At 36.2% G+C, this 256,452-nt stretch overlaps 2 protein-coding genes across 4 annotated transcripts; one reads left to right on the top strand and one right to left on the bottom strand.

The window, feature by feature from the left end:
• The first annotated feature begins 26,164 nt into the window (after positions 1-26,164).
• LOC149806598 (WD repeat-containing protein 70-like) lies at positions 26,165-94,857 on the top strand. The gene is made up of 17 exons (XM_089955347.1): positions 26,165-26,355; positions 31,007-31,092; positions 34,478-34,567; positions 37,325-37,815; positions 40,854-40,913; positions 46,446-46,579; positions 50,414-50,567; positions 61,417-61,493; positions 65,880-66,060; positions 66,486-66,585; positions 70,473-70,557; positions 71,365-71,503; positions 71,978-72,078; positions 79,020-79,099; positions 85,860-85,976; positions 88,950-89,118; positions 93,585-94,857. Exons 2-17 carry the CDS (start codon positions 31,083-31,085, stop codon positions 93,670-93,672), a joined length of 2,076 nt encoding a protein of 691 aa, XP_089811473.1. The 5' UTR covers positions 26,165-26,355; positions 31,007-31,082; the 3' UTR covers positions 93,673-94,857.
• A 2,784-nt stretch (positions 94,858-97,641) lies between these two features.
• LOC149806597 (alpha-N-acetylglucosaminidase-like) lies at positions 97,642-228,767 on the bottom strand. 3 transcript variants are annotated; one of them, XM_089955329.1, is made up of 23 exons: positions 228,675-228,767; positions 216,496-216,535; positions 213,697-213,851; positions 210,235-210,419; positions 198,757-198,904; positions 197,765-197,835; positions 196,858-197,019; positions 195,619-195,684; positions 185,845-185,908; positions 181,461-181,531; positions 172,933-173,007; positions 170,454-170,532; positions 167,081-167,230; positions 163,541-163,683; positions 145,631-145,703; positions 135,049-135,144; positions 122,003-122,094; positions 117,110-117,214; positions 114,807-114,990; positions 114,158-114,201; positions 111,235-111,292; positions 101,394-101,493; positions 97,642-98,116 (listed from the first exon to the last, which is right to left on the bottom strand). In XM_089955329.1, exons 1-23 carry the CDS (start codon positions 228,708-228,710, stop codon positions 97,905-97,907), a joined length of 2,409 nt encoding a protein of 802 aa, XP_089811455.1. In that variant the 5' UTR covers positions 228,711-228,767; the 3' UTR covers positions 97,642-97,904. The 3 variants fall into 3 exon arrangements, with proteins under 3 accessions (XP_089811455.1, XP_089811451.1, XP_089811462.1); XM_089955325.1 differs by lacking the exon at positions 195,619-195,684 and adding an exon at positions 195,504-195,569; XM_089955336.1 differs by lacking the exons at positions 135,049-135,144; positions 195,619-195,684 and adding an exon at positions 195,504-195,569.
• Positions 228,768-256,452: the final 27,685 nt, after the last annotated feature.

Raw genomic sequence — 256,452 nt, 5'->3', positions numbered from 1 at the left:
TCGATGTGCAGATTTATTTAAGATGGTGTTTTAGATATAATTGGAGAGGAATCATTTATTTGTATTATTGAATGGAATAATGAATAATTAAAATATTACAAAATGCTCATATCACTGCCTGGACTAAAGCAACATTCTGGGATAATTGTGAATTTATTCAAATGAGTTATAGACAATACCAATACAATACCAATGTGATACATCAAGACTGTCGACACTTTAGCACATTCATACTATTGGTAGATCAACACATTCAGGATTAGAATTTATTTGGAACATTCATTGTTTTTCACTTGTGATAGAACTTTTAGGATTGCTTAAGATTAAATTCATCAAAATGTAAGATCCTTTTAAATTTTCTTTCGATAACTAAGAGTATTAACACATTTGTTCAATTTTAAAAAACTTGTTGTTGCTTCTTTCTGTTACTTAGTTTTCATCAACACGCCGTTGGAATAACCATCACCCCACACTTACTAAACAATATGCCGTTTGAGTGACCCATATCCACACTATACCAATACCCACTGGCCCAGTAACCATATATATCATTACATACTTTTGTAATATAACATTGTATGTTGGACTTAATCTTGTCGAAAATTTAGTTTATTTTCTGCTTGACCTGAGTTGACTTTGTTATTTTATTATGTGACCAACTAATACACAGCTAAAATTATTCTTTATGTGGATGGGTTTAAAATTATAATTATTATTAATAGAAGTAAACATGTTTATTTGGGTCTAGGTCAAGGTTAATGAATTTTCTTAGTGTGTTTGACGTTGTCCAGGTTCTGGTTTCTAACAATAACTAATGTTTTATTTAGTAAACATCAGGATCATTTTAGAAGGTTATTTTCCGTTTGGTAATAGCTTTTTTTTTTTTTGAAAATGCTAATTGTGACCAAAGATCAAGTAGAGAACTATATAATCTTGTAACTGAAAGGACTTTTCATTCGTGCTTTAAGTTCTACCACAATCAAGTTGAATAATATGTTGTGTCCAGTATTATTTCCGGTTGGAATCTATTTTCTTCAAATTGTTGGATTCAAGCTATTATTTTCTCTGGAAATACAAGCGTGCTCTGATAAAATTCTTGGATAGAGATATTCACTGGAATTTATAGTGAATTCAAACCTGGAATTATACTACTGTGATTCAACAAAAGACTGCTGGCACATCAACACATTACAAGCTACCACATACACATCATCACCTTTAGTTTGGGATTTATTTTGGACTTCTACTGAATTGTATTCAGTACTTTAAGTTATTAGAAACTGTGTCTGTAATTCATAGGATTATATGGGACTTAATTAGTAATACCGTAAGTTCCTTTTTATTACATTTTTACTTGGTATTCTTGGGAAATAAATTATTTGTTGAATTATGCAAAGCTTGTTGCTTACCGCTCTTTTCCGTTGCTTTTTTTAACAGCAGAGACAGGTATGTATGTATGTATGTATGTATGTTTATATATATAAACAGAGAGAGAGAGAGAGAAAGAGACAGAGACAGAGAGAGAGACAGACAGACAGACAGAGACAGATAGTCAGACTGTGTGTCTGCGGCCGGATTGAAAATGATTGGGTGGTTACGTCAGTCAGAAATCGGAAGACCGTGTTTTATTCCTTCCGACCATAAATAAATACGCTTGATGTCACGTTCTTTTGGTTCATAACAGGTGTCTTTAATTTTGTTTCTTTTTTTTTCCACCCTGTCTCGGATGTCTCTTTTTCTTTGATGTCGTGGACAGTCTGAAACTCAGTATCTTTTCTTTTGACAGACATGATTACCTGATTGTGGGGAATACTTTTAGCACAGAGGCCCTTGCACCTTCAAACATGCATTTATGAAGACTTTGTACTAATAAAGTGAAACTCAAATGATAATTTTATCTATCACCGATGAATTACTGTTGGTATCCGTCTTTGCTAGACAAGGTTCCAATATGTTAACCCTTTCTACACCTTGGTGGATCTATCAGATATTTCGGTGCTATGTTTTAGTAACATCTATTGGATTTCATAGCTGCCTCACTTAGTATGTAATGCCAAGTAACCAATAGCGTGTAATAGCGTGTACTTTGTACAGGGCATAAAATGGTAGAGGCAATGGACTTCAAAACGATACTTTGTAAGTTTAACATCGAAAGTATGACTACGTACCAGAGAGAAGCCATTACAGGGGTATTTGAAGGAAAGGGTGTGTTTGTACAAACACGGACCGACAATGGAAAATTGCTTATTTATGGGTCCATTCCAGTTGCGTGCTCTCTTTCTCTCGACCATATTGGAACAGTGTTCAAATTTGGGCAAGTTGATTTCAATTTGACGTGGTGGCTTGCCGCCGTATCCAATGAAATTCACAGACCCGAAGCACTGAAATATCTGATCGATCCGCCAAGGCGTAGCTATGGTTAACATATCGGAAATTGGCTAGCGAAGATGATTTGTATCTGAATGCACTGGTTGAAGAAGGTTGAGGAAGGATCTAGTATAGTCGAAAAAGAGGTTATAAGATATTTAATGCCACGACATATGTTATCCAGTGCCGGATTACCAAATAGGCAGAGTAGGCACCGGTCTATGGGCCCCACGCTTTTTAGGGGCACCGCGACAACGGATCAAAATACTATTGATTTGAACTCGAAAGAAAATTACAATCAAACTTTTTAAAATTGTTTCCAAAAGATAGAAAAAATTCAATCAAAGAAACGAAAACTTTACGTTAAAGTCTCCTGAAAGAAAATACCGTATTAATGTAGGGGCAATGGGGGCACCAAGATTTCGACTGCCTCAGGGCTGTCACGGAGTTGATTCTGGCAAGCTCATTTCCAGAAATTTTAACTTGTCAGAAAGATAAATTCTATTACTAAAATTATAATAAAGAATGTGGTACACATCAGGTAGACGATGTTTTGTTTTTCATGGGGCAATTCCAATGTCCCAGGCTCAGCCGAAGATAAACATATTTACACTGATAATGACCTGACTATTAAGTGCATACTCCTGTAGCAAATTTACTCATGTAGACTATTTACTTTCGTAGAAAAATTTACTGATGTAGACTGTTTACTCATGTAGACTATTTACTCATGTAGAAAATTTTAGATATGAATTATCTTGCTTACCAAAATAAATGACCCCAGTCAGGTACTCAATTAACCAATAAACTTGATTTTGGACAAGGTCAGTTACAAATTTAAATTATAAATAACGTATAATCATTAAGAAAAGCCAACAAAAATACAAATTGTATATATATATATATATATATATATATATATATATATATATATATATATATATATATATATATATATATATATATATATATATATATAAGTAGTGAATGGGGCCACCCTAGCCTCAATGGGAATTAGCATTACAGACCCCCCCCTGGGCCACTCTAGCCTCAAGGGAAATTTAACATGGGGGAAAATCCTGGGCCACTCTAGCCTCAAGGGGAATTTAACATGGGAAATAGTCATGGGCCACTCTAGCCTCAAGGGGAATTGAACATGGGGAAAAAGTCTTGGGCCACTCTAGCCTCAAGGGGAATTGAATATGGGGGAATAGAGTTTGGGCTTGTCTAGGGACAAGGGGAATTGAACATGGGGAATAGAGTTTGGGTCTGTCTAGGGACAAGGGGAATTTAAATTTTTTTTTTAAATTTAAAAAAAGGGTAGGCAATCGAAAGTCATTCTCTTTTCGAGACCTATGAGTGGCCCTGAAAAGGGCCTTTGGGTTTCTTCTGCTTCTAATTTTTTCTATTTCTCCACCAACTTCTTATTTTCTCTCCTACACTCTTTCTCTTCTTTTCTTCCTTTTTTTCTCTTCTTTCTTCTTCTCCTCCTCTTCTTTCTTCCTCTTCTCATTTTCTTTTTCTTTTTCAATTTTTTCATTCCATGTTCTTATTCTTATCCTTTCCTCTTCATCCTCCTTCTCCTCCTTTATTTCTTTCATCACAGCACTTATCATTTCATTTACTTTTCTTAAGTTGTTAATCTCCATCTTTACTCGATGGGGGCTATAAGAATAGTGATCTTCATTTAGTCTCACTAGCATTTGTTCCATCATGCCCAAATTGTCCAGGACGTCTTGCAATGTTTGCATTTTATCGAGGTGGTTTGAAGCCATCTTCTCTGTAGAATGGTTTGAACGACGAATACTGTGGGTTCTTATAGTGAAAGCGCGGACGTGATGGAAAACATCCCCCAAAGCATAAAATTGATATTACCTAGATTATGACCAAACAACGCGCGGACGTGAAGGAAAACATCCCCTACTTTTCTCATTTCATATGATCTACCATCCACATACGTGAATCAGCAATAAACAAACCCCAAATCTACTGTTTACACACGCAAATCATTAAAACTAAATCCATAATCTACTATCCACACAATCGTACGTGAGCGGTTACAAAACCCTAACTATACTCTCCACATACGCTAAAAAACAATAAACAAACCCATAATCTACTATTCACACAAACGTACGTGAGCGCTTACAAACACAAACACACAAACTCAAACACATACCCTCACACTAGGAAAAAAGAGTCAGTGTTTATATTCACACTACTCTACATACACACACACACATTGGCAAATCGATTGTTATTTCTTTTCTAGAGTATTGGGTAGCCCTGAAAAGGGCTGTTTTTTTTTTTTTTTTTAAACTCCAGATGCACCTATCTAATGATGGCACCTTCCAGGCCTGACACCGCACACACATCTTTTTCCCCAGTCTCGTTTTACCTTTCTTCTTGAGAGTGCAGAGGCGGGATAAGTGGCTTCAGAATCCCAATTTTCTGTCTCTGGGATTCTGAAATTTTCTCTCTCCTTTTCCTCCTCTTCTTTTTTTTTCTTCTTTCCTCCTCCTCTTTCATCCTTGCCTCTTCGACAATGGCCTCCGCGGCCAGTTCATTTAGTATGCGCCTGGCATATTCCAGGTGCATCTGGAGATCTAGCAGTTTCACAATTCTGGTATTCATTGTCTTGTCAACGAATGAACAAGGTAGCTAGATTGCCCAGCGAGTTTCAATTTATACTGAAAGCGCGGACGTGAAGGAAAACATCCCCCCTAAAAACATAAAATTGATCTTACCTAGATCATGACCAAACAACGCGCGGACCTAAAAGAAACACTCACTCACTTTTTTATACTACCCATTACTATTCTAAAAAATTTTCATTAATCACTTCAATATACTGTCCACATACCCAAAGCAATCCAATCAAACCCCAAATCTACTCTTCCACACCTCAAACAGCAAAAAAAAAACAACATGATTTTAATCTACTATCCACACCAACGTACGTGAGCACTTACAAACACACAATCCTATACACAAACACATACACTCACATCACAAAAGAGTCAGTGTTTATATTGACACTACTCTACCTACACACATTGGCAAATCGATTGTTATTTCTTTTCTAGATTATTGGGGTAGCCCTGAAAAGGGCTGGGTTTTTTTTTTTTTTTTTGTTTGCTATGGCAATCTTTTAGTTTCTAAGAATGCGTCGTCCTCTGAGGATAGACTTTCTGACGATAGGTCTGCTTCTTCGGAAAGAGAAGAAGAACTCTTTGGTGTCGATACGACAATCGACAAAGCCTCTGTCAGGTTCAGGTTCCTGCTGCTGTTGTTGTTGTTGTTGTTGCTGTTGCTGCTGTCTCTGAAGTCTGTACTTCTCTGTCCATTCTTCTTTCTACCTGTTCACTTCTTCTCTGAAGAGCTCTTCTATCAGGTCTTCAGTGACTTTTAACATTCTCACATTCTCTATCTCTTCTGGCTTCGGTATCAGACTGTGTCTGACCCTATGCAAATTCACGTAGGCTTCGTTTAGCTTAGCTAGTTTGGAGCACATCTTCGTAGGAGGATGAGTCGACAATGGATGGGTAGACTGGAAACTTCCCCGGTTCTTAAAGTCAAAGCGCGGACGTGAAGGAAAACATCCCTCCACGGTTTTCGAGCCGCAACGTTCAGTGAGTGTCATGAGAGGGATAGAGAGAAGTGAAAGAGCACGAATCAACATTCTTATAGCCAAACAAAAGACAAAGGCATTTTTTCAAAACACAACAATTTTTTTATTCAAAAAGCACGTAACACTAACCAACAACTCTAACATTTTTAACAATAATCCAACAATATAACATCAAACATTTTTTCAAATGACAAACATTTTTTTTCAATTTACACTCTACTTTAAACAGGGCTGACAACGTTGTGAATGAAATTGTGATTTCCATTGTTGGAAGTCATTAGGCCATTGATGGACACTACGTTTCCTAGCTAGAGACAAAAGATAAGCATAATGGTCACAGAACCATCGATCTACATTCACATCGTTTCTAGAAGATGAACGAGGATCAAAATGAGTCACTAAATGTTCTAAGGAATAGCCCAGGCTGCGATGATGCAGAAAATACACACAATATTGTCCACACACCAAGGAATATGTGCCTTGTAATTTCACATTATTGAATCGGGTGGTCTGAGCATTTCTTCTCATAAAGTCAATGATATCGTCTTCCAAAGGGGGCAATCCGTACGAATCAAAATATTCCACACATCCTTCTTGAGGAAAGTAGACGGCTACCCAGTGGGTTCCTGGGAGATGACTGTCGTCCTTGTTGATGACATAAGCTAGATGGTCGTGAGGTTTGCGATGAGGGAGTTCATCTTTAGCACAGACTACGGGATTCCAAGAAGCCGTATACGAACTGTGGTTCAAAAGGTAATAAAGTTCCCAGATATCCATGTTTTTTTTCTTCTTCACAGGTCATGATAAGTCATCAATTCGATCCTGACCTTTTGCTTGAAAATGTCTGACAAGTAAAAGGCGTTTGGCTCCGACTTCTTATTCTGGTCCAAGAGAGATTCGATGCGACGACGCTCCAGAGACGTTAATGGAGGAGAAGAATGTTTATCCAAGCCTTTATACCACTCGTTCAACACGAATTCCATCTCGATGACACCCCAAGCTTTGTCCAGATATTCATCCAATTTTTCTTCTTGGCTCAACATCAGGCATTTGTCGTGTTGAATTTGACTGGGATGATCGTTGTGACATCCATAGCACTCTTTCTTGATCAATTCTTTCATTACATCTGGCAGGAATGTAGCAAAACAGGAGACTAAATGGGCTTCTTGTTCTGGCCATCTTGACTTCATCATGATAACTTCTTCGTCTTTGTCTTGGGATTCTTCCTCCACAGTTTCCTCACATTCCATCTCCAAAGTTTCTCCACTAGGTAAAGAGGGATAACAGTTTTCCATGGTTTCTAATAATCTAGAATGACTTCTCTCAAACTGTTGATTTCTATCGTATTGTCGAATTCTGCATACAGGATGACGTTCAACGTTGGATTAGCAGGCTCTCGGTTTGCAAACTGAAGTTCCACACGAATCTGTCCGGATTTTATAGGGTGGAAATGTCCCTTGGTCTGGAGTGAAATCAAAACCCCACAATGCATAGCCTCCTACATAATCCTCGTACGTAATGCCATGACTGGTGTTGGTTCCTAACTGTCCCGTGGCTTCGTACAGGGACAAGTACGACCTCAAGTAATTGTTCTGGGTAAAGTTAGGCTCAAAGGGTCGGGTACGCAACGTCTTGCCATCGCGACTGACATCGATTTTGGACACGCCAAAGTGTTTTGGACACGCCAAAGTGTTGAAACTCAAAAGGATTTTCGTTGTGGACTCCATTGAAAGATGAATTCCTGACCATACCAACGATCAAACGTTTGGGTAACTGTCCTTGGAACAGATGATCTTCGATCATGGATCGCTGTCCAGTGGGAATCGTGAACGTTTTCACTTCCACGCGTCGGATTGGATACTTGGCGGTGGTTCTGCTCAACGTCTGACTGACGTCGTTTCCCACTTTGGGTAACACTTCCACACGACGCACGTAGAGCCTGGCTTCTTGGATGATAGTTTTGTATTCGTTGGCATGGGCCATCAAATGGAAAGCAGCAGTGCTACGATTCAGTCTCAGGCGGACATCCACTCCGTTTAGCAAATACTTTTCTTGTAACCACATGTCCAAATGCAAACGATCCATGAGTTCTAAACTTCGCCCTTGCAGAATTTTATTTCTACGTGTGTTAAACCCCACATTGTGAGCATTCTCTTCTTCTGTCAGGGCTGTGTCGTTAAACGTGCCTGTCGTGTCAGGTTTCCATACCACGCAAGCATCCAGATGAGTATTCTTGGCTTCTTTTCCGTACGTCAAGAGATTTTCCAGGTAGGCACGATATGGGTAAGTATCCATGCTGCTGCTGACCAGTTTGTTATTCAAGTACAAGTCCACTTCGCTGAACAAGGAATGCATGAAATTGTTGACGGCCGCTACCCTATCATTGGCTCCAGGATTGGTGTTGTCCGTTTTGATCACTTTGACTTTCAAATACAGGTAACTGCAATTCAGATCGATGTAATCTTCGGGCTGACCTTTGATGTCAAACTCGATGGGAGCAGAATCCGTCAAAGAGGAGACCGGGTGAAATTCCACCCATTGGGATTCTTGCATGGTCATCATGGTGGGCGGCATGGCAAACAGATCCAGTTCCGACTTGGAACAAGCGCAAGACTCTCGGTGCACCATTTTTTTGTTCTTTCTCAATAATCGAAAACGTCTAAGTCTCGAACGGTTCTTCTTTTCTTGGCCTTTCTCGCTTTAGACGTGTGAAGTCTGGTGAAAGGGTGTTTTCTTCGTCGTCTCTTTCTGCCTTGTCCTTGCTGAATGCCTGACTCGGTAGCGTGCAGGGCATTTATATGTGTTTCTCGTCGGCCCAAAAGGTCTTTACCCGTTTGCAGCAAGACAGTTTTGCCTGCCCTCATGAAGGCTTCTTTAGGGTTTTGTTTGTCGACGATGACATTTTGGAGAAATTCTTTGCCTTGTGTCAATGCCGCATCTTTCAAGGCGTGCAATCCGCGTGTCACCATCGGTTTCAACACCGGGGCCACCGAACGAAAAGCCGATTTTAACATATCTCCTAAACCGTGTCCTCGCTGTCGAGCAACCCCTCGGTACACTGGATACATGACTTACGAGTCGTGAGAGAACCGTTTTCGAAAATGGAGTTTCACCGTGACTTTTCCTTTGGTGAATGGAATATTTTGTCCCAGATCTCCTTTTATAGCAATGTTGACCGTGTCCAAATAAGACTTGCTGACTGGCAAATAGTGAGGATGTACAAATTCGCGGTGAACGTGGTAAGTGTTTCCACCTTCCTCGTCAGCGTTCGTGGCAGAATCCACTTTGAAAGGAATGACAGGCAGTAACGGTACGGAGGTGTGTCCCACCACGTTATACTCCACCACATCGGAGTACACAAAGATCAAATTCAGTCCTTGGTTCAGTTCTACCGGGGCACAAAATAACTTGCTAAAAGACTCGTTGTCGTAAATGACTGGTAATTCGTTTTTCTTGAGCATGACCATTCTCATGTCCATGTCTCCGCCCAACATGTCAAACAATTCAGGACAAAATAAAATGGACAGGATTTTACTCCGGTCAAATTTCATAGAGAAGCGACGAGCTGCTTTGTGGTACTCCATGGTGACACTTTTGTTGACATTTTCCAAAGCTTTCAGAAACACGACATTAAACCTGGAGCTTATGGTGCTGACCAAATGTTGACCACTAAAATAATAGCCTGGGGGAACGAACAAGTGGTAGGTCCACGTTTGAGTTTTGTCATTATAGGTTTTACTGACATATTTGACATGGGTATTCAAGTACTTTTGCATTTGCTCGTCATGATCTTCCATCTTAAAAAAAATTTGATAGGGAAGGACATTGAGGACTTGGGTCGGTTGAATGATTTCCACTAAAGCCACTTCCCAATGGGCTTCGTGATCTAACGGGATGGCCTGAGGTAACTTGGCCGTGTAACAGCACAACGTGTTGTTGGGAAACACCTCCATGGAACTGTCACTGGGTAAGGTTAAGTAAAATTGGTTGTGGTGACTCATAATTCCAGAGTTCTGTGGCTGTCCGAGGGGTTACTGGACGTCAGAGGCGTGTCTCCGCCTAAAATGGGGTCGTTGTTGTGGTTGTTATTGGCGTGGTGACTGACACTGGCACTGGACACAAGGTTCCCGTGGTTCCCGTTCGAAGTGAATTTCAGGGAGGGATTGGGGAGCAGGTAATTGATGCAACTACTCAATAAAATGGTCCACAATTGTTTGTCTCCTTGTTGCAAACTCAAATTGGCAATGGCTGCCCCGATGACACAATACACCACGAAGATTTGGCAGAAAAAGACGATTTGCGTTTTAGGCACACGTTCTCCACACCACACCCACAAGGGTTGTTTTTGTAAATCTTGCACAGAAGAACTGGGTGAAGGAGTGGTCGACGTAGCTGCGTCTGTGTGAAAGGGCATGATGGTCACTTTTTTTTATAGTCGATGACTTGCGAAGCGTCGATCCAAGAATCAAAACTGGGTGGATATCCTTTCCAACGTACTTTGACTTCTTTGACACGTCGTTTGCCCACTTTACGGGTTCTGCGTTCGAGAATGCTTTCGATGTCGTACACGTCGTCTTCTTTTTTGGTGACACGTTGTAACTCGGGCAAATAAAACGTTCCTTTGAGCACTTCTCCGTTCATGTCTTCCAATTTATAGACGGCAGGATGACGACCATGCACTCGTCCAGTGACACGAAACAATTCGGTCGTCCAGTTAGGTAAGTAACCTTTGTCGAAAGTGCGTTTGGTTTTGCCAATGCGCACCCAATCTCCTACGGCCAACTCTCCACTTTTCTTGGGGACAGCCCTCGTCGGGGACGTACCAAACAGGCGCTCAAACACCAACACTTCGTTCTCGGGAGTCACTTCTTGCAGGGCACGTCCGATGCTTCGATGGTAAGATTGGTTGTACGCTTGCACCATGTGCGGTAAGATGTCGATGTACTTCAGAGTGTGGTGATGCGTAAAATATTTCCACATACGTTCTTTCAATGTGCGTTGAAAACGTTCCACGATGCTGGTTTTGGTTTCGGGATTCTCGGTGGTAAAATAATGAATGTCACGTTTCTTTAATTCTTTTTGGAAAGCTTGGTTCAGAAATTCGGTGCCTTTGTCCGTTTGCCATCGAAGAGGGTGACGACCACTTTGTTTCAACACTCGTTGCAGGGCTCGCACTAACTCGCTGCTCGATTTGGAAGTCAAGGGCACGACCCAGGCAAATTTGGAAAAGACGTCAATGACACAAAACAAATATTTGTAGCCACGATTGTAGCTGGCCAAATGAGAGACATCGGCTAAATTGGCTTGCCATTGATGACCGATGCCTTCCACTCGGGTGCGACTTCTGGCAAACTTGCGTCGAATGGGTTTGTGTAAAGTGTAGGTAGCTTGTTCTTGTAACCATCGTTGCACTTTAGGTAAACGGAGACTTTTTAGTCGAGTTTTGTCAGCACGATACAATTTTTGAACTCCTGCGTAACCTGCAGGATGGGAGGGATCGTAGTAAATGCTGGCTAAGACTTTTTCCATTTTTGTGTTTGTTTGTGTGTTAATAAGTCACCCACTCTTCGGTGATGCTACTTTGGGTGGGTCGAAAGGGTGGTTTAGAAACGGATTTACGTGTCCGATGGGCTACGGGAGTAGAAGTCGAAGGTAGTGGTGGTGGCGGTGGAGGTGGCAATGGAATGGCTTTGGTTTTCTTTTCTTTTTTCACTTCTGGTTTCCCTTCTTTCTTTTTCACTTCTGTCGAAGGAGGAGTGGACATCATCTTTTTAACCCAAGCTTTCATTTCTTCTCGTTGGGGTGTGGGGGACGGGATCAACAAGGATGCTGCAATCTTACTCGAAATGGGAGCTGCTGACGGTGTTTGAAACACTTCTCGCATCTCTTCTTCCTCAGGTCTTCGTGGGGTAGCATCTCTGGTGACCCCTGGGGATGGTAGTGGTGGTGGTGGTGGTAGTGATGATGGTGCTGGACTTTTCATCCAGGTCTTAAAATCTTTCAGAGTGGGTAGAGCTGTTTCGTCTAAAGCTTTCTGGTGAAAGAGTTGCAGTCGTTGCAAGAGTTGACCGTACTTTTGCGATTTTTCTGTTTCGGACAAATCTTGGCGATCCATCAAGGACTGCAGTTCGTGTTGTAACTGGGACATGTCGCTCAAATTAGGATTGGGAGGTAAATGCGGGGTGCGTTGTTCTTGCCACCGATGGTATTCCATCCATTGTTTGTAAGGTACTAAAGCTAGTTTTCGTCCTTCCATGGGGTTGTCACGGGTCGATTCTGAGATCTTGGGACTTCCGAGGGCCTTTTTATCTTGCTCCCACCAGTCCTCCCAACATGGTTCCCAAGACTCCTTTCAGTATGGGGCCTAACAAGAGGGGTAAAATTCCTCCACGTTGGACCAACATCTTCTTTTGACGAATGGGAATTTTCTTTTGAACCATTTGGCGAAGAACGTGACGATGTTTGCCTAAGCATTGTTTCTGGTGTTTGGGCAAAGGGATCGTGCCTTTCAAGACGTTCAAACAGCATTCGCACACGGTATCGATGACCTCTTTGGAGGCCGATTGAATGAATTTTTTTCGTAGAGGTGGAGAAGCTTTGGACTGGACAGATAACATGTCTCCATGTTTGACTAAACGAGGAGGCAGTCCTTTTCTTTTCTTTCCTTGGGGTTGTTTAGAAGAGGGATGTTTTCTGGAGGGTGACATCTTTGAGTCTTCAGGAGCACCAAAAACACTGATACCCCGACTTGGTCACACACACCTTTTTATACTGGAACGCGTCGCCACTGATTGTCTTTACGTCGTATCAACTTCATGACAGGCATGACACTTCGTGCAGGGGTACGCAACGGACTAAATCGAGCCAGTTCTTGCTTGGACAAATGCAGTAAACTTTGTAACATACCCGATCTTTCTTGGACTTTGATTTTGGGAGAAGGTACTTTGTGAGCAGCAGCCACTGCCACTAAATTGGAGGGTCCTGCCACTGGAGAAGATTTTGGGGTTATCAACGGAGAAGTTCTTGGTGTGATCAACGTCTCCAAGTACTCTTCAGTTCTTGGTGACATCAACGGAGAAGTGAATGAACCTGAGGCTACCGGAGACGCGGTTACCGCCGTTGCTGGTCGTGGTTTGCGAGTGTAAGGTTGCGTCCTGGCCGAAGTGCCTCTCTTGCGACTAGTTTTCTTCTGTGGACTTTTCTTTTTCTGTGGACTTTTTCTCTGTTTCTTTTTCTGGGGGCTTCTTTTCTTTTTCCGGGGGGGTGTCTGGTTAGAGGAGGGTCCCGCCACTGGAGCAGTTCTCCTTGGGGACCTGGTCTTTTTCTTCTTCTTCTTGGAGCTTCGTTTGACTTTTTTCTTGGGGAGAAGTTTGGGGTCATTAGGATCCCATCTTAAGAGAGAGCGAATGATGACCCCTCCTAGAGTACCGCTCCCTCCAGGTTTCAAAATGATTTGTTTTTTGGTTTGAGTGTCGATGCGGGGATCGGCCAGTTGGGTGAAAGCGACTTTGTTTCGATCAAAAAAGCGTTTGGTTTGATGAGGAATCTGAATGATTCCTTGGAGTAATTGACGTGCTGTCACCGTGAACCATCGTAAGACTTCTTTGAGACTAGCTTCTAAGACACGAGCTCGTGTTTGTGGATTTTTTTTCTCGACTGATGCCATACAAGGCACGAATCAATTTGACGGGAAGATGCGACTGAAGGGACGTCATGTTCAAAATGTGTGTGAGACAGACGAAAAGGGTCTGAGGTTTTTATAGATTTTTTTAATGTGGAGTGAAATTAAGTCGAGGACGGAGACGTGTACAGGACAGGCCCTCCGTCTTGGCACCAGTGGTGAAACAAGTGGGTACGAAATCGCAAATCCTCGGGGGTCGTAGGTTTCAAATCGACGAGTAAATAGGCGTGTGGAGTTTGAGTGGCATCGTCGTACGCCTGAGTCAGCCAAGGCGTTCCTAACTGTTTGGCTAAGACTTGCACTTGCGATTTATCTCGAGGGCTTTTAAACAAGACCACGTAATGTGCATTGAGGCTGATGGTGCGATGGGCTTTACTTTGTTCAAACAAATTTTGGGTGATGTAAACGACACTGGCATTACGGTGATGCCCTTTGCGCGTGAACCACAGTTTAATTTCTTCTTCGTCTTCTCCTAACATGTCGTCGAAAATGACCAAATGGGTTTCACGGGAGTCAGAGACGATGTCGTCGTCTTCTTTAGGAATGCCTTCCACAAACACGATGGAATCGCCTTGACTTTCTCGCAAGAGGCTGTACGCCGATTGCCACTCTTTGTAACACCACACGATCCGCTGAGGTGGTCGATCGATCAAATGATGTTTATGTTCGATCAAACGTTTGACAAATTCGTTTTTTTTATACTCTCTTTTTTTCGGAAGTAATACACGTACATTCTACCCAGACATCTTCGTTCTCCAGTAGGAAATCTAGAATACTGTAACCTACAGTTCAAACTTCGATTAGAAGTTTTCTCTTCCACTAAGCAGATTCTATGTAACATATGTTGGTAATCCTTTAACTCGTCTTCCTCAATGCGTTGCTCTAGGTGAATCTCGAAGTAACCAAAATGATGAACATTTCGTTCATTCACTAACTCACTAACAAGGTCTAACCACTGAAACAATTTCTGACGAATCAGTTCTCTTATACCATTCAGGTACCAGTGGTTAAAGATCTGGTGACGTAACTGATGCAGTTGTTCTTTACGTTTGACTTGTATTTTGACCAGCTCTCGGTAAATGCGTTCTCTCAATTCCACAGGCAAAGCACGAATGTTCTCTTGTAAAGTATCCATGAATAGGTCAGTCCGTACAATTCACAATCTTCTCCTAGAGCAAAAGTAATCCACATAGTGAGTAAGTTCTGACCACTGCCATTCAGGGTAACGTCCAAGAATGTCACCGAACACTTTTGATGTAAACGGTCTAGAGTAATACAATAGGACGAATGCACACTTGGCCCAAAGGAATCTAATACACTGGTTGACTTTTTTCACTTTCCTCTTGTGAATTTCTCGACACAAAAGTTCTACAGTCACCCATTGAGATTTCACTCTGGCAAGTCCCTGCCAAACTTCCTTGTAAATCTTCTCTTGCAGTTCTTTAGGTAATGATTCAATCTCGTTTTTGAAATGAAGTTTAAATACTGGTCTCGGTGATGTCCAACATTTGACTCCTAGCCAAACTGGTTTCTTCTTCTTCGTCAACGACATGGTAAGTTACTTTAATGTCTCGGTCCCACTAAGGGTAAGTAATGACAATTCGGTGACCATCGAGCATGTTCTACGTAGGCCGAATCTTGCGGTTTCCAGTAATGAAGTGACACACCGCAACTGAAGCACTTGACTTTATCTCCTTCGCCCAAGTAGAAAAATCCGGCTCTGGCTAATTCTTCGGGGGTCGGGCCTCCCAGATACTTAGGCCATTTTCCTTTGAACGATTGAAGACGATTTTCAAAGTCGCAGTATTCCGACAAACGCACAGGAAACGAATATTCGTCTTTCACAGGTTCGTTTCGATGAGGGTTGGGTGACATGAACAGGAGTTTGCTCAGGGCTGGATGACATCCGTAGGGGGGTAGACGTGAAGGTGAACATCCACCTTTAAGACGAAACCCAGTAAAATGTCCAAGAGTGGCATCACTTTCGCATCCCTCAGGTTTGACACGCACATCATCACTTTCCATGATAGGGGTAGTGACACTAAAGTTCCCATGATGCTTTACGGCATCGCTAAGGTCACAACGTACAGCATCGAACCCATCGCAAGGCTCACAATCGCATTCCACTTCAGAAGCCCCACACTTGAATTGGGCCTTTCTAAACTTGTTTTGTGTTTCTCTGAAAGTATTCATCTTGTTCGCTCGGTCTTGGTAGTCCCAATGAACTATCGATCTTGACCATAGCCCCTTTTTATACTAGTCGCAATGCAGTCTCCAGCTTGTACATCTTTCATTTTTTATGTTTTTTATGTCTTGTTTTGGAAGGTAACGTCTCTAAGGTACCGTCATCATTGTACCGTAATGTCATGGGTGGAAAGGCCATAGAAAGGTAAGGGCAGTGCGGAGACCATCGAGTGTGTTCCAGAATAGCTGAATCTTTATAGATACATAGATCCATTCGTAACTTCAGGCCACAAGCGAAACACTGTACTTCATATCCCAATCCTGACTCAGGTCCCAAGTAGACAAATCCTGTTCTAGCTAAAACATGCGAAGAAGGTAATCCTTCCCTATCCGTAGGCCATTTCTGAAACGTGTCCAATCGACGGGCACAATCACAATAGTCAGGTAAGAAGACTGGAAAATGGTAGGGTTTGAACTTGGAGTTCTCATCGGGTTTCTCACTCGATTCTTGCTGTGGCGAAGTCATCCTTCTAGTGGGTGACTATCCTGTTACAACCAATGTTTTATACCAACGTGTCCATACGGCAAAGTAAAGTGGTTGGGTAGTCGCCCTCGCTTCTGGTACACGATTTGATAGACTTTTTCCAAGGGTCGACTGACGATCTGGTGAGTGGGTAAACGTACAATCTTGTTCGGTTGATAGGTGGTCGCTTTAAAATGTTCATCCTCTCCCGATTGCAAGGCTTCTTTCAATACCCCAAAGTTGACCACTCGACTGGTACGATAATTCAGAGTCAATCCTTTCACTTTGAACGTCGGGTGCACTTCTCCTTGTTTGTCCTGGTATTCGTAGCCGTAATTTTTGGGACCGCCACTGACGAAACTTAGAATCTTGTCGTCGGGATGCTCGTCTGTCCAGGTTCCTAAACGGTCTCCTTCAATGTCAGGGTGCTGTTGACTCGGGTGATGAATGTAGATGCAACTGTCCGTGTCAAAGTACAGGACGCGTTCCCCTATCAGTTCTAAAGCTTCGTACAATTTTAAGCGAGCATGAGCTGTCACGTAAGCCGCAATGATGACATTTCCAAAAGGGTCGTCTTGTACAAAGTCCAGATTTTCTTCGTAATTGACCAAGATCAAATCCTCGCGAACGACGTCCACGTGTTTCATGTATTTGGTTTTGTCGTGAATCATCTGGAAGTAGCGGGAAGGTTCTGTCAAATATTCCGTCTTGGGTAAACACAGTCGTTGTGCCATTTTACCCCACAAGCAATTTAACATCACTTTGGCAAACGATCGCCTGCCTTCGTTTTTCTCGATGTGATCTAAAGTGATGCCTTCTTGTTCATTGTATTTCTCTTTGAATTTTATTTGGTCTTCGGGAGTGTGAAACCAGGAAGGATAGCCGCTGGCTTCTTGTTTCAGTTTCAAAAAAGGATCCACGTAGTCAGCGAAAATGCCTTTCTGCGTGGGGTCACCCTTGTGGTATTGTTGTGTCTTGGGAAAGTGACAAATTTTGTACACTTCTAACAGTTGGTATCCCATGTCCAGAGCTTTGAACAATTCCACGCTGACCCATGTCCCCGTCAAGGCCCGTTCTTCCTGGGTGTGATGGCAAGACTGATCTTGGTTGCACGTTTCGGCACAAGTACGGCACAAAGGAAACATCAGTTTGCCTTGGGAATGGTGAGGTAAGACGGGATGGTACAAGTCCGTGGGCGGCAAGACTTTACACTTGATTAGACCTTCGTATTGTCGAATGTTTTTCAGGTCGATGTGTTCCGTCAGCAATTGTGGGTGCCCTACAGGAAAGCGACAACATTTGCACACGTAGGGATACAGTGAACACACGTCCAAGTATTTGATTTCTTCTCCTTTCTCTTCGTCGGCTTGGTACAGCAAACAGGTGGCATTGGTCCTTCCTCCGTACAAACTATCCCTCGGGTTCAGGGGGTCCATCAGCTTGTAACTTTCCACGAGGCGTTTAAACTCGGGATCGGTTTTCATATGGTGATCGTACTCGTGTTCCCACATTTCCACCACTTGGTATCCTTCCTGTTCCAACTTTAGGCGCCGCTGACAAGTGTCCTGGTACAAGTCTTCCATGGTTCGTTGTAAAAACTGATTTTTAGTGCTACGATCAGGGTAACAGACGGGACATCCGTGAAATAAGCAACCGTTAAACTCGTACACGATCTTGGGGTTTTCTAAGTCCCAGCCATCCACCGAATACGTTCCGATGGTCTTTTCGCCTCCTCCGTTGCGGGCATGCTGAATCCATTTGTCTTCCTTGTCGCACAAGTAATGTAACCAACGTAGGGCTTTGACCGAGTATTGACGTTTGACATAGTTGGTCGTTTGAGGGCTGATGACAGCCACGGTGTTTTCAGGCATGAATCGTTGTCTGTACACTAAGGAACACGCTTTGGCAATGGTGCAAGCTTCTTTCAAAGGATCGACCCCTCCGTGTTCCATGAACAGTTCTCGAAATTTTCCACAGCAACGTCGTAAAATGTCCACGTCGGAACGACAATACTTTAGCATTTCTTCCTGAAAGTCGAAAGGGTCGGAGGCGTGAGCCTGGTACCAAGCGTAGAAAGCTTCTCGTTGTTCGGTACGCATGTTGTCGGGGTCGTAATAGTGAGACTCAGGTAAATGGGGTAGAACGGCGTGTTGATTGGCTTCCGTATTGAAAAAGTGTGGAAAGTACCCTTTAGCCATTTCTGTCATTCCAAACGTTTTAGGCATTCGGCTCAAAGGCATGGCCAAGTAACTCATCGAATCTTTAAACTGTACTTGTCCTACTTGCATGAAAATGATTTTGGCTCCGTTTAAAGTGACTTTAGGATGCTCAGTGCCTTGTTCCGTATAGTATCTCAAAAGAAACTGTCCATCGTATCCGGAGAAATTGTGAGCCATCACCGTGGCATGACGATGACAATCTCCATAACGTTCGATGTCCTCTTGGCTCCACGTCTTGTCGATGGGGTCTAAGACCCATTGGGCAAAATCGGCTAACGTGTTCGGTCCTCGAAAGATTTTTTCACGCCCTCCAGGAATCTTGCTGCAGTGAGGGCAATGACTGAAGATAGGTTCTTGAATGCACTTCTCGCACGCTCGATGAGCCACGCAGAAATTAGGAATGTGAATGCCAGTCTCTTGCATGCATTCGAAATCGAAAAAGATGAAATTGCCTTTATTCTTCTTCTTGTGACCGTCCTCTTCCTCTTGTGGGGGTTGGTATTTTTGCACGTAACATTGATGTTCCAAGTCCACGATGTGGTGACAAATGTGACATTTTTTCTTTCCTGAACATACGTGTGCCTTGGCACTATTGGTACGTATGCCTTGTCCACACGTAGGGCACAATCTCAGCAGTTGACAATCGCATTTCTGCTGTTAACCTTGCGTCTTCAAATGTTGTTGGTAACAGGTAGGGCTGACAAACGTGCGCAGACAAGTTGAACAAGGCACTGGTCCTTCGCTCAGACAGGGTGGAGAGGCAAAACATCCTGGGCATTTCGATCCACAATGCTTGTGTTGCTCTCGATTATTATAACCACGGTCACATTTCTCACAGTAATATCTGTATCTTAGAAATCCGGTGATACTGGTAATGGTATCGAAATGGTCATCGTGATGATAAAGGTGAATGTATTTTCCATCCTTAGAATCTTGGCGTGAAAACAAAAGAAGTCCGCGCACTTCTTGAGGGTGCACTTTCAAGGTGTATCGTGGAGCTAGGACAGCTTGCAATTTTTGCATTTCAGGAATGCCACAGGGTGTGTCTTTGGACAAGACAGCTTGTTGCAACAGGAGTTCTGCTTCGTTTCGTTGTTTGGCTCGGTCCGATTGTCGAATAGTTTTCCAGGCTCTTTTCCATTCTACCGTGTCGTTCTTGTTGGCATAGGTTCGTCCCACCACGATGGCACGGGCTAAACACATCTGGTCTTCAGGGTTGTTAATTCGGACGAGACTTGTTTTGGTGTTGCGAAGCTCGTCCACCAATAATATCTTTTTGCGTCCAGTCCCTTGAGGAGGAGAGACGTGGGTCATGTCCAGTGTGGCTTTTCCATTGGTGATGTCAAACTGGTCATTAGATTGTTGCACGTGTTGAATTTTGTCCATGACTTTGGAAGTGGTCAATTCTGCAGGGGTGCTAAACTCGATCCAAACAGGGGATTTCAAACCGTCGTGTTGTATGGAAAGTTTCAAGCGATCGTCTTCTTTGGGTTGACATTGTCGCTTGAGTGTGGTGAGCAAAGAATCCCACACTCCAGTGATGAACCCTTCTGCTTTCTCTAACGGTACATCGGACTTGAAATCTTTAAACTTCACCGTGTATTTGTAAGCCGTGGTTCTAAATTTTCTAGAGGAGCGCTTTTCCGTCTCTCGAATGGAATAGTATTTTTCAGGGTTGACTAAGGGTGGCAAACTTTGTTTAGAGGGTTCGAATTCTGATTCACTCATGTCCTCTTCAAAATCACTGGCATGAATTTGTGCCAAGACTTCAGCTCTGGTACGAGGCGATAGATCACGTTTCTGCCTCTTACTTTCTTCTTCTTCTTTCTTCTCAAATGAATTGGATCGTTTCATCTTGAGTGCAAAACGTCAAATGACTCAAGTTTAAACACCATAAACTAATTTATAGTCATGCAGACCAGCGTATATAAAAGGGTGTGTGTCTTGTCCTTTCACTATTCATTTCACTCTCAAACCGAGCACAACGATGGAAGAGACTACCCAGATGGAACTTTTCATCAGAGCTTTGCGAGGGGTCATTAGAAAATTCTCTTCAGACCAGCCGACGGACTACTCTCGTTCCTTTCGAGATAAAAGTCAAGATACTTGCTATATCTGTCAGAAGAAAGGACATTGGTCTTCAGAGTGTCCAGACCATCAAAAAAGAAAAAAAGGGGCTAAAAAAGACAAAAGTCAAGATACCTGTTATTATTGTCAAGAAAAATGACATTGGTCTCCAGATTGCCCAAAAAAGAAACAAGAGGAGTCAGAAGAAAAGAGGGATTCTTCAGAGGAAGAGAGGGATTCTTCAGAGAAAGAAAGCAGCCAGGTAAAGAAAAAGAAACAGGAGAAGAAAAGAAGAAGGGAAGAAAGTGAGGAGGAAGAAGAGGAAAAGCCTGTGAGAGTGAAGAAATTTAAAAAACATAGAGAGTAAAGAACGAGACAGAAGAAGTTTATGAACTTTTTAAAGTGCTCTGTTGTGAATTGTGAATTGGATTGTAACTATGGATAAAAGAATAAATTAATTATATAAGGTAAGTGTCTTTGAGTTTTGATTTTAAGATAAGAACGTACACTCACGCACTCATATACACGTACTATAGGGATAAAATGTTGTTTTGTTTTTTTTTGAGTTACTGGCAATTGAAATTGTATTTCTTTTCTAGAGACGTGGGTGGCCCTGAAAAGGGCCTTTGTTTTATTTTGGTGTAGGGGTGAGTTTAAGCAATCAACTTTAACTGTCTTAAGCCTTTGCCACGGCCGAGGCCTACTTCTGGACTGCGTACTGTTGATGATGATGATGATTTGGTTGAAATCACTAAGGGTGGTACGGTAGGCTTAGTCACAGGGTTGACGTGTTTAGCTCGGGAAGGTCGTATTCTCTTTGGTCGTAATAAAGAAGTCTGATACATTTGTTTCAGACTTCTTAACTCCGCTAAAATGTCCAACAGTACCGTGACCGTTTGATTTTCACCCTCTTGTTTCCTTGCTGCTACTTCTTCTTCTTCTTGTTTTTTTTTTCTTACCTCTTCTTCTTGCTGCTGTTGCTGTAGGAGAAAAGCTTGTTCAGCTTCCTTTTGTCGTTGTATAAATTTCTCCAATTCTTCTTTCTGTCTCTGTCTAAAATTCTCCACTTGCGGTAATGAAGAAGGTAACGAAGGTTCCGGAACAAATTCTTGCGAGGTAAGAAAATCCACAAAATCCCAATTTACCTCTTCTGAAAGTAAGTCCGGGTTCCCTTGGGCGGTCTCCACTGCTGGTGCACCCCAATGAATCGTTTTCTGAGTTTCCGTCATGTTGAATCACTGTCGCATAGATTGACTACACACAGGCGCTAGCGAATCTATATAGACCACGTTACGTCACAGACTGCTCTCTTCGGATTGGATGCGGGCTGACTGAATTTTGTAACGCGTGTTTGGATTGGTGAATGAACTCAATCCGTTTCAATCCTTCCTCTACCTATAAATAAGCGCAATTCACTGCATTGATTCACCTGTTCTCGTCGCCTCAAGATGTGGACCACAGTTGAATCATCCACCCTTGTGTCTTCAGTGATGTTTAGGACGGACATGCTAATGTATGTCCGATCCAAGTGGACCGTTGTCCACAGGACAGACACCAGTCTGTGGATACGTAGGATCTACGTAGAAAGACAAGGATGCCTCAAAAGAGTGCTGATTTACGGGCCAACAGTGAGACGCAGCCTAAGGACAAGAAGAAGACCAATGCGGTGCCCTTTATGTTAATGGATACATTGACATAAACCCAAAGGCCCTTTTCAGGGCCACTCATAGGTCTCGAAAAGAGAATGACTTTCGATTGTCTACCCTTTTTTTAAATTTTAAAAAAAAAAAAAAATTTAAATTCCCCTTGTCCCTAGACAGACCCAAACTCTATTCCCCATGTTCAATTCCCCTTGTCCCTAGACAAGCCCAAACTCTATTCCCCCATATTCAATTCCCCTTGAGGCTAGAGTGGCCCAAGACTTTTTCCCCATGTTCAATTCCCCTTGAGGCTAGAGTGGCCCATGACTATTTCCCATGTTAAATTCCCCTTGAGGCTAGAGTGGCCCAGGATTTTTCCCCATGTTAAATTTTCCTTGAGGCTAGAGTGGCCCGGGGGGGGGGGGTCTGTAATGCTAATTCCCATTGAGGCGAGGCTAGGGTGGCCCCATTCACTACTTATATATATATATATATATATATATATATATATATATATATATATATATATATATATATATATATATATATATATATATATATATATATATATATATATAACAATTAAGACTACTGATAAATCGACATATTAAAGACAATTGGTACTACAGCATACTCAGAACTATTTAAAACCCATGGTATATCAGGGCATTCAAGGTAATGTAATTCATACAGAACATTCCATAATTTTGGACTTGTGATAGAATAATTATTAATATTTGGGATTCAATTCACAATACTGTCTTTTAAATTTTCATATTATAGTAAATGGAAATAAAATGTTTGTCGAATATGCTAAAGCTTGCTGGTTTTGTTTCTTTCTGCTACTTATTTTACGACAATAGAGTCGTAACAGAAATTGGGGGCTTGTCGAGGATAGGAATTTCTTTAACAGATTTTAGATACTTTAAAAATTGTCTTTAAAATTTAAAATAACTTCATTTCGGCATATTGTTGTATTTAGAAAAGGTTTTAATTTCACACATTTGAGAAATCTTTAGTGTAGTCAACAAACATTCACAGTTCGTCTAAATTGGAGAACTTTGGTTTAAATTGTACCCATGAAAGGTTAGAGTCAATGAAAAAGAGATGATTTGCTTGAGGTTGCAAGACATTATGGTCTATCTAAAAGGAAAGCTTCTTTAACCAAATAGGAGATAAAGACCAAGTTGATTCAGTATTTGGTGAACAAGAAAGTTTTGGATTCTAGTGCTCTAAGTTTGATTAGTAAGTCTTATCTGGTTTTGATAGGATATTAAACATGGTATTTTTATTTTAAAAAAGGTCGGAAATATAATTAAGAAAACTTCAGCTTCCGAATGAAATAGTGAAAATGCAAATTCACACGAAAAGGAAAAAGGGAGGCAAATGCAAAAGCAGAAAAACAAGCAAGATAAATACACTTGAAAGGAAACGAAAGGAAGAATCAGAAAGAAAAGGAAGAACGATAAATATAAATGCAAATGGAGAAAAAAGGAACAGATGCTTACGTAGAGAGAAGAAAGAAAAATGCAATATAGATTAAAAGAACTAGAACTGGCAGGGTTACGAGTTGGTATATAAGGCACATAGACAAAGGTTTGGGAATTGTAAAGAACAAACTAGACATACTCATTTAGAATTTGCGAGGGAAAATAAGCGATTATTTGATGGGTGGTTTTCAGCCAAAAATATAGATAAAGACTAAAATAGCCTCAGATAGCTCATATTAGTTGAAGAGTAAAGTCATAGGCATGTCAAGACCCATCTTGACAAGCAAGAGGTGCAAACTTTATACACACAACAGCGGGTATTCCTTGACGCACAAAGTTTAATTTGCAAATAACTCTTCCTCTTAGCAGTTTTGGGGTAAAAAAAAAAAAAATACAAGTACTTCCAAACCTTAATATGGCATAGCTTTTAAAACCCAAACGTCTGATACGACTGATCAGAAATCAGTATCTCCTCCTACGTGCGTTTATTGTAAGAAGAAAGGGCACGCCATTTCCGACTGCTACATATTGCGATATATGCAACAGAATAAAGAGAGCAATATTCCAAATTATCTTACTTAAAGAGGCCAAGGTCACGGTTTAGTATTGCAAGCAATGCCGGTCCGAAACTCCATCTGATTCCATTATGGAGAATTACGAACCATTCATGTCGAAATATTCAGATATTTCTATATCATTTACTGGCGATTCTGTCAAGCCTATCCATATTAAAATATTAAGGGGAACAGAAGCTTTCACCGTCTTTTGTTATCTGATACTTCTTGTGAAAGTTTTATTATTCAGGGAGTAGAGAACGGCTTTGTTAATGTTCCTCTCCTTTGTATCGATTTTGCATCAGACTTAGTCTCAGGATCCGGGACCACGAGTGTCCGAGTGGTCTAAACTGATCCCATTTACGGATCATTACCATCTCACCCGTCTGCGTGGGTTCGAGTCTCAGGTTCGGCCAATGTGGGTACGTGTTAAAGTCTGTCAGTAGCTTCTCGTAGGTCGATGGTTCTTTTCAGGGTTTTCCAGGGTTCCGCCATTTATACTGGCCGCCATGTATAGTCTATCTTGTGCTGAAAAATGGCTTTAAACCCTACAAGAAACAACAGTAACAAGTCTCAGAACCCATGACTAATTTAAGGTATTAATTTATTAGTAGGCATTGACCTAGCTAGAGATAAAGTTGTGTTATTAACTTCTTTGGATCAAAACGTTCATCTTGTTGAGAATGAAACACTTGATTTATATCCTGTTTGTGCAGTTACTAGAGCTATGTCAAAAAGAGCACCTGAGAATTATATTGATCAGGCAATTATTCCTTAGCTGACACATTTATTTATCATTTTTTTTTTTTTTTTTTATGAGGCCACGTTTGCTTCTGGTATGGATCAGTCAAGAGGCATTGATCAGTGATCCTTTTTTTAGTACTCGTTCTCTCTATCCTGATCAGGGAAACAAAAAATAATCACTTATTGTCGAACAGGACAAAAATTTCCCTTTTATTGTTTCAGAGAGCTGTTAACGAAACTGAAACCGCACATTTGTTACTTGGTTGTTTTTCTCGGCTTAACTGGTTGTAAAATGTTTCTTTTCCATTTCTAATCAACTAATTTAAATTTATTAGAACATATGGAGGAGTGGATAGAGAGTCATGAAAGTATTTTAGAATGAACCTCTTTTTGGAGAGAGAGACAGAGAGACAGAGAGGTTCAGTATTTAATAAAACCACACCTAAAATACACTCAAGTCCCTCCATACAATCCTTGGTTGGTAGATTTTTGAAGTTATAATTAGTCTTATTTTTTCATGAAAATACCATCTATTTAATTTGACGTTGGTTTATTTCAGTTGTGTTTTGTTTGGTTCTTTTGACATTTTTCTGTTTCGTTTATATCTCATTTGTTTTATTTGAGCATTGATCTTATTAGTTTAAATGTCGTTATTTCATTTGACATTTGCTTGTTTCACTCGTGCTTGGTTTGTTTTAGTTAAATATTGATTTTTTTTGGGAATACAGATAATTTCATTTTGGCGTTTGCTTGTATTGTTCGCATTTTGTTTCCTTCTTTTTACATCTGTCTGTTTAGAGTGTGCCTCGTGTTAGTTTTATTTAGGTTTTGAAAATTTTTGTATTAATTTTAATATTTTTATGTTACAAACATTATTGTTTTAGTTTAGCTTGTTATGGTTTATTTTAAAAAGTGCTATTTTTGTTTTAATTTAATTTTTGGGTGGGATGACTTTTCATAGCTTAGTCATGACAACCGACTTCTTATAGTTTGTATCCGTTTGTGCGCGTCGATTACCCCAAGTTCGGCCATTACTCCCCCTGAGTAACGCTCTACATTTGAAATCAATTTAAACCAAGCAGTGTTCGAAGTTTGTTGATATTTTTCTGACTCGCGAGGTCAGCAAAGATACGTTTGTTTACAAAGCTGTACCAGTTATAGAGGGGCAAATGGAGAAGTGACCATCTAAAGACATATACCTTTACTGCAATGAGTTCTCCATATATCCCAGCCAATCAGTGGCTTGGATAGTCAGGTCCGAAAGTATTTATGAACTATTTTTAATAAAATCGTTTTAAAGGAAGTTATAAATGAAACAGTGCTCTCAGACTCGTTGCCCCAAGCCGATGTCAGCAACATACAAAGAAGGAAAGTTAGGATTGCTGAGCTAGTACTTAAACCCCAAAGCCCAGTAAAGTACTGAGCTTCTTGTCAAAATATCTATGCGTTTAGTCCTACAATGTAAGACTTGTCACAATCTGTGTATGTTTTAGTGCTAATAAGCAAACATATCTGGTGATGTGTCCAACGTTGAAGGACTACTGTTCTTCTGGCTTTTTTTTTTGTGTGACAAGTTATGTATCCTTTCAGACGGTTATATGCAGGAATGCATGTGTTCTCCAGGTTTAATCAGTGTAGATGGAATTGAGGTTACAAGAAGTCCCAACAAATTGACATGCAGATAGAGATGACCACTCAGAATCTTCGTCTTGATTTATAGCAAAAGTCATACAGGTCATGTAGGCATTTAGCACCTATTATTTGAGTAATTTATTTGGAATTTGATTTTGTTTACCTGTAAAAGACAATTGTGCGCTTTTTTCGCATCCTTGTACATACACATTCTTTTGGAAGATCATTATTTACATGCTTTGAGAAGTACATATGACAAAATCAGTGTTAAAGTACGTCAACATTTTTTAACGAAATCAACCATAAGATGTGATCCAATACAGTTTGGATTGAATATCATGCATTGTGATGTCACAGTGAAAACTACGCATGTAGATAAACACATTTGTACTACCCTATACTGTGATGATTAGTCTCGATGTGCTCTTACCATGACCCAGTTCAGGACCTGGCCACATTGTAAAAGTTAATATGATCCATAATTTTCATCTAGAAGTTTCTTCACGACAGTTAAGGTAAAGAGCATTCAATAATCAGGAATGAATAGACATTGGTAATAACAAAATAAGTATTATATTTTTAAACAACAATTGATATTTTGGACAATTGCACAAACGTGACCTGTAATGCTTTTACTATAGGTGTGACATCAAAGTAACATTGTTTTTATGCACAGCATCAGTCTTTATGAAAGACTTCCTTTAGAATAATTTTGCTAATTTCAAAAGGTATAAAGTTTGTTAGGATTCAGCAGTTGTGATTAATATTTGAGGTAAAGAATTCCAGGCTTTGATTATTCATGGAAAAAATGTGTTACTCTAAGTTTATGTAACAGATACACAGTATATTGATTTCAACTGATTTTCTTTGTTTTTATAATATTATAGTACTGTAATTGTTTTAAAATCTACATTGGTTTAATGGTTTCTAAATTAGTACATGAACATGAAGTTAATATTTTACAGAAATAGTAATAATTGGATTAATAAACCTACTACATGTTTATAATTTTTAGAATTTTGTCAGTTTCATCTTGTAAAACTTTAGGAATGGAGGTCCCAGATTGTCCAAGTATATTCTAAAATAGAAGTAACTAAACTTTGGAAAGGTAATTAATTTCCATTTTGTGGGCAAGACGATAAGTTACATCTTATTAGTCCTAAAGTATGATTTGCTTCATGCATATCCTGAATTTGAAGGTTCCATTTCATATCTGTAGTAATTGAGATTTTCTGACATTCCAGATTTATAGGATCCCTTGTCATTTGCATATATTGTATTTTTTAGGTTCAGATTGCTTCTCCCATTTTTGTCCTAGTTTATTAGTATCATTTTGTGGTATTTTGGTATCCTGTTGGCTTTAAATTGATCTGTGTTATACACAGTTATTGCAGGGCTTTCAGGGACACAAGCTTCTGGATCAAATATGCATGAAATTCACAAAGGCTGCACTGTTTCTCCATGTAATCTATCCCAATAACACACATTATCTTCCTCATGACGCTTTTCATTTTTATTTTGGTCAGTCATGGCTAATCTGCAGAATAGCTAATGGGTAGATTTAGGTAAATAGGCATTGTTGTTTTAACAGTGTTTAAATTGATGACAGTATGTATAATGAAAGTTGGCTAATCAAAGCTTTCTCAGAGTTTGAGTTGGACATTACACTCTAATCATTAATAAGCAACAACAAACAACAACAACAATAATAGAAATAATGATAGTAATTGTTGCTTCATTATGCGGGATTTCGTTATTGCAGTATCAGTAGTTACTTTTTAAAGGAAAGTACTTTGATAAAAATGAATCAACAAAATCTGTTGTCATTATTTGGGAAATGGTCTTGACAATAATGCTGATAAACACCCCAAAATAATAATGCTGACTCCATCTTGACTGGTGAAGGAAGCTGATACAAATGGGGGCATAACTATAAACATCAGAACTTTGCAGTTCTCATGTTTTACAACAGTAAAATCAGATTGAACATTGAAAGCAAGCAATTTGTGAGTTGTGTGAGGCTGCAGGGAAGCAAAATCCTTTCCATTGAAATGGAAATACTAACTTGCAGTTATCAACCTTAGCAGTCACAAATTTAACTCGGATCATTGTTGTTGAAGGTTACTATGCGATGCAAAAAGACAGAAAATCCTATTTGCTTTTGAGAAAATCCTGCAAAATTGGCATGAAAAATTACCACATTGCACACATTTATGTACAAGGAATAGCAAATAAATTAATCAGAATAATGGTGTGTCCTGTACTTGAATACTTCAATAACTTGAATGCCATACATACATTAGGTTAAGTCACAGAACAGTAATAAGTATAGAACCTAACTGAATTGAAAAATAAATAATTTTGTAGATGGTAGACTGTCATGATATATTTTTTGACAATGACTGAAAAATAGTTTTTCTCTAATTTGATCTTAGGAGGCTGAAAATTTAATCCGAATATGTAATAAAATAATAATCATGACATGTACTTTTTAATTTTCCTTTCAATTCATCTGAGAGAGTAAGGGTAATAATAAATATCTGTCACAATATGCAGATATACATGTTGTAGTTCCTTTTGTTGGCATTGTCATTTTCATCACAAGTCCATTTTTTTGAAGATGAAAACAGATTTTGCTTTAATTATGCTTGTGAGTCAACATATTTAATGCAATCTTTTGAAAAGACTCTCCTGATGTTTTAGTGCCCTTTAAAAATCACATGTATTTAAATAGTAGTTATTGTTGTTATTATGGCATATTGCTAATTTGACAATGTTGTCCAAATTAGGCTCTGAGAAAGCTTTTATTACTTTCATGATTTAATTTTGCATCATCAGCAATTTAATTTAAATAACATTCCAACAAAAGATGCCAGGTGTTGGCAACTGTGAAACATGTGCAAATGGTCGCATGCCATACTGTTTGGAAAGGCGACTGGTACAAGTTGTAGTTTTGTATTGTATGTACTAAAAGCAATAATTGCATGCAACACTCAATAATTCTGACCTGGCCAGCAGTTCTAAATGTTTGCCAGTGCCTGAAAATGGGCATCATTTATTTGCCACTCAAGTAAAGGTGCTTACATACACACTTAGTAGAACAGGGTTTCTTTAATAATGTCAGGGTAGCCTTTAAACTGTCCTTTTCGCAAGATAATTACAATGATAGGATTTAACTGCTAATTAGTTCCACAGGTTTCATGCTTTTTTATGCAAATCTAGCCTTTAGCTATTCTGAAGAATGGCCATAGCTGACCAAATTATGAAAAGGAGGATTGTCTTGGGACAACAATGAGGCACATCATGGGGACATGTTACAGGGAGAAACTGTTCATCTTTGGAGAATTTCATGCTTATTTGACCTAGATGTAGGTCCCCGAGAGCCCTGATTCTTGTATTACCTGGTCAGAAAAGATGACAATTCACATAGGAACCATGCTATAATGTGTTTGTTGGGGTCCATAACTGCCAACCACATCAAGTACTGTCTACATTTGCTTTAAAGTTCGATCAAACTGCAAACAACAAAGATTTTGAGCTGCCATAGCATAATGTGCCTGTGATGCAGATAAGTGTCTCTGCTGTTTGTTATCTGCATAGACCCAGATCTGCAGGCATATTATATGATGGCAGATCTGGATTAGTGCAGTTTGCAGATGGACTCGTCTTGTATGTGAATATATACTGTATTGAGTCACTGTATGATAACAAATCTAATGAATGCATATATGAGTGCAGGGGGGAAGGGAAAATTAACAAGTATCAATCAAATGTATTGTACATATTAAGTTTACTATCTGCAAATTTATATAACAGTCAGGATTAAGATAGCACCATGCTCAATGAAAAATGTAATGACTGCTGTGTAGGAACACTATGATCAGTAATCTTAATTGAATTAGTTTATCCATTTGTCAGCTTGGTTGATGTTTTATTTAGTGTCTGGGTTGCAGGGACATCTAAGACAAAAAAATCAGGATCCGTCTTGTGACTGTGTTGTATCCATATTTATTCCATAGTACATTGAAATGATTATTTTTCTTGGGTTTTCAATTTTTTGTGGATTTTGTTGCTGTTAAAAGCACATATTTAAAGGGACAGCAAAAAAATTATTTTTCTATGGAAATTAAATCTTATAAAAGACATATTTAAGTATTGACAAAAATGTTTTTTGTGAAATGATGCAAAATATACACAGTAACAATTGAATTAACATTATTTAATGCTCAGGTCACATGTAATGATTGATCTAAATATTTCTATTTCATTTTCAGGTACAATCAGCTGGTATGGTTCATATACATCTGATATATTAGGTGACCCATTCTGTGAAGTTTATAAAAGACAAGAATGGCAGCAGGTAAATTATTTACATATTTTGGTGAGACAAGTAACTGGACTGATTCAGTTTTATTTCTAGACTTCCGTTTGTATGTGAGAATCATTTATTGAGATTTAATATTTATAAAATGGCAACAATTTAAGTCAAACTGTTGTTAAAATCCTAATCTTTATATCAGAAGTTATTGAAGTTGCTAGTACATGCCTGTAAATTGAAGCTTTGTATGCTATGACATGACAGGTGTGATGGGCAAAACTGAATTGAACACTATAACATGACAGGGGTGACGGCAAAAGTGAATTAAACTGATGCTATAACATGACAGGGGTGACGGGCAGAACTGAATTGAACTGATGCTATAACATGACAGGGGTGATGGGCAAAACTGAATTGAAAATGATGCTATAACATGACGGGGGTGATGGGCAAAACTGAATTGATGCTATAACATGACAGGGGTGACGGACACAACTGAATTGAACTGATGCTATAACATGACAGGGGTGATGGGCAAAACTGAATTGAACTGATGCTATAACATGACAGGGGTGATGGGCAAAACTGAATTGATGCTATAACATGACAGGGGTGACGGGCAAAACTGAATTGAACTGATGCTATAACATGACAGGGGTGATGGGCAAAACTGAATTGAAAATGATGCTATAACATGACTGCGGTAATGGGCAAAAGTGAATTGATGCTATAACATGACAGTGGTGATGGGCAAAACTGAATTGAACTGATGCTATAACATGATGGGTGACGGGCAAAACTGAATTGAACTGATGCTATAACATGACTGGGGTAATGGGCAAAAGTGAATTGATGCTATAACATGATGGGTGATGGGCAAAACTGAATTGAACTGATGCTATAACATGACGGGTGATGGTCAAAACTGAATTGAACTGATGCTATAACATGACAGGGGTGATGGGCAAAACTGAATTGAACTGATGCTATAACATGACAGGGGTGATGGGCAAAACTGAATTGATGCTATAACATGACAGGGGTGATGGACTCAGCTGAATTGAACTGATGCTATATAACATGACCGGTGACAGGACAGGCAAAACTGAATTGAACTGATGCTATAACATGACTGGGGTGATGGGCAAAACTGAATTGATGCTATAACATGACTGGGGTGATGGGCAAAACTGAATTGAACTGTGCTATAACATGACAGGGGTGATGGGCAAAACTGAATTGAAAATGATGCTATAACATGACTGGGGTAATGGGCAAAAGTGAATTGATGCTATAATATGACAGGGGTGACAGGCAAAAGTGAATTGAACTGATGCTATAACATGACAGTGGTGATGGGCAAAACTGAATTGAACTGATGCTATAGCATGACAGGGGTGATGGGCAAAACTGAATTGAACTGATGCTATAACATGACAGGGGTGACGGGCACAACTGAAATGAACTGATGCTATAACATGACGGGTGATGGGCAAAACTGAATTGAACTGATGCTATAACATGGCTGGGGTGATGGGCAAAACTGAATTGATGCTATAACATGACAGGGGTGACGGACTCAGCTGAATTGAACTGATGCTATATAACATGACCGGTGACAGGCAAAACTGAATTGAACTGATGCTATAACATGACTGGGGTGATGGGCAAAACTGAATTGATGCTATAACATGACTGGGGTGATGGGCAAAACTGAATTGATGCTATAACATGACAGGGGTGATGGGCAAAACTGAATTGAACTATGCTATAACATGACAGGGGTGACGGGCAAAACTCAATTGAACTGATGCTGTAACATGACGGGTGACGGGCAAAACTGAATTGAACTGATGCTATAACATGACTGGGGTGATGGGTAAAACTGAATTGATGCTATAACATGACGGGGTGACGGACACAACTGAATTGAACTGATGCTATAACATGACGGGTGACGGGCAAAACTGAATTGAACTAATGCTATAACATGACTGGGGTGATGGGCAAAACTGAATTGATGCTATAACATGACGGGCTGACGGGCAAAACTGAATTGAACTGATGCTATAACATGACAGGGGTGATGGGCAAAACTGAATTGAACTGATGCTATAACATGACGGGTGATGGGCAAAACTGAATTGAACTATGCTATAACATGACAGGGGTGATGGGCAAAACTGAATTGAACTGATAACATGACAGGGGTGATGGGCAAAACTGAATTGAACTATGCTATAACATGACAGGGGTGACGGGCAAAACTGAATTGAACTGATGCCATAACATGACAGGGGTGATGGGCAAAACTGAATTGAACTATGCTATAACATGACAGTCATGATCCACATAGTGCTATCATGCTATTTACCATATTGTGTAATAATGTAACAAGTCAGTTAATTAAAGAAAATGATGCATGCACAATTCCATAGGCTTTATATAAATTGGGGATATAAGCATAGGTGCCAAGCTCATGTTTTATTGGCGCAGTTACTATCTTAAATCAATGCATATTAAATGAGAAATATTGAAAAATGGTGGTTGCATGATTAATATTTGTTTTTAAGCAGAGCACCATATATACATATATAGGAAACAGTAATTTAGCTTGCACCTGGTTGATAATGAAATTTTGAAAAAGTAGACAGTAATTTAGCTGGTGGCTGGTTGATAATGGGAATGTTGAAAAAGTGGTCAGTAATTTAACCGCTGGCTGGTTGATAATGGAAGGTTAAAAAAGTGGTCAGTAATTTATCTGGTGTCGGGTTGATAATGGAATGTTAAAAAACTGGTAAGTAATTTATCTGGTGTCTGGTTGATAATTTAAGGTTGAAAAGTGGTCAGTAATTTATTTGGCATCTGGTTGATAATAGAAGGCTGAAAAAGTAGACAGTAGTTTATCTGGTGTCTGGTTGATAATGGTAGGTTGAAAAAGTAGACAGTAATTTATCTTGTGTCTGGTTGATAATGGAAGGTTGAAAAAGTAGACAGTAATTATCTTGTGTCTGGTTGATAATGGAAGGTTGAAAAACTAGACAGTAATTTATCTGGCGTCTGGTTGATAATGGCAGAGTTGCAAGTCATCATAAATGGTGTTTGAAAACACTGTATAGCATTTAATATTTTCTTACTTGTTTACTCCAGGACCTGGAGAAGATTGCATTTGATAAAATTAAATTTTAAAAAAGAAATACAGTTTAAAAGTCAAGGCATATAGAATTTGTTTATAAGAACACTGTCTGGTGATGACAAACACAGAAATTTACAGCAGTACAGTTTACGCAATTGTTTAAATTTACCAGTACTTCTTTATTTTGCACTTTCAACAACATGGCCAATTAATGTTAACAAATTTTGCCTTTGGGGCAAGTGGAAAACTGCATGTAACCTTTATTTTAGATATTTCTAATCCTTTCCTCAGGTTCCAGTAAAAAGGCCAGACAGTTTGACTTTATGGCCATGTTTGAGGAAGTCAGGCAAACAGCTGTTGAGAGATTTCAGGGAAATTTGGGTAAGTCTTGAATGGAAAAGTCAGCAGAGGAAAAAAATAACTTTTGTCTTCCTACAGTGGAGAAAGTATTAAATACTGGTTACATTTGATGAATAATTTGTTTCATAGCAGATCATTTTAACTTACCTAGCCAGAAACTTTCCACCTGTCATGCATCCTTCATTTATCAGCCTGTTATCTGTCTTTGACCACTCACCACTTTTGTTGTTGCACTCATTACAATAAGGTTTCAGTTGATTGAAAAGAGGTTTGTGAAAGACCATGGAGTGAATGAATGATTCATTGTGAATTTTTCCGATTCCATAGAGACATTGAGGCCTTTAAGACACAGTCTGCCTGAGTTGTGAATTTGTGGAACATGATGCCAAAATATCTTCATCCAGACTTAACTAAAAGCAGATTTCAAGGGACTTGGTTTGAAATGCAAAGCTCCTGACCTTCATCTCTCTAGTCCCAGAGCCTGATACTTCTGTACTGAATTGGAATGATCTTAATGCATACATATTTTCTGCAACACCTCTCATTCTCAAATCCTTGCAAAAAGGGGGAGATTTGCATGCTATTTAATTCTTATTGCTTCCATCAGGTGTGAAAAATCATTAATAGGTGACTTATTGAAGATCTTTCCATTTCCACACCTGCTTTAACAACTGATTGCAGGTTTTCCATCTAGATCCATGAAAAGGTGGATAGACACTAGAACATAGATGTCTTTGACCTTCTGGCAAACTTTAACTTGACCACAGGCTTTGGACCTATGTCCAAAATAGAATCATACCTGTCATAACACACTGTGTCACACAAAAAAAAACAATAACTTGGACTCCCACCCCTCTCACCCTGATATGGTCATTTCAAAAATATGATTTTCAGGAATCTTGGTCACAAAATTTGTGTCAGCAACAAAAAATACCAGAAATACATTTCTTGACCACTGCATTATAATTATGCCGGTAATCAGTATGTATGAACAGTAAACAGTCCTGCTCAAAGCTCAGCTAAACCTATCCTCGTGGCATACAGCTAATAATTGAGGCAAATTAAACATATGGTGGACTAAGATTAACAGCTACCTTTCATCGATTACTTAATTGTCTGACAATAGCTAGAATGATATGTACAGTCCAATTTCACTAGTTTGCGTAAATAAAGTACATAAAGTAGAACAACCCAATTTGTCTAAGTAAAATATATCAAAGTCAGGTGTTAAAGTACATCAGTGAGAAGATACTGCATTGAATGAGAATGTTGAATCTAACTTTAATAAATTTTTTGATCAGCTGCAATCTTTCTTTGAAGCTGGATTTTTACTCAAGATTTAAAATGCAAAATATGATTATTTCAGTTGTCAGAATAATTTCAAGTGTGATTCATTTTTGAGGAGTAAGATTGAGGAAGGAAAATGCTATCAACAAAGCAAGCAAAGCCCAGCAAAAATAAATTTAAAAACTCCAGATTGATGACATTTTACTTTGTCAAGCACGGCAGCAAGGGGGTAGCATTTAATTTATTACACATAGGCCTACTGAAAACATATCTACATTATTAATTCTGTCAAAAATGTGATATATATTCATATTTTTAATATAGGTAAGCATCTTTTGTGGTCTAACTGCATTGGATACAGTTTTGGCAATGCTGATGTTATGTTCATCATGAAGAACTCAGTTCAGGCCAGGATTTGTTCTAATAATACAGGGAAGGGTAGACAACCTTCCATTGTCTTGTGAATGCGAAGATGAACATTAATGACACATGCCTTGCCATAAAACCCTTACTCAATTGTCAAAAGGAGCAAAGACTGCATCAAATTAAGTTTATATTTTGTCATCCAATGGAGTTTAAAGACAAAAACTTTGTTTTTATTTAATGTCAGTGTGGTTGTGATTATATGACAATGTATGTCATTGATATTTGATGATGCAAAGTCTACCACATATTTTTTTTGTAAGTGTATTAAATGCTTTGACAAAACAGACATTAAGTTTTTATTTTATTACTCAGATTTGGATTTCCAAACATTTTTATTGGCTTATATGAAAAGAGTTTATTCTCACTTCATATATAATGTATAGTAATCCTTCTCAATCTTTTAAATTTATATGGACTTTTGGAAGCATATTTGGGGTTGCCATAGCCCCCAACAAGAATTAAAGTCAAATAGATTGTCACAATATGGCAAGTTTAAAACCCCCGATTTTGGTTTAAGTAATTCCAGAAATCATAATCTAAGGGCACATTCTATAACACATATATTACCACCAGTTTTATCATTAATTCTTTTTAAAAAAATTGGATTATTGGAGTCCTCCTTTCCTTTATGAAACACCATCAAGAAGTTAAGTTGCTTTGTAGACTTTTTGTTTGCATTGGTTGTTTTTAATGGACACAGAATTATATATTCCATGTGTGTCATTATCCAATATGGACTGAATAATCCATGTACCATTTATGTATATATAGTAACATGTAATACAGTGTGCTTGCAAACACTGTAGAGTACATAGCAACAGGTTGAGAAAAAACATCACTTTTATTTTAGTAATCGTGGCATCAAAAATAATTTTCTGTTATTATGTCTTAAAATTGTGATGCAAAACTTAGAAGCCACTGCCTTTATTTATAATTTTGGTATGATAAAGATGAGTTTTTCCCAATTAAAAGAGATGTTTGAAACAAACAGTCCTACTTTCCAGAACTTTGTTTCGTATTTTAGAGTCTAATGTTGATTAAAGTTATTTCTTTTTGTGTTTTCAGTCAAGCATGAAAATGAGGGCCCATCAGAGAGAACATATCCAGAATCACACAGCAAAGTTTACACTTCAAAATCAGGTTTAAAAAAGATGGATGAAAAAACACTGAGCAAATCGGATCATTCAGGGAATGTTAATGAATCCAGTGAAGATTTGATTAGTCCTCCATTACCTCTGACACAGAATAGTTCCCAGGGAAGCAAATTGGATGATGAAGATAATGAAGATTTGATAGGACCTTCCATGCCACCCTCATTTACAAAGACAGAATCTGCTACCTCAGAGGGAGGTAGACTAGGAGAGGCAGAGGAGGATGAAGATTTGATTGGCCCTCCCATTCCACCGGGTTTTAAACAGACACATAGCTCTGAACCATCCATGATGGAGTCAGATTCAGATGGCATGATAGGACCGCCTGTACCTCTGTCGATGATGAAGGAAGAGGACAGCGATGAGAATGAAGATGATGATAATGATGAGAGCGAGGAAGATCAGGTGTTTTTCTCAGAATTTTACAAAGGATATATTATTTTTTTACCATTTGATTTCAGTGATTTGACATTTCATATTGTCACTACTACAGATGTGCAGTGCTGTTGTAAGTTTCAGGCAATACAGGCAACGACCAGATGGGGGGACAATTTTGCAGTTTTTAGTATTTTGTCAGGGGGTGTGAGGCATGTTGAAGCCAATACTCGCTCAGGGCACCATTTCATCCAGTGCAAATTTGCTTTGGCCCGCCATGTGCAATATAGTGTCACGATTTTGTACAAGGTATGAATTTGTAATCATTGGAAATTCAGATATGTAGCATTCAACATATGTTATATACCCCCTTGTCCAATTCAGTCTTCTCTGCTATGCTTATATCTCCCTCAAGGTAATGTTATATTCCCCAGCCCCTTGCCCAATTCAGTCTCCTCTGACATGCTTATATCTCCCTCAAGGTAATGTTATATTCCCCAGACCCTTGCCCAATTCAGTATACTCTGACATCTCCCGCAAGGTAATGTTACATTCCCCAGCCCCTTGTCCAGTTCAGTTTCCTCTGACAAGCTTATATCTCCCACAAGATAATTTATATTTCTCAGCCCCTTGCCCAATTCAGTCTCTTCTGACATGCTTATATCTCCTTCAAGATAAGGTTATATTTCCCAGACCCTTGCCCAATTCAGTCTCCTCTAACATGTTTATATCTCCCTCGGTGTAATGTTATATTCCCAAGCCCTTTGCCCAGTTCAGTCTCCTCTGACATGCTTATGTCTCCCTCAAGGTAATGTTATATTCCCCAGCCCCTTGCCCAATTCAGTCTCTTCTAACATGCTTATCTCCCTCAAGGTTATGTTATATTACCTTGAAACTACCATCTTACTGACTGTCTCATAATCGTCATATTACTGTGTTTCCCTGGATGTTTGTTTACTCTTTCTCAGCTACTTATCCTGATGTACCCATAATATTTATTGCCATGTGACCATTAAGTCATAGTACCCTGTGTTTTTCCCAGTGTTAAGATACCTCCTTGTTTTTTTTCTTTAGCCTATTTGGCTGTTAAGTGAGCTTATGGTACAGTCCTGTGTTCATTGTGCATCATCCATCATACTTAGTGCAGTCATCAACAGTTGCTATTTCCACCCTCTTCTCAAAATCCACTGTACAATTTTCAACTCAAAATTTGGTAGAGAGTGTTCTGGCTTAGTTGGCTGTCATATTTGTAAAACTGATGCTTTTGTAGATCAGATATAGTAACTGTTAATTAACTTCTCAAAAGTAGCTTGATATAATTTGACCACATTTGAAGAAAGCATTGGTATGGTATAGGTTCAGATTTGTATAATTTATGCTAATTTACAATAAAACATGGCCACTGATACTAAAATTTGTAAATGTTTAAATGTTACTTGACTTCTTCTGCTCAACAGAATTTGACCAAATTGGAAAGACATTTTGGCATATTGTGCAAATGGTGCTCATCCATTATCAAATTGATTGCCAAGCCACCTTTAAATGACTTCTTTTGAAAAATCAGTCAACAGAATTTGAAAAAATTGGCAGAAAGCATACTGGTATAAAAGAATTTATTTTTGTAATTTTTTTAAATAAATGATGCTGATCTGACCTCAGATACGGTCACCATTACTAAAAATAGAAAAATGTCAGTGCTGAAAGAATTTTTTTTTCAACCCAGGCTACAATTCAGATATAAATTCAATGGGGTATGAAGGTATTGCAAGTGTCATTAGTGTTCATCACAAAATTGCATGACCCACCATCCTTCAATCTGATTAAAATCGATGTCATTTTTATGTAGGACAGTCACACAATGGTGATCCGATTTAGATGTGGCTTGTTATGGCAGGTATGTCAACATCTTGAAAATACATTTATACATTTCATCAGTATGATCAAAGTTTCCTCAGGCAAATTAAAATTGTTTTAGACAAGCCTAATAGGCACCTCACTTAGAATTAGAGGGACCCTGGGCCTCGGGCTATCAGATTTTTAGAGCACTGCATGTAAGCAACTTCTTTTCAAGAAACTGCTTAACAGAATTTTACTGAATTTTGCAAAAAGGATTCTGGTATTTAAGGCATTTCATTTTGTACAAATATGATTGGATTACTGAAAATAGAACAAAATGATTTCCTCAAAAAATCCACTTAATAGAATTTGAAGAAATTTGACTGAAAGCTTCCTGGCATCAAGGAGTTTTTATTTATTTTTTCTTGATTTTGATTTGTCATTAAATGTGATTGGTGATACAATTTTTTTTTTTATTGAACCTTTAAATTTTGTCTCATAACATCTACAATCATCAGCATATGAAGAAATTTATATAGAAAAGCATCTTATTGACCTAGATTTTGTTTGCCAGCAGTTCTTGCATTTGGCGGTTCAGCAGATGTCATTTGGGTGAGCATTATCAGGCCAACATGGGTCTTGTTTTTTCCTGAACATAGAATTAGTTTTATTTGGAATATTTTACTTGGAATATAATTACATTTGCATTTATTCAGAGAATGCCACTTTTCTTCTTTACACAGTAAACATATATTGTCCTTGTTGAATAACAAAAAATTATTGACCCACAGCATAAGTCAACCCACATGTGACATTACATAAGCTTTGGGTGGACAACTCATTGTATAACTTCAAAACAGCAATATATGCATATTTGTATATCATGGGATGCATCCCAGTATGATTTATGTTTAAAAAAATGTACTTGTATGTGATAGTTTGAAATTTGTATGACTCATTCTAAAATAATTCCAGTCTTTGTTTCCAGAACTTTACAATAAAACCTATGTGGATCATTTCATTATTATTAATAATGACCAATGACTGTAAAAACCTTACTTTACCTCTTTTGAGTCATAGCAACCACTGTGTTTCATCCAAATTCCACAGTTATGCATATTATTCATATCTTAAAAATGAACAAAGACTTTTATCACAATTGAAGTAAGAATGTAAATCAGGTAAAAGAACACTTTATTTTTCATTGTACTAAATTTGTCCTTTTTTAACAGAACCCAGTCATGAAGATTCCATCCAGCCATGAGATTACCCTTGAACATGGATCTAAAATGGTATGACTGCCTTGTCTGCTAGATCAGCAAATAGCCATATTCACATAAATAATTAATGGTATCATGACATAAATTCAGGGCTTCTTTTCTGTGTATTTTTTCTTGTCATGATTTATGCATTTAACACTATATTCATTCAAAAGGACAACATATCATCTAATGCCACATGATATTCACAGCAGTTAGAAAAGGCCTGGATTTTACCATTTACATCAGATTGGATTATTAAGATCAGTATGCTATAAAAAAAAATGTGCCATAAACATTTTGGTCCCTTTTAAAAAAAATATTGATTCTTTGGAATCAATGTATTAGCAAAAGATGAAAAAATTAGATCTTGTTTAAAGTTTTAGTGTCGCACTCACATTTTTTAGTGAATGGAGATCTGTAAACATTTTTCAGGGCTATGTCTGATTGAGAAAAGAAAATGCATCCATGTCGTTGTCTCTTCTTTTGCATCCATGTCATTGTCTCTTCTTTTGCATCCATGTCATTGTCTCTTCTTTTGCATCCATGTCATTGTCTCTTCTTTTGCATCCATGTCATTGTCTCAAAAGAAAATACATCCATGTCATTGTCTCTTCTTTTGCATCCATGTCATTGTCTCAAAAGAAAATACATCCATGTCATTGTCTCTTCTTTTGCATCCATGTCATTGTCTCTTCTTTTGCATCCATGTCATTGTCTCAAAAGAAAATACATCCATGTCATTGTCTCTTCTTTTGCATCCATGTCATTGTCTCTTCTTTTGCATCCATGTCATTGTCTCAAAAGAAAATACATCCATGTCATTGTCTCTTCTTTTGCATCCATGTCATTGTCTCAAAAGAAAATACATCCATGTCATTGTCTCTTCTTTTGCATCCATGTCATTGTCTCAAAAGAAAATACATCCATGTCATTGTCTCTTCTTTTGCATCCATGTCATTGTCTCTTCTTTTGCATCCATGTCATTGTCTCTTCTTTTGCATCCATGTCATTGTCTTAAAAGAAAATACATCCATGTCATTGTCTCTTCTTTTGCATCCATGTCATTGTCTCTTCTTTTGCATCCATGTCATTGTCTCAAAAGAAAATACATCCATGTCATTGTCTCTTCTTTTGCATCCATGTCATTGTCTCTTCTTTTGCATCCATGTCATTGTCTCAAAAGAAAATACATCCATGTCATTGTCTCTTCTTTTGCATCCATGTCATTGTCTCTTCTTTTGCATCCATGTCATTGTCTCAAAAGAAAATACATCCATGTCATTGTCTCTTCTTTTGCATCCATGTCATTGTCTCAAAAGAAAATACATCCATGTCATTGTCTCTTCTTTTGCATCCATGTCATTGTCTCTTCTTTTGCATCCATGTCATTGTCTCTTCTTTTGCATCCATGTCATTGTCTTAAAAGAAAATACATCCATGTCATTGTCTCTTCTTTTGCATCCATGTCATTGTCTCTTCTTTTGCATCCATGTCATTGTCTCAAAAGAAAATACATCCATGTCATTGTCTCTTCTTTTGCATCCATGTCATTGTCTCTTCTTTTGCATCCATGTCATTGTCTCAAAAGAAAATGCATCCATGTCATTGTCTCATAATAAGAAAATGCATCCATGTCATTGTCTCTTCTTTTGCATCCATTTCATTGTCTCAAAAGAAAATACATCCATGTCATTGTCTCTTCTTTTGCATCCATGTCATTGTCTCAAAAGAAAATGCATCCATGTCATTGTCTCAAAAGAAAATGCATCCATGTCATTGTCTCATAATAAGAAAATGCATCCATGTCATTGTCTTTTCTTTTGCATCCATTTCATTGTCTCAAAAGAAAATACATCCATGTCATTGTCTAATAACAAGAAAATGCATTCATGTCATTGTCTCATAATAAGAAAATGCATCCATGTCATTGTCTAATAACAAGAAAATACATCCATGTCATTGTCTCATACCAAGAAAATGCATCCATGTCATTGTCTCATAACAAGAAAATGCATCCATGTCATTGTCTCATAATAAGAAAATGCATCCATGTCATTGTCCCATAACAAGAAAATGCATCCATGTCATTGTCCCATAACAAGAAATTGCACCCATGTCATTGTCTCATACCAAGAAAATGCATTCATGTCATTGTCTCATAACAAGAAAATGCATCCATGTCATTGTCTCATAATAAGAAAATGCATCCATTTCATTGTCCCATAACAAGAAAATGCATCCATGTCATTGTCTCATACCAAGAAAATGCATTCATGTCATTGTCTCATAATAAGAAAATGCATCCATGTCATTGTCCCATAACAAGAAAATGCATCCATGTCATTGTCTCATCACAAGAAATTGCACCCATGTCATTGTCTCAGAATAACCTAACATTTTATGAAAGCAAGGCAATGAAAATATGAAATATTTATGTTGCAGCTGATCTTAACAATAACATGGAATATTCATTGTACTAGCATGGCATAATTGAACTCCAATCAATATATTTGATAGACATAATAGTCTGTAGGGTATAAACAATGACTTATAATAATAAATATGTAAGTAATGAAAACCAATCTACTAGAATGAGATGTAATGAATAAAATAGAATGCTCAAAACACAACTCCTATTCTACATAAACAAAACAACAACAAAAAACTTAGCATTACCTCATAAAAGCATAATTCCCAGCTGTATGCAGTTACAACACTTTTCCCGATATTATTCAAAATAAAAAAATAAAAAAATGTAATTCTTTAATCTGGCCACTCTAAATGTCCAGGTTTTAGCTCCAGTCCATGGTAATCGTACGTGTGACTGCCCAAGTTTTACCATGCATAGTTGCTTTATGCAGACTCTTGTAGGTATCATGATGTGAACAAGCTTTTCGCCTGGTGAGAACTGTTACGCCACTGTAACGGTGATCTTGCTTACATGAGTTTGTATTCTAGTCAATTTCGGATAATGTTTTTACCAGTCAAATTCAGATAAAATATTTTCAGGTCTGTATTATATTGTAAATATAAACTTATTTACTGGTTAAATAAAACAAGTGAAGAATTTTATGTTGGTTTGTGACAATTCAGAACTGGTTAACAAACACCACGGATACAGTTTTGTAATTTACCATATATGCTTGCTTATTAGCCAAGGCCAACTGCAAACTGCATAATTTACTGGCTGATCTGGGTCTGTGCATTTGTTTAGGAGTAATCTGTAGAACCAACAACATAGACCCTGATCTGCAGATGTATTATGCTATGGCAGATCAGGATCTTTGTTGTTTGCAGTTTGACTTGATTTATAAGTGAATATATATGATAAGTGACATTGCATTGATGATTCAAGGTCAGAGCTCTCACTGATGCAAAATATTGCATATATTACATGATATAATATAGGTAATACAAAATAACTGCATGTATTATGCAGCGTAATATCAGTAATACAAAATAACTGCATATATTACACAGTATAATATCAGTAATACAAAAAAACTGCATGTATTACACAGTATAATATCAGTAATACAAAAAAACTGCATGTATTATGCAGCGTAATATCAGTAATACAAAATAACTGCATATATTACACAGTATAATATCAGTAATACAAAAAAACTGCATGTATTACACAGTATAATATCAGTAATACAAAAAAACTGCATGTATTATGCAGTGTAATATCAGTAATACAAAATAACTGCATATATTACACAGTATAATATCAGTAATACAAAAAAACTGCATGTATTATGGAGTGTAATATCAGTAATACAAAAAAACTGCATGTATTATGCAGTGTAATATCAGTAACACAAAATAACTGCATGTATTATGCAGTGTAATATCAGTAATACAAAATAACTGCATGTATTATGCAGTGTAATATCAGTAATACAAAATAACTGCATATTGTTTGTTTACAAAGTACTTACTGATACTATACTATTTTTAGACACGTGTCCTGCAGTATGAAGCTGTGTTGTATGGAAAAATACTGCATGATTCTGATCCTGTAAAGTTAATGGAGGAAAAATGAGCTATAATAATACAAAATATTGCATTTATTACATAGTATAATATCCATATTACAAATAATGCATATATTAGTGTAATATCAGTAATAAAAATTAAAGCATTTTTACACAGTTTAATATCAGTAATACAAAATAATGCATATATTATCTGGTATAATATCAGTAATACAAAATATTGCATATATTACACAATAAAATATCATTAATACGTTACCTGTCGCTATTGCATATTTTAGCTTTTCCTAGACTGAATTACCTTCATTTGTACACAAAGATCTTTCACATCTATACATGTGTTTGGGGCTCTCAGCCTTCCTTCAAACAAATTTAGCCATACAAGAATGATGGGAAGCATGTTAAATTAAAAACTATTTGGGGGGTAGGGGAAACTAATTTTAATTTTTTGATGCTTACCTGTTACTATTGTCAGATTCCCTTCTCCCACCCAGCATTGATGTCTCAAATGTGTATTTGGTGATGGTTAGTGTGCATGGGTCTATGATGGTAAGCATAAAAAAAATTCTGGAATTTTTATGTTCACCCTTTGGGAGGATGAATCCTTATTATACTGATGAAGGTAATTCTGTCCTGGTAAAGGTAAGCTGTACAATAGTGCCAGTTAAGTATTACATCATTAAGATTAGTTTTATTCCCCGCCCCACTTATTTACCTAAAGGTGACACAGGATATGCCCTCATTGTGCCTATTTACCTAAAGGTGATGCAGGATATACCCTCATTGTGCCTATTTACCTTAAGGTGATGCAGGATATACCCTCATTGTCCCTATTTTCCTTAAGGTGATGCAGGATATACCCTCATTGTGCCTATTTACCTTAAGGTGATGCAGGATATACCCTCATTGTGCCTATTTACCTTAAGGTGATGCAGGATATACCCTCATTGTGCCTATTATTAATACAGAAATCAAAGGTTATGGGACAAAAATATGTTGGCAACAAGAATTTGAAGTTTTTACCAAGCTGTACTGATTCTCACTTAGATTTCTGTTTAGTTTCTGTTTTTAGTTGCTGACATCCAAGTAAGAGTGTTAGAACTAATCAGCCTGGTGTCAGGGTAATGTGACTGGGTGGGAGATGATGCTGCATGTCTAGGATATGATGCCCCAGTGCTGGACATCACTATAAACTGTCACACTGCAGACATCGTAGCGATACGACTCAAATTGTTGAAGCTACGTTAAAAATCCAAAACACCCCCACCCCCCCTTGGGTGAGGCTGAACAAACACCACACATAGCAATATCTTTAGATACATTACCATCAACATTGACTTAAAAATCTGAATATGACTCCTGGGATATACATTTTAGGGGTTAGTCAACTCCTGATGTGGTGTTGCTGGCAGGAGTTCTGAAGGTGATGTTAAATGTGTAGTTGTTAATCTGCAACCCCTAGTATGCATTCATATGAACCATTGTTTGTTCCCTAATGTTCATCAAAACCATTATTTGCTTGTACCAGCTGTGTTTTATCCTCTCTATTCATCCTTGGTAGGTATCAGCTTTAGCATTGGACCCGTCTGGCGCAAGACTGGTGACAGGTGGATATGATTTTGATGTCAAATTGTTTGACTTTGCTGGGATGGATGCCTCACTTAAATCATTCCGATCTATCAGGCCATGTGAATGGTAGGTAAAATATGTTTCAGTAGCACACATGTCTAGTTAGGGATATTACTCTCCATCCTCTTTTGCATTGATTTGAACATTATTATTTGGCCAAATACCAAAAAAATTTCACCAAATTTAATATACTTGTTTACAGAGAAAATAGCTGTACAGAATATTATGGTGATATTAAGGATAAATTCACAAATCTGCTGCAAAGCAGCAGTGTCCATATGCATGTTTGATTTATGTGTCTCAAACTACTCCCACCCATTCATCCAGTCCTATTCTTAGTGAGCTTGGTCATAATTCTGAAACATGTACATATGTATGGGTGAATTCCAGTAAATGACTCCATCAGATAGATCACCTGATCACATTAATCTTTCAGAAATAACCTCTGATCATCTGAACTCAGCCCTTCCTGAAACATGTCACTATATCATATATTGAGAGGGAAGTAACTATTAGAGATTACCTTCCCTTGCCCCCATTAGGTTTCCACCCTTATCCTGGATGTTTGCAAGTTTAAGACTTCACTGACATACTGGTAACAATGCCCCTGAAATCAAGTGGAGTTTTTCATACTTTTTAGACTATCAGGCATCACAGGAGTTGCTCTTCAGATTTCCTTGCAATCTTGTCTCGACCTTGACAGGGGCCTTATCAGGGAAGAGATGATCATCACCAAAATGACTATGGGCTCTTCTTAGCAGGAACAAACTTTTCATGGCCAGGCAAATTATAGGCATTATGCCCCAAATTTTCACAGGCAGGCTGGGAGGGGGAGTGGAAGCTGACTTTCCATCAATCATGCCCAGCAACCCTAATGTAGCTGTCCGATTCCTAGTTGTTTGCTAGGCATGGATCAGCCTCTTTGTGACAAATGATTGTGGTGATTCTGGTTGTTTTGGAGGAGATCCAGGTTTGTTCATCTAGCCATCTCCCTTTTCATCATTGCACTTCATGAAAGAAATACTAAGCAGTACCATGAAGGCAGATTTGTTAGAAAAGAAATGTTTGGTTGTAAAGATGGTGGTGGATTTTGTAAGAGATACACAATTCTTTCAATCTATACTTTTCTGGTCACAAAAGACAATGGGAAACTGACTTATACTTGCTAAGTTTATTGCTTCCTCAAAATTCAAAATGGAGCTGAAAGAGTCCATTTGGCTGTTTGTGGAGTATATACCTGTTGACATGGTATCTTGAAAGTTTTCAGCTGCCTTTATTTGTTCTGCTGAAGATCTCTCTATTAGCATAGTGGCACCTAATCTGGGGTTGTCTAGATTATGATTTCGACTGAGATCCAACACTTCCTGCTACAGTTGCAGGACAAGAGTGGCTAGCAGCAGAGTGCCTAGCAGCAGGAATACCTTTGGAAACCACCATACCATGGCAAGTGGATGGTACAAGAAAAAGTTCTTAACATAAATCTTCTGGAGATGAAGGCCATTCTTCACACATCTTGCACTTGGAGGGAGTATATTTAAGGGAAATGAAGCCCATCCACCTCACGTCCTGCACTTGGAGGGAGTATATTTAAGGGAAGACAGTTTTGAAAATGTTGGACAGCTAGGTTATGCTGAACTTTAAACAAGGTGGGAAAACTCATTGGAGCTCAGCACTGTGGTATGGGAGAAGCTCACTGTTCCATACAGAGTGGTCTCCATCAATCTGTCTTTCATCCAGTTTTCAGTCTATGGGTCTGACTGATGCTGAGCCTGTTTGTAACAATTTGAAACAAACTACCCATCTTCATCCCTCCATTCCTGAAGCCAGCGGCCTAGCTGTTGATGCCCTTTCAGTCACGTGGCAGGGGCCTAGCTGTTGATGCCCTTTCAGTCACCTGGCAGGGGATATGGGCCTGCTGCCTACCCCAGGCAGTTTTAATATCAGAACTAATCCAGCAAAGGGGGGGGGGGGCAAGGCTTGCAAAATAGTTCTGATAGTCTGAATCAGATGGGACAGATCCTGGGTCAGTGATGTGTTGTTATGACTCTATGGTCATAAACTAAGTAACAGAATGAAGCAATACCAACAGTTATAAAATACATATTTAAGAGTAACTAACAGTTTTATGAATGAAATCCAAAATAATCCCAAAAAGTTCTACTCGGGTCCAAATGATCCAATGTTCCAAGTGAATTTCAGATCCTTGAAAGTACTGGTCTACCAACAGTCCTGATTTATCAAAATGACATTGTCTAGAACTCCTTTGAATAAATTCACGATAGTGCAGGACTAATATTTTAGTTCAGTGATCACTTTGTAATTCCAGTGATTGTCCCAACAAATGTCTCCCCTTAAAGTTTCTAAACACAACATTAAATAAATTCTGACTGATATTAACACAAGAACTGATGGAATGAAATCAGTTGCTCACTTCTCTCTTTATATACAAGCATAGAATGCTGAAATCTATTTTTCTCGTACTCACTATGTGACACTTAGCATTGTAAAAGAACCCACCTACCTGACCCATCCAATGGGAAATAACTTTTTTAAGAACCCAGAAGATTATCCTATCCAGTGGGAAACAACCCCAAACTTGTAAACAGATTTTATTATTAGAAACTTTACAACATCTGTTTATAGATCCTATGCAATCTACAGGAACTCTTAATATCTTAAAATTGAATCTATACCATGTACAAAAAGTAGCTATGTAATATCTTCTTTATAGATAATCACTACAACTTACAGTCATGAACAAATATTTAAAAAAATATAGATATACAATACAGTGTTCAGTCTCATGAAAGAAATAACTAGGCAAATCATCGTGACTCCAACACTGCTCAAGCAGCCAAGGTTGACAATATTCTATCCATTTCCAGAGAAACTCCTCATTCATGCCTGGATCTTGTCAGAAATGCCATGTCTTGAAAAGAGTTTTGTGCTTTTGTCAGGGAGACAATCTTGACTGTTAGAAGGCACCCTACTTGGAAGGCATAGGAGGAGAAGTGTCAAATTTTCCCTGACTAATGTGACATTATTGATATCACATTGCATTTTGCCTGTATTCTCTAGTTGGGTGGCTTCTTTTTCTCATTAAGGACAAAAAGCTACCTCCACCATGATCAAATAATACCATTCCATGATTTCAGACACAATCAGGCATCATGAAGATACAGTATTGTTTTCAACCAGGATCTTTATAATTTATTGTCTAATTTTAACCAACCCAGGACCTGCTTGCTCACCTTGCTCTACAAATGGAATGTCTCCTAGGCCTTCATGTGCTCTTTATTAACTCATGCTTGAGCTCAGGACTTCAACATTTATCATACAAGATATGATTCATGATAGCATTAGTTACAGGGATCAGTCATGCTAATGACACAGCCTGGTTTCATCTCTAAAAACAGGTTACTGTCAGAGTGACATTATCTTAATGATCTTTTTCAAGGATTGTATGGGCATTTTGATATTGTACATTGGGATTAGTGCAGATATATTCTCATATTGCAGATGTATGTAGATATTGGAAATTGAAGTTACCATATATTAAGCCACTTTTTACACATGCCCATTCTGGGCCATTTTATATGAGCATCAGATAACACAAGGTAAAAATGTATGCAAGACATCATTAAGTCACTTCTGGGCCATTTCACATTGTAAACATTTTAGGTCAATTCATGCAAAAGCATTTTGAGAAAATGGGGGTGGGGACTAAGGTAAAGTGATAACAAATGAGTAAGGAAAAGTCATACATGGTATGCAAATTTTAAGCAATTGCCAGAAAACAGGTAAAAAGAAATCAGGCTTAACCTTATTTTGAAAATATTGTCTTGCATTTCAGCAAATATTTAATTTTTTCATGCTGCATATTGTTTTATTTCTTCCTAGTCATCAAATCAAGCAGCTTCAATACAGTACAACAGGTGATGTCATTCTTGTGGTGGCAGGAAATTCTCAGGCCAAGGTCATTGACAGGGATGGTTTTGAGGTTTTAGAATGTGTTAAAGGGGATCAGTATATTACTGATATGGCTAAAACAAAGGTAAGCCATTGGACTGACCATTTTATCTATCATAGGGAATGGAGGGTGTGATTGAAATTAAGAAATTCTTGTCATATTCTGAAAAATGTTGAAATTATTATTATTATTACTGGCCAAATTTGTCATAGCTGAACCTCACTTAGTGACCGAAATTAGATGAAAACAGTTTTTCCTTGTTCTTTTTTTTGGCCTGAATATAGGCTCCATTCCTAATTAAAAAAATGTGCATCTTTTCCCAATTGGAACCTGAAAATTCCCATTATGGTGAGCAAGTCCGAGTTTCAGATTTTAATTAAGATAGCAACACTTCAGCTGTTTCTTGCATTTTTGAGAGAGAAATTGTTGTAATTAATATTGACGGAAGTAATCAAATTCTTGATTATTTTCTACCAGGTTCCATAACTTTGTTCTAAATAACAATAGTGGATAATAATTGATGCATTGTGGCAGTGGCTGCATCATGACAATTTCTAAAGGCTACTCAATGGCATTACAATGTGACATTTAACTGCAGGGTTCAAGACATGAAATGTCAAAGTCAGGTGACATAATTCCAAATACTATGCTAACAGAATTAGAAAGAAGGAAACCTCAGAGTCAGTGAAGATAGAATTGGTTGGTTTCAGGCCAAAAGAAATAATTTCTGATATCCAAACAAAATTAATATAGAACTGGAAGTGACAGCTCCTACTCCAAATGAATAGGTTCACCTCAGTCATATCATGGAACCAAATGTAGCTTTGGTGGTTGCTTCTCAGGGCTTGCATACTACTTCTCAGGGCTTGCATACTATGTTATAACCAGGATAGCCCCTGCATAATTTCAGCGGCCATCTTATATACTTTATGGTAAAGTTTTGCCTTTGGTTTCATTATTTTTCACTTCTTGGAGCATACTGGACCTAAAGTACCTTTGCAAGGAATCTGCATGTACTGGTTTTGTGTCAAAGACTGTCTTGTTCATGCAGACATTGATACAGTGACAATTTTAAGAGATAGCCACAACATCGATCTTTGTAAGTTGGTAGAGTATATAACTTCAGATGTGAGCATATTTCTTAGACTGACTCACCTAGCAGAGGTCCAATTCTTGTTATTTCTTCCAGAGAGAATGCTTAAATAAGTCTGTATTTCTGAAGATGCCCACTTTGTCTGCAATTTTTAATTTTTTAAATGCTAGCCCCCACACAAAGCGCTTACAGAATGATAGCCCCCCCCCCTTATTAAGTTATATGATTCCTCTAATCTACTCATGGCCATTGCTTGAGATAAAAGGCAGCTGGAATAATTTTCATCTATTGTGGCATGTGCACTAAGTCTGTATGTTATTTAGACAAACTTTATATATTCCAGTGCTGAAGTTTAGCAAGTTGACATATTTTGATTGTCACCAAAAACACTGTTTTTGTGTAGTTGTTGTTGTTGTTATTGTGGGGTTTGACGCCATTTTTCAACACACGATAGGCTATACATGGCAGCCAGTATTAATGGTGGAGGAGAGGAAGAACCCAGGAAAACCCCGGAAAGAACCACCGACCCACAAGAAGCTACTGGCAAGCTTTCTCACATACCCACACTGGCTGAATCTGAGACTCAAACCGGTGCAGACAGAGGTGAGATGGCAGGGATCCATAATGGAGAGCGCTTTAGACCACTTGGCCACTCGGGGCCCCTGTTTTTGTGTAGATTCAGCACAAAGAATTTAAGTTTGCCAGTGTGCTGAAACAACCCAAAATCAGACATGAACAGAAATATACATGCACTTCCACAATTTGTAGCAATGGGTCATTCAGTAGGTTTAATACAGGACATCACCAGAGAACACATACTGGATTCAGGTGTTATTTGTTCTAAATGTTTTAAGGCTTTTGCGAGTCAAAGAGATCTAGAAAACTTAAAGAGAAAATCATGATTCACAATGTTACTGTGAAATATGTAGTATTAAATATGAGACCAAATGAGAACTGAAAGGCCACCTTTTCTAAACATCCTGTGACCAAAGAACATATTTTCAAAATGTTCACTAAGAAGTTTTGATTTGGCTTTAACTTGAACAGGCACATAAAGTATTGCAGAGGTTTGTGGGAAACCTTTAGCATACAGAAGATAGTTTATCATGAGGAACAACACATGTTAAATGTGTTATGTGCAAACAAGTTTTTAGTGAAAACAGTACCTCCAGAAGCACATGCAAGGAGAGCACTCTGATTCTTTGAAGAAGGAAATGACTGCACAAAAAGATTAGTTAATCCTCTCTGCTGCAACTTTAGTTGCAGTCCACATAATTCAGTACATTTAAAATTTTACTCTGCTTGTTTCCAGAACTAAATTTAATACTTAATGCAGAAGTTACTGTTGTTTTCACATAATCTGCACAGATATAATTCTTGTTTAAAAATAATAAGAAATATCATTTTCGTTTGCGGTCATTTTTAACAATTTTATTTCTCATTGTCACAGGGAGAATTCTATCTTGTATTGCATTGTGACACAATTTCAAGATCTGAAGCCAAACCATCACACAAAATTATTTAGTTTTTACGTTAGCAACAATTATCATTTAAAATAATACATTTCAGCAAATTGTTAATCCGATAGAAAATATATGTACTAAAATATTGGGATGGCAAACTGTCTGGAATAAAATGGTAGCATTAATGCATCTATTTTAAAATGGCTGAATTTGTAATCCTGTTTAAAATACATTAGCATTATACTTCAGCTGTTGTGATGCTTGACAGTGACAACGGTTTTTACTATATATTATGCTTGAAACAGAAATAAATGGCTTGAGTAATTGCACTTAAAACAATTTCTGACCGTATTATTGATCAGACATGCTCCACATTAATATCAATGTATTTTATACAGGATTAATTTGACCCACTCTTTTATAGCTTACAATTACAGTACATGATATTATAAGAGTGCTTGTTGCTAGATGCTAAAATGCCAAGTGTTTTATAACTTACAATTACAGTACATGACATTATAAGAGTGCTTGTTGCTAGATGCTAAATGCCAAGTGTTTTATAACTTACAATTACATGTACATGACATTATAAGAGTGCTTGTTGCTAGATGCTAAATGCCAAGTGTTTTATAACTTACAATTACAGTACATGACATTATAAGAGTGCTTGTTGCTAGATGCTAAATGCCAAGTGTTTTATAACTTACAATTGCAGTGCATAACATTATAAGAGTGCTTGTTGCTAGATGCTAACTGCCAAGTGTTTTATAACTTACAATTACAGTACATGACATTATAAGAGTGCTTGTTGCTAGATGCTAAATGCCAAGTGTTTTATAACTTACAATTGCAGTGCATAACATTATAAGAGTGCTTGTTGCTAGATGCTAACTGCCAAGTGTTTTATAGCTTACAATTACATGTACATGACATTATAAGAGTGCTTGTTGCTAGATGCTAAATGCCAAGTGTTTTATAACTTACAATTACAGTACATGACATTATAAGAGTGCTTGTTGCTAGATGCTAAATGCCAAGTGTTTTATAACTTACAATTACAGTACATGACATTATAAGAGTGCTTGTTGCTAGATGCTAACTGCCAAGTGTTTTATAACTTACAATTACAGTACATGACATTATAAGAGTGCTTGTTGCTAGATGCTAAATGCCAAGTGTTTTATAACTTACAATTACAGTACATGACATTGTAAGAGTGCTTGTTGCTAGATGCTAAATGCCAAGTGTTTTATAACTTACAATTACATGTACATGACATTATAAGAGTGCTTGTTGCTAGATGCTAACTGCCAAGTGTTTTATAACTTACAATTACAGTACATGACATTATAAGAGTGCTTGTTGCTAGATGCTAAATGCCAAGTGTTTTATAACTTACAATTACAGTGCATAACATTATAAGAGTGCTTGTTGCTAGATGCTAACTGCCAAGTGTTTTATAGCTTACAATTACAGTACATGACATTATAAGAGTGCTTTTTGCTAGATGCTAAATGCCAAGTGTTTTATAACTTACAATTACAGTGCATAACATTATAAGAGTGCTTGTTGCTAGATGCTAACTGCCAAGTGTTTTATAACTTACAATTACAGTGCATAACATTATAAGAGTGCTTGTTGCTAGATGCTAACTGCCAAGTGTTTTATAGCTTACAATTACAGTACATGACATTATAAGAGTGCTTTTTGCTAGATGCTAAATGCCAAGTGTTTTATAACTTACAATTACAGTGCATAACATTATAAGAGTGCTTGTTGCTAGATGCTAACTGCCAAGTGTTTTATAACTTACAATTACAGTGCATAACATTATAAGAGTGCTTGTTGCTAGATGCTAAATGCCAAGTGTTTTATAACTTACAATTACAGTGCATAACATTATAAGAGTGCTTGTTGCTAGATGCTAACTGCCAAGTGTTTTATAACTTACAATTACAGTACATGACATTATAAGAGTGCTTTTTGCTAGATGCTAAATGCCAAGTGTTTTATAACTTACAATTACAGTGCATAACATTATAAGAGTGCTTGTTGCTAGATGCTAACTGCCAAGTGTTTTATAACTTACAATTACAGTACATGACATTATAAGAGTGCTTGTTGCTAGATGCTAAATGCCAAGTGTTTTATAACTTACAATTACAGTGCATAACATTATAAGAGTGCTTGTTGCTAGATGCTAAATGCCAAGTGTTTTATAACTTACAATTACAGTACATGACATTATAAGAGTGCTTTTTGCTAGAAGCTTAATGCTAATCATTTGTAAAATGATTCATTAATGACATATATATGGTATAATCCAATCTTTTATGATAGAAATTTCACCAACCAGAGATCCATCTTTGGGGGATATATGCATACTGTTGTAGATTATATTTGTTTCTTTTTTATTTTATGCATTTAAATTGACACTCTGTTCAGGTGTAGTTTATTAGAGTTCGCTTTACTGTAAAGAAGAGTGTCATATATATATATATATATATATATATATATATATATATATATATATATATATATATATATATATATAATTTGTTTGCACATACTACAGCAAGCATATTTAAACTTTATAGTAAAATCTTAGAGTCAGTAATTACACATCATTTTGTGTGATTATTTGTTTTTTTTTTTAAATCAGGAAGTCCAAGGTATTAGCGAGTTATACATACAATTTATAGACCAATGCCAGACATCATTGGCTACTTTCTAGTTTTGTGGGAAGGTATTCTGGAAATTGTTAGGATTGTACTGGATGGAACCATTATGATAATTTATATTTCAATATATTTCAGTGTAAAAGATATCTGAAATGACAACAAAAAAATGAATGAATGAAATTCAAAATCTGCTTAGCTATATTTTACAGCCTTTTGTTAAGTTTAAAAGATTTGCTGTAAAGTAAGGTAACACCTTTGTTATTTGTTATGTTTCTGTTCATAAAAGACTGGTTTATCTCTGTTTGCCTTCATACAAACATTTGAAACTGTACATTTTTTAATCATGGCATATCTTGAAAGAAATATTGTAACAATTGCTCAATAAAATCTTTGTGTGAGTCACTTACCACTTTTGGGGGCAGTAGTTGTTTCAGATGTTTTTTCTTTCATTTAATGCCAGCTATATGCATAAGGAAAATAATAGGCATTTGTACAGTTGTCCTTTATAGTAATACTTTTTCTTGTAATTGTTACACAGATAATGAGTGGAATTCTTGTAATTATTATACAGAGAATGAGTGGAATTCTTGTAATTATCACAGAGAATGAGTGGAATTCTTGTAATTATTACACAGAGAATGAATGGAATTCTTCTGATTATTACACAGAGAATGAGTGGAATTCTTGTAATTATTACGCAGAGAAGGAATTCACAAGTTTCACATTTGTATTTAGTCATTTTATCTCCTTAGCAGTACTTGGTCATGCAGTAATGTAATGGGAACTTCCAAAAATGATCAACACCATTTCATACTTTTTTGTGTTTTCAACATAACCTGCAATACAAGTCATTTTGAACCATTATACAGAATTACCATTATACAGAGTTACTTGTATCTGTCAATTATTATGTTATTGTTACTTTTGTTATTTTTAATTTTTAGATTCTAGTCAATCATTCTGAGTAATGTGATTCCAGAATATGATTTTAAAGCTGTGATTTGATGAAGCGTGCCATCAATTATGTTTTGTTTATTTTTTATGTTTTTTTGGATTCATGTCAATTATTCTCAGGAAAGTGATTCCAACAATGTGATTTTATAGCTGTTATTCATATTTAGAATTGAGCCCCCCAATTTTTAAAAAAATCACTAATCTTAATATTGTTTTCATTTCCTTACACTTTTGGAAGTGCTGAGGCACCATTGAATATGATATATAAACAGCTGTGCAAAATTACAGTCGATCCTCGTCAGGCACAATGTTTTGCTGTTTTTCAGTCACACTAGATGAAACTTTAGATGAAAAACTTCTTTCCCTAGAAATAAAATTGATTGGTGTAAGATGTGAAACTTCTGTTCCTAGAAATAGAATTGATTTTGGTGTATGACACCAAATATCATTTGTTACGAGTCTAGGCTCTTACAAAAAGTAACAGAAAAGAGTAAAGACAACAAGCTTTGTAAAATTTAACAAATAATTTATTTCCCTAGAATATCAAGTGAAAAATGAGAAAAAAGAACTTATGGTTTTATGAATCAAACCCAAAAATAATCCAAGAATTAAAAAATAAAAAATAGAAGTTCTAGTAATAAAAAATCCTGAATGAAACTGAGTTTGAATACCAATGAAATCCAAAATGGAAGGCTATAACATCTGTTATAACCTTCAAAGTGTAGACGTGTCAACAGTTTCTTGTTGAATCACAGAAAATATTATTCCAATTTTGAATTCAGTATAACTTCCAATAATGTCTTTATCCAAGAACTCTGTAGGAGCACTTATATATTTCCAGGGAAAAGAATCACTTGAAATTATATAAAATAAAATTTCAACTCTTACTGGTCACAACATATAATTGGAGCCCGACTAACAATCCTTTTTAATAACATGAGTTATAAGACTAACTACAACACAAAACAGATTCCAGGAGGGGGGTCAAGAGTTCATCTTTCCAGAAGGAATGGAAGTTTGTTACATGATAATTATCACGTCATCCAGGTACGGCCTTGACTTAACTTAATAATTCTTACTCTGAGAAATAATTAAAAAAATATTAAAAAAAGATGTTTACCAAAACTATCAATGGTTCTGAATCAAGGTCAGAAACTAGATACAATGTTTCTATTATTACTTGTTTATTAAAAAAAATGTAACAGTCAGGTCAAATAGAACTGAATTGAATTTCTGGACAATGCTAAATCCAGTAAATAAAGTTACATTACAGTAGAATGTAATGGAATTTAAAAATTTTAAAACTAACAAACAAATAATTAAATTAAATATACATAACACATTAATAGGCGTAAGACACTGAGTATCATTGGTGTAAGACACTGAATATCATTAATTTGTATAAGACACTGAATATTATTGATTGTTATAAGACACTGAATATCATTTGGTGTAAAATACTGAATATCATTGATTGGTATAAGGCACTGAATATCACTGATTGGTATAAGACACTGAATATCATTTGGTGTAAGACACTTAATATCATTGGTATTAGACACTGAATATCATTGATTGGTATAAGACACTAAATATCATTTGGTGTAAGACACTGAATATCATTCATTGGTGTAAGACACTGAATATCATTGATTGGTATAAGACACTGAATATCACTGATTGGTGTAAGACACTGAATATCATTGATTGGTGTAAGACTCTGAATATCATTGATTGGTAAAGGACACTAAATATCATTGATTGGTATAAGACACTAAATATCACTGATTGGTATAAGACACTGAATATCATTGATTGGTGTAAGACTCTGAATATCATTGATTGGTAAAGGACACTAAATATCATTTGGTGTAAGATACTGAATATCATTGATTGGTGTAAGACTCTGAATATCATTGATTGGTAAAGGACACTAAATATCATTGATTGGTATAAGACACTGAATATCATTTGGTGTAAGACACTTAATATCATTGGTATTAGACACTGAATATCATTGATTGGTGTAAGACACTGAATATGACTGATTGGTGTAAGACACTGAATATCATTGATTGGTGTACGACTCTGAATATCATTGATTGGTAAAGGACACTGAATATCATTGATTGGTATAAGACACTGAATATCATTTGGTGAAAGACACTGAATATCATTCATTGTTGTAAGACACTAAATATCATTGATTGGTATAAGACACTGAATATCATTGATTGGTGTAAGACATACAATATCCTTGAATGTTGTAAGACACTAAATATCATTTCTTGGTGTAAGACATGAATATCATTGATTGGTATAAGACACTGAATATCATTGATTGGTTTAAGACACTGAATATCATTTGGTATAAGACACTGAATATCATTTGGTGTAAGGCACTGAATATCATTCATTGGTATAAGACACTGAATATCAGTGGTATAAGACACTGAATATCATTTGGTGTAAGACACTGAATATCATTGATTGGTGTAAGACACTGAATAGTATTGATTGGCATAAGAAACTGAATATCATTTTGTGTAAGACACTGAATATCATTGATTGGTGTAAGACAAGGAATATCATTGATTGGTGTAAGACACAGAATATTATTGATTGGTGTAAGACACAGAATATTATTGATTGGTGTAAGACACTGAATATCATTGATTGGTGTAAGACACGGAATATCATTGATTGGTGTAAGACACTGAATATTATTGATTGGTGTAAGACACTGAATATCATTGATTTGTGTAAGACTCTGAATATCATTGATTGGTGTAAGACACTGATTAGTATTGATTGGCATAAGGAACTGAATATCATTTTGTGTCAGACACTGAATATCATTGATTGGTGTAAGACATGGAATATCATTGATTGGTGTAAGACACAGAATATCATTGATTGGTGTAAGACACAGAATATCATTGATTGGTGTAAGACACAGAATAGTATTGATTGGTGTAAGACACTGAATATCATTGATTTGTGTAAGACACTGAATATCATTGATTGGTGTAAGACACTGAATATCATTGATTTGTGCAAGACTCTGAATATCATTGATTGGTGTAAGACTGAATATCATTGATTGGTGTAAGACACTGAATAGTATTGATTGGCATAAGAAAGTGAATATCATTTTGTGTCAGACACTGAATATCATTGATTGGTGTAAGACATGGAATATCATTGATTGGTGTAAGACACAGAATATCATTGATTGGTGTAAGACACAGAATATCATTGATTGGTGTAAGACACGGAATATCATTGATTGGTGTAAGACACTGAATAATACTGATTGGTGTAAGACACTGAATATCATTGATTTTGTGTAAGACTCTGAATATCATTGATTGGTATAAGACTCTGAATATCATTGATTGGTGTAAGACACTGATTAGTATTGATTGGCATAAGAAACTGAATATCATTTTGTGTCAGACACTGAATATCATTGATTGGTGTAAGACATGGAATATCATTGATTGGTGTAAGACACAGAATATCATTGATTGATGTAAGACACAGAATATCATTGATTGGTGTAAGACACTGAATATTTGATCTTTATGCATGACCAGAGATTATTTAAAGTGACAAGGTCAGACAAGTGTCTCAGTTATACCATAATTGGAAAACATTTATTTTACCTTTCTGTACTGTAAGCTTAAGGGTACCAAACTGACAGAAAAATAATTTTATTCTATAAGCTTAAGGACACCAAACTGGCAGCAATCAAATATATCTTTTCTTTAAGCTTAAGGGTACCAAATTGGCAGCAATCAAATATTTCTATTATATATGTTTAAGGGTACCAGACTGACAGCAATCAAATATTTCTATTCTCTAAGATTAAGGGTATCAACCTGACATCAATAAAATATTTATATTCTAAAAGCTTAACAGGCACCAAACTGACCAAGATAAAATCTTTACTAAGATGCCAACAAATTATGACAAAGGAACCATGAACAACAAGTGGTCAAGGACAACACACGTTTGGGTGGTACACATATTTTGTAACCTTCAAACACTTTAAAATTAGAATTAGAGAGAAAGCTCGAAAAAGAAAATAGAAATGGGTATGTTTATAATCATTAACTTTATTTGACTTGTCAGTTATGCACAAAATGATTAGAAAATTCCATTGTACATATGTTTTTATGCCAGAAAGAACTGATACAGAAAGTCCCTAAGTGCTAAGAAATTTATATAGGCCTAATTTACAATATCTGTTTTCCGATACATATCAACAGCATTTTAAATAGAAAATGAAGGATAAGTAATAATAAGTTCACCATAAAACAAAAGTATGCATCATGGTAGGAATACTATGATCAGTGATGCGGATAATATTAATATTTCAGTGAAAATTTAAGCAAACGAATGTATTCTTTACAAGGGCTACTCATTGGGATAGAAAGTATGTAGATCATAATGATAGTGTTCCACATTGAACTGAGAGTCTTCAGTTATACATAAAACATTCCAGTGGGTAAAACATGCATTTTTGCTCAACCATTCTAATTATTTTAAAAACATTTTAGCTCCTAAAATTATCACATGATGTTGACTTAGCATAATCATGATGAGAAGGTTTCAACTAATTGTATAGGAGTATTATCACTCTACCATTATGCTGCACATGGGAAAAACATAACGGGATATACAAAAACATAACGGGATATACATGCTATATTTTCAGTTTTTCTAATGTTTTGTAGGGTCATGCAGCAATGTTGAACTGCGGATGCTGGCATCCCAAAGTCAGAGAAGAATTTATGACTTGTTCCAATGATGGGTGAGCTACTAGTATTTCAGATTTATAGTGCAGTAGTGTTTTGTTACAGATCAATCATGTAGTTAAATTGAAAAAATTTATTCTGCATCATCTATTCTAAGCTGTGTATCAGTTTATAGCCTGAACTCCACCCAAATGTAATCAGATAATAGTTATCTTCAAGTAAAGCACATGCTCTGTTGTTTTGATCATTTGCTGTTCTCCATTTTGTAACCTCTCAGTAATTATCAAACTGTGTATAATATTCTAGCTTCAAATTAAATGTTAGTATTTATTCAGTACAATACAAATTCATCTGTCAGAATCTGAGAATCTAAACTGCCCTCCACTCCAAACCAAACTCACATTGCTTGACTTCATCACACTAATTTCTGTGTCATCAGAAGCACATGCATTTGCTTGCATATCCAAACTAAATGGGTGTTTCTCAGATTTGTCAGATAAACAGATTTCTACTGTATTCTGTGAAATTTACTGCCTTATCACATTAATATTGGGGAAATAATCTCCTTTACCTCTTTATGCAGCCATCTCTGGAAGATGAAAAATAGCTTTCCATCTATATATGTTGTAGATGAAGGGAAGTAACTCAATCACACCCCCTTCCCACTGGCCACCCATAACCTGGATTTTTATCAGTTTTAACATTTCCTGGAAGACTCTTAACAGTGCCTCCAAAATCTGGTGGAATTTTTCACCATTCAGCAAATTGTTTCAGTGGTTTAGTAAGTCATAAGGTTGATACACTAGGTTTTATACATCATTTGTGTTTTCTGTGAATTTATTAATATTTTTGCCATATATTAATGTCCAGTTGATTAGTAAGACTCAAATTATTTTTTGCTGTTGTATTTTGAATTGGCATTGGTAAACTTAAGTTGATTATGCATCTTTTACAGGTACATGAGTATTGAATTGAATATAATTTGTATATTTGTTGTATGCACTTTTTTTCATCTTTATCATTTTATAGTGGGGGCCCCTGAGTGGCCTAAAGTACTCACCATTACGGATCACTGCCATCTCACCTCTGTCTGTGTGGGTTCATGTTTCGGATTCGTCCATCATGGGTATGTGAGAAAGCTTGCCACTAGCTTCTCATGGGTCAGTGGTTCTTTCCGGGGTTTTCCCAGGTTCTTACTCCACCATTTATGCTGGCCGCCATGTACAGCCTATCTTGTGCTGAAAAATGGCATTAAACCTTACAACACCAATATTATCATTTCATAGATGTCAAGTGCAAATGACACAAACACTTCAAAATCACAAAAGATAATTATGAGATGTGTTTTGTGTTTACTAAATGTTTATATCACACCCATACTGTGTATTTTATTGGTCCAGTGTCTTTCAAAGGCAGTTGAAGGTCCGAGAGAAGATGGCATGTTCTGCATCATTAGAACAGGATGTATTAAGTACTCATCTGAATTCAGAATTGATGGCAAGCATTATGGGAGATGTAGAGAAGCCACCCCAACTCCTGTCAAAGATTTCCAGAACTGTACTGACAGCATTGATCATGTCTGACCTAATGGTAGCTGCATCAAGCAGTTCAACATGGTCTGTTGGAATTGAAGATGCTATGTTTTATACAAGAAACACAATGACTAGTTTTTGATGAAAAGCTGTTTATGGGGGGGTAGATATCACCCTATTTTTCATGGCCACTGGGCATAAATATCCAACACCACCTATTCATGTCCTTAGTGCCATTCATTGAAATTGATACATAATGAAATGACGCTCTTGAATGGGGATTCAACAGCTCCATCAGTGATATTGGACAATATACATCTGACTACTACTGATAAGATAAGGTGCCAGACTGACTGCACAGTTAAGTTCTCTGGCCCAGTTCAACTGGCCAGCTCAGACAAATATCCTTCAGTTGAATCCATGCCAGACATAACACTGCTGGCTCTGCTAGCATACCTGGCAATTAGGCCCACACTATGCATGATGATGATCAAATGTTGTCACTGGCATGCAGCATACTACATTCTTGGCCACATAGTTTTCAGGAGGACACACAACACCCTACCCCACCCCATTTGTTGTCCTACTTCCCAAACAATCCACAAAGGTATTACAGATGGAGCATTTTCTTGTGTAATGGCTAGTGAAGTTAGCCTGAGAACTGGACTCACTAGCTTTTATTCCAAACCTTCTGGTCACAAAAACCAATGGGAAAGTGCATATTTCCATACACCAATTCACATGGTATCTTGCAAGTTCCTTCTTTGCAGCTACCATTGAGCAGTATACTAATTTTGACCTTTTCCCTTATGTCCAAACCTCATCCTTTTGGGCCTTCTAAAAGATATTGGATCGTAGCATATCCCACTTCCGGACATCCTCCTTGACAGTGAAAGTGACATACCTGGATTATATTTTGCAAAAATGCTCAGTGAATTCTTAGTTCAGGATGGAAACAACTGTCCCACCCTTCATTGCAGTTTAGGGTGGACAGCCAGTGTGTTGGACTCAGTTCATATGTTCATACATATATGGAGCTTCTTCCTAACCCAACTCAGCTTGGTTTGTCTTCCTCCCAAACACATTGTATGCATCGGAAATATTGTTAATGAGAGCATACATCATGGCAAGAATTTCTTCTTGTCCTGCTCAGTGTAGTGCCACACTCACCATGTCTTGGCCCTGCACTCTCTGCAGATGGCCCTATCTGCACATTGATGCCAGATTTTGGGTTGTTTGAATCACCAGATTATGATCTTGACCAAAATCAAACACTTCCTGCTTCAGTGGCAAGACAGGAAGTGGCTAATGACAGGAATTATTTTGGAAGCTGCTGTACAGATGCCAATTTGTTGGGTGGAGGGGGCACAATTGTTACTATGCTTCTTGGCAGTCAATGACAAGTAGATGTTACAGGAGAAGGCTATAAACTTCATTCTCCTGGAAATGAAGGCCATTATCCATGCCCTATGTTGTTTGTAGAGAGCACATCCAAGGGATAATGTGGACAAAATAGGGAAAAATCAAAATAGCTCTGTATTAACGTATGGTAACTCGTCCGTTGATGTGCTTCATGCCATATATACATACAGGTCTGACACATTCCAGGTAGGTTCAGCATCTTATCTGATTCTTTAACACGAAGAGCTCAGCTGCTTCATATGGAATGGTGTCCTTTATGTCTTTCATCAAATTTTGCATTCTGTGGCTCTGGCCAGTGCTAGACCTATTTGCTAGATTTATTTGCAGTGAGAAGGAACAACACACTGCCCACTTTTTTCTCCCCATTTCTGGATCCAGAGGCCTGAACAATTGATGCCCTGTCAGTTGGCAGGGAGTGGATGTGGGCCTGTGCCTTCCCCCAAGTGCTTTTTATACCAAAAGTAATCCAGAAGATGAGGAGCAGCAAGGCTTATAAAAAAATTATGAAAGTCCCTCTTCCCAAACATAAATGTGATTGTGTAATTATTCTCTGAGAAACAGCTGTTCAGTTATATCCCTTTTATGACAGGACAACTTCAGTTTTGGGCATGGTCCTTTGACTGTCACTGGATTTGCCTGGGAAACTTTTGCAGATAAGGCAGTAGCCAGGTGGGGGACCTCACAGGAATCTCCTTCACATAAGCATAAATATATAATCTTTGATTTGCTGCATTCACGTTAGGAGAAATTAATCCATTGATAGAGCAGCCATCATGCTCCTACAAGCAGATATGGAGTAATATGATGGGGTAACGTGTACAACAGGAATGGGAAATTTTGAGTAAATTATGTTTCTCCAAAAATACTTAACCTATCACATTGCTATCAGTCATCCCACTGTTAACTGCAAATGCAACCATCCTGTTGTAGGTTTTGTACATGTTAAAACTGGTGACTACTTTGAGCTTATTAGTACAGGTAAGCAAAAATGACTTTAGATGGATGATGTTTGCTTGTGTTGATACTTAGATGATCACGTGAGATTTTCATGCCAATATCTTTTCAGTTTTGTTGTAATGTTTTAAACAAAGATTTTCATGAAAATCTTGACTTTTTCAGAAACAACTTGAGGTAGACAAATGAAATTTTATATTATATGACCTAGATATGATTTTCATGCCATTATATAAATTTTTAATATTTTCTATATTTTTAAACTTTTTGTACTTTTTTGTGTGCTTTAGGGACCTGCATGTTTTACAAGCACAAAACTAGTTTTCACATTCATTGGCAAGAAAAGAGAACATGTGGATCCACTGTAAAAAATTTCTTATTCTCAAACTAAGACTTCATTATTCAGAATATCTTGCTTGGAACAATGATGTTTTAGATTGATTCATTATCCCTAACAGGAACAGAAATGTCTCGATTGACACGGTTCCATCATGTATGAAAGAATTGATTTTATGGCTTTTTTTCTTCCATTAGAACATTGAGACTGTGGGATATAAACCAGGAGGGGAAGAAACATAAGGATGTTATCAAACCCCGGTCAATGCAGGGTAGGCGAATTGTACCCACAGCATGTACATACAGTCCAGATGGTCGCTGGGTTGTAGGGGCATGTCAAGATGGCTCAATACAAATCTGGGACCACAACAAAGCCTTTGTATGTTTTCCCTTTTTTTATTGCTTTTACCATGGTATGGTGTCTTTGATTGATGTTTATGTACATATTAGTCTCTTTTTTGTCTTGTTTTTAAGGCATTTTGAGGGGTTGAACATGCCTGTCAGGATTTGTCATGATTGGTTATGATGCTGTCAATTCATCCATTTGTACATTTTCTCATGTGAATTAAATTATAAAATGTAAATTTATAAATTAATGATTCCATACTATACACTGTTGATATACTAATAGATTGTTCAAGCAGTAGTGTCCCACAAGGTGTGGATTGATTTTATGGCTGGCAACCCTTGCTGATAGGTATAACTTTTTGCCATTTATTTTATTGAGTAACTGTTTAATAACCTGATCAGTGTTTATGTGTTTTTTCTCTCTCTCTTAAAAGTAATCTCATTGTATGTCTACAGGTTAATGTAGCTATGATGAACAGAGCTGCTCATATGAGTGGAAGTGATACCTCATGTCTCTGTTTTTCTCATGATGGTCGAACTCTGGCATCAAGGGGAGGTAAGTCTTGTATAATGTTTACATGAAATCTCTGTATATGTAACTAATCAGAGATAGCTTTAGATTACATTAAGCTTTTAAAACTGATAAGGTCTGTACATATATCAAACATATACATTTTTGTTTTTCATTATCTTTATGAGTTTATAAACATTCACATGGTTATTGATTATTTTTATTGACCATAGAATATGAAAACATAAAAGTGGAATCATCCTCTTTCATTGCAATTCTGTAACAACTGCAAAAAATAGAAACAAAAACTGTTTTGGACAGTATTTCGTATTCTCCGTTCCATAACGTCTTAACACTGTGAGGATTTGAGTGGGTGTGTTTCATTGAATTAGATATCATGAAAGATTCTTCTATATTGGAGACTCAATTTGATGACAGTAAAACAGCCTAGATTACACTTAACTTACTATCATAATAATAGTAAACAGCCTAAAGTACATTTACCTTACTATCATAATAATAATAAACAGCCTAGATTTCAGACAACTTAGTATTATAATAATAATAATAATAATAAACAGCCTAGATTTCAGACAACTTAGTATTATAATAATAATAATAATAATAATAATAATAAACAGCCTAGATTACAGTTAACTTACTGTCATAATAATAGTACACTAAGTCTTGAAATATGTTTTATTGACAAAGTTTTAGCAATTTTGTGGGTTGCTTAGAAATGCAAATAATAAAGAGACACATATAGCTTCAAAAGTATTCTTGACAATTTTAACTCACCTCTATGAAGTAGAGGTGATCTATTTTACTAACCCTGGTATCAGCATCAGCACAGATTAAAGCATGTATATATCTACACTCTCACTGAATGTCAGCCATTCTTTCTCTCCTAGGTCCCAGTCACCTGTTTGGAGTGGGCTTCATAGCACCTCCCCCTACTATGGGAAGGGGGTTGATTCTTTGCATGTATATTCATGGCTATGTCTTTACAATTAGGGTATTTTGCATGCTTCATAAATACTTTATACCTGGAATGATGAAACTTGGCAAGTGGACATTTTTAACTCGCCTCTATGAAGTAGAGGTGAACTATTTTACTACTTCTGGTATCAGCATCAGCACAGATTGAAGCATGCATATATCTATACTCTCACTGAATGTCAGCCATTCTTTCACTCCTAGGTCCTAGTCACCTATTTGGAGTGGGCTGATGTTTTGCATGTATATTCATGGCTATGTCTTTACAATTAGGGTATTTTGCATGCTTCATAAATACTTTATACCTGGAATGATGAAACTTGGCAAGTGGATATATCTTGAGTACTACACCCTCAACACAAAAGTAAGTCACTGTCATGTAAATTTCATACTTTACTGACTTTAGTTACATTTCATCTTGATTTTATTTCTTGAGCTCTGTTCTTGCCAAAATCATGAAAATAAATGACTATATGCATCTCTATTACTACAACACCCTTACCAGAACAAAGGCCAGTGTGACCTTCATTTCACATTTAGGACCCTAAGGCACTTGCATGACATGGGTATGTGAGAAAGCTTGCCAATAGATTCCTGTGGATCAGTGGTTCTGCCATGTATACTGTGTAGCCTATCATATACTGAACAATGTTATTAAACCCACACAACAAAACCAGTCATTTCACATTATTGCTTGTTTATATTAAGTGTCTGATGAGGGGATACATCAGAAGTACTACACCCTCATCATGAAAGCAATTCACTGTGACCTATATTTCATGCTTCACTTTAATTGAATTTTCATTTTTAAATCTGTTTTCCAAGCTATGTTAAAGCTAGGCTAATTGAGCTAGATGATTGTATGCATCACCATTAGTACAACACACTTATCACAAAAGAAAGTCACTATGACCTATATTTCATAATTTATTGGCTTAGATTAAGGTTTTTCACTTGCTCATGATCAAATGTTGTTGGGTTTTTTTGCACCCTCTGTAGATACTGATATATATAGATTCATGATATTTGGTGAGGGGATGCATCTTAATGAGTTCTTCACCTTCATCAAAAATGTAGGTCACCATGACCCTTATTTAATGTTTCATTGACTATGGTTATATTTTGTGTTTTATGTTTAAATTCTTAAGTTCTGTTCAGTAGAGTCATCAAGCTAAATGTATACATCTTTGTTAGTACATGGAAAGTGATTTTTAAAACAAAAACAACATTAATATCTGGTTATTATCAGCTCATGATAGTACCTTTTCCTTGATGTAAAAGAAAAGAATATTCTTTTCTTTTTTGTTTTACATAGTTTATGCCCTGTCACAGGTGGGTGATAGGTAAGTATTTGGTCTCTAAGTATCGTATCTCAATACAGTACTGGCTATATAGTGCCTATTAAAAGTTCAAAATGTACACTTTTAAAATGATCAAAAGTTTGAATGTAAAGATAAAAGAATGTTCATTTTATTGTATTGTTTATATTTTGTTGCCCAATACAAGTAGGTGGTGGTAGATATATATTTTGCCCTGTAGAAGTAGGTGGGTGGTAGATGTATATTTTGCCCTGTAGAAGTAGGTGGGTGGTAGGTGTATATTTTGCCCTGCCCTGTACAAGTAGGTGGGTAGTAGGTGTATATTTTGCCCTGTACAGGTAGGTGGGTGGTAGGTGTATATTTTGCCCTGTACAGGTAGGTGGGTGGTAGGTGCATATTTTGCCCATACAGGTAGATCACCCACCTACCACCCGTAGGTAGGTGCATATTTTGCCCATGCAGGTAGATCACCCACCTACCACCCGTAGGTAGGTGCATATTTTGCCCATACAGGTAGATCACCCACCTACCACCCGTAGGTGTATATTTTGCTCTGTACAGGTAGGTGGGTGGTAGGTGCATATTTTACCCAAACAGGTAGGTGTGTGGTAGGTATATATTTTGCCCTGTATAAGTAGGTGGGTGGTAGGTGTATATTTTGCCATGTACAGGTAGGTGTGTGATACGTGTATATTTTTCCCTGTACAGGTTGGTAGGTGGGTAGGTGGTTTCCCAATATGTTATCACAATACTGGCTATATAGTGCCAATTAAAATGTCAAAATTTGTACATTTTAAAATAGTTAAAATTTGGAATTTAAAAATAAAAGATTGTGTAGAAATATCTAAAGTTACAAAAGGGGTCAAGATCACTGTAGTGTGAATTATTTTCTGGATAATGTTTACAGTAGCTGCTGGAAACTAGTAAAAGTAGAGGTGAAATATCTAATCCTTAGTTACACTGGTTTGTTATTACATGCTTGCAATCATAGCAGTGCTTTTTTTCAAGAGGGGGCCCCGAGTGGTCTAAAGTGCTCTCCGTTACGGATCACTACCATCTCACCTCTGTCTGCGTGGGTTCGAGTCTCGGATTTGGCCAATGTGGGTATGTGAGAAAGCTTGCCAATAGCTTATCGTGGGTCGGTGGTTCTTTCCGGGGTTTTTCCAGGTTCTTCCTCCACCATTAATACTGGCCGCCATGTATAGCCTATCATGTAATGAAAAATGGTGTTAAACCCTACAACAACAATTTTCCAAGGGAAATATTGGAATCATCAATTCTGGAGGATTTATTTATAAAATTAATAATCACATAATTTGTCTGTATCTCTTTATTCTATACAAAATCCAAAGATATGCAAGGAAATAAGCAACAAAATTAAAAAATCTTGCCATCCACGAGTCCATGCACATTAGGGAAAATAAATATACCCAAATTTATGCCAAATCAACCAAAGTACTTGTGCATAAAAATATCCATATTTATGGAATTTACAAAAAACCTGTGCTTGTTGATTAATGTTTACTGACCTTTAATAAATGTAAATTATAATTCTTTTTACCATTGTGTATGTCATATATATGTAAAATGTCCCATAACTATGTTCAATACTTTTAGGTGATGACACTGTCAAGTTATGGGATATAAGAAATTTCAAGAGTCCTGTTGTTTCCAGAGGAGAACTTACAAACTTCTTTCCAATGTAAGAGGGCTGCCTATTCTAAATTATGTTGTTGAAAATTTCTAATGCCTGCTCGATAACTGACATAGAATTTTGAAAAAAATATTAAATAATAATGTATTGAAAGGATTATTTGTCAGCAAGTAAAATAAGGTAATGGTTATAGATTTCTTCCGTTTATGTCATACCTTTTTGACCATTGTGCTGTGTAAGCTGCACTTTTAGAGGTCTTAACATTCCCTTGTTTAATGGTGCTTGGGGAAGAATGACCTACTTTTTCCAGACGTAACAGTAACAATTATAGGCATATACTAGTCTTTACACTGAAGCAATTTACTTTATTGTTAGTTAGGCCTGAAATAATATTTGAGTTACAATTTTGAAACAAGCACTTGAGTTAGTGAATTGGGGTACACCCCCACTGACCCTCACAAACATGTGCAGATGTTTAGGGAATATTAGCATTTTCATGAAATTTGATTAGTATGGATTATTATTAGGTAAACCAGATTTCCTCTTGAAGCTCATTTAGATAAATTTATTCTTTTGTTTTACATTTTCTTGAAGAGATGTCTCTTAATATTGGCAACTTGCGAAGTTTGATTAAGATTGCATTATGGATTATGAATGGAAATAAATAGGACTAAACAGCTGCTGGAAACTATAAAATGGTCACACTTGCTCTCCCCAAAAGTAAAATTTCTTTTAATATATATATATATATATATATATATATATATATATATATATATATATATATATATATATATATATATATATATATATATATAATTTTACACTTAAAATGTCATATTTGTAATCCTACAGGACAGATTTACTGTTTAGCCCAGATGATAAGATGGTCGTCACTGGTTTATCAGTCAAGAAGTCAGAAGGACAAGGAAAGCTACTTTTCATGGACAGACAGAGCCTGTCAATCCTCACAGAAATGGTTGTTTCGGACACAGTGAGTGCACACACTTTGTTGTAGATGATTTTACGCACTACTATTCATTCTAAGTGGTTTACGTATTGTTACTTTTCTTGTTGTTGTGTTTAAGGTAAGTGTTTTCCTTTAACCTTGTAATGTTTGACATTGGGCTAAAGTTTGCTCTGATTTCCATGGAATATAAGTACTTTGAGTGTAAGACACACTGTAAATGGAGGATACTAAGTCAAATTGCAGATTTACTGACTGAAGCTGGTATCCATTAACACCTTGATTGACTGTAGGGATAGTAAGTAACCCAGACCTTACTCCAAAACTTTACTTACCTATCACAAACATCAATCTCCATCTCAGTTCTAAGCCTTAAGTACCAATCTTTGTAAAGAATAAATCTTTATTTTTATCTAAATAAGTTTTACATGAAAATATTTGTCTTATTTTATTTTTTGTATAACTCACCAGACCATATAATAATGACAAACTATTTTTCAGAGTGTAGTTCGCTGCCTGTGGCATCCCAAATTAAATCAGATTGTAGTGGGAAGTGGAGATGGCAAAGCAAAACTCTTCTATGACCCAAAGAAAAGTCATAGGTTAGTTCTTAACTCACTGTCTTGTTAGACAGACTGCCTTGTTAGACAGATTGCCTTGTTAGACAGACTTCCTTATTTGACAGACTGCCTTGTTTGGCCTTTAAAGATATGTGAAGAATTATTACATGGTCAGAATTATTCCTATTGTTTTGGCAAACATGAGGCTAAATTATCTTCCACAACACTATACTGTTTTGGGGAAACCAGTATTTCACAAGATAGATGAAAATATTAGTTCCCAGTATGATATAATTTAGGTAGGACATGATATCTGATGTATGTAAACAGGCCTCTGACATCTCATACACAGTATTAGATCTAATAAAGTATGTAAACAGGCCTCTGACATCTCATACACAGTATTGGATCTAGTAAAGTATGTAAACAGGCCTCTGACATCTCATACACAGTATTGGATCTAATAAAGTATGTAAACAGGCCTCTGACATCTCATACACAGTATTGGATCTAGTAAAGTATGTAAACAGGCCTCTGACATCTCATACACAGTATTGGATCTAGTAAAGTATGTAAACAGGCCTCTGACATCTCATACACAGTATTGGATCTAGTAAAGTATGTAAACAGGCCTCTGACATCTCATACACAGTATTGGATCTAATAAAGTATGTAAACAGGCCTCTGACATCTCATACACAGTATTGGATCTAGTAAAGTATGTAAACAGGCCTCTGACATCTCATACACAGTATTAGATCTAATAAAGTATGTAAACAGGCCTCTGACATCTCATACACTGTATTGGATCTAATAAAGTATGTAAACAGGCCTCTGACATCTCATACACAGTATTGTATCTAATAAAGTATGTAAACAGGCCTCTGACATCTCATACACTGTATTGGGTCTAATAAAGTATGTAAACAGGCCTCTGACATCTCATACACAGTACTGGATCTAGTAAAGTATGTAAACAGGCCTCTGACATCTCATACACAGTATTGGATCTAGTAAAGTATGTAAACAGGCCTCTGACATCTCATACACAGTATTGGATCTAGTAAAGTATGTAAACAGGCCTCTGACATCTCATACACAGTATTAGATCTAATAAAGTATGTAAACAGGCCTCTGACATCTCATACACTGTATTGGGTCTAATAAAGTATGTAAACAGGCCTCTGACATCTCATACACAGTACTGGATCTAGTAAAGTATGTAAACAGGCCTCTGACATCTCATACACAGTATTGGATCTAGTAAAGTATGTAAACAGGCCTCTGACATCTCATACACAGTACTGGATCTAATAAAGTAACATAAAATTATTCACTTTTAGATGAATTAAACTATTAGACAGTCCAACAGTAATCACATCAGTCCATATAGTTGTCCATTCTTCATCAGTTTGGTTCCCCAAGATAACTTATACTGGGAACTGTTGAATTTTTTACCAAATTTGGTTTGTACATTTATATTGATGAGACTTGAATGAATTCGATTTCCAGCATTTTGTAAAATGATTTAATGGAATTATTCGTCGTAAATTGCCTATCCTTCTAACTTTGGTTTCCACAGCATAATTTTACATAGGCCCACAACCCCTCCCAGCTGATTGACAAGTACATCCATGGCACAAGCGTCTGGGTCCGGAACTGGAGAGACTTTGGTTTCCACAGCACAATTTTACCAGTGCTTGTTGAATTTGAATCAGATTTTGTTTTGTGACTTTAATTGCTGAAGCCTTGAATGAGTTGGATTTCCTGCAATCCCTGACATCATTTACAGGAGTTATGCCCCCTTGATTGCCTCTCCTTTTTCAGTTTCTGCACCACATCTTTATCAATGTTTGTTGGATTTCAATCAAATCTGTATGTGGCCTTATCTTGATGAGACTATCCAACAAGTTTAATTGCAAGCAATCTAAGACATCTTGGCTGCTTTCTGCTACAGCATTGCTATACCAATGATTGCTGGATTGGAACGACATTTGTTTGTGGCTTTATATTCCAAGACATCCTGGCTGCTTTCCAAAGCATTACTCTATCAAGGATCACTGGATTTGAACCAAATTTGAATGTGGCTTTATTTTCTAAGACATCCTTGCCACTTTCTACAGCATTGCTATACCAGTGATTGCTGGATTGGAACCAAATTTGTATGTGGCTTTATATGCCAAGACATCCTGGCTGCTTTCCATAAACTATGCTCTATCAGGGATTGCTGGATTTGAACCAGATATGTATGTGCCTTTATATTCAATCTTGGCTGCATTTTAAATCATTGTTCTATCAAGGATTGCTGGATTTGAATCAAATCTGTGTGTGGCTTTATATTCCAAGACATCCTGGCTGCTTTCTGTAACATTGCTGTACCAATGATTATTGGATTTCAACCAAATCTGTATGTGGCTTTATATTCCAAGACATCCTGGCTGCTTTCTGCAACATTGCTGTACCAATGATTACTGGATTTGAACCAAATCTGTATGTGGCTTTATATTCCAAGACATCTTGGCTGCTTTCTACAGCATTGTTGTACCAATGATTACTGTCTTTCAACTGAATTTGTATGTGGCTTTATATTCCAAGACATCTTAGCTGCTTTCTACAGCATTGTTGTACCAATGATTGTTGGACTAGAACCAGATATGTATGTGGCTTTATATTCCAAGACATCTTGGCTGCTTTCTGCAGCATTGTTGTACCAATGATTACTGGCTTTCAACTGAATTTCAAAGTGGCTTTATATTCCAAGACATACTGGCTGCTTTCTACTGCATTGCTATGACAAGGATTGCTGAATTTGAACCAGATTTATTTGATATTGTTGAGACCTTGAATGAGTTTAATAAAAAATATCTCAGGTTGCCCATTTCTGTATTTAAGGGACCATGCTGGTGACCTACTGGTTAGAGCATCTGCCTCAGATGCGGGAGGTTGCGGGTTCAAACCCCAGCTGAATCATACCAAATAATACTGACAACTGCCTTGCTAGGCGCTCAGCATTAAGGGGTTAGTGTTAGGACTGGTTGACCTGGTGTGAGGATAATGTGACCAAGTGGGACATGATGCTACATATCCGGGGCATGATGCCCCAGTGCTAGACATCACTATAAACTGCCACACTGCAGACGTCATAGCAATATGACTGAAAGTTTTAAAAAATTATGTTAAAAATCTAATTCTCACACACACACACACACACACACACACACACACACACACACACACACCCCTTTATTTAAGGTCTTACTGAGCAAATTGTAGTGAGTTGCAGCCCTTTGGGATTCAAACATTGCCAACAGCTCTACATTACATTATCTTTTGCATAGCATGTGCTACAGATTGTAACACAGCATGTCCATCAGTTTCAATTAATGCAGAGAACTTGTAAAGAATATTTAAATGTGAATGAAGCAGATATATATGTGCAAAATTAATGAATGTCAGGTCATTTATGCCTATTAAAACCATATGCACCTATATTAGCTTTTGTAGTAGACGGTTTGTGATATGGTTATTTGAAATCGATATAGACCTACATTAGCTGTCTTAATAGACGGTGTGTAATATGGTTATTTGAAAACGATACAGACCTACATTAGCTGTCTTAATAGACGATGTGTGATATGGTTATTTGAAAACGATATAGACCTACATTAACTGTCTTAGTAGACAGTGTGTGATATGGTTATTTGAAAACGATATAGACCTACATTAACTGTCTTAGTAGACGGTGTGTGATATGGTTATTTGAAAACGATATAGACCTACATTAACTGTCTTAATAGACGGTGTGTGATATGGTTATTTGAAAACGATATAGACCTACATTAACTGTCTTAGTAGACGGTGTGTGATATGGTTATTTGAAAACGATATAGACCTACATTAACTGTCTTAGTAGACGGTGTGTGATATGGTTATTTGAAAACGATATAGACCTACATTAACTGTCTTAGTAGACAGTGTGTGATATGGTTATTTGAAAACGATATAGACCTACATTAACTGTCTTAGTAGACGGTGTGTGATATGGTTATTTGAAAACGATATAGACCTACATTAACTGTCTTAGTAGACAGTGTGTGATATGGTTATTTGAAAACGATATAGACCTACATTAACTGTCTTAGTAGACAGTGTGTGATATGGTTATTTGAAAACGATATAGACCTACATTAACTGTCTTAGTAGACAGTGTGTGATATGGTTATTTGAAAACGATACAGACCTACATTAGCTGTCTTAATAGACGGTGTGTGATATGGTTATTTGAAAACGATATAGACCTACATTAACTGTCTTAGTAGATGGTGTGTGATATGGTTATTTGAAAACGATATAGACCTACATTAACTGTCTTAGTAGACAGTGTGTGATATGGTTATTTGAAAACGATATAGACCTACATTAACTGTCATAGTAGACAGTGTGTGATATGGTTATTTGAAAACGATATAGACCTACATTAACTGTCTTAGTAGATGGTGTGTGATATGGTTATTTGAAAACGATATAGACCTACATTAACTGTCTTAGTAGACAGTGTGTGATATGGTTATTTGAAAACGATATAGACCTACATTAACTGTCTTAGTAGACGGCGTGTGATATGGTTATTTGAAAACGATATAGACCTACATTAACTGTCTTAGTAGACGGCGTGTGATATGGTTATTTGAAAACGATATAGACCTACATTAACTGTCTTAGTAGACGGCGTGTGATATGGTTATTTGAAAACGATATAGGCCTACATTAACTGTCTTAGTAGACGGTGTGTGATATGGTTATTTGAAAACAATATAGACCTACATTAACTGTCTTAGTAAACGGTGTGTGATATGGTTATTTGAAAAAGATATAGACCTACATTAACTGTCTTAGTAGACGGTGTGTGATATGGTTATTTGAAAACGATATAGACCTACATTAACTTTCATAGTAGACGGTGTGTGATATGGTTATTTGAAAACGATATAGACCTACATTAGCTTTCATAGTAGACGGTGGTGTGTGGTATTGTTATGTGAAAACCATATAGAACTATGTTATCAGTTTTAGTAGACAGTAGTGTGTTGTATTGTTCTGTGAAAACCATATATTTTTACATTAGCAGTTTTAGTAGACAGTAGTGTGTGGTATTGTTCCAAGAAAAACAATTAGACCTTCGTTAACTTTCTTAGTAGACAGTGGTGTGTGGTATGGTTATATGAAAACCATGGAGCTACATTAGCTATCTTATTAGACAGTAGTAGTATTACTTGAGGACATCACAACTTAAAGTTTGATTTGTTTAATTAAAGTTTGATAATTCACAAGTACCAATTCAGTTGTCAGATGAATGTGTGGTAAATATGATTGCACTTTTGAAAAATTTCACTAGTACCAAATTATTTTTCATAACTTTTGAGGGAATTTACTGTTTTCTTTGTTAAGGGGTGCTATGCTGTGTATGGTGAAGAAGGTATAGACCTACATTAACTGTCTTAGTAGACAGTGTGTGATATGGTTATTTGAAAACGATATAGACCTACATTAACTGTCTTAGTAGACAGTGTGTGATATGGTTATTTGAAAACGATATAGACCTACATTAACTGTCTTAGTAGACAGTGTGTGATATGGTTATTTGAAAACGATATAGACCTACATTAACTGTCTTAGTAGACAGTGTGTGATATGGTTATTTGAAAACGATATAGACCTACATTAACTGTCTTAGTAGACAGTGTGTGATATGGTTATTTGAAAACGATACAGACCTACATTAGCTGTCTTAATAGACGGTGTGTGATATGGTTATTTGAAAACGATATAGACCTACATTAACTGTCTTAGTAGATGGTGTGTGATATGGTTATTTGAAAACGATATAGACCTACATTAACTGTCTTAGTAGACAGTGTGTGATATGGTTATTTGAAAACGATATAGACCTACATTAACTGTCTTAGTAGACAGTGTGTGATATGGTTATTTGAAAACGATATAGACCTACATTAACTGTCTTAGTAGATGGTGTGTGATATGGTTATTTGAAAACGATATAGACCTACATTAACTGTCTTAGTAGACAGTGTGTGATATGGTTATTTGAAAACGATATAGACCTACATTAACTGTCTTAGTAGACGGCGTGTGATATGGTTATTTGAAAACGATATAGACCTACATTAACTGTCTTAGTAGACGGCGTGTGATATGGTTATTTGAAAACGATATAGACCTACATTAACTGTCTTAGTAGACGGTGTGTGATATGGTTATTTGAAAACGATATAGGCCTACATTAACTGTCTTAGTAGACGGTGTGTGATATGGTTATTTGAAAACAATATAGACCTACATTAACTGTCTTAGTAAACGGTGTGTGATATGGTTATTTGAAAAAGATATAGACCTACATTAACTGTCTTAGTAGACGGTGTGTGATATGGTTATTTGAAAACGATATAGACCTACATTAACTTTCATAGTAGACGGTGTGTGATATGGTTATTTGAAAACGATATAGACCTACATTAGCTTTCATAGTAGACGGTGGTGTGTGGTATTGTTATGTGAAAACCATATAGAACTGTGTTATCAGTTTTAGTAGACAGTAGTGTGTTGTATTGTTCTGTGAAAACCATATATTTTTACATTAGCAGTTTTAGTAGACAGTAGTGTGTGGTATTGTTCCAAGAAAAACAATTAGACCTTCGTTAACTTTCTTAGTAGACAGTGGTGTGTGGTATGGTTATATGAAAACCATGGAGCTACATTAGCTATCTTATTAGACAGTAGTAGTATTACTTGAGGACATCACAACTTAAAGTTTGATTTGTTTAATTAAAGTTTGATAATTCACAAGTACCAATTCAGTTTGTCAGATGAATGTGTGGTAAATATGATTGCACTTTTGAAAAATTTCACTAGTACCAAATTATTTTTCATAACTTTTGAGGGAATTTACTGTTTTCTTTGTTAAGGGGTGCTATGCTGTGTATGGTGAAGAAGGTGAGCAAAGACAGACCCATGGAAATTGTGGCTGACAAGCAGATTATAACTCGTAAGTCATTTTATATAAATTTCTGCTTTGAACATTTTGCCTTTTTCCTTCCACTGCAACTTTTTTCACCAAGACAATACGTTACCTTGCAGAGCTTGCCTTCCAAAGCTAAGATGTTATAACCATCTTTAGCTTTGTTAGCAACACTGGTGCTAAATTGTTATATTTGCTAAAAATTAAAGTCAGACAATAAAAATCTTGCCATGGATATTAAGATAAGCACCAAATACCCTTTAGTCCTCAGTAATTACTTTTGCTAGCTGTTACATGTTTAGGCTCGAATAAACAGTAACACAAGAAGGAGTGAAAACAACAAGCTTTGAAAAATTTAACAAATAATTTATTTCCCTGGAAAAATACTGTAAAATTTAAAAAATAAGAACTTACGGTTTCAAGAATCAAATCCAAAAATAATCCAAGAATAATCCACGAATAAAATTTTAGAAGTCCTAATAATAAATGTTCTAATGAATTAAGTTCGAGTCCCGACAAAGAATCCAAGATGGAAGGCGATGATGTACACTGTATCCTGTATTATGTTGTGGTCTACAGTGTCTTGTAGGAACACAAAAAGTAATCCAGTGTTTGAAATCCAAACAAAATTGTTAAGAAGTGTCTTTTTTCAAGAATTCTGTAAGAGCACAAAAGTATTTCCAGAGAAACAAATTAATCTTTTAGAATCCAAATAATCTGAAGAAAAATTAAAATATAACTCAAAAACTGGCTACAACAGAAGGAAACGACTTTTTGTTTTTAAGCCCAGACTGAGATCTCTCTCTAAGCAATGGTTTAAAACTTGAATAATGCATAAAACAGATGCCTGGATAAGGGTCACGTGATCATGTTTACATATTAAAAAAATCGCGCAGCCTTTGTATGTCTTTGATACGAACCAATCATTTTACTCTGAGAATAAAAGCTGTTTACTTCACTAAAAACTATTTACAAGTTGAGGGTCACGTATCCAACACAGCCTCGATCTCAAACTTATTTTTCCCACAGTGAAAATAAATTAAAAAAATACTTGTTGACGTGACTGTTACTAAATTTGAATTCAGGTTGGGAACCAGGTCAGCCTTATATGTTTACAGAAATGAACAGTCACGGTCAAACTATTTTCTGGAAAAAGTACAAGTTCCTAGTAAACAGAACTACATTATTTTGACATCAATTAAATCAGATATAAATTAAATATACATAACATTGTGCAAATTGCACTTTTTAACATGCCTTTACAATGGTGAAGGACAGTATTGGAGTTTTCTCACTGCATGCAAACATACTCCATCAGTTTTCTACCTTCTTCCACTTTCATTCCTGATGAATAATGTATCACCCTCGAAATCATGTCCTTGATTGGTATGAAGCCTTTCCGGGAAACTGTAATATCGAAAGAAGTGCTCATAAAGGGCTTTAGCAGTAGTCTGAGCTGTCCGGTTGTGGCAAGGAACAGCCTGAGCATACCTGATGAAATGATCAGTTATCACCAAGATATTCTCAAACCCTCCCTTTGATCGCTCAAGAGACAAAAAGTCTATGCAGGCAAGCTCCATTGGGTGGGTGATGTGAATTGGGGTTAATTTGGCAATTGCCCTAACCATAGTCTTTCTGCATACGCACCATTTGCAAGACTCCACCTTGCAATTCATGTCCTTCTCCAGACCCGGCCAATAATACATTTGCCTAGCTGACCAGAGTGACTTCTCCTTGCCGTGATGGCCCATATCGTTGTGGATACCTTTCAAGGCTAGGCTCCGGTATGAATGGGATCATGAGCTGCCTGATTAATTGACCTTCATGAGAAGTGGTCCTGAAGAGAATGCTGTTTTAAACTACAAGGTGGTTCCATTCACGTAGAAATTTCTGCACAGACGCATTTTCTCTCTGGAAATCTTCCTCCCTGGGCAGAAAACCCTTACTCTTGAGGTCAGTATTTTTTGCTAGAGTCTTATCAGTCAACTGTTCCCTGTCCCACTTGATGTTATTATAATGTTTAGACAGAAACACCTCCATATTGGCCCAGTGAGGAGCTGGATTATCCGAAATACTCCCAATCAAGGTTACAGAGACAGTAGCTGCATGGCACATGGCTTCCACCACGTCTGGGAATATTTGTGGTAAATGCGAGAGATTGTTGGCATCAGCATTATTTTTGCCAGCTGTATACCTGATGGAAAAATTGCAGTTTGCTAGAGCCGCAACCCATCTATGCCCTGTAGCATCAAGTTTTGCTGTCGAAGGGTTGCTGTCCATGACCACCTCGAAGGAAGAACCTAAGAGATAGTTGTGGAGCCATAGTTTTAAACTCTCATTCTTTCATTTGGGAATGATGTTCAGAATAGATACATCAAAATTGGTCCTCATCTATTTTCAGGGGAGCATTCTCACAGTCAGCAAGGACCAGGATACATACCTTTTCATACCCTTTCATGGTTCGACATTTCTCAAAGAGAATTATTCCTTGTTCTGGGAATTTCTTCAACCTTTTTGTATCTTCAAGGTCACAGCTGCTCCCCCAGCATGGACCATTTGTTTAAGTGAATTTTGCTGATGATCTTTCTACTCCAGTGGTGGCCATTCTTTGTCTTCTAAGATTGTTAGTTTAGACAGTATTTGGTCTTACCTTGGCAATTGGATGATTTTATTTCCAGCAGGTATCTTGCAGCAGGAACATCCACAGATACTTGAGATGCAGTGGTGAACAGACCTGACCTCCTTCCATAATGAATCTGTCTAGTTCCTTTATGAGTGCTTATTTCACATTTATTTCTTGGAGATGGATGCCTTGGTGCATGCCTTTCAATCTTGGCAGGACATGCTGTCCAAATAGGGCATTCTCAGTCTACCCAGAAAACACCAGTCAGTGGGATCATTGTCTCAATGGAGTCAGCTGGATCATACTGGATGGCCTCTCAGTCAGGCTAGAAGACTCGCAGTGTTACATAGGCAAATGGAGAGTTTTGTTGCAGTGAAGCAGGTAGACTCATATCAACTCATTTAATGCATCAGTACTACAAATATCTACCTTTGTTCTCTGCCTTTTTGATAAGAAGGAATTTGCTTCCCCTGTCATTGATGGCCACTGTTCTAGGATTGCAGACATGTTTAGGCATCACAGATGTGGGGGGGGGACATCAGTCGGAACAAGAGCATCTCCAGCCTTTAATCTATTTTGATTTTTCAAGACCAAAATTTCTAGCCCCTGTCTAGAATGGAATCCTACTATAGGTTCTGAAGTAGTTGAACCCCTTTCAGGAGCATCAGTGATTCATCTCTCATGTGAAATCTGCTTTCTAGTCACCCCAGCTTTGGCAGGCAGAATACAGAAGCTGAATGGTTTCAGTTGACCAGGACTATCTGCAATTCCATCAAGAAGGTTCAGTTTCTCTCATGACAGCCCTTGCTTTTATTATTAAGAATAGACTCATGATAACTCTATGATCCCTCTTAAAAAAACATTTTCTTCTTTGTACCTTTGTCTCAAGGTCATTTACAGAATCCCATTTGGGCTCTGAAGTGGTACCTCAAATGCTATGAGAAAACAAAGAGAGGAAGTCATGATCCTTTTCTTACCTGTCAAGAAAGGCAAAGACATTTTTACAGCACAGACACTGTTGTCATGAATATGTTGGGTTGACCTCCCAGCATATAAGGAACTAACCCTTTATCAAATGCACATTTTACAGGTATCAGCACCAGTGACCCTGACCTTAGCATTTGCTCCCACACTTCACAATCTCAGGCTATGGGATAAAGGTTGCTGTCAGCCATCCTGAACATCTACCTCAGAGAGACCCCTCACCTTAAAGATCTTAGTTATGGCTTGTGGGTCTGATACCAGCAACAATAAAAGTATCCCACCCATGCCTTTCAGCAGCATTGTAAGAAAGTGTCATTTGATTTCCATTGGATTTATGGGAGCAAAACTTTTTCTCTGTCAGATGACCCATGTGTCCTTATGAATCAAGGGCTAATACTAGCCCATCAGTTATTCATCGTAAAATCATTTTCAGATATATCTTAGAAGACTGGAGCCTGGGCAGATTTTAGAATATGGGGATATAATTCCATCCTACTTTTACTTACTCTCCTGATATGTTTTGATCAGGTACACATTCATAAAAAGAAACCTATTTTTGAGGGGAAATGTTTCTTCAGTAAGACTTACCCTTTCATAGTACATGCACATCAAACCACCCCGGTACTTTATAGCAACTGTCGAGAATGCACCTCCACTTCAGTAATAACTGATGACCACAGAGTATTTACTATCAATAAGTATATCCAAGAGGAGACTACTCTTATCTGAATTGCGTTTAGACTGTCAGACAAGTTTAGCACCATTGTTGCTAACCAAGCAAAACATGGTTTAAAAAATATTTAAGCATGGGAAGGCTGGATTTGCAAGGTAGTGAACATACTTCTAATGTATTATGACTGGGTAGGTATTATCAAATGAACTTATTTGTACCTTCCCAAAAAAAAATTTCCTACCTCTGTAACATGTTGCTCTCTTTTTGAGAGTATCTCATCATCTCTTACAGATATGATATCAGCTCTTCAGGACCTCTGTTTCAGTTTCAGAAGTCGCACTATGCCCTGTGTCAGTGTCTCAAGTCATACTATGTATGCCCTTTTTCAGTGTCAGAAGTCATACTATGCCCTGTGCCAGTGTCTCAAGTCATACTATGCCCTTTTTAGTGTCAGAAGTCATACTTTGCCCTTTCAAAAAGTTTGAAACTTAAGTTATGCAACTGAATACAAAATGATTCCATTGAATTTTTGGTGAAAAAAAGGAAGCTTCATATATTACAGAATCATTTAGTTTTATCTTGTCCAGGGTTAACAGACATTGTGAATGGCTTGCACTTGGATTAAGGAAGAACCATATCACATCACAAGCTCAAAGGTAATAGTTACTGTCTGAAAGAACAAAACATGGTTTCTTCATGATAACTTGAGTTGTCCACCATCTACAGTTGCTAAACTTTGTAGAAGGCTTGCACATGAGGTAGGGGAGAAATATGTGATCAATTTCAGGATCAAAAGGAAAAAAGTTATTGTCATTGTAACTGAAAGAAGAAAGTGGTTTCTGCACAATAATTCAAGGTCCCCATCATCAATTTGATGGATTGCTTGCAATTTGGGTAAGGAAGAATTCTATCAGTTTTGGAATCAAATGGTTATGGCAGTGTTTCTTAACTTCTTAACTAAAAGAAGGAAATGGTTGGTTGCCACAGTTTGTGATCAGAAAGAAACCTATTGGTTTGGGGTCAAAAGTCAAAGGTTAAATTCACTTTAACTGAAAGAATTGGTATCTGGATAATAATTTGAGTTCTCCATCAATAGTTACCAATCTTTGTTGATAGCGTCCAGTTGCAGGGTAAGGGTGTTGGGGTCAAAAGAATAAAAGGTCAGGATCACGGTGACCTGGGGGTAGCATGCACATGGGGTAAGGAGGGAGCTGATAGATTTGAGAATCAAAAGATCAAAGATCATGGTCACCATAACTGAAGGAAGAAATATGGTTTTATACAATAACGACAGTTCTACATTGCAGACCTGGAACAAATTTTGTGGATGGCTTGCATCTGGGGCAAGCTGTTTTGGGGTCAGATGGTAAAAGTCAAGGACATTTACTGAAAAAATAAAAATAATTTTTTAAATATTAACTTCGTCTCTTGACCATATATCTTGACCAAATTTTGTGGAGGACTTGCATTTAAGGTATGGTAGAACCCTATTGATTTTGTGCCCAGAGGTCAAGAGGATTGTAGAGCAAAAAAATTATTGTACAGAGCAACTTTTGTTCAAGGTCAAACTCTGTTGCTGGCTGGTAGTTAGGTAATAAAAGAAACCTATGGATTCTGGAGTGAAATGGTGAGAGGTCATGGTCATTTTAAGTCGAATAAGAAAATAATGATTTATGTGTGTTAAATTTAGTGTGTTAAGTTGCATCATAGGGAACTGTTAAACTCAGGGTGGTGTATAATGAACCAATGGCAGTATTTTTTGTTATTATTATGAATGGTTTTTGCTGTAATTGATATTCTGATTTTCGTCCAGAATACTGTAGTTACTTGCATATGAGTCCAACTGCAAGCAGTATAGACCCTGATCTGCTGTTGCATAATGTACCAGCCAATCAGAGTCTGTATTTTGTTCTACTGATTACTCCTAATAAATTGAATAGTTAGATCTGTCAGTACATTAGTTGACAACAGATGTGGATCTGTTTATTTTGTATTCAAATCCATATGCAAGTATATATTTTGAATCATTTGAGCAGCATCATTCTTCATTAACTTGAACCTTTTGAACTTAATTTGATTGAGCAGCATCATTCTCCATTAACTTGAACGTTTTGAATTGCATTTGATTGAGCAGCATTATACCATATTAACTTGAACCTTTTGAATTGTGTTTGATTGAGCAGCATTATACCACATGAACTTGAACCTTTTGAACTGCATTTGATTGAGCAGCATCATTCTCCATTAACTTGAACCTTTTGAATTGCATTTGATTTAGCAGCAGCATTCTCCATTAACTTGAACCTTTTGAATTGCGTTTGATTGAGCAGCATCATTCTCCATTAACTTGAACCTTTTGAATTGCATTTGATTGAACAGCATCATTCTCCATTAACTTGAACCTTTTGAATTGAATTTGATTGAGCAGCGTTATACCCCATTAACTTATGCTTTTTCAATTGCATTCCATCACAGATTGAATCTGATTTAGAACTGTTACATTTCAGCATATGCCTTGCCAATGTTCCGTCAGGTGCGTCAGACCAGCACCAAGAAGTTTGAGGAGAAATTACGTAGAGACCCTGTCAAAACTAAGAGACCAGATTTGCCTGTCTATGGACCAGGTAAGTGTACAGGTCTTATGTATAATTATTCAAATTTAGTATAAAAATTGCTGATGATGAACCAAACAAGAATATACAATTGATATTTACATCCTCCATCATTCTTCAAGTACAACCAGTGTATATAATAATAAGTATAATAATAACAATAATACAAGTAATAATGATAATAATAATAATAATAATAATAATAATAACAATAATAACAGTAGTAATAGTAATAATAATAATAATAACAATAATAATAATAAGAATGACTTTTTGGAAAGAGGGTGACAGAATTGCATGAAACTTATCTAACTTGTAGCATTGTATTATTTATGTACATATTATATAGTTGTGAACCAGGCCAGTGGAAATAGTCACATGTCCAGACATCTCTAATAGGACTTAGTTTTGACCAACTATAACATGCCCAAATTGGACAGCAGAGTCTAATGACATAGCAGTTGTGGCAGTTAGCCATTGAATTCAGCAAGGCTTGTGTCATGAAACAATACAAGAATCCACTTAATAAAATTTTTGTCTGGAAAATAAAATTATTTAGAACAAATCTTTACCTACACAGCAAGTTTAATTGAGAAAAATAATTACAGTCCTAGTGCTTTAATCAAATCCTCTGCACATCATACAGAAATGTGCTCATTTTTAAAGCCTGACAGAAAACAATAAATGGAAGGATTTTTTATTGTTAACTTATGTTTAATCAACAGGTATATTTTTACTCTTTTATTCAACTTTCAATTTGTCTTTGGATCTTCCTTCACCAGATGTACTGGCCACCATGTATAGCCTATCATGTGCTGAAAATGGCATTAAATTCACGACAATTACAAGTTAATCTTGTGATTTTAAAAAAATTCCATGTTCAGTTTCACTTTTGAATGTTTCAAAATGACTTTTTAACTGTAAATATCTTGTAGTGTGTGATCTCTGCATTTACTTAGATGTTGATTATATATATGGTAATGAGTGATTTTGAATTGTAATTTGGTTCTTTTGGGAAAAAAAAGACTTGAGAGAATCAGCAGCCATGGTATTTGGTATAGAGAAGAAAAATACATATTTACATCATAAATAATGTGTATGATATATCTCTCTCGCTCATGATTAAACATACACAAATGCACATGCTGAATGCTGTTACCAGGAACAACTTTTCAGCCATAACAGACAAATATTCTAACTGTATTCAAAATGTTTATGTATAACTACTCAACTTATTCATACTGAGTTCAAAGGAATACTCCCTCTAATTGCTGATAGATAATTATGTCCACAGTTAGACATAAAATGCAGCTTGCAGAATCTGTCATATATGCAGATTTACACAAACATAATTTGCATTTTTCTCCTGGGACATATTTTTCTTTCCATTTAGCCTTGGTAAACATTGACTGAATTGGTATCTTTATTCTTTCTCAGATAGTCAACAAAAATGAAATAGGACAGAAAAATATCATGATTCAAAACTTTAAGTGAAATTGTGAAGAATGCAAAAGAGGTTGCAGTAGTAATAAAATTGGACAGTTTTGTGCATACACCTGCCACATGCAATAAAATGTAAAAAGAAAAAAATTCCCCCCATACAGTTTATTTTCGCTCTCTCTTATATGCATAAACAGATTATTAAATACAAATATATTGAAAGAGAAGTTTGTAGTTGAATTTACATATCTTGCCTGCAATGTTTTATAAGCACTCAAAATGACTTGATTTAAAAATTGAACAACATGGTATTTCAATGTCTTGTCAACATATATATTGACTTGCACAGTCTAGCTTGATGTTGACATTTACTTAAGTACAACAGCCAGTCTTCCTTACTAACCATTGTTACATTTTTTCTTCTTTTGAATTTTAATTTTTTTTGTCTTTGAGATTCTGGAGACAAGTATTTTATATACATATTCTGACATGGCAGACACAGTGTATATTTTATAGTACATTTAGCAAGGTTAATTTTCTTGTAGTACAATAAAGTACAGCTTACATTTTAAAACTTAATAATGTTCCAACTGGCAAAAGGATTGACTTAAGTGTATGTTCTTAAATTTATTTTGGCACAGAGATCATTTAATAGATAAGATTAAGTTGTATTTTATGAAGTATGTGTGTATTTATGTGTGGAAAATGCACTACAAGTAGAATCTACTGTATGTTGACAGGTAGTTTTGTAACATTACTGAATATAAAATTTTAAATCATTTTGTTATACTTTATTATAAAGCAGTAATAATCTAAATTAATAACATTGTTTAAAATCTACTTTTTATAATTCTTTTGAATGTTTTGAGTACAATCCTGGTAGGAATAGAACAAAATATGGTCAACTGCCATCCTATTTCTTTATGCATGGTGGAAACTGGTTACAAACAGTGTGACAGCAACTTAATGCCACTGCAAAGTAGACAGTAAAACTTGAGAATTTTTAATGTTTAGGCACCAGGGCAGTCTTGCTCCAAGATTATATTTAAAACACAATTAAGCTCATAAGAAATGCACTGCCTGCTGAAATTTCTTTGAAGAGCAGGACCACACTTGTATCTGATTTGGAGTATAAAGTTGCTGAATAAAGCATTTATTCTGCAACTTCCAATACTCGTCTTTCTTTGAAGACCATTTTTTTGTATAAATAGAACTCTATATACATAATGAATGTTGATGGGCTTGATTTGTATTTAAAAAACAGTGGGACAAAGAGTAGGAAATTTAGCAATGTTTATTTTTTCATAAAAAAGTGGCAGTAAATAGCTTTTATTACTTTTTTTTCCCAATGTGGATGCCAATAATGTCATTTTCCTGTACATTTAAACAATTATATATTGAATTAAATGTGCTGTAAAAACAATACTTAAATCTTATTGAAATATGACACTGATCTCATTTTGCTATTATAGTGAACATTATTTTCACAAAAGGTTTACCATCCTGAATTGAAAAAGAGAACATTTTTAACATTTCCTTTCGTAGGTTCAGGTGGTCGTCTGGCTTCAAAGGGAGGAACATTGTCACAGTATGTGGTCCAGCAGCTGGTGGCACAGAAGCCTGACCCAATGGACAATGATCCTCGTGGTGCCATCTTGCGACATGCTAAAGAAGCAGAGGAGAATCCTTACTGGGTTGCACCAGCTTACAAGAAGTAAGGGAGCCTTTTTTCATTTGCATGAAATAAATGATACTTGATTACAGACCTAGAATCTAACATAAATTTCCTTGTAGCCAGAAGGACTGAGAAAGTTTACTAGTCAGCTGAATCGTCACTAGTCCTTCCCACAAAACAGAAGCATATCTAGATTAGTAACACTTTTATTTCTTAAATATCACCATCATTCATAATTCATAAATCTTGCTTTAGAAATCCACTAAGGCTACTTGAAAATATTCACCAAATGTTCATAACAATTAAACATTGTCCAGAAAGTAGCAGTAGAAAAAAAGATGAACAAATAAACAGATTTACAGTGCCTCATCAAATGGAAGAAAGCTTATGACTCAACAAGAGAAAAAGGCAAAGCTGTTGTCCATCCTGGTCATGATGATAACAAACAATTTAAGACAGTAACTATCCTACCGCTGTGAAAGCTGGGTGAGAAGATTTCTTGTTATGACATTATTGGCATTTCATATACATGCACTGCAAACCTTTGAATGGAATATGTATCTCCAAGATTGTTAACCTTTACACATGGAATGGATAATCATAAATGGGATTTTGATGATCATGGCACTACATGGAATGGATAATCATCAATGGGATCTTGAAGACCATGGTCCACATGGAATGGATAATCATCAATGGGATTTTGAAGACCATGGTCCACATGGAATGGATAATCATCAATGGGATTTTGAAGACCATGGTCCACATGGAATGGATAATCATCAATGGGATTTTGAAGACCATGGTCCACATGGAATGAATAATCATTAAAGGTATTTTAATGACCTTGGCACTGCAGTGCTGGTTTGACAAGTACAGGGACAAGTCTGGTTTACAGTTGTCAACAACACAACTTTAAAAATAGATCAAAACCAATAAAGATGTATTGTTCCTCATTTAGAAATATGAAAAGTCTGATCCTCTAGATAGCAATTATATGACAGACAGGACTGGTGTTTGGACGGGCATTAAATTTACCCACATCGAACATTTAAAGTTTCTGCAAAGAAATAATTCTTTTAACTGAAACTGGCATGTGTATTTGACATAATCTTATATGTAAAAGATACATTGCCACCATATAAAATTGCTTTGGGACCACTATAGAGAACATGATATAATCTGTGCTAGGGAATTATCCAAGCTTTATTGTTTCTTATGACATCTAGATTTGCAATAGATCTTTTATTTCATGGGTAATGAGGGATTCCAAATGAATAATTAAGTCATTCTCAGAAAGACAGAGGAATCAGATTGTGAAATTTAATTGCGTGTGCATGACTGTGGCTTTGATTGTAACTGTAAACTCCTCAATTCACTGCAATGAAAATGGAATGGTTCTCTTCCAAACTTGATGTCAAACTGCAATAATGTAGCCTACTTTAAAATACAATTGGCAACTGGCCCATGTACATCTGATATGAAGCTGATGTTGGCATTATTGAATACATTTTAAGAAATAAACCAACACTGATTAAACTTAATTCAGTTATGACCAGATCTAGTCTACACATGTTTCTCAGACAGTCATTTAGAGGTGTCACCGAGTTTGCTGGTTCAATGAAGATAGAGAGGCTTATTCCTTTAATGAACAACAGTTTAGTAAATTTCAAAGAGCAGCTTCTTAGCAAAGATGTTTGCTTATCATTCTAAAGGGTTTTTATTTTAATTGCCTAGATGACACAATAAAAAGTATCAGTCCTAGTTTTATTGTTTGAGAGAGCACTACACGCCATATCGAAGTGGAAGCATAATAATGATTAAAACTGTAACTATAACTAGTGGATTGGACACATGAGATTTTCTGTACATTACTATGAAGCATCTTGTTAATAGATTTTTTTTACATTGCTGCAAGCTGGGTGCAGTTTATTCATGAAAATGTATGTGATAGATTTCTGGACCATGAGATTTTTAATGCATTCACTGTGTCTGGACCTAACAATTTTCCATTTGGTAATGATCATATAGATGCTGTGATCATTCATTACAGTCAACCAACTTAGAACAGTGACACAGTCATCAGTATTGACAAAGTAAAGAGGTGGGGGATTCTCAAGTACATTGTGTACAGCAATTATAATTGTCAGCAGCTGAATTACTAACAAAACAAATTTCAATGAAAGGACCGTACCTGAAAATGTTTCATTTGATAGAAATTTCATGGATACATCCTGTGTCATGTATAGACTGTAAGAACAGATTTTTTTTACAACAGAATTGGATCTGATCAAAGCTGCATTGCAGGCTGAGTGTTGATACTCTTGACAAACTTATGAGAATAAATCTTATTGATGTTGATATAAAAGACTTTGATCTGATGCCAGCAGTCGGGAGGTGGAAGCAAGGTCGAAAATGACATCTGTATAAACAAAGAGAATCATGGTCATCAAATTGATAAACATTGAGTAGATTTACCATAGTATAAATATGGCAGTATCATGATCGTTGATAGGAACACTGTAAATACATTTTGTTAAAAACGTAACCTACCCACCCATCCTAAAAAACTTGTGGGAAATCCTTAGCAAGTCATAAAGATAACTTTATACTTTGCTGCTACCACCCAATTAGACCTATGGAGGGGTCAAAACTGTTTTTGTGCGCAAAAATATATATTACAAACAGCAGATTTTATATATATTTAAATAACACACAATACATAGGTTCAATTTAAACTTTATTGTAAATATAAATAATCTTTGGCATAATGGGGGCAAATTCTGTCACAGCACACTGCACCAGCCGAGCTCTGAATATTTTTTTAAAGGAATACTTCAGGAAGAGAGACTTGGGTGAGTTTATAGGTTGTGAAGAGTGTCTGACACCTATATGTGGAGCCGCAAGGGGCTGGTACTAGGTATATAGGAACACTGATAACCAACATCAGCTGATACTCCATACATGCACCGGTATGAAGTATATGGGCATAATAGTTGAGTACATTTAAATACCGACACAAATTGGGGGTCAAAAGCAAAGTTGTGAATGCATGAAATTTAGCATTGGCCCAGCTTGGCAATTTTTTCTATAGGAATACCTCAGGAAGAGAGACTTGGGGAGTTTGTAGGGTTGTGAAGAGTGTCCAACACCTATATGTAGAGCCACAAGGGGCTGATACGAGGTATATAGGGACACTAATAACCAAAACTTGATAAGTCTGATCCTGAGGATTGCCATGATACAAAACATTAGCCGATTTGACAAAGGCCCCCCCCCCCCCCCCGCCCAGAACAGAACTGGAACGGTATGCTATGCAAGAAATGTCCCAAATAAACAACATAGTGGAAGGAGGGGAGGCGGTTGGTTCCTTCTGCAGATAATGTTAAAGATTAAATGCAGCATCTACACTGAAAGGAATGCATCTCTACAGGCATATCAGTTGCTATATGACTGATGCCCTAACTGACACAATGTTTGATCACATGCTCCAACTCGGTCATCTGATTGGTTCAACAGGACAACATATCTAAATTTAGTAAATAGCTTATTAACATATATTGGCTGCAATGACATCATGTCTCGGCAGAGAAACCATAGTAGACAAAGAGGGGCCCAGCAAGGGGCCAGAGAAGGAGGCAATGTGTATTACTCAAGCTACATTTAATCAATTATATACATATATATATATATATATATATATATATATATATATATATATATATATATATATATATATATATATATATATATATATGTGGTGTAGATCTGTATTTCTTTATAATAACATCTATATACCTTGATTTCTGTCATAGGAATCTGGAGTGATAGTGTACTTAGATGAGAATTAATTAATGGGTTAATATGGTGGTGTGTGCTACACATGAATGCCTCAGCTTTTGCTGTTGTGTATATGTTTGAATCACTATAGCAGTTGGTGCATACATGCAAGGCATTGGTTGCCATAACCCATGGACCCGGATTTGAATCTCTGTAGAGTACAATTAAAAATTCTCAAAACCTTTATGTTATTATTATTTATTCATGTTTATAAATTCTGTTAACGTTATCAAGCATCTTCCTTGAGGATTCAGGGATAGATTGGTGTATATTAATACAATTTCTCTCTCTACATAATATATACAATGACAACAATATTGCCTGTTTTAAGGAAGCATTTTACCAAATATGAAAATAAAATCAGGTTTAAAATTTTCATCCACTTTAAAGAGAACTGAGTTGCAAGTTGATTTGTGTCATGGTTAAAAATTCTAGCCAGCTTGAATAAGTACATGAATAGGATCAGTTGTGTGCCTGACATGCCAGATAACACTTCCCTTTTAGAAAGATGGATTGTGTTTTGACATTACAAGCAACAACTACAACACCTCAAATCTTTTAATATGGTTTTCCAGCTACGTTGAAGTATGCTGTTTAGAGTACTGTATTTCTTGAAGTTTTTCTCATGTCTCTTTTTTAATGTAATTGTATATCAATTTTAACAGGACTCAGCCGACCCCAATCTTCCAAATGGAAGAGGACCCCAAAGAAGAAAAAGAACTGGAACCAGCTTGGAAGAAGAGAAAAATATGATGTTTTCATGACTAGGATGATGCAACTCAAGACATGACATAGAGTGATGGCTCAATGCTGTATGGTTTCCAAATTCATAAACAGATAATCCGAAGTTATTCTGAATTGAACATCAATAGACCAAGGAACAAGATATTTCTACAGAGCATTTTCAGTCAGTTTTTGTCTTGCCCGCAAAGCACAGGTGCAACACAGGTATAACTTTTTCAATGGCATTGCCATTTTCGCTGTTGTCATAGGTGTCCAAGCTAGTTTTGGCATTTAGCATAATTTGATTGACATTGCTGCATGTACAATCATGAAATTTGATTTGTGTATTCATTGTGGAAGGTACTGCTCTTTACAGGCACAAGGTGGTCAGAGTTACCTATTTTTCACATTCCAGTAACTTTGCTGGGTATTGGGAATATTTCTTTGTGGAGCACACAAGACAGAACATTCTATGGAATTTTTGTTGTGTATAAAAGAAAATTACAAATTTCTGCACATGTCTTTGACAGAAATGGCATTTATGGCCAAGGCATTTTAAGTTGGGTATTTAAATTCTTTGTTTTAGCAAATACAAAATCATGAACATGATTGCCTTCACAGTAATTATATATGCTGTTATACTTTGTTTCATATGAAGAATGTAAAATGGCTCCTAAGTCCAAAAATGGCAAATCATGTCATATGAAAAATGTAAGTTAAATCCCATGTATAGGATCATCATCCAAGGAAGGTTGTAATGAGTTATTCTTGCATAAGAACTGCACCTGAGGCACTCTTACAGAGAGCGAACATTAACCAGAGTGTGCAGCCTGCCATGGACCATTCACAGGGAACATTAACCAGTGTGCAGCCTGCCATGGACATTCACATGGAACATTAACCAGAGTGTGCAGCCTGCCACACACCATTCACAGGGAACATTAACCAGAGTGTGCAGCCTGCCATTCAGAGACACACCTTTATTGATTGTATTGATTTTCAACATATGAGACATAAATTCTTAAATAACATGCCAGTTTAGAAGATTCTGAATTAGTCAAACCTGTCATTTGTAGTCACCAATGGAAAAGGCAAAACTGGCTGTTGTACACAGGTGACCTCTGTACACCAGTTCCTTTTTTAAAATTGATTTTTTAACAATTACCATGCATCATTAATTTTGTATGTGCATTACAAAATAAAAAATTACGTGTATATGTTGTTTTCTTCTAAATTTATTTACTCTATCCTGCTCACTTTAATCCAACTTATAAATTAAATCATCACTGACATAAAAGCCTCTCGTGGGTCGGTGGTTCTTTCCGGCATTTTCCCAGGTTCTTCCTCCACCATTAATACTGGCCGCCATGTATAGCCTGTCGTGTGCTGAAAAATGATGTTAAACCCTGCAACAACAACAACAACATAAAAGCCCAAATGATGATTGATCTCACTAAACAAACAATATGACCCCTTCTCCAACTGATAAATTTATAGAACAGATGAGCTGTCTTTTTTTGCAAAACCATGAATATTGGTGATTGATACCCATAAAAAGTACATTACTTTCTCAGTTATTTTCCTTCAAGAATACTAATCCAGGCCATATAGACAAAGGGAAGAAACTCATCAATTACCTCTCCTTTAATATTGCTAGTGGGCTACCTATATACCAGATGCTTACCAATTTAAGTTGAGCTATACGTCATCAAGGGTGCTTGCATTTGTGGATCAGAGTGAAAGGGCTTTATAGTAATATGACGGTAAATATTTTTTTGAGAAACACAATTTGCTACAAAATTTACTTTCTCTAGAGTGATGCATTTGGGAGGAATTTGTTGGAGCAGGGATGGAAAACCTGCAACTGAGTTTTGTCTTGAGCAGATTTGTAGATGCAGGATTTTCCTATGAACAACTATCACTAAATCAAGTAGATAATTCACCCAGTATTTAACCAATCTCGGTGGAAAGTCAGAACCACCTTGCAGGTCTTGCCCCTTATTTTCTGTATTATTCTTGGTACCAAAATAGATGGAGAAAATGCATAGCCCCAAAAGCCATGCTAGTTAAGTAATAGAGCATCCATGTCTCTGACTTCTTGGTCTGGGACTGAAGAGATGAAGGTGGACAGTTTTTAGTTCCACCTTATCTGTCACTGATCACACCTAAGGCAAAAAAAATCAGTTGAAGGATGATTGGATGAATATACCATGAGGTGTGAAGAGTAAGGTCTCTTATCAACAAGAACGTGGCTATGATTTTGACCCTGCAAGGAATATCCTTGATCTGGACAGGAATCTTCTGCAAGGAGCACCAGTGCAGAGTTTCTGACCAGATGCATATGTCCCGTGATTTGGTGCACCATCCCCCTGATCCATTTCAGGAGGTCAGTCACTGTTTTCAAACCAACTGACATGGCTCGTCTTGCTGGGATAGTAGTCTGAAAGCTGGGTGGACAGGCAGTTTGGATGGTCAGCTCAGTAACTGGTTGGATGGCTGGCTTGATGGCCAGCTGGACAGACTGGGCAGCCCAAAGGTAGGCCCAGTAAGATTCCTCATATATAACAGAAGCATCAGCCAGTATGCAGTACAAGTCACTGACATGAGGGACATGTATTCATTAGACTGGCACTAAGGCTATGTTTGGACATGTGTGTCATCTTGTACTTATTGGGATGCCAAAATCTGAGTGAGCAATTTTCTTTCATGTCTTAGCTTGTATCGAGAGGTATGACAAAAGGAGGGATAGAAACCCTCTAAATTTTCAGCAACTGTGATGTCTCTTTTACAATCTCACCACTGGTGACCCTAGAATTGCCTGGGGCAAGTGCAGCATGACCATCTCTGATGTGCACTGTTCCTCCATATCTGGCTTGTTGGACATCACTGTGAGCATGGTTCAGATGGATGGGCACAGGACTGTTATGGCATTTAACCCACTACACTAGTTATCAATGATGTCACTGGGTGAAGATGCAAAATGTAGCTGCTTGTCGATTTTAACTTTGCCTGTATCTCTCTGCTTTTCAAACTTTTTAACAGCACCATGGACCACATTCCCTCAGACCACTGAAATCCAACACTGCATGGTGAAGGTGAGGAAAACTTGGTACAAGGAAGGCATACCTCATGTATCCTTTCTGACCGTGAACTTCTTGCACTTTGAGCACTGGTAACTGATTTGACAAGAATAAAAAAACAAAAACAATTGGAAATAACAGTCTGTAAGTGTTTACTATTGCAATAATTCACTTATTAATACACCAGCAAAAAATAAATTAAAGCAGTGTTTGTGAGTAAGACTGGAGATTTGGCATCCCACCAACAGCAAACAACAATTATACCATATTGGACTACAAAAATGTACACAATCACTGACTGCTAAAAATGTATGCAATTATTCATTGCCAACATCGTACACAATTATTGACTGCCTAAAATGTACACAATTATTGACTGCCAAAAATGCACACAATCATTGACTGCCAAAAATGTACACAATCATCGACTGCCAAAAATGTACACAATTATTGACTGCCAAAAATGCACACAATTATTGACTGTCAAAAATGCACACAATTATTGACTGCAAAAAAATGTACACAATTACTGATTGCTAAAAATGTACACGATTACTGACTGCCAAAAATGCACACAATTATTGACTGCCTAAAATGTACACAGTTATTGCAAAACTGTATGGACTTGACAGATGTGTAGAATTCAAAGTGATATCTGATGGATAGTGAAAGTTGATTTGGTATGATGCTGACTGTACTGCGGAAGTTTAAACTGGTAAACAGCCTGTATAAGAATAGCCACTGGAGACTGGAAGGGGAGGTAATAGCTAAATTCTTCTTCCATTTGTTAATATAGGGTGCAGATGGGAAAGATTTAAGTCTTGTGGGGGGGATTTTAGGGGTTGCAAAGTTTGTTTTCATAATGGTAGTGTGATCAGAGAATGTATTTAATAAAGAAATAAAATGAATTAACAGGAAATGTATATGAATACATTTTAATAACAATAAGTACACATAAAAATTAAGCATATATGACTTTTGCTAATTTAAAAATTAAATATCTACATATTATCCAGTAATTAAATTTAAAAAAAAAACAATAGTCGTGTCATCAAATGTGGTTCCTCACTATAAGGCACCTCAGTATAATACAGTCTCTTTTATAATTTGGGTCACAGGTCCTGTTAAGGGAAAATGTGAATCCAGTATATGAATATATATGGATCTGACACTGACATATGACTACCAAGGTATGTTTGGTATGTCCTTTAAACTATCGTAATATTTCCATTCCCGTGAGTAATGATGCCACTGTTTTATCATCCACTTTTTGGCCTTTTTCATGAACCCTTTCTTTCCTTCCATGGAAAACTTTAGAAGATGGTTGAAAAACTCACTCTGTGTGTCAGGATAGTAGCGTTTGTAGATATCTAAAACTATTGGTATAGAATCACCTGTAAAAATGGAATAAATAGTTTTAAAGTATTTCTCTTTAATCAAAGATCATTACATGCTTTTTATAACACATGAAAATTTGAGAATATTAATTTACAAATAGATTGCAAGAAATTTTTGTTTTGATTTTTAAAAATCATATTATTTAGCTTAAAAATACCATGATATGTTTTTTATTATACCAAGCCTTTCTCAAAATGAAACAAAATTTGTGGCCTGGTTTATTAAACTTGTATGAAAATGAAAACGTGTAAGCTGTGACATGTGGAACCACTAATCTTTTCCATATTATTTGAGATGAAACTCTTATTTGTTTACCATATATACTCACTTTTAAGTTGAGTACAACTGCAATCTGCAGAGACCCAAATCTGCTTGCATAATGTACTAGAACATCTGGGTCTATGCAGTGTGTTATGAGTAGTCAGCAGAACAATATAAATAGACCCAGATCAGGGTCTTTGTGTTTGCATTTTGAATTCTACTTAAGAGTTAGTACCAGTGGTAACTCAAGCATCCTTTTCATAATAAAGAATATGATTTTGTCATTGACAATCTCATATGAATAGAAGTTAGTTGAAATCCTCTATGTATAATAGTTCTGGTACTTGCAGTGTTTCCATGTTCTTAGGCAATTTCTCTGTGAATAATTTCCTTGTTCTATTAATGAAGTGGCAGAGTAGGATGGTTTAAGGGACTGGTTATGGTCACTAAGGGTCAAAGTTTGTATTTCATAGTTAGGATTATGCACTGTAAGAAACTATATGCCCAAGAAAAAGCATGAGATCACAAAAAGTTTAATGAAATGAAATCAAGGAATATGAAACTTTCCGACGTGATGTAGAACAGATCTGTTTCACAGATGCGTGAACAATTATTTCCACCAACACCTGCTGAAAACAATTAACCCTTCCTCTGGCGCATAAAAACACCATTTACAACATGTTTTATCCCATTAACACTTGTGTAAAGTACTGTGCTTTCTTTAAGTCACAATTTAATACAAGATGTTTACATGTAAACATGAAACCCATCACCAACAGCAGCACATTTGGAGTAGTCAATTTACAACATGTTTTTGGAGGACAGATGCCAATGGAATTAAAAGCCTTGCAAAGACATATGATGACTGATTCAGGCTGGCCTGAACAAAATTTTTACCCCTTATCCACTAGTTATGGGTCAAGGCCACTGTATGGAAGAAAAAAACATCACTGCAAAGTTACTACTCATTAAGATGCATCCACATACAAAGTTTCTTCAGGGTAGGGATGAAAATGTGTAGTGGTACCCAGCTCTACTGGATAGTTCATGATGTAAGCTAGCAAATGGTTTGGCCATGTATTGTGCTGTCAAGACTCGACCCTAGAAATAAATGCTTTCGTTTCTGTGAATCAGAGATCAAAGATGAAGAAATTTCGTATACTGGAAATGAATAAGGCATCAAACTGGGTTTGTGTTCTGTTATTTTCAAGCCCTCCAATTATTAGTTGGCAGAGGAAATACATTTAGCTTGGAATGAGGATTTAGCAGCCCAGAAAAGGGTAGCAAGGTAATAGTAGTAGGTATTGTATTGGACTGGAGACTTTGCATCCCACAAAAGGGTAGCTATGTAATAGTAGTAGGTATTGTATTGGACTGGGGACTTGGCATCCCATAAAAGGGTAGCAAGGTAAAGTAGTAGGTACTGTATTGGACTGGGGACTTGGCATCCCATAAAAGGGTAGCAAGGTAATAGCGGCAGGTACTGTGGTAGACTGTGGAGTTGGCATGCCAAAAAAGGGTAGCAATGTAACAGTAGTAGGTATTGATTTCGACTGAGGATTGGATCCCACAAAAGGGTAGCAATTTAACAGTAGTAGGTATTGTATTGGACTGGAGACTTGGCATCCCACAAAAGGGTATCAAGGTCATAGTAGTAGGTATTGTATTGGACTGGGGACTTGACATCACACAAAAGGGTAGTGATGTAATAGTAGTAGGTACTGTATTGGACTGGAGACTTGGCATCCCACAAAAGGGTAGAAAGGTTATAGTAGTAGGTATTGTATTACTGTTATTAAAACTAATTTCACAAGTGTAGCTGAAATGGAGTCCAAGATACTTGAGTGTCTAAGAAACAACTAGCTGAAATAACAAAAATCAGTCAAGCATCAATATTATGTCACTTTGACCTATATTTAAAAGGCTGAGTTACTCTTTCAGAGATGCATCCACTAGCCAGTTTTCTTGAGAGAGATGAAATGGATGGAGTCCAATATATTTGAAGATGTAATGAATAAAAATTGAAGAAACAAACAGGAACAAGAAGTGGAGGAAAAAAATGTTGATGTCACTTAAGCATGAATACAGTGAATACAAAATTCTAAATGACATGTAAGGGTGACTGCTCCATATTAAAAGTGTATTCCATGGGTCCCAAGTATGTTTTACTGGCAAGCATTTTTGTTTGCTTGCACCAAACTCTATTTCAAAGCTTCATTATTACATGGTTTAGATAAATATCATCACAGGCTCTACCCACGTTCAGCAAAATACTTGTACAGAATTATGGCCCTTGATCAGCTATAACCAGGCATCTGTCTTTTGAACACCATATGATCCATTAACCAATCATCTGTCTTTTGAACACCATAGGATCCATTAACCAGGCATCTGTCTTTTGAACACCATATGATCCATTTTTTTAAAATTACGATCAGATTTCCTGACAAAAATACCTTGTTTCAGTAAAGTCTCATCATATTGTATGGAGTTTTGGCCCTTGACTGACTCAAATATTTATATTTTTCTTTAATTTCAATCTAATTTGCAGTGAAGCCTGACAATATCAAACTCTTAGATAATATCGATATGAGTGATTTTGACTATGTTATTGCCCATTATTGGCTTCATACACTTACGTAACAATACACAGTATACCAGTCATATATTGGCAAGGGACAATGGCCATGCTATTCAAGTTTTGGGAACACAATGAATTTTTATAGATCTTAGCCATTTTGTCAAGGAGCATGGAGCCACAATATTTGCAAAAAAGTAATCATATACACTATTTTTTCATGAATGAAACACAGCAAATGTAAAAACTAAAAACAAGAAACTGACAGCAACCAACTTCCCAGTTCTGGTAGGTGTCCTGAAAATTTTTGGACAGAAAAGAAAAGCCATTTTAGGGAGAGAATATTGAGTAGAAATAAAAAATATCTGAGGTTGCCTAGCAACCACATAAGTTTCACAAAAATGAATACATTGTTCTGCAAAATCTTTCCTTACCTTCAGGTTGTGATGGATATTCTGTTTTACTAAATGTAAATGGCTGTTCCACTAGGAGGAAATTGTCCTCATCAAACTTGGTTTGGTCAAATTTTGTACCCTGTCCAAAAGTAAAAATTAAAGATTAAAGGCACGTCTTTCTAGTGTTGGAAATATACTGTTATTTAAAGATCACTGACTGCTTCATCAGAACTGATTAACCATTGACTGTAATCAGTTGAAGATATTTTATAACTATTTCTAATTTTTTATGAAGATTCTAAGTTTTGCATACTTGCTATGTTGCTTTGCCCAGGAAATTCTGATGGTTTACCAACATACCTGTCATCTGCCCTGTTGATGACGCTTGCAATTGTACTCAACAATAGGTGGCTATTTTAAGTGCAAGTTTTTATTTATTTATTTTTCCAAGAAGATTTTGTTGGGTAAACAAACTAGAACAATTTTCCAGTGTATCTGTCATATACCTTATTGTAAGAGATTGTATTACAATAATATACAGAAAGTTATTTTAGGGCTTTTGATTTACTGTTCCCAATGATTTTCTAATAGACAAAAATTGCCTTTTGCTGTCTATTCCAAACAAAGGGCAATAACTCTTGCCTATTACCTCCCCTTGGCTCCGCCAGGTGTCACTAGTATTTAGCTGACTGAGATAATAATGAGGATGCTCACATGGCAGGGTGGTTGGGAGGGTTTTTAAGTAATGTGGTAAGTATTCTCAGAAATATAATTTACTTTCAAATTTGCTTTCTCCTTCGAATACGTTCCTGAAACACAATTATGTTAGGAGAATAAGTAATAGCAACAGGGGATGCTGATCATCCAACCTCAACCTCGGGTATTCTTCTAGGGAAGATGGCTGAATTCCACCATGTTAATGAATAACCATTCTCCTAATGACAAGCAGCCTGGGGTCACTTGACCTGTGACCCTAACATACGGTTAACATGGTTATTGAAATTTTCTTACCTACAGAATTTCACCGGTGAATCCAGTGAAGCTAACAGCCTGTGTTGACTGATCTAGATGGGCCTGGTAGCCATGCTGCTGCCACCAGACCAACCAGATATAAGGTTTTCCTCTGCAATGCTAAATCTTTGGGATAAAAACTCAAGAAGGTTGATTCTGCATGCCAGCCAACAGCTTCTGTTATAACTTGGATTGAAATGTTATGTTTGAATGCAAGGCTCACAGAGATGGCTCAAAGCTTCTGAAGCGTAATCTTCATGAGGCGACTCTGATCTGCTGAGATGTCAGAGTAAGCCAAATGAACAACAAATCTGAGAGTGCAAACTGGATCTTGCATGGCTGCTGTTCTTGACCTATGGAAGAGAGCGAGTGAGTGATGACTCTTTGGTTACTGACATAAAGTAACCTATTTTTGGCTACAAAGCCTAGTTGTTTCAAGAGAACCAAAACCTCCAATCTGAGCTGAAGAGAGTTTGGGTTGGCAGAAAGAGCATGCAACTTTCTTACCCTGCAAGCAGAAATTAAATCTATCAGGAAACATGTCTTGTATGATAGTAACTTTAGTGAAGTGTGTGCTAGTGGCTCAAGTTGATTTAAATCGAACCAGATTAAAACCCAGGTTTGGTTCCACTGAAAACAGGGATGATGGTCAGATGAGGCTGAAAAGGGTTGAAAGTTCCAATGGGTCTTTGTTACACCCAAAATCATATCTGCCATGATGCCAAAATGTGTCCAATATCATGGGGTGGTAACCTTTGACAGAGATTAGGGCCATCTGTGTCTCCTCAAAGAAAAAAAGCTGATTGAGACCTAAATGGGCTGAAAGATCTGTTAGGTCCATATTATGCCCAAAATAATGTCTACTGTAATGCCGGAATGTGTCCAATATAATGGAGTGGTAACCTTTGCTAGAGATTGGGGCCAACTGTTTCTCCTCAAAGAACAAAAGCTGGCCAGGTGGAGGATGTAGACAATGTTATTGGTATGGCACTAGTCCCTGAAAACATGCCACTTTCCCTCATAATCCTTCAGAAAGATGGGCCTTCTTGCTCTTGAGATTCTCCCAACAATTGAAGGTTTAAATTGTCCATCTTGCAAAGCTTTCTGATAAGAGCCAAGCGAGGAGAAGAGTATGGTCCAGGCAGGAATGGAAATCCCATGAACATGGTTGCGTGATTAGTGACCCAGGACTCGTCCCATCTGACTTGTCCCAATTCTGACCTCGTAAATTCTTTATTATTTTTGGTACCAGGGCCACAGGAGGGTAGGCAAATGCCCGCAACAGATTGACAGTACCTCCATGGACCAAGCCTCTGGGTCTGGGACTGGATAAACAAAGGTGGGTAACTTATGAAACCACCTGGTTGTGAAAGGTGGATCATCGGACACATCCAATGTATGCAAATCTGAGTGAAGACCGATGGATGGAGAGACCATCCCTTGCGAATGGCTTGACCTCTCTGATTCAAACATTAAAATGGAGATTGTTGCACCAATGTAGAAACTGAAACAGAACACACAGGTCAGGTGATTTGGTGCCTCCCTGCTTGAGGAGATAGGTCACTACAACAGAATTGTCAGGCACAATGAGGACTGTTTTGCCTGAAAGTTGATCTTTGCAGAAGTGTAAGGCATTGATAACAGCCTTCATTTCTAGGATACTGATGTGTATGGGCCATTCCACTGGCTCCCACGTACTGATGACAGTAGTGACATCCATCAAAAGGTGGGCACCCCAACAGTGCACACTGGGATTGGCACATACTGTTTTTCTGTTTGGAGCTTCTCGAGTGGGATTTCCATGGTCAGCCAACCTGGGTTGCACCACTGATACAGGAATAACTGAATCTCAGGTGTGATCATGACTGTTTGATTGAGGAGTTTTGAAAATAGATGCCATTGTGCTAACAATGTCATTTGTAACAGGTGTATAAAAAGACGGCCAAGCAGGATCAAGTCCATTGCCACATCAAAGAAACCGAGGAGTTGCAAAAACTCTCACTGAAATCCAAGTCCTGTTGAAAACAAATTTGACCAGTTTGATGATTCTGATTATCTGAATACGAGGAAGTAGCAGCAGATTCTGATTGGTTAAAAACTCCATGCCCAGATGGGCAAAGTTCTGGGATAGAAAGAGGTCTTACTTTCCCCAGTTCACTAGAAAGCTTAGCTGATCCTCAAGAGAGAGGAGATTGTTCCTGCCTTGGAGTAGGATAGAACTTACCATGTGTTTCTGGAGGATGTTGTCCAGGTATGCTGCCATCATTGTAGATTACATCAACAGAAAAATGGAGATGATTCAGGGAAGAACAGTGAATTGATAAATGGTGTCACAGGAAAGAAAAATGTAGAAATGTGTGGGACACAGGGCGGATAGGGATATGACAGTATGCGTCAGTCAGGTCAAGAGTGATAGCATACTTGCCCTTTTTGAGGTGGATTGATCTTGTCATCTCCATCTTGAACTTTGGAAGTGCAATAAATTGATCAAGGTGACTCAGAAACAGCCTGAATAAAACCCCAGTGATTGTGGATTTTGAACAATCTCCTCTGCCTGTTGTATGAGGGCATCCTTCTCCCAATCTGCCAGTACTTCCATGAAGAGAGAAGAGGAGGAGAGGGGAGGAGATTGGAAGAATGAAACCCGAAGCCCCTCCAAAATGACCCGGATCACCCACCTGTTCTGAGGGAAGAGAGAGATCCAGTGCACATAAAAACACAGGAGTTGGCTGTCCACAGGTAGGCTGTCTGCAGGTGACAGGAAGGATAGGATAATGCTTATGAACTGGGGTCTTGAAGGCAGACAAATTCTGTTTCATCCCATCTCTGTATGATTGCCTCCTGTGTTAATTAGGCTGTGATTTCCTGGAATTGGGGTGGGACTGATAGTGGGGCACATCTGACTGAGGAAATCCCCTGTCCTAGGGCCACTGAACATCCCTTTGCACTGGCTCGGGCTGAGTGGGTCCAAACACCTGTGCAGGGAAAACAGCAAGTTGGAGGGGCTTGTTCCTGAGCTGCCTGCCTCCAAACTTCTTCGATTTGTCCCTCATAAAGCAATGGAGACACAAACAGGTCATTCTGTAAAGTAAGGGTACAGTGCGGTTTGAGTGATGCTGACCGCAGACATGCATCACATTGGATTAGGTCTAAACTGGCCTAAGTCATCAATGCATTGGCCATAGTAATCCTGATGGTGTGTCCCAGGCTGGACTATTGTTTATCAGTGCAGCCAATTTAACATGAAGGATGTTGCCAGGATGTTCCAAATCAGCTTGGATGTGGCATGGAACTCACTCTTACCCACTTTGTATTGCAATGGAGCCGACGTGGACAGCTGCCAAATTCTTGATGAAAGCCTGAAGATCCCTACTGAGGGCATTGGAATATAATGAGAGGAGAATATCGCTGGGATGTGGCTTTCAAGGAACAAAGCCATAGAATTGCCCAGGTCACCAGTCTGACCTGAGAGCTGGTCTTTAATCTCTTTAATCCTTGCTGATTCGGGAATGAGCCAGATGGACACTGAACACTACAGCAGCAAAGCTAAAAACTAGTGACACCTGGTGGTGCCAAGGGAAGGTAATGGGCAAGAGTTATTGCCCTCTGTTTTTTTAAACAGACAGGAAAAGATGATTTTCATCTTTTAATAGGGCTAAATTCATGAGGTAGTAGGCTAATATTCCTAATATAATTTGACTGGGAAATGTATTCAAAAAAGAAAATGTGCTACAGTGGTCAGTCACTACAAAATCCCCTCTGTAGAATGCTGCGTCTCCTGTAACATAGGTATGGCGCTGAATCCCATTATACTGGTCAATTACAGTTTCATCATTGCCACTTAATCTCTGTTCATTCTTAAGCTCATGGGAATGAATTACAACATGATTTTACATCAGTAAATACTCAGTTATTGTGTTAAAACACTATTATTACACAGGCATTATTAGAACATCTCTTAATGTAGGGCTTCCTCATTTTTTACCATGCAGGTTGCTTCCATGGCTTCAGTCAATACTGTTATAGAGAAGAGATGGAACACTTTATTTAGATATTTGTTAATCACTGTCCTTTTATTTTGATTGACTTTTGTACCCAGTGATCAGATTTTTTTATCCAGTGATCAGATGGTCATAGTTCTGTCTACAACAGAGATGATTCCATGAACTGTCACCATCACCAAAAGTTTCTTTTCCAAGATTAGATGATACCACCAAGAACACTATATATGTCCTAAATTGTCCAACAATATTCAAGAAAATATCAGATTGGATTTAATCACTTTAAGGAAATAAATGTGTAAAATCAAAAAAGAAAACTGTCAATTAGGTATTACAAACAAATCTTTGATCATGCTTTTTAAAGTGTCCCTATTTTGTAATAATTTAAGTTGGAGTTTAAGTAAAATAATTCTGAGTTTCAGATGGGACATAACTCCTTCCCAGATGGGACATAACTCCTTCAACATCTGTTCCAGATGTCAATTATCTCATGTGATAACAAAGAAGCCTACCAGTATCATGAGCCTATGCCAGGGTGTTTCTGTATGTATTCTTATACAAGTCAGGTCCAACTGAAACAAACATAAACCCTGATTTGTTGTCTCATAATGCACCAGCAAATAAGGGTCAATGTTGTCTGTTCAACTGCTTATTCTTAACAAACTGCATAGACCCAGATCTGGTGCATTATGCTCTAAGTAGTCTGCAGTTGGACCTGGCCTGTAAGCAAGTATAGATGGTAATTATATAAAACGACAACCATAGGAAAGGATGGTCATATCAACATGGATATTTTTTTTTATAAAATACTTCTTATAATATCTAGCTGGTTCTCAATAAAAATGTTGCTGATCTGATATCTGACATCCAGTATGGCCACCACAGCAGCCATCTTGAAAACTTGTTATTGCTACTCCTCATATTAGCATGGGTTTTTCACTGGAAGATTCATTATGGTATCTAGTTGGTCCTAAATAGAAATCATACCAATCTGATATACAAAATGGCCTCCACTGTAGCAATCTTGAGAATCTTATTGCTACGCCTTCTAGATGAAAAGTCATATCAACTCTTGGTTTTCACCAGAAGACTTTTTATTTCACACTTGGTACTAATTGAAAATGGTGTAGATTTGACATCCAGTATGACCACATTGCCAGTCATCTTGAAAACCATCTTACTGCTGTTCCTCTTAAAGGAAATTCATATTGACATGGGGTTTTAACCAGGAGACTAACTATGATACCTAGTTGATCCTGAATACAAAAAAAAACGGTGCCAATCTAACCCTTTTTTATGGATATCTGTTTTACATATTTCCTGATAATATAATTTCTACTGAAGTTATTTTAGTTTATGATATTTATATTTAATTCTTTTAATTTCAGTGGCTGGCTTGTGTTATAGTAAAAGTACATATACATGTAAAATTTCATTCATAAATCAAGGTCTTTTGCCAATGTCAATTCAGCAACTATTTTGGTCAAAGTTTGTCATGCATTAGTTTGAATGTAGGTCAAGAAAACATCACATTATACTAGGAGTACATTTGATGTAAAGAGATATCATGCATGCCCTAGTTGTTGATTGGCTCAATATTTAAAGGTCAGAACATGAGTGTTAAAGTATTTTGCAATGTAATAATTGAAATGTTCAAGAATCTTTTCTGTGGTTCAAGTTGTGTTGATTTGGTATTCACAAAGAGAGTTAAAGCCAGAACTCTACAATAATTTTGTAAGAGAGGTAGGAAATTGTGATTTGTTGAACTAGCAGAGTGGAAAACATTTATTCTAAAAGAGACAGTAACTGTTGGATTATGTGAATTTATTCAAGGATTTGAACATTTAAATAATTCTGTTGGATTATATGAAACATTCAAGAACTTTTGTGATACTCTACTTTTGTGCAATTTATCCTGAAGTAAAACCTTTTGGATTTAGAACTGTAATTCTTCAGTGGGACTAGCACATTAGTTCATAAGCACATTAGAACCTTCATTTTGAATACCTTTTGGTTAGGTTTTGGATTAGTGTGAAATTGATAGACAGTTTAGGAGAATATTCTAGGAATTCATACACTGTAAGTTCTTTTGAATTCTTTCACTTTATTTCATTTTATATTTTATTTAAATAAATTTATATTTTAGAAAACTGAATGTTTGTTGAGTTTTACCTTCTCTTGTTGCTTAGACATAATGAAAATCTTATCACCAGTATTTTAAAGACTACTGTTGTAAAGGTAATGAACTAAACTTCAAGTTACTATCAAACAAATTTTAGTAGTTGAATAGAATTACAATTACTCTGTCACACAAATTACTTTTTTAATCCAGGTAATTATATTATAATTATATTGCTTCTGTTCAGTCTGTCACAACTCAAAGTTCTCCTTGGTTAATCCAAGTTTTACACAGAAAAATGTTCTTCGAACTCTTAATTCAGTGTAACACACTGATTACAATACTGTAGAACTAATTTCACAAAAGTTGTAAACAGTTCTTTTATACAACAGAACAGCTTCTAAAATATATAACTTGATCAAAACAAATTACAAATTAGTAAAGTGCATGTTTTGTGTGAGGCGTAAGTTTCTCAAATGAGTCATCAGCCAGTCTGTTGTGACATTTACACAGGATAATGGATCCAGCAATTAAAAGATGCCAGACCTGTGGCATAATTTCCATTTTCCAGTTATGTTATTTGTTGCACTTGCAGCAACAACTGCATTAATTTAGTATCAAAACTGAAATATGAAAAAATTCCACTTTCAAAACACTTTTCTGCCATGTCTGCCAAAGTATCAACAATGTAACTGATAGACTAACTTACTGACTAAATGTGTTATGACTTACAATCAGTAAATATATGTACACTGGAAGGTTCCAGAACACTCAAAATTGTTGTGGGTGGTTCTCAAATGATCTAGTAATGTCACCCTGACAAATAACAACAAAGATGAATAGACAATCATCATCAAAAGCCAGTCTGGCCAAATAATGTCATTGCTTATCTACCTTATTCTAATCATGCTGTTTCTGTTATGTTGAAAAGTAGCTAATTGTAATTATCACAAATAAATTTAAAAGTAATTAGAACTCTGCATTACTTTTACAGAATTTGAAATCAATTAGAATTACTTGTAATGGTTACATTTTTTGCAGGAACTGATCACAATTGTCTATTTTGAGTAATCAATTACTCAAAATAGACAATTGTGATCAGTTCAATTAAATTCTTTTCTGGCAGCAGGGAGTTAGTCCATTTGAGGGACTCTTGTTTACTGATTTAGCTGGAGTGGATACCAATGCAGATTCCTGCCATTTGTAATTTTTTGCAACTAATAAACTTTTATGAAAGATGCCATGTTGTGAAGCCATGCTTGATTATCTTGTCACTTTATACAGAGTGTGTCATCAACAGACAAGTAAATTTATTTGTCAGACATTAATCATTGACTTTTCATGATAGTTCACAGAAAAGTGATCACAATGTCTGCGAGTGCACATGACCCACACTATTATTTCAATCAGGTGACATGTGAGGAGGTGTTTCATGCAGACTTGGGCCTGAAACATAGTGCAGCTGGGTTTTTGATCCAAAAAAAATAAACTGCATTAACATCACCTCTATTTGATGCAATTAACTGACTGTAAGACATTTTGTAGATAAATTCCTGGTAATGGACTTTTCACGACTCTAAGAAATACAAGTAATTTTCCTAAGTGTCCATGCCACAACCTGGATATTGGAGAAAAGTTATGCAACTTGACAACATTAACTTTAAACAATATTCTCACTTGTCTGATGAAAATATGCCCAAGATTTCATACATATCTATACACAATTTGTAAATTTGTTTTGTGTAAGATACAGATTACAGTACAATTACATAATTCTTGTGCATAAATTGTTGTTTGGTGAAATGGAGACTATGCCATATTGTTGTTTATTAAAATAAATAATACCAGATTTGTACATCTGTGGAATGATGTAATAAAGGACTGATAATTACCTGGTTCAAAAAAGAATCTTCATTATAATACATAAACATGTTTTTTTTTGCTATGTGAGTTATCTCAGCTGGTACAGCATCAGAGCCATAATCCAGGAGTCGCAGTATCGATACCTGACAAGGTCAGCTTGTTCAGCTTAGGTTGGGAAATGCAACTCAGAGGGCACTTAGCTTGCATTTCCCTGGCAGGCATGATATAGCCAATAACATCTTAAACGTGCTGTTAAAGCCACAATTTGTTTAAACTGAAAACTGTACATATTTTTGTTACTGAAAGTACATTATTATTGTGGCTCTGCAAAAATGTAAATTTTTGATTACACTTAAATTTATGGATTGAGAAAGAAGTCCTATTATGTCTGCTAAAAGATCCTCACATGCCGGGTCTCTGAATTCATTATCTGTAACCATGAAATCAATACAAAAAGGTACCTCCAAAAAAGTAAATTAATATTATTTCCTTAACAAAACTTTCCTTCAGATAGTTTTAAATTGCTCTTCAAATTAGATATTAAGTTCTTAAGCTGAAGTATTCAAGACTATAATTGAATAATTCAGCATTGTAAGAAGAGAGGCTCTGACTGAGATTCAATGTAGGGTCTGATAAGTGTTAAGGAAAAAGACAACAGAGTTGTCACAGTTACTTTTTCTCTCGTAAGTTGAATTATCTGTAATAAAATTGGGTTGGGGGGTGTTTGAAATAAAACTGCACTACATAATGAATATTTAAACCCATTCACACAGACTCATGTCATGTAATGTTCCTTGGTTTATTTGACAATGTTGCACTATTCTCATGAAAAACAAATCATAAATATGGTACCTTTTTAAACTTTCATAAGTTTATTTATGATTACCTTGGCTAAACATGCTGTCAGATTGTTAATGAATAACTCCCATCTTGGCTTATAGTACCTGGAAAAAAGATGAAAAAGCACTTAGAAGTCACAGATACCAGATCTTAAGCTGAAGCAATGGTGAGTAATTTGCTCACATATTTATACCCATGCCTCTACCTGCCCCAATACCTACCAATAAAGTAAGTAAGCCTAAAGTACAAAATAGCATAAATCTTGTGATCTTGTGGAGTGCACAAACAATGATAGATCAGCATGCATATTATTACAACTCAACAGTCTTAAACTATATAATAGAAAGAAGCAAAACCAGCAAGATGAGGAAAATTGTTCAAATAATTTATTTCCCTAGAATATAAAGTCAAAATTCAAAAGACACTTAGAGTATTGTGAATTAAATCTCAAATAATCCCAAATGTTCTATCTCAAGTCCAAAAGTATAGAATATTCCTAATGAACTTCAATAACCCTGAATGTCCTGATTTACCAAGAGTTTTCAATGTCTTGATGTACCAATAGCCTTGAATGTCCTGATGTACAAAAGGTGAAATACAGAATGTCTTTAAATGAAATCACAAAAATCCCAATATAATGTGTTAGTCCAAAATCTCAATGAGCACTTTTTGATTCCAATGAATAATTTAAATAAATAATTCCTCTCAAATTATATCTAAACACAACTAAAAATAACTTCCATAGACTAATCTTAAGATAGGAATGAGGACTTTGTTCACAAAAACCTATATATATATATATATATATATATATATATATATATATATATATATCTCCAGCTAACCTATATCAGAACAGCATTTTCTGAAAAACGAATGGAAAATTCCAAAATATTGTTACCAATTTTCCTTACCAGAACATACTAAACTTGTAAACAAGGTAAGGCCTTGAACTCAATTTTTAGTAAATATCTTACAAGGAGCAAAAGTCAAGAAGGACAAAAATCTACTTTCAATCATGGACAATGGTCAAGAAACAATAGAAATTAAATACACATGTCTTGTGATGATTACCATAAAATAATGCTGAGTTTCTGTCATGTACTGCATCCAGCTATTACTTACAGCTCGATTTTTTGCAGGAGTTACTGCCCTTTATTAACTTAAAAAGGGCAATAACTCCTGCCAAAAAATAATGCAAGCACAAAGATTTTTTAACATGTGCATCTGTAGTGTCATGTATATTTAATCTGTATTGTGTGTTGGCTTTTCTCCATTATTATATCACTCTGACAAATATGGCAAGAACAAAGTAATTTGTTGATAAGCAATCCATCGAAAACTGAAGGACTGGTGGCACTAACGAGATTGGGACACACAAGAAAAAGGGGCAATAAGTCTCAACAAAAACTGAGGGACAGCAAGGTGATTTGTTGGTATGTGCATCTTCAGGTGATGACCATAATATTTACCAGATTTCATGGCAATCCATCAACTAGTTATGTTAACAAGATTGTGTCAGATGGATGAACAGACGGACATGGGGATTACTATAAACCCCTGCCTCTATAGTGGTGGGACTATAACAGTTCATTTCCTTGGGTAATGGACTGCTAGTGCACCATGTAAAAATGCACTTCATCCACTTGCATGAGCCATGACAGAATATTGCTTTATACCTATGTGTCAAAAATACACAATATGACATATCTGTAACATAATCAAGTCATATGGATAATGGCACACTGACATGCTTGTTTTTATGAAGACATAGTATTTATCAGTTCGAGGTTTCCTCATAAGTTTCAATGAATGAAACTACCAGACAAATGTCAGAGACAAGTAATAAATACTCTCTTCAGATGCTGTTGTATGACTTGAGAATATATAATCAAACAAAAATGTATTCATCAAGAAGAGATGGTGGTAGCAGCCTATACTATTATTTATACACATTCCCTTTCCATAGTATTTGTACACATTCCCTTTCCAGAGTATTTGTATACAACCCCTTTCCATAATATTTGTACACATTCCCTTTCCATAGTATTTGTACACATTCCCTTTCCATATTATCTGTACACATTTCCCTTCCAGAGTATTTGTACACATTCTTTTCCATAGCATTTGTACATATTCCCTTTCCAGAGTATTTGTACACATTCCTTTTCCAGAGTATTTGTACACATTCCCTTTCCAGATTATTTGTACACATTCCCTTTCCATATTATCTGTACACATTCCTTTTAAATATTATTTGTACATATTCCCTTTCCATAGTATCTGTATATATTCCCTTTCCATAGTATTTGTACAAATTCCCTTTCCAGAATATTTGTACACATTCCCTTTCCATAGTATTTGTACACATTCCCTTTCCATAGTATTTGTACACATTCCCTTTCCATAGTATTTGTACACATTCCCTTTCCAGAGTATTTGAACACATTCCCTTTTCAGAGTATTTGTACACATTCCTTTCCATAGTATTTGTACACATTCTCTTTCCAGAGTATTTGTACACATTCCCTTTCCATAGTATCTATACATATTCCCTTTCCATGGTATTTGTACAAATTCCCTTTCCAGAGTATTTGTACACATTCCCTTTCCATAGTATTTGTACACATTCCCTTTCCATAGTATTTGTACACATTCCCTTTCCATATTATTTGTACACATTCCCTTTCCAGAGTATCTGAACACATTCCCTTTTCAGAGTATTTGTACACATTCCTTTCCATAGTATTTGTACACGTTCTCTTTCCAGAGTATTTCTACACATTCCCTTTCCATAGTATTAAATTGATCTCTTCATTCATTGACTTCATGATAATTTAGTAATTATATTTTTATGCTTAATTAGAAAACCAGAGTATCTACTTTCAAGAGGAACCATTAGATTCTAAGAATGCTTAATTGCTGTAAATGTTCCAGGTGAGTCCCCACAACCCATCACCAAAGCCTACCCTGATATCAGTCCTGACCACTGCTTGGCAGCATAGTCTCGAATCTAAAAGTACAAAAAATATAAATTATTATAGATCAGTAACATATTGTAGTCCAAAGTGAATAATGTCTTTTCTACTGATTGGGAAGGAACATTAAAATTTCACTTTTATTGATTCACATATTCCTCAAACTGCTTGTTATATTTTACACAATTCTGGTAATTCTTTTTCTTTGAAATCTGACATGATAACGTTTCAGTTTAAAGTTTTTGTTTATGATTTGTTTTATGCAAAGTAAAACTAATGACCGTGAGTGTCTTATTACAGTGACACCATACTGACTAAAGAAGTTTGGTGACCTCCATGCCATTTTAAGTTTGATCTATCACTTTAGTCCAATCTTCAAATTATTTCAATATTTCAATTTCTGGATATAAAAAGCTTGAGTTCTGCCTTAAGGGAACAGACTGTGGCACCAAATACTCTTTGAGGTGAAAGAACCATATACCCACAGCTCTGTGGGCAGCCATCATAACTTGGGAATTAATCCAGGGACATCCCAAGGACTGTGAAACTCTACTAATTCACTGCTTTATTTGGTTCCCATAGCATGACTTGCTTTCTGACTCACCTCCCATTTTACCCTCATAATGTGATAATTTCTCACCTCCCCATTTGGCCCCCATAATGTTATCTGGTTTCTGGCATTGTACTCAAGGAGATCTTGCTCTGCCTCATTCTGTCCCCACTGTCTGGCATCTTTTATCCAGCTCCCCAAGAGGAAGTGGGGGTCTGATCCTAGCAATACATCAAGGTCATCTAACAACTTCAGTAGCTTTTTTCCTCCATCTCTGGTAAAATTAACAAAAAGGACAAATATAGATCTGATCAGAGCAGTAATTGTACAACTCTTTATTTCTCTCATAACAGGCCAGCAACAGTGACATCCAAATAAATTCCATTATTAGTACAAGTCAGGAATAATGGACAATGGAGAATATATAAACAAACATGAACATCACACTGGTGATGCAAATACAACTTGAAGCAGAAATTTAAAAGTTGGTATGTATAAGTGCCACTGAAACAATTTTTCATAATTTCTAAATTTTGAAGCTGTTTGCACTTTATTGGTCCCAGTGGGGTAATACATGTTTTACAAGGACAAATCTAATATTTATTTATTATATACTTAAGTGAGAAATATAAAGACTTATTGGTGAAATAATTTTCATATTTTTTTCATTCCCATGTTTTCACAAGTGAAAAATATACCCTTATATATGATTTCCCATCATGTCATGTGACACTTGATTGTGTGTGCCTACAAAAGCTGTACATGTAACAACGATAAAAGAGTACCTTGTGGACTAGAACAAATAAATAGAAACTGCCTTACATTTCAGACATGGAAATTAATCCTAAATGATAATGAAATCTGACAAGATGCCATTAGTAACTTGCTGAAGTTACTTCCCTTTACTTCCTTGACAAAAATGACAAAAACCCACTGTGGTGCATTGCTGAATCAGACTTGCATTGTTTTCAGATAGGGTCAAATAGTTTACAAAGTGGCAAAAATGTCATTTACTGTGAATGATTATGTTAGCTTAATCCTATCTCTTTCTTAAGTCATGTATATTGCTATGATCAGACTATGAAAGTGAGCTGAATTTATTAAAAGGGGGTGGTGGGCATGTTGTGCTGAAAAGTGAGTTTAATCTTCTAAACTTTGATTCTGGAGCAAGTTTGGTATAAAGTAAAAAGAAAAATTTTCTTTTCCTATGTTAATACCAATATAGTTCATCTTTCATCCCTCTGTCTGTCTCTCTCTCTACATATATATTCTTCAGGCCCAAATTATTTTATTGTCGTTGTTTTTTATTTTCATCAGAAAAAAGGACCGATTTTTTAATGATGCAAAGTCATTGATGTTTTACAGGTAAGTACTAATTTCTGGCTCCCACAATTTATGCAAAGATACCTGATTTTATGTAGAGTGTGAACCAGATATATTGATTTCACTGATATGTCAAAGTTGGTTATAGAAAGGCGTATGCTGATAACACAGAGGTTGCCTTAAGTTGTCTAATGTTTGTATATAATGGTTCATGAATACAAAACATTTGCCATGCTCAATTATTCTCTTGCTCAACTTTCCTCTGATTTATAATGACACACTGTAGGTCCACATATCTGTAACACTGATGAATGTCCCCCATAGGTATCAAGTCTATGTAACATCTAATACTAATGAATGTCACCCATAGGTATCAAGTCTATTTAACATCTAATAATCATGAATGTCCCCCAGTAGGTATCAAGCCTATTTAACATCTAATACTCATGAATGTCCCCTCTAGGTATCAGGTTTTTTTAAACATCTAATACTGTAGAATGTCCCCCCCCCACTAGGTATCAGGTCTATTTAGCATCTAATACTGATAATGTCCCCCCTAGGTATCAGGTCTATTTAACCAGGCCTGGCCCTAGGGCAAGGCAAATGAGGCAAGTGCCTTGGGCCCTGCGCTTTCAGGAAATCAACTCTGCAATGCAATTTTTTTGCCTGGGGCCCTGCTCATCACCTGCTGCCTTGGAGCCCCGCATGCTGCCTTGGGCACCGCACATCCTAGGGCTGGGCTTGTATTTAACATCTAATACTGATGAATGTCCCCCATATGTATCAAGTCTATTTAACATGTAATATTGATGAACATTCCCCATAGGTATCAAGTCTATTTAATATATAATAATGGTAAATGTCTCCCATATGTATTGGATCTATTTAATATCTAATACTGATGAATGTCCCACGTATGCTATGTACCCAGTCTATTCAGAATCTAATAAAGATTGATGAATGGCCCCCAGGTCCATATTAGCACCATCATTGATGGACAAAGGACACATGCCTTGGGATTAGTAGACATAACAGCTGTATACACTAAAGACATAAAACAGTATAATTACTGTAGCTTTGTGGAGTCATTGCTGTTGTATGCACTTGCTATTTCCACATAGTACATGATAGACAGGATCTGGAGGCTGTTCCTTGTTACATCAACCAAATCATACCTGAAAATATCAAAATGGCAAAAATCCATGTATCAGGACTTTCCACTAGCAAAACTTCAATTCAGTCTAATACTGGAGCTGGGGAGGCTGGAAATCAACATTCCGTATAAATTCTGCCAGTGATATTTTATATAATGCAGTCATCTAAAACTTGACACTATAATCAGCCATGTAATTTGCTCACTTATTTTACCATAAATCTGCAATTTACTTGGGCAAAAGAATGTGAAGATAAAACAAGTATAAAAATAACAACAAGTATATAAAGGTGTATCATAATTTTGGCTGAAAAGCAATATTCCTCAGTAGAGTCACACAGTGGAAAGAAATGTTAGGAGGATGGGCAATCAGGGGCCATAACTCTTCTAAATGGAAATGTGGAGCAAGTGAAATTAAACTCATTCAAGGTCTTGTCAATATAAAACTGCAAGCCAAATATGGTTCAGAGCCAACACAACTAAATAAAATTATGTTATGGAAACCAAAGTAAGAAGGAAATGCAATCAAGGACCATAACTCCTGTATGTGTGTGTGATTTGGATTTTTAATGTAGTTTTAACAATTTTTCATTGATATCACTACGATATCTGCAGTGTGGCAGTTTATAGTGATGCCTAGCACTGCGGCATCATGTTCGAGATATGTAGCATGATGTCTCACCCAGTCACATTATCCTGACACCAGGCTGACTAGTCCTAACACTAACCTCTTAATGCTGAGTGCCAAGCAAGGCAGCTGTTAGTGCCATTTTTGTAAGTCTTTGGTATGACTCAGCTGGGGATCAAACCCACGACGTCCCACCATAACTCCTGTAAATGATGCTGTAGATTGATGGAAATTAAAATAATTGTTAAGATATGAAATTTATTGTGAAGCAGCACAACTATTCAAATTGGGCTTATGAGACAATGCACATATAAAACTGTATGAAGTCAACAATTTTATGAAACACAGAAGGAGATGATGGTAATTTGATATGTGTTCACTGAAAGACCATGCATACTGATTTTTGTGCATTATGTAGAATATCATTCTCACATACATAATCATCCTATATCTATAATAATTGCCTTAAATCTGCATTAGATGGACCTTTCAAAGATGTATCATCAGCAAAACAAAACTTGTTAAGAAATAAATAGCTTACTGGCAAATGTAGTTCCAGTCAACATATGATTTAAATAGTCTATAAATATATTAAATAAAAAAGATGAAAGACCATCTCCCTGTCTCACTCCATTGGAAAGATGGAAAAAATTAGATACTGCTCTTCCCCACACATAATCCAACAATTTGCCAATGCAGTTAACAAGGGTATAAAATATACAGATAGGTATTTGATTCTCAAGTAACTTTTAAAAAAAGTCTGATGACTGACCATATTCAATGCTTCACAAGCATCTACAAAACACAGGGCCACCATGTTTTAAATAATAATACACAGTTTCTTTAAAACTATAGTGGCATAAGCCTGTTGAGTGTTGTTTCTTAAAACCATAATGGCTTAAGTTAGTTCAGTACTGTTTGGGACAAATTAATTGACAAACAGACAGTTAAATATTATAATCATTAAAAAAAAAACATTAAGTCTGAATCTGACATTTATAATGTTCTATATATGAATAATCTGACCATAGACATTTTCTCTGCTATTGTTTAGGTATCACACATTGACTGGATCACTTAGAGAAAAAAAAACTATACCTTCTTCTGGCAAGGATAAAACCCAGAAAAAATGACATTATGTAGTTGGCTTTGCAGTCAAATACACACTCCTGGGGATGACTGAACTTTTCACAAACAGGTGAGAGAGTGTTTTTGGTACTGTGCCTGTCAACTTTAGAGGGCCCTGTAAACCTTGTCACCTCTACACTCCACTCATCCTCCGAAACAAAGAACCAGTTTTACAATGAACTCAAGGCCACCATCAATGGAATCCTGAAACATGAACACTAGTATCTAATAGGGGACATTAACATAATAGTAGGTACTGATCATGACTATGGTCCACCTGTCTTAGACATCATGGCACTAGGAAGATGAACAAAAACAAGCAGAGACTACTTGAACTTTGCTCCTACCATGACCTCTACATCACAAACCCATAATACCAGACCAAGCCTCAATACAAGGTGTCATGGGGACGTCCCAATCTGGCCAATATAACCAAGTGGATCTGATTATCGCCAAGTGCACCAGTCTCAACAGTGTCCATATCAATCACACTCACCATAGTAATGAATGGGATATGGGTCATTCCTTGACATGCAGTAAGGTTAGGCCTCAACCAAAACAAGTGAACTGCTTGAAACACAAAGGAATCCCCCACATCAAAGCTAGCACCAAAGCTGACTTTCTGTAATCACAGCTGTAAAATGATGCCATGCAATAAGCTTTCTACTTCAGCAGCCCTAGTAATGTTTCTAGCAGAAATGGAAGCTACTGAAAGCACAGCCATGTATTTGCCAAAAAGCAGAACAAGACCAATGATTGGTTTAAGGCAAGCTCTAGTGAAATATTCTCATTCATTCAGGCCAAATTCATTGCCCCTCCCAACCAAAAGAATGCCCCAAGTCGGACTTTACATGCAATGAGAGCTGCCAGAAGAAATGTGCAACAGACTGCAAGATGCTGTGCCAGTGACAATTGGCAGCTGCTATGCCAGAGTATCCAGACAATGGCAGATACAGGCAACATCTGAGGCATGTACAGTGGGATAAAGGCAATAGATCTAACTTCAAATAAGATAGCCCCTCAAAAAAAGCTTCTGGGTACAACATTAATGAGCATGACAAGCAGATGGCACACTGGTAAGAATACAACTCAGCACTGTACTCCATGGAAAACACTGTCAATGATACCATCCTCAATGCCATAGGGTTGAATACTGCTCAGAGCTGTACTCCCTGCAAAATATTGTCAATGATAAAACCTCAATGCCATTGAAAGCCTGCTTATCTTAGATAATGAATCAACTGTTAACAAGCTCGGCAAGGCCATAGATAGTCTACCTAATGGAAAGTCTTCTGGAAAAGATTGCACATCACCAGAAGCCATGAAATGTGGAAAAATAATCCTAGTCCAACACCTGCATGATCTCCTTTGACTATGCTGGAATAAGAGCAAAGTACCACAAGATATGAGAGACATTCATCATCACTCTCTACCGAAACAAGGGCAACAAAAACCACTGCAACAACTATCACAACATTATCATGCAGAGCAACATAGGCAAGATGTTTGCTCAAGCTGTCCTGAACTAATTTCAGACCTTTGTTAACTGAATCTACCCTGAGTAAAAATGCAGTGCAGAGTACTTAGGTTGACCAACAACATGATTTTCTCACTTAGACAACTGCTGGGAAGACAACTCTACATGGCCTTCAACACATAAAGGCCTTTGAACTTGTCAGCAGAAGTGGATTGTTCAAGCTGCTAGATAAGATCAGACCAAGGCAAATCAGTAGTATCCATTCTTTCCATGAAGACATGCATGGCACAGTGCATTCTGACAGCTCAACTCTGAGGCTTTTGAGATATGTAGCAGAGTCAAGCAGGGGTGTGTTGTTGCCCCTATCCTTTTCAGGATCTTCTTTATCCTGCTAAAACTAAACCTTTGGTTCATCAGCTGAAGGAATCTACCTTGACAAATGGTCAGATGGAAAACTGTACAACCTCACACGACTCTGAGCCAATACCAAGATCTGCAAAGTTCCGATCCATGACCTACTACTTGCATGAGACTCTGACTCGGATAGCTTAAGTGGTAGAACGCCAGGCTTTAGGTAGATCAAGGTTTGAACCCCTATCCAGCCATGCACACTTTTTAAATTTAGGTTTCTTAGCAGCAGTGGTATAGGCTAAGACCTTTCAGATATAACATTCTTCAGGTGTAATAGACTTCAGGTGTGATAGTTTAAGGTGTAATAGACTTCAGATGTGATATAATTTAGATGCAATAGTGTTCAGGTATAATAGTCTTCAGGACTGATAGTTTTACGTTGTACCAGGCATTAGTTCTGAAAATCTTTAGGTGTGATAGTGTTCAGGTGCAATAGTCTTCAGGTGTGATAGTCTTTAGGTGTAGTCGTCTTCATTATTCATGTGTGATAGTGTATAGGTTTAATAGTCTTCAATGTGATAGTCTTTAGGCATAATAGTCTTCAGGTGTAATAGTCTTCATTATTCACATGTGATAGTCTTTAGGTTTAATAGTCTTCAAGCTTGATAGTAATTAGGTATAACAGACATCAGGTGTTATAGTCTTTAGGTGTAATAGTCTTCAGGTGTAACAGTCTTCAGTGGGAGGTTTTAGGTATAACAGACTTTATGTGTGAAAGTCATTAGGTGTAACAGACTTCAGGTGTGATAGTCTTTATGTGTAATGATCTTCATATGTGGTGCAACAGCCTTTCACTCTGAGTTGAAAAATGGTAATTCCAGCTAATCAAGCAACCAAATTGTTTCCCAATGGCAGGAGAAATGTATTTATGGGTAACATCATTGAATATCAGCTCAAGTAACATAGGTGGTAGAGGATCAGACTAGATCCAGGTTCAAACCCCAGTTCGATTGTGCACATTGTTTTTTTCTGTGACACTACAAATATACAAAATCTAAATGTATTCTGCTGTATTAAACCATTTTGCTACTTGCAGTAGTAACAGAAGATTGTCTGGCATCCTATAAAACGTGTGTGCCTGGACATAATAGATGATGTGAATTTTAAAACTTGATTCAAAAAGTGCCAGGATAAAAGAGAATATAAGCTGAAGGTCAGTTCCTTACCTGAAGAGAGTATTATTCTGCAGACTGGCACTGGCTGAAGCTTTTACCAGATAACTCCAGGCTTGGTAAAGGTCAGATGTATTGTACCATATCTACAATAACATCCATATGGACAAGTTAAACAAATACTAGTGACAAAACAATTTCTGCAGAATATATTTTGTGATAGAAATACCTGTATATCATTAAAATATATAAATAAACTGCTGGAAGTATATGCTTGCTTTGTGGCAGAGACACATGTATATTCTCATATCAAAAGTATTTCAACAATCTTTCTGCCACATGTAGTCTGTCTAAGCACACACCAACTTTGTGAAGCCAGAGATGCATACACTGACCTTGTATACATAGCATGTAGGCCTCTCTGAAAGATGCCTAGATGTCACTGGAAACACTGATGCTATCTTGCTGTGAATGATTGTCATGTACTATCATCAGGCAGAAAATTTATCAAATTTTCTCCACACATGTCTGGGTTCTGTGCTAGCCACATCATGGTTAGAATGTTGTTGTTACATTTCCAATGCATCATGTATCTAGAAGTAAGGGTTGGTGGGTATATTATCATTCTGAAATATCTTGATGACAGCTGGCACAAGTTTTCTTCAAGAACAGCTAGAACAAATTTATAGTTTATATTGTTATTTACTGAGATAAAGGTGCCCATGCCATTGTACATGAACCAACCCCAAAATGTGACACTTGCAAAACATGAAGGTTTGTACCATTCTGTTCTCCAAGACATCGTGGGGCCAATTTCTCCTTATCTCAACACAAAAAATGTATCCTGCTGTCTTTACTAATCACTATCAGAATTTGTCTGAGAATATTGAACCTTTCCAATAATTTATATACAGTCATATGCAATTTAGAACAAAACCATGGCACAATTTTCCTCTACTGATCTTATTTTCTATGATTTTTCAAAATTCTATTCACAGTTGATTCAGATAATTTCCAAGGTGTACTGTCATTAATAGTATTTGTAAAGTCTATTAAAGATTTCCTGAGCATGCTTTTAACAATATCTAACAGGTGATGGCCAATCCAGTATCACTTTTCTAAGGTCTCCCACCTTATGGCCTATTTTATATTGAATTACTAGTTTTATTACTACTTTGAAATTTTGCATAGTAAAGTGATTTCTTCCAAATATTTCTTGAATTTTTGGACCACTAAAGCTCTCCCTGAATACCAGAACTATTTTTTTTTCTCCGCTTGCTTTTCCTTTCTAACTATTTTCATTTGCAGACAACATGCAAATAACAGAGATATAATTCTACTTTTGCAAAGGGAAAAATGGAGACGACTTACCAAATCTGCCAATAACAAAGAATCTGGGTATTTTCATTGCCAATATGTTTTTATTCCCAAGAGAAAGTGTGCATTGCTGAAAGCATCAATAACAGCAGCCATTTTGTTGAAATACTTTTGGGTGTAAATGTATAGGTATTCGTGCAGCATATGTAACAAAATATTAAGAAAATATTACCAAAACTGTATGAATTTAAAAATAGTAAGAAAATATTACCAAAACTGTATGAATTTAAAAATATTAAGAAAATATTACCAAAACTGTACGAATTTAAAAATATTAAGAAAATATTACCAAAATATTTTGAATTTCTATAAACTGTATTACCTCTAACCTTTGGCTCTGGGGAATATTCTTTGGGCTGGACATGATAAATAATATATCACATTAATGAGATGAAACATTTCTTCTCTTCTTCCCTTTCAATGTTGGCAGCTACACTGATCTTTTGTATGGAATGGTATGAGTAAAGTTAAATCTTAAAAAATACTAAAATATTCCCCTATTGTGAATTGATATGCACTTGTAAAAAGTTTCTTTAAGTTTTGCATTATAATAGGCAATGCTATCAATTCAAAAGATACTTGTTTGCAACCAAAGTATCTCATAACTGAATTTATGGAACTCTGAAAATGAATGCATGCCATCACCTCATCTCAGCTAATAAACATACCCCAAAAACTGTGAAGTATGCTTGCCACAAAAACAAGATATTACAGAGAGTAGGCCTAAGATGGCCTACTCTTACAGATTTTTACTGACATATTTGGACCATAAAATAAGCCTTTAAAATTGGCCAACCTTTACAATAAGCCAAGTATCACTTGCATTTTAACAGGACAAGCTCAGATTACATTTAGATTTTAAAGTATGTACAAGCGGCATACTTATAATTTGTGCTATATGATTTCCTGTATGCCATGTTTCTAATTCAGGATGGTATAGAATATAATTATGTACAGTTAAATGCTATGTTTCTAATTCAGGATGGTATAGAATATAATTTTGTACAGTTAAATGCCATATTTCTAATTTAGGATGGTATGGAATATAATTATGTACAGTTAAATGATGTGTTTCTAATTCAGGATGGTATAGAATATAATTATGTACAGTTAAATGTTGTGTTTCTAATTCAGGATGGTATAGAATATAATTATGTACAGTTAAATGTTGTGTTTCTAATTCAGGATGGTATAGAATATAATTATGTACAGTTAAATGCCATGCTTCTAATTCAGGATGGTATAGAATATAATTATGTACAGTTAAATGATGTGTTTCTAATTTAGGATGGTATAGAATATAATTATGTACAGTTAAATGCTATGTTTCTAATTTAGGATGGTATAGAATATAATTATGTACAGTTAAATGTTGTGTTTCTAATTCAGGATGGTATAGAATATAATTATGTACAGTTAAATGTTGTGTTTCTAATTCAGGATGGTATAGAATATAATTATGTACAGTTAAATGCCATGTTTCTAATTCAGGATGGTATAGAATATAATTATGTACAGTTAAATGATGTGTTTCTAATTTAGGATGGTATAGAATATAATTATGTACAGTTAAATGCTATGTTTCTAATTCAGGATGGTATAGAATATAATTTTGTACAGTTAAATGCCATGTTTCTAATTCAGGATGGTATAGAATATAATTATGTACAGTTAAATGTTGTGTTTCTAATTCAGGATGGTATAGAATATAATTATGTACAGTTAAATGCCATGTTTCTAATTCAGGATGGTATTGAATATAATTATGTACAGTTAAATGATGTGTTTCTAATTTAGGATGGTATAGAATATAATTATGTACAGTTAAATGATGTGTTTCTAATTTAGGATGGTATAGAATATAATTATGTACAGTTAAATGCTATGTTTCTTATTCAGGATGGTATAGAATATAATTTTGTACAGTTAAATGCCATGTTTCTAATTCAGGATGGTATAGAATATAATTATGTACAGTTAAATGATGTGTTTGTAATTCAGGATGGTATAGAATATAATTATGTACAGTTAAATGATGTGTTTCTAATTTAGGATGGTATAGAATATAATTATGTACAGTTAAATGATGTGTTTCTAATTCAGGATGGTATGGAATACATGTGTGATTTGCGTGTGTGTGTGTGTGTGTGTGATTTAGATTTTTAATGTAGTTTTAACAATTTTCCAGTCATATCACTACAATGTCTGCAGTGTGGCAGTTTAATGTGATGTCTAGTACATGTACTGGGGCATCATGTTGCAGACATGTAGCATGATGTCCCACCCAGTCACATTATCCTGATACCAGGCTGATCAGTCTGAACACTAACTTCTTAATGCTGAGTGTCTAGCAAGGCAGCTATTAGTACCATTTTTAGAAGTCTTTGATATGACTTGGCTGGGGTTCAAACCCATGACCTCCCACATCCGGGGCAGATGCTCTAATCACTAGGCCACTGGAGTGGTGGTACACTAATTCAGGATGGCATAGAATATAATTACGTACAGTTATGGTAAATGCCATGTTTCTAATTCAGGATGGTATAGAATATATGTACAGTAAATTGCTCTTATAAATAATCTCATGGAATCCAAAATCATTTCTTGTGTTTAGTTCCTGTTATAATGTGCACATTATGCACCAAGGGGTATGTGAATTCACTAGGTATTAAATGTATACATAAGGTATGTGAATTCACTAGGTATTAAATGTATACATGGAGTATGTGAATTCACTAGGTATTAAATGTATACATAAGGTATGTGAATTCACTAAGTATTAAATGTATACATAAGGTATGTAAATTCACTAGGTATTAAATGTATACATGGAATATGTGAATTCACTAGGTATTAAATGTACACATGGGGTATGTGAATTCACTAGGTATTCAATGTATACATGGGGTATGTGAATTCACTAGGCATTCAATGTACACATGGAGTATGTGAATTCACTAGGTATTCAATGTACACATGGGGTATGTGAATTCACTAGGTATTCAATGTATACATGGGGTATGTGAATTCACTAGGTATTAAATGTATACATAGGGTATGTGAATTCACTAGGTATTAAATGTACACATGTATATGTGAATTCACTAGGTATTCAATGTATACATGGGGTATGTGAATTCACTAGGTATTCAATGTACACATGGGGTATGTGAATTCACTAGGTATTCAATGTATACATGGCATATGTGAATTCACTAGGTATTAAATGTACACATGGGGTATGTGAATTCACTAGGTATTAAATGTACACATGGGGTATGTGAATTCACTAGGTATTAAATGTACACATGGGGTATGTGAATTCACTAGGTATTAAATGTATACATAAGGTATGTGAATTCACTAGGTATAAAATGTATACATAAGGTATGTGAATTCACTAGGTATTAAATGTATACATGGAATATGTGAATTCACTAGGTATTAAATGTACACATGGGGTATGTGAATTCACTAGGTATTCAATGTATACATGGGGTATGTGAATTCACTAGGTATTCAATGTACACATGGAGTATGTGAATTCACTAGGTATTCAATGTACACATGGGGTATGTGAATTCACTAGGTATTCAATGTATACATGGGGTATGTGAATTCACTAGGTATTCAATGTATACATAGGGTATGTGAATTCACTAGGTATTAAATGTACACATGGGGTATGTGAATTCACTAGGTATTCAATGTATACATGGGGTATGTGAATTCACTAGGTATTCAATGTACACATGGGGTATGTGAATTCACTAGGTATTCAATGTATACATGGGGTATGTGAATTCATTAGGTATTCAATGTACACATGGGGTATGTGAATTCACTAGGTATTCAATGTATACATGGAGTATGTGAATTCACTAGGTATTAAATGTATACATGGGGTATGTGAATTCACTAGGTATTAAATATATACATGGGGTATGTGAATTCACTAGGTATTAAATGTATACATGGGGTATGTGAATTCACTAGGTATTAAATATATACATGGGGTATGTGAATTCACTAGGTATTCAATGTATATATACGGGTATGTGAATTCACTAGGTATTAAATGTATACATGGAATATGTGAATTCACTAGGTATTAAAAAATATATATAGGGTATGTGAATTCACTAGGTATTAAATGTATACATAAGGTATGTGAATTCACTTGGTATTAAATGTATACATGGAATATGTGAATTCACTAGGTATTAAATGTATACATGGGATATGTGAATTCACTCGGTTATGCTACACAGAGTGTGTTGATTCACTACTTATTAAACATATACATCTGTTGTACATATATTCATCCTAACCATGGTTTACTTTATGTGTAATCCATAGCTGCCAACCCTCACGATTTTGGCGTGAATTTCATGACTTTTTCAGCGATTTATGGATTCATGCCACATGCAAAAACATCAGGGATTGCCCAATTCTCAATTATTTTTAATCTTTAATAAAATAACTGATTTCCTGTTAAGCGCTAGTCGTGATATCAGCAGTTGCCGAAATGGTCCGGTACTGCTTGTCGCGATATTAGTGAAACTATAGCTGATTGGCACAGTTGGCCTGGTAGCAAGAATTTTAGCATATTTTAATCTATATGTATAAGATTAGTTTTACAAATGCCTAACCAGAATTTTGCTCCACACATGCACCGCAAACACTGATTTGAATTACCATTCAGCATCACATCTTGATAATGTCTTCACCAACAAGGACAAAGAAATGTATTGCACAAAAAGTGAAGTTTAGTTTGGAATATACCAAAAACTGGCCATGCAATCAGCCATCAAACACCAATATAAACAAATTTTAGCATTGGGCATGGTGGCAGAGATGATGTGAGGAATCATATTGGTAGCAAAAAGCACAAAGAAGTTGGGAAAATTAAGAACTTGCAGCAGATTCCAGCTCTCTAATATTTTAAGCCATCAACAGAAGACTTGCAATCTACCAACGCTGAAGCATTGTTTGTGAGTTTTCTTGTTCGACACAATCTACCTTTATCAGCTGGAGACCATGCTAAACATTTGTTCCGACAAATATTCCCGGACTCGAAGATTGCTTCACAAATTCATGGCAAAATTCACTAATTGTTATCCCTATTTTCACTAACTGTAAGCCTGGAGGATTGGCAGCTATGCTGATCATAAACTATATATATATATAGTTATATTTTTGTTGTACACTATACCAAAGATGCCATATTTAATGCTACAATAGTAAACTATATTGTTAATAAACACAAAACACAGCAGATTTTATTCACAGGACTGAATGACATGCATTAAGACTCAAGTCCATTGAATGGCATGCATTAAATACATCAGTCTTTTGAATGGCATGCATTAAGACATCAGTCTATTGAATGGCATGCATTAAGACATTAGTCCCTGAATGGCATGCATTAAGACATCGTTCCATTTAATGGCATGCATTAAGACTGAAGTCTATTGAATGGCATGCATTAAGACTAAAGTCTATTGAGTAGCATACATTAAGACTGAAGTCCATTGAAAGACATGCATTAAGACTATAGTCCAAGCTTCATTGTCATCAAATGATGTTGGAACATTCAAATATTAAACATCACCATGTGCAATGGCATATGATGGAGAAAATCGGTGCATTACACAAAAGAAATGTTATATCCAAATACTTTGTTGCAATTCACATCAGTTTTCAAATAAAGAATATATGAAAATCTTGTTGTACATGGAACACAGCAATATTTCAGAATCAGAACATCTCTATATATCAGTCATACTGTAGAACTTTCAAACACTCGTGGTCAATTAATTGGTCATTAAGAACATTTTTAAAGCAGTAGATAAAATCATCTATATTTGTTTGTATTGTTTTTATGATTCTTTGTAAATGTGTATCAATAGTCAGTTGCTGGATAAGGGGCATTGTTCTTTCTAAATGTGTATCAATAGTCAGTTGCTAGATAAGGGGCATTGTTCTTTCTAAATGTGTATCAATAGTCAGTTGCTGGATAAGGGGCATTGTTCTTTCTAAATGGGTATTAATAGTCAGTTGCTAGATAAAGGGCATTGTTCTTTCTAAATGTGTATCAATAGTCAGTTGCTAGGTAAGGGCATTGTTCTTTCTAAATGTGTATCAATAGTCAGTTGCTGGATAAAGGGCATTGTTCTTTCTAAATGTGTATCAATAGTCAGTTGCTAGATAAAGGGCATTGTTCTTTCTAAATGTGTACCAATAGTCAGTCACTGGATAAGGGGCATTGTTCTTTCTAAATGTGTATCAATAGTCAGTGCTGGATAAGGGGCATTGTTCTTTGTAAACATGTATCAATAGTCAGTTGCTAGATAAAGGGCAGTGTTCTTTCTAAATGTGTATCAATAGTCAGTTGCTAGGTAAGGGCATTGTTCTTTCTAAATGTGTATCAATAGTCAGTTGCTGGATAATGGACAGTGTTCTTTCTAAATGTGTATCAATAGTCAGTTGCTACGTAAGGGCATTGTTCTTTCTAAATGTGTATCAATAGTCAGTTGCTAGATAAAGGGCATTGTTCTTTCTAAATGTGTATCAATAGTCAGTCACTGGATAATAGGCAGTGTTCTTTCTAAATGTGTATCAATAGTCAGTCACTGGATAATGGGCAGTGTTCTTTCTAAATGTGTATCAATCGTCAGTTGCTAGGTTAGGGCATTATTCTTTCTAAATGTGTATCAACAGTCAGTTGCTAGATAAAGGGCATTGTTCTTTCTAAATGTGTATCAATAGTCAGTTGCTACGTAAGGGCATTGTTCTTTCTAAATGTGTATCAATAGTCAGTTGCTAGATAAAGGGCATTGTTCTTTCTAAATGTGTATCAATAGTCAGCTGCTGGATAAAAGGCCTTGTTCTTTCTAAATGTGTATCAATAGTCAGTTGCTAGATAAAGGGCATTTTTCTTTCTAAATGTGTATCAATAGTCAGTTGCTAGATAAAGGGCATTGTTCTTTCCAAATGTGTATCAATAGTCAGTGCTGGATAAGGGGCATTGTTCTTTGTAAACGTGTATCAATAGTCAGTTGCTAGATAGAGGGCAGTGTTCTTTCTAAATGTGTATCAATAGTCAGTCACTGGATAATGGGCAGTGTTCTTTCTAAATGTGTATCAATAGCCAGTTGCTAGGTAAGGGCATTGTTCTTTCTAAATGTGTATCAATAGTCAGTTGCTGGATAAAGGGCATTTTTCTTTCTAAATGTGTATCAATAGTCAGTTGCTAGATAAAGGGCAGTGTTCATTCTAAATGTGTATCAATAGTCAGTTGCTAGATAAAGGGCAGTGTTCTTTCTAAATGTGTATCAATAGTCAGTCACTGGATAATGGGCAGTGTTCTTTCTAAATGTGTATCAATCATCAGTTGCTAGGTAAGGGCATTATTCTTTCTAAATGTGTATCAATAGTCAGTTGCTAGATAAAGGGCATTGTTCTTTCTAAATGTGTATCAATAGTCAGTGCTGGATAAGGGGCATTGTTCTTTGTAAACATGTATCAATAGTCAGTTGCTAGATAAAGGGCAGTGTTCTTTCTAAATGTGTATCAATAGTCAGTTGCTAGGTAAGGGCATTGTTCTTTCTAAATGTGTATCAATAGTCAGTTGCTGGATAATGGACAGTGTTCTTTCTAAATGTGTATCAATAGTCAGTTGCTACGTAAGGGCATTGTTCTTTCTAAATGTGTATCAATAGTCAGTTGCTAGATAAAGGGCATTGTTCTTTCTAAATGTGTATCAATAGTCAGTCACTGGATAATAGGCAGTGTTCTTTCTAAATGTGTATCAATAGTCAGTCACTGGATAATGGGCAGTGTTCTTTCTAAATGTGTATCAATCGTCAGTTGCTAGGTTAGGGCATTATTCTTTCTAAATGTGTATCAACAGTCAGTTGCTAGATAAAGGGCATTGTTCTTTCTAAATGTGTATCAATAGTCAGTTGCTACGTAAGGGCATTGTTCTTTCTAAATGTGTATCAATAGTCAGTTGCTAGATAAAGGGCATTGTTCTTTCTAAATGTGTATCAATAGTCAGCTGCTGGATAAAGGGCATTTTTCTTTCTAAATGTGTATCAATAGTCAGTTGCTAGATAAAGGGCATTGTTCTTTCCAAATGTGTATCAATAGTCAGTGCTGGATAAGGGGCATTGTTCTTTGTAAACGTGTATCAATAGTCAGTTGCTAGATAGAGGGCAGTGTTCTTTCTAAATGTGTATCAATAGTCAGTCACTGGATAATGGGCAGTGTTCTTTCTAAATGTGTATCAATAGCCAGTTGCTAGGTAAGGGCATTGTTCTTTCTAAATGTGTATCAATAGTCAGTTGCTGGATAAAGGGCATTTTTCTTTCTAAATGTGTATCAATAGTCAGTTGCTAGATAAAGGGCAGTGTTCATTCTAAATGTGTATCAATAGTCAGTTGCTAGATAAAGGGCAGTGTTCTTTCTAAATGTGTATCAATAGTCAGTCACTGGATAATGGGCAGTGTTCTTTCTAAATGTGTATCAATCATCAGTTGCTAGGTAAGGGCATTATTCTTTCTAAATGTGTATCAATAGTCAGTTGCTAGATAAAGGGCATTGTTCTTTCTAAATGTGTATCAATAGTCAGTCACTGGATAATGGGCAGTGTTCTTTCTAAATGTGTATCAATAGTCAATTGCTAGATAAAGGGCATTGTTCTTTGTAAATGTGTATCAATAGTCAGTCACTGGATAATGGGCAGTGTTGTTTCTAAATGTGTATCAATAGCCAGTTGCTAGGTAAGGGCATTGTTCTTTCTAAATGTGTATCAATAGCCAGTTGCTGGATAATGGGCAGTGTTCTTTCTAAATGTGTATCAATAGTCAGTTGCTAGATAAAGGGCATTATTCTTTCTAAATGTGTATCAATAGTCAGTCACTGGATAATGGGCAGTGTTCTTTCTAAATGTTTATCAATAGTCAGTTGCTAGATAAAGGGCATTGTTCTTTCTAAATGTGTATCAATAGTCAGTTGCTAGATAAAGGGCAGTGTTCTTTCTAAATGTGTATCAATAGTCAGTTGCTAGATCAAGGGCATTGTTCTTTCTAAATGTGTATCAATAGCCAGTTGCTGGATAATGAGCAGTGTTCTTTCTAAATGTGTATCAATAGTCAGTTGCTAGATAAAGGGCATTATTCTTTCTAAATGTGTATCAATAGTCAGTCACTGGATAATGGGCAGTGTTCTTTCTAAATGTGTATCAATCGTCAGTTGCTAGGTAAGGGCATTATTCTTTCTAAATGTGTATCAATAGTCAGTTGCTAGATAAAGGGCATTGTTCTTTCTAAATGTGTATCAATAGTCAGTCACTGGATAATGGGCATTGTTCTTTCTAAATGTGTATCAATAGTCAGTTGCTGGATAAAGGGCATTGTTCTTTCTAAATGTGTATCAATAGTCAGTGCTGGATAAGAGGCATTGTTCTTTGTAAACGTGTATCAATAGTCAGTTGCTAGATAAGGGCATTGTTCTTTGTAAATGTTATCAATAGTTAGTTGCTGTTTAAGGGGCATTGTTCTTTCTAAATGTGTATCAATAGTCAGTTGCTGGATAAGGGGCATTGTTCTTTGTAAACGTGTATCAATAGTCAGTGCTGGATAAGGGGCATTGTTCTTTGTAAATGTTATCAATAGTTAGTTGCTGTTTAAGGGGCATTGTTCTTTCTAAATGTGTATCAATAGTCAGTGCTGGATAAGGGGCATTGTTCTTTGTAAACGTGTATCAATAGTCAGTTGCTAGATAAGGGCATTGTTCTTTGTAAATGTTATCAATAGTTAGTTGCTAGATAAGGGGCATTGTTCTTTCTAAATGTGTATCAATAGTCAGTTGCTGGATAAGGGGCATTGTTCTTTGTAAACGTGTATCAATAGTCAGTGCTGGATAAGGGGCAGAGCTCTTGGTAAACATGTATCAATAGTCAGTTGCTAGATAAGGGCATTGTTCTTTGTAAATATTATCAATAGTCAGTTGCTAGATAAGGGCACTGTTCTTTGTAAATGTTATCAATAGTTAGTTGCTGTTTAAGGGGCATTGTTCTTTCTAAATGTGTATCAATAGTCAGTTGCTGGATAAGGGGCATTGTTCTTTGTAAACGTGTATCAATAGTCAGTTGCTAGATAAGGGCATTGTTCTTTGTAAATGTTATCAATAGTTAGTTGCTGTTTAAGGGGCATTGTTCTTTCTAAATGTGTATCAATAGTCAGTTGCTGGATAAGGGGCATTGTTCTTTGTAAACGTGTATCAATAGTCAGTTGCTGGATAAGGGGCATTGTTCTTTGTAAACATGTATCAATAGTCAGTTGCTAGATAAGGGCATTGTTCTTTGTAAATGTGTATCAATAGTCAGTTGCTAGATAAGGGCATTGTTCTTTGTAAATGTTATCAATAGTTAGTTGCTGTTTAAGGGGCATTGTTCTTTCTAAATGTGTATCAATAGTCAGTTGCTGGATAAGGGGCATTGTTCTTTGTAAACGTGTATCAATAGTCAGTTGCTGGATAAGGGGCATTGTTCTTTGTAAACATGTATCAATAGTCAGTTGCTAGATAAGGGCATTGTTCTTTGTAAATGTGTATCAATAGTCAGTTGCTAGATAAGGGCATTGTTCTTTGTAAATGTTATCAATAGTTAGTTGCTGTTTAAGGGGCATTGTTCTTTCTAAATGTGTATCAATAGTCAGTTGCTGGATAAGGGGCATTGTTCTTTCTAAATGTGTATCAATAGTCAGTTGCTGGATAAGGGGCATTGTTCTTTGTAAACGTGTATCAATAGTCAGTTGCTGGATAAGGGGCATTGTTCTTTGTAAATGTGTATCAATAGTCAGTTGCTAGATAAGGGCATTGTTCTTTGTAAATGTTATCAATAGTTAGTTGCTGTTTAAGGGGCATTGTTCTTTCTAAATGTGTATCAATAGTCAGTTGCTGGATAAGGGGCATTGTTCTTTGTAAACATGTATCAATAGTCAGTTGCTAGATAAGGGCATTGTTCTTTGTAAATGTTATCAATAGTTAGTTGCTGTTTAAGGGGCATTGTTCTTTCTAAACGTGTATCAATAGTCAGTGCTGGATAAGGGGCATTGTTCTTTGTAAATGTTATCAATAGTTAGTTGCTGTTTAAGGGGCATTGTTCTTTCTAAATGTGTATCAATAGTCAGTTGCTGGATAAGGGGCATTGTTCTTTCTAAACGTGTATCAATAGTCAGTTGCTAGATAAAGGGCATTGTTCTTTCTAAATGTGTATCAATAGTCAGTTGCTGGATAAAGGGCATTGTTCTTTCTAAATGTGTATCAATAGTCAGTGCTGGATAAGGGGCATTGTTCTTTGTAAACGTGTATCAATAGTCAGTTGCTAGATAAGGGCATTGTTCTTTGTAAATGTTATCAATAGTTAGTTGCTGTTTAAGGGGCATTGTTCTTTCTAAATGTGTATCAATAGTCAGTTGCTGGATAAGGGGCATTGTTCTTTGTAAATATTATCAATAGTCAGTTGCTGGATAATGGGCATTGTGTTTGGCCAGAGCTGTCTTAGTTGGCTTTAAATTTCCTTTTTTTGCTCATGTGACACATAGCATTTTCCATGAATGTGTTGTTGGTCAGAGTGAATGTAATAAAACATTTTAGGTCTAAACTTTTCATCATATGGAAACAAGAAACTAAAGGTGATTTAATACTATTCTTACCTTGTGATTGAGTGGGGGGATAAGGCGTGGACGGGTAGTGGGTACCACATCAGAGCTGTGACCATCAAAATTTCCGGTGTTGTTATACACACTTTTCTGGATGTAAATAGGATAAATAGATTCATGAAATAATGAACAATTGTACGATGTTTATATTGTCATTAGATACCATCAAATGTCTGTTACAGTTTATCCTGGGGGCCCCGAGTGGCCGAATGGTCTAAAGCGCTCACCATTATGGATCATTGCCATCTCACCTCTGTCTGCATCTGTTCGAGTCTCGGATTCGGCTAATGTGGTTATGTCAGAAAGCTTGCCAGTAGCTTCTCGTGGGTCGGTGGTGATCACCACTTGTATTTGTCCCATATATGCCTATGCTGAGCCAGCACCTGCGTATGTCCCATATATGCCTATGCTAGGCCAGCACCTGTGTATGTCCCATATATTCATATGATGAGCCAGCATGTGTATGCCCCATACATGCCTATGCTGAGCCAGCACCTGTGCATGTTCCATATATGCCTATGCTGAGCAAACACCTGTGTTTGTCCAATATATTTCTATGTTAGGTCTGCACCTGTATTTATTCCATATATTCCTACACTGAGCCATCACCCATGTATGCCCCATATATGCCTATGATGAGCCAGCATTTGTGTATGCCCCATATATGCCTATGCTGAGCCAGCACCTGTGTCAAATATATGCTATACTGAGCCAATACCTGTGCTTGTCCCATATATGCATATGCTGAGCCAGCACCTGTGTATACCCTATAAATGCATGTGCTGGGCCAGCACCTGCATTATGTCCCATATATGCCTAAACTGAGCCAACACCTGTATTTGTCCCATATATGCCTATGCTGAGGCAGCTCCTGTGTATGTCCCATATATTCCTATGATGAGCCAGCATGTGTGTATGCCCCATATATGCCTATGCTGAGCCAGCACCTGTGACTGTCAAATATATGCTATGCTGAGCCAACACCTTTGTTTGTCCCATATATGACTATGCTGAGCCAACACCTGTGTATGCCCCATATACACCTATGCTGGGCTAACACTGGTGTTTGTCCCATATATCCCTATGCCAAGTCAACACCTGTTTGTCCCAAATATGCCTATGCTGAGCCAACACTTGTGTATGTCCCATATATGCCTATGCCAAGTTAGCACCTGTGTTTGTCCCATATATGACTATGTTGGGCCAGCACCTGTGTATGTAAAAAATATGCCTATGCTGAACTAACACATGTGTTTGTCCCATATATGCCTATGCCAAGTCAACACCTGTTTGTCACATATATGCCTGTGCCAAGTTAGCACCTGTGTTTGCCCCATATATGCCAATGCTGAGGATGATATCCATGCTATTAAATTAAAGGAAAAACATTAAGTCTAATGCAAAACAAATACTGCATGACCAGACATTGTAAATTCCACATTTTTTTGTGGTTTATCAATTTGTGCAGATTTCATGATTGCTACAAAACATGAAAATTTGAAGATCCACATTAAACAACGATCCTGTTGTGGAAACTGTAGGACTCCTTCCCCAATCCACATTAAACAATGATCCTGTTGTGGAAACTGTAGGACTCCTTCACCAATCCACATTAAACAACAATCCTGTTGTGGAAACTGTAGGACTCCTTTCCCAATCCACATTAAACAACGATTCTGTTGTGGAAACTGTAGGACTCCTTCCCAAATCCATATTAAACAACGATCCTGTTGTGGAAACTGTAGGACTCCTTCCCCAAGCCACATAAACAACGATCCTGTTGTGGAAACTGTAGGACTCCTTCCCCAATCCACAAATTTAAATACTGATGAAAATACTATTTTTAACAGTACTATAAAAATGTATATCCATTCAAATAAATGAATTCAAAATACTTATATTAATTACATCAGGTATAATTATACTAATACATGTATTTCTCTTAATTAACCAGCTATAATCATACTAAATAATGTGTCTATTAATTATATCATAGCTATAATTATACTAAATTCATATATTTTTATTAATTACATCTCAGTATATATATATATATATATATATATATATATATATATATATATATATATATTACATCGGTTATAATTATACTAAATATATGCATTTATATTAGCTGCATCAGTTATAATTATACTAAGTACATATATTTATATTACATCACAATTATAATTAACTAAATATGTGTTTTTATATTAATTACATTGTGGTTATAATTATATTTAATGCATGTATTTATATTAATTACACCACAGTTATAATTAACCAAATACTATGTATTTATGTTAATTACCTCAGTTATAATTAAACCTAATGTATGCATTTATATTCATTACATCACAGTTGTATACCAAATACATGTATTTGTATTAATTACATAATATTTATAATTAGACCATTTACATGTTTAGTGTTGATATAACAGCAAGGCATAACTGAACCATTCCAAGACAAGATGGCAAATTATATTTTTGGACATAGTGCAACACTGATATTATGCAAAATAAATAGATTTATGCAACTGATAATTACAGCATTTTGATTTGTATTCAGCCTTTTCTTCTCATATAGGTCATGCAAAAATAGGGTTGGTATCATGGATATATTTGTCATAATTTCTACAATGAGAAAAAACAACTCTTTGCAATATCTAAAGACCTAGAGCATGCAAACAAAATGACAGATACAGAATTATCGGTTTGTTTGACTTTTTAATAGAATAAATATTTGCACATAGTCTACTTGATGGAAAGGTACTGTGGTGTGTATGCATTGATGGAAAGGTACTGTGGTGTGTATGCATTGATGGAAAGGTACTATGGTGTGTATGCATTGATGGAAAGGTACTATGGTGTGTATGCATTGATAGAAAGGTACTATGGTGTGTATGCATTGATAGAAAGGTACTATGGTGTGTATGCATTGATGGAAAGGTACTATGGTGTGTATGCATTGATGGAAAGGTACTATGGTGTGTATGCATTGATGGAAAGGTACTATAGTGTGTATGCATTGATGGAAAGGTACTATGGTGTGTATGCATTGATGGAAAGGTACTATGGTGTGTATGCATTGATGGAAAGGTACTGTGGTGTGTATGCATTGATGGAAAGGTACTGTGGTGTGTATGCATTGATGTAAAGGTACTATGGTGTGTATGCATTGATGGAAAGGTACTGTGGTGTGTATGCATTAATGGAAAGGTACTGTGATGTGTATGCATTGATGGAAAGGTACTGTGGTGTGTATGCATTGATGGAAAGGTACTGTGGTGTGTATACATTGATGGAAAGGTACTATGGTGTGTATGCATTGATGGAAAGGTACTGTGGTGTGTATGCATTAATGGAAAGGTACTGTGATGTGTACACATTGATGGAAAGGTACTGTGGTGTGTATGCATTGATGGAAAGGTACTGTGATGTGTATGCATTAATGGAAAGGTACTGTGGTGTGTATGCATTAATGGAAAGGTACTGTGGTGTGTATGCATTGATGGAAAGGTGCTATGGTGTGTATGCATTGATGGAATGGTACTGTGATGTGTATGCATTGATGGAAAGGTACTGTGGTGTGTATGCATTGATGGAAAGGTACTGTGGTGTGTATGCATTGATGGAAAGGTACTGTGGTGTGTATGCATTGATGGACAAGTACTGTGGTGTGTATGCATTGATGGAAAGGTACTGTGGTGTGTATGCATTGATGGAAAGGTACTGTTGTGTATATGCATTAATAGAAAGGTACTGTGGTGTGTATGCATTGATGGAAATGTACTGTTGTGTATATGCATTGATGGAAAGGTACTGTGGTGTGCATGCATTGATGGAAATGCACTGTGGTGTATATGCATTGATGGAAAGGTACTGTGGTGTATATACACTGATGGAAAGGTACTGTGGTGTATATGCATTGATGGAAATGTACTGTGGTGTATATGCATTGATGGAAAGGTACTGTGGTGTATATACACTGATGGAAAGGTACTGTGGTGTGCATGCATTGATGGAAATGTACTGTTGTGTATATGCATTAATAGAAAGGTACTGTGGTGTGTATGCATTGATGGAAAGGTACTGTGGTGTGTATGCATTGATGGAAAGGTACTGTGGTGTGTATGCATTGATGGAAAGGTACTGTTGTGTATATGCACTGATGGAAAGGTACTGTGGTGTGTATGCATTAATAGAAAGGTACTGTGGTGTGTATGCATTGATAGACAGGTACTGTGGTGTGTATGCATTGTACATACAGGAGGCACAAGATAATTCCTGCAGACTGTGCAAGCAAAATATATGTACACCAGTATATTCCATTGAAAGATCAAACAGACAGGTTATTCTTGATATCTTATACCTACATATAACCACGACTTGAGCCTAGGTCTTTTTAGAAGCCAGTGTTTCCTGCTGCGAGTAGGCCCTGCGTTATACACTGTCTCCTGTTGTACCAAATATTAGCTCTCCATCAGGAAAAGATGAATCAACTTCTGACAACTTGTGCTGGAAATTGTCATGTTGTGCTTTGTGACACTCACAAAGAATGACAATCTATAATCACATAATCTGATGAAATTTCCACATTGTTAAATTTTTGTGAATTCCAATTTTGAAAAGCTTACATGTTTACATTTTACTATTAAAAAAGTCATTTAATTTTCCAATTATGTTCATTCCACTTAAAAAACGTAACAAGTGAAGATTCATATTTTTGCAAGGTTTCATTTCTACAATAATGTATAACCACAAATTAAACCATGCAGAAACTTCCCTATACAATCTATCCCACTAAATCCATTTACAGCCTTGTTGTTTATCACATAGATCTAACTGAAAGCCACTTAATGGTTCAGTAAAACTGGTACATTCAAACTATTTAATGATTTTTAAACACAGATTAGTACATTCTGGCAGGTTAAAAGATCAAAGACAATTCTCAAATGCACAATTAATAACCTGCAGTTTGTATGCTAAGGCTGAGGTGATGATTGGAGTAATACTGGTAATACAGTACCTATTTCCACTGTAGGATAGTAAAATACAAAGAACTACCACTGATGTACACTCACATCTAACAGCATATAATACACTGCCAATGTTCTATGCATTTCATTTCAAATCATCATCAAGTAAACAACAGGACAGATCCTGATCTGCATGCATATTATGCACTAGCAAGTATGCCATTTATAGCATCATATTATGCACTAGCAAGTATGCCATTTATAGCATCATATTATACACTAGCAAGTATGCCATTTATAGCAGCATATTATGCACTAGCAAGTATGCCATTTATAGCAGCATATTATGCACTAGCAAGTATGCCATTTATAGCAGCATATTATGCACTAGCAAGTATGCCATTTATAGCAGCATAGTATGCACTAGCAAGTATGCCATTTATAGCAGCATAGTATGCACTAGCAAGTATGCCATTTATAGCAGCATATTATGCACGCACTAACAAGTATGCCATTTATAGCAGCATATTATGCACTAGCAAGTATGCCATTTATAGCAGCATATTATGCACTAGCAAGTGTGCCATTTATAGCAGCATATTATGCACTAGCAAGTGTGCCATTTATAGCAGCATATTATGCACAGCAAGTGTGCCATTTATAGCAGCATATTATGCACTAACAAGTATGCCATTTATAGCAGCATATTATGCACTAGCAAGTATGCCATTTATAGCAGCATATTATGCACTAGCAAGTATGCCATTTATAGCAGCATATTATGCACTAGCAAGTATGCCATTTATAGCAGCATATTATGCACTAGCAAGTATGCCATTTATAGCAGCATATTATGCACTAGCAAGTGTGCCATTTATAGCAGCATATTATGCACTAGCAAGTGTGCCATTTATAGCAGCATATTATGCACTAGCAAGTGTGCCATTTATAGCAGCATATTATGCACTAGCAAGTGTGCCATTTATAGCAGCATATTATGCACTAGCAAGTGTGCCATTTATAGCAGCATATTATGCATTAGCAAATGTGCCATTTATAGCAGCATATTATGCACTAGCAAATGTGCCATTTATAGCAGCATATTATGCACTAGCAAGTGTGCCATTTATAGCAGCATATTATGCACTAGGAAGTGTGCCATTTATAGCAGCATATCATGCACTAGGAAGTGTGCCATTTATAGCAGCATATCATGCACTAGCAAGTATGCCATTTATAGCAGCATATCATGCACTAGCAAGTATGCCATTTATAGCAGCATATCATGCACTAGCAAGTATGCCATTTATAGCAGCATATTATGCACTAGCAAGTATGCCATTTATAGCAGCATAAGCTAATTATACCCTGGAAATACAGTATTACAATGTGGCTTTTTCCAGTGCTTGTCCAGTGGGATACTGACTGACGGTCACACAGTGAAGTACAGTAGGTAAAAATATCACTACCATGTGGTGTTTGTTCAATACAGGAATATCAGCATCTGAACACAGGAAGTAAACAGAAAACCATTTAATGATTGGAAAAGCTGGGAAAGACATTAAATTCTTTGCCAACACATTTATCTTGGTTTGATTTCTGCATCAATAATACCCAAACCTGGAACATATCCTGCATCAACTGTGTGCAATGTACCTACATGTCACTCACAGCAGCCAGACCCAAGGTATGATCATAAACCGAAGCAGAATGTATGGTATCAAATGCATGAGTAGTTAACACAAGTAATTTTGACTCTAGATCTTCACACAAGATGGCCGACAAGTGTAATTCAATGGCTAAAAATTAAAAAAAAAAAGTAATAGTGGATTATGTTTTTTAATTGCTGGTGCAACCTTTAATAAAAGAACACACAGGCATTAAAATGTAAATAAAACAGGATACCGTACAAGTTAGTTTTCATCTATTAGCATGCCAATTGCACTATTTCACCATCAAGATAATGCCATGGCATTTTTAGCATCAAGGAGACAAGCAATAATTTCAACTCAATGATCAAATTTGAATATGTTGCACTTTTAAGTTGACCTCCTCCCCCCATGTCATGGCTTCTTTTGTTTTCAGTATATAAAAAATTGATATGAACAAGCATATGTGGTAAGTGCATATTTGGAAGTTTGATTTATTCTGCCCACACTAGTTTTGTACCAGATTCACCTGTAAACATTTACCAGGTATTTTATGCACAGTTTGACAATTCAAATTGTTCTGTAAAACAACATAACAATCACTTGTACCCATTTTTATCTTCCTCAGCAAAATATAGATAGCAGTAAATATAACCTTTTGTTGGTGGATAAATATATAAAGTTTCTAACTTAAAATGCTTTAATAGTTATACTTGGAAAAACTTTTATAAAGCTCAAAAACAGAAGTAAAAAATGTCTTCAATGATTAAATATTTACACTGCACAAAATCCTAAAATTCTGCACTGAAATAAAAATTTGCACAAGAAAATACATAAAATAAACACCAACTAGTTAAACAGAAGCCAATCAGGAAGTATCACCCAGGACTTAACAAATATTACATGCAATCAATCATCATAAATCCAAACAACTTTGAAAAAGTTATAAACTTATATCCATATAACTCTGAAAAAGGTTGTAAACTTAAATTCAAGCAATGTCTTAAACTTTACACTGTGTCAACCTAGTATGCTGTGATATCAGAAAGAATGTAAAAAAAAGAAAATGAAGTAAGTTACTAATAGGTGAAACAGACATTAAAATATAAAGAAATGACAGGAGGAAGCAAAGTTATTCTTTCTCTACTATAACTGTATTACCTAATGAGAGATTAAAGCAGTAACTGTCTGATGTAACTTCATGATGGATTGCTGAGAATAATTTCAATGATTTTCTCCTTCACCATATCAGTTTATCACAGTTTATTCTATAAGAGTTATTGCTGGAAATTTTGAAGAAAAAAAAGAATTGCATGTGGGTAACAAATGTATAATATAAACATGAAGACTGCACACCAAACTGTACAGTATTAAAATACAATTCTTAATAACAAAAGTTGTCATTTAAGCATTGTTGATTTTTTAACCATCAATAGTTATATAATTTGTAGATGGGCTTTTGAGGTCGCATTAAATTTTGTCATTTCAGTTTCACAGGTAAATTTATAATCTACTGTAAATCCCTTACATGGTGATTTTAACTTTAATCACTCCTCTGCAGCATCAACTCAGCAACAGGGGCAATTAGTGCATGCTTGCAGTGTTAAGTATATTTCATTTGCATTGTGTATTGGCTTTTTCCATGATTACATGTTATGCATCTCTATATTATGTAACTGGCTTTGGTTGGTAATCAAATTAGGGGCCTACCCGACTAATTACATCTGTTTTTTGTAAACAACATAATACATAGCTAATATTTCTCTATGAAGATAGATTAAATATTCAGATCATTATTATTGGAGGTAAACATGTTTACTTGAGTTTGAATTCAGGACACTGGTGCTCCCCTTGGGAATTCCTGGAGTACCTGCTGTTTTACATGTTCTTTACTAAAGTTTTAGTAAAAGACCTGATTTTGTTTACAACTTAGAATATTCTGTATATGAATTTGATGAGAAAATGACCCTCACTCTGGTTCTTAAATTTTGTGTTATGATTTTATCTGAAGGTTGATTATATTAGAATTACTCATTCCTACATGAATATCCAAAGTGGAACCAGTCTTATTGTTGTATGCAGCTTTTATTTGAGATTATATTTATTTAAAATACAAAGTGCTCATTAATATTTCTTGGACTCAATCATTATTTTGGATCTTTGTGAATTCACTCAAAGATATTTTGGATTATAGCATTGTGATATATCAAAACTGTTGGCACATTAGCACATTCGAGGCTACTGATATATCAGCATATTCAATATTGGAATTTATTTGGATGACCACGGTAATTCATTTGGAACTCATTTTGACCTGTGATAGAACTTTTAGGACTATCTGGGATCTAAATCACAATACAGTAAAAAAAATAAAAAAATGTTCACTATGTATTCGAGGGAAAAAATTATTTGTTGAATTTTACAAATGTTGCTGGTTTTTGCTATTTTCTGTTACTTAGTTTAAGACCAAAGAGTCATAACAGCAATACAATTTTTACATGCAATAATTCACAAGTTACCTGACTGTATTTCATAAGGATATGGTATTTAAACTACTGAATAAAAGATGTAAAAAAGAGACTACCATCTGCGATGTTTAACACCTGACTTATTAAAACTATTCTGCATATGCAATAACATTTAAACAGGGAAAAAGTTCTCAAAAGCCAAGAGCTAATTCCTCATGACCTTGGATATTTAAAACAGTCAAATATGCTTTCAATTTAACTACCATATTTGTCCAATGATAAGCCCATGCTTGATGTTAAGCTCATGCTTGATGATAACCTAATGATAAATAAAAATCCCATTCTTGATGACAAGCCTGTGCCTAATGATAAACTTATGCTTAATAATAAGCCCATGAATGATGCTTGATGTTAACCCCATACCTGATGACAGGTCCATGCCTGACAATAAGCCTAAGCTTGATGATAAAAGCCTGTGCTTGATAATAGGCATGCTTGATAAACCAATGCTTGATAAGTCTATACTTGGTGTTAAGCTCATGCCTTGTAAATAAGCCCATGCTTGATGATGAAAAGTCCGTGCCTGATGATAAGTGGATGCTTGATGATAACCCCATACTTGATGACAGGTCCATGATGATAAGCCAATGCTTGATGATAAGTTTATACATGGTGATAAACCCATGCTAGATGGTAAGTAGATGCCTGATGATAAGCCCATGCTTGATAACAGGTTTGTGACTGATGATAGGCACATGCTTGATGATAAGCTTCTATCTTGATGATAAAGTCTACTTGATGATAGGCCCATGTTTGACAATGAAGTATATTGTTGATGATGGGCCCATGTTAGGTGAGAAAGTCAATTATTGATGATAGGCCCATGCTTGATGATAAGCCCATTTCTGATGATAAGCCGATGCCAGAAGATAAGCGCATGCCTGATGATAAGCCTATTCCTGAAGATAAGACCATGCCTGATGATAAGCCCATGATTGATGTAAATACCATGCCTGATGATAAGCCATTGCTCGATGATAAACTCATGCCTTCTTCTTCTTGTTGTTATATGGTTTAATGCCATTTTCAGCACAAGATAGGCTATACATGGCGGCCAGTATAAATGGTGGAGGAAGAACCAGGGAAAACCCTGGTAAGAACCACTGACCCATGAGAAGCTACTGGCAAGCTTTCTCACATACCCACATTGGCCAAGCCGGAGACTCAAACCCATGCAGACAGAGGTGAGATGACAGTGATCCGTAATGGTGAGTGCTTTAGACCACATGACCACTTGGGGCTCCTAAACGCATGCCTGGTAATAAACCCATTTCATTAAGAAAAATTTGGCTAATATTTACTAAGATTACACTTGTCTGATAAAAAGCCCATCCACAACATTTTGACAAATTTATTTGGCTGATCCCCTGGTCTTAAAATGGGAGAAACACTGTAACATGTACACTATGTACACCTACCTTCAAAAGCTGCCATGCCATATCGATGTTCTCATCACTTGTTCCATATCGAGACAAAGCAAAATGGGATACCCTGAAAAAAAGCGATATATTTAGGTTTAATAATATTGACTATCTTATGCTTAGGAAATGCATGTTAAGTGCCTTTCTCAAGTATACAAGTGGGAAATGGAGGTGGGCTGGCCTGGGTGAGTACACAATCAGAAACCCATGGATTACAAGTCCAATGCCCTACCAACTTTGTTACCATGGCTCCTCCACAATAAAAAAGAAACCCAAAATGCTTAATAAATCATATGGAAAACAAGTTTCTAAAATTTCACAAAACTTAATCTTAGAAATAAATCTGACATCTCAAATCTAACCAAGGACAGAGGTTCTATATAACACTATCTTACTTGCTAATTAAAATATACATTATTTAATGACTTAAAAGACTTTCACACAAATCCTAATATTTTCTGACAGTGCCATTACTGAAAAGCAATACAATTATTTTTTTATCTGTAAATGTAGTGATCTTAAATCAGTAACTATATTATACTTTTCTTTTTTTCTTATTTCTTAATATTATAAGTGCTCTTTTTCTGTGTTCAATGAACATCCAGCTATTCTTGAGTTTTCATTGTTATTATTGATAAATGTTCTATTAAAGTACCAAAAGATGCTGAAATAGCATTCTAGATCTCTCATCAATTCAAAGCATTCTAGATCTCTCATCAATTCAAAGCATTCTAGATCTCTCAACAATTCAAAGCATTCTAGATCTCTTATCAGTTCAAAGCATTGTAGATCTCTCATCAATTCAAAGCATTCTATATCTCTCATCAATTCAACACATTATAGATCTCTCATCAATTCAAAGCATTCTAGATCTCTCATCAATTCAAAGCATTCTAGATCTCTCATCAATTCAAAGCATTATAGATCTCTCATCAATTCAAAGCATTATAGATGCATCATCAAATCTTCACACATTATTCTTGTGATATGTGCCCAAGAGATAAGACTTGTGAAGGTTAGATTTATGGTAAAAGCTTCATCCAAATGGTTTGACTTATGGTAAAAACTTCATCCAAATGGTTAGACTTATGGTAAAAGCTTCATCCAAATGGTTAGACTTATGGTAAAAGCTTCATCCAAATGGTTAGACTTATGGTAAAAGCTTCATCCATATGGTTAGATTTATGGTAAAAGCTTCATTCAAATGGTTTGATTTATGGTAAAAGCTTCATAAAAAGGTTAGATTTATGGTAAAAGCTTCATCCAAATGGTTTGATGTATGGTAAAAGTGTTATCCAAATGTTAGACCTATGGTAAAAGCTTCATCCAAATGGTTAGACTTATGGTAAAAGCTTCATCCAAATGGTTAGACTTATGGTAAAAGCTTCATCCATATGGTTAGATTTATGGTAAAAGCTTCATCCAAATGGTTTGATTTATGGTAAAAGCTTCATAAAAAGGTTAGATTTATGGTAAAAGCTTCATCGAAATGGTTAGACTTATGGTAAAAGCTTCATCCAAATGGTTAGACTTATGGTAAAAGCTTCATAAAAAGGTTAGATTTATGATAAAAGCTTCATAAAAAGGTTAGATTTATGGTAAAAGCTTCATCCAATTGGTTAGATTTATGGTAAAAGCTTCATCCAAATGGTTAGACTTATAGTAAAATGCTTCATCCATATGGTTTGATTTATGGTAAAAGCTTCATAAAAAGGTTAGATTTATGGTAAAAGCTTCATCCAAATGGTTTAATTTATGGTAAAAGCTTCATAAAAAGGTTAGATTTATGGTAAAAGCTTCATCCAAATAGTTTGACTTATGGTAAAAGCTTCATCCAAATGGTTAGACTTATGGTAAAAGCTTCATCCAAATGGTTAGACTTATAGTAAAAAGCTTCATCCAAATATATTTATGGTAAAAGCTTCATCCAAACAGAATTATGGTGAAAGCTTCATCCCAACAGAATTATGGTAAAAGCTTCATCCAAAAGGTTAGACTTATGGTAAAAGCTTCATCCCAATAGAATTATGGTAAAAGCTTCATCCAAAAGGTTAGACTTATGGTAAAAGCTTCATCCAAATAGAATTATGGTAAAAGCTTCATCCAAACAGAATTGTGGTAAAAGCTTCATCCCAATAGAATTATGGTAAAAGCTTTATCCAAATGGTTAGACTTATGGCAAAAGCTTCATCCAAATGGTTATATTTATGGTAAAAGCTTCATCCATATGGTTCGATTTATGGTAAAAGCTTCATCCAAATAGAATTACGGTAAAAGCTTCATCCAAACAGAATTATGGTAAAAGCTTCATCCAAATAGAATTATGGTAAAAGCTTCATCCAAAAGGTTGGACTTATGATAAAAACATTGTAAGAATGGATGGATTTATGGTACAGCTTAATAAAAATGGTTGGGCTGTGTGAAATTTGTGACCATTTCAATATTAATATAATTAACTTTTTCTGTTTGGTTGGTATATATGATGAAGAAAGATTTTTAAAAAAAGCTGTATGGAAGTGTCATACACATGCTCAACACTTTTTTTTAAAGGTCAAGTGTGAAAGTGTCTTCTTCTGTATATATGGTGCCTTAATTGTTCAGTTTGAATAACTAAGTTATTGCTCCTCATTAGTGAATATAAGATTTTTGTGTCAAACAATGAGCCTACTCCAGTACTAACTCATGTATAGCCTACTTCAGTACTACCTCATGTATAGCCTACTTTAGTACTATCTCATGTACAGCCTACTTCAGTACTACCTCATGTTTAGCCTAGTTTACTCCTACCTCATGTATAGCCTACTTCAGTACTACCTCATGTATAGCCTACTTCAGTACTACCTCATGTATAGCCTACTTTAGTACTACCTTATGTACAGCCTACTTTAGTCCTACTCCATGTATAGCCTACTTTACTCCTACCTCATGTACAGCCTACTTTACTCCTACCTCATGTATAACCTACTTCAGTACTACCTCATGTATAGCCTACTTCAGTACTACCTCATGTATAGTCTACTTCAGTATTACCTCATGTACAGCCAACTTCAGTATTACCTTGTGAATAGCCTACTTTAGTACTACCTCATGTATAGCCTAATTCAGTCCTACCTCATGTATAGCCTACTTCAGTATTACCTCATGTATAGCCTACTTCAGTACTACCTTGTGTACAGCCAACTTCAGTATTACCTCATGTATAGCCAACTTCAGTATTACCTCATGTAAAGCCTACTTTATTATTACCTCATGTACAGCCTACCTTAGTCCTACCTCATGTATAGCCTACTTTAGTACTACCTCAGGTATAGCCAACTTCAGTATTAACTCATGAATAGCCTACTTTAGTGCTACCTCATGTACAGCCTACTTTAGTCCTACCTCATCTATAGCCTACTTTAGTCCTACCTCATATACAGCCTATCTTTAGTCCTACCTAATGTACAGCCTGCTTTAGTCCTACCTCATATACAGCCTACCTTTAGTCCTACCTCATGTACAGCCTAATTTAGTCCTACCTCATGTACAGCCTACTTTAGTCCTACCTCATGTATAGCCTACTTTAGTCCTACCTCATGTATAGCCTACTTTAGTCCTACCTCATGTATGGCCTACTTTAGTGCTACCTCATGTACAGCTACTTTAGTCCTACATCATGTATAGCCTTTTATAGTCCTACCTCATGAATAGCCTACTTTAGTACTACCTCATGTATAGCCTAATTTAGTCCTACCTCATGTACAACCTACTTTAGTCCTACCTCATGTACAGCCTAATTTAGTCCTACCTCATGTATAGCATACTTGAGTACCACCTCATGAATTGCCTACTTTAGTACTACATCATGTACAGCCTACTTTAGTGCTACCTCATGTATAGCCTACTTTAGTCCTACATCATGTACAGCCTAATTTAGTCCTACCTCATGTATAGCATACTTGAGTACCACCTCATGAATTGCCTACTTTAGTACTACATCATGTACAGCCTACTTTAGTGCTACCTCATGTATAGCCTACTTTAGTCCTACATCACGTACAGCCTAATTTAGTCCTACCTCATGTATAGCATACTTGAGTACCACCTCATGAATTGCTACCTTAGTACTCTATCATGTACAGCCTACTTTAGTACTACATCATGTACAGCCTATTTTATTCCTAACTCATGTATAGCCTACTTTACTCCTACCTCATGTATAGCCTACTTTAGTGCTACCTCATGTATAGCCTACTTTAGTCCTACCTCATGTATATCCTACATTAGTCCTACCTCATCTATAGCCTACTTTAGTCCTACCTCATGTATAGCCTACTTTACTACTACCTCATGTCTAGCCTATTTTAATACTACCTCATGTACAGTCTACTTTAGTCCTACCTCATCTATAGCCTACTTTAGTCCTACCTCATGTATATCCTACATTGGTCCTACCTCATCTATAGCCTACTTTAATCCTACCTCATGTATGACCTACTTTAGTCCTACCTCATGTACAGCTACTTTAGTCCTACATCATGTATAGCCTCTTTTAGTCCTACCTCATTAATAGTCTACTTTAGTACTCCTTCTTAATAATTAATAATAATAATAATAATAATGACCTTATTTAAAGAGGGTAACACAATTAGCTAAAAACTAATCTACCTTGAGGCCCTCATACAAAGAAATTCATTTATTTAAGCTGCATCTCTGAAGCCACTGGATATATTGGGTTTGGAAGAAGGAAACAGAGTGGGCATTTCTAATCTCAACTGGAATACTATTCCAGAGCAGAGTTCCGGAGTATTGGAAACTTTTTTAAATAACTCCTTATTTGGTTTGGGAATTTTATACTGTTTGGTAGACATGGTTCGCAGGTGGGAAGTATTACCAGGTAGCCTATACTGGAATAATGATTGTAAATATTCAGGAGCACTATTAGGAGATATCCTGTACATTAATTTGGCTTTTCTCAAACAGATTCGGTCTTTAATAGGTAATATTTTTAACCTACCAGCTAAACTTTCCTTGCTTTCTTTCTGGATTGATATTAGCCCAAATGCTCTTTTTTGAAGATGTGCCAGCTTTGCTATGTTTTTATCATTTGAATTACCCCATACTGTACTACAGTAGTCCAAATAGGATTGTATGTAACTGTTATAAAATAGTTTTCTGTATTTACCACCATGCCATTACATGTGCACCAGTTTTCCAGTTTGTTTAGTGCATTCTGTAAAGAAATTTTGAGCTCATGCTTTGTGTTTTGGATGTCTGACAATGTTGTGTCATCTGCATAGAGATCTGTAGATGATATTGAGTCTCTTAGTAAAAGTGGTAGGTCATTATTAAATAAAATGGATAGTAACGGACCTAGAATTGAGCCTTGTGGTACTCCATATCTAATTGTTTCAGGTTCAGACAGAACATTATTTATGTAAACATGTTGTGTTCTCTCATTTAAGTACGAAGTAAACCATCTAATTGTTCTTTCATCACACTGGTAGATTTTCAGTTTCTTCAAAAGGATTTCATGATCCACCATGTCAAAAGCTTTCCTGAAATCTACAAATACAGTTCCTATTATTCTACCTTGGTCAAAATAGCCTACTTCAGTCCTACCTCATGTACAGCCTACTTTAGTCCTATCTCATATACATCCTACTTTAGTACTACCTCATGTACAGCCTACTTTATTCCTAACTCATGTATAGCCTACTTTAGTCCTACCTCATGTACAGCCTAATTTAGTCCTACCTCATGTATAGCATACTTAAGTACCACCTCATGAATTGCCTACTTTAGTCCTACGTCATGTATAGGCTACTTTAGTCCTACCTCATGTACAGCCTACTTTAGTCCTATCTCATGTACAGCCTACTTTAGTACTACCTCATGTACAGCCTACTTTAGTCCTATCTCATGTACAGCCTACTTTAGTACTACCTCATGTACAGCCTACTTTATTCCTAACTCATGTATAGCCTACTTTTGTCCTACCTCATGTACAGCCTAATTTAGTCCTACCTCATGTATAGCATACTTGAGTACCACCTCATGAATTGCCTACTTTAGTCCTACCTCATGTATAGGCTACTTTAGTCCTACCTCATGTACAGCCTACTTTAGTCCTATCTCATGTACAGCCTGCTTTAGTACTACCTCATGTACAGCCTACTTTATTCCTAACTCATGTATAGCCTACTTTAGTCCTACCTCATGTACAGCCTAATTTAGTCCTACCTCATGTATAGCATACTTGAGTACCACCTCATGAATTGCCTACTTTAGTCCTACCTCATGTATAGGCTACTTTAGTCCTACCTCATGTACAGCCTACTTTAGTCCTATCTCATGTACAGCCTGCTTTAGTACTACCTCATTACAGCCTACTTTATTCCTAACTCATGTATAGCCTACTTTAGTCCTACCTCATGTACAGCCTAATTTAGTCCTACCTCATGTATAGCATACTTGAGTACCACCTCATGAATTGCCTACTTTAGTCCTACCTCATGTATAGGCTACTTTAGTCCTACCTCCTGTATAGCCTACTTTAGTACTACCTTCTGTATTCAAATAGATTATAACTGTTTTTCAAGTTTGAAGAGTAGCTATCTGTCAAGACACATATTAAGATATTCCAGTTTCCTGGTGACCTTATGTCTGCAGTCTGATGACAATCTCATGATGTAAGCACGAGTTATTCACTATTTCAAACATATTTAATCTGGTGCTGACACTGGGCAGGCATCAGACGGGCAATTTTTTGAGACAATCAATAAAGAAAAGACTAATATCATCAGATACACTGGCATGGGATAGGGAAATCCATCAAGTACAATGTTGTGGGATAGGGAAATCCATCAAGTAAACTGGTGTGGGATAGGGAAATCCATCAAGTAAACTGGTGTGGGATAGGGAAATTCATCAAGTACACTGGTGTGGAATAGGGAAATCCATCAAGTACAATGGTGTGGGATAGGGAAATCCATCAAGTAAACTGGTGTGGGATTGGGAAATCCATCAAGTAAACTGGTGTGGGATTGGGAAATCCATCAAGTACACTGGTGTGGAATAGGGAAATCCATCAAGTACAATGGTGTGGGATAGGGAAATCCATCAAGTAAACTGGTGTGGGATAGGGAAATCCCAAATGAGAGTTAGAATTTGCAGACAGAAATGAGGCTTTCATTCAGAGGGTAGGAATTCTCTATTCCATATCAATTTATTCCATATCATTGGTATAGATACAGCTTAGATAGACTGCATGGCCTATCACTGGTATGAATACAGCTATAGAATTTATGGCATATCATTCATATGGATATAGCTATTTAGAACAGAGTATGCTATATAAAAATTTTTATCAGCAGAAAGTTTAGCTTACAATAATTAATTTGTTCAAAAACAAAGACTATCTTTTGTAAGTTAAAATAGTTTGTCTTTGCAACACTTTAAACATTAAATGGTGAGTAAATGACTCATATAAATATACCCCCCTGCCCCACCAGATCCAAACTCCATCCCATGACCAAAATGAGTCGATAGTAAAAAGGGCATTACTCTCGTACAAATTAGGTGAGTACAATGTTTAGTCAAATATGCAGATCTTCTGATGATGACCGTAATACATAGGAAACTGATTCCACTAAAATCTGCCAGGGAAACTGCATTCATAAATGCTGTCATGTATCACATCCAGCTTTAAGTTAAATGGAAAATAACTTACATTAAACTAGGGATCACAAAGATAATTCAAATGAAGAATAACTTACATTAATCAAGGGATCACAAAGATAATTGTAATGGAGAATAACTTACATTAATCAAGGGATCACAAAGATAATTCAAATGAAGAATAACTTACATTAATCAAGGGATCACAAAGATAAATCAAATGGAGAATAACGTACATTAATCAAGGGATCACAAATATAATTCAAATGGAGAATAACTTACAATAATCAAGGGTTCACAAAGATAATTCAAAATGGAGAATAACTTACATTAATCAAGGGTTCACAAAGATAAATCAAATGGAGAATAACTTACATTAATCAAGGGATCACAAAGATAATTCAAATGGAGAATAACTTACATTAATCCAGGGTTCACAAAGATAATTCAAATGGAGAATAACGTACATTAATCAAGGGATCACAAATATAATTCAAATGGAGAATAACTTACAATAATCTAGGGTTCACAAAGATAATTCAAAATGGAGAATAACTTACATTAATCAAGGGTTCACAAAGATAAATCAAATGGAGAATAACGTACATTAATCAAGGGATCACAAATATAATTCAAATGGAGAATAACTTACAATAATCAAGGGTTCACAAAGATAATTCAAAATGGAGAATAACTTACATTAATCAAGGGTTCACAAAGATAAATCAAATGGAGAATAACTTACATTAATCAAGGGATCACAAAGATAATTGTAATGGAGAATAACTTACATTAATCAAGGGTTCACAAAGATAATTCAAAATGGAGAATAACTTACATTAATCAAGGGCTCACAAAGATAATTCAAATGGAGAATAACTTACATTAATCAAGGGCTCACAAAGATAAATCAAATGGAGAATAACTTACATTAATCAAGGGCTCACAAAGATAATTCAAATGGGGAATAACTTACATTAATCAAGGGCTCACAAAGATAATTCAAATGGGGAATAACTTACATTAATCATGGGATCACAAAGATAATTGTAATGGAGAATAACTTACATTAATCAAGGGATCACAAAGATAATTCAGATGGAGAATATCTTACATTAATCAAGGGATCACAAAGATAATTCAAATGGGGAATAACTTACATTAATCAAGGGATCACAAAGATAAATCAAATGGAGAATAACTTACATTAATCAAGGGCTCACAAAGATAATTCAAATGGGGAATAACTTACATCAATCATGGGATCACAAAGATAATTCAAATAGAGAATAACTTACATTAATCAAGGGTTCACAAAGATAATTGTAATGGAGAATAACTTACATTAATCAAGGGTTCACAAAGATAATTCAAATGGGGAATAACTTACATTAATCAAGGGTTCACAAAGATAATTCAAACGGGGAATAACTTACATTAATCAAGGGATCACAAAGATAATTCAAATGGAGAATAAATTACATTAATCAAGGGTTCACAAAGATAATTCAAATGGAGAATAACTTACATTAATCAAGGGATCACAAAGATAATTCAAATGAAGAATAACTTACATTAATCAAGGGATCACAAAGATAATTCAAATGGAGAATAACTTACATTAATCAAGGGATCACAAAGATAATTCAAATGGAGAATAACTTACATTAATCAAGGGATCACAAAGATAATTTTAATGGAGAATAACTTACATTAATCAAGGGATCACAAAGATAATTCAAATGGAGAATAACTTAATCAAGGGATCACAAAGATAATTCAAATGGAGAATAACTTACATTAATCAAGGGTTCACAAAGATAATTCAAATGAAGAATAACTTACATTAATCAAGGGATCACAAAGATAATTCAAATGGAGAATAACTTACATTAATCAAGGGTTCACAAAGATAATTCAAATGGAGAATAACTTACATTAATCAATGGATCACAAAGATAATTCAAATGAAGAATAACTTACACTAATCAAGGGTTCACAAAGATAAATCAAATGGAGAATAACTTACATTAATCAAGGGATCACAAAGATAATTCAAATGGAGAATAACTTACATTAATCAAGGGTTCACAAAGATAAATCAAATGGAGAATAACGTACATTAATCAAGGGATCACAAATATAATTCAAATGGAGAATAACTTACAATAATCAAGGGTTCACAAAGATAATTCAAAATGGAGAATAACTTACATTAATCAAGGGTTCACAAAGATAAATCAAATGGAGAATAACTTACATTAATCAAGGGATCACAAAGATAATTGTAATGGAGAATAACTTACATTAATCAAGGGTTCACAAAGATAATTCAAAATGGAGAATAACTTACATTAATCAAGGGATCACAAAGATAATTCAAATGGAGAATAACTTACATTAATCAAGGGCTCACAAAGATAAATCAAATGGAGAATAACTTACATTAATCAAGGGCTCACAAAGATAATTCAAATGGGGAATAACTTACATTAATCAAGGGCTCACAAAGATAATTCAAATGGGGAATAACTTACATTAATCATGGGATCACAAAGATAATTGTAATGGAGAATAACTTACATTAATCAAGGGCTCACAAAGATAAATCAAATGAAGAATAACTTACACTAATCAAGGGTTCACAAAGATAAATCAAATGGAGAATAACTTACATTAATCAAGGGATCACAAAGATAATTCAAATGGAGAATAACTTACATTAATCAAGGGTTCACAAAGATAAATCAAATGGAGAATAACGTACATTAATCAAGGGATCACAAATATAATTCAAATGGAGAATAACTTACAATAATCAAGGGTTCACAAAGATAATTCAAAATGGAGAATAACTTACATTAATCAAGGGTTCACAAAGATAAATCAAATGGAGAATAACTTACATTAATCAAGGGATCACAAAGATAATTGTAATGGAGAATAACTTACATTAATCAAGGGTTCACAAAGATAATTCAAAATGGAGAATAACTTACATTAATCAAGGGATCACAAAGATAATTCAAATGGAGAATAACTTACATTAATCAAGGGCTCACAAAGATAAATCAAATGGAGAATAACTTACATTAATCAAGGGCTCACAAAGATAATTCAAATGGGGAATAACTTACATTAATCAAGGGCTCACAAAGATAATTCAAATGGGGAATAACTTACATTAATCATGGGATCACAAAGATAATTGTAATGGAGAATAACTTACATTAATCAAGGGCTCACAAAGATAAATCAAATGAAGAATAACTTACACTAATCAAGGGTTCACAAAGATAAATCAAATGGAGAATAACTTACATTAATCAAGGGATCACAAAGATAATTCAAATGGAGAATAACTTACATTAATCAAGGGTTCACAAAGATAAATCAAATGGAGAATAACGTACATTAATCAAGGGATCACAAATATAATTCAAATGGAGAATAACTTACAATAATCAAGGGTTCACAAAGATAATTCAAAATGGAGAATAACTTACATTAATCAAGGGTTCACAAAGATAAATCAAATGGAGAATAACTTACATTAATCAAGGGATCACAAAGATAATTGTAATGGAGAATAACTTACATTAATCAAGGGTTCACAAAGATAATTCAAAATGGAGAATAACTTACATTAATCAAGGGATCACAAAGATAATTCAAATGGAGAATAACTTACATTAATCAAGGGCTCACAAAGATAAATCAAATGGAGAATAACTTACATTAATCAAGGGCTCACAAAGATAATTCAAATGGGGAATAACTTACATTAATCAAGGGCTCACAAAGATAATTCAAATGGGGAATAACTTACATTAATCATGGGATCACAAAGATAATTGTAATGGAGAATAACTTACATTAATCAAGGGCTCACAAAGATAAATCAAATGGAGAATAACTTACATTAATCAAGGGATCACAAAGATAATTCAGATGGAGAATATCTTACATTAATCAAGGGATCACAAAGATAATTCAAATGGGGAATAACTTACATTAATCAAGGGATCACAAAGATAAATCAAATGGAGAATAACTTACATTAATCAAGGGCTCACAAAGATAATTCAAATGGGGAATAACTTACATTAATCATGGGATCACAAAGATAATTCAAATAGAGAATAACTTACATTAATCGAGGGATCACAAAGATAATTCAAATGGAGAATAACTTACATTAATCAAGGGTTCACAAAGATAATTCAAATGGGGAATAACTTACATTAATCAAGGGTTCACAAAGATAATTCAAACGGGGAATAACTTACATTAATCAAGGGATCACAAAGATAATTGTAATGGAGAATAACTTACATTAATCAAGGGATCACAAAGATAATTCAAATGGAGAATAACTTAATCAAGGGATCACAAAGATAATTCAAATGGAGAATAACTTACATTAATCAAGGGTTCACAAAGATAATTCAAATGGAGAATAACTTACATTAATCAAGGGATCACAAACATAATTCAAATGGGGAATAACTTACATTAATCAAGGGATCACAAAGACAATTTTAATGGAGAATAACTTACATTAATCATGGGATCACAAAGATAATTCAGATGGAGAATATCTTACATTAATCAAGGGATCACAAGATAATTCAAATGGAGAATAACTTACATTAATCAAGGGATCACAAAAATAATTCAAATGGGGAATAACTTACATTAATCAAGGGATCACATGCACCTCTTTGAATGATGACCATAATATGTACCAAGTTTCACATCAACCCATAGACAATAGTTCCTTGTAGGGACTGACACTCTAATGGCTGACAGAATTTCCAGTTATTCAAGACAAGGTGATTCCTTTGTTTAATTGCTGAGTATTGAAACCATCTCTGATATTCTTGAGCTATAAGATTTTCAATTTAGCCAGTGTGTAAGATCAGCACCAACTTTATTTAGGCCAAATAAAACACCATTAAGAGACTTTTAGTGAAAATGCCCATGTTGATATGACCATCCATTCTGGAGAAGTAATGACAGGATTTTCAATATATTCACTGTGGTAGCAATAGTCACATTGGCACCATTTTCAATCAGGACCAACCATATATCATGATTAAGCTTATGGTGAAAACCCACATCAATATGACTTTCCATTTCGGAGGACTAGCAATACTAAGATTTTCAAGATGGCTGCCATAGTGGCCATAGTGGATATCAGATCAATGCAAATTTCATTTAGTAACAAAGAGACATCATAAAAAAGTTTTGGTGAAAACTGAATACTGACTATCCATCTTGGAGGAATATCAATAACATCTGCAAGATGTCAACTGTGGTGGCCATATTGGATATCATATTATAACAGTTTGCATTTAAGACTAACCAGACACCAAAATAAGTCTTCCATGCTGATGTGACTTAACAGGAGTAGCAATAGCAAGATTTCATGGTAGCTGCTGTGGTGGCTATATTGGATGTCAGACTGGCACTATTTTCATTTAGGACCAACAAGACATCATAATGAAGATCCCATGCTGATTTGACATCCAAGCAAGAGGCACAGCAATAACTAATCCAAGTTTCCTCTGACTCTAGACACCCCATTTTTGATCTTTGAACATTGATGTTAGGGTGTAGGGTCAGAGTCCATTGCCTATCAAAAAGGTGGAATTCACCAGCACCATGTCATGTCGGCATAGGGTAGCTGTTTACTAGCTGGCCTAGCAAACTAGAATGACCTTTCATCACTATATACCTGCATGAAAATGATAGGATGATTTATTTTCTCCGAAATTATGAGTATAACTATATATAAGTATACTATATATATACAGTGGAACCCCGCTATAACGCGCCCCGCCATAACGCGAATTCGGATATAACGCGGTCGTAGCATGGCTCCCGAAATTTCGTATATTCATTCACACATGGAGAAAAAAAATTTGGAGAAAAGTAAAAAAAACAAAACCAGAAATTAACTTCATTTTGGGCATGAGATTAGTTGTGACTTTTAAAATAATATGATCGTGGCATGGTTCCTGAAATTTGAAATTCATTTACGTGTATTTTTATCGGACCGTGAAAATATTTGTTTAACGTACGAGAAATAGTGTGTAAAACGTTTATTATAATTTGGTGGAAGAATTCGCGTATGACTTTTAATAATAAACGATCGGAACTTAACAATTTATCCAGGTTCTTTAAGTGATTTTGGAGAAGTGATCGTGTATGAATTCTAAAATAATACGATATATATAACGTACGAGAAATAGTGTGTACAACGCTTGGCTTCTGAAATTTATCAGTTTGAACAGGTTGTGGTGAAGCTCCGTATTCTACTCTAGAAGAGAAAACTGGTTTCATTAGGTTTTTGAATTGTTAAGCCGAAGTAAACATTATCGGAAGTGTTACTTATTACGGATCCATGAGTAAAGCCAGTAAATCGTCTTTGTGATTGTCTTCCATGAATTCTGTATACAGTCGTTGCTCAAACAATAGCCGACATGGGCTTCTTATTTAACTGCAATCACAGCCAAGCAGCAGACAAAGCTGTGGTTGATACAAGAGTCGCACAATTTAATAAACATCAAAGGACGAAAGCCGCCAACATGTATGCTGTGCTTGGCGGTGTGATCAAACAACAAACAGTTGAAAGTAAATAATATCCAATACAGACACCGTATGTAGACCCGGGAATAGCTGCATGCAATGACCGTACGATATCAGACGGCAAGTAAATGGTTTCAATATTTTGTTCATCCTATATTTTACACGACGAATTCAGACTATTACAAAATTATTGAATATTTTAAATCTGTACGATTTTCAACGAAATTACATCCATTATGGATGAACTGCATGCCACGACGGCACGGTAGCATACGGTGTTGATACACTTTTCATGATATAGCGATAGTCTGGTATTATCGGTCAATCTGTATTATCGTTCAAACAAATAAAAATTAGTAAATGTTTTTAATGCACAGTAATAACCTATAAATATATTAGCCATCGATTATTTTGAATATATCTTAATTAATGCATTCCAGTTAATATTCATCTGATGATAAGCCGACTTTTGATCATTGTACATGTATACACGTATATGTTCTCGGAAAAAAAGTTAAATATTGTAAAACCCCGCATTAACGCGACCCCGCTTTTAACGCGATCCGATTTTATGGACCCCGATCATCGCGTTATAGCAGGATTCCACTGTAGTATAACTATATCTTTAATCTGTGGTAGACTAAATGAAACTACAGCGTTGATTAATTTTGACCTGCCACTTGTCACATGACTAAACAAATTTCACAACCTACATGTCAATGACATCAGAGGTCCAATAGTCACTTGATATCAACAAAATAAACCATTTCCACTGTTGTTAAAAGAAAACAAGTCAAAATATAAATGAAAGTCGTGTAATCTTTATAGAAAAATGAAAGAACATAAACTTCTCAAAATATTTATTCTTAAAACAACAGGCAGAAATCTTTCATGGTCAAAGCAACTTTGAGAAAACCAGATTCATTAAGAAGGGAATACATGCCAGTGTGGTAGTCATGCATTACCAACAAAACCGTTCACTGACATGTGCTCAATACCTGATGAATCTGGTTTTCTCCACCTTGCTGTGATACTACGAGGTTTCTGGTCACTGTTCTCAGAATAAATAAATCATATTCATATTGATTTCATGCAGGTATATCTCTATGAAAGGTTGTTCTAGTTTGCTAGGCTGGCTAGTAAGCGGCTACCCTATGCCAACACCACATGGTGTAAGCGAATTCCAACTTTTCAATAGGCAACAGCCTCTGACCCTACACACCAAATTAAATGTCGAAATATCAAAAAAGAGTGGCTATGGTCATAAGAAACTCCGATTAAGTAATAACAAGATTTTCAAGATGGCCACTGTTATGGCAAAATTTAGTCTTTAGGACCAACTATACATTATAAGAAGTTTTTAGTGAAAACCCAATGTTAATATGACTTTTTGTTCAGGAGGAGAAGTGATAGCAATATTTACAAACTGGCTGCCATGGTGGCCATATTGGATACCAAATTGGCACCATTTTTGTTTAGGACTAACTAGATATTTTAAAAAGTCTTTTAAAAAAAATTGAATATTGATATGACCATTCAATCAGAAGGAGTATCAATAAGGATATTGGGTGAAACCATTTTTATTTTGCACAACATTCAGTGACACCAACGAGACATCATAAGAAGTCTTTTCATGAAATCCCCATGTGACCATTCATTCAGGAGAAGTGGCAAGAACAATTTCAAGATGGCCACCAGACATATTGAATATATCTTGGATTTCTGTGCAGCAGTATTTTAATTTAGTATCAGCTAGACCTTGGGATGAATGTGTGAGTAAAGTTTCATCATAATTCTCTGAGTAGTTTAGGATGTGAAGCAATAATAAACTTGTATTAATGACAGACATCAGACAAGGAAGCATGCACAAGAGACCATCCCAAAAGCTTTCCTTGTGGTATGACCATTAGAGCTAAAAACTTCAGGACACACTGCATTCAAAAGAATCTGTCTTACACTACATTCAGCTACATTACAAACAAAGCAACAACTCTAACAAGAAGCGATGTGCCTGTATGTACATCACTGATGACCATAATATTTGCCAACTTTCATGGCCATCAAACAAACATTGTTGCAAGCTGCACTGATGAGACTGTGTCTTATACTACATTAAGGTGCAAGATGAAATGTAACTCTAACAAAAATTGCAGAGGAAAAAGATCTGACAACATATATATCTTCAGGTGATGACCCTAATATTTATAAGTTTCGTTAACAAGACTAAGTGACATATTGCATTAAGCTACAGGACTAAAACAGCACTATACTAATAAAAATTGCAAGACCAAAGTGATTTGTTGATATTGCATTTTCAGATGATGACCATAACATTTACAGATTTTCATGGTAATTCTAAATATAACTCATTAGTTGCACTAATGATTTTTCAATATGCACATCTTCAGGTGATGGGGCCATAATATTTACCAAGTGTCATGGTCATAATATGTACCAAGTTTCATGGCTATAAAATCTACCAAGTTTCATGGTCATAATATGTACCAAGTGTCATGGTTATAATATTTACAAAGTTTCATGGTCATAATATTTACCAAGTTTCATGGCTATAATAAGTACCAAGTTTCATGGCTATAATATGTACCAAGTTTCATGGTCATAATATGTACCAAGTTTCAAGGCCATAATATGTACCAAGTGTCATGGCCATAATATGCACCAATTTTCATGGTCATAATATGTACCAAGTGTCATGGTCATAATATGTACCAATTTTCATGGTCATAATATATACCAAGTTTCATGGTCATAATATGTACCAAGTGTCATGGTCATAATATGTACCAAGTTTCATGGCCATAATATTTACCAAGTTTCATGGCTATAATATGTACCAAGTGTCATGGCCATAATATGTACCAAGTTTCATGGCTATAATATGTACCAAGTTTCATGGTCATAATATGTACCAAGTTTCATGGTCATAATATGTACCAAGTTTCATGGCCATAATATGTACCAAGTGTCATGGTCATAATATTTACAAAGTTTCATGGCCATAATATTTATCAAGTTTCATGGCTATATAATCTACCAAGTTTCATGGTCATAATATGTACCAAGTTTCATGGTCATAATATGTACTAGGTTGCATGGCCATAATATGTACCAAGTTTCATGGCCATACTATGTACCAAGTTTCACAGCCATAATATGTACCAAGTTTCATGACCAAAATATGTACCAAGTTTCATGGCTATAAAATCTACCAAGTTTCATGGTCATAATATGTACCAAGTTTCATGGCCATAATATGTACCAAGTTTCACAGCCATAATATGTTCCAAGTTTCATGGCCATAATATGTACCAAGTCTTGTGGCCATAATATATACCAAGTTTTGTGCCCATAAAATCTACCAAGTTTCATGTCAATCAGCCAAAACTGGTGGGTGGGGTGGGTTACTGTACCAATGAGATGTGTTGGATGGATAGATTGAGATGAAGACCACCCCCAATCACAGTAGAGGACTGGGTATAAAAATTGCATGAAAAAAGCAGACTTTCCTGATGTCCTGAGCATCATTAAGTGGCAGTGAGGGCAGTCATATGGAATACACATATTCCACATGCCTTTCTCACATGGGTAAACTATATCACACATATACATGAATGAGAAAAAACACTCCCTTACCATTCTGTTAGATTCCATGGTCCTGATGCCCAGGCATTCTCATTCATCAGTTCATATACTATCTCATTTTGGTTGATTCCTTCTGGGGTCAATCCTGTTCCCACCATAGTACTATTTGGGAACATCCTAGCATCAAAGGGTCCCTAGGGAGCAAATGTAAGTTGCATCAAGCGATTATACTATTAAAATAAGGAAAACCCTAGTTAGAATACAGAGGGTGAACAAATGCTTATTATAATCAGAAAAGAACCAAATTCTTTACTGTTTATTAATCGCCAGAGGTCATTATTGGATACTTTTGTATCTTGGACATGAAATAATCAATGCAGATGGATGGAAAGAGTATGTATGATTGGAGAAAAAAAACTTGGACTGGGCTGCATCAACATAACAAACTGCTTCCAAGTTTGCCAAAGTCTGAGTCATCTAATTCTCAGTCAAATAAGAAATGATAAAATTATATTTAAAATTTGACTTCATTCTATGTGTACCAAAGGCTCTTTCAATTCCAATCATTGGCACCTACTTTCGCAAGTACACATATTTTTGTATCCAGTGTTGGTGTTGATTTAACCTTGCACAAAATGCCTTGAAAATATGGTAGATGTATCCTTATGCAAAATGCCTAGACAATATGGTACACATAACCTTACACAAAATATCTAGATAATATGGTATATATGTAACCTGACACAAAATGCCTAGAGAATATGGTACATGTAACTTTACACAAAATGCCCAGACAATATGGTACATGTAACCTTAAACAAAATGCCTAGACAATATGGTAAATGTATCCTTACACAAAATGCCTAGACAATATGGTACATGTAACCTTACACAAAATGCCTAGACAATATGGTACATGTAACCTTAAACAAAATGCCTAGACAATATGGTAAATGTATCCTTACACAAAATGCCCAGACAATATGGTACATGTAACCTTACACAAAATGCCTAGAAACATGGTAAATGTATCCTTACACAAAATGCCTACACAATATGGTAAATGTATCCTTACACAAATTGCCCAGACAATATGGTACACATAACCTCACACAAAATGCCTAGACAACATTGTAAATGTATCCTTACACAAAATGCCTAGACAATATGGTAAATGTATCCTTACACAAAATGCCGAGACAATATGGTACACATAACCTTACACAAAATGCCAAGACAATATGGTAAATGTATCCTTACACAAAATGCCTAGACAATATGGTACACATAGCCTTACATAAAATGACCATACAATATGGTACATATAACCTTACATAAAATGCCTAGACAACATGGTAAATGTATCCTTACACAAAATGCCTAGACAATATGGTAAATGTATCCTTACACAAAATGCCTAGACAATATGGTACACATAACCTCACACAAAATGCCTAAACATTGTAAATGTATCCTTACACAAAATGCCTAGATAATGTGGTAAATGTATCCTTACACAAAATGCCCAGACAATATGGTACATGTAACCTTACACAAAATGCCTAGACAACATGGTAAATGTATCCTTACACAAAATGCCTAGACAATATGGTAAATGTATCCTTACACAAAATGGCCAGACAATATGGTACATGTAACCTCACACAAAATGCCTAGACAACATTGTAAATGTATCCTTACACAAAATGCCCAGACAATATGATAAATGTATCCTTATACAAAATGCCCAGACAATATGGTACATGTAACCTTACACAAAATGCCTAGACAACATGGTAAATGTATCCTTACACAAAATGCCTAGACAATGCAGTAAACGTATCCTTACAAAAAATGCCTTTAAAAAATGCTAAATGTATCCTTGCGCAAAATGCCTAGACAATATGGTACAAATAACCTTACACAAAATGCCTAGACAATATGGTACACATAACCTTCCACAAAATGCCTAGACAATATGGTAAATCTATCCTTACAAAAAATGCCTGAACAATGTGCTAAATGCATCTTTACACAAAATGCCTAGACAAATGCTACATGTATTCTTAAATAAAGGAAAGTCGATATGCAGTATTTACAGAATATTTTGTTTGACATTCAATTGAGGAGTCTAATCTGTTGAAATTTAACTAGATGTGAGTATTTTAGAAATGTCAACATTATTGCTAGGATATGGAAATTTAGACTTGCTTTAAGTTTAGCTGAATTATCTTATACCATATCCATCATATTCATTGCATGCTTATGCAAGTATGAGTACATGGGAAGCAACATGTTTAATGTATGAATTCTAGGACATGTACATACAAAAATCTAATGCAACCTATGTTACTGAAGCAAATACAATAAAATGGGACAAGTGTTTCATGTTATGTACTGTATTGCTTGCAGTACATGAGGTACCTCACATGCACAATATAATTTCTAACACAGAATCTAAAAATATATGTCACTATCACTGTTGCAATAGTCATCAAACCAATCATAAACGTCATGCCCATAACTTGTCATCTAATAAAGTTCTACACAATCTTAATATTGATGTCACTGCCACTGTTGTCATTGCCATCAATACTACTGTTATTGAATTCATGCCCATGTCTTGCCATCTACTAAAAATCCACACACAGTTTTAATACTGATGCCTCTGACAGTGTTGTCATTGCCATCAATATCACTGTCATAAATACTGTACATATGTCTCACCATATACTAAAACTCCAATACCACTGTCACTGAAGTCATGCCCATGTCTTGCCATCTACTAAAACTCCACACAATCTTAACATTGATGTCACTGTCATTGATGCCCTTGCCATCAATATCACTGTCAGAAAAGTTATATATACATTTTCCATGTACTAATTTCCAATTTTAACAATGATGCCATCAACACTGTTGCCATTGCCCTCAATGACACAGTCAGAAACATTGTACATCTGTCTTGCCATGTACTAAATGCAGGCTTGAGTAGAACGACACATTCCTATTTAACAATAATAACTGAAACCTTCAATATTACAATATTACATATGTCTTACCATGTACTAAATTCAGGATTAACTAGAATGACACATTCCAATTTAACAATAATAACTGAAACCTTCACTATTACAAAGCAGTAACCAAGTCTTATATGGGAATAAAATACTTGTTTAAAAACATAATCAGAAATGAGATACATAAGAAAGAATGTAATCTGTAAAAAACATAATCAGAAATGAGATACATAAGAAAGAATGTAATTTGTAAAAAACATAATCAGAAATGAGATACATAAGAAAGAATGTAATTAGTAAAATCTGCATGATTCAAATGCTTGTCATCTAGAAATATCAATAACACATAAAAACCATTTGTCTCCTGTATAAACAATTTATTGTGTCAAAAATAAAAGTTTCCTCCATCTACAGATCATTATCTCAATTTAGAAAGGTCTTCTCTAAATAACATCTTCTTTCTAACAGACATACTAATAAAATAAAATGTGAGATGCATGCTAGTTGATAGAGAAGGTAGCCACTGAGGCCAGTTTCATTTTAATACTTATATAGGCAGGTAAATAATTACTTTGTTGATGCTCTCAATGTCCCCAAAGAGTTCCATGGTGCCTCCAAAGTTATGAAGCATACACCAAATGAATGGCTGCCCATAGAATGAGTTGGTCCTACTGTAGATTGGACTGATCTCTGCAAACAGGTCTAGTACTATCATCTTACCCTGCAAATACCAAAAAATTGTTTACAGTAAAACTTGCACAAACTGGAGCACTAATAAATAATGTTATTTTATCTGTTCATGTTTTAAAAGAAAATGTCATTCCCCAATTATTCAAATGTTGATTCACAGGAAAGTTGTTGTTGTTGTTGTTGGGTTTAATGCCATTTTTCAGCACATGATAGGCTATACATGGTGGCCAGTATTAATGGTGGAGGAAGAAGAACCCGGGAAAATCCAGGAAAGAACCACCGACCCACGAAAAGCTACTTGCATGCTTTCTCACATACCCACATTGGCTGAATCCAAGACTCGAACCCACACAGACAGAGGGATTCACAGGAAAGTACTTCAGTGACATTGATAGAATTCTTGAACATTCTAGCATAAAAACATGGTATATCTATTTTTTTTATCCACCCAAAGTATGTCCAAAAAAATAAAAATAAATAATAATTGGTCCAATTAGTACAATGAACAAGTTACAGCCACTTTGTTTATCCATCTGTTTAACAGTCAGCTTCTCAAGCATGCCCTAATTCACGACTGAGTTTTCAAGGGCCAATTCAGATACTTTTGTTCTTTACTTAAGTGTCAAGTCAATCAACAGAATTGCTTCAGTGTGTTTACTTCCAACAGATAATAAATGTGTATGATGTTTCTAGTAAGATTAAATAAAGATTAGGACAAGAAACAGGACTTCAATTCAGTACAAAGAATAATATAGATCAACTAACTTTCATATTCATATTTCATTTAAGGTTCAGATAACATAAAGTAAATACAAAATCTGTGTCTGTTTCATGCTTTATAAGTCTGAAAACTGAAATCATGATTCTTAGTGAACCAGTTTCATTTGTCTGTGACTGTCTCACTGTCTCATTACTGGGTACAGCTATAATCTGCTTTAGTAGGATCCATAGTCAAGACTAGAAACCACTTGGAGGCCTGCATGGCTTTCCTTCCCAGTGAAATGTTTATCATTGAATGATAATGGTAATTTTATTCTGGCAAATAATGTAGTTTTTAAATACAAATGTCCCTCAGTTTTATCACAAGCAGCTTTGAACTGTTGCAATGTAAATGGCACTGTATTCCCTATTCTTGTTGACTTCAACTCTTTTCCTGCATCAGCAAAGTTTCTTTCAAAAAATACAATACTGATTTTTCACCAACAAAATAAAAATCCCAGAACTAAATAGTGGAGGAAATGTTTGACTAGTGCATCATAAAGGGGCCTGCTCGTGACAATCTCCACCATAGTATCTTCTACAGAAGATAAAGTTAGGATTAGATGGGTATTCAGGGTCCATCACTTCTTTAAACTATGATGTGGAATACATGAAATTTAACTCTTTCAAGCAACATCCCATGTAAAGATAACCATAGGAAGCTGATCAACAAGGGCCATAACTCTGTCCAAAATGGAGTGTATAAGATACATAGGTTCATGAGATAATGTTCACATCAAATTGCATCAGAATGCTGACTGCATCATGTGCTGTGCTGATTACAAGTGTAAACTGGGTGTTACATTTATAGAGAAATGATGAGCTACAACACCCGCTGCTAGTTGTGGAGATTATTAATGCCCAGGAATGGTATGGAATAAACCTAAAGCAATACAAAGCAAATGCTTCGTATACAAGACTAGGAGTAAGTACAAACGAGACAAATACAATACACAACCTGCATGCTGGAATTTCTTAATTTTAGCTCAATAATCCCATGTAAAGGCATAAAGCTGACTAAATAAGGCAATAGCATATCAAAGATCTAAAAGACAATTTTTTAAATAAATTTGATCAGAAAATATGCTGAACAAGCAGCGTTACAAATTTCATCTAAAAACAACATGTGTGACAAGGAGCTCTGAATGAAGTAGACATGACTAAACTCATAAACAATATTTGTAAATCTAAGAGATGGTGTTCATACCAAATTGAATTAGAATCTTTTGAATGGTTCTTGAGCTTTGCTGGTTGAAAGCAACATATCATATGCAGATAAGAAGTTAACTGTCATGGGCAATAACTCTTTCAAAAGGCACATATAGGTCATACCAAATTCCATTAGAATGGTTCTTGATTTATGCTGGTTAAGAGTAACATTGCATGTAATAATGTGAAGTTAACTGTTATGGGTTACAAATCTATCCAAACTGGCATTGACAAGACAAAACCCATAAAAGACAGCTAGGTCTATGAGAAAATGTTCATAACTGAAAGCATAAGAATGTGATAAATTTGATGTTCCTGAGCTACACTTGTTACAGGCAACATCCCATGTAAAGATGTCAAGTTAGCTGTCAAGGGCTATAACTCTGTCCAAAAATTGAGGTGACAAGACAAAACCCATAAACAGATCATCTAGGTCACTGAGAAAATGTACACACCAAATTGCACCAGAATATACTGCATGGTTCCTGATCTATGTTCAGAACAATGTTCTGCTGTATGGAAGATGTAAAACTCACTGAACAAGACCATCAAAAATTGGACCAAAAGAGGTGTTACTTATGAAAAGCACATATACTTGTCACATGCACTTCACAAATAACATGTCATTTTCCGTTTTGTTGAATACAAGAAACATGCCAATGGTTGGATGACCAGATTGCATACCATGAAATATTGGTCACAGTATTTCAGTATATTGGTCACAGTACCCCTTATTACATAACAAGTTATGTGATTATATACAACTGTGTCTGAAAAATGACCCACACACAAACTCTGACCTTATTGTTGATGCCAGACAGATGAAGAGCCAGGAAAACACCATCAATCTATAAGCATGAATTATTTTTCACTTTGGTCTTAAATAAGTACTTTGTCTCCTGTGATAAAAAGAATCTTTTGTGTTTCAAATGAAATGTATTAAACTCGTAGAATAGTTTCAACTTTCTGTTTACCAAGACCCACAAATTTCATTTAAAATAATGTAAGATTCTCTATTTATATTCAGAAGTCTATGCTCAAACAGGTGTCGATCCCCTAAATATATTAAACAATTTAGCAAAGTTCTTTAAATAGACATGGTCTGTTCCTTACCACTACCTTTATACTCTGCAGGAAAGTTGAATAGCCTATGTGCATGGAAACTGGGAATTTTAAGAATAAAAGCAAGCATATTATTTAAAGTACATTTATTGAAAAATGTGAAAATATAACATCATTTATATATAAGACAAAATGTGTCTTGTTAATCAATATCTGAGGCATACCTGAGGTACAGAGGTTAGTAATGCCTCTATCTGTGGAGGCTTCCAAAATGAGGACTGGAACAGCCAGCCCTGCATCAACCTGTGAATCAAAAGAAATTGGGCTTGAGATCCAATTCATAAGCGAGAGCATAACTAAATCAAGTGACTATTAGTAACATTTAAATACTATTTCATCATGCCATTGACTATTAGTAACATTTAAATACTATTTCATCATGCCATTGACTATTAGTAACATTTAAATACTATTTCATCATATCACTGACTATTAGTAACATTTTAAAACTAACATACTCATCGTCCTAATGTAATAATTACTCTAAATTATTTATTTAGTCCTGTGTTATCCAAAAACTTGCAAGCACCCTAACTCCTCTGTTGACAGGAAAATCCGATCAAAATTCCAAAAATTGAAGTATGCATGACAATGAATCATTTACACAAATTTATAACAGTTTTGAATGCACTCTCTTGCACACATTTATAACATTTTAACACACTCTCAAGAATCATGTCTAACTATATCCTTTCCCACACAATCTAAGTAAAATTATTTAAAAAAATGATACTTTTACTTTACTACTTTCAACAAACTAATTTTAGCTTTAATTAGACCTCAATATATTGCACATACAAAAGATATGCTAAAGAACCAGTGTTTAAAATTAGCACCTGCTTGTAGGTTCAGAACTAATCATTTTATGTTCTGGTCCACAAAATACTACACAGTTCCTTATGACCAGCTCAAAATATTACAAGCTAATGGAAAGCAAATCTGGATGACCAATAAATTTTATGGCGGGCTTGAAAGTTTTGAGGTTGCTGGTCCTTCAGGCCACAGAGTTTAGGGAAACAAGGACCATAACTTACATAATGCAGATAAAACTGAAGATGATCAAACACTGTTGATAGTAAGTTTCCAAAACATTTAAAAACACTTATCTCTCAAGTAACTAAGCAATAAAAAAACCCATGTAAATGAGCAATGAAAGAATCAAAAACAAATAAATGAGCAATGAAAGAAATGAAATATTAACTATTACACAAATAAAATATAATGTAACAGCTTTAATGTATAAAGAACATGTAATAAACTTACCAAATTGCCTATGGATCAGCCTGTACCATTACATTATATATAGTAACATGTAATAAACTTACCAAATTGCCTGTGGATCAGCCTGTACCATTACATTATATATAGTAACATGTAATAAACTTACCAAATTGCCTGTGGATCAGCCTGTACAATTGCATTATAAAAAGAACATGTAATAAACTTACCAAATTGTCTGTGGATCAGCCTGTACCATTGCATTATATATGGTAACATGTAATAAACTTACCAAATTGCCTGTGGATCAGCCTGTACAATTGCATTATAAAAAGAACATGTAATAAACTTACCAAATTGTCTGTGGATCAGCCTGTACCATTGCATTATATATGGTAACATGTAATGAACTTACCAAACTGCCTGTGGATCAGCCTGTACCATTGCATTATATATAGTAACATGTAATAAACTTACCAAATTGCCTGTGGATCAGCCTGTACCATTGCATTATATATGGTAACATGTAATGAACTTACCAAATTGCCTGTGGATCAGCCTGTACCACTGCATTATATATAGTAACATGTAATGAACTTAGCAAATTGCCTGTGGATCAGCCTGTACCATTGCATTATAATAATAATAATAATAATAATAATGAGGACTTTGTATAGCGCCTAATCTTTAGAAGCTCTAAGCGTTTTACAACATTAGACAACACCTATAACATAAAAAACATATATAATGATATTATTACAAAAACAAACACCATGAAATTAGAAAACATTAACAACATGCTGAAAATATTTAAGGTAGGAAACATTATTAGGTCTTAAGTTTGTTCTCGCAGTTGAAATAAGTGAGTTTTAACAGCACTCTTGAATGGGATCACTGTGTCTTTGTGTCTAAGTTCAGTGGGCAATTCATTCCATGTTGCTGGGCCCTGGTATGCAAAAGAACGCTGTCCATATATATAGTAACATGTAATAAAATTACCAAATTGCCTGTGGATCAGCCTGTACCATTGCATTATATATAGTAACATGTAATAAACTTACCAAATTGCCCGTGAATCAGCCTGTACCATTGCATTATATATAGCAACATCTAATAAACTTACCAAATTGCCTGTGGATCAGCCTGTATCATTGCATTATATATAGTAACACGTAATAAACTTACCAAATTGCCTGTGGATCAGCCTGTACCATTGCATTATATATAGTAACATGTAATAAACTTACCAAATTGCCCATGTATCAGCCTGTATCATTGCATTATATATAGTAACATGTAATGAACTTACCAAATTGCCTGTGGATCAGCCTGTACTATTGCATTATATATAGTAACATGTAATAAACTTACCAAATTGCCCGTGGATCAGCCTGCATTATATATAGTAACACGTAAAGAACTTACCAAATTGCCAGTGGATCAGCTTGTACCATTGCATTATATATGGCTTTCCCTGAGGCTCTTATGTAGTCTGGGTCACTGGCAAGAGAAGGAAACAAGGGATATAACCTTCTACTTATACTTGCCCTACTTGTACAATTTCAGTAAAAACCTGTTATGAGGGACTGCCCCTTCTGCCAACAAAAAATGGTCTCTCAGGACAGATGGTCTCTCATAACAGGTTTGTACAAGATCAGTTTCCAAGGTCCAGCTTTAGAACAATTTAAAGAAAAATAACCACAATCAATGTACATATATTCTATTCTGTATTAATAGTTCTTGCTAAAACATTATATAGCATATAAAAATGTAGTTCCTACCTGACAAAACATGCTTGAAAATACCATGTGTTGAGCATATTTGATATACATATATCTGGCTGTTGCACAAATACATTACATGTAGAAGGGGCCCTGATAGGCAGAGTGGTCTAAAACGCTCACTGTTCTAGATCACTGCCATCTCACCTGTCTGTGTGGGTTTGAGTCATGGGCTCAGCTAATTGTACATGAGAAACCTTGCCAGCAGCTTCTCGTGGGTGGGTGGTTCTTCCTGGGGTTTTCCAGGGTTCTCCCTCCACCAGTTATACTGGCCGCCAATTATAGCCTATCTTGTGCTGAAAAATGGCATTAAACCCTACAACAACAACAACAACAATATTACATGTAGATCTTACAATCAGAATGGTCTACTATTTGTACTGGTGTTACATGATGTCTCCAGGATCCTAAAGCTATCTGACTACAAGAGGGTGATGATATAGTATTGAATAGATTGTAAGGAAAATGGGAACCAGTCAAAAAATGAGTAGACATAAACAAGATCACATTTACTTAGAGGGCCATGATTTGTTGATAATGAAAAGTAAAAGTTTAATAAAAGGTTCTTTTGAGAGCTTATCCTCATTCTAATTGAAAATAACAGAAAATATTCTTTACATGGTTCCCACACTTTTCTAAAGATAAATTTCCAGGTCATTTCCAGGGTTTTTCCAGAATGAAATTACTTTTTTCAAGGTTGTTGTTGTTGTTGTTATAGGGTTTAACGCCATTTTTCAGCACAAGGTAGGCTATACATGGTGGCCAGTATTAATGGTGAAGGAAGAACCCATGAAAATCCCAGAAAGAACCACCGACCCATGAGAAGCTACCGGCAAACTTTCTCACATATGCACATATGCTGAGCCCAAGACTTGAACTTTTTTGAAGGTTCACATATGACCATTATTAAATGGAATTAAAGAACATTTTAGATTATAAAACATGCATTTTCTAAATCTATAAATGTTTCTCTTTCAAGGCTCTCCAAAAACATCAAAGTCAGCAAAGAAGATCATGCACATAACTACAAAATGTATCCCAAGAAACAAGTTTGATTACATTCCTATAAACTGTCATGTAAAGTCGTTTCAATATACAGAATAAAATTTCTAACTTTGTTTTTGCTGAGCTGCATAATGTTGCTAAGTGGGAACAACATAATGAACATAAATTATGTTTTGTTTCCTTTCAAACCTTTGATTCTAAAGAATTCCATAGCAATAAATATATATATGCATCTCATAGAAAGTAACATTTCCTATTACAGTATAAAAAAAAACAATAAATGCAAATAATCAGAATCTTGTCTTGTAACAAAAAGAGTTTAACCCTGAATTTCTCCCAAACAAATCCCAAACAAGATTTTTCAAACAACATAATCTCCTTAAGATGATCTGGTGAAAAATCCATCATTTAAAAAACATTTTCAAAATGGTTGATTTAAATTTTGACAAAAGACCATCAAAATTATATACTGTTGTATAAACAAGGACTGAGTTTTCTGTAAAATCAACTTTTCTTGTAATTCGTTAAACCAGTCCCCAAACATGTATTGATACAGAGGCTCATATCGTTTTTTAATATATAATACAAGGAATGACAATTTCTCATTTCAGCTCTGAGATTCAACAATTTGTACTACAAATTTGGCTTAAAATGAATAGCAGTCCGTTTTCTAATCCAAGTTTCCCCTGAATATTCCCACCCCATTTTTCATATTTGGACATTTATGTTAGGGTGTGGGGTCACTGTAACTGCATATAGAAAATTTGGAATTTGCCGCCACTGTGCGGTAGCGACATATGGCAGTCGCTTACGAGCAGGCCTAGAAAATTTAAACTTATGTTATATTGACTCATACCTGCATGAAATCGATAGGAAAATGATTTATTTTCTCAGAAATGGAAAGTATTATAATCGTTATATCATTATTCCACTGACAGACAAGACTAAACTACGGTGTAGATGAAACCTGACCCAGTACTCGCCATCTGCATTACTAGTCACGTGACTTCACATATCTCAAATGATGACAGTGTCATTATTCCACTGACAGACAAGATGAAACTACGGCGTAGATGAAACCTGACCCAGTACTCGCCATCTGCATTACTAGTCATTTGACTTCACATATCTCAAATGATGACAGTGTCATTATTCCACTGACAGACAAGACGAAACTACGGCGTAGATGAAACCTGACCCAGTACTTGCCATCTGCATTACTAGTCACGTGACTTCACATATCTCAAATGACGACATTGGAAGTCCAATAGTCACATGATATCAACAACAAATTCCTTTATAATGTTGAAAAGAAATTCAATTATATTAAATGAAAGTCAGATACATTTTGTAAAAAGTAGCAATCTGGCCAGTCTGATTTATTAAGCAGAGAGCACATGTCAACGTGGTAGCCATGTGATACAACAAAACGCCAGAACTCGGAATATATAAATATGGAGAATTGTGTGTTCTTTCATTTGTGTATTTTTATTATAACAAGTATACGACTTTCAGTTAATATTTTTAAAAAAAATTTCTCTACAACATTTGAAAATGTGCGTTGTTAGATTTGTGTACTCATGTGACTATCTTGTCTTTCAGCAGATTAAAGACATAATGATTTTATTACTCACAATTTCTGAGAAAATAACTAATTTTCATATAGATTTCATGCATGAATCACTCGATCTAACAACATTTAAAGTTTGCTAGGCCATCCAGTAAGCAGCTACGCTTTACCACCACCATGTTGGCCTCTTGTGATGCTAGACTGGTTCTCATACCTTCCATGTAAGGAATGATACGGATATCTAGCTGACTTGGAAAATAAAAGCCTACTAGATGAATTTAATCCACTGGGCATTTGGACTGACTCAGCATATATGTTTATTGCAAGCAACCAAATGATCCATAGTGCACCCTCCAAATATTCTGGTTAGAACTTGATAAATTTAACTCATGATCAATTACGTGACTGTTTCGGGCATCAAATGGTGGCAGAAATATCCTGGGGTTTTCCTGACTTTCATCAATAATTGCCAAATTCAAGGACTTTTCACGGTCGGGAAAAAAATGATCATTTCTACCAACTTTTTCATGATTTCCCGATAGTGTGAGAACCCTGTCTCTAGATGCAATTTCAGTTGTTTTAGTGATTTGACTTAGGAACATTAAATAAAAGTGCCTGGTTCTTCAGGTGCTGAATTGGAAACATGTTTCATATACATACACTTCTAAATAAAACAACTGACCTTATGTGAGATGATAGATCACTCCGCCTACCAAATCATGTGACATGAAGCCCTAATAACCTCCGACAAACATGCAGTATTTGGCAAAGAAATATGTTTCAGCTTAAGTGATATGTTTATTGAAAATGATTTGTATTATTCTTAAAAATGTATAATTTCAAAGTTGCATAAATTAGACTGCAGCATTCAACATTTATATTTCTAGTTCAAGTTCATATAGCGTTTAATTTCAGTAAATAATAAAAAGAGATTTTAAAGCTGCTCAATAACTTATTTATATACAAGGAAATTCGCTCCAAAGGATGCTAATGTATTTAGTTAATAATTTTATCCTTATTAATTTTATCTGGCTTATGTTCATGCTGCCTTGGAAGCAAATGAACTCAAAATTAATAACAAAATCATAAAAAATTACTGTTTAGAAGTATAATGCTGTATATAATAATTTTAAAGTTCTATTATATTAAGTTCTACTATGTTCATCAGATAGAATTTTGATCAGTGATGTCTGCTGATGTAAACATGTAAATGCATGCTTAATATATCAGACAATAATTACCTGAAACCATTGTCTTTGTATTTCTTTATTAATACATTTTATATCCCCACCCCTCCTTCAACCCAATGAGAAAGTAAAGAGTCACTCAAGTGTCTGAAAGATTCAGATGATAAATCATTGTCTTAGGGACAAGCCAACATTAAAGTATAAATTTTCAAACTTTAAAATAATACAGTCTGGGGTTCAGTGCTTCCTATACAAGAAAAATAATATACATCAAAGCCCGAAAGTTGGGGGGTGTCCACCCATATTCTAGAAACATTTATTTTTACATATATTTTTCAATTTCAATTTTTTTTCCCCTTCAAGTCATTGTCAGGGCATGCTTATCTACATACTTTTATGCAAACAAACATGTAATTGCCATCAATTGTTTTCATATTCAGCTGATCGTACACGTGACCACAAAAAAAAGTCTTTATCCACTGAAATTTTTCTATGTTTCAGGAAAGGAATAAATCTAATTCCTCCATTTAGACAAACTGGATATCAACAGTCAGAATTACAAGGTTCCCACTAACTTCTTTTCACCCTTATCAACTGAAAAATCAACAAAACATTGCAAAAATTGTAAATACTTATCATAATCAATCCATTATTTCCACAAGCAGGTTGTTGGAGGAAAATAGTGGATGTAAGCAATGCCTGGAGGTGTGTCTAATTTACACTCGCTGATTGGTTAATTGATCAGCATGATTGTTAAGTGGCAATAGGTCAATTGCTGCAACTCATGTTTTCTCAGCAAAGTGTCTTTTATCAAGGATGAATGTTTTCTGAGAGGTAAAGGTTTGATAATGAGTATTTATTAAATTCCATAGCTTTGGCTTTGCTAGTTGAATCAGTACCACAAGTGGTTTAGAAAACAACAACATTATTGTTTCCACATATGCATGCACAATTAAGTTACTATACAATATTGTAGTTCTATTTGTGAATAAGAAGCAAAACGAATACCTTTTTACACACGAAAAATTTTCATTGTGAAAATGAATATGTGATGACTCTTGCCATGAGTTAGAACTGGGTAGAGTGTGTGGATCTGACTACAGCGTATGTTGAGTGGACTGACTATAATTCCAAATTAATGTTTATATTGTATTTCCAGAAAATAATAATTTGAATAATAAATTTGACCCAAATGAAACACAGAACACAACAATACAAATCCTGCTGCTTCAAATGTTATCACGTAAACAAGATTATTATAAAAAACTAAGACACAAAAGTAGAACCAGGATGAGGGTCAAAAGTTCAGTTCTAGAAAATTCTAACTTGTCAACAAGATAAAATATGTTAATAAGATTATAATAAAGAATATGGTAAACATCAAGTACAACAGGTCCATCCATGTGAAAATATCAATGTGCTTTATTCAGATTAAGTTAATGATCCTAATATTCAACCATTCACAGAGAAATATAAGCAATGTATTATCTTGTTTTCAAAATGAATGACACTAGTCAGGTACACAATGAACTTGATTCTGGACAAGGTCAATAACAAATTACAATTATACATAACTCTGAATGATAAAAAACTAACAAACAATACAAATTATATGTACATAACACATGTGTGCATGCTTAGCTGTAATATGTAATAATGGACATTGCTAGTGACCCTATGGAAATGTGTCACAATATGACATGTAAGCATTCTTAGCTGTAATATGTAATAAAGGACACTGCTAGTGACACTATGGAAATGTGTCACAATATGACATGTAAGAATTCTTAGCTTAATATATAATAAAGGACACTGCTAGTGACACTATGGAAATGTGTCACAATATGACATGTAAGAATTCTTAGCTGTAATATGTAATAAAGGAAACTATATTGGATGGAATATATTATGATTTTCCCATACTTGTATGTAAAAACCAAACTATGTTTATAACTAGATATGCAGTACTACTTTGCTAAAGAGTAGAGATTGAATCAGTCAAATTTGTTGGAGATCTTTGGCTTTTTCCAACACTCAACTCTGATTTCACAACATACTTAAAGCAGATTATTTAAAATAATACACTACAGTGAATCTATACAATGGCATGTGCATTATCTTTATCCGATTCCTTCTAATGGCTTATTCAAACATGCAAATCATAAAGAAGAAACTTGTGAGGTAAAGTTTTTTGGTTCAAATATCACTAGGAAAGGAGTACTGTTCACAGTACATGACTAACCAGTGTTAATAGTCTTCTATGTAGACACTAGTATAGGGCATGACAGTCTCTATGTAGTTACTATTTGGGCATAGCAGTCTCTGTAGGCACTAGTAGGGCACAGCAGTCTCTCTGTAGGAACTAGTAGGGCATGACAGTCTCTATGTATGCACTAGTAGGCAGTCTCTATGCAGGCACTAGTAGGGCATGGCAGTCTCTATGTAGGAACTAGTAGGGCATGGCAGTCTCTATGTAGGCTTTTGTAGGGCATGACAGTGTCTATGTAAACATTTTTAAGGACATGGCCTTGATCTTTGACCTTTAAACCCAAAATCAAGAGACCTCATTGTTACCTTATGTGCAAACCCTCCACAAACATTGGACACAAGGTGAAGAACTAAAGTTGTTATTTAAAAGATTTTTGTCTTCTTTAAGTCATACTGACTCTAACACATGTCTTTATATTCCAAAATCAATATGCTACTTTCTTAACTATCCACAAACTTTAGTAAAGATGCAAAACTGAAGTACTGATGTTTTGTGCGAAACTTTTTTCATTTTTCAGCCATAGTAGGTCTGACCCTTGACATTTTCAACCAAAAATCAATAGACTTTTTACATACTTTATGCACAAGCCATCATTACAGTTCAGTCTCAGTCTGATGTAGAACTAGAATCATTCTGCAGAAACAATTTTCTTCTTTCAGTGACCTTGACCTTTGATATATGACCCAAAACTCAAAAAGCTTCTGCCTTAAAACAAGGCAAGTCATTCACACAGCCGGGTTTGAGTCTGTGATATGGAACTAATGTTTTTATAAAGAAACCATTTTAACTTCTGTATCAGCGATCTTAACCTTTGACTCTAAAAACATCTTCTTTACTCCAAGTGCATGCTATCCACAGTTTGGTCTAAGTCTGTAATGAAAAACTAATGATAAAATTTGTCTTATTTTGGTGCCTGTGACAGTGACCATAAACCTTTCAACAGCAAATCATCTGGGTTCTTAATTTACCCTAAGTGTAATCCATCAACAAAAAAAACTGGGACAAGGTAGATGGCACAAAACTAAAATCATTGTGTAAAAGTGGAAAAGGTAACAAACAAATGAATGTAATTTCATTCATTGTGGTGTGCATATCAAAATCTTAGTTTGTTACAACTCTATGATCTTAAAATAAGTAACAAGAAAGAGTGAAAACCAACAAGTTTTGTATAACTGAAAATATAATTTATGTCCCTAAAATACAAAGTGAAAGAATGAAAAATAACTTAAGTATGATGGATGAAATCCTAAAGTCCTAAATGTTCTATCAATTCCAAAAGTTTCAATTACTCAGAATGAGTTCTAAAGGTATTCTGAATGATGTCTTGTAGTGTACTGATGTATCAACAGTACCAAAGAATAACTAAGATATAATCACAAAGTGTCTTTAAATGAATTCACAGAAATTCCATAACAGCTATTAAATATTCAAATGTCTTTAAGTGAATTCACACTTTTTCTGTGACAGCTATTATTCCAATTAATCTTAATATTTCAAATGAATGATTAAATTAAATAGATGAATCAATCTTCTCAGTAAAACTAAAAAGCCTTCAAGAATGGTAGTACTACTAACAATGCCTAATTTGATGTACCGGTAATAATTCACTTACATAACAAGTCATAGTTTCAGTAAGAAATGAAAGATGCATATTCCTTCTACAATGATTTCAACTTGTAAATAAGATCAGATGTTAACCAATCACAAATTAGGTCAGCTTGGCCTTTTCAAAACCTAATATCCCTGCTGGATCATGTGATGTTTACTTCAACAAAAGTCCATCTCAACCTTGGAACTTTATGAATGAATCTGCACACTTGATACATGACTCATCTTACAATGTGGACATATGATTGATAAGAAATTTAGCATTTAAAATATTATCTAAATAACTCTTATGAACTAAAATTATGAATGATAATACAAATAATATAGGTATACATAACAAGAAATGTATTATTTTGTGAAGAAGGAAATTCAGAGACACTGCAACATGGTGTGAAATTCTGTGGGATATTCTCACACTGTGAGATATAACATGTACATTAACCTCAATTAAAAATTCAAAATAAAAGGTTGTGTAGTTAGTGATGAAAAAACACCACACTATCATTAAGAGAATGAAGAAGATGGCATGCTACCTGCTTTTGGGTGTCAGTTCGTTGAATGAATCTGCATTATATACATGGTCCAAACCAAATTCTGCCTCCATCTGGAATGCCAGACAATGTCATATTATAAGTACAATGAAAGCATTTCAAAATGTATAACAGCTGATAAGCATTGATTACCTGTCAGTCTATAAAGTTTGACCCATTGTTTCCCAACAGGCTTTATCACCTGTCAGTCTATAAAGTTTGACCCACTGTTTCCCAACAGGCTTTATCACCTGTCAGTCTATAAAGTTTGACCCACTGTTTCCCAACAGGCTTTATCACCTGTCAGTCTATAAAGTTTGACCCACTGTTTCCCAACAGGCTTTATCACCTGTCAGTCTATAAAGTTTGACCCACTGTTTCCCAACAGGCTTTATCACCTGTCAGTCTATAAAGTTTGACCCACTGTTTCCCAACAGGCTTTATCACCTGTCAGTCTATATCACCTGTCAGTCTATAAGGTTTGACTCACTGTTTCCCAACAGGCTTTATCACCTGTCAGTCTATAAAGTTTGACCTTTTATTTCCAATGGGATATACTAGGAATTCTACAAATGTCATGTAAATTCTGAATATTATAGTTATAAAAAAAACAGCAAAATAAGTTCAAATTTTACATGACACATTATTTTATTTCAAGTAAAGAATAAATCATGTATGGTACCAGTGAGTACAGAACCATGGATCTAAGCATGAACAACATCTAATGGTATGTCAGCACAATCCTAGCTATTCAGTGCCAATTATAATAATGCAGGGATTAAAAACTACAAATTAAATTTTAGAAGATAAACCCTTCAAAATAAACACAAAATGTAGTCCCAGATGATGAAAGATAAAAGGTAAAGATGTCACAAAGATGTTAAATATCTGTAGATTGTGTGTAAAATAAATGATAAATGTAACAAATATAAAATTCCTAAAACATATAGGGTCAAATTTTTAAAATGTAAAAACAAGTTCATAAGGTTTCTAAAGTTCACATCAGAAAACAGCTGTCTCACGAGGTGGAAGTCCATACATTCATCAGGAATGTGTTCTGCTGCTGGTGGGCACTGGCAAAATATGCATTCTGATTAAGATTCACCCTTCAGGAGGTATGCATGGGTCAAGTGATACAATACCATCTCATCTCTGCAATTTGTTCATGTGAGGAATGACACTCTACAATGACTAGTCTGATTATGAAATGCTTGTTTGAGGATTTTTTTTATTTTATATATTTTGCCAAGTATATATATATGGAACGTGACAATTTATATTTTAGTGACTACATGGAATCTCCAGTTATAAACAGGTGACTGCAGGACAGCTTTGGCTGCTTTATCTGATCTTTCATTCCCCTAGTAACTAGGTACTCAGCAGTACAGAATACTTTATCCATACTATGTGAGAAAATCCTGTTTCTTTGAGATTTGAGATAACAACAGGTTACCAAATTTCAGGTTTTCAGAGGCTTTCAGTGTAGAAAGGGAATTCCAAAAGATGAAATTTGTTCTTTTACATATGTTTTCATATAGTTCAATTATCTGACTATGGTAGAAAAAATGAAAGCTTCATCCAGTGACCAGTTCAAGATAGTTCCATGGGTGTTACAATGGCAGCTGCTACCTTGTCTCCACCTTCTGGATCATTTGTATACAGGGACAGGATATCCAATTCAAGTTTTTTTCTGATAACAAGAGGACTGGTTGAGGACTTTTTGAATAGGCAAAGATTAAATATTGGGGAGTGAGAGAGAATTGATAATCATTGTGGTGATTTGAAATGGAAACATAATTTTGCAGTGCTGACAAGGCTGATTTAGCTGCTTCTAGATAAAGACCAATTTGTGTGCCAAAATATAAGGCCCAAGTCAGTCTGAGACTGCTTACCTGTCTGACATTAAAGCCAAATACAAGGATAGTTTTTCATTTAGAATGGCAGCCATACTAAAAGCCATATCAGCATCATTGTGCAGACTTGAAAGGGCTTATCTTAGGATATATTCTGTGAAATATTTTGTTTCAAGTTTTAGAAGAAATATTGTATGTTAGGTTTTTCTGTTTTCAGCAACAACTGCCCCACTGAGTATTGCTTTAGAAATCAGCAACATTGATGCAAAACTGAAAACCCTTCTTGCCAGGATGCCTTCTGTCAAATTTGATCAAATTCTGTTGAGCAGATTTTGAGAAGAAAAAGTTATTTTAAATTTGGGGATTTTATTTTAGTAATGTGATCACATCTGATGGCAAATTGGCATCATATGTACAAAACTTTCAAGGCCTTCAATCAAGAATGCATTTTGTCAAATTTGGTCAAACATTGTTCAGTTCTTTTAAAGAAGTTGTTTTAAGGTTTTCTATTTTTAGTAAGAATTGCCATGTTTGACAGCAAATCATCATCAGCTGTACAAATTGAAAAAGCTTTAACACCAGAATGATCTTTGTCACATTTGCTTGAATGATCTGTAAGATGTTGTTTGAATGTTTTTCTATTTTTAGCAATGCCATCCATATTTGATGGCACAATGGCATTATGGCACAAAGTTTTTGTTGATATGCATATATTCAGGTGATGACCGTAATATTTACCAAGCTTCATGGCAATCCATCAACAAGAAACCCAAGTAAGCCTGATATTGCTCACGTGGCTTTAACAACTTGACAGCTAACCATTCCACTAAGCTGTCTTAGAACACAATCTATGTAAACTATTTTCCAAACTTCACATCATGTTGATTTTAACTATTTTACTGATACAAATTATTTCTAAAGATAAAGGCATAATAAATAGTCTATTCCTCACTGTCAGTCAATATCTCAATATAAATCCATTTTACCAAGGTTTATAGATATTGGATACAAAATATAGTTTATGGGTTTTGAAAGGTAACAAACTCAGCCAATCAGGTGCAAGATATCCAAGTATATTCAGCTCTGGCATAGTATGCTTATTTATCAAGTTGAAGCAAAATCAGAATAAAATGTGGTCTTCAGGTCGAATGAAAATTGGATCAGAATGAAATGTGGTCTTCAAGTCGAATGAAAATTGGATCAGAATAAGTCTCTCAAGCAACTCATATGCAGAATCACTCATAGAACTCACTCATCATAAATGCAATTATATATCTTGATGAAATGAACATATTTATCAAGTTTGATAACAAGAGGCCCAACTGGGCAAAATATTGCTCAACTGGATAGCTGACATGTGTCAGCTTGTGAATACAAATTCACACTCATATTAAGACTATAAACAGGAAAGGAAAGCTTGGAGAACATAGTTGCCACATTGTCTAATATTGTTAGCATCACTTATCTTCTTTCCTAGGTCATAAATAATGGATCACCTTCTGTGCATATGAAGGACAAGTTATATATACAACCAGCATTTTCCTCAGAATTAATCTCAGCCCATGGAGATTAGACTGTCATTTATAAGTACATATACTTACTTGGCATTCTAAGTGGAGTTAATCGATGCAGTCAGCAGGAATGGGTGTGTCCTTTCCCTTGCAAAAATAACTTATTATAACTAATAAGTGATATATGCTTGACTTATAGAAGACCTAAAGGTCAATTATAGTTTGCATGTAAGAAGTAAGTGAAATATGCAAGTTTAAGTACAACATAAATAAGAAATTTAATATATACTACACCTGCATCTGATTCATCAGTCAGATATAAGCCATTTATAGTTGGTATAAGCCATTTATAGTTGGTATAAGCCATTTATAGTTGGTATAAGCCTTTATCAGTTGAGTATAAGTGAGCTGTAAGTTCATGGATATTTTGGATTCAAAGTTTACTGCAAAATACATAGTTCCAAGGTTTAATACAAGATACAGTAAGTTCATGGATATTTCAGATTCAGAGTGGACTGCAAAATACACAGTTCCAAGGTTTAATGCAAAATACAGTAAGTTCATGGATATTTCAGATTCAAAGTTTACTGCAAAATACACAGTTCCAAGGTTTAATGCACAATACAGTAAGTTCAACAAATGCGGCTACATGTATTATGAATTTCCTTTGCAAAAATTCATAATGTTCCACCTGATGTGTGAATTTCTGTGAAAGTCATATCAGAGACACCTCAAAGTGCCCAATGGATTTCTGTTGCAAACACTGTTTATCATAATTTAGGCTTAGCCATGCACACTCTCTTGTTTCTGGAAATGTAAACTATGGCAGTTTGTAGATGGAACTTTGTTTGTAACTCACATGCAAACAATTGATTTTTGAGACAGCATATATTTATAAGTCAAGCAATAACTCATGCAGTAAGACTTACCTCCTGTATAAATACTGTTAAAATAAAATGTATGCAGTAAGACTTACAGCCTGTATGAATACTGTTAAATTAAAGCTCATGCAGTAAGACTTACCTCCTGTATGAACATTGTTCCAATCGTTTGGAAGAGTGGATCACTGAATTCTAGCAGGTAAGTGCTGCAAGACAAATAGTTGTCAATGTGATACAAGACAAGTAAATGAACTCTAATAGGTGAGAGCTGCCAGATAGCTGTCAAAGTGATGCAAGACAAATAGTTGAACTCCAACAGCAAGTTCTGCAAGACAAACAGTTGTCAAAGTCTGCAACACAAATAGTTGTCAAAGTCTTGCAAGACAGATAGTTGAACTCTAACTGGTAAATGCTACAAAACTAAGTTCTGCAAGACAAAAAGTTGTCAAAGTTGTTGAACTCTAAATGGAAAATGCTACAAGACAGATAGCTGAACTCTATCAAGTAAGTGCTACAAGACAAACAGTTGTCAAAGGAAGTCTATCAGCTTCTGCATTTAAACAGGACTTAAGGTCAATGGTTGTTCTTTTACTAAATTTTGCTTTCATAATTGCTTCAGAAGTTTTTCCATGAAACTCTTCATACCGATACTAACCAAAATAATGGGGGGGGGGGTCAGGATGGCAAAGATGTAGTGCATTCACTTTACAACTACCCTGTTCCAGGTTTGATGTTCAGTCCCAGCACTTACAAGGGAATGACGTTGCCAATCCAAATATCTGAGGTTCCCAAGAGTTCCAGTTTCCTCCACATCAAAACTACATTTACATCAACATTCCAGAGTGCATATTATTTAGGTTCTTATAACTAACTAAACAAACCACTTAAATGTAACAAATTTTGAATTTGAAATAAATCTGTGTCACATTTTTTCATAATCATGATCAGCTAGATAAAAGGGCCTCACCCTCTCTCCATAGTCATGCATGGGAGTACCAATTGGTTCTAATGTCAGATTTTCACATTCAATAAAGGAGAGCTTAATCTTATAAATTCCATATTCTTCTGAAGTGTTGAAAACTGGACATTTATATTATTTATATCATATAGGTAATATATACATGTTTATATCAAGGAAACTGTTCAATGATTTGTGATGAGAGCATAATGTACCAGTATGAGGTTGAAAAAGAATAACACCGAAAAAAATATATCTGTTAATGGAGACAAAGGCTTAAAGCTTATTTATTTCTTTGTTAATTTACATACTACATACTTTCAAAGCAAAGATGCAAGATCATGAGATTCTCCAGTTATCTTGCTAATATCTATATAGAATAGGTACAAGAATATTACACCAAAAAAATGATAAAACTGACTACCTTTGGCAAGATTGCTTTTCTGTCATCAAAATGAACGATGTACAACATGCACTGAACAATCGTAAGAAAATGGACAGACTAAAGATGAATCAAGAAAACTGATGAGCATGACTATTGCTGTAGACTCCAGGCCAAATTCATTATGGGTGAATAAACAAAAGACCCAAGTGAGCTGATATCACTCAACTTTTTTCATATAGCTTAATTGTACACCATTTCAGTAAGTACATGTAGGTTTATATAGAAATGTATGAACACAACCTAGGTAAACTATCTCCCAACCTTTATATCATGTTGATTTGAACTATTTTACTATATTCTGATTTTAAAAAATCTTTCTAAAGGTAATGTCATAATTAATGTGTACAGTCTCTTGCCAATAACTGAAGTCATCCAAAATCTTGATGATAATAAACTTAAGAGTTACAAAAATATGGCTTCAAAAGTGGTAACAGTCTCTGCCAATCACATGCAAGATCACCTCATTAACATGCAATGATCATGCTTAGTTTTTAAATTCCCCAAAACTTTGATGATAGAAGCCTATATTCCAATTCTGATCAAAATCAGTTTAGGATTATTGCCTCCAAAGTGGTAATAAGCAATGGCATTCAAGACCACTTCATAAATACATATGAATCTCACTCAATACTGAAACAGTCCATTATCTTGATCTATGTTTGATCAAAACTGGATCACAAATATGGCATTCAGCGTGTAACAAGCTTAGCCATTCAGATACATTACAGAAATCATCTGAGATCTCAATGATACTAGGAATATCAGGGATCGTCCTGGGCTTCGCCAATGTCGCAAATTGCGATTTTTTTTCCTTATTGGCGACAAAAATATCCCATCTGGCGATTTTTTTGGTGACAGACTTTTTGGTTATTTAATTTGTACATACAATCATGGATTCTGACTGGATAAATTAAAAGGGAGAATGAAAGGAAGCCACAAACTTGACTAAGCAATGCATTGGAATCAATCAGTTACACAAACGATCCTTTGTTCATATTGACAACCCCATCTTTACAGTGCATTGTTACATCATAATCTGCTTATGCTGACATCTGGCCTGAGTACTGCATGCTGTGATACAGTCAATCATGCTACCGAACTATACCTACAACTGACCAACTTCTGAAGACGTGAATAGAACAGATACAATTAATTGAATGGCTAATCCTTCTGTTGTTTTTTTTATTGTTTTTTTTTTACATATACCAATACAATAGTTTTGCTGAACCTTCATAGAAAACTGATAACCTTTGAAGTACCGACTATTGCGTATAAATACAAAGCAAATGGAAAAAATCTCAATCACAATTATATCTGTCACCAGTGCAGCATTTTACTCATAGATCTTTTCCTTTTGCCATCAATCCGTGTTATGGCTGCAGAGACTTAAACTCCGCAACAAGAAATAGCAAAAAAACCCAACAGTTTTGCATAATTAATAATAATTATTTATTTCTCAAAATACAGGAGTGAAAGAATCCCTAAATTGGGTGTGAATTTATGCTTATATATACGGTCCAATATTGCCAGGTGTTGACTCATGTAAGTTTCATTCGTGGGAATGGAGATCCTATTTTGCTTGTCGAGAAAATTTATACAGCATTCAGTGATCATTCTTGGGATTTAGGAATCAAGCTTTGTGAAGCTAGCCATGGAGGGGGGGGGGCTGCCGAGAGACTACTGGTGTCACCTGTCAGCACTGTAGACTGTGAACGTGGATTCAGTAAGATGAACCTCATAAAAACTGACATCAAAAATAAACTCTGCATCTCATCTCTCGAGAATTTAATGAGAATCAGCATGTACAGATGTGAAAAATTAGACTTTGAAACTGCATTCAACAAGTTGGTAGCCCTAAAATCGCGACGGATCTTCATATAACACTTTGTAACATTTTGTTAATGCTTATTGTAATTAGAGTATTAACTAACCCATCTTTTGTAATTTTCATTGCCTGTTAAATAATAGACTAAATTAACACTTCAAAAATGTACACTACTTGTTCTGGCGACACTTTTTGAAAATTGGCGACAAAATATTGTGGTTGGAGATTTTTTTGGCGACAGCTTTTTAAAAGCCAGGACCATCCCTGAATATATTCCAAGTTTGAAAAAAATTGCAGCAAAAATATGACCTCTACTGTTGTAATACACTCAGACAACCAAAATCAAGGTCATCTTATTAGTATGCATAGAACCAATCCAAAATTTTTATGATATAAGTAACAATTTCAAATTTGATCAAAATGTTGGTAATTTTTGGGAGGTAAAACTAATTATAATGATGTAATACTTACCTTTGCTATTGCATAGCTGGCTGTTATAGATGGAAAATACCCCAACTGCATGATGAGAACTCATCCTCCCATGAGGTAAAATGTAAAGTTTTGGAGTACTAGAATGCCCCTTGTCCAACCCACAGACACTTTGCCCATGCACACTGTCCATTCTTTATCAGGACAAAGTCTAAACTAGCAGAATATCAGAACAGGGCAGGATAAGAAAATCTGACAATAGCAACATGTAAATATTAAAATTAGTTTTACCCCTCCCTCCCCCCCAAAAATATATTTTATTATAAGTTATATGTAACTTCTTCCTATTGCATAGCTGAATCTATCAGTCCTGTAGGAGGCTGATGATCCCACAATTGGCAAAAGAAAAAGCAATCACCAGGAATACTAACTCTTACTGAATAGAAGGCTACAGCCAGATGGTATCCACGTGGACCACTTTTTAAGCTACAACAAAAGGACCCAAAGAAAATATGCCTTCACTTTGGTCAGCCAAAAAGCAAAGGAAAAAGAAGGTTGTATGAATTCACCAAATATGCATCTTTCCTCACAAATGAGTTTGACAGACCAATGGCTTCAACCTCATGGGCTTTTGTTTCAAGAATGCCTCCTATTGGTAATGGACTGATGAGCTCTCTTGATAGTTAATGCAATCCACCTCAAAATGATTGAAGCTGAAATATCAGCTGAACCTTTAAGAAGGAGGAAAAGACACTTATCCCTTTAGATGCCACCAAATAAAAAGCTAAATCCCTAGCCTGACATACAAATCTATTTTGATCATCCTCAGCACAGATATGACTGGCACCATAATTCTGACTCTGGGAGCTGTGAAGAAGAAAAAACTGGTTGGCAAAGGATAGAAACAGACTTGTAATTTCCACTGAACCTAATACAGGCTTGTTCATGGTATAGGATGTGAAGTTCCCTCCTTATGAATATGAAAATAGTACTGAGGATAAGGTTCTCACCCAAACATTCATGTGGGATTTTAGTAAATGACCACAAGACATAAGATAGCTTGTATCTAGGCATTAGAAAACAAGAAAACAGTCATTGCAGCTCAAAATACCTGATCAGGTATGCTAAGTGTGAGTCTGCCACGACTGCCTGGACTTTTGAACATTTGAATGCTTAATAGGGCTACCCTATAGCCCTTGATAGAAGAAACCATGCATTGTTTCTCTTGAAAAGAAAGAGAAGAAAATCAGCCACTGCACTCAGAGGGACAGATAGGGTTGATGTTTCCAACTGTACTAATCACAAAATATTCTCCACTTGGCATCATGGACCTTTGATGTCTCCTAAATTGAATGATGATCTTGACAACTTTGTTCAAAAACTTGTTGTGGAAAGAAAGTAATCCTCGAATCATGAGGAAATTCCTCCCCACTTAAGAAAAAGCTTGAGATGGAGTAGACTCTGATTTCTCTAGGTTGGGTAAAAGAATCAGCCTGGTCTATATCAATTAACAATGAGACAAACCTAGTCTGAGCAACTCAAGACCAATCATCCAATTATTGGAAGATTGGGATACCAAATAACCTTACATGGGCTGCTGCAACTACTCTCATGACCCTCATAAATGTTCTGTGTATTGAGGCTAAGCCAAAAGGCAGACCTTGAAATTGGAAGACCTCCCATTCTAACCAAACTGAAGTATTTTCTGTGGGAAGGAAAGATAACAGATGTGAAAATATACGGTCACCAGGTCTTATGGCATTCCTGACTGAGGCGGTTGTCTCCATCTGGAAAGGTTCATCCTGCAGAAACCTGTTTAGGGAGGAAAGATCAACAATTTAATGAAACTTTTCCTCTTTCTTTGGTACCAGGAAAATCTGGGAGTAGAAGGCCAGAGATTGGTCATTGGTCATTGAACATGCTCTCTACTGCACCCTTCTGAAAAAGGGAGTAAACCTCTATGTCTGATCACATAGAACGAGCTAGTGGAAAAATATGAGAGACTTACTAAATGAGGAAGATCCAGAAAATGAAGCCAGTATCCAACTTTTCTGACAGAAAGGAACCAGCTATTAAACTTTATGCCAAACCAAGCCTCTGAAAAAATGTTTAGGTGCAAGGAAGCAAGTTCCAAGGGCTATCCACCCTCGTTCTTCAAAAAGGAGGAAGGGCTTACAAGGTTCCTCCCTTGGTTTTTTAGTGCCTAATCACTGAGGGGAAGTTCTGAATTAGGGTTGCTGCTTTGACTGAGGCCGTGTGACTTTAAAGAACTTCTCTGAGAGTCCATAGTGGAAGGTTACCCTTTTTGAATGGTTTTGATGGGCCAGGAACAGATGCGAGGCACTGATGTTACTGGTCCCTTAAATCCTGAGAGGGAATGAGCCCTCTCAAGAGAGTGTCTGCCTCCTGGGAAGCAGCCCTCAGAAGGGTCTTACTGTGCTCTAGTAAAACCTAGGATGTGTCCAGAGGTGGAGAAGCTCAGTTGATAAGGCCATGAACAAGGATAATACATGCCAGATGTTTTTGCCAACAATGATAAAAGCCAATTTGCTGAGGGAGAGATGCAAAGAAAGGCCGAAAAAGTGTGGTTGTACACAGCCTTTGGGCATCTTGCAGCCCAACATTAAAAGACAGTATATAATTACAGATCAACATAAACTATAATATTAAAAATTAAAAATTACAGAATAAAATAATTGATTTCATTATGAAATGATTGCATTTTCACTGATATATATATATATATATATATATATATATATATATATATATATATATACACACACACACACACAAGCACTACATACATTTATGGTAGATTTTAACAAAAAATACATGGGTGACCTTCCAAATTTTTCTTTTGCTGAATGTGAAGCAATCAGAAATATAACAGTGATACATTCAAACATGATCTGCTAGTAATGATCTGAACCTTGTTCTGGCTTTTGTGAAGCACTTGCAGTTACTGAGTGACCTTAAAACAGAATAATGGATTTATTAAAAACGTTTTGCACCTATAACATTAATACATCAAGAACTTTGTTAGCATTTGCCGATTTCACATTTTTGACTGGTGACTTCTTTAATGTTATTTCTGTGCAATTGTAATATAAAAAAAAGAGCAGTGCAATTTAAAAATAGTGGGGGTATTTGTTGTATAAAAAACTGAAGGGTGCAATTTAAAAACAGAGGGGTACTTGGAAATAAAATTGTGCTCCTCTAAATACAACAAGCATGAACACTAAGCTGCATATCACATAGAATGGTAACAATACAGTGTGGCAATAAATATAAATATATCCATGCTTGCGTGTGGGGATGCTGAAGCTGATGCTTACAGTTGTACAATAGCTCTTCTCCACTAATAACTGAAAATTACAGCAACAAATACCACAATTTAGAATTTAAATCTAGCAGCTCAATTATTTAAAATACAAAGTGGTTACTGTGGTTACAGGAGGTTAAGGATCAAGTAAGTATTTATATCCTTTACCATTACAAATATTTCTGCATGGGTTAATACATTTCTTGTCAATTTCTCACTGGTTTGGAATCTCAGAATTGACAACCACAAAGTTTCTTGGTTGCAATACATCTGTACAGAAGAACATTTCTTGGTTTGCAATACACATGTACAGAAGAGCATTTCTTGGTTTGCAATACACCAGTACAGAAAAGCATTTCTTGGTTTGCAATACACCTGTACAGAAGAGCATTTCTTGGTTTGCAATACACCTGTACAGAAAAGTATTTCTTGGTTTGCAATACACCTGTACAGAAAAGCATTTCTTGGTTTGCAATACACCCGTACAGAAGAGCATTTCTTTGTTTGCAATACACCTGTACAGAAGAGCGTTTCTTGGTTTGCAATACACCAGTACAGAAGATCAAAGGAACCAATCTATAATGGGAGAATACAAATAAAAACAAACACCATCCTGCTGAGTCTCATTAGAGTCATAGTTTGACAGCTCTGTTGGTTTTATGTACATTTTATACCAATCAAACATGCTTTATTGGTTTTATGTACATTTTATACCAATCAAACATGCTCTATTGGTTTTATATGCATGTTATACCAATCAAACATGCTCTATTGGTTTTATGTACATTTTATACCAATCAAACATGCTCTATTGGTTTTATGTACATTTTATAAAAATCAAACATGCTCTATTGGTTTTATGTGCATTTTATACCAAACAAACATGCTCGATTGGATTTATGTGCATTTTATACCAATAAAACATGCTCTATTGTTTTTATGTGCATTTTATACCAATCAAACATGCTCTATTGGTTTTATGTGCATTTTATACCAAACAAACATGCTCGATTGGATTTATGTGCATTTTATACCAATCTAACATGCTCTATTGGTTCTACGTACATTTTATACCAATCAAACATGTTCAATTTATTATCTGACCTGTAGTTATATTGCTGTGGTCTTAGCAATATGCTGCCAAAAAATCCATCTGACCTTATCCCTTCACCTTCTGAGCACCTACATTTCTTGTTTTCCAATTAAGGCACATAATCTGATACATTCCCTATTTAGAAACAGGAGAAATATGTGGAAACCACTTCATAAAAGTTTATCAATTTACCTCAACAGCCAACAACAAAACAATTCATTTTGTGACCTTGGGTTTTGACCTTTTCATCTATAACCCCCCTCAAAAGAAACATTTTAAGAAAGTGAATACTCTGGCTATAACCTTTGACCTTCTGCCCACCAAATCACTGTAATTTGTATTCCTTGGAAAATGTTCTTGCAATGTCTGATAATTTATCCATGGCAACAGATGATACGGCCAGATTGCAAAACATGAACTATGCAAGATCCATCTAAAGTGTAAGGAAATGCACCAGAAACATGACCTAAAATTCAAACAATGGCCCTGTGACCTTGATCTTTAACCTTCTTGATTACTCAATTGTTTGGAATGTATCTTTACCCTCACTATGCAGGTGTGGGAATAGTATGATAATAAAATTACACACTAAAGAAATATTGACCTTTAAAATGTATAATAAAAAGTTGATACCAAAGAGACAGATATTTTGTGACCACCATGTTCCTGGATGAAGTGGTAGGGAAAAGCGAGTTAACGATCAAAACTGATTAATGGCAAAGTGAGTTTGACAATAACTGATGTTTTACTGACTATGCAAGTTACTTAGAATAGGACTAAATTATTAATGACACTTACTGAAAATATAAAAATCTTAGTATTGTGAATCTTAAAATGCATGTAATTATGTAGTCAGGAGCATTTTAAAGCACATCAGCACCATAGTGGCTATATAGTGCCAATTGAAAAACTGCTTAAATTTGTTTTCTAAATGGCATGAGACAATAGGACAGATACCTTGTAAATAGGTAACTGTTCCCAACAATGGATGATTCATATTTGACAAATGCAAATCATTTCATCTCATTATGTCTTTATCTTTAGGTGATATACTGGATAAATTAAACAATATCTTCATGGGTTTTAGTCTCAAAATCTTCTAAAACTTTATAGTATTTGGTTTGGGAGGTTGGAAAAGCTTGGGTTTTCACTCACTTCCAAAAGTTTTCAATTTTTTACACTTGGCAGTAAAATCATGACTCATAATGCATATTTGAGAGAACCCGAAGGTACCAAATCAGCATTAGAGTTGAATTTAATGCATTTGTCTTTCATGCCTATAATTTTAAGTTTTAAAATTGTCAAATCCACACAAGATATCAACTTCATTCTCCAGCTGTACTTAAGCAAAATTTAATGGACAAGGCCACAATTTTTCTAGAATCAACCCTAGCAATGACCACTGAATTTAATGGACAGGGCCATAATTTCACTAGAATTAATCCTAGTAATGACCACTGAGTGTCTCATCTTCTGTTACACTGGTATCAGAGGAAAACTTACCAATATACAGTAAGCTAAGACAATTTTTCATAGAAGCAGTTGGTTGAATTGGTTTCTGCAAGGGTAGAATTGTGCCCAGGGTTTAGGTAAGGGTCTGAAATCAATAATGATTTAGAAATTTATGATATGGAAGGTATGTAATATCCAAGGATAACATGTATCTAGCAGATGAAGGTGGAGGAATCTGCTTTCTATTGGGTAAAAGATAATGGAGCCCACTCACCAACAGTACTGATGGCTAAAGCTTCCCCAATCATCAAGCTGGCTGTACTTAGCATTTGGAAACACCCTGTAGTAAAAAAGATACAATTTAAGTGATCCAGATGATGTATACTCACCAGCAATACTGCCTAGGAAATCCACACCAGTTGTCATTCACTATGTAGTTAGAATCTGGATACAACCTGCAATGATAAGCAGTCATATATCATGTTACATCACCTAACTATAATAAAAGTAGTAACTTATATTATGTTATATTACCTAAGTGTAATTATATCAGTTATGTGTATTACATTACCTAATAGTAATTATAGCCCACACCACAGATTCTGAAAAAGAAAAACTTAGAATATCAGGCCTCTTAACTTACTGGGATTTTTAGAATAAAGAAGTTCCACAATTTGGGCATTTTAACTCGATATGTTTCTCAGAGGAAATACCTTCAATTTCTACTAAGTTTTGTGGTGTATATCACATATCAATTAACACAAATTGTGAGATAAACCTGGCTAATGTAAAGTTTTGAATGAAATTGTGACATATTATTCAAAACCTGGCTAATGTAAAGTTTTGAATGAAATTGTGACATATTATTCAAAACCTGGCTAATCTATAGTTGTGAATGAAATTGTGACATATTATTCAAAACCTGGCTAATCTATAGTTGTTAATGAAATTGTGACATATTATTCAAAACCTGGCTAATCTATAGTTGTTAATGAAATTGTGACATATTATTCAAAACCTGGCTAATCTATAGTTGTGAATGAACTGTAACATTTTATTCTAACATAGGTAATCTATAGTTGTGAATGAAATTGTGACATATTATTAAAAACCTGGCTAAACTATAGTTGTGAATGAACTGTGACATTTCATTCTAACATAGGTAATCTATAGTTGTGAATTAATTATGACATTTTATTCAAAACCTAGACATAGTTGTGAATTAATTGTGAAATTTGATTCAAAACCTAGCCATAGCTGTGAATGAATTGTGAAATTTTATCCAAAACCTGCCTAATCTACAGTTGTGAATACATAGAGATTTTTAACCTTGTTCAAGGGCCTAAAAAAGTTGGCACCAAGAATGAAACCTTTATTGCACAACACTAACATATGGGCAAGATACCCACCAAGTTTCATGCATTTCCACTCAGCTGTTTAGGAGGAGATGTAAAAGTGGTCTAAGAGACACAGGGATGGAAGGACAGATAGTAGGCATCACACTAAACTTAATGCTAAAGTGTGAACATGTAAAAAAGATTCAAAAATGATCAATGAAACATACCCCTCTCCAACAAAATCCACAATCCCACCTGCCACTGTGCAAAAACCAAAATGCTGTGTATTACCTAGAAATAGCTTTTGGTACATGTCCAGCAAATCCAGGCACAACTGGAATCATTCCAAGAGACCGCATCCTGGTCAAGATTTGATGCTGGAGTATCAGCTGAACATCAATCCAGGTCTGGGCAAGTGGTCCACCCCACCCCTCCATGTTACCCATCCTTGCCCTGAAATTGAAGAAAAATATATGTGCTTACAGCTTTGGGGATAAAAGGCAAAATAAAGTCTTCAAAACCATTGGTAACATTTCATCTCCAGCTTGTAAACTGCCAATGAAACTATCAGTAACATTTTATCTCCAGCTTGTAAACTGACAGTGAAAATAAAGGTCACATTTTATCCCCATCTTGTAAACTACCAATGAAAATAAAGGTAACATTTCATCCCCAGCTTGTATACTGACAAATGATGACATAGATTTCAAACTAACTTCTAATTAAAGCTTCTGAAACATGTTCAATTTACTTACAAAAATGAAAGTGTTTCTCAAACTGTGCAAAATAAATCTCACAAAAACCTCATTGTGGCATACCAAAATTTAAGTGTATGTGTGTCTTTCATGTAAATGCAATATCAAGCTAATTAATTAGCAATGTCAATATCAAGTTAATTAATTACCAATGCTAATATAAAGTGAATTAATTAGCAATGTAAGTGTCAAGCTAATTAATTAGCAATGTCAATATCAAATTAATTAACAGTGTCAATGTCAAGCAAATTAATAAACAAGAATAAGAATGTTGAGAGATACATTTTTGTAAGAAGATTCTTGAATGAATTTAAAGCATAATAATGTAATAAAAGGAAAGATGAAAAGGTCAATTACAATGAAAAGAAAATGCTTGGATGGACAGAAAGAAAAAAAGAAAACATTAATAAACACAAAACATGCATTAATAAAAAAATAATTACCAAGCTAGAAAAGCTGCCCCTCCAAAGTGGGCTTCAAGATCCTCCTTGGTGAAGCCAAGCTTGACATAAACCTGTAAAAATAAATATTATTATCAATAGTATTACTGTATTTAGAGAGAGAAATGAAGGGTTAATATAGAAAAGAAATAAAATCGATCAACTACTTAATAAATGCTAAATATTATTTTTGAAATAAACCATAAAGAAATCTCATGCTTCCCAAATTCCTGACTGAGCCATTTTTATACACCTCTCTCCAAACTTCCTGGCTGAGATATTTCTAGACATCACTCTCCAAAACCTCCTGGTTGAGATATTTCTATACATCACTCTCCAAACTTCCTGGTTGAGACATTTCTTTATACCTCACTATAATTCGGATTGAGACATTCATATACACCTTTCTTCAAAATTCCTGGTTGAGACATTTCTATAACCTATCTTCTAAATTCCTTGTTGAGACATTTCTATAAACCTTTCTTTAAACACCTGTTGAGAAAATCTTGGCTACTTGCATACAATACGTACATTATAACAAAGCATTATACCCATCATACATAAAAATAATGAATACAATATGTCAAGTAAACAGGTGCTTCTTAAACATTGTATTGCCCTAAATACTGGTTATAATTAATTGGTAAATGATGATAAGACAATTTTCTGTGCATAGGCACTTGATATTTTATCAGTTTCAACTATCTGCATGGAAATAACATATATGTCATTTTCTACAATATAAATAAACATGTATTACATTAAAGGGTGTGTGAATCATTTATATGCAAATAGTTAAAACTGACAGAGAGAATACTGTATGTCTACTGTGAATAATGACAACCCTTGGGCTCAATGCAAATGGTGTAGAAGGCTTCAGGTAACATGTGATATTGGGACATTTTCTCAATACTCGGTAAATAACGAATTAAAACTGCCGTGCAATCTAATGAGCACATAAATGTTTGGTCATAAATTTCTGGCTGATGTCTTACCCTTTGGAATATTGCCTCTTGCCCTGTGAAAGCCAGTGGCAGGTTGATACCATTCATTGCCATCCAGTCAATCTCTCGCTCCCATCGCTCCCAACTCCACCAGACAAATGAGTAACTCACAGTACATACATTCTGGTAGTAACGGAACCTTGAAATGACAAAAACAAGAACCAACTCATTAAGTTATGAATTTGTAGTCTTATTCATCTTTATGAATATGTCAATCAAATTTAGTCAAATGTATCTTCAACCACCTCTACTGATTCAAACAGAAATGCATGCTCAACTACTTCTATAGATTCCAATAGAAATATATCTTCAAAAACCTCTATAGATTCCAACAGAAATGTATGTTCAAAAATCTCTATAGATTCCAACAGAAATGTAGCTTCAAAAACCTCTATAGATCCCAATAGAAATGTATCTCCGACTACCTCTATTGACTCCATTAGAAATGTATCAATCACAGTAAGAATGTAAAGAAACCCCATATGCAGTAAAATTAAATAAACTCAACATGTTTGGAAAAGTTTATATTATGTACATAGTCAATGGGTTTTCAAGGATATAACTTTTAATAAACTTGTAGTTTGTGAAAATGAGCCCCAATAATCACAAAACTATCTGAAAACAAAATTAAATAGATAATCTCATAATATAGACATACTACAAGTATGATTTAGGGTCTAAGTTAATTGTTTTGTGCTCAGACATTTTTGAGACTGCAATTATTAAATATATGTACAGCAGGGTTCCTCAAATTCTAATGGCTAATGCCAGAAATTTAACCTGAAAATTAATGTGACACTTATGAAATTAAATTAACAACATTCAAAGGTTATATAACAAGTTGGGACAAAGACAGAAAACATTGATATACCTAATTATTAAATGTTCTGGAAAATGTGTTATTATTTTATTTCAGATTTGCTGCTGCTTTAGTATTAGTATTATCCTTCAATGATTGACAGATTTTTCTCTCAAATTAATTATTTTCAAAAATCATTTTTTCTTTCAAAACACTATACAACAGAATTTCACCCAACAGCAATATTTAATTCCATTCAACTGTTTAGAAAAATTAATTATTAACTGACAATAAGAACGCTTAGTACCTCAGAAATATGTAACATTCCTGGTAAAGATGGATGGTGAAGTTTAATCTGATAATGTCCCCAAATAAGTTTTGGAAGATGATAATAAAATTTAGTTGTTATCGCTAGTATATTTTCCAGGTTTCACAAATTTCCTTCTAATGTTATGATGTAATGTGACACTGCAATGCAGTAAAACATCTATGTCAAAGCTCTCATAACAGGCATTATTACCAGAAAAGCCCAATCAACATGCTAAAATTGCCAGTTGCTTATTCAACATGCTGGACAGTTGTAGGGCATCCATAATAATTATTTCATGTAATTACTCAGCAAATATGTCTTCCTAATTATTCTGTTACGACTCTGTGGTCTTAAACTAAGTACAAGGCAACTACACTTAGCATGTTGGAATCAATACAAATGAATAAATGACCCAGGATGTTTACACTGATTGTAGTTTGGTGGAATCAACACAAATGAATAATTAACCCAGGGTGTTTACACTGCTAGTAGTTTGGTGCATTCAATACAAATGAATAATTAACCCAGGATGCTTACACTGATCGTAGTTTGTTGGATTCAATACAAATGAATAAATGACCCAGGATGTTTACACTGATTATAGTTTGGTGGAATCAATACAAATGAATAAATGACCCAGGAGGTTTACACTGACTGTAGTTTGCTGGATTCAACACAAATGAATAAATGACCCAGGAGGTTTACACTGATTATAGTTTGGTGGAATCAATACAAATGAATAAATGACCCAGGAGGTTTACACTGATTGTAGTTTGTTGGATTCAATGCAAATGAATAAATTACCCAGGATGTTTACACTGATTATAGTTTGGTGGAATCAATACAAATGAATAAATGACCCAGGAGGTTTACGCTGACTGTAGTTTGCTGGATTCAACACAAATGAATAAATGACCCAGGAGGTTTACACTGGAAATGCTGGTCCTAATATCAATTCTATGTGATATCTATCACTGTGTGAACATATAGGCAAAAGTCATATACTTAAGAGAAGATTATTGCCAACGTAGGTCTAACAGACACACGACTACAAAATACAAATTATTATTGGTACTGGAACATTCGATGAAGAAAGGTAGAAAAGAGAAAGTAGAAAGGTAGAAAGGAGAAGGATAGAAAAGAATGGTGAAAAAGAGAAGAGTACAAAAGAGAAAGGTATAACAGAGAAGGACAGAAAAAATAGGAAGGTAGAAAAGAGAAAGATAGAAAGGTAGAAAACAGAAAGGTAGAAAAGGTAGAAAAGAGAAGGGTAGAAACTAGAAAGGCAGAAAAGAAAAGGCTAGGAAAGAGAAAGCTGAAAGTAGAGTCATATACTGATCAATAGTTTGAACATACATAATAAAATGGAAAGAACATATTACTATAGGCATAACTATTTTAGTTGACTGGTAACAGAAAGATTCAAATATTAGTTCTATACATTTACTTAATCTAAATACATGTCAACTTAACATTTATATTATTTAGTAACTCAATACATTTTGTATATATGAATATTGTTGTAATATTTCTAACTGTGAAATTGTTTTCTTATTTTGAGCAAAATATTGATATTGAAAAAGGAAGTGAAATTCATGACTTATTTTCTTTCTGATATATTAAAATTTACCACTTTCCAGTTTCAATTGGGGACCTATGACATGCTGTATATAGAACTTTGTTGTAATTTAATTGATTAAATACAGTTTGAGTAATACAAAGTGCATCCTTTTCTGGCCCCTTATTGGGCCCCTCTTTGTCTTCTATGGTTTCTCTGCCCAGACATGATGTCATTGCAGCCAGTAGATGTTAATAAGCTAGTAACTAAATTTAGATATGTTGTCATGTTGAGCCAATCAGATGACTGAGTTGGAGCATGTGATCAAACATTGTCAGTTGTACTGGGCATTCATACAGCAACTGGGATGCCTGTAGAGATGTGTGTCTTTCAGTGTCGATGCTGCATTTAACGTACAAATTATCTGCTGAAAGAAGCTACAGTCCTTCCTCCATTTGATGATACTACAAGTTACTTTCCATCTTCTTTTGGATCATATGTTTATTCAGCCCACAATGGCTTCTCGTACAACAAGACAAACTGTTAATCATTTGACCATCGTTTGCAATAAAGAACATAACCAAGACATCATCACTGCGACAAATTCAACTTGGGCGGACATTCCAGAAAATTGAACTGCATCCAAATTGGTTAAACAGTTAGCCAAAAAGAACATCAAGGTGTCAGTTTCAATTGGAAAGAAGCATCTTTTTCAACTGTACAGAGATAATGTGCAACAGACGGGTGATTCATCTTTGTGTTCCAGGGATACCGAGTTGTTTCTAGCTATTTTCTCTAGTAGAAAGACTGAGGTTTGCATTCATTGCAACAGTACTCTACACGCAAGTGGCTTCTGACCAGCTAACCTCACAATGCCTCTTAATAGTCAACAATCTAAGAGCAATACCAAATATTTGAATTCCAACTCAACTAGTCATACTCCAATAGACTGACATGGCCGTCCAGTAATTCTGTTCAGTGGGAAACAAATATGCAACAATTTCAATGAGACCAATTGTAGCAAGCCTAACTGCAGGCCAATTGTAATCACAGAGCCAAGAATGAGAACCCCATTAAAACTCTAAGTCATGCTAAAGAAACTAATAAGGACTGACTCTATTCTGTTCCTGGTGTGGCACAAGACAAGATACAAGGAAATTTCGTTCCTTCCATGCCTACAACTGCCACTACCCCTATAAATGTTGGCCTGCTTCTTCACAAGCTCTGCACTCATCCTGATAGGGATTTTGTAGCAGATTAAAAAATGGTTTGCATGAGGGTTTTCATACTGGCATTCGGATTGAACCTTCAGCAAAGTTTGAATGTAAAAATTTAAGGTCTGCTAGATCCCAGGCACACATAGTTCAAGATATTATGGAACATGAGAAACAAAAGGGATTTCTGATAGGACCTTTTGATTTTTCACCTTTCCCCATTTACCGGGTAAATCCTATAGGCATCACTGAGGGTAAATACTCCAGGAAAAAGAGACTAATGGCTGATCTCTCAGCCCTGCATAATAATCAAGAACACTGAATCCTTAATAGTTTGATTGACAAGCAGGAATTTTCCTTGAAATATGTCAAGGTCAATGATGCCATAAAGACAATTAGAAAGACAGGTTCAGGGGTGTGGTTATGTAAATTTGTGATGCATTAAAACTCATCCCCATCTACCCTAGTCTGTGGCCCTATCATGGCATTAAATGGAACAATCAGTATTATTTCTTCTATGTACATCTAGTGTTTGGTTCTCAGTCTAAACCCAAGATTTTCACCAAACTGTCAGAAGCTATCAGTTGGATTGCAGTGAATAATTATGTCATTGACAATCTGCTCTACTTGTTGGATGACTTCCTTACCACTGATCACCCTCACCACATGGCCGATAGAACCATGGCCATCATGACAATGCTTTTTGTTCATTTGGGAATTCCACTTGCTTTTCATAAAACTCTTGGTCCTACCACATGTTTGGAATATTTAGGAGTGCTTCTGGATACCTTAACCATGCAAGCAAAATTACCAGAGGAAAAAACAGAATTAGTAGATCTAAGAGTCCTGACATTGTGAATGAGGACACCTTGACTTACCTCATTGTGCATTGTATGCAGATGCTGCACCTGACAGATCAAACTATAAAACTTTATTTAGCCGGTATTCGGCATTCATACTTGCATCTTGGTGTCCACACTCCATTTACTTAGACTACAAAATATATTGAAAGATGTCAGAAAGGTGCAACTTGACAACATACAGAAACGAGTTCCTACTATTATATATGATATTTTATGTGACATAAGACAGTGCTTGGAACACTATGGACTGAGTGAGTACACTAAACTCTTACTACAAACTGCTAGTGCACTGGCTTTTTATGCTTTTTTTGCATTGTGGAGAATTTGCTATTTGTGCAACACATTTTTCTGCAACAAACTATGTGTATGTCAGACATAATATTTCATATGGATAAGCATCTCTTCATTCTGCATCTTAGAGCATCTAAGATTGATGTTTTCCGTCAAGGGGTGGATATCAACATTTATGCTATGAACTATGATGTCCTTGTATGCCCTCTTTGTATGCCCTTACTGTGTGATGAAGAAATTCCATCGTATTCAGATATTAGCTGGAGCTCGCTCTTGTGATCCTCTGTTTCTCATGGACAATGGTCACGCTTCAAGTAGAACTTTCTTTATCACTACCATTAAGGCCGTTTTGTCCAGGTTAGGTTATGATTCACATCATTATAATGGGCACTCCTACCACAAGGAGGCAGCTACCAGTGCTGCTAAGGCTGGAATTCCAGACCATCTTATCCAAACCTTAGTTCGATGGTCCTCTACTTCATAATGTAGATATATTCAGGTGCACCCAGACAGAATTAGCTTTGCACAGAGACAGATGTCACAGCATGTGCCTCACTAGTTGGTTCATGCTTGTGTCAATCAATGCAACTTAGTCAGACCATCATACAATTTTATTTTTTTATTATTATTATTATTATTAGTATATTTTTTTTTACACTTCAAAGACACTGTATTGCTGTCCCTATCCTACATGATCCTTTCAGTTGTATCATCTATCAGTGGACAAGTGAATTCTATACTTGCTACCTAATACGTATGTCTAACATTTCTACCTTTACGCACATCAGGTTTATCATGCGGTTCCAAACCTATTTCATGCATTTTCAATCATTATTATCGGTATATATGCTTACGTTTCCTTTAAATTGAGGGCCTTCATTACAGTCGCACTGTTCCATAGTCACAGCGCTCCCTTCACTTCATTTGGGCCATTGCCAAGTTTCATGCATTCACAACATTGCTTTTGACGCCCAATTTGTGTCAGTACTTAAATGTACTCAACTATTATGCCCATATATTTCATACCCGCTTCCTACGGTTTATGTATGGAGCTGATGCTTGTTATCATAGCATCCTCAGGATCAGACTTGTCGAGTTTCAGTTATCACAGGTATCGGACACTCTTCACAACCCTACAAACTCCCCCAGGTCTCTCTTCCTGAGGTATTCCTATAGAACAAATTCAGAGCTGGGCTGGTGCAGCGTGCTGAGACAAGATTTGCCCCCATTATGCCAAAGATTGTTTTATATGTACAATAAAGTGTCTATTGAACCTATGTATTGTGTGTTATTAAAATTAAAATTATTATATCTTTTTCTGGCATGCATATGAAACAAAGTGTTACAAATAACAGCTATTTTAAATATCCTAAAAGTTAGATTTTTAGAGGAATCAAAATCACTTGAATACCGTGTCTGTATGTAATGATCTTTCAGTCTCATTGTGACTGTTTTCTTTAGCCAATCAACTGATGGAAATGGCTCAGATATCCATAATATTCAGACTTCAATCACAAAGTTTGCTTGATAAAAAAATGTCATTTAAAATGGCATATGACAATTCTTGCATCATGTCAGATAGTGTGAAAATATAATTTTTAAATTTTATTTACTTTCCAGTGACAAAGTCTGAAATATAACACCTCTAATTCCGATAAAAATGCTTGTATGAAATTTGCTGGTTTCTACATTAAACATAGAAAGTTTGGTACTTTTTCTTAAGAATAAAACTCTTCATAACAAATCAATGTGTATATTTTCAATATCAGTAGTCAAGACTGTAATTAGAACCAAAAAGAAAAAAGATGTAACAAAACCAACTTTCATTATCACACACAAAATACTGATCTGGTATGTAGTTGACCATTCAACTTAACCAAATATGACAGCTAAGTAAGCTTTATGTATTGTGGAGGCCTTACATGTGCTATGTGATAAAAATCATGTGTACATCTTAAAATAAATTAAACTCAAAATAATAATTTTGGGTAAGTCTATTTATAATGTTTGTGAAAGAGAACTTATTTTTTTAAAAAGAAAAAGCTGACAAGGGAAAAATTAATTAAAAACTGAAAGGATAGTAGAAAAACTGAAGAAGAAAAAAAACCCACAGCAAATCAAGAACAGAAAAATCAAAATTGTCTGATATTTCAATTCATGAAATGTATCTCAGTTGTCTTATTGTTTACAATAAATAACACATTTAATGTTTTTATAATAAATAGTTTTAATATCCAACAGCTATATAAAATGTTTGGGGAAAAATACACAGCAGGGACCAAAAGGTTTTGGAAACCTTGATGGATTGATATATATACATGCATATATATTATTGCCATTGTTGTTGATTTCCTTACCTATATCAAAATATGTTGCAAGCAAGACAAAATATGGCAATGTGCACTACTGCTATGCATGATCTATCTTTGTCTATCGATGCCCAATGTATTAAAAACCAGGTTTTATCTCAACTCATTTTTAAAAGTAGACTTGGGTCTTTCCCAATCAATATATGCCAATATAATGGTAGTCAACTCTAAAATGATGGTCAGTGTCATTCAAACGATTAATTAGATCACTAAACCAGTATTGGGGGTTGGGGTGAGATACAAAAAGAATGTCTGGAGCTCACAAGGGAGGTCAGTGTGCATTACCCAAAAACTGTGAATAATTAAAGCTATCTACTCGTATAAGCTTAAAAAAATAACTGGAAATTCAATGAAAGAAAAATAAAAACATTTAATACATTTTCAAACAGAAAAATAGTTGGAAGACAAATCCATACACACACATATACATGCACACACATAATCACAACCACACAGACATTAAATAAAAAAAGTACACAATTTCCTGTCTTTAAAATCCATTGGAATAGTTTCTTAACTAGATGAAGTCTTTGCTGCACTCATTTGTTCAGTAGGTTTGTTACAAGGTAATGCAATTGTCCTTTGTGTTCATCTTTTCACTCATTAGAGACTGGATGGTACTGTTTTTCAACTTTCCCAAAGATACTAGTTAGGATGTTTAAACATGTATGGGAGTGTCAAATATGAAATAGCCACACTAGTTAGGATGTTTAAACATGTATGGGAGTGTCAAATATGCAATGGCCACACTAGTTAGGATCTTTAAACATGTATGGGAGTGTCAAATATGCAATGGCCACACTAGTTAGGATCTTTAAACATGTATGGGAGTGTCAAATATGAAATAGCCACACTAGTTAGGATGTTTAAACATGTATTGGAGTGCCAATATGAAATACCCACACTGGTTAGGATGTTTAAACATGTACAGGAGTGTCAATATAAAACAGCCACACTAATTAGGATGTTTAAACATGTATGAGAGTGTCAAATATGCAATAGCCACACTACTTAGGATGTTTAAACATGTATGGGAGTGTCAAATATGAAATAGCCACACTAGTCAGGATGTATAAACATGTATGGGAGTGTCAAATATGCAATAGCCACACTAGTTAGGATGTTTAAATATGTATTGGAGTGTCAATATGAAATACCCACACTGGTTAGGATGTTTAAATATGTATGGGAGTGTCAATATAAAATAGCCACACTAATTATAATGTTTAAACATGTATGGGAGTGTCAAATATGCAATAGCCACACTAGTCAGGATGTTTAAACAGGTATGGGAGTGTCAAATATGAAATAGCCACACTACTTAGGATGTTTAAACATGTATGGGAGTGCCAAATATGCAGTTGCCACACTAGTTAGGATGTTTAAACATGTATGAGAGTGTCAAATATGCAATAGCCACACTAGTCAGGATGTTTAAACAGGTATGGGAGTGTCAAATATGCAATTGCCACACTAGTTAGGATCTTTAAACATGTATGGGAGTGTCAAATATGCAATTACCACACTAGTTAGGATCTTTAAACATGTATGGGAGTGTCAAATATGCAATTACCACACTAGTTAGGATCTTTAAACATGTATGGGAGTGTCAAATATGCAATGGCCACACTAGTCAGGATGTTTAAACAGGTATGGGAGTGTCAAATATGCAATTGCCACACTAGTTAGGATGTTTAAACATGTATGGGAGTGTCAAATATGCAATTACCACACTAGTTAGGATCTTTAAACATGTATGGGAGTGTCAAATATGCAATTGCCACACTAGTTAGGATGTTTAAACATGTATGGGAGTGTCAAATATGAAATGGCCACACTAGTTAGGATGTTTAAACATGTATGGGAGTGTCAAATATGCAATTACCACACTAGTTAGGATCTTTAAACATGTATGGGAGTGTCAAATATGCAATTACCACACTAGTTAGGATCTTTAAACATGTATGGGAGTGTCAAATATGCAATTGCCACACTAGTTAGGATGTTTAAACATGTATGGGAGTGTCAAATATGAAATGGCCACACTAGTTAAGAAGTTTAAATATATATGGGAGTGTCAAATATGAAATGGCCACACTAGTTAAGAAGTTTAAATATGTATGGGAGTGTCAAATATGAAATGGCCACACTAGTTAATAAGTTTAAATATGTATGGGAGTGTCAAATATGAAATGGCCACACTAGTTAAGAAGTTACTTAATAAATTGAAGCATGGATTCATGCATTCCTATAATGCTGACCCATGTTACCACGTCAATGAATGATGTACATGCCAGACAGACTAAGCGACTAATGTTTAATAAGGGGAGATGCTACTTTTGTTGTTTGGTTTTTCTTTTAAGAAAACAATTTCTGGCCCTGAAATAGCATTAAAAAATTTTTTTGCTCTTATTTAAAGGAAAAAGAGCCTATTATTTCCATCTTAGATGAAGGAAAATATTTTTAAAAAATTAAAAGAAAAAATATATCCTAGTTTGAAAGAATATCCCATGTGATCACCCCATAAGATGATTGATCTCTAATGCTGATACAGTGTTTGAAGTATGTGCAAAGAATAAAATGTTTCCCCCTTACAGTACTTCACAAAGTCAAATTTCATCAAAACCAGGAGTGCTCAGAATTTAGTTTTGCTGGGTTTTGCACACTTCACTCATGGTTAACCTTCATGAATCATAGCAGTGTGTCAACATTTTGGCCTAAAAAATGAATTACCCTTCCACACTATTCCAACTGTCACAGCTGTGTTTCAACACTTTACCCTCAAAAATGAACCACCCTTCCACACTATTCTGTCACAGCTGTGTTTCAATACTTTGCCCTCATAAATGAACCACCCTTCCACACTATTCCAATGGTCAAAACTGTAATTCAACAATTTGCCCTCAAAAATGAACCACCCTTCCTCACTATTCCAACTGTCACAGCTGTGTTTCAACACTCTGCCCTCATAAATGAACCACCCTTCCACACTATTCCAACTGTCACAGCTGTGTTTCAACACTCTGTCCTCATAAATGAACCACCCTTCCACACTATTCCAATGGTCAAAGCTGTAATTCAACAATTTGCCCTCAAAAATGAGTCACCCTTTCACACTATTCCAACTGTCACACCTGAGTTTCAACAATCTGCCCTCATAAATGAACCAACCTTCCACACTATTCCAATGGTCAAAGCTGTAATTCAACAACTTGCCCTCAAAAATGAGTCACCCTTTCACACTATTCCAATTGTCACACCTGAGTTTCAACACTTCATTCCATCTGATAACAACTGAAAAATTCCAACTATTCCAACTGTCACAGCTGTGTTTCAACACTCTGCCCTCATAAATGAACCACCCTTCCACACTATTCCAATGGCCAAAGCTGTAATTCAAACAATTTGCCCTCAAAAATGAGTCACCCTTTCACACTATTCCAATTGTCACACCTGAGTTTCAACACTTCCTTTCCATCTGATAACTGAAAAATTCCAACTATTCCAACTGTCACAGCTGTGTTTCAACACTCTGCCCTCATAAATGAACCACCCTTCCACACTATTCCAACTGTCACAGCTGTGTTTAAACACTCTGCCCTCATAAATGAACCACCCTTCCACACTATTCAAACTGTCACAGCTGTGTTTAAACACTCTGCCCTCATAAATGAACCACCCTTCCACACTATTCCAATTGTCACAGCTGTTTCAACACTCTGCCCTCATAAATGAACCACCCTTCCACACTATTCTGTCACAGCTGTGTTTCAACACTCTGCCCTCATAAATGAATTACCCTTCCACACTATTCTGTTACAGCTGTGTTTCAACACTTTGCCCTAAAAAATGAACCACCCTTCCACACTATTCTGTCACACCTGTGTTTCAACACTTTGCCCTCAAAAATGAGTCACCCTGTCACACTATTCCAGTTGTCACACCTGAGTTTCAACATTTTGTCTCCATTCTGATACAAATGAAACATGTCACTTGGCTTTTGAATTTTAAACAGCAATCATGTGAACAAATTTTAAAAAAATGACTCATCTTGTAAATTTGTACCTGTCTTTTGCTGTGATAGTCTTGCCAGGTGATGTAATCACAGGCAGGGGGTCAGGTAAGTTAAGCTGCGCACCTGCCCAAGTGTACTGACAATTACAGTAATTTTTCAAGTAATAATAAAATCCCATGGCTGCCGCAATGCCTGATGTAGCTGTTATGGTTACTTCCTTTCCATCTGATAACAACTGAAAAATTTACATGCAATAATTAGTTCTAATCAATACAAATTTCTACTTCTAGTTTGAAATTCACCAGTAATCCATATCTTATAATGTGAAATCAAATTATATTTTTCAAATATTTACATCTGAAATTTTCCTCTTCACTTAAGAAAAAATGTGAGTCTTTTACTGTTGAACAAAACAATATTCCCGCAACATCATTTCTATTATAATCATAGTCTGATCTGTAAATATTATATAGATCTGAATAACTGAAGAAGAGGGTACCTTAAGAATCAAAGTTTTAAGAAAAGTGAAATTAAATGCCATCCATCTGGTAATTATTGTCCCCACTTGACCTTTGCGGTGTCCCCACTTGACCTTTGCATAACTGTAATTACATGGTAATTTTTTTAAATTTTCTGTTGAAACTGTGAAAACATCTGATTATATTTCATCCTATGTCAATAAATAAGGAACTCTGCATTCATCTTCAACTTCTCTTTAATCATCAACATGTACCACAAGGTATTTTATGTAAAATAATAAACATAATTATCTGCATCATCTACAGTAGCAGCCTACCAACCAAGGACATTTTTCTGTCCCCCCCCCCCCCAAGGGAACAAGAATGCAATCAGAAGAAAACATATTTAGGGCAAGGATACCATGAATGACGCAGTACATGCCACCCCAGTGTTAACTGTCCTCTGTGTAGATAACAAATTTGTGTGCAGAAGCTACCTTTCTTCTTTTGGTCACATTGACCATGAGCTTTGACCCTCTAACCAAAAACTGACAGGCTTTTTCTTTATCTCAACTGTAAGTCATCAGTAACATTTGATCCATTCTTTGATCTAGAACTAATAACTACTTTTCTTTTTTCAGTCACAATGACCTTAGCCTTTTACCTTTTGAAACCCAAATAATAACAGTGCTTGTTTACTCCAAGTGAAAGTCATTCACAACATTTGGTACTGGTATGTGATGTAGAACTAATGTTGCTGTGAAGATGCCTTTTTTCACTTTTAGTCACACTGAGCTTGGCCTTTGACCCTTTCACCCCAAAATATACAAAACTTCTTCCCTACATTAAGTGCAAGCCATCCACAAAATCTGGTAACTATAGATGATGGAGAACTAAAGATATTATGCAAAAATATAATTGGTAATAGGATGGATGGATGGGCAGTTGGATAAATGGACAACATGAAAACATAATATGCTCCATCTTAGGGTGTTTGTACAAAAATTGTAAGAAATCATTCTAGTACAAACATCCATCTACTAAAGTTTTGAAAACCAAATCTTACAGGTGTTGAGTTTTCTGGTTATAAGAAGCTGCTTTCTGGACAATGTACAGAGAAAATGACTAAAGAATGTGAAAAGACGAAGCAAAATTGTTAAACCCTTTGACGCAAACAGAATATTCCTGAATGGCATCCCAAACTATAGGTTTATGAGCTTTGCCAGTCCCATTTGTTAAAACTCTATGGTCTTAAACTCAATAAAAGAAAAGAGCAAAACCCAACAAGTTTTATAAAATTCAACAACTAATTTACTTCCCTAGAATACAAAGTGAAAAATTAAAATTACAATATGGCAGTCCAAAAGCATCAAGTACTCAAAAATGAATTCCAGTTGTGTTCCAAATGAAGTCCAATCTATTGTGCTGATGAGCTAACAGTCTTGATGTATCACTGTGATATAATCCCAAATGTCTTTAAATGAATTCATGGTAATTCCTGAACAGTTACTTAGTCCTAAAGTTTATGAGTACCTTCTATTTATAACGAATAATTGAAATAAATAATTAAACCATCTCAACTAAACATAAATAATGTTGATCCTACTAAGGCTGATATTTAAGATAGGAATAATTAATTCTTGGGTAAAACTCAATTATATATAAAAAAACAAGACACAATTTCAGAACCAAGATGATGGTAAAATATTCAATTCCAGATCATTCAAACTTGTCAACAAGGCTATGTCCTTTAGCGGATAACCAATCAGAAATTAGGTGACCCAGAATTTCCTTGGGGAAAACCAATGACCTGAAATCAAATTCATCAACAATATCACATCTACACATTCCAAGGTCAAAAGGCAATAAAAACATTTACCCAAAATAATTAGCTTATCTTAAAGTACAAACTCACAATAATAAACAAAATTTGCTATATAATGTTGCTTACTAAATGAATCATACAAATCTATAATAATAAAAATTAACACACATAACACAGATACACACAACACAAAAACTTGGATGAGGCATGGTGGCTCAGTCGTTATCACGCTAGACTCATGAACAAAAGGGTGCAGGTTCTAATTTTACCATCAGATCAGCCTAAGTATCCTACAATGGTATGTTCGTAGGTAGGGCAATATACTCCAACTGCCTCAGCACTAAATGACCTACTTCTGTTACTGAGCCATTTCAATGAGATGCCAACAATTATGTCGGCATTTCAATGAAACCCCCACAATCATGTGGGCATTTCAATGAGACCACAACAATGCATGTGGGCATTTCAATGAAACCTCCACAATCATGTGGGCATTTCAATGATACCCCCACAATCATTAGGGCAAGTCAATGAGACCACAACAATGCATGTGGGTATTTCAATAAGACCACAACAATGCATGTAGGCATTTCAATGAGACCACAACAATGCATGTGGGCATTTCAATGAAACCCTTACAATCATGTGGGCATTTCAATGAAACCCCCACAATCATGTGGGCATTTCACTGATACCACCACAATCATGAGGGCAAGTCAATGAGACCACGACAATGCATGTGGACATTTCAATAAGACCACAACAATGCATGTAGGCATTTCAATGAGACCACAACAATGCATGTGGGCATTTCAATGAAACCCCAACAATCATGTGGGCATTTCAATGAAACCCCCACAATCATGAGGGCAAGTCAATGAGACCCTAACAATGCATGTGGGCATTTCAATAAGGCCCCCCACAATCATGTGGGCATTTCAATGAAACCCCAACAATGCATGTGGGCATTTCAATGAGACCCCAACAGTGTATATGGGCATTTCAATGAGACCCCCACAATCATGTCATCGTTTCAACAAGACCCCAACAATGCATGTCATCATTTCAATGAAACTTCAAAAAATGCACGTGGGCATGCCAATGAGATACCAACAATCATGTGGGCATTTCAATTCCATTTTATTCTGAGTAAACTTGATGACTCCTGCTAAAAAGCTTTATACAATGGTGCCTGTGTAATTGCAATTTTCATCCTCTGTTCTACTTACATTGAAAATGTCTAAGTTAGTAGGGCCTGGGGGTGGCCTCAGAACAACTTGGAATGCTTTGCCCCGATCTCCCAGCACCCGATTAATCAGATCCTGGGCTGCCTGCCTTTGGTCATGTAATGATATCTTTGGTCTTAGATGGACAAGTGGAAAATCTGCAGGAAATGCAACATAAATTAAATATAGGGTTAAGTTTAACAATTATAATTCACCCTAAAGTATATCATATGACTTTTAAAAAATTGAATGCAATAGTTTCATAATGAATCTTAATACTGTTGAGCCTAACACTGCAAATACTGCCAGAAATTCCTCTTCCCATCTGCCCAAATAGGTGAGACAAAAACAAAATGAATACTGTACTGCAGGTATTTCTGCATTAGAAAAATTTGTCAGTTTTGTATAAAAACAGTTGCATATAAGATTATTGCACCCTCATTCTAATCCCTTGTGTACATTACAACATCATCACTGATTCTCATATCATTGTCAACATATGTAAACGTTTTGATAATTTTTTAGCAGTTCCTTTAATTCACAACCAAACTTTACATATGATCGAGAAACACAGGAGTGGCTTTTTATTAGGCCAGCTGGTATAATTAGGTATGACCGCAAAAGGAAGAGTGAAACACATGGTCACTGACTATATAAGATAGGTGACTGCTAATTACATGACATTTATATGGGAAATTTGATAAGGGAAATTAGAATATATATATACATACATACATGGTAAGATTTAACAAGATACTTTTCATCTCATTTGTGACTGCTAAATTGTTAAATTTCTATACTGTTAAAAATTCCAGCTACATGATGCAATGCCAATACAACAACGAAGGCATATTTTAACCTTTAAATGCCAATACAACAACGAAAACACAGTTTAACCTTCAAATGCCAATACAACAATGAAGGCACAGCTTAACCTTCAAATGCCAATACAACAATGAAGGCAAGTTTAACCTTCAAATGCCAATACAACAATGAAGGCATGGTTTAACCTTCAAATGCCAATACAACAATGAAGACACAGCTTAACCTTCAAATGCCAATACAACAACGAAGGCACAGGTTAACCTTCAAATGTCAATACAACAATGAAGGCACGGTTTAATCTTCAAATGCCAATACAACAATGAAGGCACAGATTAACCTTCAAATACCAATACAACAACGAAGGCATAGTTTAACCTTCAAATGCCAATACAACAATGAAAGCACAGTATAACCTTCAAATGCCAATACAACAATGAAGGCACAGTTTAACCTTCAAATGCCAATACAACAATGAAGACACAGCTTAACCTTCAAATGCCAATACAACAATGAAGGCACAGGTTAACCTTCAAATGCCAATACAACAATGAAGGCACGGTTTAACCTTCAAATGCCAATACAACAATGAAGCATAGTTTAACCTTCAAATGCCAATACAACAATGAAGGCACAGTTTAACCTTCAAATGCCAATACAACAATGAAGGCACGGTTTAACCTTCAAATGCCCATACAACAATGAAGGCACAGTTTAACCTTAAAATGCCAATACAAAAATGAAAGCACAGTTTAACCTTCAAATGAATCTTCATCATCTGGACAAAATTATTTAATACAAAAACAATTCTTACATATTTAATTTATGATTGTTCAAAATAAAAAAGTTGTAAAAGCTATATAGGAGAAATGTATGACAGTTATACACATCTTGACCATCTGACCTCACAAGTTATGGATTTTATACTCTGGTTAATCAATACACAAAACTGCATACATAATTTGTTCTGAACTGTAGGAATATAAGCTATATCAAACAAATTCTTTCCCCCAAATCAAAACAAAGCATGAATATGGTTTTGTATTTATTAAATTCTCTGTTGTCAAATATTTTTAGCTTTACTGTATGAATGAAATCAAAACAAACTGGTATTTTACTGTATGAATGAAATCAAAACAAACTGGTATTTTAAAAAGGTTGATTCATTATGTCTAAAAGATATACATGTATGGACATAAAAGAATACACCTAAGCAGTTTGAATGTGAGTGTGTGATATACAACCAGGAAGTGAACAGCTGTACTGAATGTCAGATAAAGCATGCAAGAATAAATTGCTATGTAATAGCGTTCTTTATTCAGTGGCATACTGACTGGAAAGTATTATAATGTATCATAAGACACATTTTGAAAAAATAAAAGATAAAATTTGAAAAATAACAAATAAAATATGTATATGTATAAATTTCTCTAAATACTATGTTCAAAATCCTTATTTTGTATGGTTTTTTTTCTTAAAAATCCATATATGAAATTTCTTGTTTGATTCTTCATTTCACAAGTTAGTGCTGCAATCAATTCGAAAAAATGTCTGAGGAATAAAATGTTGAAACATTTAAAGCATTGTCCTATTTTATACAGGATAACATTAGGGCCAAAGGATACATTTTTATACAGGATAACATGGAGGCCAAAGGATACATTTTTATACAAGATAACATGGAGGCCAAAGGATACATTTTTATACAGGATAACATGGAGGCCAAAGGATACATTTTTGTCTATGTTCAAATAAAAACAGCTTACCCCACATGTGATTTTGTTAACATCCATGCATGTAGTTATAGATAATTTATCATTTAAAATGTTTAACAACGTAATAAGTTCAAAACACCAGAATAAAATTCATTTTTCTTGTGTGCTCTTGGATATTTTGATATGGAATCCAAGGTCAACTAGTTTGATCAAGATATTGTAGTTTGTCATATTATGGCTCAAAGATACTAAACTATGAGCTTACCTTGTCTTGCAAGCACAAGTTTTGCCAGTAGAAGCCAGTACTGCAAATAATAAATAATTAATTATATTATGAACAATAATAATAATAATAATAATAATAATAATAATAATAATAATAACAATAATAATGTTAATGATGATGATGATGATAAATGGAATTCTATGGTTGCTAAATATGTATCCTTGTTCTTGACTTCCACCCTAAAGCTTGAGTCTTTTGAGTACTATACATACTCAATTATAAGTCAACTCAAACTGCAAACAACAAAGATCCTGATCTGCTGTATCATAATGAGCCTGCAGATTAGGGTCCATGCTGTTTGTTCTACTGATTGCTCCTAACAAAATGCTCAAACCAAGATCTGCTGGTGCATTATGTGATGGCAGATCTGGGTCTATACAGTTTGCAGTTGTACTCATCTTAAAAGCAAGTATATACAGTAACTTAAGGACTGCCTAGAGTGAAGGTCACTTTGGTATGTACATTTGTCTTTTCACGTCCATTGATTATGTACATTTGTCTTTCCATGTCCACTGATTGATTATGTACATTTGTCTTTTCATGTCCACTGATTATGTACATTTGACTTTTCATGTCCAGTGATTATGTACATTGGTCTTTCCATATCCATTGATTGATTATGTACATTTGTCTTTCCATGTCCATTGATTATGTACATTGGTCATTTCATGTCCATTGAGTATGTACATTGGTCTTTTCATGTCCATTGATTATGTACATTAGTCTTACCATGGTTGGCCCGGTGTCAGGATAATGTGACTGGGTGGGACATCATGCTACATGTCTGCGGCATGATGCCCCAGTGCTAGACATCACTATAAACTGCCACACTGCAGACATCGTAGCGATATGACTAGAAAATTGTTAAAGCTACGTTAAAAATCCAAATCATATCACATCACATCACTTTTCATGCCCACTGATTATGTACATTTGTCTTTTCATGTCCACTGATTATGTACATTGTTTTTTTCATGTCCACTTGTCTTTTCACATCCATTGATAATGTACATTAGTCTTTCCATGTCCACTGATTGATTATGTACATTTGTCTTTCAATGTCCATTGATCTTTTCATGTCCATTGATTATGTACATTTGTCTTTTCATGTCCACTGATTATGTACATTTGTCTTTTCATGTTCATTGATTATGTACATTTGTCTTTTCATGTCCATTGATTATGTACATTTGTCTTTTCATATCCATTGATTATGTACATTTGTCTTTTCATGTCCATTGATAATGTACATTTGACTTTCCATGTCCATTGATTGATTATGTACATTTGTCTTTCCATGTCCATTGATTATGTACATTTGTCTTTTCATGTCCACTGATTATGTACATTTGTCTTTTCATGTCCATTGATTATGTACATTGGTCTTTTCATGTCCATTGATTATGTACATTTGTCTTTTCATGTCCATTGATTGATTATGTACATTTGTCTTTCCATGTCCATTGATTATGTACATTTGTCTTTCCATGTCCATTGATTATGTACATTTGTCTTTCCATGTCAATTGATTATGTACATTTGTCTTTCCATGTCCATTGATTATGTACATTTGTCTTTTCATGTCAATTGATTATGTACATTTGTCTTTTCATGTCCACTGATTATGTACATTGGTCTTTTCATGTCCATTGATTATGTACATTTGTCTTTTCATGTCCATTGATAATGTACATTTGTCTTTCCATGTCCATTGATTGATTATGTACATTTGTCTTTCCATGTCCATTGAGATTTTCATGTCCATTGATTATGTACATTGGGCTTTTCATGTCCATTGATTATGTACATTGGTCTTTCCATGTCCATTGATTATGTACATTGGTCTTTCCATGTCCATTGATTATGTACATTTGTCTTTCCATGTCCATTGATTATGTACATTTGTCTTTTCATGTTCATTGATTATGTACATTGGTCTTTTCATGTCCATTGATTATGTACATTTGTCTTTTCATGTCCATTGATTATGTACATTGGTCTTTCCATGTCCACTGATTATGTACATTTGTCTTTTCATGTCCACTGATCATGTACATTGGTCTTTCCATGTCCACTGATGATGTACATTTGTCTTTTCATGTCCATTGATTATGTACATTGGGCTTTTCATGTCCATTGATTATGTACATTTGTCTTTCCATGTCCATTGATTATGTACATTTCTCTTTTCATGTCCATTGATTATGTACATTTGTCTTTTCATGTCCATTGATAATGTACATTTGTCTTTCCATGTCCATTGATTGATTATGTACATTTGTCTTTCCATGTCCATTGAGATTTTCATGTCCATTGATTATGTACATTGGGCTTTTCATGTCCATTGATTATGTACATTGGTCTTTCCATGTCCATTGATTATGTACATTGGTCTTTCCATGTCCATTGATTATGTACATTTGTCTTTCCATGTCCATTGATTATGTACATTTGTCTTTTCATGTTCATTGATTATGTACATTGGTCTTTTCATGTCCATTGATTATGTACATTTGTCTTTTCATGTCCATTGATTATGTACATTGGTCTTTCCATGTCCACTGATTATGTACATTTGTCTTTTCATGTCCACTGATCATGTACATTGGTCTTTCCATGTCCACTGATTATGTACATTTGTCTTTTCATGTCCATTGATTATGTACATTGGGCTTTTCATGTCCATTGATTATGTACATTTGTCTTTCCATGTCCATTGATTATGTACATTTGTCTTTTCATGTCCACTGATTATGTACATTTGTCTTTTCATGTCCATTGATTATGTACATTGGTCTTTTCACATCCATTGATAATGTACATTAGTCTTTCCATGTCCACTGATTGATTATGTACATTTGTCTTTCAATGTCCATTGATCTTTTCATGTCCATTGATTATGTACATTTGTCTTTTCATGTCCACTGATTATGTACATTTGTCTTTTCATGTCCATTGATTATGTACATTTGTCTTTTCATGTCCATTGATTATGTACATTTGTCTTTTCATATCCATTGATTATGTACATTTGTCTTTTCATGTCCATTGATAATGTACATTTGACTTTCCATGTCCATTGATTGATTATGTACATTTGTCTTTCCATGTCCATTGATTATGTACATTTGTCTTTTCATGTCCACTGATTATGTACATTTGTCTTTTCATGTCCATTGATTATGTACATTGGTCTTTTCATGTCCATTGATTATGTACATTTGTCTTTTCATGTCCATTGATTGATTATGTACATTTGTCTTTCCATGTCCATTGATTATGTACATTTGTCTTTCCATGTCCATTGATTATGTACATTTGTCTTTCCATTTCCATTGATTATGTACATTTGTCTTTCCATGTCAATTGATTATGTACATTTGTCTTTCCATGTCCATTGATTATGTACATTTGTCTTTTCATGTCAATTGATTATGTACATTTGTCTTTTCATGTCCACTGATTATGTACATTGGTCTTTTCATGTCCATTGATTATGTACATTTGTCTTTTCATGTCCATTGATAATGTACATTTGTCTTTTCATGTCCATTGATTGATTATGTACATTTGTCTTTCCATGTCCATTGAGATTTTCATGTCCATTGATTATGTACATTGGGCTTTTCATGTCCATTGATTATGTACATTGGTCTTTCCATGTCCATTGATTATGTACATTGGTCTTTCCATGTCCATTGATTATGTACATTTGTCTTTCCATGTCCATTGATTATGTACATTTGTCTTTTCATGTTCATTGATTATGTACATCGGTCTTTTCATGTCCATTGATTATGTACATTTGTCTTTTCATGTCCATTGATTATGTACATTGGTCTTTCCATGTCCACTGATTATGTACATTTGTCTTTTCATGTCCACCGATTATGTACATTGGTCTTTCCATGTCCACTGATTATGTACATTTGTCTTTTCATGTCCATTGATTATGTACATTGGGCTTTTCATGTCCATTGATTATGTACATTTGTCTTTCCATGTCCATTGATTATGTACATTGGTCTTTCCATGTCCATTGATTATGTACATTTGTCTTTCCATGTCCATTGATTATGTACATTTGTCTTTTCATGTCCATTGATTATGTACATTTGTCTTTTCATGTTCATTGATTATATACATTGGTCTTTTCATGTCCATTGATTATGTACATTTGTCTTTTCGTGTCCATTGATTATGTACATTGGTCTTTCCATGTCCACTGATTATGTACATTTGTCTTTTCATGTCCACTGATTATGTACATTGGTCTTTCCATGTCCATTGATTATATACATTGGGCTTTTCATGTCCATTGATTATGTACATTGGTCTTTCCATGTCCATTGATTATGTACATTGGTCTTTCCATGTCCATTGATTATGTACATTTGTCTTTTCATGTCCACTGATTATATACATTTGTCTTTCCATGTCCATTGATTATGTACATTGGTCTTTTCATGTCCATTGATTATGCACATTTGTCTTTTCATTGTCCCCTGATTATGTACATTTGTCTTTCCATGTCCATTGATTATGTACATTTGTCTTTCCATGTCCATTGATTATGTACATTGGTCTTTCCATGTCCACTGATTATGTACATTTGTCTTTTCATGTCCACTGATTATGTACATTGCTCTTTCCATGTACATTGATTATGTACATTGGTCTTTCCATGTCCATTGATTATGTACATTGGTCTTTTCATGTCCATTGATTATGTACATTGGTCTTTCCATGTCCATTGATTATGTACATTGGTCTTTTCATGTCCATTGATTATGTACATTAGTCTTACCATGGTTGGCCCGGTGTCAGGATAATGTGACTGGGTGGGACATCATGCTACATGTCTGCGGCATGATGCCCCAGTGCTAGACATCACTATAAACTGCCACATTGCAGACATCGTAGCGATATGACTAGAAAATTGTTAAAGCTACGTTAAAAATCCAAATCATATCACATCACATCACTTTTCATGCCCACTGATTATGTACATTTGTCTTTTCATGCCCACTGATTATGTACCTTGTTTTTTTCATGTCCACTTGTCTTTTCACATCCATTTGTTAATGTACATTAGTCTTTCCATGTCCACTGATTGATTATGTACATTTGTCTTTCAATGTCCATTGATCTTTTCATGTCCATTGATTATGTACATTGGTCTTTTCATGTCCATTGATTATGTACATTTGTCTTTTCATGTCCACTGATTATGTACATTTGTCTTTTCATGTCCATTGATTATGTACATTTGTCTTTTCATGTCCATTGATTATGTACATTTGTCTTTTCATGTCCATTGATTATGTACATTTGTCTTTTCATGTCCATTGATAATGTACATTTGTCTTTCCATGTCCATTGATTGATTATGTACATTTGTCTTTTCATGTCCATTGATTATGTACATTTGTCTTTTCATGTCCACTGATTATGTACATTTGTCTTTTCATGTCCATTGATTATGTACATTGGTCTTTTCATGTCCATTGATTATGTACATTTGTCTTTTCATGTCCATTGATTGATTATGTACATTTGTCTTTCCATGTCCATTGATTATGTACATTTGTCTTTCCATGTCAATTGATTATGTACATTTGTCTTTTCATGTCCACTGATTATGTACATTGGTCTTTTCATGTCCATTGATTATGTACATTTGTCTTTTCATGTCCATTGATAATGTACATTTGTCTTTCCATGTCCATTGATTGATTATGTACATTTGTCTTTCCATGTCCATTGAGATTTTCATGTCCATTGATTATGTACATTGGGCTTTTCATGTCCATTGATTATGTACATTGGTCTTTCCATGTCCATTGATTATGTACATTGGTCTTTCCATGTCCATTGATTATGTACATTTGTCTTTCCATGTCCATTGATTATGTACATTTGTCTTTTCATGTTCATTGATTATGTACATTGGTCTTTTCATGTCCATTGATTATGTACATTTGTCTTTTCATGTCCATTTATTATGTACATTGGTCTTTCCATGTCCATTGATTATGTACATTTGTCTTTTCATGTCCACTGATTATGTACATTGGTCTTTCCATGTCCACTGATTATGTACATTTGTCTTTTCATGTCCACTGATTATGTACATTGGTCTTTCCATGTCCATTGATTATGTACATTGGGCTTTTCATGTCCATTGATTATGTACATTTGTCTTTCCATGTCCATTGATTATATACATTTGTCTTTCCATGTCCATTGATTATGTACATTGGTCTTTTCATGTCCATTGATTATGTACATTTGTCTTTTCATGTCCACTGATTATGTACATTGGTCTTTTCATGTCCATTGATTATGTACATTGGGCTTTTCATGTCCATTGATTATGTACATTTGTCTTTTCATGTCCATTGATTATGTACATTTGTCTTTCCATGTCCATTGATTATGTACATTTGTCTTTTCATGTCCATTGATTATGTACATCTGTCTTTTCATGTCCATTGATTATGTAAATTGGTCTTTTCATGTCCATTGATTATGTACATTTGTCTTTCCATGTCCATTGATTATGTACATTGGTCTTTCCATGTCCATTGATTATGTACATTGGTCTTTCCAGGTCCATTGATTATGTACATTTGTCTTTCCATGTCCATTGATTATGTACATTTGTCTTTTCATGTTCATTGATTATGTACATTGGTCTTTTCATGTCCACTGATTATGTACATTGGTCTTTCCATGTCCATTGATTATGTACATTGGGCTTTTCATGTCCATTGATTATGTACATTGGTCTTTCCATGTCCATTGATTATGTACATTGGTCTTTCCATGTCCATTGATTATGTACATTTGTCTTTTCATGTCCACTGATTATATACATTTGTCTTTCCATGTCCATTGATTATGTACATTGGTCTTTTCATGTCCATTGATTATGCATATTTGTCTTTTCATTGTCCCCTGATTATGTACATTTGTCTTTCCATGTCCACTGATTATGTACATTGGTCTTTTCATGTCCATTGATTATGCACATTTGTCTTTTCATGTCCATTGATTATGTACATGGTTACAGAGAACAGATTTCCATAGTTTCCAAGCAATGAAAGTAATAAGTACAGATGGATCCTAGAACCAAGTTCAGTATTTTGATTTTCATGCCCAGTAAGTGCATACGTGGTTACTCTGTGTGTGTGTGTTTGTTTGGGGGTGGGTGGGTATGAATAGTTTCTGTTATGACACAGGGCCTAAGTTTGTAGAGTTACAAATTGATCTCAAAGCATCATCTAAAGGTCTCTGTCTGATATGTGTTGATAATATGGTTCCTGATCACATGCCAATAATCAGATGATTCAGGAGTTATTTGAAATTTGTGTAAATCACCCCTACTCCTCTAACTCCACCATTATGGTAGAAATCAATATTTTAAAACATTCTTCACAAGCTATACCCCAAGGGCAACTGCTGATCCAAGTTTTTTGCATGTAGCTTTAGTGGTGAATGAGGAATTTAGTGACCATATATATACTCACAAGTCCAACTGAAAACTGCATAAACAAAGGTATTCTGGTGCATAATGCACTGGCATATATGGGTCTATGCAGTGTGTTAGTAGTAATCTGTAGTAAAAACACCTGATCTGCTGATTATGCAACTGTAGATCAGGGTCTATGTTGTATGCAGCTGGACTGGACTTATAAGTGAGTACATACAGTATTATGGACTGTACCACAGTATTGCTATATTTCTTTGAAAACAGTGGGATAATGTCTTTATTTAATGAGGGGTAACTCAATGTATTTCAGATAAGTAACTTTCCTTGAGACCTTCAAGCTACCTCCCAATATACATGTATTTTAACTCTACCATATATACTCACTTATAAGCCAAGTCAATCTGCAAAAAACAAAGATCCTGATCTGCCGTAGCATGATTATTCCTATGAAACTGCACAGATCTGGATCTGCGAGCATATTATGCACCAGCAGATCTGGATCTATGCAGTTTGCATTTGGACTCATAAGCAAGTATGTATTGTATTTATATGTATGTTTGTATAGAGTTAATAAGACATCAGCATATTCCTGACTATAAAATGTCTAACAAAAGTCAAGTACAAAAATGTAAGTATAAAAATTGAAAAAAGAACAGTCTACCAAATAAATGATGACTTGTAGTCTTGGAAGATAACAGATAACAGTAAATAAAATAAAAGATAAACTTAAAAATATATAATCCTTCAAATACTGTCTGAACTAGCTTTCAGACACAGAAAACTTTTACATGAGAAAGAGAGAGCTGATCCAAGTGGGGCAAATCATATTATTTAGATTGGGGGTCTCAAACTCAAACAAACCCGAGGGCCGCATGAGGGCATTTTCGCTGGACCAAGGGCTGCACCACCTTAGTTATCTCTCATGGCACCTTATGACGCCAATCATTTTGCAGACCACAAGATATGGCTTGGCAGGCTGCATGTGGTCCATGTGCCTCGTGTTTGAGACCCCTGATTTAGATCTACATTTAAAAGTTTCCTGAAAAATATGAAGTGAGTTTATACGAATCACTCCATGAAAAACTGCATAAACATATTTTACTAAATGTACCAATCTCCTTCTTGAGATACCATGGTGCCATCTATGCTTGGTCCAGGAACAATCTGAGAAGTTATGAGATGGCTAAGTGAAGCAAAAACCTATGGGTGGGTAATTGGAGAGAGCTTAATTGACATAAGTCAATGTTTCTGTTTTGTTTTAAATGGCCGTCATGATAGATATGGTTATTAAAATTATATGAATATCAAAAATGATCTTCCTTCTACAGGTTTTGTAATAATACAAAGCTATATATAACACACAATATTTCAGAATCTATACTTGAAATTTTTCCTGATCCCAGAATCTTTAGGTTCTTCTAATTACCCTAAGTGTAAGCTAATCCAGAATGTTTGGTAAGGGCACTTACTCTAAAAGCAAAGCTATTCTACAAAAAAAAAACATTTTTTTGATCCACAATGAACTTGACCTTTGATTTCTGTTTTACCACAAAATCAACATGCCTCTTCCATATCTTAAGTGCAATCACTCCACAAACTTTGGTCATTCAAGAAGCAGTCTAAAACAAGTGTTATTATGCAAAACCATTTTTCTTCTTTGAGTCAATGTGACCTTGACTTTTGATTTTGTTTACCCCAAACATCAACTGGCTTTGTTTCTGCCCAATGTGCAAGTTATCCACAAACACTGTTGAAGGTATGTGGTCAACAACTGCAATTTTTGTGCAGAAACTATTTATTTATTTCCTTGACCTTTAACCTTCACTGCACAAAATCAATAGACCTTTCCTTACCCCAAGTGCAAGCCATCCACAAAATTTGGTTTAGGTCCATGCTAAATAACTAATGTTAATGTGCAGAAACCATTTTCTTCTTTCAGTCATAGTGACCCCAACCTTTTACCTTTTTAATCCTGAAATAGATAGGCGTTACCTTACCCCAAGTGCAAGCCATCCACAAAGTTTGGTAACTGTGGATGGTGGAGAACACATGCTATTGTGCGGAAACAAAACTGGTAGCATATGGATGTACCGACAACGTCATGACATGACAATCTCTGCCTTTCATTTGCTGTATACAAATAATATTTGTTGACGGAACTGGCTAACTGTACACAATTTGTTGACGGAACTGGCTAACTGTACACAATATGGAAAAAACATCTCTGGCATCAAACTTTGCAGAAAAATAATAATTTTCATTCTTGGAAATAAGAAAAGTCATTCTTTTGTAATTTATTCATATTATTCCTACCTAGATGATAATTTGTTGAGTTTTGCATATGGTGTGTTCTGGGATCTCCATTATTCTTAAATTCATTAGCCCTTATCTTCTTGCAATAAAAACAGGAAAACTATTGTACCTCACAAACCCTCAACACATGATGCAATGCTTGTAAAACCCATTAAAGACACCTGACATCATGAGAACTCTGTGGTCATTTTACATAGCATATTAGTATAGCTTGTAGCAAGTAGAAACATTTAAAATTTCAAATCAATGCAGGGAAAAGGTTCTTTGATGAAATATTTAATTATAGTAAGTGTTGCATGAAGGAACAAGACAGAAATGTCATCAAAGGAAATGACTGAATAATATTCACCTACAAAATTAGGAAGGACCTATTTTTTTTAATTTTTAAGGCATAGAGAAAAGTAACCACCAACTGTAATGCCCTCATACGGGGCCTTCACTGTACCAAAGCCTCAATCCATTTTGAGAAAGATTAACCAGCGAACCAATTGCAAGGGCATGAGATCAGCTAAAGAAAAATTTGCTCAATTTGGGATGGTGCACATTTGTGAAGAAAATTAGAAAAGATAACAGGTTTAATATATTTTACATTTTATTATTTTATTTTCTTAATATAAATATTAAAACAAAATAATATCAAAGAAACTGTTAAAAATGAAGCAAAAGAATTGGTTAAAAATCCCTCAAACAAATAGAAAAAATAAATGAAACATGGAAATATTGGGTACAAATATGATATATCTGTTTCCTAATTTAGCTCAACAATAAACTTGTACAGGGAATACAAACAACAATAAAACTATGAACTTACTGTTGGACTTTATTTGTATACTTATTAACAAATGAATTAGATTTTTGGTGTCTGTACTATGTCATTTGTTGACCTTTAATATCTGTCTTGAGTTTTGTATCAGTTTTCCATAATTTTGCATTAATTTATTGATCTCTTTATAGTATACTTACACACCTTAAATAGTATGTCATTTTATTAATCTTTAAATAATATGTATTGGGAAATCAACAGTATAAATATCAAAACAAGTCAAAAATTGTACAAATGTTAAAACAGGTAATTTTTAAATTCCTTATAAATGATGCAAATTTTCAATGATATTCAAGAAACCGAATGCATTATAATGAAATGAAAAACTTTGTAGCAAAACAACAATTAAATACTTTTGTTTTTGACAATTTTAGTTTGAGAAACTCACAAGTATGCAATAAACAAAAACAAAATAGGATCCACATCCAAAAACTAAGGTAGACACCTGTGCTGCTCCATACAAATATTTAGCAAATGCTTAACAAACTGAAGAAAATAATTCAACATCTTTGCCTTGTTTTGCATGTCACTGCCATCTTTGTGTGCCTTTGCCATGTAAAAATTCAACAACTATCAACTCATAGATTAGATGCATGTCTTATATTTGTATAGTCCTACAACGTAATACATCAACTCTGATATTTGTTTTTGGGGGCAACTTACATACATAAATATCAGGGTCAATGTCTTACACTGTAGGACTAATATTTCTATAGATAGAACATGTATTAATAATGGGAAATATCCCATAAAGAAAATATTTTAAAATGTCTTTGAGTACTTCTCTTTTCATTTTTATGCATTAGTATTAAATAAAATATTTTTAAAAAAATCATAAGAATCCATTTTTGTTTGCCAAAAGTCATTTTTCAATATTAACCATAAACAAAAATAAAATACCTCTCCAAAAATAACAACAGACATTAAACATTTTTAATTCTTACAGTTATTCTTAATAAATTGGAACCAACGGGTTTTTTCCCCACAACTTGTTAGTTCAAAACGCCTCTGTACCGTCTTCGTGCGTCTCGGCTCGTCTTTGCGGTATTTTAGTAGGACCATTGTAAATAGTCAGATTGTAATCTTAACTGTCTTGCACAATGAAAAGTGTACGTATAAGATTGGAAGTAAAGATGATACTAATTACAATGAATGTCGTATTATCCTAATCACTGTAAGCAACGATACTAGTCTAGTAGACATATATATAATTAGTTATTATATAGTACATGTATGACAGGTCAATTGCAAGCAACGATACGAGCCCCTGTGTTTTGCGCCAGGCAAATCGGCGCCCTGTGCGTGCGTCGCCTTCGGCGCCACCTACTCGGGGGAAACAATACCGCAAACTTTTGGGACCCCCCCCCCCCCTGCAGCAATAGCCATTCCTTTTCGACGGTCCTGATTGTATGTATTCGTACGTCTCCATTAAATAACCTCCTATCCACGCCTCTGTGCATATACTGTGGATGTTTCCTGACATTGCATGACTATTCGATAGCAGTAATGTATATAAGGCATCATTACCATACAGGCTAGGAACTTGCTCGTGTTTGATTCCATTTTAAACTTTAATGTTGTTACTCCCAGCTTTCTTCATTCGATCATGTGATTTTTGACCTAGTCACATGACGTGTGCGAATAAATGCCTCGCTTTTAATAAAAGAATTTGATTCTGCAAATATGCGGCATAATTTAGATTTTTTTTTTCTTTACACAATGCGGCAAAAGAATGATGTATAACTATCCTTATCGAAATAAGTAAACAGAACAAATTTTTTTATTGTAAGCCGTATCATCATTGCGTTCGTTTTCCTGTACATGTACATGTACACGTACTATAACCGTCTATAGTCGGTGTGAGGTGTCTTGTTATTCAGATACACCATCAATATTGAAAGTTAATCTATATTGTTTCATTGATGTGTGTGTGTGTGTGTGTGTATATATATATATATATATATATATATATATATATATATATATATATATATATATATATATATATAACAAAAACGGAATATTTGCCACTTTTGAACAAGTCAAAATTCTCTACATGAAAGAAGTTTCCTTTACAATTTTTATAATTTCTTGGCTGTACATATAAATAAAAAAAATATTTTAAAGTCAATTCATCTATTTCTTCTTGCTTTTTCATTTATGCCGCTCTTTCGCCGCTCAGGCATATCTCGATTCTATTTTCTTTATTTGGCAGCGAAAATATTCCGTCTGCCAAACATATTTTCTCTGGTTTTGTTTTGTGTTCATTGTGATGTTGGAAATTCCTTAACAAAGTTTCGTTTCGTTGTGGAGTTTGTTGTTGTTGTTGTTGTTGTTAACGACATTTTTTAGCACAAGATAGTATTATACATGGTGGCCAGTATAAATGGTGGAGGAAGAACCCGGGAAAACCCCGGAAAGAACCACCGACCCATGAGAAGCTACCGGCAAGCTTTCCCCACATACTCACATTGGCCCAGCCCGAGACTCGAACCCACGCGGAGATGAGATAGCAGTGATCCGTAACGGTGAGCCCTTTAGACCACTCGGCCACTGTATTTTGGTTTTGTTTCCATTACTACAATGGACAGGGCAGAAAACATGTCCCAATGTTTGGCTAAACGAGGAGGCAGTCCTTTTCTTTTCTTTCCTTTTTAGCCAGAGAGTTGTGTGCACTTCTTTTAGGGGACATCCTTTCGGTTCAGGAGCAAAAAACTCACCGATCCCCATCCCTTTACCGCAGGTCTTTTTTATACTGGAATGCGTCGCCACTGATTGTCTTTACGTCGTATCAACTTGATGACAGGCATCACACGTCGTGGAGGGGTTCGCAACGGACTAAATCGGGACAGTTCTTGCTTGGACAAATCCAACAAACTTTGTAACATGCCCGATCTCTCTTGAACTTTGATTCTGGGGGCAGGTAATTTGTGAGCAGCTGCCACTGCCGTTAAAGAGGAGGATGGTGCTCCCGCTAAAGGAGAAGTTTTTGGAGACGCAGATTTCCATTCTTTCATTAAATGAGGAAGAACGGCTGTCAAATTGGGTTTGGCAGGCATCACCAGCACCGGAGAAGTGGAAGAAAATGAGGCTACTGGAGACGCGGTCACCGTTGCTGTAGGTCATGGCTTCTTGCGGAAAGAAGCTGTTTTCTGGGGTCTTTTCTGTGGGCTTTTCTTTTTCTTTTTCTGCAGGCTTTTCTTTTTCTGTTGCTATGACCTGGTCTTGATACCACTGCACTTTTTTTTTGGGGGGGGGGGAGTGGCTTTTTTCTTGGGGAGAACTTTGGGGGCATTGTGATCCCATTTTAAGAGGGAGCGAATAATGACACCTCCTAGAGAACCGCTACCTCCAGGTTTCAAAATGATTCCTTTTTGGTTCGAGTGTCGATGCGGGGATCGGCCAGTGGCGTAAAGGCTACTTTATTTATCTCAAAAAAGCGTTTGGATTGATGTGGAATGTGAATAATGCCTTGCAATAATTGATGTGCTGTAACCGTAAACCATCGTAAGACTTCTTTGTGACTGGATTCTAAGACACGAGCAGGTATTTGTGGATTTTTTTCGCGACTGATGCCGTTTAATGCACCAATCAATTTGACGGGAAGATGAGACTGAAGGGACGTCATCTTGACGCTGTGTGAGACAGACCCAGTGCCCAAGGTTTTTGTAGGTTTTTTTATGTTGTTGTTAAGTCGACGACGGAGACGTGGACACGACAGGCCTTCCGTCTTGGCACAAGTGGTGTAACAGATGGGTACGAAATCGGAAACAATTGGGGTGGGTGGGTTTTAAATCTACGAGTAAATAGGCTTGACGGGTTTGAGTGCCATCGTCGTACGCATGAGTCAGCCAAGGCTTTCCTACCTGTTTGGCTGCTAAGACTTGCACTTGCGATTTATCTCTAGGGCTTGTAAACAGGACCACGTTATGAGCATTGAGACTGATGTTGCGATGGGCTTTACATTGTTGAAACAATTTTTTAGTGATGTAAATGACACTAGCATTACGATGATACCATCTGCGCGTAAACCACAGTTTAATTTCTTCTTCGTCTTCTCTTAACATGTCATCGAAGATGACCAAATGGATTTGATTGTGGTCAAACACGATTCCGTCGTCTTCACCAGGAATGCCGTCCACTAACTAAATGGAATTACCTTGACTTTCTCTCAACAGGCTGTACGCCGATTGCCACTCTTTGTAACACTACACGATCCGTTGATGTGAACGATCGATCAGATTATGTTTATGCTCGATCAAACGTTTGAGAAATTCGGTTTTGCCTGAACCACTGAGTCCAGCAATTAACATATTAAAGGGATGGCGAAGATACAAGGCCTCCCAACTGGCACGATCTTTTTATTCGATGATGACATTGAAAGTGGAGGAAGAGGGAGTAGAGACAGCATAGGTAGCTATAGTGCAGGGAATGTCACTTATGACACGAAGACAGACAAGACAAGAGTTTTTATACTTTTTTCAGGACAAGATTTTTTTTTTAAAAAATGGAAAAAACACGAAAGACAAAAATACATAAAAGCCAAATGGCTAAGCACAGCGATAAAATACACAAGACAACAATCGAAGAGGAATATAAACAAGTCACTGTACAACATGTTTTTGGTAACAAAGGAGTCCTAGAGACAGTGTGTAATGTTCTTAGAGTCTCTGCATTGGGTACAGTCACACAGGTCTCCTCCTGGAATGGCCTTTCGGGAATGTCCACGACAGTCCTGTCCTGAAGGGAGTGGTTTTCCCGGTGCCGAGTTCTTCTAGCACTGCAGTTATTACAGGTTTAAAAGTTACTTTTTTCACAGGAGACTAAGTTCAATTTTTTCTTTGAATGCATAACACAAATCTCGGGCAATGTAAACCAATTATTTGGTCCAAGCCTTGAAACCCCAACTTTTCCAGTCACGTACATCTTTCCAGTGAGAGTGTAAGTCACAAACTATACACACATCTTCGTGAGCATCCGGAGTGCCTAAAATTTCACAAAGAAACTTTTCTTTAAACAGAGGTCGACAAGTTTGTAGATAAAAGCGCAAGGCTTTTAGCTTAACGAGTTTCTAGTGCTCGTTTAAACGAAATACCATCATGAATTTTTGGTACAGTACAAATCGTACCGAGCCCACAAGGAATCGATTGGTAAACGAAATCCCAGAAAGCAAGTCACTAAGACACACACCACACGTCGACCCCAGTTCACTGGACACAGCTATCGCAATAAGTGTTGGTAATCCTCCACCATTTGAATAATCTGATTGATTTCCTTCCACATAATATGTTGTATCACCACTGCTAAATGTCGTGGCATGGTAACCCGTTTTTATACCTCTTTTTGTCGGAGGCAATAAGTGTACTTTCTGCACAGAGATGATCGTCCTCCAGTGGCGAATCTAAATGGTTTGAGGGTTGTTAATTCGGACGAGGTTCTTTTTGGTGCTGCGAAGTTCGTCAAGCAAAAACACTTTTTTGCGTCCAGTCCCTTGCGGAAGAGAAACGTGGTCATGAACAGAGTCGCTTTTCCATCGTGATGTGAAACTTGTTGTAGGATTGTTGCACGAGTTGAATCTTGTCGATGACTTTGGAAGGTGTCAGTTCTGATAGGCTGCTAAACTCGATCCAAACAGGAGACTTCAAACTGTCGTGATGAATGGAAAGTCTCAAGCGATCGTCTTCTTTGGCTTGACATTGCCGTTTTAGTGTGGTTAACAAAGAATCCCACACCTAGGTGACGACTCCCTCAGCTTTCTCTAACGGTACTTCGGACTTTAAATTTTTTAACTTCGCGTGTGTAAGCCTTAGCTCTAAATTTTCTATAGGAGCGTTTTTCTCGTCTCTCGAATGTGGTAGTACTTTTGAGGGTTTACAAGTGGTGGTGGTAGTGGACTTTGATTGGGTGTAGAATCTCTGGGTCTGGATTCAGGCTCACTCATGTCATCTTCAAAATCTCTGGCATGAATTTGAGCCAAGACGTCAGCTTCTGTGCGACGGGATATGTCACGTTTCTGACTCTTACTTTCTTCTCCTTTCTCCACGAAATGATGCGATCATTTCATCTTGACTGCAAAAAGTAAAATGACTACATTTTAAACGCAATGGGTCCCTTTATATCCATGTCAGACCAGTATACATATCAAGGGTCGGTGTCTTCCCTTCCAATATTCATTTCACGTTCAAACCGACCAGAACGATGGAAAATCCAACACAGATTGATAGGTGTCATACGAAAGTTTTCTTCAGACAAGCCGACGGACTACTCCCCCTTCTTTCGAGATAAAATTCAAGATACTTGCTATATCTGTAAGAACATAGGGCATTGGGCTACGAAATATCCAGACCGTCAAAAAAGCAAACAGGTATCAGAAGAGACAAAAGTCAAGATACCTGTTATCATTGTCAAGAGAAAGGACAGTGGTCTTCAGACTGCCCTAAGAAACAACAGGAGCAAGAGGGAGAGAGGGGTTCAGAACAGAAAGAAGAAGTGCCCTCCCCAAAGGAAGAACCCAGACATGTACAGAAAGAGAAAAACAAGAGAAGAAAAGAAGACGAGGGGAAAGTGAGGATGAAGAGGAGGAAAACCTGTGAAAGTGAAGAAATTCCCAAAAACAGAGAGAGTGAACAAAGACACAGAAGTCTATGAACTTTTTAAAGTGTTGTGTTGTGAATTGGATTGTAAAAGTTATACCAGACAGAAAAGTGTTTATTGGTTTTGATTTTTATCATCATAATAAGAACCTACACTCACGCACGCATGCACACACATACACACACGTCCATCATGGGGCCAGATAAAGGATTTTGAGTTTTAACTGATTTTGGCAACATGAATACTATCTCTTTTCGAGAGAAGTGGGTGGCCCTGAAAATGAGCGTTGAGTGTTTGTTTATATATATATATATATATATATATATATATATATATATATAAAATAAAATATTAACACAGGAACGGGACGTAATCAGCTTTAACTGCCCTAAGCTTTTGCCACGGTCACGGCCAAGGCTTACTTTTGGACTGGCTCCTGTCGATGATGATTTGGTAGAAATCACTAGGGTGGATATCTCAGGTGTAGTAACAGGGTTGGGCTGTTTGGCTTGGGAAGCTCTTTTTCTCTTGGGTCGTAATAAAGAAGTCTGATACATTTGTTTCAGACTCCTTAACTCTACCAAAATATCTAAAACTACCTTCACCGTTTGACTTTCACTGTTCTCCTTCTCTCCTAGACCTTGTTTCTTCTCTGCTGATGCTTCTTCTTCCTGCCATTTCCTTCTTCTTGCCTCTTCTTCTCGCTGTTGCTGTTGAAGAAAACCTTGTTCGGCTTCTTTCTGCAGCTGTAAAAATTTCTCCAATTCTTCTTTCTGTCTCTGTTTAAAATCATCGACATGTGGTAAGGTAGGAGAAGGTGGTGAAGGTAGTGGTACCAGAACAAATTCTTGTGAAGAAGAGAGAAAATCTACTACATCCCAATTAAAATCGGTCTCTTCTGGAAGTAGGACTGTGTTGACTTTGGTAGCCGCTACTATGCCATCGCTTCTCGTCTCCACGGGCGGTGCACCCCAATTAATCGTCTTCTTAGTTTCCGTCATGTTTGAAACTCTGTCGCATTGATTCACTGCGCACAGACGCTAGCGCATCTATATAGGTAATGTGACGTCACAGCTCGCTCTCTTCAGATTGGAAGACAGACTCCACACTGTAACTGAATTTTGTAACGCGTATTGGGATTGGTGAAATAAATCAACCCGTTTCAATCCGATCTTCCACTATAATTAACCCCGGTTCACTTCACAATCCATTCACCTGCTCTCGTCACAAGATGTTGACTAACGTTGAATCATCTACCCTCGTATTGTCGATGCTGTTCCTCACGGACTTACCCATTTATGTGAAATCATCATGGACAATCATCAAGATCACCGATACGAGCGTTTGGAAAAGAATAATGTATGTGGAGAGACAAGGCAGTCTGAAGAGAGTCCTCGTATGCAGTCCAGAAGTCAGAAGTTTGAGGAAGAGAAGAAGACCGATGCGATGCCCTCTATGTTAACGGAATGGTGTTAACAAAAATGCCAAAGGCTCTTTTCAGGGCCACCCATATGCCTCGAAAAGGTATTTATTCTCTTTGCCTAATTTTTTTTTAGTCGATTTTATAGATTAGGCGTTGTACATGTTTTATATGTCTATGTCTATATCATGTCAGTCCCGCCCCCGCCAAGCGTTGTTTTATTGGTATAGTTTAATAACTAGCTGACCTTACCCGCCTCCCGCTACCCGCTGCACTAGCTGAACTTACCCACCACTCAGGGCCGTCTTAACAACATTGTAGGCTCTGGGCAAAGAAATACACTGGGGCCCCCTACCGGCCCTACTCACCCACAGGAATTCCGCTAGATGTCACTATTTTTAAAAATTGGGAAACGTGCTTCCCACTGCACTTTTAAAGCAAATTAAATTGCCAAAAGATCTTTCAATATTCATTAACAATATGGGCAGCATGATGCCGCTAGAAGCGTGAGACCCTGGCCAACTGCCCAGTGTGCCCATGCCAGTAGTGTATAGTGACGATTCAGCGTCAAGGGGACTTTAATGTTAAAATAGTGAGTTTTCCCTTTGGCGTCTATGTAAATTTTACATGGGGAAATTTTTTATGGCTTTTGGCGTCAAGGGAAATTTAACATGGTGGGACTGTATAGCACAAGGGAAATTGAACATGGGAAATGGATAGAACACAGACAACAGACATTTAACAAAAAGAAATTAGGCATGAAAGTTAATTTCTTTTCGAGGCATATGATTAGCCCTGAAAAGGGCCTTTGCTTTTATGTTAACATACCATACTGTTAACATAGAGGGCACCGCTTAGGTCTCCTTCTTTTCCTTAAACTCTGTCTCACTTCTGGTCCGTAAATCAAAACCCTTTTTAAACAGCCTTTTCTTTCTACGTAGATTCTTCTTTTCCACACACATGTATCCATCATCTTGACAATAGTCCACGAGGATCGGACATACATCGGTAAGTCCGACCGGAATAGCATTGAAGAGACGAGAGTAGAGGATTCCACGTGGGTCCACATCTTGGTGACGAGAACAGGTGAAGGAATGCAGCGAACTGCGGTTATTTATAGGGGAAGGGAGGATCGAAACGGATTGAGTTGGTTGACCAATCCAAACACACGTTACAAAATTCAGTGACCATTTGTCCAATCGGAAGAGAGCAGTCCATGACGTCACGTTCCCTATATAGAGGCACTAGCGTGTGTGCGCAGTCAATCCATGCGACACAGTTAGCATAAACATGACGCAAACTCAGAAGACAACGACTTGGGGTGCACCGGCCGTGGAGACTACCCAAGTGAACTCGGACTTACTTCCAGAAGAGGTGAATTGGGATTTTGTGGATTTTCTTTCGCAAGAATTTGTTCCTCAACCATTACCTTCGCCACCTTCTCCTTCTTTACCACACGTGGAGAATTTTAAACAGAGATAGAAAGAATAAATGGAGAAATTTATACAACAGCAAAAGGAAGCAGAACGAGATTTTCTCCTACAACAGCAAGAAGAAGAGGTAAGAAAGAAACAACAAGAACAAGCAGCAAAGAACCAAGAAGGCGAAAGTCAAACGGTTACGATACTGTTAGACATTTTAGCGGAGTTAAGAAGTGTGAAACAAATGTATCAGACTTCTTTATTACGACCGAAGAGACAAAGACCTTCCCGAGCTAAACAACCCGACCCTGTGACAACACCTACCATACCACCCTTAATTATTTCTACCCAATCATCATCCACAGTACGATGTCCAGAAGTATGCCTTGGCTGTGGCAAAAGCTTAAGGCAGTTAAAGTTGATTCCTTCCTAAGTTTGTTGTTTAAACCAAAAAATACCCAAAGGCCCCTTACAGGGCTACCCATTTCTCTCGAAAAGAGATAGCATTTCAATTGCCAACATCAATTAAAACTCAAAAAGCCTTTTTTTTACCCATATAGTACGCGTGAATGGTTGAATTCGTGAGTGTTGATTCTTAATCTAAAGCTCAAAACCAAGAGACACTTACTTTTTATAGACTGTCTATTCTGGTACAAATTTTACAATCCAATTCACAACACAAAATAGCACTTTAAAAAGTTCATAGGCTTCTTCTTAACCTGTCTTCACTCTCTCTCTTTTTTAAATGTCTTCACTTTCACAGCTTTTTCCTCCTCTTCATCCTCACTTTCTTCCCTTCTTCTTTTTTTCTCCTCCTGTTTCTGTTTCTTCACCTGTCTGCTTTCTTCCTCTTCTTCCTCTCCATAACTCCCCTCTTCTTCTTCTTGCTCCTGTTGTTTCTTAGGGCAATCTGGAGACCAATGTCCTTTTTCTTGACAATGATAACAGGTATCTTGACTTTTGTCTCTTCTGACCCAAAGCTCTGATGAAAAGTTCGATCTGTGTAGTCTCGTCCATTGTTCTGCTCAGTTTGAGAGTGAAATGAATAGTGGAAGGACAAGACACACACCTTTTATATATACGCTAGTCTGTCATGGATATAAAGTTACCCATGGTGTTAAAACTTTAGTCATTTCTCTTTTTGCAGTCAAGATGAAACGATCCAATTCATTCGAGAAGAAAGAAGAAGAAGAAAGTAAGAGGCACAAACGTGATCTATCGCCTCGACCATAGCTGAAGTCTTGGCACAAATTCATGCCAGTGATTTTGAAGAGGACATGAGTGAACCAGAATCCAGGCCCAGAGAGTCTCTACCTAACAAAACTTCATTACCCTTAGTCAACCCTGAAAAGAACTATCACATGCGAGAGACGGAAAAGCGTCCCTCTAGAAAATTTAGAACCACGGCTTACAAATACACGGTGAAATTGAAAGATTTCAAGTCCGACGTACCGTTGGAGAAAGCAGAAGGGTTCATCACCGAGGTGTGGGATTCTTTGCTTACCACACTGAAGCGACAATGTCAACCCAAAGAATACAATCGCTTGAGACTTTCCATAGAACACGACGGTTTGAAATCCCCTGTTTGGATCGAGTTTAGCAGCCCTGCAGAATTGACCGCTTCCAAAGTCATGGACAAGATTCAACACGTACAACAATCTAATGACCAATTTGACATCACCGATGGAAAAGCGACACTGTCCATGACCCACGTCTCTCCTCCTCAAGGGACAACGCAAAAAGGTGTTATTGGTGAACGATCTTCGCAGCACCAAAAAGAGCCTCGTCCAAATTAACAACCCTCAAGACCAGATGTATTTAGTCAGGGCTATTGTGGTGGGACAAACGTATGTCAACAAGAACGACACGGTAGAATGGAAAAGAACCTGGAAAACTATCCAACAATCCGACTGAGCCAAACAACTAAATGAAGCAAAACTCCTGTTACAACAAGCCGGCCTGTCCAAAGATACACCCTGTGGCATTCCTGAGATGCAAAAATTGCAAGATGCCCTAGCTCCACGATACACCTTGAAAGTGCACCCTCAAGTGCGCGGACCTCTGTTGTTTCGAGGCCAAGACTTTAAGGACGAAAAATAAATTCATCTCTATCATCACGATGAACATTTCGATGCCAATGCCAGTATCACTGCATTCCTAGGATACGGTTATTGCTGTGAGAAATGTGACTATGGCTATAACAATCGGGAGCAACACAAACATTGTGGATCGAAATGCTCAGGATGTTTGGCCTCTCAACCCTGTCTGGATAAAGGACAAGAACGAGTGCATTGTCCTGCTTGTCTGCGCACGTTTGGCAGCCCTGCCTGTTACCAACAACATTTGAAGACGCAAGGTTCACAGCAGAAATGTGCTTGTCAATTCCTGAGATAGTGCCCTACGTGTGGACAAGGCATATGTACCAACAGTGCCAAGGCACACGTTTGTCGAGGAAAGAAAAAATGTCACATTTGTCACCAAATTGTGGACTTGGAACATCAATGCTACATGCAAAATTATCAACCCCAACTAGAGGAAAATGAAGACAACAAGAAGAAAGGGAATTTCATCTTTTTCGATTTTGAATGCATGCAAGAGACCGGCATTCACATTCCTAATTTTCGCGTGGCTCACCGAGTGTGTGAAAAGTGCATTCAAGAACCTATCTTTAGTCATTGCCCTCACTGCAGCAAGATTCCTGGGGGACGTGAAAAAAATCTTTCGAGGACCGAACACGTTAGCCGAATTCGCCCGATGGGTCTTAGACCACATCGATGAAACGTGGAACCGAGAGGACATCGAACGTTACGGAGATTGTCATCGCCATGCCACAGTGATGGTCCATAATTTCTCAGGATACGATGGACAGTTTCTTTTGAGATACTATACCGAACATGGTACCGAACGTCCTAAAGTGACTTTGAACGGTGCCAAAATCATTTCCATGCAAGTGGGACAAGTGCAGTTTAAAGATTCGATGATTTACTTGGCCATGCCTTTGAGTGCCTAAAACGTTTGGAATGACAAGGAAGACAAATGGATTCAGCATGCCCGCAACGGAGGAGGCGAAAAGACCATCGGAACGTATTCGGTAGATGGCTGGGACTTAGAAAACCCCAAGATCGTGTACGAGTTTAACGGTTGCTTATTTCACGGATGTCCCGTCTGTTACCCTGACCGTGGCACTAAAAATCAGTTTTTGCAACGAACCATGGAAGACTTGTACCAGGACACTTGTCAGCGACGCCTAAAGTTAGAACAGCAAGGATACCAAGTGGTGGAAATGTGGGAACACGAGTACGATCACCGTTTGAAAACCGATCCCGAGTTTAAACGCCTCGTGGAAAGTTACCAGTTCATGGACCCGCTGAACCCGAGGGATAGTTTGTACGGAGGAAGGACCAATGCCACCTGTTTGCTGTACCAAGCCGACGAAGAGAAAGGAGAAGAAATCAAATACTTGGACGTGTGTTCGCTGTATCCCTACGTGTGCAAATATTGTCGCTTTCCTGTAGGGCACCCGCAATTGTTCACGGAACACATCGACCTGAAAAACATTCGACAATACGAAGGCTTGATCAAGTGTAAAGTTTTGCCTCCCACGAACCTATACCATCCCGTCTTACCTCACCATTGTCAAGGCAAACTGATGTTTCCCTTGTGCCGTACTTGTGCCGAAACGTGCAACCAGGACCAACCTTGCCATCACAGCCAGGAAGAACGTGCCTTGACGGGAACCTGGGTCAGCGTGGAATTGTTCAAAGCTCTGGACATGGGATACCAACTGTTAGAAGTGTACGAAATTTGCCACTTTCCCAAGACACAACAGTACCACAAGGGTGACCCTACTCAGAAAGGCATTTTCGCTGACTACGTGGATGCCTTTTTGAAACTGAAACAAGAAGCCAGCGGCTATCCTTCCTGGTGTAGCAGACAGGACACCCGTGAAATAAGCAACCGTTAAACTCGTACACGATCTTGGGGTTTCCTAAGTCCCAGCCATCCACCAAATGCGTTCCGATGGTCTTTTTGCCCCCTCCGTTGCGGGCATGCTGCATCCATTTGTCTTCCTTGTCACACAATTAATGTAACCAACATAGGGCTTTGACCGAGTATTGACGTTTGGCATAGTTGGTCGTTTGAGAGCTGATGACAGCCAAGGTTTTTTCAGGCATGAAACGTTGCCGGTACACTAAGGAACACGCTTTGGCAATGGTGCAAGCTTCTTTCAAAGGATCCACTCCTCCGTGTTCCATGAACAGTTCAGCAACACCGTAAAATGTCTACGTCGGAAAGACAATACTTTAACATTTCTTCCTGAAAGTCGAAAGGGTCAGAGGCATGGGTCTGGTATCAAGCGTAGAAAGCTTCTCGTTGTTCGGTAAGCATGTTGTCGGGTTCGTAGTCCTTAGCCTCAGGCAAATGGGGTAGAACGGCATGTTATGGATTTTCCTGTGCTGCAGATAGACAGCTTCATGAGATTTAAAAGGGATAATCATTGAAAGTCTGCTTTGCCATGCCAAAGTTTATACTAATACGGTTTCATCATCATCTGACAAGTTTAAAAATGTAAAAAGTGTTAATGATTATAGACTTCTATTTTGATAGCAGATGGTTTCAGTTGTGAAAAGATACATTCTTAACCCTGGCAAAGGCCATAAATTGTTTAATGCAACTTTGCTGGCAACATCTTATGATTCAAACTTGCTGATGTATGTCTCATCTCACACATCTTATGATTCAAACTTGCTGATGTATGTCTCATCTCACACATCTTATTATTCAAACATTTTTAAGTCTCATCTCATACATCTTATGATTTAAATTTGCTGATGTATGTATCATCACACACATCTTATTATTCAAACTTGTTGACGTATGTCTCATCTCACACATCTGGATCCATCTGTTCAATTTTATAATTCTGACTTTGTGAATATTTTTGTCTGACACATTTATGATTCACACTTTGTGGCGTATATCCGGATTTGTCAAGCAAGTGCTTCTACATAGTACAAGAGATTTTATTACTGCCAAGTTTCAAACAACAGTGTGTGTGTGTGTGTGGCTAGGATTTTTAACATAGCTTTAACAATTTTTCAGTCATATCACTACAATGTCTGCAGTGTGGCAGTTTATAGTGATGTCTAGCACTGGGGCATCATGCCGCAGACATGTAGCATGATGTCCCACCCAGTCACATTATTCTGACACCAGGACGACCAGTCCTAACACTAAACTCTTAATGCTAAGCGTCTAGCAAGGCAGCTGTTAGTACCGTTTTTGTAAGTCTTTGGTATGACTCAGCCGGGGTTTGAACCCACAACCTCTGGTTTCCGAGGTGGATGCTCTAACCACTAGGCCAGCGGAGCGGTGCATTTTCGTCTTAATGTTATACAAATATATTTGGTGAGTGAGAGAGCCGGCACTACCACTATACTACTTTATAGAGGTATGTAAGATAGATTCTACTATGCTGTTCTTGAAGTGTTGGAAGATCCCGGTCAGTTTACATTTTAGTGAAGCATCCTGCTTCAATTTTTTTGTCACCAGATACAAATCTTGCTGCCTGGCATTGGACTCTCTCAAGTCGATCAACATTCTTAGTGTAGTACAGATCCCAGACCACACAACCATATTCTAAAACAGATCTGACTAGTGCTAGATAGGCAGTCTGTCTAGATATCTGTGGACAGTGTTTCGCTTTAGAAATGTCAATGTTGTATTTGCTTTTTTGGTCGATTTGATAATGTGACAATATTAGTCCAAGATAGGGGTTGTCACTGACTTGTAGTATGTGGTTATCTAAGGTGCAAGTGTGATGATTTTGTTGATTTACTGGTTATACTCATGACATAGCATCTAGTGGCATGGAAAGTCATACCCCAATCTGTTGTCCATTTTTTGAGGGCTGCAAGATCATTCTGGAGGGTATGGTGGTCACTTTGGTTTTGAATTGTTCTGTAAAGGAGACAGTCATCTGCAAACAGCCTGGGGGCCCCGAGTGGTCTAAAGCGCTCACCGTTCCGGATCACTGCCATCTCACCTCTGTCTGTGTGGGTTCAAGTCCAAGGCTCGGCTAGCGTGGGTATGTGGGAAAGCCTGCCAGTAGCTTCTCATGGGTCGGTGGTTCTTCCCTGGGTGTTCCAGGGTTCTTCCTCCACCAGTTATACTTGCTGCCATGTATAGCCTTTCTTGTGCCGAAAAATGGCGTTAAACCCTAGAACAACAACAACAACAAAAGCAAACAGCCTGACCTGAGATTTCACAGTCTGGAAGATCGTTAATGTGACAAAGAAAAAAGAGTGTTCCCAGCATGGTTCCCTGAGGGACACCAGAGTCATAAGTAACTGCTTCAGATGATCCTCTATCCACCACCACTAGTATGTGTTGCTCTGTCAAGAACATTTCTAGAGAAAAGTGCAGTGGCCCAATGCTTCCATAGTTTTCCAACTTGAACAGCAATTTATGATGTGGCACAGTATCAAATGTTTTTGAAAAGTCTAATATCACCACGTCGGTTTGTATTCCTTTGTCATTTATTTGAAGTAAGTCATATAGGTAAAGGCAGACTAAAAATTATGACTTTAATTTGTAGAAAACAGCGATATTGGCTGCCAAGTGTGTGAGATATTCCTCAAAATTTTACTTATCCTTCTGTTTTTTGTTAATTGATAACTGAACATGCTACAGAGTGCCGTTATTTGGGCAGTAAGACATCGATCCCCAAAACATAAATATCAGGGTCAATGTCTCACACTAGGACTAGACTATGCTGTTATGCACAGGTGCTAAACACAAGCTTGATGTTGAGAAAAAAACAATAATCTGAAGGAAAATAATCATACAGAGTGACAAATATACCTTAGATTACCCTCATGACTCGTTCTGACATAGGACCCTCTCTATCATACTATATAAGAGAGAAGGTACTTAATTTCCAAATTAGACAGGGTCTTCTTCACTGCATACATCGTAAACAAGCGACTTTCATTTTCAAAACATGTAGGAACACACATCAATGGCAAAATATGATTGGCTCAACAGGTTATAATGAAATAACATCCATTCATCAGAGAACCACTTCACGATGTAGACTATTTGTATCCAGACAAAAATAGGCAACAACATGATCACATCATGTTAGGAATCATATGAATGTGCTAAATTCATGAGAGTATACATTAAAGTATAACCTTTTGAGCCACTCGTGTTTTGCCATTGACATATGTGCCTACGTGTTTTGAAAATGAATCACTTGTTTACGATGTATGCAATGAAGAAAATGTCTAATTCTTCCATGGAACAGGATTCCTAAAGTTTAATAGAGTTAATGGGAAGTAAAAACTTACTTTTGCATCTACCACTGTTCTGTAATTAAAGAAGGGATGTATCGTAGGGTTGCAAACATGGTATATGTAGCTCTTTTCAGGCAAATTTCGCGAAAATCTCCCATAACTTCAGTTTGGTACATCGCAGAAAAGTCAATGATGGCTTGATGATTAGAAAAATATATCAAGAGTAAAACAAGCCATAGAGTATGGTCGTGTGTCTTTAAAGATGGAAATCGAGGGTCACGGATGAAACCAAGAACTTGGAAGTAACGTATCTTCTTTTATATAGTATGATAGAGAAAGTCATATTTCAAAACGGGTCATGGGGTACTCTACGGTATTTATGTCACTCTGTATGATTTCTTTCCTTCAGATTATTGGGGGGGGGGGAGGGGGTCTTCTTCTTCTCAACATCAAGCTCGCGTCGAGCACCTGTGGTGTTATGGTGATGAATTTCAATCATCCAAAACGGGGAGAAATGGAATCATGAGGTATGAAATTAAAGCTGAATAGTAAAGCAATGGTGGTTAATTTCGATAAATATCCGAAATATCCAGAGAAGTGAGACGAAATGTCCTGGGAAGAAACATTCCATGGATCGAAACGTCCACTGCTGCGATTCCGATGATCACGCTCATATTCGAATGTGACTGATTTTTCCATCATGACTTTTATAGAATGACTATAAACCTGTCTTTAGCAAAAATCATGAAGTAAATTGATGAAAATACCCGAACCTTTGTTGTTATAAATTTGACAACTGCAGATGCTTTGCCCCAAGATTGAATTTACCGCCTCTGTTGTGTGATTGGTCCTTATTTTATTTTATTTTATTTTTACCTAGGTAAGTGCAATATACAGATGGAATAAATACCGAAACACTGACGTTACCTTTAGCGCATTAAGCGCCCAATACCGGGAATGGCAATATTTCGTATACAATACAAACAGTTCCATTATTTTGTTTGAAAACTATATATCTAAACACAATGAAAATGTACAATAATATGATTCAGATAATGTTTAAAAAAAATCACTTTTTAATTTTTTTATGGATTTTATTTGTAATTCCGACTTGAGATACTACTTTGTCATTGTTAAATCCAGTGGCATACCCAAAAAATGTTGGGCCCCATATGCAAAGCTTATCCCCTGCCTTTATTTTTATTAATATAAAATGCCAGCTCCAGTAGCAATTTTACGGTATTTGATGGTTGGCATATTGCCTGTTCCTGGTTTCTTTCTATAGTATCAAAAATAATTTGGTTGGTTGGAATCGTGGGCCCCATGTATTCGTGAGTCTTGCATACTACTGCTATATGGTATATGTCTTAACTAATAATATTATAACATTTTATTTCTTCTATATTCTAATTATCTTCTTTCACTTTATCGATTTTTCTGCATTTTTTAAAGTCACGTTGCAAATTGACAATTTTTTAAATAACAGTGCTCATATTAAAACTAACATTCTTATAACATTTTCTTCTATTTCCCCTACACAAAATATAAACGTAAGGAACAAAAGAATTCGATATTATCAAGGAAAGGTCTAAAAAGTGCCATTTATTATGATTGTTTATATTGCTTAGTAGTTGTAAATGAGTTCAAATGGGGAGGGATATCATCCCCCCCCCCTTGTAAATATATCCAAAAGTTCAACATGCATTGGAGGGGGGGGGGACTATCCCATATGGGAATAATAATGTTAAAAATGTATATAACCTTAACATGGGGAAGGGGTGTTTTTGTCCCGTATGGGAAAGGTAATGTTAACGATGTCCTTAGTTTTAGCATGATAGGACAATGCTGGCTCACCCCTTCCCCCACCCCACATGTAATCTACGGAACTAAGCATAATGAACAAATTTATTTACCCCTAAGGGAAATGCAATGTTGAACATTTTTTATGCTATCCAACACACATTTTTATACATATAATATCTAGCACATATATGAATTCATTTAATGACATTTTGGGATCGTATCATAGTGATTCTTCTGTATTCTTAGTACATCAGTACATTACCGACAATCATTCGGAATACCATTTAAACTCATTTTGATTACTCGATACTTGTCGAATTGATAGAACATTTAGAATTTGTAAGAACTGGGTAGATTTACGATACTGTAAGTTATTTTATCTTTTCACTTTGTACTGTAGGGAAATAAATCATTTTTTGTGAAATTATACAAAACTAGTTGGTTTTCTATCTTTATTGTTACTTATTTTAAGACCATAGAGTCATAACAAAGAATACTACTAACTCTTTGGCTGTGTTGAAATGGCACATTCCCATCTTGAACGCTCTCCTATTTGGAAACACTTTCATATCTTTCATTGACTATGAAATGCTCGACATACTAAAAATACACTAAAGTTTCGGTTGACCTGACGCTCACATTCAGGCTGCCTATTTTACCTACGACACGTCAACGATGGATGGCAGTAGTTAAGTGGGCCACATTAGGGACAATGGGACTTAGCATTAAAAACACCCCTGGGCCACTTTAGGGACAATGGAAATTTAACATGGAGAAAAACGCTGGGCCACTTTAGGGACAATGGGAATTTAACATAGAGTTTGGGTCTGTCTAGGGACAAGGGAAATTAACATGGGAATAGAGTTTGGGTTTGTCTAGGGACAAGGGGAATTGAATATGGGATTTTTTTTTTATAAATTTTTTTTAAAAAAGGGGTAGGCAATGGAAAGGCTATCTCTTTTCGAGAAATATGGCTGGCCCTGAAAAGGGCCTTTGGGTTTTCTTTTGCTTCTAGTTTCTTCTTTTTCTCCACCAAGTTCTTATTTTATCTCCAACACTCTTTCTCTTCTTTTCTTTCTTTTTTTTCTCCTGCTCTTCTTTCTTCTTCTCTTCCTCCTCTTCTTTCTTCCTCTTCTCATTTTCTTCTTCTTTTTCAATCTTTTCGTTCCATTTGCTTATTCTTATTCTTTCCTCTTCATCCTCCTTCTCCTCCTTTATCTCTTTCATGACACCACTAATCTTGTCCTTTACCTTTTTTAAGTTATTAATTTCCATCTTTACACGATGGGGACTATAGGAATAATGGTCTTCAACCAGTCTTATCAACATCTGCTCCATCATTCCTAAGTTGTCTAAAACGTCTTGTAATGTTTGTATTTTGTCCATTTGGTTAGAAGCCATCTTCTTTTTTTATTCTTTGCAGAATGGTTTGAACGACGAATACTGTGGGTTCTTATACTTAAAGCGCGTACGTGAAGGAAAACATCCCCCTAAAACGTAAAATTGATCTTACCTAGATCATGACCAAACAACGCGCGGACGTGAAGGAAAACATCCCCTACTTTTTCATTTCATATAATAAAACCCAAACTATACTCTCCACATACGCTAAGAAACAATAAACAAATCCATAATCTACTATCCACACAATCGTACGTGAGCGGGTACAAACACAAACACACAAACACAAACACACAAACACATACGCTAAGAAACAATAAACAAAATCCATAATCTACTATCCACACAATCGTACGTGAGCGCTTACAAAACCCAAACTATACTCTTCACATACGCTAAGAACAATAAACAAATCCATAATCTACTATTCACACAATCGTACGTGAGCGGGTACAAACACAAACACACAAACACATACCCTCACACTATCTTAAAAAAGAGTTAGTGTTTATATTCACACTACTCTACCTACACATTGGCAAATTGATGGTTATTTCTTTTCTAGAGTATTGGGTAGCCCTGAAAAGGGCTGTTTTTTTTTGTTTTTTTTTGAACTTCATGGACACCTGGTTAATGGTGGCACCTTCCAGGCCTGGCGCCACATACACATCTTATCCCCCAGTTACTTTTTACTTTTTTGGGGGAGAGAGCAGAGGCAGGATATGTCGCTTCAGAATCCCAATTTTCGCTCTCTGGGATTCTGAAATTTATTCTTCTTCTCTTCTTTTCCTTCTCCTCCTCCTCTTCTTTGTTTCTTCTCTCCTCCTCTTTGTATCTTCTTTCCTCTTCTTCTTCTTCTTTATATCTTCTCTCCTCCTCTTCTTTTTTTCTTCTTTCCTCCTCCTCTCTTATCCTTCCCTCCTCCACAATGGCTTCCGCGGCCAATTCATTCAACAGGCACCTGGCATATTCCAGATGCACATGAAGTTCCAACAGTTTAGACAGTCTCGTGTTCATTTTTGGTGTTGATCAATCAACAAGGATAGCTAGACTGCCCAGCGAGTTTCAATTTATAGTGAAAGCGCGGACGTGATGGAAAACATCCCCCTAAAAAACATAAAATTGATGTTACCTACATCATGACCAAAAACAACAACGCGCGGACCTAAAAGAAACACTCACTCACTTTTTTATGTTACCCGTCACTATTTTAAAACTTTTTATAAATCACTTCAATAGACTATCCACATACGCAAAGCAATCCAATCTAACCTCAAATCTACACCTCAAACACCAAATAAAGACATCATTTTAATCTACTATCCACACCAATGTACTTGATCACTTACAAACACACAAACTCACAAACACATACCCTCACATTTTTTTAAAAAGAGTTAGTGTTTATTTTCACACTACTCTACCTACACACATTGGCAAATCGATCGTTATTTCTTTTCTAGAGTATTGGCGGGTAGCCCTGAAAAGGGCTGTTTTTTTGTTTGCTATGGCATTTTTTTAGTTTCTAAGAATGCGATGTCCTCTGAGGATAGACTTTCTGGCGATAGGTCTGCTTCTTCGGAAAGAGAAGAAGAACTCTTTGGTGTCGATACGACAATCGACAAAGCCTCTGTCAGCTTCAGGTTGCTGCTGCTGTTGTTGTTGTTGCTGCTGTTGCTGCTGTCTCTGAAGTCTGTACTTCTCTGTCCATTCTTCTTTTTCCCTGTTCATTTCTTCTCTGAAGAGCTCTTCTATCAGGTCTTCAGTGATTTTTAACATTCTCACATTCTCTATTTCTTCTGGCTTCGGTATCAGACTGTGTCTGACCCTATGCAAATTCACGTAGGCTTCGTTGAGTTTAGCTAGTTTGGAGCACATCTTCTTAGGAGGATGAGTCGACAATAGATGGTTAGACTGAATGAATATAAATTATAGACGCTTACGCAAACTAGTGCTTTTGCGTCTTGTTAATGCCTAATGACTAGGCTACTTAATTGGTCGGTTGTAGGTATTAGAGCCACTACAATCCCGTGTTTACTGTGCGATGACCGCACTTTTTAATTAGTCTGGACTTGGTAAAGTGAAAAAATTGTCCAAGCAAGGTTAAAGAAACCAAATTTGATTAAGACCGCTATTAGTTAAGTGTATAAATTATAATTAATCAAGTTGTTAAATTTTACAATATACAGGAATAGTCTATTGAGTTATATGCCAATCAAAGCCGCTAAATGCAGTTTGTTTTCCCAATTTCAATTCAATTGTTCTCCTGTTAGTTTAATATCCAGCATAGTTAACTACCAATCAGAACCATGTTTACATTCCTGGTTATCCCGCGCAAAGTTGCTAGACCAGTTTTTCAGTTTTCAATCCGTTTTGTTTCAATCCGTTTATCAAGCTTCAATGTATGAGTTTGCCCTAGGATTGAAATCCAACCGCCAATCAGAATCGAGTTAACAAACATAGCTGTCCCGCGTAAATTTGCGGGTCCAGTTTTTCCAGTTTCAATCCGTTTTCCAATCTGAGTTATATGAATTACCTTAGGATTGAAATTGTATTTGCTGATACCCAATCAGATCCATGTTGTTAATCCATCGTCCTTCCCACGTCTTGCCATTGCTGTTGTTTACGCTCCAAAACGCCAGGTCGCATTTATTTATTTATCAAATCAAGTCCAGTTGTGCTAATGGATAAAAATAATTTCCCAATAATGTGTTAGCCACCTCTGCAATTGTGTCGAATTGTTCAAGTTTCAAAATTTTCCTATTTTCTATTTCTTAGGTTTTGCCAATGTTCTAGTACAAAGTGCACGTTACTTTTTCCCTAGAAATTTAGCGTTCTGTCTTAGCGACTTTCAAAGTAAAAATAAGTTAATGAATTTTTGTAGTCATTGTTAGGTAAATTTTGGTTGTATTTAGTAGCGGTGGTAAAGGATCAAATTAGTTCAGCTAGTTGTGTCGAAACGGGGTTCCAAGCCAAAATGAAACCCCTTGGTATTAGGCATTCTTTAAGCCCTTAAAAGGGCTATTTTATTCAGGTCGGCAGCCTGAATGTGTTGCGGTCTTTTTCATAGTACCAGGTTTCTTCCGCTGTGTGAGTCTCTTCATACTCTTCGGTAGGGAATGCCTCGTATTCATAGTATTTTGCTAGGGCCGTAGCGTAGTCCACTAGGCTGGTAAGTTGTGTTTCTACGTAGGCTTTGTTGTAGTGATGAGTCAGGATGCGTTGAGCGAAGAGCCATTGTTGTGTGTTTGGTTTTTTCCTTGGTTTAAGCGACCTCCATGCCATATATTTTATCGTGCTGATAAAATTCTTGGCCTTTTTTGGGTCACCTAAAGTTTCTTCTAGTCCCCAGAGTTCGGCGAATTGCTCAATCGTCATTCCTTGTTCTTTTTCCTCATCTGTAGTTTCTTCTTCCGATGTTGTCGTGGTAGTGGTAGTAGCTGTTTCATCCAGTGTTTGTTCTTGGATTTTCGTTTCAGTATTAGTTAGGGTGGTGGCATCACTTGCGGGTATCTCCGTTTGTGTTTCCACGTCACTCTGTTGCCGATCGATGGTCTGGGTTGATGTTGTAGCTGTTGTTACTGCTGTTTCAATTCTCAGGGGAGCCTTTGTCGAGTGTTGCTGCTTTTGTATATTGCCTTGGTTAGTAGCAGGTGTATCACAGCGGTTATCTGTTACCTTTTGGTCAGTTTTCCCTCTCTGTTTGTACTTTCTGCTATTTTTCCTTTTGGTCATACAGTAGCTTTGCTCATTTTCGACACATAGGTCCTCACCCTCGTCATTGGTAGTCCAGACCAGTAATAGGGTTGTCCTGGTTTTCCCTGCCCGTATGCTCCAGTTAGTTGCTTGTTTCTTACCAAGTGCTCTTATGGCCCTCAGTGCTGGAGTTGGGATAACTGCATGGGCTGGTAAAATTCTCGATTCTACGCCTATTGATGCTGCAGTGTGTTCCATCGCTGTTGTGCTGCTGCTTGTTCAACGCGAGATGAATGCAAAAAAGGAATGAAATGGGATGGTTAGACTGGAAACAACCCGGTTCTTAAAGTCAAAGCGCGGACGTGAAGGAAAACATCCCCCACACGGTTTTTGAGTCGCAACGTTTAGTGAGTGTCATGAGAGGGATAGTAAGAAATGAAAGAGCATCAATCCAACATTCTTATAGCTAAACAAAAGACAAAGACATTTTTTTCAAAACACAACATTTTTTATTCAAAAATCACTTAACACTAAACAACAACTCTAACATTTTTAACAATAATCCAACAATATAACATCAAACAATTTTTTCAAAACACAACATTTTTTATTCAAAAATCACTTAACACTAAACAACAACAACTCTAACATTTTTTAACAACAATGCAACACTAAAAGTTTCTCCACTAGGTAAAGAGGGATAACAGTCTTCCATGGTTTCTAGTAATCTAGGATGACTTCTCTCAAACTGTTGATTTCTATGGTATTATCGAATTCTGCATACAGGATGACGTTCACCGTTTCATCAGGGTCTCGGTCTTTAAAGTGAATTTCCACACGAATCTGGCCGGATTTTATAGGGTGGAAATGTCCCTCGTCGCTGCCTTGGTCTGGAGTGAAATCGAAAGCCACAAAGCGTAGCCTCCTGCATAATCCTCGTACGTAATACCGTGACTGGTATTGGTTCCTAACTGTCCGGTGGCTTCGTACAGGGACAAGTACGATCTCAAGTAATTCTTCTTGGTAAAGTCAGGTTCGAAAGGTCGGGTACACAAGGTCTTGCCATCGCGACTGACTTCGATTTTGGACACGCCAAAGTGTTGAAAGTAGAAAGGATTTTTTTCGGCAGCTCCGTTGAAGGCTGTATTCTCGACGATACCAACGATCAAACGTTTGGGTAACTGTCCTTGGAACAGATGATCTTCGATCATGGATCGCTGTCCCTTGGGAATGGTGAAGGTTTTCACTTCCACGCGTCGTATGGGATACTTGGCGGTCGTTCTACTCAACGTCTGACTGATGTCGTTTCCCACTTTAGGTAACACTTCCACACGGCGTACGTAGAGTCTGGCTTCTAGGATTTTGGTTTTGTAACAGTCACTATCAGCCATCAAATGGAAAGCGGCACTGCTACGATTCAGTCTCAGACGGACATCCACCCCGTTCAGCAAATACTTTTCTTGCAACCACATGTCCAAATGCAAACGATCCATCAGTTCTAAACTTGTGTCGGCTCCCGTGATTCTCTTTCTTCGTTCTACAAATCCATCATTGTTGTCTTTCTTTTCATCAGTTTCCAATATTTCAAACTTGGTAGGTTCGTCAGCTTCCCATACCACACAGGCATTGAGATGAGTGTTCTTGGCATCTATTCCGTACGTCAAGAGATTTTCCAGGTAGGCACGATAAGGGTAAGTATCCATGCTGCTACTGACCAGTTTGTTATTCAAGTACAAGTCCACTCCACTGAACAAGGAATGCATGAAATTGTTGACGGGAGCTACTGCTTCATCGTCTATAGCACCTCCAGTCTTATCTAGAATTTTGACTTTCAGGTACAAGTAACTGCTATTCAGATCGATGTAATCTTCGGGCTGTCCTTTGATTTCAAACTCGATGGGAGCGGAATCGGTCAGTGAGGAGACGGGGTGAAATTCCACCCACTGGGATTCTTGCATCGTCATCATCGTGGGGGGCATGGCAAACAGATCCAGTTCCGTCTTGGAACAAGCGCAAGATTCTCGGTGCATCATTTTTTTGTCTCTTTTCTCAATAATCGAAAACGTCTAAGTCTCGAACGGTTCTTCTTTTCTTGGCCTTTCTCGCTTGAAGTCTGGTGAAAGGGTGTTTTCTTCGTCGTCTCTTTCTGCCTTGTCCTTGCTGAATGCCTGACTCGGTAGCGTGCAGGGCATTTATAGGTGTTTCTCGTTGGCCTAAAATGTCTTTGCCCGTTTGCAGCAAGACATTTTTGCCTGCCCTCATGAAGGCTTCTTTAGGGTTTTGTTTGTCGATGATGACATTTTGGAGAAATTCTTTGCCTTGCGTCAGTGCCGCATCTTTCAAGGCGTGCAATCCGCGTGTCACCATCGGTTTCAACACTGGGGCCACCGAACGAAAGGCCGATTTTAACATGTCTCCTAAACCGTGTCCTCGCTGTCGAGCAACCCCTCGGTACACTGGATACATGACTTACTTACGAGTCGTGAGAGAACCGTTTTCGAAAATGGAGTTTCACCGTGACTTTTCCTTTGGTGAATGGAATATTTTGTCCCAGATCTCCTTTTATAGCAATGTTGACCGTGTCCAAATACGACTTGCTGACAGGCAAATAGTGAGGATGGACAAATTCGCGGTGGACGTGGTAAGTGTTTCCACCTTCCTCGTCAGCGTTCGTGACAGAATCTACTTTGAAAGGAATGACACGCAGTAACGGTACGGAGGTGTGTCCCACCACGTTGTACTCCACCACATCGGAATACACAAACATCAAATTCAGTCCTTGGTTCAGTTCTACCGGGGCACGAAATAACTTGCTAAAAGACTCGTTGTCGTAAACGATGGGTAATTCGTTTTTCTTGAGCATGGTCTTTCTCATGTTCATGTCTCCGCCCAACATGTCAAACAATTCAGGACAAAATAAAATGGACACGATTTTACTTCGTTCAAATTTCATCAAGAAGCGACGAGCTGCTTTGTGGTACTCCATGGTGACACTTTTGTTGACATGCTCCAAAGCTTTCAGAAACACGACATTAAACCTGGAGGCTATGGTGCTGACCAAATGTTGACCACTAAAATAATAGCCTGGGGGAATGAACAAGTGATAGGTGGTGTACTTTTGTGTACGGGTTTTCTTGTCATATTTGACATTGCTATCCATCCACTGTTGCATTTGCTCGTCATGAACTTCCACATCAAAAAAATTTTGATTGGGAAGGACATTGAGGACTTGGGTCGGGTGAATCATTTCTACTAAAGCCACTTCCCAATGGGCTTCGTGATCTAACTGGATGGCTTGAGGTAATTTGGCCGTGTAACAGCACAACGTGTTCTTGGGAAACACCTCCATGGAACTGTCACTGGGTAAAGTTAAGTAAAATTGGTTTTCGTGACTCATAATTCCAGAGTTCTGTGGCTGTCCGAGGGGATATTACTGGACGTCAGAGGCGTGTCTCCGCCCAAAATGGGGTTCTGGTTGTGATTGAAGTGGTAACTGGCACTGGCACTGGACACAAGGTTCCCGGGGTTCCCATTCGAGGTGAATTTCAGGGAGGGATTAGGAAGCAGGTAACCGATGCAACTGCTCAATAAAATGGTCCACAATTGTTTGTCTCCTTGTTGCAAACTCAAATTGGCGATGGCTGCCCCGATGACACAATACACCACGAAGATTTGGCAGAAAAAGACGATTTGCATTTTAGGCACACGTTCTCCACACCACACCCACAAGGGTTGTTTTTGTAAATCTTGCACAGAAGAACTAGGTGAAGGAGGAGTGGTCGACGTAGCTGCGTCTGCTGTGTGAAAGGGCATGATGGTCACTTCTTTTTATAGTCGATGACTTGCGAAGCGTCGATCCAAGAATCGAAACTGGGTGGATATCCTTTCCAACGTACTTTGACTTCTTTGACACGTCGTTTGCCCACTTTACGGGTTCTGCGTTCGAGAATGCTTTCGATGTCGTACACGTCATCTTCTTTTTTGGTGACACGTTGTAACTCGGGCAAATAAAACGTTCCTTTGAGCACTTCTCCGTTCATGTCTTCCAATTTATAGACGGCAGGATGACGGCCATGCACTCGTCCAGTGACGCGAAACAATTCGGTCGTCCAGTTAGGTAAGTAACCTTTGTCGAAAGTGCGTTTGGTTTTGCCAATGCGCACCCAATCTCCTACGGCCAACTCTCCACTTTTCTTGGGGACAGCCCTCGTCGGGGACGTACCAAACAGACGCTCAAACACCAGCACTTCGTTGTCGGGAGTCACGTCTTGCGGGGCACGTCCGATGCTTCGATGGTAAGATTGGTTGTACACTTGCACCAGGTGCGGTAAGATGTCGATGTACTTCAGAGTGTGGTGATGCGTAAAATATTTCCACATGCGTTCTTTCAAGGTGCGTTGAAAACGTTCCACGATGCTGGCTTTGGTTTCGGGATTCTCGGTGGTAAAAAAATGAATGTCACGTTTCTTTAATTCTTTTTGGAAAGCTTGGTTCAGAAATTCGGTACCTTTGTCCGTTTGCCATCGAAGAGGGTGACGACCGCTTTGTTTCAACACCCGTTGCAGGGCTCGCACTAACTCGCTGATCGATTTGGAAGTCAATGGCACGACCCAGGCAAATTTGGAAAAGACGTCGATGACACAAAACAAATATTTGTAGCCACGATTGTAGCTGGCCAAATGAGAGACATCGGCTAAATCGGCTTGCCATTGATGATCGATGCCTTCCACTCGGGTGCGACTTCTGGCAAACTTGCGTCAAATGAGTTTGTGTAAAGTGTAGGTAGCTTGTTCTTGTAACCATCGTTGCACTTGAGGTAAACGGAGACTTTTCAGTCGCGTTTTGGCAGCACGATACAATTTTTGAACTCCTGCGTAACCTGCAGGATGGGAGGGATCGTAGTAAATGCTGGCTAAGATTTTTTCCATTTTTTTGTGTTGGTTGGTGTGTTAATAAGACACCCACTCTTGGAGGATGCTACTCTTTTTCTCTTGGGGTATTTTCTTGGATTGCAATGCTTTGCGTGTGCGGCCAGCAATAGGTGTCGAAGAGGAGAATGATGTCTGAGCGGGAGATATCGGTTCTTGTTTCACTTCTGTCTTCACTTCTGTCTTCACTTTCTTTTTCTCTTGTGAGGAAGAAGGGGTGGCCATCATCTTTTTAATCCATCCAATTCTGGAGGTAGGTGGTGTTGTTAACTTGCGTACTTTTTCTGGTGGAGTTTGAAACCCTTCCTCTTCTTCTCCTTTTTCTGTCTTGGTCACGGGTACTGGTGGTACTGGTACTGGTACTGGTACTGGTGATGGTGCTGGACTTTTCATCAAGGTCTTAAAATCTTTCAGAGTGGGTAGAGCTGTTTCGTCTAAAGCTTTCTGGTGAAAGAGTTGCAGTCGTTGCAAGAGTTGACCGTACTTTTGTGATTTTTCTGTTTCGGACAAATCTTGGCGATCCATCAAGGACTGCAATTCGTGTTGTAACTGGGACATCTCGCTCAAATGGGGATTGGGAGGTAAATGCGGGGTGTGTTGTTCTTGCTACCGATGGTATTCCATCCATCGTTTGTAAGGTACTAAAGCTAGTTTTCGTCCTTCCATGGGGTTGTCAGGGGTCGATTCTGAGATCTTGGAACTTCCGAGGCCTTTTTATCTTGCTCCCACCAGTCCTCCCAACAT

Source organism: Sinohyriopsis cumingii, chromosome 1 (assembly GCF_028554795.1).
Source record: "Sinohyriopsis cumingii isolate HCF-2022 chromosome 1, ASM2855479v2, whole genome shotgun sequence".
Lineage (NCBI taxonomy): Eukaryota > Metazoa > Mollusca > Bivalvia > Unionida > Unionidae > Sinohyriopsis > Sinohyriopsis cumingii.
Note: the sequence above shows the minus strand (reverse complement) of the source record. Positions and strands in the feature narration are given on the sequence as shown.

Excerpts from the sequence above, each read along its gene's own strand:
- LOC149806598 (XM_089955347.1), top strand. Across the intron at positions 50,568-61,416 it reads CTGATATGGCTAAAACAAAG|GGTCATGCAGCAATGTTGAA; the intron begins GTAAGCCATTGG and ends AATGTTTTGTAG. Across the intron at positions 70,558-71,364 it reads CTTACAAACTTCTTTCCAAT|GACAGATTTACTGTTTAGCC; the intron begins GTAAGAGGGCTG and ends GTAATCCTACAG.
- LOC149806597 (XM_089955329.1), bottom strand. The coding sequence starts at position 228,710 with ATGGAATCAAACACGAGCAAGTTCCTAGCCTGTATG. Across the intron at positions 198,905-210,234 it reads ACTATCACAGCAAAAGACAG|GTTCCGTTACTACCAGAATG; the intron begins GTACAAATTTAC and ends TGTCATTTCAAG. Across the intron at positions 185,909-195,618 it reads TTTCCTAGGCAGTATTGCTG|CACTTACCTGCTAGAATTCA; the intron begins GTGAGTATACAT and ends TTTGTCTTGCAG.